This window comes from Homo sapiens, chromosome 4 (assembly GCF_000001405.40).
Source record: "Homo sapiens chromosome 4, GRCh38.p14 Primary Assembly".
NCBI classification, from domain to species: Eukaryota; Metazoa; Chordata; class Mammalia; order Primates; family Hominidae; genus Homo; species Homo sapiens.
In genome coordinates, this window is record NC_000004.12 from 137,450,189 (window position 1) to 137,738,546 (window position 288,358).

At 36.4% G+C, this 288,358-nt stretch overlaps 1 protein-coding gene and 5 long non-coding RNA genes across 10 annotated transcripts, besides 9 other annotated features; 3 read left to right on the forward strand and 3 right to left on the reverse strand.

Moving 5' to 3' along the window:
• The first annotated feature begins 33,339 nt into the window (after positions 1-33,339).
• Positions 33,340-36,814, forward strand: LOC105377442 (uncharacterized). 2 transcript variants are annotated; one of them, XR_939223.3, is made up of 3 exons: positions 33,340-33,474; positions 33,579-33,723; positions 34,045-36,814. It is a non-coding gene; the product is annotated as an uncharacterized LOC105377442 (long non-coding RNA). The 2 variants fall into 2 exon arrangements; XR_939224.3 differs by having other exon boundaries at positions 33,592-33,723; positions 34,045-36,449.
• Positions 46,358-46,911: an enhancer, noted in NCBI's record as "OCT4-NANOG-H3K27ac-H3K4me1 hESC enhancer chr4:138417700-138418253 (GRCh37/hg19 assembly coordinates)". NCBI's record gives its function as "activates a minimal SCP1, AML or CMV promoter by ChIP-STARR-seq in naive and primed H9 embryonic stem cells {active_cell/tissue: H9 hESC(naive and primed)}" and the evidence as "EXISTENCE:reporter gene assay evidence [ECO:0000049][PMID:30033119]".
• Positions 68,730-82,306, reverse strand: PCDH18 (protocadherin 18). Of its 4 annotated transcripts, none has more exons than NM_001300828.2 (4): positions 79,414-82,306; positions 78,544-78,629; positions 78,290-78,453; positions 68,730-71,508 (listed from the first exon to the last, which is right to left on the reverse strand). In NM_001300828.2, exons 1-4 carry the CDS (start codon positions 81,898-81,900, stop codon positions 70,841-70,843), a joined length of 3,405 nt encoding a protein of 1,134 aa, NP_001287757.1. In that variant the 5' UTR covers positions 81,901-82,306; the 3' UTR covers positions 68,730-70,840. The 4 variants fall into 4 exon arrangements, with proteins under 4 accessions (NP_001287757.1, NP_061908.1, XP_016863800.1 ...); NM_019035.5 differs by having other exon boundaries at positions 78,544-78,632; XM_017008311.2 differs by having other exon boundaries at positions 69,510-71,513.
• Positions 82,215-82,334: an enhancer, noted in NCBI's record as "active region_21908". NCBI's record gives its function as "activates an Ori minimal core promoter by ATAC-STARR-seq in GM12878 lymphoblastoid cells {active_cell/tissue: GM12878}" and the evidence as "EXISTENCE:reporter gene assay evidence [ECO:0000049][PMID:35858748]".
• Positions 87,341-88,186: an enhancer, noted in NCBI's record as "OCT4-NANOG-H3K27ac hESC enhancer chr4:138458683-138459528 (GRCh37/hg19 assembly coordinates)". NCBI's record gives its function as "activates a minimal SCP1, AML or CMV promoter by ChIP-STARR-seq in primed H9 embryonic stem cells {active_cell/tissue: H9 hESC(primed)}" and the evidence as "EXISTENCE:reporter gene assay evidence [ECO:0000049][PMID:30033119]".
• Positions 92,796-93,713: an enhancer, noted in NCBI's record as "OCT4-NANOG hESC enhancer chr4:138464138-138465055 (GRCh37/hg19 assembly coordinates)". NCBI's record gives its function as "activates a minimal SCP1, AML or CMV promoter by ChIP-STARR-seq in naive and primed H9 embryonic stem cells {active_cell/tissue: H9 hESC(naive and primed)}" and the evidence as "EXISTENCE:reporter gene assay evidence [ECO:0000049][PMID:30033119]".
• Positions 95,543-153,242, forward strand: LINC02172 (long intergenic non-protein coding RNA 2172). Its single transcript, NR_146553.1, has 2 exons — positions 95,543-95,622; positions 151,059-153,242. It is a non-coding gene; the product is annotated as a long intergenic non-protein coding RNA 2172 (long non-coding RNA).
• Positions 122,211-122,420: an enhancer, noted in NCBI's record as "active region_21909". NCBI's record gives its function as "activates an Ori minimal core promoter by ATAC-STARR-seq in GM12878 lymphoblastoid cells {active_cell/tissue: GM12878}" and the evidence as "EXISTENCE:reporter gene assay evidence [ECO:0000049][PMID:35858748]".
• Positions 122,713-123,212: an enhancer, noted in NCBI's record as "H3K4me1 hESC enhancer chr4:138494055-138494554 (GRCh37/hg19 assembly coordinates)". NCBI's record gives its function as "activates a minimal SCP1, AML or CMV promoter by ChIP-STARR-seq in primed H9 embryonic stem cells {active_cell/tissue: H9 hESC(primed)}" and the evidence as "EXISTENCE:reporter gene assay evidence [ECO:0000049][PMID:30033119]".
• Positions 181,679-182,179: an enhancer, noted in NCBI's record as "H3K27ac hESC enhancer chr4:138553021-138553521 (GRCh37/hg19 assembly coordinates)". NCBI's record gives its function as "activates a minimal SCP1, AML or CMV promoter by ChIP-STARR-seq in naive H9 embryonic stem cells {active_cell/tissue: H9 hESC(naive)}" and the evidence as "EXISTENCE:reporter gene assay evidence [ECO:0000049][PMID:30033119]".
• On the reverse strand, positions 195,077-250,677 carry LOC101927414 (uncharacterized). The gene is made up of 4 exons (NR_187911.1): positions 250,632-250,677; positions 242,053-242,145; positions 198,177-198,271; positions 195,077-195,305 (listed from the first exon to the last, which is right to left on the reverse strand). It is a non-coding gene; the product is annotated as an uncharacterized LOC101927414 (long non-coding RNA).
• LOC107986314 (uncharacterized) lies at positions 215,283-230,144 on the forward strand. Its single transcript, XR_001741842.2, has 3 exons — positions 215,283-215,398; positions 217,762-217,960; positions 229,690-230,144. It is a non-coding gene; the product is annotated as an uncharacterized LOC107986314 (long non-coding RNA).
• Positions 250,678-257,016: 6,339 nt separating the features above from the next.
• Positions 257,017-284,769, reverse strand: LOC105377444 (uncharacterized). The gene is made up of 2 exons (XR_939236.1): positions 284,732-284,769; positions 257,017-257,168 (listed from the first exon to the last, which is right to left on the reverse strand). It is a non-coding gene; the product is annotated as an uncharacterized LOC105377444 (long non-coding RNA).
• Positions 260,433-261,064: an enhancer, noted in NCBI's record as "H3K27ac hESC enhancer chr4:138631775-138632406 (GRCh37/hg19 assembly coordinates)". NCBI's record gives its function as "activates a minimal SCP1, AML or CMV promoter by ChIP-STARR-seq in naive H9 embryonic stem cells {active_cell/tissue: H9 hESC(naive)}" and the evidence as "EXISTENCE:reporter gene assay evidence [ECO:0000049][PMID:30033119]".
• Positions 261,065-261,694: an enhancer, noted in NCBI's record as "OCT4-H3K27ac hESC enhancer chr4:138632407-138633036 (GRCh37/hg19 assembly coordinates)". NCBI's record gives its function as "activates a minimal SCP1, AML or CMV promoter by ChIP-STARR-seq in naive H9 embryonic stem cells {active_cell/tissue: H9 hESC(naive)}" and the evidence as "EXISTENCE:reporter gene assay evidence [ECO:0000049][PMID:30033119]".
• Positions 284,770-288,358: the final 3,589 nt, after the last annotated feature.

Genomic DNA, 288,358 nt, shown 5'->3' on the forward strand with positions numbered 1-288,358 from the left:
ATGTGAGTTCTAAACCAAACAAACAGGTTCCTAAGGATCCTAAAGAGACTTACGTCACAGTCTGACAAATTATTGTTATATTGAAAAACATTAAGAACACATTCTCTCCAAAATAAAGTTTCCATTTAGGCACAATCAGCAGGGCTTAATTAGAAAACATGAATAATTGAACATGCTGCTGATGTCTTTGAGCAACAAACCTAAGAGTCACGTAGAAGCAAATTTTTATTAGACAAAAGGGCATGTTGTACTGAATCATTCTCCAATGTTTTCCTGTATCTGATGGCAACATTTTCAGTGATAATTCAAATGAATACCCTCCGAGCAAATACTATAAATATGTCTTCAGTTAAAATAGGAAAAAAAATCAAATAAATAAAACAAACAAAAACTCTTGCAATCTCTACACAAAGCCATGTTTCTAGAAATATAATAGAGAAAGAGGGAGAGGGAAAAGGTATAGATTAGAAATGCCTTAGTATATTGCAGTCTTCATAGAATTAATCAGTCTGGCAATGGTATTAAAAGCCAAGCTTACAAATACTCTCTACTGAAGCACAGTTTGAATTTATGTACCGGTTTCTCACTGTATGTAAGTCCCTCCCTAGTCGTGTGCTAAGAGAGCATATGCTAAATGCTGACCTAAAATCCTCAGTGGCTATTCCAGGTTCAGTGTGTTTACTTGAGGTTATTAAAAATATATCTGTTAGTAAGCAGTGTTTAAATTACCTAAAACAGTTTGGGCACACATAAACAAAATCCAAATAGCCAAAAACAAAATAAAATTAAACACAAAAGCAAAAGTGTTGAAATAAAAAGCCAACTCTGTAAAATACTTAAAGAGGTTTATTCTGAGCCAAATATGAGTACTCATGGCCTGGGGTACAGTCTCAAGAGGTCCTGAGAACATGTGCCCAAGGTGGCCAGGCTAAAACTTGGTTTTGTATATTTTTAGGGAGACAGAAGTTGTAGGCAAAGGTATAAAACATATAAGGTATTCATTGGTTTGGCTTGGAAAGGTGAAGCATCTTGAAGCAGAGAGGTGGTAGAGGGAGTGCTTACAGGTCTTAGGTGGATTTCAGAGATTTTCTGATTGTCTTGAAAGAGTTAAGCTTTGCCTAAAGTTGAAGTCACCAGAAAGAAATGCTTGAGTTAACGGGAGTTGTCGAAGCCAAGTTTCTTGTTATGTAGATGAAGCCTCTAAGTAGTAGCCTTCAGAGACAGTAGATGGTAAATGTCTCTTTTCAGACCTTAAAACCTGTCAGATTTTTAAGGTCTGAATCCAGAAAAGACTTAAAAAGGGAAGGAGATTCTCCACAGAATGCAAATTGCCCCAACAAGAGACATCTTGTCAGGCCCCTTTTAAAATATGTCAATTAAATACATTTTGGGGTAAAATGCCTTGACTTCCTTCAGGGTCATGTGATACTATACCAGTGTCAGGTTGGAATTTGGTACTTCATTGCTATAGAGTCTGTTTTGTCAGTTTTATGTTCTCTATTTTAATGTTAATCCTGGTCAGTTGTGCAGAAACCCCAAAGGGCGGGGGCTTAATGAGGCTTGTCTGACTCCCATTTCCTGCTATGGCCTGAACTAGTTTTTCAGTTTTTGGGGGATCCCCTTTGGCAAGAGAAAGGAGTCCCTTCAGTCAGTTGGGGGATTATCATTTTATTTTTGGTTTATCTAGTTACTGATTTTCCTGGAGCCATGCCCAACACTATTTCTATGTCTTTCGTTTTTGTTATCTTTGGTATTATGGTCCATGTATCATTTTCTTGGATTCCCTGTTTGTTCAGGATAACTAACCAAAGGGGTCTCACCTCTTTCTGTTTTATTATTTTATCTACTGTAAAGAGGAATTGCAACATTGTCTGTAAAAGCTGCAGCTCCTGCTCCTGCTCTTGCTGACTTTGCAAAGTCTTCCTTGCCCTCTATATAACCTTCCATTATATTGCTCTCTGCTTTTCTCAATTTGCTTCTCTGTCCATATATTGCGCTATGCCTCAGGACTTCCAGACCTGAAGGAGACATCAGAGTACACCTTAAAAACCCTGAACTAAGTGAGATTGTGACCGCCCAATGGGTTCACCTTGCCCACTGCCTAGACAAAGCTGATTTATCAAGACAGGGGAATTGCAATAGAGAAAGAGTAAATCACTCAGAGCCGGTTGTGCAGGAGACCAGAGTTTTATTATTACTCAAATCAGTCTCCCTGAGCATTCGGGGATCAGAGTTTTTAGGGACAACTTGGTGGGTAGGGGGATGCCAGTGAGCCAAAAGTGCTGATTGGTTAGGTAGGAGATGAAATCATGGGAAGTTGAAGCTGTCCTCTTGTGTTGAGTCAGTTCCTAAGTGGGGGCTGCAAGATCAGATGATCTAGTTTATCCATCTAGATGGTTCCAGCTGATCCATCAAGTGCAGAGTCTGCAAAATATCTCAAGCACTGATCTTAGGAGCAGTTTAGAGAGGGCCAGATTCTTGTAGCCTCCATATGCATGACTCCTAAACCGTAATTTCTAAACTTGTGGCTATTTTGTTAGTCCTACAAAGGCAGTCTGCCCTCCAGGTAAGAAGGAGGTTTGTTCTGGGAAAGGGCTGTTATCAGCTTTGTTTTAAACTATAAACTAAGTTCCTCCCAAAGTTAGTTCAGCCTACGCCCAGGAAGGAACAAGGACAGCTTAAAGATTAGAACCAAGATGGAGTCAGTAAGGTTAGATCTCTTTCACTGTCTCAGTCATAATTTTGCAAAGGCAGTTTCAAGATCACTGAGCAGTTTTTTCTTACTGGCAATGGCAGCCATGACCTGTGCCCATTGCAGTGATACCAATACATGCTGACTAATTCCTCCATGTTTGCTTTCTTGGGTCTTCCAGTCCTTCCACTTGCTTCTCTCAGCTCTCTCAAAACAGACAACTCAATGTTTCCATTTGAAATAACTTTCCAGGAGCTTCTGTTTAGAAGACAGTTCCTCAGTTAAGCCTCAGAGGTCTACTCTGTTTCTCTACAACATAGTCTCCAAATTCCAGGATTCCAGCAGACGCATTTCCACAGAGTTACTGCCCAGAAAGACCTTGAGACATATTTTAATTGTCATCCAGGATATTCAAACCACACACAATAAATTCCTCACCCAACTCCCATTTACTTGTCGCTGTCCTTAAACATTTTATGAATAAAATTTTTATTTTATTTATTTATTTATTTATTTTTGAAACAGAGTTTCTCTCTTGTTGCCCAGGCTGGAGTGCAATGGCACAACCTTGGCCCACTGCAACCTCCGCCTCCGGGGTTCAAGCGATTCTCCTGCCTCAGCCTCCCAAGTAGCTGGGATTGCAGGCATGCACCACCACGCCCCATTAATTTTATATTTTTAGTAGAGACGGGGTTTCCCCATGTTGGTCAGCCTGGTCTCGAAATCCTGACCTCAGGTGATCCGCCCACCTCAGCCCCCCAAAGTTCTGGGATTACAGGCATGAGCCACGGTGCTCAGCCTGTATAAAATTTTTAAAGGGATGACCCAAAATACCTCAATTTGAAGAGGCAGTATAGTGCAATAGTTCAAAATTCATATTCTGTGACCAGACTGCCCGAGATTCTAGTCTTAAGGCCACTGCCTCCCTACCGAAAGGACCTTCAGTGTTTCATTTTATCTCTCTGTGCCTCCATGTTTTCACCTGTAAATGGGGTAATATTTATCTTGAGCTTTTTGGAAATAAATGTGCTAATTATGTAGAGTGCTTAGAAAAATGTTGCCATTAAAACTGCCTTTGCAAATATTGTAACTGAGGCAATTATTACAGTGAAAGAGATCTGACCTAACTGACTCCATCTTGCTTCTAACCTCCAAGCTGCCCTTGTTCATTCCTGAGCGTAGGCTGAAGTAATTTTGGGAGGAACTTAGTTTATGGTTTAGCTTTTAAAACAAAGACGTTAACACCCCTTTCCCAAAACAAACCCCATTCCTGCCTAGGGTCTAGATTGCCTTTGCAGGAGTAACAAATGAGTCACGAGATCAGAAATTATGGTTGAGGAGTCATGCAGCTGGAGGGTGCAAGATTCTATACCTCCCCAAATTGCTCCTGGGGATACCATCACTATTTTAAAACATAAGATGAGATCCTGAGATATTTTGCAGACCCTGCACTTGATGGATTAACTGGCTCATCTGACCTTGTGGACCCCACCAAAAAACTGACTTAGTGCGAGGACAACTTCGACTCCCTGTGATTTCATCTCTGACCTGACCAATCAAAACTCCCAATTCACTGGCCTTCCCCCTACCAACAAAATTATCCTTAAAAACTCCGATCCCCAAATGCTCAGAGAGACTGATTTGAGTAGTAATAAAACTCCGGTCTCCCACACAGCCTGTTCTGCATAAATTACTCTTTCTCAATTGCAATTCCCCCATCTTAATAAATCAGTAATAAGCAACATATCAATTGTTAGCTATCAATGTTATTATTATTACTATTATTACTAGTATTGTAACTAAACATAGGCTCAACTGCTTGCTGCTTGCAAAGCCAATAACAGGGATGAGTTAGTGAAAGGAAATTGACTTTATTCCAGAGCTAGCAGTGAGGAAATGGTCAAGGCTAGTACCTTAAGGAAACCATTTCAAACTTTAGGCTGGGACAAGGGGCTTACAAAGGGAACTTGGAATGGGAGGCATGTGGAAATAGTCCTGAATACAAGGTCTGTGTCTTCTGTTCTGGTGGCTTTCTTGAGTTGTGCTCCACCTGGAGTGCAGGCTGGCATTATCTCAACCATGGCCAGGTTGTTAACTAACCACTTTGAGGTAATCTCTGGAATTTTGCAGTTGGGTCTCCCTGCCTGGTCTGTCTCATGATTAGCCCCTGGAACTTCTAAGTAAGCACATAGTTAAGTGTGCATGGTGTAAGTTTAACAAGCATACAGTTACATAAATGTGCATGGTGTAAGGGGGTTGTATGATGGAAAAAGGAGGAAATAAAGGGTTTTCAGGTACTTTTCAAGGCTACATTCTCAGATTAAGAAGGGAAAAAAGCTCTAAAATGCATTTCTAGGCTGGTATACACAGTTACAGTATTAGTGAGAGAAAGCCAGATGTTTGTCTTTTATTTTCTACTAATTCAATGAACAATTTTACAAAATTATAAACTTTTTGCAGCTTATTTTACTTTTAAGGAAAGAATTGCCAGTTAATATACAAGACCTTTCCTAACACTAAAAATATGAATTTCAAACTGAAGCAAAGCTGTTCTTAAAATATTTAAAATGAAGTGTATTTAAGACTACTTTATTTTTACATTACATATTATTATAAGACAACCTCTTAGATACTATAGAATAATACATTAAAATTTTTATTACCTATATATTTTATAATGTGATTTCATTTTAAAACAAAATTATGTTAATAGGTTTTTCCCACATTATTTTTTTCTGACATTATAATTGATATATGCATTTTTTTACCTTGAATCACTATTTACAATTATTCCTAGAAAGAAAAAAATGTCAAAATGTGTCGTTTCTTTCTCTATAATGATATTCTGTGTGAATAGATGCATCTGAGATTTTTTCTCATTTCAATTCATTTCACATGTAATATTACATAGCCTGGAGTATAAACAAAAACTAAAAATAAAAACACATATTTCTTAGCTTGTAACAGCTATGATACACTTCCTGTAAAGAAGAAATAACCTAACCAAAATAGCAGTTTCAGAAAACACCTCTTCAAAGAGAAATTGTTTAGAAAAGGTATGATCTTAAAAGAAGAGCTGAGATGTTAAATAGTTAAGTTTTTACCTAAAAAATCAAACACCTATAAAACATCAATATTTCTAATAATCATTAATCTTTGGCTTACAAGTACCTGGGGCGGGAAGCTTGTTACTTAACAAGGCATCACATTCCTTTGCATTTCTGAAACACTCAAATTGAGTCACAAGTCGCCTCCATGTCATTTCCCTTCAGAAGTCCCGCCTCTACCCTCTATTTTGTAAGAAATAAATGCACTATCTTAAGATATTTCTTATGACATGATTCTTAGCTTTTAACTATCCTAATTGTTCTTCCCTAGTCATTCGTCTTTGACAGTTTTCCTCTGAAAATCTCAGGCAATTTCACAGTCATTTCTTGTTTCCTTTCTAACATGAAATACACAAATGTAAACTTAATGAAGCACACAGTTGAAAATCAGAGGACTGCATTTTTTTTTCCTTTTGTACAACAACTTTTATTCTGCTTCTTCAACAAACATCTTAGAACATAGTAGCAACAAAAACATACATTTAGTCCAAAAATTAGAATGACCTATTTCAGGTCAATTAAATTTAAATGGCTGCCATCAATCCCTTTGCTTTGCATTTTATCATCAAGCATTATGTTACTGATTTTAATGTCCAGTTAGCTACTTATCTATTTTTATTTGTTGCCAAAATTAATTTCTTGGGTTTCTATTATGCGGTAAATCTATTCTATAAAGAGCTGAGAAAGTGTTATGCCTTAATTGTAAAATTAGGAGATAAAAAATCAACTTGTTTAAACATATTGCCAAACTCACCAATAAGTATGAAACATGAAATAAAGTTCTGTCATCCAATTTGTGAGAAATCAAACACATATATTCTCAAAGATAATTAGAAACCAACTTCTCTCCACAGTTTACCTCTGAATGAATAGGCACATACCTGGTGTTTTTATTAATTCCACCCCCAACCCCCACATATAGATGAAAATTCTACCATGCTGCCCCAGCTGTAAAGGAGTCACCTGCAATCCTGAGTGAGACATTCTTTGTGATGACTTCTTCCAAATATTGTAGTTATACAATTGTAGTTATACAATCTACAGGAATAGATATTTGGAAGAAGTCATCACAAAGAATGTCTCACTCAGGATTGCAGGTGACTCCTTTACAGCTGGGTCAGCATGGTAGAATTTTCATCTATATGTCGGGGTTGGGGGTGGAAATTGAAGAATGATGATAAATAAGAATAAAAGAAAAATGGAAACATACTTTTCTGGAATTTAAAATAACTCATGATCTAGCCAAGTTTGTTTTTACAAATATTAAATGAAATTCCAAAAATCTATAAATACAAAATTGCTGTTAGCAATACAGCCGGTAGGAAGGTGAGGAAACAGGGCATGCTCTGTTTGAATAAAGTTAATATAAGTGAATAATAAATTATGGGAAGAGAAATAGGCACTCTAGTAACTTTGCTTCTTGAAGAACATGTTTTATGCATTTATGAAAATTCTCCCATAAATTAAGTAATGCATTAAAGAATGCAAGAAAAGGTAAACATTTTATTCAAACCAGTTGTGTTTCATTTCCCAGTTTTATTATATACCATGGAAAAGTGATTTTAAATTCCTAACTAAACCCTGACTTGCATCAGAAAATAATCTTCAATTCCACTTTTAAATTTACTTTTAAAAAGGAAAATGTGTATTTTACTGAAATCTTATATTAATAAGATAACTTTGCTTTTTATATAACACTTTGGCCAGAAATCCTGAGTTTTACTCTATGTACTTGCTTACGTTTATCTGATGCATCTTAACAATAAATCTGTGACAATTTAGGCAATGCTGGTAAAGAATATCTTTAGTTAAACCAAACCAAAGCTGTGCTAAAGGTTGTAACATCATGTGCTGGCAGTTCCAAGTGAATTAGGCAAACTCTAATTTTACTAATTCAAAGATTATTAGGTATGTACTTGAGGTAACTGTCACATGCAACTTGAAGATAATCCCAAGATTTAGTCTGGGACTTTTGTTACTGGAAAGGTGTCCCCATCCAGACCCTAAAAGAAGGTTCTTGGATCTTTCCCAAGAAAGAATTCAAGGCAGGTCCATAGAATAAAGTGAAGGCAAGTTTGTTAGAAAAGTAAAGCAATAAAAGAATCGCTACCCCATGGACAGAGCAGCCCCATGGGCTGCTGATTGCCCATTTTTATGGTTATTTCTTGATTACACGCTAAACAAGGGGTGGATTATTCATGCCTCCCTTTTTAGATCATATAGGGTAACTTCCTAACATTGCCATGGCATTTGTAAACTGTCAGGTGCTGGTGGGAGTGTAGCAGTGAGGATGACCAGAGGTCACTCTCATCACCATCTTTGTTTTGCTGGGTTTTGGCCGGCTTCTTCCCATGCAACATGTTTTATCAGCAAGGTCTTTATTACCTGTATCTTGTGCTGACCTCCTATCTCATCCTGTAACTTAGAATGTCTTAACCTCCTGGCAATGCAGCCCAGCAGGTCTTAGCCTCATTTTACCCAGCCCCTATTCAAGATGGAGTTGCTCTGGTTCAAACAGATCTGACACTTTCATGAGACCTGGGAGAGAAACTGATTCTAGTTAATGTCTGAACACTTAGAAAGGGATACATAATTTAACTGCACAGCTTAGAATTAGAGTCTGAAGCTCTTATTCTTACTCTAGGAAGGCACAAATGACTCAACAAATAAATCAATATTTTAAAACTTACACTGAATTTGGGTATTAAATTGATAATTTTTACTAGTTATTGGCCATATAGTATCAATCTGGCTGAGTCTGATGACACTAAATTTGGTAATTTCAAAGGGAGTGCAATGTGGCTTTTGCTATTGTTATTTATTTATTTTTTGAGACAGGGTTTCATTCTTGTTGCCCAGGCTGGAGTGCAATGGCACGATCTCGGCTCACCGCAACTTCTGCCTCCCGAGTTCAAGCAATTCTCCTGCCTCAGCCTCCCAAGTAGCTGGGATTACAGGCATGTGCCACCACGCCCAGCTAATTTTGTGTTTTTAGTAGAGACGAGGTTTCCCCATGTTGTTCAGGCTGGTATCAAACTCCTGACCTCAAGTGATCTGCCTGCCTCGGCCTCCCAAAGTGCTGGGATTACAGGCGTGAGCCACCGCGCCAGGCCTGCTATTGTTATTTAATGATGATTTGCTTTTTGAAAGGATCATTGAAGGTTGTCCTCATGTTCTATAAATACTACCCAGGGATATGTCTCACCAATTATTGATACTCTCTGAGCATCTTGCGAATGTGCAGTTTGAAATTTTTATACTTATCTCTGCATTAAGTCAGTAGAATTTTGTACAGGCTATTCTCTAACTCCTTGAGATATGGCCATTAATGTGTAACAAATATGTAGTGGTAAGACTACCACTAATTACCCACTCTAGGGAATTTATCCAAAGAAAATAATTCAACAGAGGAAAATTTCATTTACAAACATTAATTGCAGTATTATTTATAATTGCAAACCATTACAAATATCCTAAATGTCCAACAGATAAATATTTTTATATCTATACAGATGAATGTTTTGTAGGCATAAGCTTGTATTTATGAAGATAATTTGATGATAAATATGAAGATATTTATAAAATCATGTGAACTGATAAAAGCACAATGTGGTCTTAATAATATAAGAAATATACAAACATTTTAAATTTGTTAGAAGGACAAATGGACTTAGTCTGGATAGGTTTTCTAATTGTAAATTGATTTTTTTCTTTAAAAATGCTCTGTACCAATGTTATACAGTTGCATAAAATAAAGTCAGTCTAATCATCTGGTTTACGATACTACAGAAATAGCAGAATACTACCTCTATCAGATAACTGCCCATGTTTTTGGAGCATGTCTAGTTAAAATGATAGGATCATATTTGAGTTTATTCTCTCCTGGGTAAGTATTGCACAGTAAAGACAAAGAGATGAGATCTATGGCAATTTATACAGGTAAAAGAATCTAAGATACATGAATGATAACATTCTATTCAAAACTGAGTCAGAAGTGCTTGGGTAAGATAATATTGACTGCTATTATTGAGCCTGCATCTGTCCTTCACTGTGCCTTATATTTATTATGTCACCTAATTGCCACAATTATGTTATGTGATTGCTATTCTTATGAGCTCTATATTATCGATGAGGAAACCAATTCGTAAAGAAATTGACTTGCCTGAATTGCAGAGCAAGTAAATGTCCTAACCATATTTAAAGCCAGTTCTGTGTAGCCCCAGACCCTTTGACTTTAGCCACTATACAGTAGTAGTTATAGCATGAGCTTTGATTTCAGGTTCAAGTTAATCTTGATGAGCATAGGCATGCTTTTTCATTCCTGCCAACTTCAGATTTCTCTTGGTAAAATGAAATAATTGGAACACCTTTTTCCAAAGAAGTGTTCTGAGGCTTAGCAATATAAAACTTGTCATTTCATCCGTTCATTCAGCCAAAATTCATCAAACAGCAACTTTGTACCAATTCTTCAACTGTAGCTAGGAGATACTATGATGACTCAAAGAAGAGATAAAGACTTAATCAAAATACTTATGCAAATTAATGCATAATTGCCAAGTGTGTGAAGTATTATGAAAGAAAAATAAGTGGGGGAGATGTCTTTAATACTTCAGGGATTGGATAAGTCTTCCCTGCGGAAATGCTACATCATCTGAGATCTGAAAGATAAGTAGAAATTTCTTTTTTTGTTGTTGTTGTTTTTTTTGAGACAGAGTTTCGCTCTTGTTGCCCAGGCTGGAGTGCAATTGTGTGATCTTGGCTCACTGCAACCTTCACCTCCTGGGTTCAAGAAATTCTCCTGCCTCAGCCTCCCGAGTAGCTGAGATTACAGGAGTGTGCCACCACGCCCAGCTAATTTTTGTATTTTTAGTAGAGACGGGGTTTCACCATGTTGATCAGGCTGGTCTCGAACTTCCGACCTCAGGTGATCTGCCTGCCTCAGCCTCCGAAAGCTGGGATTACAGGCATGAGCCACCATGCACGGCCGATAAGTAGAATTTTTTTTTTTTTTTGGAGATGGAGTTTTGCTCTGTCACCCAGACTGGAGGGCAGTGGTGCAATCTCGGCTCACTGCAACCCCTGTCTCCTGGGTTCAAGCGATTCTCCTGCCTCAGCCACCCGAGTAGCTGAGATTAGAGGCGCTCGCCACCATCGCTGGCTAATTTTTGTATTTTTTTTTTAATAGAGACAGGGTTTCACCATGTTGGCCAGGCTGGTCTCGAACTCTTGACCTTGTGATCCGCCCGCCTCAGCCTCCCAAAGTGCTGGGAGTACAGGCGTGAGTCACCACGCCCGGCTGAAAATTCTTAAACAGACAGCATGTGAGCTTCTCTGGCAGAGCACTGCATGCGTAAAGACCCTGAAGCAGGAGGATGTGTGTTTGTCGAATCAAAATTAGGCAAGTAAATGACCTTCTGTTTCTAAAGCAAAAGAGCAGCATAAAATGATGCCAGAGAGAGGAGCATGGGCCACAAAATGAAGAGCCCTTTCGACCATTTAAATGATGTTGATTTTTTTTTTCTTTCCTTAGAGGAATGTAAGTCATTTAAGGTTTTTGACTAAAGCAAGAACCTAATCAGATTTGAGTTTGAAAAGAATGGAGAAACAGTGAGGGATGATAGAAGTGGGGAGATAAATTAGCAAATGCCGTGTGGGGGCGGGGCGGTGGATACAAGTAGACTAGACTAAAGCCAGACTCTGAGGATTTCAAACATTTAATCATTGAAGCCAGCTGAGCAACTTCATAATGAAACCACCTTTGCAAAAGTTATATCTGCGAGAAAATTTTAACAACAAGCTAACCTAACCCACCCCCCATCTTGCCTTTCCCTAAATTATTCCTGGGCTATTGGATCAAGCTAACTTTAAAAGACATTTAGGCTACAGTTTAAATGATAATTGTCTTTCCCAAAACTCAGCAGCTTTTGTAAAGCTAACAGGAGGCCTCCAGGCTACGGGGAGAGGAGTGTGAGTCCTGCTAAGATGCGGACATTATTCCGGAGGTTGTAAGACACGCAACTTTCCCCAATTCCTCTTGCAAAATAACACCAGTATTGTAGACTGGCCTGTTAAGATAGCTTGTCAGGTTTCTTTGCATGTCTGACACACATGGCTCCACCTGGACCCGATGACTCCACCTGAACCGACAACCCCTCTCCTGTGGCCCCACCCAGAAGCAATTCAGCCAGCAAGGGTTTCAACCCCGCTATGATTTCATCTCTGCCCCAAACAATCAGCAGCAAGCACCTGTTAACTGACCACCCCTACCCCTTCCCCCAAGCTGCCTTTGAAAAGCCCCTAACCTAAGAGCTTTGAAGGAGATGATTCGAGTACGAACTCCATCTCCCACATGGCATGGCTGGCCTCCTGTCTATTAAACTCTTTCTCTACTACAATGCCATGGTCTTTCTTTATGCAGTGGGCAGGAAGGAACTCTTGGGCAGTTACAACGAAGAGCAGCTAGAGAGACAAGGGAAAACCAAGGCTGGACAGTGTAAGAGAAACCAAGGGCTTCAATTCTGAAGGTGTAATGAATTATAATGGAAAATAACTTTGTTTTTATTGTCCCCACGGATTTATGTTCTGGTTCTGCTTCTGATCTGATTTTGTCTGTTCCACTTTTACGTTTTCCTTTTCAAGTAACAATTATTACCATTAAACTTTGGAGTAATTTCCAAGGATATACTTTTTATAATTTTAATTTATTTTATGTTATTTTATTTTTTGAGACAGGATCTCACCTGATCACCCAGGCTGGAGTGCAGTGGAGCAATCATAGCTCACTGGAGCCTTGAATTCCTGGGATCAAGTGATCCTTCTGCCTCAGCCTCCCGAGTAGTTGGGACTACAGGGATGTGCCACCACACTTGGTTAATTATTTTATTTTTAGTGAAGGTGAGTTATTGCTATGTTGCCCAGGCTTGTCTTGAACTCCTGGCCTCAAACAATCCTTTTGCCTCAGCCTCCCAAATCACTCGGATTACAGGCATGAGCCACCACATCTGGCTTCCTTTTTTATAATGTACAACCCTTACTAGAAATGATGAAAACAGAAGACATTTAGTATCAACATGGAAAACAAAACCAAATCCATTTCTACTGAGTTTGGATTTTTCCTGTGTTTTGACAGTTAGAAAAAGTCTAAGGTTATTATTTTCAAGGATGACCAGATGTTTACTCCTTATAAATGTGACTTTAAAACTCAGTATGTGAAATAAGAAAATAGACGTGTACCTCTGGAATTTTAGGTGAAGTTTAGTAAACTGAACAAAGTGAATTAGCTCACTTATTTTTTGAATTGCCTCCCAGATAATTGTATAGCTTATGAATAAAATATGTAGTCCTATTTTCAGATGCACTCGAACCAGAGCAACTTCATCTTGAGTGAGGGTTAGGAAAAAAATGAGTCAGGGACTTGCTGGGCTGGATTCTCAAAGATAGGTATTCCTAATGAGAGAGGAGAGAGGAAGGAACCAGTTAGGCAGATAGTTAGGACAAGGCCCCTGATAGAAGTCTTTCCAACAAAAGAGCAGCCTGGAAGCAATCAAGCTGCAAGCGCAGATAAGGAAGCAAGGTCCAATGCCTTTGTCTCTTGTGCAACCAGTGAAATCTGCCTATACATGGTGGGCTTCAGTGAGCACTTTCCTCTCCTTTTTGGGCATACTCAGATAAGGGAACTTGTACAGAGGGGCTTGCCTAAGACAGACCTGCAGCCATATAGATAAGAAAAATTACACAGAACCAAACACACCTGCAGTGGAATATTCCATCTCCTTACACATACACAGTAAGGGAAATAAAACAACATGGAGTAACTCAGGCTAAGGACCCAAATGTGCACTAGAAGGATGGAATGGAGCTAACAAGAATTCATCCATTATGCAAATAAGACATCCAGCCCTAACTGGTTTTTTGTGCCTCATGTAAATGAAACCCTCTGCCCCTGTAACTTGTTTATAAAAGCCTTTGCATTCAACTGTGAAATGGCAACTCTTTTGGGCCCCTTCTCCACTGTGGAGAGCTTTCCTCTTTAGCTTATTGAACTTTGCTCCAACCTCACCCTTGGTGGCTATGCTCCTTAATTTTCTTAGTCATGAGACAAAGAACTCCAGTAATACTTCAGACAACGAGACTCCTCCAGTGACTGTAGACTGCTTCACTAGCCTCTAGATGTTTACAATTAAGGGAACAGATTGATAACATTTACTAAACATACTCAGACTTAGGAGTGTCCTGATGTCGCTATATCTTCACAACAGAAGCATTCCTAATTTTGCTTTAAAGATAATAATATTGAGGCTGGGCGCGGTGGCTCACACCTGTAATCCCAGAACTCTGGGAGGCCAAGGTGGTCGGATCACAAGGTCAGGAGATCGAGACCATCATGGCTAACACAGTGAAACCCTGTCTCTACTAAAAAATACAAAAAATTATCCGAGCGTGGTGGCAGGCACCTGTAGTCCCAGCTACTTGGGAGGCTGAGGCAGGAGAATGGTGTGAACCTGGGAGGCAGAGCTTGCATTGAGCTGAGATTGCGCCACTGCACTCCAGCCTGGGCAAACTAGCAAGACTCCATCTCAAAAAACAATAAATAAATAAAAAAGTAAAAATAAATAAAAAGTAAAGATAATAATATTGATTCCTGCAAAATACAGTAATTAAGAAAATCCTTTACCATAAACCCTTGTAGCAGAGCATATTTCCCCATGGTCTTTTTAAATTTTTATCCTGTATATAAATAAGCATTGTACCTAGGGTGGACATGTTCCTGCTCTTACTTTTGGGAACGACCTACTCTGTCTATGGAGTAGCTGTTCTTTCACCACTTCACTGTCTTAATAAATTTGCTTTTGCTTTGCACTGTTGACTTGCCCTGAATTCTTTCTCGCATGAGTTCCAAGAACCCACTCTTGCAGTTTGGATCAGGACTCCTTTCCTGTAACGTCTTTCTGGTGACCACGAAAGGATGGTACTGAAAAAAAAAAAAAAAAACTCAACCCAAGGGAAATAGACTGAAGCACTGATTGGTAGACTTTGGGTAAATATTGAGATACCCAAATAAAAGATGGGATTGGGTTAGAGGCCCAATTTAGGGGAGTTAGAATCTCTCCTAAGACAGAGAAGGTTAAAGGCCTCTCTTAATAAAAGACAAGGATGTTTGACCGAACTTGGGTTCGAAGCCCAACTTAGAAAGGTTAGAGTAATTCCTAAGATTTAGGGGGTTAGAGGCCCCTCTCAGTAAAGTCCCTCTTGTCTAAGAATGGGTTTGGCACTATGGGATGCTAACTGCTATTCTCTTTGGGTTATTCTGCCTTGCAGTTTTTGCTGACGGGTATGGGTGACAGAATTAGGCATGTACAGGATGGTGAGACATGGGGAGCTCTTTCCTTCCTAAAAATGAAAACTGGAGAGCTAATGGAACTGCTGCAAAAGATCCCTTTGCTACTGACAAGTGGCCGCCTGAACTTTTTAGTTTTGCTGCAATGCGTGTGTCTTTCTCTGGCCTCCTTGAGCACTTTGCCCTCCTGACCCTGCCACATGCAAAGCTTTTCTCTCTCTCTTTCTCTTTTCTATCTTTTCTTTTACTGAGGGCGACCATCTTGCCCAGAGACTGCATGTTGAAACTCATGGTCAGAGGTTGCATTAACGATGATCGGGCCCAACCGGGGGCAAGTTTGAGCCTTGCCTGTTTGATATTGGGTGCTAAACAGAGTGGTTAATGTCTATGTTTTGTCACATGTAGTTTGCTCTGGACAGAATGGAAACAGATAATTTTCCTTTGTATTGTGGCTTGGCCCCCAGGGCTCTGGTGCAGTGAGCCAGGTCACTAGGGCTGCTCAGGGAAAGGCAACCCAGAAACTTGTCATGCTGGCAAAAGAATTTCTTACCAGTCAAACTTCTGGCCTCTCTCTCCCTCTGAACAAATGGTAAAAATCACTGTTTATCTCTGTAAAGTTCTGATTAATGGGAAAAAAGATTCATGAGGCTAATTTAAGCTGTGGTGGATCTGGTGAACTTTGTTTGTCTTTCTGTATTGTTCTGTCATAATGAAGGGTACCTTAGGATAGAATGCAGGCCTAGGACTCCTATAAGCCTGCTGTTCAAGATGGCCCAGCAAACTGGTCAGTCCTGTCCTTGGGAGCTTGACCTTGTAACCATGTGGCCATGCTTTCTCTTTTCACAATGGTGGCCCGGGGTCAGGGTTCAATTCCTGGCTTAGGGAATGGTCCTTTATCTTCTGCCTGTCTTTGGATTTATATGTGTTATGTGTGTGATGTTTATATATGAAAGAGCTTTAATTAATTGGTTTAAGAATAATAAGAGCTTAAATCAAATATTTTAAAAGAAAAATAAAAATTGTAATGCCTTTTAGTCCACAGGAGTTTAATAATCTTTGGGAAATAAAAACAGCTTTAAAGATTATTAAAAATGAAGACATTTGGTCTAAATTAGGTAGGTCAGATGTTAAGTTTGTTAAATGCCTTAAGGTCATAAACTGCTTCTTTGACTTAAAAAAAAGTTGTTCAACTTATTTTGGAGGGTTAGATTCTAGATAAGGCCTGGGGACATGTGGTGTTAGCCATGCCCCCTAGCTATGCTGTAAAAAGTCAGACCTTATCTGGTGTCCTAAGCTCCACACCTAGTATATAATTAAAATTGATTACTTAGCAAGGTTTTCACCAAACATAAAAGTCACTAAGCATTAATAGTATAACAGTATTTGAGACTACTGAAGAAACAGTTTTACATGCAAGGTGTGTGAGGAAAGTGAAATGTGTTTGTGATAAAAGATTATAAAATGTCATGAGAATGTAGATTTCTTGCCTAAATTAAAGGGTTAACAGATTGTGGTAAGTTAGATAGAATAAAGCTGAAGGTTTGAAAAAATTGTGCAAGGTTTGTGAAAAATTAATCTCATGAAAGAAATTCTGTGTGTGAACATATTGGCTAATGTTAAAGGGGTATTCAGTTTTTCCTTAAATTGAGCATTGGAATAAAGCACAACAGGTTTTTCTTAGAGCACTGATTTGCTCTTTAACAAAAATTTGTAAAGAGTTATAAAAGGTTTATTGGAATATTACCTTATGGTCATACTGATTAAAACTGAGTAGATTTATCTATGATGTTTTATTAAGAATTGGGTTTAACATCAACAGTACACTAATGCAAAGGTGAAATTTGGCTTATTTGGTATAAAAGTAATACAGGAAACATTGTCAAATATAAAATTGGCTTTCTTTGGGCTGTATTTGTATAAATATGTTATTGGTATTTGTTCCAAAATTATAAAGACTTCTATAATTCTAATATGGCTTAGCGTATGTTATTAATAGTTGTAAGTGTTAGGTAAAATTTTGTATGACACAGAAGTAACCAAATTTCCTTATCAACTGTGGCTTTAATTGTGGCTGTCTTACAAGTTTTTGCCATCCACAGACAATTACCTTGTGTTGGTCCTCTTCAAATGTGGTTTACAATAAGCTACCAGGATTTGATAGATGTTCTTAAATGCAAATTTGTGATAACTTTGGAGATTGTGACATTAGAATACAGAAAAAAACTTTCAGGGGTCTCATGAAGACCTGAAATGTTCATGACTATCAAGTAGAACAGGAATTAATTACATGGACTGAACTAATAGGAGACTGAAGTAATCTTTTTGACTTTTTTCTTAAAACAGTGCTGATCCCTTGTTTTGTTTTTCTGAGTTGAGGAAACTTTTTAGTTATTTACAGCTTGTAACAATTGAGTAAAGTATACTCCTGTGAACAAAGTTTGGAGCATATTTATTTCTCTCTACCTGATTTCTCCAGAATTTGGAAACTATTTGTGAGTATTCTCAATTTATGGCATAGTTATTTGCATAAGAGCAATAAGAATTTTTTTTTCTTTGCACAAGACACAATTGGAGAAATTGCTTATTTTGCCAAAGTTTGAGGGGAATGGTATGCTTTCTTTTAAGGAATCAAACTTGACAAAGCCAATTAAAGCCTCTTGGGAAAACTAGCCTCATACCTTGTCTACCTAGTCCCTGTACAGAATTCCTGTACAGGGTTTCTGACCTGTAGTAAATAAAGAATGTCACTTTTTGACAGGCCCGGGAGCCCCAAGTTATCTTGGGACCTCAAGAGGAGAGGAGTTTACTCAACTCATATGTATTTGAAGGTACAGACCTATGGCAGGGCTTGGCTTTAAAAAAGTCTTATTTGAGATTCCTTCTATGGAACAGTTTCATCAAAGCCAATTCTTTAAAAAGCTTATGTGAAAAATAATTATTCTTGCTTCACTTTATACAAATAATCAGGCCAATTATAATAAAGCAAATTGGTCTTACCATGATTTGTCTTTAGTAAAAATGGGAGGCTGGAGAGAGAAATTATGTTTCAAAAACTATGGTACACTTACTATTAGATTCTCGTCTCATTTGTTGTTTTTGTGTTTGTTTCTGAAATTTAGGCTAATCACTGGTTGGTTCAACGGAATATGCAATTTAATAACCTTGTTTATTCCAGTGAACCAACCAGTGATCTCTGACTGCAGCTCAGAAGAAACAAGAGAAATGGGTAATGTAAAACTCTAGATCAATATTCTAATTCTGAACACATATTGGAATCAGCCAGCAACCCTACATCAGCTTGTTTCCAACAACTGCCCAGTTCTTAGAAAGCCTTCCTGTTTAGTTTGCTTGGAATGATTTTACTTATTTTACTTTCACTGTGATTGTACTCTTTGTATAGAAATGCAAGATAAGCTTACTCAGTGCTTTCTTAAATTGGACACTTATTAATCTTCCAGATATCACCTTTTGTTGGAACTAGAAGTTATGAACAACCCTCACCATACCAACACTTTCTGACTGTGCTCCTCTCTACCCTGAATGGAAGAGACCCAATAGTTAGGCAGGAATATCATTGCCCCTATTCAGCCTTAAGAAGCTACAGAAGACAGATCTTCATTGGTCTGCAATGCTTAGGATTAACAGCCCTCCTGTAAAGGGAGGAGGGAAATACGTCAGAGGCATTTGAACCAGAGCAACTCCATCCTGAGTGAGGGCTAGGAAAATGAGGCTGGGACTTGCTGGGTTGCATTCCCAGTAAGTTAGGTATTCCTAGCCTCTAGATGTTTACGGTTAAGGAAACAGATTGATACTGTTTGCTAAACAGACCCAACTTAGGAGTGTTCTAATATCCCGATATCTTGAGATCAGAATATTCCTAATTTTGCTTTAAAGATAATAATATAGATCCTTGCAAAATAGAGTAATTAAGAAAATTAATACCTTACCACAAGCCCTGTGGCAGAACATATCACCCCATGATTTTTTTATCCTATATATAAACAAGTATCAGACCTAGGGTGGATGCCTTCCTCCTCTTTCTTTCAGGAATGCCCTACTCTGTCTATGGAGTAGCTGTTCTTTCACTACTTTACTTTCTTAATAAACTTGGTTTTGCTTTGCACTGAGGACTCTCCCTGAATTTTTTATCATGTGAGATCCTAGAATCCTCTCTTGGGGTCTGGATCAGGACCCCTTTCTGGTAACACTATGATGAAATGGATAAAGTTAAATCAAACTGATATTTATGTTTTTTCTTTTCTGAGAAATTCAGTCCATAAAAGGTTTTATGTCACTTTCACTTTGTTCTATTGTTTGGTTTCTGAAGGTATTACTTTCTGAAAAGAAATCCCTAATCTCTTATGGATAGAGAATATAACTTATTCTTTTACCCTATGAATTAATATTTAATTAAATTAGAAACTATGAGTTTGAATATTAATTTCCTTGTTTTTAGAATTTCTTCACAAAATCAGAGTGTTCTCCTATTTTAATGCTCCAAAGGAAATTATGCTCCAAATCATAAATGAATTCAACCATTCTTTTGAAAACATCTTAATATCTGCACTCTATTTCTTCCATTTTGAATATATTCTCATAGCTAGTAGTCTTGCTGTGGACAAGGAATAGGTATTAGAATTTGTGAGCAAATAAAGATATGCAGAACCATGGGTTCCTACTTTAAACTATCTTGAGCTTGTAGAATCTATATCATGTCAGGTGATAAAGAATAAACTGTTAACGTAGAAAGGAAACAAGAAAAACTGAGGGAATTAACCTAATCAGTTATACATTTTAGTGCCTTGAGGAACTAAACTGTTTCATTCTTCATGAACCAAATGATATCTGCAAAAATGTTGTTCTTTCTTTGTTCCCTTTTGGTCTTATGATATTTCTCCTCATTGGCTTTTCAAGTCTTGCAAAAATTGGTGCTGTTGTTGTTGTTCCAAAATAGTTGCTGGCACATGCTATGTGGCAGACATTAAACTCAAACTAACACATCCTTACTGATTAGTTTCTAGTTTATGGTTGCTGAGGACTGAGCAGAGCTCTTCCAAAGCTTAATTTATAAAGCACTGAAAACTATAAGCGAGGGCATATTAAAATCTGTTCATATAAAAGTAAACTAACATTTGTGCCATATATCATAGGTGTAGAACCTGTATGATTAGAAATAGAACATCCAAACATCAACTGAATTATCCATTACTAATAAATAGTAAAATTGTGAGTAAAATATTAAAAATCCATATGTGTACAAATAGGAAAGCAACAAAGAACAAAGTATTCTACTTTATTATTTAGAAAAAGATAATGAAAGGAGAGCAATACCTGTATCAATAGTTAAAATAATACTTAAGATAAATGTCTCAATTTTCTCTTTCACATCGTTCTTTTCCCTACATCCTTTAATTATGAATTTCTTAATTAAGAATTTTATTTTAGTAGGTAAGATATATTCTTTGATTTATTAATTTTTTTCAGCAACTATTGCCTGAACATGTTCAATTTGTCAGATCCTCTACTAGGCTCTGGAAGTGCAACAGTGAACAAAAACAAACATCCCTTATATGTACATGGTACTTTCAGTAAGGTTGTAAAGAAAGAACCAAATCAAATTATCTCTGAAATAAAGCCCACATTGTCCTTTTGCAAATACTGTAGGGGAAAGGTACATGTGGGGTTATAATGTTACCAAAGGGGTCAGGAAATGCTGACTCAACCACACTAAGGAGACTGACTACAGGAAAGAATGGACTCTACTGAGAGGGAAGTGGAAAGCATATCCAGCTGATGGAGTAGGGTCTGCAAAGAAGTGTGGTGGGCACAGGAAATCTAGATAATTTTACTCTGGATAGAGCAAAGGAGAAAATGAGGATAAAAATCAAGCTACAGAGGTTGTTAAACACAGACCATGGAGAGCTTCTCAGGCTAGGTTAAGAATATTGTTTTCATGCCAAGAGTCATTGCAGGGCATTGAAATATTATGAGCACCTGATAGAGGGGGTTTTTTTGTTTTTGTTTTTGTTTTTGTTTTCTGAGACAGAGTCTTACTCTGTGGCCCAGGCTGGAGTGCAGTGGTGCAATCTCAGCTCACTGTAACCACTGCCTCCGGGGTTCAAGCGATTCTCCTGCATCAGCCTCCAGAGTGGCTGGGTTTATAGGCGCACACCACCACACATGGCTAATTATTTGTATTTTTAGTAGAGACTGAGTTTCACCCTATCTTGAATGGGGTGAAGCTGGTCTTGAACTCCTGACCTCAAATGATCCACCTCCCAGACTGCTGGGATTACAGGCATGAGCCACTATGCCAGCCAACTGATTGAGTTTTGAAAGGAACACCATGACTGTACAGTGCAGAGTGGATGACAAGGAGGACAATTTAGTTATGAATAAGCCAGTTGGAGGTTAGTTTCACATGTTTTGCAGGTGAAATGTAATATTCACTTTAACCAGAGTAATTGGAAAGCTCTTCAAAAGATGTATTAGAAAGTGGTCATATATTCTATACAAAAGCTTTTGAGAAATATCAGTGATTTTAGGTTTGCACAATATTTTTTGTCTCTGTTAGTCAGTGTGATAAATAAGGCTGGAGATTTTGAGGCTACAAGTGAACACCTTACTTGGATTTTGTACATGTTAAGTTTATTTACCATCAGAGAAGGATAATTCTATTCTCAAGAGTGGGGTCAGAAAGCTACAGCCAAATCCAGACTCACTGCTGAGTAATTTTGTAAATATAGTTTATTGAATCACAGCCACACCCATTCATTAGTGCATCATCTTTTAATGTTTTTGCACAGTGGTGGAGTTGAATAGTTCCAACAGAGATTATATGGCCTGCAAAGCAGATAACATGTATTACCTGCTCCTTTACATAAGAAGTTTATTGACTCGTGCCCTAGAAAATGGAGATAATTTTATTTTTACTTTCTTTGTTACTCCCTGCGTTGATGTTTGTCACCAAAAAGGTAATCACTCCTAAGTAGCCACATTACTTAATGTATGTGTTCAAAAAATAAATTATTAAATCTCTACAGCTTGTAGGCACTGGTAATATTTAGGATGATGCTCCTAGTTTAAGGTGACTCACGTGCATGAACGATTGAATCCAGTCAGTGTGAAAGTGCTATGTGATATAGCCAATCCCCTTCCAAACCATCTTTACCTAAAGAATATTCCCCAAATACAAAACAAATAAACACACAGAATCCATGTTTATAGCTTATAAGATTTTAGAAAATTACTGAAACATAACATAATTTTATTTCTTTGCATTAGTAGCTTTCATGTTTCTACAGTATCTACCCTGTAAAATAAACTCAGGCACAAACTGCCCATTGTCTCAGAGTGACAGGGCCAGAATTCTAACCCATCTTGTAATTAAGAAGCTGGGTCCCCTTGAACCCAATAATTGATTTAATGTACACCAATTTGTGAACAATATTGTTCACTAATGAAAGATCATTCTACTAGGATTTACTACTAGAATAAAGGTTTAACTGTGTATGTAGCCTTGTGAGCTCATTGCCTCATTTAGTTCAACCAATAATAATTAGAAAAATTATTTAAATATCTAATGCATACAATAGAGCAATAGATATTTCATTTCCCAGAAAAAAAGATTTTTTGAAGGCATAAACCATTAAAACTGTTTTGTCCTCCACAGCAAAGACTGCTCTTCTAATGTAAGGAATCTAGATGATTATGGAAGGAAAAGAAGTGCTGTCATTTCAATGAAAACTACTCCAGTAAGTCTCCTAAATAGTCAAAGGGATGAACCAAATTACTACTTACGTAGTTCCTTTCAGTTAAATCTTTATGAGCACCATGCTGCTTCCTTGAGGTATAAACATGTATCAAACACAAGGGAAAAGATATGTGTGAATAATATGGTTTGGAATAATGTCAGCATCACACTCCTCATATAATTAAAATACCTAATTGAATATGATCACATAAAGAAATAACCACTTATTTCTAGAAATAAGTGGAAGGAAATACACCAAAATATTAACTTATTTTCTTTTGTGGAATTAGTGCATTTTTGTTCCTGTTTAATCTCTGTTTTCCAAATGTACTTTAATACAAATGTATTGCCTTTTTAATAGAAATATATTTTATGGAAAAAAGTAAAATATTAATAGATTCTTAAAAAGATTTGTGCACATTAAATTTAATCTCCATTGATTATCCAAGATAAATTGATATTATTGATTTATGAACTATTCTGAAAAAATACTTTCAAGGCTAGTAGGTGCAGGGAATGCACCAAATGATGCAAAGAAATAACTGTTAGGAAAACCCAAATCTTTTGCATTTCAATGCATTAAAAGGCATTCAATGATAATAGTTCTCCTGTATAAAATAGCATAGTTGTCTTAGCCCATTTTTGTGCTGCTGTAAAAGAATACCTGAATCTGGCTAGCTTGAAATGGAAGAAATTTATTGGCTTACAATTCTGGAGGCTAGAAGTCCAAAACTGAGGGGCCAGCATCGGGAAGGGGCTTCTTGTTCATCAATCTGTATTGAGAGGGCAAAGAGAGGGCGAGAGAGAGCAGCAGTGGGCTAAACTCATCCTTTGATAAGGAACGCACTCCAGCGGTAATGAATCCACTCCTGCAATAACAACATTAATCCTCTCATAAGGACAGTGCCGCCATGACTCAAACACTTCTCTTTAGGTCCCACCTCCCAACACTGCCATATTGGGAGTCAATTTTCCAAAACATGTACTTTGGGGGAGACATTCAAACTATAGCAATTGTGCTGAATACTTAATTTAATTTAACTTGAAATAAGTGATGATTAAGTTTTGCTCACCAGCCTGTTGGTGACAGATGGTATTGGGAAGCATATTCATGACCATAGAAACATGTTCATGAAAAAGCAGTAAGCCTACCCTCATTTATGTCTTAACTACTAAGGGATCTTAGAAAGAGCAGAGGTTTAGAGTAAGCTACATGTTTTTAATTTCTCTCTTGTTGTTCTCAAAGTTGGAGTCTTAGCTCCTTCATCTTTAAGAATGGGGTTGACATCTATTCTACTACCCACTAAGCATTAGTTCTTATTTGTAACAGTAATAGGTAACCTTTGCTGAGTGTTTCCTATGCAAGAGGAACTTTGCATCTGTGAAAATTGTCTAATTAAAATGGTCCTATTAGAATCCTTGTGTGCAGAATATAGTATTCAGGATCAGAATGGTTTAATAACTGGGTTAAGGTCTTGCAAATGGTAGGGGAATAGCTGGAATCTTATCCAGACAGTCTGGTATTTGAGTTCAAGCTGATAACAACTATGCATTCAGCCTCCTATTCTCATAGAAACTTGATTTAGCTTTTTCATTTCAACTGATATGCTAATACTAATACTCTGATTACATGAGCACCACCAGACTTTAATTAACTCCAGTTTCTTTCCTATCAAAAAATTTCTTTAGGCTTTCAGATGTAAAGAGATTCATAAATTCAGCAAATCTTCACTTTTAGTTACAAGTATTTCTCCTTCACTTAGATAAAAAGAAATCCCACAAATGATTTTATAGCAGCCCTCTGTTATTTGTCTGCTGATAATTCATTAAACAAAGCCAAAAAAGGAAGAAAAGCTTTTCTGTTTTTATTTTTTTGACTTGTTAATCCTTGCAAAGTTGATCCTGCTAGGAAGCTGCAGGGTACTTTAAACCAGGTCATTTTAACTAAACATAAATACAGCACAAATTGGATGTCCCCTCAGGCCTTTGAACTGACTTGAAGCTAAGACTTTACCCAGGCCTTTGGTTTTATCTATGCATGTCCTTGGAGGAGAGCCAAATTCTCAGCAGAAACACACATTTGCAGGAATAGGACCAGCTGCAGAAGGTTTTGAAGCTATAAGCACTAGCACTTTCTAAAAGCTGAAAAATATAAACGATCTCTGAACTTTAATTACTTGCCTTCTCCAAAGGCACATGTAGAAACCCCCATGTCCATGCCTAAACTGTTCACTGCTGTGGGGTATGGTGGAAAGACAATTAGCTTTGGAGCTTGCCCAGTTTTGCAATACTGGCTTGCTATGCATTTCTGCAAATTGTTGAAGTTTTATCCTCAGTTTTATAATAACTTAATGGGGTTTTTTGTATGTTCCTGGAATATAGCAGAATATCAACAAATAGTTTTATGTTGAAGCTGACCACTTTGCATTACCAGTATTCAGAAGTATGTCATTCAAGATATTCATTTTTTAGTAAGATTTCAAATATTCATCTCATTCTAAAGCTATCTTGCCTTTTAGTGAATTCTCTTTTTCTTTTCCTTTCACAGCCTTCCACTGCAACTGTCTTTCTAATGACTGTATCATTTTGCACCACCACTATACAGAAGGCTCATCCTTTAGAGCAAGAAAAACGCTAATTTGTAGAGCATTCATGAAATACTCCTTCAAACTTATTTAAGCTGAAATGATACAGTCTCAAGTACCAAATTTCTAAAAATGGCTTGAAAGGCTTTGGAATTAAATGGGAGAAAATGTTTTTTCCATGTCTCATTAAAAGAAATGTATTTAAACAGTTCAATTAGGAAAGACAAAATAAATTTATTCTTTTAAGTATGACAATGGAAAGAGGCATCTTACCAAGTAATGTCTTCTGAACTCAGGCATATTGGTTTAATTTTCAAGATTAACTAATCTTACAATTACTTATATTATGATCTGCAATTATATCCTGTAACATGAGCATTTTACCCAAGTTTAATGGCATTGTAGATCCATTTCCTTTCCTAAGAGATAAAGACACTGAAGGAGATTTTCAATGCCCTGTGTCCAGAAGTAGAAAGAGTACTGCGTTCTGCTTCAATGATATGAACACCACTCTCAAGCTTGCCTGTTTATAACACACAAAAAATAAGACAAGTGTCAACTTTAGAAGACTACAAAGAGAATAAATTTGAAGTAAACTACGGGATGCCTATTTTCTTTTTCTGGATTCTTGGAGTTAAGTGAGGTCCTGAGAAATGCCCATCTATATATTCTGAAGGCCTTTCAAATGATGCCAATAATTTACAGTCACTTAATAACTGAAGATACCTGAACCAATGTTGACTAAAAACTCTGGCTTCCAGCTTTACTGAGTGTTCTGGGAGTTAATAGAGGTCTCTAGTATATGCAAAAGACACCCACAATTGAAACTCTGGGACACAGAAAAGAAGACCTTCAAAGTCTCATGAATTATATGCCAACTCAAGGCCCTTGTAGCGGCAGGCTAGCTCCTACTTAGAGGGATAAATCAAAGCATTAATCGGTCTTGTCGGGAAAGCAGGTGTTTTGACTGCCTTTATGGTTCATTTTCATGCAAAAGGGTTGTGGGACACAGAAATCACAACGGATTGCAAATAAATGACACTGACAGGATTGATCCCACCAGGTGAGGGGGCTAAAATCAGCCCGTCTTTTCGTATTATGAAATATACCTAATAGCAGAGCCTCTTTAAGCTCTAGCTCCACAACAGCCTATTTGTGAGCTCAGGATTTTTTTCTTTTTTTCCCCTTGTCTTTTCTTTTTATAATAAACTATTCCAGCAACCGTAGCAGGTTTAGAATGTTAAAGAACCATGGTGCGCAAGATTTGACAAAAGGATTTTTGTTTTTAAAGGACTTTAAGGACAGGATATACAAACTCTGTAATCTGGTTCCAAGATGGAAGGGGAGGAAGAGGATGAGGAGAAGCGAATCCTTCATTTCACCCTCATCTCAAGATTCAGTGATAGCAAAAATATCATCAAAAAGTTCCAGGAACATAAACAACTACCAAGTGTTGGTTTATGTGAGGCTTTACACTTTAAAAGGTAACTAAATTTGGAGAAAAAAACTTTAAAAAAATCTCAAATAAATTTATGGTCAATTTGGCATTTTATAGAATGGCACTTTTGACTTATTATGTCATGATCTGCTAGGTTTCTTCAGTGAACGGTCATTGATGTGGTAGAATAAAACTTGAAAAAATAACTAAAATGACTGTTGCGAATTCTCCAGATTTTGTGATTATTCTTCTGTATAGTAGTACACATTTAGATAAATTCCAAAATTACGTGCCAACTAGTTAATAGCTAATTATTGAGCATTTACTATATTCTAAAAATTATTCTAAGAACTCTATATGTGTAGTACTCATAACTTCCTGTGGCAAATAATATTATTTCCCTATAAGGAAACATAAGCACAGACAGGATAAGTAATTTGCTCTATGTTATATAACAATTAGGCTGAAATTCAAGCACAGACTGACTCCAGAGTTCTTATGCTGAGCCCTAACATTCTTCTGCCTCTTCAGAACATCTTATTAGCTTCTTTGTTCTCAATATTAATGTTAATAGGCCAGGCACGGTGGCTCATGCCTGTAATCGCAGCACTTTGGGAGGCCGAGGTGAGCAGATCTCCTGAGGTCAGGAGTTCGTGATCAGACTGGCAAACACGGTGAAACCCTGTCTGTATTAAAAATACAAAAATTAGCCAGGTGTGGTGGTGGGTGCCTGTAATCCCAGGTACTCGGTAGGCTGAGGCAAGAGAATCAATTAAACCTGGGAGGTGGAGGTTGCTGTGAGCCAAGATCACACCACCGCACTCCAGCCTAGGTGACAGAACGAAACTGTCTAAAAAAAAAAAAAAAAAAAAAAAAGGCAAAGTTTGAACTGTTACAATAAATACATATTTTTGCAATACAGATTTTTTTAAGAAAGCAAGCTAAGTAAGAAGTACATTTCTTAAGCCAAATTAGGTTTAACCTCCCGGTTTCTAACACATAATAAGATCTTGCTGGAGAGTTTGTTTTACCTTTTCTAATATCTATTTTAAGAAAACCTAATAATTTCATTATTTACCTGAATGTCTAGAAGCTATGGCTCAGGAGCAAGAAGTGGCCATGGGTGACAAAGAAGTTTAAAGGTAGTTTGAAGAAAACATTACCTCAACTTGCAACCTGATATAAACCTTCCTTAATCTCTGTTTTAAGGTAAGGGAGGAGACCACCCTTCATATTATCTTATGCTCAATTTCTGCCTCTAAAGAAAGAAGTAAAAACTAAAAGACAGAAATGAAATCCTCAAGCAGACAGCCCAGCACCACACCCTAGGCCTGGTAGTTAAAGATAGACCCCTGACCTAATCAGTTATGTTATCTATAGATTCCGGACATTGTATGGAAAAGCACTGTGAAAATCCCTGTCCTGTTCTGTTCCGATCTGATTACCAGTGCATACAACCCCCAGTCACGTACCCTCTGCTTGCTCAATCGATCACGACCCTCTCACGTGGACCCCCTTAGAGTTGTGAGCCCTTAAAAGGGACAGGAATTGCTCACTTGGGGCTCTCAGTTGTTGGAGACGTGAGATCCCAGCTGAATAAAGCCCTTCCTTCTTTAACTTGGTGTCTGAGGGGTTTTGTCTGCAGCTTGTCCTGCTACATTTCTTGGTTCCCTGACCAGGAAGCGAGGTGATCGATGGATGGTTGAGGCAGCCCCTTAGGTGACTTAGGCCTGCCCTGTGGAGCGTGCCTGTGGGGGACTCCGGCCAGCTTGAGCGACGAGGATCCTGAGAGCACTCCTGGGTAGGCAATTGCCCCAGTGGAACGTCTCGCCAGAGCAGCATATGGCAGGCCCCCATGGAGGATCAATGCAGTGGCCGAACACCAAAAAGGAACTGGCACTTGGAGTCCAGACAACTGAAACTTGGTAAGACTAGTCTTTGGAAATTGCCCACTCCATTTGAGTGGAAGTGTGACCTGATCACCCACAGCATGCCTATACTAGTACTTTGGTTTTTGTTTTTGACTTGACTTGGATTGCTTGATACTTTGGTTTTGGTTTTGACCTGGCTTGGATTTCTGGATACTCTTATTTTGGTTTTGATTCTGGTTTGGTGTAAACTGTAAAAGTGTGTGTGTGCCCTTTTAACCCATTGTTTGGTGGTGTGCATGTGGTGTGAGTGTGGTGTTTTGCCTTGAGGAAACATGGGTCAGGCACAAAGTAAGCCCACCCCACTAGGAACTATGTTTAAAAATTTCAGAAAGGGATTTAAGAGAGACTATGGAGTCACTATGACACCAGGAAAACTTAGAAGTTTGTGTGAGATAGACTGGCCAGGATTAGAGGTGGGTTGGCCATCAGAAGGAAGCCTGGACAGGTCCCTTGTCTCGAAGGTAGGGCACAGGGTAACCTGTAAGCCAGGGCACCCGGATCAGTTCCTATATATAGATTCTTGGTTACAGCTAGTTTTGGGCCCCCCAGAGTGGTTAAGAGGACAGGCAGGAGCAGTATTAGTAGCAAACGGATAGTTAGTTAAGGAAGGTTCTCACTCCACCCGCGGAGGGAAGTCAGCACCAAAAGTCGTGTCTGACTCAACACCAGAAGAATCATGGCAGGAATTGGTACTAGCAGTACCCCCTCCTTATCGAGAGGAAGGGCTCCCCACTCCTGAGGCCACAGCACCTACACCTCCACCAGATAACCACACCCCTAGACCACCCAGAGTAGAAAAAAGAGGAAGTGAAGCTGCGGGAGAAACTCCTGCCTTGGCAGCTCGCTTATGCCCCAAGACTGGAATCCAAATGCCCCTGAGAGAGCAGCAATATACTGGGGTAGATGAGGATGGACACATGGTGGAAAGGCATGCTTTTGTGTATCAACCTTTCACCTCTGCTGACCTCCTCAATTGGAAAAATAATACTCCATCTTACACTGAAAAGCCTCAAGCTTTAATTGACTTGCTCCAAACTATTATACGGACTCATAATCCTACTTGGGCTGATTGCCGTCAGCTGCTCATGTACCTCTTTAATACAGATGAAAGGTGAAGGGTGTTCCAGGCGCAACTAAGTGGCTAGAGGAGCACGTCCCAGCCGATTACCAAAACCCCCAAGAATATATAAGAATTCAGCTGCCAGGAACAGACCCCCAATGGGACCCAAACGAAAGACCAGACATGGAGAGGCTAAGATGGTACCGTGAGGTATTTATAGAAGGTCTAAAGAAAGGGGCTCAAAAGGCTACAAATGTAAATAAGGTCTCTGAGGTCATCCAAGGAAAAGAGGAGAGTCCAGCGCAATTCTAACACTGTGTGAGGTTCACTGTATGTACACTCTTTTTGATCCAGATAGCCCTGAAAATCAGTGCATGATTAACATGGCCTTAGTTAGTCAAAGTGTGGAAAAAATCAGGAGAAAATTGCAAAAACAGCCTGGGTTTGTGGATATGAATACCTCACAGTTACTGGAAATAGCCAATCAAGTGTTTGTGAATGGAGATGCAACAAGCTGCAGAGAAAGCCGTAAGGAAGGTGAACGCCAGCCTAGGCAAAACGCCAACTTACTGGCCATGGCCATTAGGGGAATTCCCCCAAAAGGAGAGGGAAAGGTGGGTTCCGGGAAGAATACCCAGTCTAGTCGCCCACGCTTGCAAAGTAACCAATGGCCTATTGTAAGGAAATAGGACATTAGAAAGATAAGTGTCCCCAGCTGAAGGAAAAGCAAGGTGATTTGGAACAAAAGACCTCAGATAAAGATGAGGGAGCTTTGTTCAATCTGGCTGAAGGGCTACTGGACTGAAGGGGATGGGACTCAAGCGCCCCCAAGGAGCCCATGGTCAGGATTACAATTGGGGGCAAGGACATTAAGTTTTTGGTCGATACCGGTGCTGAACATTCAGTAGTGACCACCACGGTTACCCCCTTATCCAAGAAAACCATTGATATAATCGGGGCAACAGGAGTTTCCACTAAGCAGGCTTTCTATCTACCATGGACCTGCTCGGTGGGGGGACATGAAATAGTTCACCAGTTCTTGTACATGCCTGACTGTGCCTTGTCCTTGCTGGGAAGAGACTTGCTTAGCAAGCTGAGAGCCACCATCTCCTTTACAAAACAGGGCTCTTTACAGCTAAAGTTACCAGGAACAGAAGTTATCATGGCCCTTACGGTCCCCCAGGAAGAAGAATGGAGACTTTTTATAACCAAGCCAGGCCAAGAGATAAAACCAGCTCTTGCTAAGCAATGGCTCTGAGTATGGGCAGAGGATAATCCTCCGGGACTGGCGGTCAACCAAGCCCCGGTACTCATAGAAGTTAAGCCTGGGGCCCAACCAATTAGACAGGAGCAGTATCTGGTTCCCAGAGAAGCTCTCAAAGGAATCCAGGTTTATCTCAGGCACTTGAAACCTATGGAATTATAGTTCCTTGCCAGTCTCCACAGAACACCCCCCTCCTGCCTGTCCCTAAGCCAGGGACCAAGGACTACCAGCCAGTACAGGACTTGCGCTTGGTCAACCAATCTACAGTGACTCTGCACCCAACAGTTCCTAACCCTTACACATTGTTAGGGCTACTGCAAGCTATGACATCTGGTTTACCTGTCTGGACTTAAAAGATGCCTTCTTTAGCATCAGACTAGTTCCTGAGAGCCAGAAGCTGTTTGCCTTTCAGTGGGAAGATGCAGAGTCAGGTGTCACTACTCAGTACACTTGGACCTGGCTTCCCCAAGGGTTCAAGAACTCCCCTACTATCTTTGGGGAGGCCCTGGCTTGAGACCTGCAAAAATTTCCTGCCAAAGACCTAGGCTGTGTCTTCTCCTGTATGTGGACGAGCTTCTGCTGGGACACTGCACGGCAGTCGGCTGTGCAAAAGGGATGGATGCTCTGCTTTGGCACCTGGAGGACTGTGGGTATAAGGTATCCAAGAAGAAAGCTCAGATCTGCAGACAGCAGGCACGCTACCTGGGATTCACAATTCGGAAAGGGGAGCGCAGCCTGGGGTCACAAAGAAAGCAGGTCATCTGCAGCCTACCGGAACCTAGAACCAGAAGGAAAGTAAGGGAATTCCTAGGAGCTGTGGGGTTTTGCAGATTATGGATTCCAAACTTTGCAGTACTAGCCAAACCTTTGTATGGGGTCACAAAGAGGGGAGACTGGGAGCATTTTGAATGGGGGCCTCTACAGCAGCAAGCTTTTTGTAAGTTAAAGGAAAAAATTATGTCGTCCCCAGCCCTAGGACTATCAGATTTGACAAAGCCCTTTACATTCTATGTGTCAGAAAGAGAAAAAATGGCAGTTGGAGTTTTAACCCAGACTGTGGGGCCCTGGCCAAGGCCAGTGGCCTATCTCTCAAAACAACTTGATGGGGTTTCCAAAGGCTGGCCACCATGTCTAAGGGCCCTGGCAGCAACAGCCCTGTTAGCACAAGAAGCAGATAAACTAACCCTTGGGCAAAACCTGAATATAAAGGCCCCCCATGCTGTGGTAACTTTGATGAATACCAAAGGACATCATTGGCTAACAAATGCTAGATTAACCAAGTACCAAAGCTTGCTATGTGAAAATCCCCGCCTAACTATTGAAGTCTGTAACACCCTAAATCCCGCCACCCTGCTACCAGTATCAGAGACCCCCGTCGAGCATAACTGTGTACAGGTGTTGGACTCAGTCTATTCTAGCAGACCTGACCTTCAGGACTAGCCGTGGGCATCAGTAGACTGAGAGTTATACATGGATGGGAGCAGCTTCATCAACCCACAAGGAGAAAGATGTGCAGGATGTGTGGTGGTAACTTTGGATGCTGTCATTGAAGCCAAACCGTTGCCACAGGGCAATTCAGCCCAGAAGGCTGAGCTCGTTGCTTTAACTCGGGCTCTAGAACTCAGTGAAGGTAAGACTGTAAACATCTACACTGACTCTCGATATGCCTTTCTAACCCTCCAAGTGCATGGAGCATTATATAAGGAAAAGGGCCTGTTAAACTCTGGGGGAAAGGACATAAAATATCAACAAGAAATTTTACAATTATTAGAGGCAGTGTGGAACCTCAGAAGGTGACAGTCATGCACTGCAGGGTACACCAGCGAGCCTCCACCTCAGTGGCCTTAGGAAACTCTCAAGCTGATTCAGAAGCTCAAAAAGCAGCATCTACCCTTTACCAGGCATCTGTAGCAGCCCCCTTACTCCCTCAAACACCTGACCTGGTACCTACCTATTCTAAGGAAGAAAAAGACTTCTTCCATGCAGAAGGGGGGCAGGTAATAAAAGGAGGATGGGTCAGACTGCCAGATGGGAGGGTAGGTGTGCCACAGTTGCTGGGAGCCACAATCATACTGGCCATGCACGAAACCACTCATCTAGGTCAAGAGTCACTTGAAAAATTGTTAGGCCGGTACTTCTACATCTCACACTTGCCAGCCCTTGCCAAAGCAGTAGCACAACGGTGCATTACTTGCTGACAGCACAATGTGAGGCAAGGCCCCACTGTTCTGCCCGGCATATAAGCTTATGGAGTGGCTCCTTTTGAGGATCTTCAGGTGGATTTCACAGAAATGCCGAAATGTGGAGGTAACAAGTATTTGCTGGTTCTTGTGTGTACTTATTCTGGGTGGGTGGAGGCTTATCTAACATGAACTGAAAAGACCTATGAGGTAACCGTGTGCTTCTCTGAGATCTTACTCCTAGGTTTGGACTGTCCTTACGAATTGACTCAGATAACAGGCCGGAGTTTGTGGCTGACTTGGTACAGAAGAAGCAAAGGCATTAGGAATCACTTGGAAGCTAAATGTCACCTACTGACCTCAGAGTTCCGGAAAGGTGGAGCGAATGAATCGGACTATCAAAAATAGTTCAGGGAAACTATGACAGGAAACAGGATTAAAGTGGATACAGGCCCTTCCTATGGTATTGTTTAAAATTAGATGCACTCCTTCTAAGAAAACAGGATACTCCCCTTATGAAATACTGTATCATAGGCCTCCTCCTATACTGCGGGAGCTTCCAGGCATTCCCCGAGAGTTAGGTGAAATTGAATTACAGCGACAGCTACAGGCTTTAGGAAAAATTATACAATCTCAACTTGGGTAAATGGGAGGTGTCCCATCAGCTTATTCTACCCAGTTCACCCTTTCTCTCCAGGTGATCATGTGTGGATCAAGGACTGGAATGTAGCCCCTTTGCGGCCACGGTGGAAAGGACCTCAGACCGTCATCCTGAACACCCCCACGGCTGTAAAGGTAGAAGAAATCCCAGCCTGAATCCATCACAGCCGTGTGAAACCTGCAGCCGCTGAAACCTGGGAGGCAAAACTGAGCACAGACAACCCTTGCAAGGTGACTCTGAGGAGGACGACAAGCCCTGCTCCAGTCACACCCGGAAGCTGACTGGTCTACGCACAGCCGAAGCATGAGGAGAATCACTGTGGACCTCATTTTCCTTATAATTTGGACTTGTATAGTAAAAAATTCCACTGATTTTCCCCACATGGAGGACTGCTCTCAGTGTATACATCAGGTTACCGAGGTAGGGCAACAAGTTAAAACAGTCTTTCTGTTCTATAGTTACTATGAATGCCTAGGAACTTTAAAGGAACATGTTTATATAATGACACTCAGTGCAAGGTATGTAGCCCTGGAAACGACAAACCAGATGTGTGTTATGACCCCTCTGAGCCTCCCATGTCCACAGTTTTTGAAATAAGATTAAGGACAGAAGACTGGTGGGGACTCATAAATGAGACAAGTAAAGTATTAGCCAGAACAGAAGAAAAACGGGTGCCTAAACGCATAATCTTGAAATTTGATGCCTGTGCTGCCATTAATAGCAATAAGTTAGGAAGGGGATGTGGCTCTTTTAGTTGGGAAAAAGGCTATATGACTGAAAATAAGTACATTTGTCATGAATTAGGACTGTGTGGAAATGAATGTGGATACTGGTCTTGTGTCACTTAGGCCACTTGGATAAAAAATGAAAAGGATCCAGTCCACCTTCAGAAAGGAAAAAATGGCCCTTCCTGTACTAAGGAACAATGTAACCCCTTAGAGCTAGTAATAACCAATCCCCTTGATCCTTGCTGGAGAAAAGGGGAGCGTGTGACCTTAGGAATCGAAGGGGCCGGACTGGATCCTCAAGTAAATATCTTGATTCGAGGAGAAGTTTATAAACACTCTCCTGAGCCAGTGTTTCAAACTTTCTATGATGAACTAAATGTGCCAGTACCAGAAATTCCAGGAAAAACAAGAAATTTGTTTTTGCAATTAGCTGAGCGTGTAGCCCAGTCTCTCAATGTCACTTCATGTTACGTATGTGGAGGAACTGTAATGGGAGATCAACGTCCATGGGAAGCCCAAGAACTATTATCTATAGGCCCAGTTCCTGATGAATTCCCGGCTCAAAGGAATCACCCTGATAATTTCTGGGTCCTAAAAGCCTCAATTATTGGACAATATTGCATAGCTAGAGAAGGAAAAGAATTCACTCACCCTGTAGGATGACTTAGTTGTCTGGGACAGAAACTGTATAATGGTACCACAAAAACAGTCACTTGGTGGAGTTCAAATCACACAGAGAGGAATCCATTTAGTAAATTCCCAAAGTTGCAAACCGTGTGGACCCACCCGGAGTCCCACCAGTATTGGTCAGCCCCCACTGGATTATAGTGGATATGTGGGCATAGAGCTTACACAAAATTACCTGACTGGTGGGCAGGTAGTTGTGTTATTGGCACTATTAAACCATCTTTCTTCCTACTGCCCATAAAAACAGGCGAACTCCTGGGCTTCCCTGTCTATGCTTCCCGCAAAAAGAAAGCATAGCTATAGGAAATTGGAAAGACGATGAATGGCCCCCTGAGAGAATCATACAATATTATGAGCCTGCTACTTGGGTACAAGATGGCTTGTGGGGATACCGGACTCCCATTTACATGACCAACCAAATCATACGGTTACAAGCTGTCTCAGAAATAATCACTAATAAAACCAGCAGAGCCTTGACTATTCTGGCCCGGCAAGAAACTCAGATGAGAAATGCTATCTATCAAAATAGATTGGCTCTCGACTACTTGCTAGCAGCTGAAGAAGAGATCTGTGGGAAATTTAACCTTATTAATTGCTGTCTACACATAGATGATCAAGGGCAAGTCGTTGAAGACATAGTTAGAGATATGACAAAACTGGCACACGTGCCTGTGCAAGTGTGGCATGGATTTGATCCTGGGGCCGTGTTCGGAAAATGATTCCCAGCACTAGGAGGATTTAAAACTCTTATAATAGGAGTTATAATAGTAATAGGAACCTGCTTACTGCTCCCTTGTTTGCTACCTGTACTTCAAATGATAAAAAGCTTCATCACTACCTTAGTTCACCAAAATGCTTCAGCACAAGGGTACTATATGAATCACTATCCATCTGTCTTGCAAGAAGACATGGGTAGTGAGAATGAAAGTGAGAAATCCCACTATTGAGTGAGATTCTCAAAGCTGGGGAATAAGGGAGGAGACCACCCCTCATATTGTTTTATGCCCAATTTCTGCCTCCAAAGAAAGAAGAAGTAAAAACTAAAAGGCAGAAATGAAAACCACAAGCAGACAGCCCAGCACCACACCCTGGGCCTGGTAGTTAAAGATCGACCCCTGACCTAATTGGTTATGTTATCTATAGATTACGGACATTGTATAGAAAAGCACTGTGAAGATCCCTGTCCTGTTCTGTTCCATTCTAATTACCAGTGCATGCAGCCCCCAGTCACGTACCCCCTGCTTGCTCAATCGATCACGACCCTCTCATGCTGACCCCCTTAGAGTTGTGAGCCCTTTAAAGGGACAGGAATTGCTCACTCGGGGAGCTTGGTTGTTGGAGACATGAGTTATGCTGAAGCTCCCGGCTGAATAAAGCCCTTCCTTCTTTAACTTGGTGTCTGAGGGGTTTTGTCTGCAGCTTGTCCTGCTACAAAGGAACTGGCAAGAATTGTCAGGATAAGACTTATATATGGACGTTTAGAACTATAAACTTCCAAGGGAGTAAAATTGGCCATATCATCTGGCTAGTACATTAGTGCCACACAGACAATCTGTGTGAGGAATTTTCTCTAAGCCAAAAATTTGTTGTTGAATGTAGGTCCCCAAGCAAAAGTAAATGTATTAATTGCTTACATTAATGCAGTTTTGCAGCATCAGATTAGGAATACCCCATACATCCATCACCACAAGAGAGAGGTGGAGTTCCTGAGTTAGAGAAATTTATCTTGGTGTCAGTGTTTTTCTAGATGATGCAACTTTCATTACAATCTAACATTGATTAACCCCCTTTAATTGACATAATAATGTTTAGGGTTGTAAGTACAGCCTATGCAATCATACAGCCATCATGCTTTACTGGCCTAGACATATTTTGTCTACTTTGGAAAGGCTTCTTAACTTAAACATTCACGGATAAATATTAAAGGCCCTCTATTGAAATGGTATACTAATCAAAATTGAATGCTGAATTTGAATATTAAGAGTTTATGAACTTGTGCATTTTTCTGAGAATGTGATCCATAAATTGCATCAGATTTTCAGAGAGTATATGTTTCAAAAATAAAAAAAAGCTAATTGAAGTAATTTTATAAAACTCTGCTCTTAATCCACTCATTATGTGTTAACACATTGTAACATTCATGGGGGCAGTCTAATAGTGGTACAGTGAGAAGAGACCACATCTATTATTAATAGTGATAAAGCAGACAGAGATATAATCTTCTTTTTTGACTGTGATAATATGTACATAATGATTACTATTTTAACTATTTTTAAGTGTACAATTTGTTGGCATTAAGTACATTCACATTGTTCTACAACCATCACCACCATCCATCTCCAAAATTTTTCATTATCCTAAGAGATTATGCTCTGTTAAAAAACACTTTATAGTATTTGCAAGTTTAACACATGAACATTATTTTGGTTAAGACTATGAATTCTTAGCTAATTTTAGTGTCCATGTTCTCCAAATAATTATATCTCCAAGCATCATCTATTCTTACGTATGAATTATTTCTGAGATTGTGTTACAAAATACAAAATTACCCAATATGAACTTCTACCATTTTAAGTTTTTGTTCTTGTGTTGTTTTGTTTTGCTTTTGTTTTGTTTTTGTCTTTTGAGACAGAATCTCGTTCTGTCGCCCAGGCTTGAGTGCAGTGGTGCAATCTCAGCTCACTGCAACCTCCGCCTCCCAGGTTCAAGCAATTCTCCTGCCTCAGCCTCCCCACTAGCTGGGATTACAGGTGCCCGCCACCACACCCAGCACATTTTTGTACTTTTAGTAGAGATGCGATTTCACCATATTAGCCAGGCTCATCTTGAACTCCTGACCTCAGGTGATCCACCCACCTTGGCCTCTCAAAGTGCTGGGATTACAGGCATAAGCCACTGTGCCTGGCCTCACTTTAAAAGTGTTAACCTGAGCTCTGTTTAAAAAAAATCTAATGCTAAAAAATGAATATTCTTTTTCTTTTTTTCCTTTTATTTATTTATTTATTTTTTGTCTTTTTAAGAGACAGGGTCTTGCTCTGTCACGCAGGCTGGAGTGCAGTGGCACGATCATAGCTCACTGCAGTCCCTAATTTCTGGTTGCAAGCAATCCTTCTACCTCAGCCTCCCAAAGTACTGGGATTACAGGCGTGAGCAACCACGCCCAGGTCCTAAAAACTGGTATTTTTCTAATAATGTTCCTAAGTCAGAACTATGACAATGGTTTTAAAGGAAGTGAATCCTTTGATTAAAGACAAAGTGAGAGTATATTAATTTGAAAAGCCTAAGATATTAACATAAATCTTCAGTTAATATTATGAAAAAAGGTTTATCCTCCTAAATTTTTATTTTTTAGTTTTATATTGTTTTAATGTCCAATCTAACTGAATTGCAGAATTAATCCCTATTAAAAATTCATTAATGAAAATAATTATAGAAAATGTAAAATATGGATACAAATGGAAAGATGGAAAAAAAACTACAAAAGCCTATCCATACCATCTAAAAAAGTACTTACTTTTAGGTGACATTGTTACAATTTTAAAATATGACATTCTGTATTTAAAAAAATTGTATCAACATTCCTGGTTACCTCTTATTGTAAACCAAAAATTAAAATTCTTATTCACATATTTATGTTAAATTAGTTTGAAGTGCCCCATGGATATAACTATGTGAATTACTCTTTCTGATTTATTTAACAAATATTTATTGAACACATAAAATGTTTTTTGCTGTAATTATTACAGAAAACATTTCTACTCTCTCTTTTGTTTATTAGCACAAAAATATAGATATACAGTGAAGAAGTCAAGCATTAGTTCACAATTTATAATAATAAATTGAAAGAAACTCTAAGGAATTTAAGACAGCACATTTTTTTTAAAATATGATTTAGAATGATTTTAATGGTTTACATATAGACACTTTCCATAATTAAGGTTGGTTAGACATTAGATTTGAAAATTTGCTCTTCCAGAGCCTCTTCCAGAGTTGCTTTTAAGATCTAATGAAGCTAACATAAGGGAACTACTGTAATGTTTCAGCATTCATTTTTACAGATAGGCTTTCTGCAGTCAGTTTGGCTTTCTAACTGGATTTTTATGTAAAGGTAAATTGATCAGGACCGTAGGAAACAAAGTTCCTAATTCTACAAATAACCTCTGTAAATAATGCATCCAGGTAAATTCAACTACAAGTTGTGTGTGTATGGAAGAGACATACATCGATTTTTTCTTCTATATTTGGATACTCAGAGGGTAATATTCATGTATTAAAAATATTAATATAAATGATGATGAGTTAAAAAATCTGATCTATAACATCCATTCAACTCAGTTTCTGCAGAACAGTTTCTAGTAAAATTAATAGCTAATTTCAAATTAAAATGTCACATTACCTTTCACGAAGGACAGAATGATCAAGAACAGTTTATAAACATATTCACAAATGTTTGACTCTCTTAAGGCAAATAAAAACCTTTTAACAAAAGCAGCATTTCTTTTAGGGGTATTAAAAAGTCTTAGGTATATCACATTCAAAGCAACCTGCACCCTCACTGCCATATGCCGCCTCACTGCCCATTATTGTTGAATTACTGAACCAAGAACAGTTTAGAAGCTGTGTTGTAGGCAAAACAAATATCCCAAGTTCTAGTTTTTAAATTGGGTCCAAAGATAGCCACACATAGCAGTTTAATCAAAAACGCTTAGCAGATTCAGCTACCAGTCTGTGAAATTGAATGTTAGCTGTTGCCAGTCATCACTTTTACTGAGGGCAAGAAAACAGAGGACAAAGTGTCATATGCCCTTGTATACTGAAGGGTAGAATTACCAGATCTTCCACTGTATTAGTTTCCTAGGGCTGCTGTAACAATTGCTACAAACTTGGTGTCTTAAAACAACAGAAATTTATTCTATTACACTTTTTAAGACCAGAAGTGCAGAATCAAGGTGTCAGCAAAGCTGTGCTCTCTCTAAAACCTATGGGGAGAATATTTTCCTTGTCTCTTCTGGGTTCTGGTAGCTCCAGGCATTCTTTAGCTTGTAGCTGCCTAACTCCAGTCTCTGCCTTTGTCTTCACATGACCTTCTCATCTTTTTTTCTCTCCGTCTTCTCTTTGTCTTCTCTTCCATCTCCTACAAAGATACTTCTCATCAGATTTGGAACCCACCCAAATACTCCAGGGTGATCGCATGCCAAGATCCTTAACTTCATTAAATCTGCAAAATGGGGTCACATTCACAGGTTCCAGGGGTTAGGACATGGGCATATATTTTGGGGGAAACAGCAAAAATCAACCCAATTCAACTACTATCACTACTTAGGCTCTTATACTGTGTTATTTATGAATTTAATGGTCATGGTATGTTTTCCTTTTTAATGGCTACCTGCCTGTGTTTTCTAATACAGTGGTGTACACTCAAGTGAATTATTTAAAAACAATAACTATCAGTTAATGTATATTTAATTTCATTATATGTGCCAGCCACTCTTTTTTAACTCATTTACTCCTCACAGAAACTCCACAAATTTGGTATTATTGTGCCAATTTTATAGATGAGAAAACAAAGACACAGAAATGCAATATTTCCAATTTAAACAGATAATAAGTGAAGGAGCTGGGGTTTCAATGAAGACAAGGTGACTTCAGAACCCTACTGATAAATTACCGTCTATATTTTGTAGCCTTTCTTGTGATTTAACCCAGATTATATACGAAAAATATGTTATTCCTCTTTAAGAAAATGTTTCACTCACATTTACAAAATCCTTAGAAAGTTTGAGACTACAATATCTTTATTAAATTTTACATCGAGAATTAGCTGCTACATTTCAACTAAAGATAATACTGAAATATATTAGGAAACAGAGTTAGAGAGTTCATTTCATCTTACAAAGAGAAAGAAAATTTTACAAAAACAAAGCTCTAAATTAATAGAATTTACAGAGTAAATTAGGAATTCTAAAGAAGAAAGCCAATCTCTTGCCTAATTTCCAAGCCAGTAATCTTTCTCCTTGCATTTACTAAATAAATAAATAAATAATTTACTTTTTATTGTTAGAGACAATGTGGCAGATTTTTCTTCCCAAAATGGCTGTACCAATATGTATCTTATTTCATACCCTCAAAAGTACAATGTGACATTAACATGTCCCATCAAGGGATGACATCTCTGTTACCTCCCCTAAGCCTGGGTGGACCTCATAGCTGTCTCAATCAATGTGGCAGAAGTGACACCGTGTAATTTTTGAGGATAAATTCCAAAAGCCAATATGGCTTCTACCTGCAGTGTCTGCGTGTGTTTCTGTTTCTCTCTTTCTTGAGATATTTGTACTTGGAATGCAGGTACCATGTTTTGATGAAGTCCTAGCTACATCTACAGTCTACATGTGGTGGTTTCAGTTGACAGGCCACATCAGCTCTCAAACATGTGAGTGGGCCTTTAGACAATTCCAGCTCCTATCTTTGAGTTTTCTCATTGAAGTTCCAGACAGGCAAGTGATCCCTGCTGTGTCCTAAGTTCCTTTGCTACAGAGTCATAAGAAGTAACAACAATCATTGTTTTTAGTCATTGTTTTTTAATTTAAGTTTTGGGTAATTTCTATTAAATAATTAATTAACATATGCATATATGTCACCATGCATTAGATAATTAACATAAGGGCATATTTCAGCATGACGTTTTTTCATATTAAATATTAGTTTGTCTTTTAATCATATCAGTTTACTTTTTTGACTAGTAAAGTTTTTATTAGGCATAGACTTTCATTCAAAAAATATTCATTTAGCATCTCCTATGAATCAGGTCTTGTGGTAGCCTCCTATAATATAGTGACAAAGGACCCACTTTTTTGGAATGTACATTCTAATTTGGTAGAAGTACAGTTTCTTTCTTTCTTTTTTAAATCTTACAACAGTACAAACATAAATCTAGAGACATGGGACAAGCTCTTTCAAAGTAGAGTGTTGTAGTTATGATTTGTGTCTTAGGTCAAGTTTTCCAGAAGCACAGCCTGAGAGAGTTATCCACATGCAAGTAATATATTGAAGAAATAGTCCCAGGAAAAACCACAAAGGGAGAGTAAGAAGCAGAAATGGAAGCAGCAGAAGCCCAGCAGTGATACAAGTTTCAGGCAAAGTCTCACCCTCAGCTTGATCGTGGTGGGTTGCTCCATGAATACATTGCATCTAAAATGTATCTTTGTGAGAAGCAACGGAGCTGGGGTTTTGCATTACTGTATCAGTCAATCCTCTTCACCAGCGCAACCTCACAGGCACTTCTTCTTCTCTCTAAATTTGAGCAACACAATTCCAACAATGCAAGGAAAGTTTTGGAGAGAGACTGACATACTAAAACCAGGAAAGAGACACGCAGAAATGGCACAAGTAATCTTAAGGGACCTGGTATGAGCCTGAATATGGTCCCCTTAGTTGAGTCTTAATAATTTTTGGGACAAAAAATAAAATAGTCAAAGCATCAGACTTGTAGGAAAAAAAATCAAGAAGCAAAGTGTAAATATTGAATGAGACTTCCAGAAAGCAAAGTATTTTGCCCCACCAGAACAGAAACATACTTTGTGACCATATAGATACATAGAGAAATAGATCTGTTCTTTTATTCTTTATTCAAAATTATTTAATTAGCAATAGTTATGCCTTAGATAAAGCCTTATTGGCTATGATACTGCCACTACACAAAGCTAAAGTTATTTAGTTATGTGATGTATCTTTAATTTCAAGTAGTGGTAAAGAATAATACAGATAGATGAATGGGCAAGGAAAAGAAGAAACTCATGTTTCTGTAAACTAGATGCAACCAACATTGTTTATTCTTTTTCTGGTTTGAACTATGTATATATAGTTCCACTGACTATCATTAGTTCAACCTTTGCTTTTTTTCATTGTTGTTTTTTTTTTTTTGAGACAGAGTCTTGCTGTATTGCCCAGGCTGGAGTGCAGTGGCATGATCTCGGCTCACTGCAACCTGCATCTCCTGGGTTCAAGCGATTCTCCTGCTTCGGTCTCCAGAGTACCTAGGATTACAGGCATGCACCACCAAGCCCAGCTAATTTTTTTGTATTTTTAGTAGGGATGGTTTTTCGCCTTGTTGGCCAGGCTGGTCTCGAACTCCTGATCTCAGGTGATCCACCTGCCTCAGCCTCCCAAAATGCTGGGATTACTGGAGTGGGCCACTGCCCCCCGCCAACTTTTGCTTTTTACCTTCCTACTGTTTTCCACCAAGAAGAAATTAATTGTCTCTACATCATCTATGTGCAAGCAGAACCAATGACTTTTGCTTTTTACCTTTTGAGTCTGCCCACTTGGGCAAAGGAGAAGGGCGTCTCCACATGTGCTTTATGCACTTACTTATTTTAATGGGGATAATATTTTTAAGTGCCAATGTAAGTTCAAATTGAGAGTGACTAATTATAGAATATTAAGAAGGAAGACACAGTTATCTTCATTTATTTCTAATTGTTCCTATAGAAAAATAGGAAGAACTAGGCTCAGTACTAATATTGGAAAATTCATTGTTGATGTTCTAACAAAGGGCTGTTCTTTGCTCTTTGCTAGGTTTAAATGAATGGAACACTCTCCTTACGGGACCTCGTTAAATAACAAATATTCTCATTTGACTATTGATTTGCATCCAATACGTTAAAAAGTTGGTATGAATATAATGCAGCCAATTTATCAAACAAAACACGATCCGTGGAGCTAAGTATGACTAAATGTGTATAGCTGCATTAGTTATCTATTGCTGCATAACAAAATATTGCATTATTTGTGGGTCTGGAATCCAGGCTTGGCTTGCCTGTGTCCTCTGCTTCAGCTTCTCTCACAAAGCTGAAATCAGTGCCGACAAAGCTGGGGGCCTCAGCTGAGGCTCAAGTGAGGAAGGGCCCATTTCCAGGCTTAAATGGCTTTGGTGGGATTCAGTAAGTATGTCTTATCCAACTGAGGATATCAGCTCCTTTCTGGCTGCCACCTGATGGTTCCTTCAATTCCTCATCACTTAAGTTTCTCTATATGGCGGCTTACTTCATCAAAGCCAGAAAAAGCCAATATGAAGTGTCTACTAGCGAGACAGAGGTTGCAATCTTTGGTAATATAATCACAAAAGTAACACCCCCATCATCTTTATCATACTCTATGAGTCAGGAACTGATATGGTTTGGCTGTGTCCCCACCCAAATCTCATCCTGAATTGTAGCTCCTATATTCCTCACATGTCATGGGAGGTACCTGATGGGAGGTAATTGAATTATGGGGGTGGGTTTTTCCCACGCCATTTCCATGATAGTGAATAAATCTCATGAAATCTGACAGTTTCATAAAAGGGCAGTTCCCCTGCACACGCTCTCTTGCCTGCTGTCATGTAAGATGTGCTTTTGCCCCTCCTTTGCCTTCCACCATGACTGTGAGGCCTCCTCAGCCATGTGAAACTGTGATTCCATTAAATCTCTTTATCTTTATAAATTACCCAGTCTCGGGTATGTCTTTATTAGCAGTGTGAGAAGAGACTAATACAGGAATAAATCCCAGATCTCATCCACACTCAAGGAAAAGCATGAATACATAAAAGCATTAACAATAGAAAGCAGGGATAATTGGGAGCCGCCTTGGAGTCTATCACAATAATTTTTGTGGTGGCATAGTGTGAAAATAAATAAATACCTTTGTTCAATGAATAGGCATTTTTTTTTGTTCTAGGAGTTTAAAATCTAGTAATGAAAAGATGACAGTAACCAGTAACTGCTTCAACATCTTAATGTGTGGACACATTCTCATTTCATTTATGAGATATGCATCATAGGTAAAATTTCTGAGTAACTGAGCATTAAAAGCACATTCCCTTTCTTTCCGAAAGTGACTGGTAAGCAAAGAAGGCTGATTGACCAGCAAATAGGAACACTGAACCTGAAACAGTATTATTGGGGAAAATAAAGGGACAGGGACAGCAATTACATGATTTTCTTTCTGCTCATCACATTCTAAGGCTTCCCATAATCAAAGAGTAGGACAAGATTTTAGATTCTGGAAGAGGGAGCCAGACCCTCTGGGCAGTGGGCTTATACAGCTTCATATTAGAGGGAACATAAGCACCTTCACCGCCTTGATCAGGAGCTGGAGTGCACACCTGCAAACATAGTTTGTAGCAACGTGATGTGCTGTACCAGTGACTTCAGCCTGATTCATCACCTCAGCATTTTGCTAATATGGATTCTTAGCACTTACTTCTATAGCTGATTTCCATGAAATAGGTCTTAATTTTCATGTTTTCTGTAAGAGGACAATTCCCACTTAGACAAGTCAATCCTTAACTCTAAGTCAACACCCCAGATTCCTAATGGTAGCCAGTATGTCTCCTATCTTATCAGCAACTCTTATCATTTCAACCCATTTGTTAACATCATTGTAGCAATGCTGTGGCATTCACACTGATATATGTAGGTCTGAGTTCAATTTAAAAATAGGTCATTTATTTAGTTTAGAAGGCTTTGTATGACTCATTTTTTTCTGCATAATTTTTATAGAATAATTTGAGAAATTTTTATGTTTTTTCTATGAAACTGTTACTTCATCACCTATATATTTACACTTTCTCTTTACAATCTATTCCTTTTATTAGATTCCATAAATTTTTTCTAGAAGAAATATTCTGGAAGATGGCCGAATAGGAACAGCTCCGGTCTACAGCTCCCAGCGTGACCGACGCAGAAGACGGGTGATTTCTGCATTTCCATCTGAGGTACCGGGTTCATCTCACTAGGGAGTGCCAGACAGTGGGCGCAGGCCAGTGGGTGCGCGCACGGTGCACGAGCCGAAGCAGGGCGAGGCATTGCCTCACCTGGGAAGCGCAAGGGGTCAGGGAGTTCCCTTTCCGAGTCAAAGAAAGGGGTGACGGACGCACCTGGAAAATCGGGTCACTCCCACCCGAATATTACGCTTTTCAGACCGGCTTAAAAAACGGCGCACCACGAGACTATATCCCACACCTGGCTCGGAGGGTCCTACGCCCACGGAATCTCGCTGATTGCTAGCACAGCAGTCTGAGATCAAACTGCAAGGCAGCAGCGAGGCTGGGGGAGGGGCGCCCGCCATTGCCCAGGCTTGATTAGGTAAACAAAGCAGCCGGGAAGCTCGAACTGGGTGGAGCCCACCACAGCTCAAGGAGGCCTGCCTGCCTCTGTAGGCTCCACCTCTGGGGGCAGGGCACAGACAAACAAAAAGACAGCAGTAACCTCTGCAGATTTAAATGTCCTTGTCTGACAGCTTTGAAGGGAGCAGTGGTTCTCCCAGCACGCAGCTGGAGATCTGAGAACCGGCAGACTGCCTCTTCAAGTGGGTCCCTGACCCCTGACCCCTGAGCAGCCTAACTGGGAGGCACCCCCCAGCAGGGGCACACTGACACCTCACACGGCAGGGTATTCCAACAGACCTGCAGCTGAGGGTCCTGTCTGTTAGAAGGAAAACTAACAAACAGAAAGGACATCCACACCAAAAACCCATCCGTACATCACCATCATCAAAGACCAAAAGTAGATAAAACCACAAAGATGGGGAAAAAACAGAACAGAAAAACTGGAAGCTCTAAAAATCAGAGCGCCTCTCCTCCTCCAAAGGAACGCAGCTCCTCACCAGCAACAGAACAAAGCTGGATGGAGAATGACTTTGACGAGCTGAGAGAAGAAGGCTTCAGACGATCAAATTACTCTGAGCTATGGGAGGACATTCAAACCAAAGGCAAAGAAGTTGAAAACTTTGAAAAAAATTTAGAAGAATGTATAACTAGAATAACCAATACAGAGAAGTGCTTAAAGGAGCTGATGGAGCTGAAAACCAAGGCTCGAGAACTACGTGAAGAATGCAGAAGCCTCAGGAGCCGATGTGATCAACTGAAAGAAAGGGTATCAGCAATGGAAGATGAAATGAATGAAATGAAGCGAGAAGGGAAGTTTAGAGAAAAAAGAATAAAAAGAAATGAGCAAAGCCTCCAAGAAATATGGGACTATGTGAAAAGACCAAATCTACGTCTGATTGGTGTACCTGAAAGTGATGGGGAGAATGGAACCAAGTTGGAAAACACTGCAGGATATTATCCAGGAGAACTTCCCCAATCTAGCAAGGCAGGCCAACGTTCAGATTCAGGAAATACAGAGAACGCCACAAAGATACTCCTCGAGAAGAGCAACTCCAAGACACATAATTGTCAGATTCACCAAAGTTGAAATGAAGGAAAAAATGTTAAGGGCAGCCAGAGAGAAAGGTCGGGTTACCCTCAAAGGGAAGCCCATCAGACTAACAGCGGATCTCTCAGCAGAAACCCTACAAGCCAGAAGAGAGTGGGGGCCAATATTCAGCATTCTTAAAGAAAAGAATTTTCAACCCAGAATTTCATATCCAGCCAAGCTAAGCTTCATAAGTGAAGGAGAAATAAAATACTTTACAGACAAGCAAATGCTGAGAGATTTTGTCACCACCAGACCTCCCCTAAAAGAGCTCCTGAAGGAAGCGCTAAACATGGAAAGGAACAACCAGTACCAGCAGCTGCAAAATCATGCCAAAATGTAAAGACCATCGAGACTAGGAAGAAACTGCATCAACTAACGAGCAAAATCACCAGCTAACATCATAATGACAGGATCAAATTCACACATAACAATATTAACTTTAAATGTAAATGGACTAAATTCTCCAATTAAAAGACACAGACTGGCAAATTGGATAAAGAGTCAAGACCCATCAGTGTGCTGTATTCAGGAAACCCATCTCACGTGCAGAGACACACATAGGCTCAAAATAAAAGTATGGAGGAAGATCTACCAAGCAAATGGAAAACAAAAAAAGGCAGGGATTGCAATCCTAGTCTCTGATAAAACAGACTTTAAACCAACAAAGATCAAAAGAGACAATGAAGGCCATTACGTAATGGTAAAGGGATCAATTCAACAAGAAGAGCTAAGTATCCTAAATATCTATGCACCCAATACAGGAGCACCCAGATTCATAAAGCAAGTCCTGAGTGACCTACAAAGAGACTTAGACTACCATATAATAATAATGGGAGACTTTAACACCCCACTGTCAACATTAGACAGATCAACGAGACAGAAAGTTAACAAGGATACCCAGGAATTGAACTCAGCTCTGCACCAAGCGGACCTAATAGACATCTACAGAACTCTCCACCCCAAATCAACAGAATATACATTTTTTTCAGCACCACACCACACCTATTCCAAAATTGACCACATACTTGGAAGTAAAGCTCTCCTCAGCAAATGTAAAAGAACAGAAATTATAACAAACTATCTCTCAGACCACAGTGCAATCAAACTAGAACTCAGGATTAAGAATCTCACTCAAAGCCGCTCAACTACATGGAAGCTGAACAACCTGCTCCTGAATGACTACTGGGTACATAACGAAATGAAGGCAGAAATAAAGATGTTCTTTGAAACCAACGAGAACAAAGACACAACATACCAGAATCTCTGGGACGCATTCAAAGCAGTGTGTAGAGGGAAATTTATAGCACTAAATGCCCACAAGAGAAAGCAGGAAAGATCCAAAATTGACACCCTAACATCACAATTAAAAGAACTAGAAAAGCAAGAGCAAACACATTCAAAAGCTAGCAGAAGGCAAGAAATAACTAAAATCAGAGCAGAACTGAAGGAAATAGAGACACAAAAAACCCTTCAAAAAATCAATGAATCCAGGAGCTGGTTTTTTGAAAGGATCAACAAAATTGATAGACCGCTAGCAAGACTAACAAAGAAAAAAATAGACACAGAAAAAGAAGAATCAAATAGACACAATAAAAAATGATAAAGGGGATATCACCACCGATCCCACAGAAATACAAACTACCATCAGAGAATACTACAAACACCTCTACACAAATAAATTAGAAAATCTAGAAGAAATTGATAAATTCCTCGACACATATACTCTCCCAAGACTAAACCAGGAAGAAGTTGAATCTCTGAATAGACCAATAACAGGAGCTGAAATTGTGGCAATAATCAATAGCTTACCAACCAAAAAGAGTCCAGGACCAGATGGATTCACAGCCGAATTCTACCAGAGGTACAAGGAGGAACTGGTACCATTCCTTCTGAAACTATTCCAATCAATAGAAAAAGAGGGAATCCTCCCTAACTCATTTTATGAGGCCAGCATCATTCTGATACCAAAGCCGGGAAGAGACACAACAAAAAAAGAGAATTTTAGACCAATATCCTTGATGAACATTGATGCAAAAATCCTCAATAAAATACTGGCAAACCGAATCCAGCAGCACGTCAAAAAGCTTATCCACCATGATCAAGTGGGCTTCATCCCTGGGATGCAAGGCTGGTTCAATATACGCAAATCAATAAATGTAATCCAGCATATAAACAGAGACAAAGACAAAAACCACATGATTATCTCAATAGATGCAGAAAAAGCCTTTGACAAAATTCAACAACCCTTCATGCTAAAAACTCTCAATAAATTAGGTATTGATGGGATGTATTTCAAAATAATAAGAGCTATCTATGACAAACCCACAGCCAATATCATACTGAATGGGCAAAAACTGGAAGCATTCCCTTTGAAAACTGGCACAAGACAGGGATGCCCTCTCTCACCACTCCTATTCAACATAGTGTTGGAAGTTCTGGCCAGGAGAAGGAAATAAAGGGTATTCAATTAGGAAAAGAGGAAGTCAAATTGTCCCTGTTTGCAGACGACATGATTGTATATCTAGAAAACCCCATTGTCTCAGCCCAAAATCTCCTTAAGCTGATAAGCAACTTCAGCAAAGTCTCAGGATATAAAATCAATGTACAAAAATCACAAGCATTCTTATACACCAACAACAGACAAACAGAGAGCCAAATCATGAGTGAACTCCCATTCACAATTGCTTCAAAGAGAATAAAATACCTAGGAATCCAACTTACAAGGGATGTGAAGGACCTCTTCAAGGAGAACTACAAACCACTGCTCAAGGAAATAAAAGAGGATACAAACAAATGGAAGAACATTCCATGCTCATGGGTAGGAAGAATCAATATTGTGAAAATGGCCATACTGCCCAAGGTAATTTACAGATTCAATGCCATCCCCATCAGGCTACCAATGACTTTCTTCACAGAATTGAAAAAACTACTTTAAAGTTCATATGGAACCAAAAAAGAGCCTGCATCGCCAAGTCAATCCTAAGCCAAAAGAACAAAGCTGGAGGCATCACAATACCTGACTTCAAACTATACTACAAGGCTACAGTAACCAAAACAGCATGGTACTGGTACCAAAACAGAGATATAGACCAATGGAACACAACAGAGCCCTCAGAAATAACGCTGCATACCTACAACTGTCTGATCTTTGACAAACCTGAGAAAAACAAGAAATGGGGAAAGGACTCCCTATTTAATAAATGGTGCTGGGAAAACTGGCTAGCCATATGTAGAAAGCTGAAACTGGATCCCTTCCTTACACCTTATACAAAAATCAATTCAAGATGGATTAAAGATTTAAACGTTAGACCTAAAACCATAAAAACCCTAGAAGAAAACCTAGGCATTACCATTCAGGACATAGGCATGGGCAAGGACTTCATGTCCAAAACACCAAAAGCCATGGCAACAAAAGACAAAATTGACAAATGGGATCTAATTAAACTAAAGAGCTTCTGCACAGCAAAAGAAACTACCATCAGAGTGAACAGGCAACCTACAAAATGGGAGAAAATTTTCACAACCTACTCATCTGACAAGGGCTAATATCCAGAATCTACAATGAACTCCAACAAATTTACAAGAAAAAAACAAACAACCCCATCAAAAAGTGGGTGAAGGACATGAACAGCCACTTCTCAAAAGAAGACATTTCTGCAGCCAAAAGACACATGAAAAAATGCTCATCATCACTGGCCATCAGAGAAATGCATATCAAAACCACTATGAGATACCATTTCACGCCAGTTAGAATAGCAATCATTAAAAAGTCAGGAAACAACAGGTGCTGGAGAGGATGTGGAGAAATAGGAACACTTTTACACTGTTGGTGGGACTGTAAACTAGTTCAACCATTGTGGAAGTCAGTGTGGGATTCCTCAGGGATCTAGAACTAGAAATACCATTTGACCCAGCCATCCCATTACTGGGTATATACCCAAATGACTATAAATCATGCTGCTATAAAGACACATGCACACGTATGTTTATTGCGGCATTATTCACAATAGCAAAGACTTGGAACCAACCCAAATGTCCAACAATGATAGACTGGATTAAGAAAATGTGGCACATATACACCATGGAATACTATGCAGCCATAAAAAATGATGAGTTCATGTCCTTTGTAGGGACATGGATGAAATTGGAAATCATCATTCTCAGTAAACTATCGCAAGAACAAAAAACCAAACACCGCATATTCTCACTCATAGGTGGGAATTGAACAGTGAGATCACATGGACACAGGAAGGGGAATATCACACTCTGGGGACTGTGGTGGGGTGGGGGGAGGGGGGAGGGATAGCCTTGGGAGATATACCTAATGCTAGATGACGAGTTAGTGGGTGCAGCGCACCAGCATGGCACATGTATACATATGTAACTAACCTGCACAATGTGCACATGTACCCTAAAACTTAAAGTATAATAAAAAAAAAAAGAAATATTCTGATTTAACTTCAAAAATACGTATCTCTAATTTTTCATGCTATTTTATTTTATAACTCTAGATAATACTCTTTAATGTATTCTATTGAATGGAGTTACCTTATAGGTAAGAGTGTTTTATTATGAAGTTTTATTAGTTTCTCATAAATAGTAGTTAGTGGTTTAAGTTTGTCCAAGAAATATGCTTCTTATTCCAAATTCTGCCTGAAGCCAATAATACTAAGGCAAATTTCCAATATACTTTTTTTGTCTTTTCTAAAGGTTAATGGTCTAGTTTCTGAAATAACTATTTAGGAAATGTTAACTTTACGCTATTTCAAAATACTTTCCAAAAATCTGCCCTGAAATAACCTCTTGCCATTTTTATACATTATCTGAGAAAAAAAAATTTTTAAATGCTAAGATTCCCATGGTAGGTCTTGCAAATGACAAGAAAATACATTAAACATATATTACCAAACCAGCTAAAGGAAAGTTTGGTGCTTTTTTCTTTGTTTGTTTTGTTTTGCTACTTTGGCATACACGTGACTATTTTTTTTAAGTACAGAAAGCTAAAAATAACCATCAGTGTACAGAGTCAACATTTTTGCTTTGGTATTTATGCCGGAAGAAAATAAGATCACTCAGAAAACAGAAACTCTCGGATAGGTAATGTGGAGCCTATGATTTGACTGGTGAATATAGCAATGCAAAAGTGCAAAACTGAGAGAACTGGTGACCCAGGGCTGGGTAGACAACGAATTCGAGATTTGTGTTCTTTGAAAATTCAATTTAAAAAGATGAGTGGGTAGTGATCTTTTCACAATGTTTCAGAGATTCAGAATATTAAGACAAAATTTCACCTTGAGGAAAAGTTTAAATTTTTAAGACACGTTAGCTTTAAAATATGGGAGCAAAGAGACAAAGGTTTTAACAATAACAGCTAACTACCTTTTTCTCTACTGCAGACAATTCATCGTCTTCAGACATTTTCTGTCCCATTCCAACAGTTACATTTATTAGGCTCTACCCATCTTCTCAACACAAAAAATAGGAATATACATATTTTGTCATTTTTTCTCAAAATATTATTGCTTATGTAATGTGTAATGTTCTCAAAAAGAACAAGTAATACAAGACTGACAAGCAATATTTGTTAAGTCAGTGCTTTTCAAATTGTTCTAGTCCATGTCTCATTTGGAAAACAGCAAAAATTAAAAATAATAAAACCTATTCATCTCTTATAAAGTTCTGTGAAATTTCTAATTAGAATAACTATTTGGACTACAAATGAATAAAAGGAAATGAATGGCAGAATGTATCTTTTATAAGTGGGCGTGTAAACATGGCTAATAAGTATGAAAAAATGTCTTAAAAATTTGGTTATGGAGTGTAGGAGGGAGAGAAGGTCATAACTGAAGTAATGCAAGATAAAGAGAGGGTTATTTAAGAGGAAATAGACAAGATAGTGTATTAATAATGGATTTGACATATAGAGAATCTGAAAATACTATAGAAAAAAAAAAAATAAGGCAAAACACCCAGGAGGAAATGTTACAGAAAAGTGGTGGTGAGCTCTGTCTTCATTCTTGCTAAAAGGGAACAGAAATTACAGATGCAGTTGCAGATGAATTTGCATGCAAAAAGTTAATGTCACTTTCATTGATTATATTACTTCTATAAAGTTGAATTACATGTTAAAGAAAACGGAAACTGGAAATTTAAAAATAGTGATATAGACAGAAGTTTTCTTCTTTTTTGGATATCACCAAAAATTAACAAAAAGTTATAAAAAACAAAAATAAAAGTCAATTTTTGACTAATCATGGAGATATTTATAAACCCAAGCCATACAAGAAGAAAGAATTATAATTTTAGCCAAAGTAAAATGGTAAATAGAAAGACATTAAGTTCCTATAGTGGATTGCGTAGTGGACCCCAAAACAATATGTCTATCCAGGACCTCTAAATAGGATCTTATTTGGAAAAAATGGTCTTTGTATTAATTAAGTTGAAGATCCTGGTTTGGGGCTGAGTGTTTAATCCAAATGACAGTTATCCTTTTAAGAGAAGAAAAGGGGAAAAGGCCATGTGTGGACACCCATGTAAAGATGAAAGCTGAGATTGAAGTTATGATGCCACAGGCCAGGAGCCACCAGATGCTTGAAGAGCCAAGGTAGAATTCTCCCTAAGAGCTTTCAAAGGAAGGATGACCCTGACAATACCTTTACGTCAAACTTCTGGCCTGCAAAACTGATTTCTGTTGATTTTAGCTACTAGTTTGTAGTAATTTGTTATAATCCTCTAGAAAACTAATACAAATCTATTTGACTTTAACATTTGAGAAAATTATTCAGATCACATTCTTCAAAGGCCCGCTCTGTGAACAATTCAACAATCAGACAATAATTTAGAAATCTGTGTGGACAGTAAGACCTTAGAGGAACAGCTTTGGAATAAAGCCTCAAGACTCGTAAAATACAGGAATGAAAAAAGAGTCACAAACACAAGTCATATTTGCAGGAAACATTCTCAAACTTTGTGAAGTGAGCACCTTAATAAAAACAGAAAATGCAAAGTATAGTTAAAAAATCTCAGGGGAGTCATGGTGAGAATTCAAGAACAGTGAAATATGACAGGTGTATTAGTCTGCTTTCATACTGCTATAAAGAACTGCTCAACACTGGGTAATTTATAAAGAAAAGAGATTTAATTGACTCACAGATCTGCATAGCTTGGGAGGCCTCAGGAAACTTACAATCATGGTGTAAGGCAAAGGGGAAGCAAGGTACCTTCTTCACAAGGCAGCAGGAAGGAGAAGTGCTGAGCGAAGCAGGGAAGAGTCCCTTATAAAACCATCAGATCTCATGAGAGCTCACTCACTATCATGAGAACAGCATGGGGGGAAACTGCCCCCATGATGGAATGACCTCCACCTGGTCTCTCCTTTGAAACATGTGGATTATGGGGATACAATTCAAAATGAGGTTTGGCTGGGGACACAAAGCCTAACCATATCAACAGGCAAAGCACAGGAAGAAAACCCATAAAAATACAAACATACATCCAAACATGCAGAAAACCATCAGGGAAATGAACTCTCATTGGATTTAGCAACTAAAGAATTAAACACTGCTGAAGACACAGAATCTGACATGGATGATAGGATTTAGAAGTAAAGGTGATAAATGATAAAGTATAGGTGAAAAGAGGTCAAAAAGAGAACGATGAATGATGGGAAAGGCAAATGATACGTTTCACAAAATTGGGGTTCCAAAAGAATATAAATTGATTACTAGAAAAGAAAACAATAAAACTGTCTTAGGATATAATAAAGTTAAACTTTCCAAAATAAAATAATACAATATATATAAAACTTTCTCCAAAAAATGAAACTTTCCAAAAATATATATAATGTATTGATTAAGAAAAGACACCTATCCAGGAAACCCTGACACAGTACAATCAATATATAAATGCTGAACTATATTAGGATTCTTAAGAGACACAGGACCAATAGGAGACAAACATGTATATATACAAATACAGGCAGAGATTTTTTAAATGAAGAATTGGTTTATACGATTATGGAGACAAAGAAGTCTCATGATCTGCTATCTGTAACCTGAAGACTCAAGAAAGCCAGTGGTATAATTTCAGTCCAAGTCTCAAACACCTGAGAACCACAGGAGTTGATTTCCCAGTCCAGGGCAGGAGAAGACCAGTATCCCAACTCAAGCAAGCAAGCAGGAAACAAAAAGGGTAAATTTGTCTTTCCTCTACTTTTTGTTTTACTCAGATCCTAAAAATATTGAGTGATGCCCATAACATTGGGGAGGGCAATCTGCTGTACTGAGTCCATGGAATCAAATGCTTATTTCATCCAGTAACACCTATACAAGCACACCAAGAAATAATGTTTTATTTAGGCACTCCATGACAGAGTCAAGTTGACACATAAAATTAACAATTGCACTGAAATACATTCTGGTAGACTTTACTGTGCCGTGAATGAATTACAAGGAAATAATCTTTAAGGGATGAAGGCAAAAAAGAATCAAATTATCTGTAGAGGAAATAAAGTTATTCCAGGCTCACAGTTTGTCATAGCATCATTTAACACTGAAATAGGAAAAGACGGAGAATTGGAAAATAAAAGTAAAAATATTGAATTATATTTAATGCCATTGTTTATATAGACATTGCCTAAAGAAAGAGAATTGAATTCGTTATATAGTTAGAATTATAAATGTGTAAATGAAACATTTTATAATATAAGAAAAATAAAACTAAATTATATCAAAAATCATAAAAAGAAATCGTAAATAGGGTAACCTAAACAGAGAGTTTGACCAACTAGTATACATCAAAACATATATCATACCATTAAATGTAAATAGACTATACTTGTTTATTCAAAAAATAAAATTATCAGGTTGGACAACAGAACAAAACATGAGAACATTATTACCACAAAGATATTTATATTGGCTAAAATTAATAAATAGGCAAAGGCATACCAGACACTTATCGATGCACCAAAAACATAGCATAACATTAACAGAGCAAAATCCACAAGGAAAAAACAAAGAGAAATAGATAGAAACACAATAGTATTAGCCAATTTTAAGAGCTATTCACTCCTCAATGTATAACAGAAACGAAAGACCAAAAATTAGCATAAAACACTAAATAATATAATTTTAAATATAATATGAACATTATTACATATTTTTTACTAAATGTTCGTGTGTATGTGTGTATGTATATATGTGTGTGTGTATATTTATATACACACACACAAATATGGGGGCATATTTCTAAAAGCTAAGAGAACAAATTATTTTCAAATTCCTAAATAATATTAACAAATTGACCACATACTGGGCCTCAAAAAACAGCTTAATAAATTCCAAAGAGTTAATATAATCCCAATACCATAAAACAGAAATTAATAACAAGAAAGAGTAATAATCTTTCCACATTAAGAGAGAAATTTTACATTCTCTTTTGGAGAAAAGAGGAAGTCAAACCAAAATTAGAAATGATTTAGAAAATTACGCCAATTGAAACATACATTTCTGAAAGTATAACAGCTTAAACAAAGCACAGACAAAACATAATATATAATATCAAAACACTATGCATCCAATTTTAAATGTTTGAAAAAGAACAAATGTAATTAAAGAAGTAGAAATAAACATAAAAACAAAAATTAATTAAGCATAAATTGTTAAATGTTAGAATCAATAAATAAATCCTATTGCTCTTTCATTTTCTTTTGGGACCCCAATTTTGCAAAATGTTATATCATTTGCCTTTCCTATCATTCACTGTGCTTATTTTATTCATGAGTAACATGAATAAAGAGGACAAACAATAATATAACCTTTTCAATGCCAATAAAGTAATAACTATAGACATTGGTAGAATTGGGAAAATTGATAGAATTCTTAAAAAAAAAAGTGTCCAAATCTTTGCATTCCTGAGAATAGGTATAAAATTGCATTTCTGTCTTTATTTTTTTGGAAAATACAAACTACCAAACTGACTCCAGAAAGTGGGTTTGGAATACTACACAGATCATTTACCATTCAGGAGATAAAGTCTAACAGCTATTGCCCAGATGGTTTCGCAAGGGAATTCTTCCAAAACATCAAGTGACAGATAACTGCAATTAAATTTCAATTGTTCAGAGTATAGAAAAAAGGAAAAATTTTCGTAATTCTTTTAGAATATGTATATCATATGATCCCCAAATCCCATTAAAGGTAAATGCACACACATGCACATACGCACACACAAAACAAGCATGGAACCCCTTGTTCAAGCACATTAAGATAAAAACATCTTTAACTAGGTAAAAATTAGCTGTTTATTTAATAAATAGCAAAGCAATTGGAGTTTATTCCTGGAAAAATGTTAGTGTGGTTAAATATTAGGATAGCTATAAAAATAAATCAATATATTTAGCAAGTCAAATGAGATTGTCATATAAATCTCACTAGATGTAAGAAAATTTAATAATATTCAACATCTATTCTTGATTTTAAAATCATAATAAAATAAAATAGTTTTGACATGACTATATTTATATACATGAAAAATAGCATGTATATGCTAATTGAGAAATCATTAGAACATTCTCTTTAACATCAATAATAATGGAACAAAATGTGCTATTAATATTATTAATATAAATTATTCTAGATTAACCAATGAAATTGTGGAATAGATTGAGGAATAAATTTAGAAACAAAAATTAGAAAGGAGAATTTTAAATGACTAACTTTTGAAAATAATATATTTTTCTCCTTAGCAAATCCAGAAGGATCAGTTTTATTTATTTATTTATTTTTTTTTTAAGACAGAGCCTTGCTCTGTCACCCAGGCTGGAGTGCAGTGGCACAATCTCAGCTCACTGCAACCTCTGCCTCCCAGGGTCAAGCAATTCTCCTGCCTCAGCCTCCAGAGTAGCTGGGATTACAAGCGTGTGCCACTACGCCTGGCTAATTATTTTTAATAGAGATGGGGTTCCACCATGTTGGTCAGGCTGATCTCAAACTGCTGACCTCAAATGATCCACCCACCTCAGTCTCCCAAAGTGCTGGGATTACATGCATCAGCCCCAGCACCCGGCCTAGAAGGATCAATTTGAGGACCATTATAAATAATAAGAAAAATCAGTTACAGGACATAGTACTAAATTAATATATAGCAATAAAGGAGATTCTCATATGAACAATAACTAGGTACAAGACTAAAACATCAAAAGATAGGATACAAAACTTAACCAGAAACCTACAATCTTCTGTGACAAAACTGTAGATGCCACTGAGGAACACAAAAGAAGGATTTAACACAAGGAAAATACACTCTTGCAATAGTAAATGCAACACCATAAGAATCTCAGTTCTTCCTCAAATTAATCTATAAATTTAATGTAATCCCAGTTTAAAATACCAACAGTATGTTTTTTGGAAAAGTAGACAAACTGATTCCAAAAGTTATAATAAGAATAAAATAGCCAGAAATGTCCTAAAAATAGATATACAAGAGAAAGGGAGAGAATTATGTTTCTCTAATTGTTTTATTTTTAAACTTCAAATAATTAAACCAGCCTGACACTGAATAGAAAGGCAAATTATTTACCGTTAAGCACTACAGCATTTATCTTTTACTTTAATATTAGTTGCTTTATTTTTTAAAATCTGAAACTGTTACCAGAAAGGGGTCCAGAGCCAGATCCTCAAGAGAGGGTTCTTGGATATTGTGCAGGAAAGAATTCGAGGTGAGTCCACAGAACAAAGTGAAAACAAGTTTATTAAGAAAGTAAAAGAATAAAGAATGGCTACTCCATAGACCCACTTTTACTGCTATTTCTTGATTATGTGCTAAATAAGGGGTGGATTATTCATGCCTCCCCTTTTAAGAACATATAGGGTAACTTCCTGACATTGCCATGGTATTTGTTTTTTTGTCGTCATTGTTGGGTTTTTTTGTTTTTGAGACAGAGTCTTGCTCTGTCACCCAGACTGGAGTGCAGTGGTGCAATCTCGGGCCACTGCAACCTCCACCTCCCAGGTTCAAGTCATACTCCTGCTTCAGCCTCCCAAGTAGCTGAGACTACAGGTGTGCACCACCATGTCGGGCTAATTTTTGTATTTTTAGCAGAGACGGGGTTTCACCATGTTGGTCAGCCTTTTCTTGAACTCCTGACCTCAAGTGATCCACCTGCCTTGGCCTTCCAAAGTGCTGGGATTAGAGGTGTGAGCAACCATGCTGGGCCAGCATTTGTAAACTGTCACGGCACTGGTGAGAATGTAGCAGTGAGGGAGACCAGAAGTCACTCTTGCCGTTATCTTGGTTTTGGTGGCTTTTGGCCAGCTTCTTTATTGCAGCCTGTTTTTTCATCAAGGTTTTTATGACCTGTATCTAGACACTTAGAATGCCTTAACCTCCTGGGAATGCAGCTCAACCTTATTTTGCCAAGCCCCTATTCAAGGAGTTGCTCTGGTTTAAATACCTCTGACAAAACCACCCAATTGCTTAACATGATATAATTCATGTTTTAATAAAATTTTAGTAAAAAAAAATCAAATAGTAAGCATAGTTGAGAAATGCATAGAAAAAAATTTTAAAAATTGAAAGAACAATTTATCAACAGTAGCTTTTTGCTAAATGAGAAACAAATAAATGAGAAAAGTGCGAAGAGTCAAGATGTGATTAAATCATTTTCTTTCTCCCAGAAGAGGGTAATATTCAGGATATGATATTCTGAAGAGTGATTACCTTTTGAAGGCATGTTAGCAGAAAAAACAAAATTGAAAGACTCTCAGAATAAAAAATTTCTTTCAGAAAAATTGCATATTGTTGAATAAAATGAATTAATCTGAGTCACAGTTTAAACCACCTTCAAAACTATGAGCAATTAGTGAGTAGTTTTGAGTATGGATATTTTCATTGAAATTCAGCGGGTTACATATCAAATGGAGACTTTTCATGTTAAGTGAGCAAAAGGCATGCCTTCTCTTTGAACGAAATTATAGAGTTGACAGATTCCTACTGTAGAAGGCTAGGTATTCCCAAATCATTCACATTATATGGTCCTTAATCTGGGACACAAATTTTATATACAGCATGTCTTTGCTTTTGTAAGATTGGATGCATTGTAATAAAGGTTGAGAGATATGGAGGGGAAGATTGTGCTCTTTTTGTTTTGTTTTGCTTTTGCTTCTTTTTCATTTATATAGCTATGAGTCATAGGCTTTCATTAATGACTCATTGAAATGGAGAACAAGGTTTCTGCAAACATTTCTGAGCTCTCCTCATTCCAGATACACTCCCTAACAGTCTCTAGGGAGGCTTGGAGCCTAACAAATGGCATAAAGTCTTCACTGACAGGCTGGGGGTTGCTGCACATTCTAATAGCTTTAGTAGCTGTTTCATTTTTAAAATTTTGGAGCAACAATCTTGTTGCTGTTCAAAAACTTCATATGATAGTTCTGGATAAGTCTCAGATTTCTCTTCCATTGTAACTGACAATTAAATACCCCAGGAATAGTTTTGGAAAACTCTATAAGAATTATCTCTGTTGTTGCCGGACGCAGTGGCTCAAGCCTGTAATCTCAGCACTTTGGTAGGCTGAGGTGGGTGGATCACTTGAGGCCAGGAGTTCGAGACCAGCCTGGCCAACATGGCAAAACTCTTGTCTCTATGCAAAACAAAAACAAAAACAAAAAACAATAAATTAGCTGGGTTTGGTTGTGCATGCCTGTAGTCCCAGCTACTTGGGAGGCTGAGGCAGGAGAATCACTTGAACCTGGGAGGTGGAGGTTGCAGTGAGCCAAGTTTAAGCTGCACTCCAGCCTGGGTGACAGAGCAAGACTCTGTCTCCAAAAAAAAAAACCCACAAAAACAAACAAACATAAATAATTCTCTCTGTTGCATACTTCACATGTATTTCTCCCTCTCTGTCTCAATCTGAACCCAAAATAGGGTTGTTTTGTGTACCTACTTTCCCATAATATTTGCTATCCTGACAATGGATGCAGATTTCTCCCTTCTGTGACAAGCACAATTTGCGTTTCTGTCAAAATAAAACAAAAATCGTAAGGTTTTTCCTAAATATAGGAAGGCTCCTTAACTGAAGTTTGGTCTTCAATGTTCATGATAGTTTCTTCAACACTGTTTCCCTTGTCACAACTCATGGTGCAGAAGTCACACTATTTAACTCTAAGTAGACACCCTCTCTCCTAAGAATCTTAATGTTGTAAGAGAAAGAAGACGGGGTTGCAGAACTGAGTTGCTGCCAATGCAACATCATAGAGAATATACTGTTGGAGACTTTCCCTGAAGTGACTTCTGTCTAAATTAGACACAAATAGATTTGGCTGGGCATGGTGGTTCATGCCTGTAATCCCAACTACTGGGGAAGCTGATGGCAGGAGGATCCTTTCAGGCCAGGAGTTTGATACCAGCCTAGGCAACTTAATGAGACCTCATCTCTAAAAATAAAACATAAATAAATAAAATTTTTAAAAATTCAAATAGATTTTGAATTCAGTGAGAAGTCCTCATATTTTTTCTCTATTTTTGTTAATTCATTATATTTTTTAAGTTGTGAATTATTTTTCAATTTTTTCAATAGAGGTATGATTTGTATAAAATAAAATTTACATAGAAAATGCACAGATGTTAAATGTACACTTTGATGAGCTTTGACAAATGTGATGTACCACCCCCAATCAAAACAGAGAGCACTTTTTTACCTTAAACGTTTCCCTCAATCTGCTTTGCAGGCTCCATACCCCCAACCCCCACCCCCACAATCAGGGAGTCACCTTTCCAATACCTATCAGAATTTGGGAACAAGAGGTCACATTTATTTTGAAAAGATGTTGATTCTGATAATTACTATATATACTAACACATCCTTATCATATTCCACTCCCTGTCCTCACCCTCCATTCCCAGCCAATAAAGTTTACTGTGAAGGATCTGTGTAGGATTCAAATGACATTATTTTTTTCCTTATATGTTTACTTACTCATGATTGAGTACCTTAGACAGGTCAAAACTCTACTAGTCTCTGTAGAAAAAAAAAAAAAAACAGAAAATAAAAATATACTCTTCCTTCTCTCTAGGTATTGAGATTCTAATATGCAACTTAGAGAAGTAAACTGAAAATTACTGTAGAAATTATATAAATAACTTGTAGTGACATTTTGAAGGTGCTAGAACTCCTAAAGATTGCATTATAGGAACAGCGTGGCTCACCAAAATACAGTGGCCAGCATAAGCCTCCCTATGTGGTCATGTGACTGTTTCTAGACAATGAGCTATCAGTAGAAGGAACATGTGACATTTTCAGGCTGGTCCCTAATGACCTCCTAGTTGTATTTCTCCATGATCATTTCCCTTGTGCCTGGTTGGAAATGAGATCCCTCCCAAATGATGGGTCATTGATGGCAGAATCTCTAAGGTACAGGTCCCCAAAAGATCTCATGAAGGAACGTCACTCTCTCAGAAATTGTACTTTCACTTAAGACTGGCTGTTATGTGTGCAGAAAGAAACTTCTGCTATGTATGAAAAATTATTCATATTGAGTTTACTTTTTGTAACTGTTAGCCTTTCCCAACTAATACCAACAGTGACTATAACTTCTACTTTTTATATAATTTTTTTCTTTTCATCCACTTACAAATGGATAGAAAAAAATGTAAATGGTGAAATCTCAGATGGAGAAAAAGCTTGTTGTTTAATTTCCTATAACTACACCTGAGCTGATGAGCCCTTTTGTCGAAAAATGACACAAGAAAACAAAATGTTCCTATTATAAATTCTCCCATGTCCTTATCCTTACTTAGATTTCATTTTTTGTTTCGCTTGATCAATACAACAGTTCTTTGAGGGGAATAGTGTTATTCGTATTATTTCAATTGCAGTACAAATGTGGAAATCAAAGTATACACTTGTTATGTGACATGATCAGTCACACTGCCATAAAGGGTGGAACTGAAACCTTAACTTAGAAATGTTTCTAGCACTTAATCTAGAAAAAATGCCCAGAGAAAAGGGCAAATATTCCAAGTATCTGAATTGCCCTTAGAAAACTGAAAAAGAAGTAGATACATATCCTTCTTTCTGGTTCTAGTTGTTCTTGATTTCCAATTCCTCCTGCTGGCAGGGAACACCGAATGCTGTCAATTAATGTTATTCTAGTTCTCCCTGCTTTAATACTTAAGAACATTTAGGTAATAACTCAGTTTTTAATGGTAGTAATGCCGTCATATTTTTAGTCTTTCTCCCTAGGTAGCATATGGGTTCAAGATGAAGCACACAGTCATTCACATATTCAACAGAGTTGTTAAGCATCTGTAATGGTCAAGGGATGCACTGGTAAGCAAAGCAGGGCCTCGGGTCATGTCTCTGTCCTTCTACTGCTCATTACACCTAATGGGAAGTGTCCACCTGTACTGGTATGATGGTGTGGACCTGGCCTGTCATGACAGTCATGGACTGGTACTGCAGGCTTTGCTCTTCCTCTCTTTTTTGTCTGTTTTGTTCATCAATGTATCACAGCACACCTAGAACAGTGTCTCAGGCATAGTAAGTGCACAATAATTACTTATTGAACAAAGGAATGATTACATACTGCCCTTCTACTAAGATGCCACCCAAGGAGAAAACGAGGACAAAGGCATGGGAGAAAAAGCAGTGAGTGGACTGAGTCAGTGGGGCAGCTGGTCCTCAGTAGCTGTCTCCCATAGAGACACTTTGCTCATTACCATCTCATGTATTTGCCACCCAAAACTCTCAACAAATACCAAAAGTTTGTAGAGGAAGCTCACAAAATCCACAATGACAGCCTCCGGGCATGAGTTTGCAGAAGAAATACAAATCACAAAGCAGGGACTGGCAAAACATTTTTCTGGTTAGAATTCATAAAACATTATTAGTTGCATATTTGGGATTTATTACATTGTATGTAACAAGATTTACTGGCAGTTTTGTAGATAATTTCGAACCTAAAGCACTGTCTAAAACAAAGGCCTACTTCCAAAGGAAAGGTCTATGCTTCTTATGTCTAGAATATTCTGTGGTTAGCTATTCTAAGCTGTAGAATGTACCTTTTAATAAAACAGGAATGTACATGGGGTTTTAGAAAGCCTGACTTCATTTAGATAAAAGCATTTTGAAATATAACAGGGCTTATAGTATCAACCCCTCCCCCATTTCAGCAAGGAATAAAGTCTGAGTTTCTCATAGGCCACACATCCATCCAAAGGCACTGAGGAGCAAGATGTTTCCCAGAGGCAAACACCTTGGCACCACTTCCTTCCATGTCTGCTCTCCTGTGCCATGAGGGTCAGGGAAACAGAAATTATCATTTTCAAAGTCTTGTTCTGTAATTTATTCTAGAGATCATTGGCAGTGGGAATAAAAAATATACTAACATCTGATTTTACCCTTCTCAATTTACTCACCCCTAGGGCTTTATACTCCCAACAATTAGCTAAGTTATCATTCTATTCTGTGGCAAGGGGCCTTTCTTATTCACTATGCTGTTTTCTTCCTGCATTTCACTTTGATTTACAGTAAAATTCCATCCTCACCATTCCAACCCTTAATACATAAAGATAAGTGTTTTACATTAAAAAAATGATTTCCTCCCTCAATAAGCCACGTTTTCTACACTAGTTTCTTTCTAGGCACTTGAAAACATTTAATTTAAAACTTAGACAAAAAAGAAATGACCCTTTGTTCTTGATTGCATGAATTTACCTTCTCATTAAACCAATGAATCATGGGAGCAAGGTTTATTGAGAACAAAATGTATTAGCTTTATATATCAAAATTATGATCCCTATCATATCAATAACAAAGAAAAGACATAAGAAAAAAATATAAAATCTAGGTGGTTATATGACGAACTCTATACATGTGAAAATTTGGAGAGGAGTGCTATAAAATGTGGACAGTAGCATGAATTATCAAGGAAGAATACCATTAAATAAATAAATTGAAGAGATAAAATCAGAGAAAGCAAACAAGAATTAGGAGCATCTTGCAGAAGTCATAAAAGGAAATAGAAATCTATTATTTTAAAGTGCCAGAGTAGGATGTGTTATTGCAATTTTAAAAGTCAGAAAGTGTGTAAATTTTGGTAGCAATTTTTGTGATGCTAGCTCCTCATAAAATGTGTTTAACAGTGCTACAAGTTGTATATGCTAGCATATAATAAAAATATAATAAATTAATAAGGAATATACACTACCACTTCTACATCTATTATATAGTGTCTACCTATTTAATTATTTTTTGGGGTTAGATTATATTAAAGGTCCCCATTTTTTCTGGTAGTAAGAGTGTATATACTTGACTATGACCTCAATTACACAGATAAAGAATGAAACCACAATTTAGGCAATACAATATTTTCAATTTCCGTGTAAATATCATTTAATTATCTCAGAAACAGTGACTAGGTTTATTCTAGGAACTTAACTGAACCAGATGATACTTCAGTGGCCCAAATAGCCTAATTTATCAAATTAAAACTTCATTTTATGTAGCATACAGTATTATTGCTATCATTCACAGAGAAATCCTAATATTATAAATGATTACAATCAGTATGGCATCTTACACTTTCACAACCTAAAACAGCTTATAAATGTAAAGGTGGCTTTACTTTGGGCATTCAACCTGCAATTAAGGAATTTAAATGTGCTGTTCTTTTGAAATGCCTGCACTATTTTTATTCTTCTTTAAACTGACATAAATCTTTAAGACTTTCATATGGTTGGATTTCTTTTCTTTTTTTTTTTTCTGAGATGGAGTCTCACTGTGTTGCTCAGGCTGGCGTGCAGTGGATCGATCTCAGCTCACTGCAACCTCTTCCTCTCGGGTTCAAGCAATTATTTCTGCCTCAGCCTACCGGGTAGCTGGGATTACAGGCGTGCACCACCATGCCCGGCTAATTTTTGTATTTTTAGTAGAGACTTGATTTTGCCATGTTGGCCAGGCTGGTCTTGAACTCCTGACCTCAAATGATCTGCCTGGCTTGGCCTCCCAAAGTGCTGGGATTACAGGCGTGAGCCACCGTGCCCAGCATCATTTGGTTGGATTTTAATTTTTTTTGAGATGGAGTCTTACTCTGTAGCCCAGGTTGGAGTGAAGTGGTGCAATCTCAGCTCACTGCAACCTCCACCCCCCAGGTTCAAGTGACTCTCCTACCTCAGCCTCCCAAGAAGCTGAGATTACAGGTGGGTGCCACCACGCCCAGCTAATTTTTGTATTTTTAGTGGAGATGGGGTTTCACCATGTTGGCCAGGCTGGTCTCGAACTCCCGACCTCAGACCTCAGGTGATCTGCCTGTGTTTTTTTTGTTTTTTTTTGTTTTGTTTTGTTTTGTTTTTTGAGAAAGAATCTTGCTCTGTCGCACAGGCTGGAGTGCAGTGGCTCGATCTCGGCTCACTGCAACCTCCGCCTCCCGGATTCAAGTGATTCTCCTGCTTCAGCCTCCCAGGTAGCTGGGACTACAGGTGTGCACCATCTCACCCAGCTAATTTATTGTATTTTTTTTCATAGAGATGGGGTATTGCCATATTGGCCATGCTGGTCTCTAACTCCTGGCCTCAAGTGATCCACCCACCTAGGCCTCCCAAAGTGCTGGGATTACAGGCCTGAGCCACCACACTCTGCAGATTTATTTTATTTTATTTTATTTTATTTTATTTTATTTTATTTTATTTTATTTTATTTTATTTTATTTTATTTTATTCTTGAGACAGAGTCTTGCTCTGTCACCCAGGCTGAAGTGTAGTGGTGCAATCTCGGCTCCCTGCAACCTCTGCCTCCTGGGTTCAAGTGATTCTTCTGCCTCAGTCCCCCGAGTAGCTGGGACTACAGGCGTGCACCACCATGCATGGCTAATTTTTGTACTTTTAGTAGAGATGGGGTTTCACCATATTTGCCAGGCTGGTCTCAAACTCCTGACTACCCGCCTCAGCCTCCCAAAGTGCTGGGATTACAGGTGTGAGCCACCACAACCAGCCCAGATTTTAATTTTTAAACAGCAACATGTGTTGCTTATTCAGAGTTCAGTATATCCTTAATTTTTGAAGTCACTGAAGAAGTTACATTTATGAAAATCAGCTTAGTTTTTTTGTTTCGTTCTTGTGATGATACATTATCCAGATATACTGAAATGGAACAGAAATGTCAAAACATGTAAGACAGTCTTGGGACAGTTCTATTAGTTTCTGCCATGTTGAAAGCTGCCCTGTCAGACAATGCATTTTTCACCCATACAAGTAATCCAGTAAAATATTGCTTATTTTTAAAATAGATCTACAATCTTTAAATTTTAAAGTGTCAATGTTTCAAATTGATCTTTGAATATTTTCTGATCACCAGTATCAAAAGAATGAAACAAGAAAACTAAGCTGAATTTCATAAATGCGACTTCTTCAGTGACTTCAATAAGACAATAACTTAATAACTCACTCATCTTTACCTTAATAGTTATCTATTGGTAAGTGGCAAGTTTAAATATTTGTGACAGAAAGAACAATAATTTAAATGATTAACAATGTTATAAGCCCCATCTGCTAAGATCAATAAGTAAATCAATGAGCAATTAATAACAATGTTAATAACTTACAAGAATTTGAAGAAAGCTAATTCTCATCTTTCTATAAACAAGCATTTAAGGAGGATTTGTTAAGCAATAGATTCAGTTTTGAGTTACATTTTTTGAAGATAATTTCCTTAATATATGATTATCATTGAAGAACATTTCAAATAATCCAGTAGAACTAAAGGGATTAAAAATAATAAGTGGAGGAAAGAATGTTTAAGTGCTTTTTTGTTGTTTCAATCTGAGGAAGGGTAGGGTATCAAAAAAGAGGTGATACAAACTTGATGAGAGATTAGGTTGCTATGATAGCATCAGACATCCCAGCTTTCACTAAAAGGATGTTACTTGGTGAAAGGAACAGAAGCAAAAAGCTGAAATCTTGCACTTATATTCTCTTAATCTGTGGACATGGGAAGCAATAATAAATGGAGAAGGCTGGAGAAACAAGGGAATTTGAGACATGAAATTCTTGGAATATGGACAATATACAAAAGTTTTGTGTTGAATGAAATATTGCATTTTATTTATTTCACATTATTCAAAATAGCGGTTTTCAGCATAGCTTCCCATATTACTGCTGGTGCTTTAAATTAAGAACAGTGAGGATATAAAAGTCTTTTTCTTAATGGTAATATATACTGAAAGGAAGTGAAGTTGAAAGGCAGAATGCATTTAAATATGGTTAGCGTTTGTGTGTGTAATCTACTGAAAAATATACTGAAATTTCACTTGTAATTGCAATCTCTCCTATAAAGGAAAATGTGCCTGTTGAAAGAGGTAATATATTCTATTTAATGTGGTACTCATTTGAGAATTCAAATATCTGAATTTTAGTCACTTTTCAGTTACTTAACTTTCCCAGTGTTTCAATTCCTGACTAGCAAGCCAGGGACGATAATATTCTTGCCTCCTGGAAACATTGTAAGGATACCTTTTTATCCTGCACAATTTAATACAAAATGTCCTAAGAAAGTATTTTTTTTTGTTGTAATTTGAAAAATATTCAAGCAATTATTGCTTGCTTACTCTTTTTTCTTTATTCCCCAAATGCATTTAACTTATTTAGCTGGAATATGGCTTACTACTTTCATTCCCATTACAAGTCTCAAACTCATTCCTTTTCCATTGTGTTTTTCTTGTTCGCCCAGCCAACTGAATGCTGCCTGTTTATTATTTGAAACTCAACACTGAATCACCCGCTCAGGAAGGGCCTGCTGCATGCCAAGCTTTTGAACAAATATGTAGGAACAGGACTCTGACTTATAGACAGTTCCTTAGCTTTACTTTAATTTTTCTTTTATTTTCACTGACAGAAAAATTTTCTGGAGAGTACAATCAAGATAGTGTATTATTAGAAATAACATTAATAGAAGCTTGGTCAGAAATGATAATAGTCATAATAAGCATCTCTCTCACCAAGGCATTCCACACAGAGAGATCACAGCACAATAAATAAAGGATTTCTCATTTGCCACACAACAAATAAAACAATTGCAGTAACAAAAATATGATTTTATAAATGTTCTTATACTAAAAATAAAAGCAAAAATATGAGATCATGCACTGGAGACAAAAGCTAAAAATGAATAGTTATAACAAAGAAAGACAATATTCCAAAAGATTAAAATGTTCAAGTATTGTGAGAGGAAAGGGGAGATTCAAAATAGAATGGGTTCAGAATAAGTCAATTATATTTACTACCTTAGGAGAGACACTGACACAACTGTTTTTATCCAGTAATATTTTATGCCATTAGAACACATACTGTTATCCATTTAAAGGACAGATTCCATTTCCTTGGAGCATGTTTCATACTACAAGGATGGAATAAAATTTATTGTTTACCATAATTATAAGTAGATAATAATATTGTGAGAGAAATATTCTCCGGAACAGGCCAGTGTGATGGCCTGGAATAGTAGGGGCCTGGGAGTCAGGAAACATTGACTTTAATTCTGTTTTCATCATTGTCTATAAAAAGTTCATTTGAGATAGTCATCTAATAAATAACCTTCAAGATATTTCTCAGTCCTGAAATAAACTTTCACTTTATCTTTCGATTTTCCTATAAGAGTTCAACTATTGGGGCTAGTAGAAAGTAGAGAAAATAACAATAAAATAGCTTAACAATTTTAATGATTCTTAATTTCTAAAAAGTTATTGAAAAAAAGTGGGATCACTTAATGGAATTAAGAATTGTATAATGCTTCAGTGGGGTTGTTCATACAACATAATAATTCTTCCCCAACAAAACTAATCTAAGCAGTGCCTTTACACTTTGTGGTTGAATAGTGTATCAGATTTGAACAGTGGCTAGTTTCTACACGACTAGGAAAAACATGTCTGTCATGGGAGTAAAAAAATAAAATTTGTTTGTTAAATTACACATAAATATAAGGTACAAATGTATTTTTAAAATACAGATTAAAATAATCACACTTGCATTGTGTACATACGAAAATACAGTATTTAATATTCAATATACACAGACACATTTATGATAAATGCAACTATTTGGCAATGCCAGTTCTTTCAGGGTTTTTTGTTGTTGTTGTTGTTCCCTATTTCCATATACATGGAAACAAAAATGCTTCGCTAAAATCTCCTAGCTCTGGCGGACATCTTGAAGCAGTTTGTTAATCTCTGCCACCAGTTCACTGGCATCCATGAGTTCGTGTTTCCCATCATTGAGGTGGTTGAGCACATTGTCAAAATCATCTTCCTCATAATTTTCAGGGATCTCCTCCATGGCTGGCAGCCATTTTGAAGAAGGCTGCACACTGGAGTGAGTTCCAAGTGGCGGCCCACAGTTGGTGGTGGGATTTTGAAAATGCGTACTGGCTGCCCATGCCGCTACCCCCTGTGGGTAACCCACAGTTTTGGCTGGCAAGGGTCCCTTCCTGCGCTCCAGGGAGTTGGACCGATCCACCTCACTGCATTCAGAATAGGTGTCCAGGGAAGGCGGTAAGAGACGCTGGAACACACTGCTCATTTCCGAGAGCAGAGATGATGTGCTGGTATCCCCAGTGTCCTCATCGTTTGGGGAGTCCTTTCCAAAGGTGGAAAAACTCTTCTTCTTTTCACCGGAATCTGCAGGCTGAGCGTCATCCTCAAGACTCTGATGTGGATGCTGCTGCTGGGGTTGCGTTGGGAATTCTTCCCCTGGAATGAACATGTTACTCCTATAATCAGAAGACGGTGAGGGCAGTGGTGGCATCCAGCACTGGTCAGAGTGTCCCAGGACCCTGCACTCCTCCGTGCAGAGTCTCATAGCTGCACTCAAGAAAAACAGTGGGGATTCATTATTATACTTAGCACGATTCAAAATGATGCAAAAATGCAATTTTATAATAAAAATAGAATGAGACAATTTTAAACTATTTCCATGATGCCAACCTATTATTATACACAAAAGCTGGACTACAATTATGGCTTTAATTTGAACACTGGTTTTATAGACCTCCATAAGTGTTATCTTCTGGTGTGCTTTTTTTTCCTTATTGATCAGGTAAGAATATTCTGCTACTTGAATAATGATAAGATGGGTTGATAAAGTATACGTGGGAAGAACTAGGTGTGAGTGATGAAATAAGTGCTGAACATAAATTCTAAAGAACAGACTTGTAAGGTGAAACCTATAACTTTAGAATGCCACCCATTAATTCTTGTGTAATACATACCTTTGTGTAACTTTCTCAATATTACTTTAGTTTTAATGGAAGCAATGAGAATATAATAAGCTATAAGGTAATTATACTTATTAATCTCTCTTAAAGATATTACAAATTATTTATTGACTTGTTACTTAACACAGCAGTGAAAAGTATCCTCAGCTACTGGATGGCCATCTGCAATTACCCTGTTAAGAAGTTTTCTTTTAAAGATTCAAAATATATTTATATTCAAATATGTGAAAAATGTCATCAAAAGATGAAGAATATGAAAAATCCATTCCTTAGGTCTTACAGATGTTCTAATGCTCTTATGGGAATATGAGTGGCCACAGTCATAGGAAAAAAAATAGATGATATGAGAAAAGCAGGAAAATAAAGAGGAAAAAACCCCTCTACATTTGGCAAATACAATAACTAAGCTGCATGACAAGGAAATGAAAAGATGTAAAATACACTCTACAAACCATTGACTTATTTCAGTGAGAAATAAGGCTGTTCAGTATTATGATTTCATTTTAGAGCAAAGAGCAGAATGCAGAAAATGCAAAATAATTCTCTTAGATTTAAAAGAACATTAGGTTGTTACTAGCTATACTTATATATTAAGAGCTAATTTTGTAGATCCATCTACTTTAGGAAGATTCCTCTTCCTCCCAAATTATTGCTAAAAAGGTGACTCTTGAAGGATGCCCATTCCCTTATTAGAGGAAACAAGTTGTCTATTGCAGTTACTGCGGTGTCACTAGCAACTGGTAAAGTGCCTGCATACAGTAGGTATTCACTACATGTTTTCTAAATAAAACATGGAGAAAATAATGTTGACTTTCTGAAAAAAAAGAAGTAATGGTCTTTGATTGAAGGCGTAGAAATTGCTGCTTTTCTCTGCTTGAATCTTTGAGATAATTCTGTTCTTAAACTGCAAGAGTCCCAAATATGGACCTCAAGTTTTAATGAAAAGGAGGATAATTTGAGGAATAAAATGAGATCAAGTATTATGAGTGAGAAAAAAGCTGAATCACTAGAAAACTAGAAATACAATGAAGCAGAAAAAAAGTGGAGAAAGTGTCAACACCAATTCCATGTGAATCAAGGTGGGGAAAGAGAAAGAGCGTAAGCATGAAGAAAAATTGTGCAATTTGTTATGAAAGGTTACATTTAAATAAGCAAGAATGATTTAAGAATAAAAGCTTTTTTAGATTTCCTGACTTCATGCAGTATTACTACTTGGAAATGTTTACCAACTTTTTTTTTTTTAATTTGATGTGGATGAAACAAAAGGGGTTGAAAGTAATTGGAATAACTTAATAGCAATGAGGTTTTCTCAGCAGCAAAATAACAATCATAGTGGTAATGATTTTTTTTTTCCTTCTTAATTCCGCAGGTCTCTGAAAATGGAACTTAGACCTGTCTCTATTGTCTTACTCATATCCTGTCAGAAGGAAGAAGAACAGACCTGCTGACACCTCTTCATTTATTTCATTTAACTCTGTAGTTTTAGGCTTGGGAAGGACTTAGTTGTTTGATTCACTTTAGTTTAATGCTTAATGATTGGAGGGAAAGGAAAGGCTTGTAAGAATACTGAAAATGACCTAGTTTTCTAAAGACCTAAATATAATAAACATATAACCAACAATACAATGCAAAAATACAATCTAGGTAACTAATGCAATCTGAAAGTTCATGCTCAAAAATAAGTTTGGTCATAGAAATTTTTTAAACAGTGAATGTTATTTGCAACTTCATCCCAATAAATAAGTGAAGCTTTAATTATAAAATAATAAATTAACTTAAAAATGAAAAGTAATAAGAAAAATTGATGAGAAAAGACTAATGGAGGGAAGGATGGCAAAAATAAGAGAAATGGAAGAGTAACGGTGCAGAAGAGGGCATTTCTTGCAACCTCATTGATATTGTCAACCTTGTCCCCAGGGACTTGACTGAAAACATTCTCAATCTGTAAGTAATTCAGTGCCACAAATGTTCCATACTATATCCCAGTTAGCAGGGCTTGTTGACAAGTGGTGCAAGTGGCTAATCTTTCTGTTGCTCCTTGAAAGCTCTTATAGGTAGTTAAGTGTCCTCTGGGGAGGGGGACCATGGTGAAAGGAGAGTATCTTCTTCACCACTATAAGACTATGAATTTTGTCACTGCACTGCACCTTATTGGTGGGACAGGCAGCAGATATATAAGAAGAAATACGTATGCCTTGCTTCTGTCAAGTCATCAGGTGATCAATCAGTTATCCGTTATGAGTCTGCTGCATGTGAAGTGCAACAATAGCACCCTGCCCTCAAAAGTTGTAAAAAGATATAGCTCTAAGTAAAGTGTAGCAAGTGACATCGTAAACACAGGTAAAGTGTCAAACTAGATGATGCTAAGGGCATGTCAAGAAAGGAAAAAAGAGTGGAGGTGGAAGCTGAAATAGTTAAAGAAAGAGCCACCTAAAACAAACTTTGAAAGATGAATAGGATTCAGTTACACAAAGTGATGAGAAGCCAGCTTTTCAGGTAGGAAGGACACCATGAGCAAAGCATCAGTGTATTAAGTGAGGAGATGCTTCTAGCTATAACAAAAGATACAAAGATGGCAACATATGAGAGTTAATAAGCTAAGAGGGGATTCCATTGCCCTTTGAATGCCAAGATAAATAGTTTAGTTCAATGTTGCTGGGCAACAAGAGTTAAGTATTGATTTTGAGCCAAAAAATGTGGATTAAAATGTTCTCAAAATGTTGTTCAAGCTGTATGAAAGAAAGATTTGACAAAGGGAGGAGCTACTAGACAGTGAATATCAGTTTGCACACTGACACACTAAACCTGTCATGGAAGAAAGGCCAGAACAGATGGGCTTTCGTGGATACCTGCCATGAGAAAGGACAGAACATAGAATTTAAAAAGAATATTTAAAGTAAGTAATCAGAGACGACAGACTGATGAAAAGTGGATTGGACTCAATCAAGAAAAATGAGCGTCACAAGAAACAAAATCAAACGGCTGTATAAATCATCCTGGTGAAGTGAATGCAATGGAAAATGGGGATTTTTGCAGGCATATGCTTAGTGTTATAGTTCAAAGTTGAATGAGTAAGAAAGTATGTTGGCAAACATGAGCCAACAGACAAAAAAATGCATACCAATTTGACTGCTCAAAATGCAGGATATTTGTGTGGGAATTAATAGCATGAATGACCAGAAATGACCCTGTTGGCAGGCAATGCAACATAACATAATCTATATTTGTTCAAAGTCTAAGGCAGAAAAACAGTTGGAACAAGACACTTTAGTCCTAGAAATATAAATGCTATGGAAACTGTGCTGATCTCTTTTAATGGCATTCAGATGTGGACTTACATTTTTCTCTACTTGGGATATTTTCTGGGAATATAAATTTACAAAACACAAGTTTTACACCCTATTATGCCTCCAGAAGTTGCTGGGGTAAATAATAAATTGGAATATGTGTCATCAAAATTATACTCATAAATAAGGGATAGTTATCTTTGTATAGATACACAGTATGCATATTGCAGTCTACAGTAGCCAAACATGAATATACTTTGCGGACCATTGGTGACTTCCTGGTGCTCGATACCTCCAGGATAGCTTTGACCACACCTCAGATGGAGGCAGGTACCTAGTAAGGCAGAATTGTATCTACTATAATGTATTTTGTTGTAACACAATGTTATGCACAAGCAAAATAACTCTCCAGCCACACCCATGGTTAAGTGTGATTGTGCAAATATGAGATTTTTTTTTAAAAATTGTCTCATGTTAAGTGGAATTATTAATGATGATATAAAGGTGAACTCCTAATTTTGAAAAGAAATGTGATACTGATGAAGCTTAACGTCACTCACTAAACACAATTCAGTTTTCTACAGTTTATCTATGTCTACCTATTGTTTCGCCAGTGTCTTTATTCCTTAACATCTATTATTATTATTGTAATTATTATTATTATTATTTACTCCAAGTGCTAGAAAACTTTCTTGCCACAAACTTACGTGGAGGTGGCAACTTAGAAAATATAAGAAAAAGTAAAAGAACTTTGACCTAAAAAAAACTTTATAATTAGCTATTAGATTTCTACAATTTCAGAATTAAAAGGGACTTTAGGATCATTTAATCCCCAAAATACCAAGGTTATGTAATTAGAGCAGCTATTCAGTTAAGTATGCTGATAAATTTAAATTTCAATGAATAAACATTATACAAATCTAAAAATATATAATACAATATTGATGTCATGCCCACTATGTTACTTTTCTGTTTAATGAAATGAAATTACATTATTTAAAATCAAGGATTAATACTCAAAATTAGGGTTCTGTCAGGATCACAGAATTGTAGTTTAGCCAACTCCTTTATTACACAAGTACGAATAAGAAAACTGATTCTCTTTGAGCAAAGTGTCTGATTCTAAATATATTCCACTAAATTTTCAGAGATTTCTCTTCAAATTGGTCAAGAAAGTCTATGCATTAAAAACAAAAACAAAAAACAGACACCATGACTGTGCAAACAGGCTCTCAGGTACACGGCATGCCTTATTGTCTCTCGAAGTCCCCCCCATACGTTCATCCTGTGAGATATATTATAGCATCTATTACTGTGATAACAGAATTAAATAATCAACATTTAATAGTTATGGGGTATGTCATAAGTCTTTAGAACATAAGAACAATGAGGACACTCTACTTAAAAACAATTACTACCACAACAAAAACCTGTTACTTCACATACTTGATAGATTAGTGTTTAAGAGTGCAGGGATTGGTCCAAATCTCACTCTCCCATGTACAAACTGCCTGATTTGAGATGCATTTTCTAACCTTTATAACTTTCAGTTTCCAAATCTTAAAAAAAAAAAAAAAAAAAAAATAGAAGCCTGTTACTACTGTCACTACTACTAATTCCTGCCAAAGCCTTAGGAGAGGCAGTGCAGGTATCAAACTCTGCATGAGCCTGGAGTAAACCTGGGGGCATAGTTGGTAACTACTATTGCTACTACTATTCCTAATATTAATACCGCTCTGGCTACTGCCATCACTACTTCACTTATGAGTGCTCGAGTTTCTATTCACAGTGGTCCTTTGGTATCCAAAGGGGATTGGTCCAGGCCCCCTGTGGATATCAAAATTGGGTTGCTTATATAAAGTGGTATGGCAGTTATATACAGCCTACGCACATCCTCCCAAATACTTTAAATCTTCTCTAGGTTACTAAAAATACCTAATAAATGTAAATGCTATGTAAATAGTTGTTATACTGTATTGTTTTTTATTTGTATTGTTTTTTATTGTTGTATTGCTATTTTTTATTGTTTAATCCAAATACTTTCAATTAACAGTTGGTTGAATCTATGGATGTGGAACCTGCTGATACGGAATGTCAGCTATATTGATTTTCTTGAATTCCTGTAGCTGTCTGAGGCTCCCTCATGTTTATTTCCTAAACTCTCTTACTTATCTGTATTCAAAAATAGAGGTGCGATGAAACTAAGATGGGTGATATTGTGTTGTTCTATCTTTCATATATCAAATGGCAGTCAATGATCCACATTCAGTGAAACTTGGAAATATAGGTAGCCAAAAGAACACACGTATTCCTAAGGTTGATTTAATATTGCAGTCTTTAGTAGTGGGGCTGCTAGGATAATATAATCAGTATTTAGTCAGTTCAGAGAGTTCCTATTGCAGAATTAGAGGGAAGGAACTCCAAGGAAAACGTGGTTCGAAACTTAATAGCATCTCTTCTATCTAGCTGTGTACTTAAAAATTCCACTCTTGGGTCCCTGTGCCTCTTCTACTATAGCAAAATGAAATGTTGGCAAAAATATTCTGTGCTTACCACCTACAAAGATGCATTCCTTCTCCTATTTTTAATGCTTGAAGTGTACAATTTCCAGTGTATTTTAGTCTCTGATTTTGTGAGTTGGTGCCCATCACAGGAAATGCATCCTCCAAATTACAGTCCGGTTCACCACTCTGCGCCAAAACAGTTTAACTGAATAAAAACCACCACCCAATAATTTTGCAAAGAGTTACACAACCGTGTTCTATGGCTGTATCGGATGAGGTGGAAAGAGGGGGAAAGTGTTTGTTTTTTTGATTTTTCCCCACCCCTTTCTTCTTGTCCTATGAAGCTGTCATGCTTACTCGTTCTCTTCCAACCGCTTAATGAAATTTAAGAAAACAGTGTTAAAATGTTTCAGTTTCTGTTCATTACTAAACAGTGATGAACATACTATAAAACATATTATAAATACTTTAGTGCAAGGGACAAATAAAGAAGAAATATAAGCATGAGAGAAATTTTTCATTTTACTGGTGTCACGGTAGACCTGAAAATAAAGATTTTCTATCACTACCCTCTTACCTGCTGGAATTCTTCCATCTGTGAGAAACAGGTCGCTGAATCCTTCACCCAACAGCCTATCTATTGGAGAATCTCGCCCCAAATCATAATCACTGTCTCCTGCCTCACTGTCACCACGGCCACTGTCTTTCAAGCTAAATTTGTCCATGTCTTGAAGGGCATATCTGGAAAGATAAATCACAAAAAAAAATTACAGTTTTTACTCTTCAGCATTTATGTTGAAACTTAATAGGTAACACAAGAATAATTCATACCTGTAGCTCCTGGAATATTTGTTTCCTCGAAAACTTGGTCTTGGCTGATATTGCCCCTGGTGAAGCATTGAAAGAAGCTGAGAGACCTGCTGGAAACCAAATAGACAGAACTGATTCCCGGAAACAAGCCTCCAAACACTCACAATCTTTAAGCAAGAAAAACAGTTGCTTGCTATTTCAACTAAGTAATTGAATATATTCTCTCTATTTAAAAGATTTGCAAATGCTGGACTGTGGCGGACCACGCAGCCAGCTACCAACTATAACTAAAATATATCTCAGAGAGATTTGGATGACCTAATACAACTGACTTTTACTTTGTGAAAGAAGACTCCCTTTCAAATAACTGATTTATTTTCTTTATAATTCAGACAAAGTGACCACCTGTAAAAATACATGGAAAATACTGTAAAATACAACACTGCAATGCATGTAGTTTAAAAAATGTCAGGAAATCTTCCAAACTTGGACAAACATAGCATGCATTGAAATAGAAGTCTGAAGGCCTCAGTTTTTTTATTTGTTCAGTAAAGACTATAACCTTGAAAATAAAGCAAGTCTCTACTTTTTGGCTTCCCATTATTTTAATCTGGGAAGCAAGGGGACTCTAATTACATAGTCCTTTGTGACCTTCACATTTATTTTTCAATATTACACATATTATATGAAGTTATTTACTTAAGGAAAACTAAAAACAGTATGCTAAAGTGTGCATCTTTGCTACATATTCACAATGTAACTTGTATCCTACTTAATTTGCACAGTATTAGTATTGTTACTTATTAATGAAAACATTTAAGAACTAGTAAACACAATTCCTGAACACTAACACCTAACATTGCAATGAATTGATGCGGTTTATGATCTTACCTCAACAGCAGGAGTGGCGTGGGTGAGTTCTAATGAGAAATTCTCTGGCACGTGGTTTGATGAGATTGTCACCAAACTGTTGAGTGACTGGTGACTGTTGTGACTCTGCCGGCTGCCCATCTGCCCTCTTTCTAAGGTAGGAGATGAAGATGGAGACGATCTGTGATGAGATCTGATGGGCAGAGTGCCATTTATGGTAGGCACCAATGTGATGTCCCCTTTGTGAATCTGCCGGGATGGCCTTTTTGGGTGGTGCTGGTAAGTTGATTCGGCCACCCTGCAGTTATAGGATCTAGTGTCTTTCTTCTCGCGGTTACACCTAGTTGCAAATAGCACCATAATAACCAGCAACACTGCACAAATTGCTCCTAAGGAAATAATTATTATCATGGAGACATCCAAGGATGCCTGGCTTACTGAAGTCATTGCTGTACTTGTCACCGACTCTGCATATTCAAAGATCATGCACTTCAGAAGGACTTTGGTATGTAGCTGAGGATTGCCTTTGTCCTGAATGATAACTGACAGCTCCCATTCTGTGTAGGGAACAGAATCCATGCTAACGTTGGTATGGATGTCACATGATCGTGGATCAATTATGAAGATATTCTCCTCATTACCTGCTACTATGGCGCAGCTGAGTTCAGCATTCACACCAGAGTCTCTGTCAATTGCCCTTATTCTTGTGACATGAAAGCCACTTTCAGCCCCTTTGGGAATGGTGATTTCTGCCGTATTATTACGCAATGCAGGCCCTATAACCACAGGAACGTTGTCATTTTCGTCAATGATGGTGAGCACAACTGTGGTATTGCTTACCAGTTGCTTCGGGCTTCCTCCATCTCTTGCTTCTACCACAAAAGTGATCTGACTCACTTCTTCATGATCAAAGATTCTGAGGGCATAGATGGCTCCATTAGATGGGTCAATGGTTACATATGTAGTTATGGAACTTCCTAGAATAAAACTCTCCAAGATGGTGTATGTCACTTGCCCATTTTCTCCAAGATCAGGATCTGTGGCTGTAACAGTGGTGATATATGCCCCTGGTGAGTTATTTTCTGAAATTACAAATTCATATCGGCTTCTCTGGAAGTGGGGTGGATTGTCATTGATATCATTGATTTGAACTGTAAAATGTTTCACTGTAGAGAGACTGGGTGTCCCCCTGTCCTCAGCGATTACAGTCAAACTATACTCAGATCTCTTTTCTCTATCCAGTGTGGCATTAGTTAAGATTAAATAATTGTTTTCATATGTCTTCTGAAGTTTAAAGTGACCATGTCCATGAAGCTTACAAACTATTTCTCCATTCAGCCCAGAATCCTTGTCCTGAACTCTGACCAAAGCAACAAATGTATCAATAGGATCCCCTTCAAAAATATAAGATATTTCTTCTTTTCCAGGGGACATGAGGTTGATGTTAATTTCAGGTTTATTGTCATTAACATCCACAACCTTAATTATAATTTTGCAATGGGCTGGGATTGAATTTGGACCCAAATCTTGAGCCTGAACATCAATCTCATAGGATTTGGTGATTTCATAATCCACTTGCTTGAAAAGAGTCAAATGTCCTCTTTCAGAATCAATTTTAAAAGTCTCCATAATTTTGGGAGACACATGACTGCTGAAGGAATATACAATTTTCCCATTAGCGCCCTCATCTGGATCCGTGGCATTCAGATCTAAGAGCAAAGTGCCAACCGGGGAGTTTTCTAAGAGTTGTATTATATAAGATTGCTGCTCAAAAGCAGGGCTGTTGTCATTGGAGTCTGAAATGCTTATTTTTAGTATGGATGAGCCAGACCTCTGAGGTACTCCCATGTCTGAGGCAGTGAGCTGAAGCTCGTAGCTTGACTTCAGCTCCCGATCTAACTCTCTGACCACTATGAGTTCTGCATACTTGGCTCCATCAGTCCTGGTCCGAACCTCGATATTAAAAAAATCATTGGCAGAGAGCGAGTATGTGTGGAGGGAATTTTCCCCAACATCTGGATCAAATGCACTGTCCAGGGGAATGCGAGTCCCAACTGCTGCACTCTCAGATATCTCAATAGGTATGAGAGATCTTGAAAACTGGGGAGAATTGTCATTAATATCCAGCACTTCAACTTCAATATGGAAAAGCTGCAGATGCTCTGTGGGTAGAGTGATCACATCAAACTCTATGGAACAGTTCAAGTTTTTCTGGCACAGTTGTTCACGGTCAATTGTAGCCCCTATGCTGATTTCCCCATTATCCTCGTTTACTACAAGTAGAGGAGAATTTCCCCTCTGCATGGCTCGAAATCGAACAGTAGAAGGATTAGGAAGCTTCAATAAAACATCAGCCACATCCTCTGATAGTCTTGCAATTACTGATCCAACCCTCTGTTCCTCATAAATCCTGTATTTCAAATTCTTGCCCAGTACATCGTGGTTGAAAGATACTATCAGAAGTGCAAAAACAAACCTAAAGTGCATTTTAGCATTCATTTGGTGCATTGGTCAGTTTATGAGATTTCCCTCACAGAGCAAGTTAAAACAGCAAAGCAATTGCCTCAACTTCCTTTGGCAACGTAAAGCTACATTTGGTACTTGAAACTTGAAAGCGTCTCTTAATAACACAGCACAGCAATTAACAGCTCGCAAACTTTTGTTTTATACACACCGTGTCACGACTTCCAGATACCTTCGGCATGGAGTCCAGTCCTTGCGTTTGTTTGGTCGTTCGTCCTCTTTCCAGGCAGGAGAGTGTCACCTCCGCGTTTTCTCCCTTGTGTAGTCGGAATCCATCTATTGCAGGGTGCCGGTGGAGTCTGCAGTGTGTCTTTCCTGAGCGATTCTTTCTCCCTTTAGCTGCTCGGCTGCAGACTAAACACCCGTGATTGCTGACTCCAGTCTAAAATCTGTACAACTTCACTTCAACTCAGACAAAGCTCTTGCCCAGCGTGTGTTGAATCGCTTCCAGCCAATCAGCGTGCTTCCAAATCAAAAGCTGATGGAGTCACCCAAGGAGGGAGGGCGAGAGTGGAGGGTGGGAGAGAGAAAGAGACGGAGAAGGAGGAAGGCGGGGGTGGGTGCGCGAGGGAGAGAAGGGGAGATGGGCTGGTGGGGGCTGGGGGAGGAGATGGGAGCCAGTCCTTCCCTGTTCCTTCCTTCTTCCTCCCCACTCCCCCTCCGCCTTTCAATCTACTGCATTCACTTTCTCTGAGCGTGCCATGACAAAGGGGAGACAAATTACAGAAGAAAAACTTTAAATCAACTTCTGGTCGCCTTTATTTATATGGCACGTTAAATTCTTCTTGTTTTCTTAATTGCCCTTTCTTCTGCCACAGACATGTAATCATCTTGCTTTTCATAGTCCTTAAGTGCTAGTTTAACTTAAAATACCTCTAAGTGCGTTTTGTTGGTGGAGGAATTTAATACAATTTGAAAACTTGCTTCTAATTATGCTTCTCAGACCACCTCCTTCCCCACTCCCTCTGTAAATACTTGGGCCTTTCTCCTTCCAGGAGCACAAGCAGATTTTCTTGGGGCTCTGTTTTTAAAGAACGGAGCAAGTAAAGAGGTTTCATTTTCTGTTTTCTTTCATCTTTATTCTTTGAAGATAAAAAAAGGGCTATCTTGCACTCTTCATTTCTCTTAATTAGCAAGACTTAAGGGAACACCTCAGAATTTGGAACTAATTAACAATATAGTTCTACCTTGTATGATTTCTTTCCTTGAGTTTGGGCAAAATTGTTTGTAATATTTCTTTGTCCTGTACTTCAAAAAAATCCTATTTATCTTGGGTAAAAGACACTGCAAGCTTTAGCATGCCAATTTCTACCAAAAGGCACTATCTATACATGGCTAGTCTTTGCAGTGAATACAGGGGGGACATGGACTCAATAGTTTACAAGTCAAATTTTTATAATATATGCATTATTTATGAAAACACTTCAGATATGTATTTTAAAAACCCCAAAGGTTGTTTACACTGACAAATCAAATGCCTGAGCTGAAAATTGCATTTTGTATGCATCAAAATGCTAGGAAATATCATGGGAGGCTTGTGCTCTATCCAGGTCACAGAAACTGATACGGTATTCTTATTTGAAAATATGATTATTTATGATGTTCTTTCTGCTCTGCAATTCCTTTTAAGTTTATCATCGTGGCTCCATTTTTGCTGCTTTTTTTCATACCTTTTTCCTTATTCCTCAGCTGTCTTCATCCGCTTGCATATTTGCTGTTTCACAGAATGTCATTGTCACTTTTTTCCATTTATTTTTTCTCACTGTCTATTTTGCCCCCCAGAAACATATAAAAAAAGTAATTTTCTGATTTTTCCACTTTGCTTACTCTCAGCAGAGCTCAGCTAAAGTCACTAAGAAGGCTCTTTCCAAAAAAGAAAGCAGAGGAGTCTCAGCGTGAATTCTCCTTCTTTTTAGGCATTCAAAAGCATTTTATAAGCCATTGTCTTTTTTTCCCCCTCCTGAAATCAGTGCTGTGTGGCAAATTGTGCAGAATAGAAATGCCTATAATGAATGTATTTAGTACTGGGTCACGCTGATGAACATTCTGCCCCCATGAATAATACTGTTTTACAAGTTTGTAGCCCTTTCAAATTGCTGATCCCCAAACCCTATAGGCAAACTAGGAAAACTACCACAAGCAAGGGGGACTTTAGAAACCCATAGCCATCTGGCCTAGATCTCTAACAATCTGAGCCAATAATTATATCAATTCAGGCTTTAGCGAACCCCTTTGCAAACACCAAAAGAGCAAAGAAAGGAATTAGTGACTATTCAAAGTTGGGGTGAGAATTCAAAGGTAACCTAATTCCATTAGTTCTAGGAAAATTTTCTTTCAGAATTTGATAAGTCTACCCCCCAAAAAACTTCAAGAGCAATCGATTTGATTACCTTGATACGGATTTTTTTTATGCTTAAAAAGTAAAAATAATAAAAAGCTCTTTTATTTCTGACAGTGGGCTTGAACAGAAATAATCATTGTGAAAAAGAGCTTCACTGTAACTTACTGAAATATTAAATAACTTGTAAAATAATATATCCTCCAAAATGATATGTTTCTATGAGTAAGTATTTAAAGAACTTGGCATTCTTTCACCAACAGTGGCTTTTTTCACTTGCAATATCATCCTTACCACATATTATTTCCTTTTCAGCTTCCCAATCTCTTCCTGAGAAGTCACATGTATCTACTCAAAAGTGATGTGCTTTCGATTTATCCTTGTTATGCACTGATCTGTTCTTTATGTTTTTTTCCCCAAAAGTACAGAATTAAAAATAAATCTTTTCTTTGTAATATTGTATCACTAGTTCTAACAATTTAAATTTTCCTCATTTGGTATCCCTGAAAAGATAACATAAAACTATCTCCCAAACTATTTACTATCCATGAAAGGGTTTATATCAGGGGAGAAAAACTGATAAACTTCTATTAGCTGTTATCTAATGATGACCTGGTTGAACTTCATCCTTCTGGAATTTGATGAAGTCATGAAAAAGGGGTAGACCCTCTAAAACAACTTCAGATAACCAGTAAGGGAGAGTTGATTGAATGTTTCTTAAAGTCCACCCTCTTTTGATATGGCAGTCTTTGTTGCCAAAGAAAGGAAGTGGGTCCTCTTGAAGACTGTGCCCTCTTGAGTGATGTTAAGCACAGCAGCAAAGTGCTTCTAAGCTTCTAGAGGCAAATCGCAGATACATCCATCCTGTTGTGCATATTTTATCTATGAAGCTCCTTTTACCACTTCAGTTTAATTGGGCAGAAAACTGCTAAACCTAGATAAAAGATATCAACCGGCATTTACAATACATCCTTTCACCTCTAATAACACTTTCACCATGCCATTTACTTTTATTACTTTTGTTCTAAGGAAAATTAAGCTTTATAATTCTAAATTTTGAATGATTTTGTTCCTATTCAAGAGGAAGGAAAACATAGAACTCAATTGTAAGGCTCAAATTTATCTGCATTACATGAAGCAAAGTGTCTCTTTTGGTACTGGAATACAAGATGAAAGTCACTAAAATTCCTTACACGCAGATATGTATTTTGTTTTTTGATTTTTTGCTATTAATTTATATTTTATTAGAGCATATGAGATTAAAAGGTAGGTTAATAAATATTCACTTTTATCTCACTATATGTCAAAATAATGGCGTGAGACTTACAATCTTCTGATTGATTGGTATAGTTCACAATCTTTCCTCACAGCATTTGTTGTGAAACATAGAAGAAAATCATGGTCCTGCTTGGCACCATATGGCTGTAACAAGCTTAAATAATTACTCTGCATCCTGGGAAATTAGGGACAAAGGCTTTTCCAGACAAAGGTTAGTAAAGTTAAGGAATTCCAAGACTATAGACCTGCTTAAGATAAAGAGCTTGCTTGGCTTTTTGTATGAGCCCAACAACTGTGGGTACCACCAGTTGGCAGTTATGTAATCCTGGACAAATTATTTAACTTCTCTGCAAATGTATAATCCTCCATGAGGTGGGAGTAATAATTTACTCTAAAAAATTCTTTTAAGAATTTCGATGACTGGGGCTTTCCACAAAGGCTGGCCCAGTAAACACACAACAAAGGTTAGTTTCCTTTTCTTAACCTGTGTGTGTCTGTTTTCCTCCTAACATTCATTGAAGAAGAACAAAATGTGGATTATAGCCGCAGAACTTGGTACTTCTCAGACTTTTGGTTTAGATGCATACATAATTTTATGTTGAAAAGATAAAGCTCTCTTCATCTTGACTTATAAAGGTCACCTGTGAAACATAATTGACAAAAATAATAGTATTGAACTGTGATGGTCTTGAAAACTTGCTGCTTTCCTGAATAAAATTCCAATACCTACCAACTATACTCAACTATACCTCCAGGCCCTAAACCATAGAAACATATCTACAAATACAATTAGAAGTCTACCAGGTGTTTATTTTTCTTTTATATTTGATAGTATACACATCTACTATTTGCCTGTTCTCAAGGCTTTTGCACTAAACAGTTGTTTCTTTAAATTTCATGTGAAACTGTAGCAGGAAGACAAAAGGATATGATTTGATGTATCGTGGTAGTGACAAGGAAATATAAAATTTGTCAAATAAGATTTTTATTTAAAAACCAACCTTAGGCCTTTTGTCAATCACATTACATCTCTCTATGTTGTTCTTCCTTTATTCCATTTACTAATAGATTTAAGAATATAATAATGAAAAGTCACCAAACAATATGAACTCTTTATGAGACAAAATTTATCAACATAAGATCAAAGGTTGGGAAATGAAAATAGATCCCAAACTATCTTTAGATGTGTGTAACAGAAATAGACTTTAGTTGAATTCTGATCAAAACTGAATGTGCTAAGCACCCACAGGAGGCCCACGCACCTGGAAGCATAGCTGTGCTAGGGCTGTGAGGCAGCACAAACCAGGGGCCAAGAAGAGTTGGAGTCCGTGAAATACAGTGACAGGTGCTAGGTCAATTTTGTCTTAGTGGGCAATCAGTATTTAGGATGTTCTGCCAAAGGTAATATGCCAAGTTCCAGCAGGTGACTTAGGGTCTGGCAAAAGGCAATCTATTGAGTCCAGATGAAAGGCATGTAGGTGAGCTGCTATTCCAAACAATACGACTTCCTTCAGGACTTCCAAACAAGGCAGGTTATGAAATTCAGGATTAAAACAGGAAGAACAAAACAGGCACCTAGAAGTTCAGTGTTTTGTAAATGGGCACATACGAAAAGCCTCCTCACAATTGGAGACCAGATTGCAAAGTTAAACTAGATGGCAGCAAAATTGACTTTTAAATTGACTTTTAGGATTATTCATCTGAATTCCTTAAATTCTTTCCTTTCAGTACAGTACCTTGAGGCAAAAAACTAAGCCTACAAAGCGTCTTCCTATAGTTGCAGCTGAGAAGATTTGTGGAAATGGGTGGTGGGGAGACTAAACCCTTAGGTGACTTGAGTCTCAATTTTTAGTTTAAGCGTTGCCATTCAATGTATGGGCTTTAAAGCAGCAGCATGGGCATTAGCTGTAAGCTTGTTAGAAATGTAGAGTCTCAGACGGTACCCCAGACCTACTTAAACAAATTCTACATTTATTTATTTATTTTTTAATTATACTTTAAATTCTAGGGTACATGTGTACAACGTGCAGGTTTGTTACATATGTATCCATGTGCCATGTTGGTATGTTGTACCCATTAACTCGTCCTTTACTTTAGGTATATCTCCTAATGCTACCCCTCCCCGCTCTTCCCACCCCATAACAGGCCCCGGTGTGTAATGTTCCCCACCCTGTGTCCAAGTGTTCTCATTGTTCAATTCCCACCTATAAGTGAGAACATGCAGTGTTTGGTTTTCTGTCCTTGCGATAGTTTGCTCAGAATGATGGTTTCCAGCTTCATCCATGTCCCTACAAAGGACATGAACTCATCCTTTTTTATGGCTGCATAGTATTCCATTGTGTATATGTGCCACATTTTCTTAATCCATAAGATTTAAGTACCATCATGTCAGAAGTTGCACCACTTCATTCAGACTACTCTTCTTAGCAATGTCTCAAAATTTAATGTGCATAGGAATCACCAGAGGACCTTATTAAAATGCAGAATTTCTTGACCAACCCAAATGTCCATCAACAAATTCTGCATTTTAATAAGGTCCTCTGGTGATTCCTATGCACATTAAATTTTGAGACATTGCTAAGAAGAGTAATCTACTGAGTGAAGTGGTGAAACTTCTGACATGATGGTACTTAAATCTTATGTGCTGTGAGATTTTTCTCCTCCAGGGAGTTTAGAGATAATTGGCACATGGAGAAGATTACCAGAAAAAGGGCCAGAGCTAAGACCTCATTAATTCAAGAATATAAGTAGAAGTGATATAAGAAAACTTCTCTGTTTAGTTAAATTCACAGAAAGAGAAGGGAAATTAAGCTTCCCTCTGGATCTAAGGTTTTATAGCAGCTATCACCCAGTTTATCCATTAGGCAGTACAGTTTCCATCAGCAAGGAAAACGCTTTTTAGAAAAAGAGATCTAATAATACTTTTGGAAGAGCTATTTCCGAAGGTGAAAATATCTCCAATGTCATAATATTTATTTGTATACTTGTGCATATGTATATGTTTAGGAATCTCTGGTTGAGTGTTTCATATTTGTGAAGTACATATAAATCACAAGTTTGCTTTATGTTTTCTTCATGGCAACATTCCTTCGTTTATCATTCTTTTATCATGCGGCAAAGCAAATCTTGAGAATACAGTTTATTTTATCCTTAAATACTTCCAGCTCAGAATTAAGAATACAAATCAAAGTGTGACAGAAAGTTTATTGCCAATGTCTGACTCTTTGTGTTCATGTTAAAATACACTTCATGTATGATACTTCTGGATGCTCTTAATAAATAGCTAATTTATCCAACCATTTTTTGTTGTTCCAACTAGGAGTATCACACTGTTCATAGACTGGCATCTACTCTCAAGAAAAAAGTTTTTATAATGTAAAGGAGAACTGTTATCATTCAGAAATATGAGCATCCACTTAAATAACAAAAACCAAGTCAATGATATTTTAGGATATATTAGGTAAGATTAAAACTTTTTGAAAGTTTTTGAAACTTTTTTGAAACTTTTTGAAAGGTTTTAATATAGTATGTTAAGCTTGGATAAGTGATAAGTATCGGCATCAAATATGCATAAAAATTATTAGTAAATACCATGCAACTTCATGGTCCAATTTCTTATTTACTTAGAATTTGTAAGAAGTTATTCACTTTAGGTTTATCATCCATCAATTGAAACACTTTTAACAAGGAGCAATCAAGGATATTTGTAGTGTATACAGTTAACAGCAGTGTTATAAAATTGAGGGATGCTTAATTTTACAAGAAAAAGAAAAAAGTTCAAAGTATTCTCTCCAAAAGCAACTTTCATCAAAAAATAACTAAAATTTCATAAAATAAAGGAAATAAATGATAGAGATTAAGAACATCTAGTAGATACTTAGCTATAAAGTTGATCTCTGAAAATGCATGTGCTTACCATTTCTTTACTCACTTACACTTACAAAGAGAATAAACAGTTCACATATAGGTTTTACATAATAAGTATCTGAATGTATGTGAATTAAATAGAAAATATTTCAAAGGGAATGAGACTGAGGAGAGTTGTTAGACCTTCACTGAAAATAATGCCTATTTCCTACGAGACTCATAGCAGCCCACCATTTGTAACAATATAGTGCCTCTTTTATTATCGTCTAGTATTTATTTTTAATTTGGGTAAGTTATTTTAATTGTAATAAACTAATCAATTATAGCTCATATTCTCTATCCAAAAGAATTTAAGCTTCAAAGTAGGCTCCCATTTAGTTAAGAGGGCAAATTTACAGTTTACACGTGGACTGTGTTACTGATATAAAAAATACCATCTATAATAGTTACATCTCACCTAGCATTTGAATGTAAAGGTCTTGGACCATAATAAAAATAAAGATAATAGTTATTGAACCATATTGAGTGCCAAGTGAGCTACACATATATTTCCTTTAATTCTTACTATAATTTTAATAATGAAATATTTATGATTGTTAGAAACATGTGGGATATAATAATAGAACTTGGCTAAAATTGTCAAAAAAAGGAAGTTTATTATTTCAAAACAGGAGATACACAGTGATAGGACATTTTCAACACTGAATATTGAGCAGCTCAATAATGCCATCACAAACCAGGTGTCTCCCATCTTTCTGCTATTTGATATTCAATGTGCTGGCTTGTTCTGTTTTCTTGGGTTCATTCATGATTCCAAGACAGCTGCTACAGTTCTAGAAAATATATCTCCACTTAGCTGAATATAGAGTTACAAAAAAGACAGCATCACCTAATCTTCTTTCATCAAGAAATAAAATGTTTTCTAGTAGTTTCCTACTGATATGCTCTTAAAGCTCATTGGTCAAAATTGTGTCACATGACCTTTATTAACCAATCTCTAACAAGGAGAATAAAGCTGTTATAATTGGCCTACCTAGACTAGAAAGTTTCAGTCTTGGAGGAGAGGAATAGCTCCTTTCCTTCCTGAAGGGCAAAGTCCTAAAATATAGTGTTCATTTAACAAAGTGGATTAGAGAGTGGATATTAAATGGAGAACAAGTTGTGTCAGCCACATTAATCCTAGAATTATTTTATGTTTAAGGAATTTAAGACTCACAAAGTTTTGCCTAAAACATGGCTAATATATAGTAGATATTGAATTTTTATACTTATGTTTGTCTCCAAATTCTACTTCTATACAGTAATAACGACTTGTTTCTTAAATATTAAGTGAAAAACTCTGTCATATTTTTAAATTCTTTTATTTTCCAAAATTGTTAAGCTATGGGGGAAAGACAATCAATATACATTAAGGTGATTTGTCTTGTGAAAAAATATTTCAACCTCTGCAAGAAAAAAATCTGCTTTTTTCTTTGGATGATACCCTTCAAAATAATCAGTGCTACAGGCTTAATTGAAGTGATTTTTAGGCAGAGGTGGGAGAAAACTGAGGAGGTAAGACTGGGTCTTTTTACTGGCTCTAAATACACCCCACATACCTTAGGTATGATATCTTCACATACCATGTACTGCTTCCCTGTGACTAGGCTCATACTAAAGGAAATACAATTGAATCATCTTTAGATTAAAAGGTATGAACAAAAAGTGAGAAGTTGGAAAAACGAGAGTAGACATTCAGATTCTTACTTATGTTGCAATCAGAAACACTCCAAACGTTGAGTTAAAGCCAATCAGGAGACTGACACAAGGGAGGAGCATAATGCAGTGCAGGAGATACTGACCTGAGATCAAAGAAACCTACTTCCCACTCAACAGCTCTTTGATGTTTTGTCATTGTACCATCATGTCTTTGCAGTGACAAGTCACTCTCCACGTATATTTTCTTGAATAATGGATTGGATCCTAAATTTGGGAGGAAGACATAAAAAGTGTACCTGGATACCCAGTTTTACTTTGAGTATTCAATGTATTATTTATTTTGACACACTTTTCTGGAAAGTCCGCTTCTGGCTGTGAGGCTAAATGAAAGACTCTAACATGTTTGGTAAAGAAGGCAATATAATTTAAGGCAAGCAAATGTGCTTTACCTTGCTCAGCCAAAAGTATTGGATTTAACTTTCCAAATAAAAATGAATCTCAAAATGTCCCCCCTTTTTTCTAGAGCAGTTCACTAAATCACAATAAAATATTTAAAATGATCTTACTGGAGAATGATAAACTTATACAGAAATTCCCGATTTAAAAAAAAAGATCAAAAGTAAACATATTTTAGCTTTCTCACAAATAATCAGCAACTGCAACACTTGCTGTGGTTCTTTCTGTTTTGCTGTAACTCGACAACGTTTTAAATTCAAAAGGTTTCTGCTAGGATTGGATTATGATTATTATGCAGGAACATATCCCAGTATAAACAGCTTTCTTGGCATTTACATATTGCTCCCACATGCTTCCATTTCTGACTTCTCAGTAAGTCAGAAGCACATATTTTATTGTTATGAAAAGAACACAGTTTTCTATTTACTATAGAATCTTGGGTCTTTACAAACAGAATAATCCAGCATCACAGCACTTATGCAGCCAAAACCTGAATTGATAATGATATAAACTTGCAAAGCAAATAAATATTTCAATCTAAAATCTGTACTATTAACACAAGGTCGTCAAAGGTTTTCTATAATGAATTCAGAAATTCCAGCCTAACTAATTGCTTTTATAATAATGAGGGTCAACTAGCTGAACAAAAAGTGAGGACGGGACGTAAGCAGCTTTTGTTTAACCTAGACAGAGACAGGGAGCCTCTTTCCTGGGGTGGCGTAAACAGCACAAATCTGCCCTATCTGCAGTTGCCATTTAAATGAACCCTGTTTTCTAATACTGGAACTAGGCCTATTATTTCATACAAGGAATATATACCAAGGTTTCTAAAAATCAGGTATATACACCCTCAAAAGTGAAAGTAACTAATCAATAGTAGACTTTCTTACAATTTTACACCATTTAACTATCCTCATGGAGAGTCCTAAATTGCCATATGGAAAACACCGCCACACACACCTCCAGGGCCAGTGTGTGAGAACCACTTTTAATTTTTCTTGCCTTCATTCTGATCATTCATTTTGTTAAACAAGGCATTCTGGCCTTCCTCATCTTAGATACGTAGCAAATTATTACTACTAAAGGATAGTGGGCAACAACTCAAACTCAATAAAAATGGGTCATTCAGAGCATTTTTCCAAAGTGGTTTTTATTTAAAGATATGTATTTATAACAACTCTAAGCCCTTTTTTTTTTTTCTGTAGGAGCAAAAATGGCCCCTTTTCTGAAGGTCATCAAAAACTATATAGTTTTGCAAATCTGCTGTAGAATAGACAGCCTCGGGGGGAGTTATAAGAGAAAATGGCAGGCATGGCTTATCAGAAGAGTATGTATGATATAGTGAACATCAGTCTTTACATGTTAAGTCATTAACTGTTTAGGGTGCAGATAGTTCTTCATAAAGAATCAGATGTTCCATTCCTCTAGTATGGTAAAACCGGTGCCATAAAGTCATTGCAAAAGACAGCAAACAACTTTGTTATTGTAATGTGCTTTTTTTTCTTTTAACAATAGGTCTAGCAGGTGGCATGTGGCTATGGCTGGGTCTATCTCCATCTCCAGGGTGCCAAGATGTCCCTCAAAGTTTCTGTGGGAGGAATTTGTTGGTGGGATTTGGATTGTAAAGGCACGCGAGCATCTGCTGCCTCCCTGGTCTCATTACCATTCACACAATTAACTCCTGCAGCTCTCAGCTCAACAGCCAGAACCAAGGACTCAATTTTACTGCCTCTTTGACAATGCTCATTATCATTCATCTAAACTTAAGAGTTCCCAAGCTTTCAACTCAGTGGAAAGTTTTCTTGGGGGAAAGAGATCACACAGAGGAAAGCCTTTGGAATGAAGAGAGAAGGAGCAAAAAAAAAAAAAGATTAAGGACCTAAAATCAACACCTTGAAGTAACTGAGTTTCTAAAATGTGGAATTTTATTTCATTTTATAAGTAACACGCCACATCTTTAAAGACTGCCTCCCTCATATTTCAAAGGCCTGTGTTTGGTCTCCTAACATTTTCACTTAAGGAGCTATGATCAGTTAACAACAATAGTTCTTTCTACTGTCCTCATTGATACTAGGTCCAATTTTGCATCTCGTGGAAGCTTTGGCCAAAACTACAGCTGCCTGAGAAAAAGAGTTTTGAGTAATTTTCCATAGAGAGTAAACAGAGTGTTTTGTTATGCAAGGAGAGAAAGATTCACAAAACATGACAAATTCAAGAAAGCCTATATTTTTAAAGCCTCAGCAGTCCGATTATGTTAAATTGCATAAATATCAGCCTGCTACCTGAAAATTAAAAGTGTACTGTCCCTTTCACCATTTTGTTTCATGATAAATATTTACAAACTGCAGTTTTTAACAAGTTTATGTTGGACAAGAGTGAGGTGATAATAAATGATTTTTTTATAGGTTAAATAGCAGAAGCCTATTATTTATTGACATGTAGGCTACAAGGAGGTTAAAAGAAAACCTCCTTCCTTGATGTCAAATAAGTGATACAAAAACTGCACCTTCTCTTAAAGATATAACTTAATTTTTAAAAAGAAGCATTTAAAACAGTCTGCTCAAATGAAATAAAGCCTCTTTGGAACAACAGAAGAATGATTAGGCTGCTAAAAGCTGTGAAAGCAGTGCTATATATATAGTGAAAGCTATGAAGATTAATTTGTACTTTTACAAAAAAATTAGATAGTGAAAAATAGGTAAACTTTTACTTCAATGACTACAATTAAAAAATATGTATTTATGATAGCACTATTGAAAATTTTGTATATATTTAGCTCTATATTTCATAGAAACAGGAAACAATCTTATTGATACTGATTATCTTGCTTTTCCTTTGAATGCCATACATCAAAACCTAAAATTTCATTACTACATATACATTTTTAATATAGCATTAGGAAAAAAGAAATTTTGGTTAAGATTATATGGTTTGTTTTAAATTACCTAATTTTATAAACCATTCTTTGCTTCTTCCCAAAATGCAAATTTTCTCAAATAAAACCCAGGAGAAAATAAAATTAATGTTTGGGATGTGATATAATTCAAGCTCACCAACATGTAGATGGAGAAAAAATATCTTCATTTTTAAATATTTTAATGGTTATAGTTATAATTCTTGTGTGAAGGATAGGTAATGTATATTTGAATCTATAGAAAATGCATTGCCCCCTGGCTTCTTAGACAAAATAAAAGTGGGTATCTGAGTTCCTTATGTATTTGTCTTGATGTAAGTGATAACATGCCATTGAAGAAATTGTGCACACCTAGATTTCTTAACAGAATAGAACACTCAGTCATTTTTCTATTACGCAAAAGTTTAGTATGAACATCTCTGGTTATTTACAATATTCACAAAGACTTGCACGGTAAGAATGTAAAACCCCAATTCTGACTTCTCTGTACCATGCAGAAGTGTGACTGCAGATTTTTCTAAAAGTTGCATCCACACAAATACAATTTATGTTGTTAGTTGTTTCTTGAATTCTGCTACTCACATGGAATGCTGTCTGGTTCACAGCCTTTGTATTTCTCTTTTTTCCTGTCTCAGACCATTTGAACCCTTCCCTTTCCATCCCCAGAGTTCTGAGCTCTGCCCCAGTATATCCAAAACCAATCTTGCCTGAGTCAGGAAGGAGGTATGAATGTTGGTGCTCAGCAATTATTGATGCTTATGTTGACACTGACACTAGGCCTGTTGCGTGGCTCTAATTAGACTTCTTTATACCTGATGCGTCATCCTTGCCTACTGTCCCACTTCAATAATTGACGTTTAGACACTGTTTGGTTTTGCTAGTTTTATTCTCTCACCATTCCAACTCCAAGTTACTCAATCCTCCTCCAAACTGTTATGACTGTTGTCTTTATATCAGCTGGTGAAATTCCATGATGCTGCCTCTATTTTTGGAATCTCCTCTGGAATCCTCGCTGTTTGCACCACCTACTGTGAGATTGCACTACCAGCAATCTCATCTTACGCTGCCAAGTGCTCAATGAATGATGGTCTGTAGTGTGCTGTCAGATCCTCCAGTGTTCTACTCACCACATTGGATTTTCTTTTAATGCTTTTGGGTAAGTCCCCTAGAATTTACTGTGCTCCTGCAACAGGTTTTGTTTATAGGCTCTCTCTCCTCATGGCTTTGCACAATCATGTTGTTAACTAGGCCTTGCTTGTCATACTTGCCTATGTCCATAACATAAATGAGCTTTTAGTAATAGTTCTTCTTCTTAATGCATTATGAAAAATGTGAACTTCACAGAAACTGAAACACATGCCAACTGCTTAAATTCCATCTCAGTTATTGCAGAAGTCTATAGCATGGAATGTTGTTGAAAATAATAGAATGCAAGCATATATATTATTAATACAAATAGATCTCCAACAGCAACAGATTGTGTTTTATCTTTGTGTATCATGTTAGCAATGTTGTCTCAGATATTATTTTTAAAATTGTACCTAAAACAAAGCAAATCTGCATTAATGAACCAAGATATTTGGACCAAGTCAAGCTCAGTACTTGGCTTACTATTATGCTATAACAAATAGAATCGGGCATAACATTATAGCAAAGATATTTGCTATATTTTCTCTAAGGATTCTAATATGCATCAGTTTTAATATATATAGATATGTGTGAATTCATATATACTTTCATTATTTATTTAATATGTCAATTTAACTTTTCAGGAAATGTAATGCCATACAGCCACATGCTAATATAATTAAAATAATAAAGTGTACTTTCTCTCCAGAGTTATAAGTATGACAACATCCAAATGTTTATTAAAATGTTTTCTAAAAAGCATATGCTCCCAGGCACATGAATTAAATCCCTGAGCAAATACAATGCATAATGAAACAGCTGGTATCACCTCTTACAAATTAAAGAATATACAAATTTTAATATTTTCATGATAAGAGTTAGAAGTAACCTGAATTTTCAAACTCTATCACACATACAAATGTAAACACATATTAACTTATTCTTCATGTGTTAGAAAAATTACTTTTCTGATAAAAAGTAAAATTTTACCATTACCTAGTAAGGAAAAAAAATCTGTGTATATTGCTAACAAAATTGATGTGCTGAATTCAGTCTTTAGACGGACTATCTGCTAATCAATGTTAAAGTGTCATATTCACATTTTGCCTTGAGTCCCCTTTTAAAACCATCATGTTATTAAGATATTGTTTGACTGTTTTGCCCTTAGAAAGTCTCTGTAAATCATGGAATAAAGAATAAGGCTGTTAAGCAAATGTAAAATAAGTCAATCATGTATTGTATGACATATGGGCAATTTCCATTAAAGAAGTTTGTGTGTGAATAAAAGTAAAAATTCTATAAAATGAAATATCAGAGTCTAAATGGATCTGGAAGATAACTGTTATGAATGCCACACTAGTCAAATTCCTTGGGTAGGGTGAATATCATTCCTAGTGATTTTCATTCTGCAATTTGAATCAGTAGTTTAAATATTAGCACTTAACGGGTTTTTTTGTTAATCACAATATAGAGTCAATACAGAGTTCTATTTTATTCTTCAAAGTATTATTTTACCTTAACTATTTGTAATTATAAATGCTAGTTTGGTTAATGAGGTTTGTGATGAATGTTTGTTTTATTGAACTGATGGCATTGATTCACAAAACTTTTTGTACTCCGGGTCATGATTGCCTCTCAAATGAACAGTGGCTCTCCCTTAATCAGCAGTGACACTGAACAGCGGATGTATGATCCTTAGAGAAATGCTGCATTTTTTTTGTCATGATCTTCCCTTTGGTTTCATATTGGAATCACCTGAGGAGCTTTAGAAAACGCTGATGCCTGGGTCTCACCCCCAGAGAGTCTGACTTCATTGGTCTGTTTTGCTTCCTGAGGAGCTGGAAAAGTTCCCCAGGTGATTATAATCTACAGTCAAAGCTGAGACTTATTTCACTAGAATCTTTTTCTTTTTCTTTTTCTTTTTTTTTTTGACAGAGTCTTGCTCTGTCACCCAGGCTGGAGTGCAGTGGCGCAATCTCCGCTCACTGCAACCTCTGTCTCCCAGGTTCAAGTGATTCTCCTGCCTCAGCCTCCCGAGTAGCCGGGATTACAGGCGCGAGCTACCATGCTTGGCTAATTTTTTTGTATTGATAGTAGAGATGGAGTTTCACCATGTTGGCCAGGCTGGTCTCAGACTCCTGACCTCGGGTGATCCACCCACCTCAGCCTCCCAAAGTGTTAGGATTACAGGTGTAAGTCACCATGCCAGGCCTTCACTAGAATCTTTCCAAAAACAAGAAATTTGGCTATGAAAATGATGTCTGTCTTATGCATAAAATATTGAAACAAGTAAACTAGTTTCTGGGTTGGTAGAAAAGTTGTATTTACATCTCTTTCTAGATGGGAGTATAGCAGTAGAAGAAGCACATAAAGGAAAGAGGTGGTGGTGAGAAAAATTAAAGGAGAAGAAACATTTGCACCTTCTGGAGGACAGTAAAGGAGAGTGGACATTGTGTGTCAGAGAGAGTTAGGGACAGGGTGCAAAAAGCATCCCTGTCAATCCCTTTCTGCCTTACATTCCTTTATCGTTGTGTTATTCACATAAATGTAAAGATTATACATAAATAATAGCATATTGGGAGGAGAAATACAACAAAATATCAACATTATATTATAGCTATTAACTATCACTGCATTAAAAAAAAAAAGACTAATTGTAAACAAATCCTGCCTTTAGTGATTCTCTAGAAATAATGAGTTGCTTCTTGACCAAGGAGAAGTCTGGACTCACAGATGCCTATATTAATATGATCATTTGTGTTTCCATTCAACTATTTTAACAGTATAAAAATTACATCTTTGATTTCTATTTAAAGGTCAACTTCACTCAAACTGAAAAATGAACTATCAATTCAGAAACAATCGTGAAGAAAAATGGTGATAAATGAGCCACAATACAAATGTTACACTTTAAATAAAAGAGGATTCTCTGAGGCAAATTGGGAAGTTATATGGCCCTATCAAACATGCATTTAAGCTGAGGTTCTCTGAAGGAAATAGATTTGGCTATCTTCCAAGGTAGACGAGATATCTAGGCGAGACCAGGTGAACAGGGATGGCAGAAAGTAGAGTTTTAAAGAGTTAAGATTTCTCTTTTCCCATCACTATGGGGGAGTGCCTGGAAGACTCTTTAGTATTTTAAATGTGTGCCAAGTTACTTGAGTAATGTGAAATTGATACCTCACTCTATAGCTCAAGTACTGAAATTATTAAACTTTAATTTTTCTCTTAAATGGTATATTATAGATAACAATTGACATAAAAAGGCAAGGGGCAAGTGGTAAACACAGAAAAAATAGATGAGCACTATGGAAGCAGAGGCATGGTATCAGAGAATTAGAAGAGTCTAGTTAGGGGAGACTTCTGCTAGATACCATGCTGAGAGGTTGCTCTCATCTATTACAGGCTCTGCTGCTGATTTGAGATTTGACTTCCACGCAAAATTAAATGTGAAAAGGTGTTGCTTTCCTCCTGTTCTAAGTTTTTTCACCGGTATGCATTATGGTTGTTTCGCTAGATTAATCAATCAGTTGTCCAATCAATTAAAATCTTCATAGCACTTTATTTTCTGACAAATAGTCTTTCTTTGTGTAATGAAATGACTACCTACCTTAAACTAGTTGTGATAAAAATCAAGTCATTGAATGGTAATAATACAGAATAAATTATATGGATTATGCTATTTATAGTTATAAAAATTTCAAATGAAACAATGGACATACTCATCAATAGTAAGCTTTGTATAAACTATGTTTAAAAATGTCTCCTGTATAAGATTATGCCCCTGGAATGAGTAGCCATTCATCTAGTGCCTGTCAAGATGGAGAAAATTATATGGAATAAATTGCAAATTATCTAAGAAGTGTTAAATTTCAGAATGTATGTGAGCGTAGTTGTTTATATTAAGAAATATCAGAAGTATATTCACAAAATTTTTAAGTTTATCAATAGAGAAGGGAGACGAAAGGGCATGGTGGTGCATGTCTGTAATCCCAGCACTTTGAAAGGCCCAGGTGGAAGGATCACTTGAGCCTAGGAGTTCAAGATCAGCCTCGGCAACCTAGGGGGACTCCATTTCTGTACAAATTAAACTAATTAGCAGGCATCCTAGCTACTCAGGAGGCTGAGGAAGGAGAATCACTTGACCCTGGGAGGTTGAAGCTGCAGTGAGCCTCCAGCCTCCGTGATGGAGTGAACCTGTCTTTGAAAAAACAAAAATGAAAAAAAAGGAGATGGAAGAAAATGGGGTAGAGGTGAGAAGGATATAAACTGAATTTCTTTGCATACATGCTACTTACAGGTTGAACTTTGGAATAATGTAAATATGCTATTTAATTACAAAACAAAAATAAATGTTAAAATATATATATAAAATAACATGAAATAAAAATAACATGGAACAACATTTTTGGAAAATAGATCCCCTGGGCTGGGCACAGTGGTTTATGCCTATAATCCCAGCACTTTGGGAAGCCCAGGCAAGTGGATCACTTGAAGTAAGGAGTTTGAGGCCAGCCTGGCCAGCATGGTGAAACCTCATCTCTATTAAAAAAAAGCGAATGACAAAAAATTAGCCGGGTGCAGTGGCACACGCCTGTAATCCCAGCTACTTGGGAGGTCGAGGCAGGAGATTCACTTGAACCAGGGAGGCAGAGGTTGCAGTGAGGTGAGATCGCATCACTGCACACCAGCCTAGGAGACAGAGGGAGACTCTGTCCCTCCCCACTGCCAAAAAAAGTAAATAAAATAAAAAAGAAAATAAACACACTGATTTATACTTATATTTCCTATTTCTTGCCACTGAAAAGGTCTAGAATCAAAGACCAACTCAAGAGAAATGAGTTCTTTTAGTGCCCTAACTGTTGTCTCTCAATATCATTTTCCATTGAAAGGATCTAGGGTTCCTTGGGGAAATAGTTGCTTCAAAGTCTGAGACAGGAAATGTGTAAGATGAATCTGTATCATTTTGTCATAACAAAAAGCAAAAATGTCAGCAAAACCTATAAGAAAAATGTTTTAAGGACCCAGGATCAAGCTTGAATAAACTCACACTGGCCAAAGATGAAATCATTTGAGCATTATGAAGGATAATAACTACAATGTATTAAAATACATGAAACGTGTTTGCATGAATTCATAATGATAATAAAAACAAAAATTTTACTAGTCAACTTTTAAAGATGCTAAGAAACCAAATATCTGGTAAATAAAAGAAAGGAATTAAGAATTACCCTGCCTTGTCTAAATAACTTGTACTTCCAGTTAACCAAAGAGTTGATGTGGGAACATTCCTCCTTTTAGAATTATTCTGCTCAACGAAAGAAAAGGAATGTTAAAAATTGAATGTCATCATTTTTCAATCTGTAATGAAATAAAAGATATCGGCTATAATCATCAGTACTGATAATATCACAAAAAGACAACCAGAGACGTTATTTGCCTCTTGATGAAAATACACACTTAAAAAGTACACTTGCCCAAAACACCTAGAACAAATCTAATCAACCTTCTGGATCTAATTACCAAATTACAGGGAATACAGGGAAGAAAATCATGCTAAAGACACTGCTGGGATGCAATCAGCAAAACCCAAAATGTGGGAAAGAAAATTCTGTTAAAAAAAATCAAAACAGATCTTCAACAAAAAATTCCAGAAAGATTCCAGAGAGTACACGGTAAACTCTACATTAAAAGACATTTCAGTTAATCTTAAATTATGGCTCTTCTTTTCATTGACATTTTAAGCAAAGAAATTCTTAATAAAAGATAAACAATTAGGAAATATTTATTTTAAGGAATTTTAAAGATGTGATAATGATATTGTAGCTAATTTGATTAAAGAATCCTCATTAAAAAAAATTGATTCAGTGAAAAAGCATCACTTTAAACCTTAGGATTTTTCAGAGAAGTACCCTACAAGATGATTTTTATAAAAATAAGTTAAGTGAATGGTAATAATTTTACATTTCAAAAATATACAGACACAATGAATACCACAAATAATCACTCACTTGCTTCATTTGCCACTTAAGCCTGTAGATTATTGTTGTTTTAATCAATAAATCAATATGGCAATATCTAGTGCCAGTAATTCAGAAATTGTTCCAAGCAATGTGGCTTTCTGGCAACTGACCTTCCTGAATCTGACATACAACCTGAAGGCACTAGGAATTTAAAAACTCTTATTGATTTATATACTAACAAGTAATGTGCAGGCTGCTGGTGCCCATGTTCATGTTTTGTTCAGGTAGAAATACAACATTTGATACTGTATAATTAATAGGTGGGAAGTAGATCCCAGAGTAAATGGAATACAAGGGAGTGAATGGCAAAGGATAGCTGAAGCACATTCATGATCAATCAAGCTCCATCTTTAAGGTTTCCATTTAATCATCCAAGGTCATGAATTTACAAGAAATTAGTTTATGTCATTTCCAGATATTTGTATTTTATAAATGCCTAGGTGAATATATTTATACATGTTTATATATGTGTGTGTGTGCATATGAGTGTATGGAAATGTGAGTGTGTGTGCTAGAGAGAGAGACAAAGAGAGGAGAGAAATCTTACGGTGATTAACAGCAGACATTTTGGAATTAGATTTTCTTGGGTTTAGTTCCCATTTCTAGCATTGGCACATACTGGTCTTGCACCGTTGGCCAAATTACTGATATTTACTAATTCTCAATGATTTTATTTTTTACATAGGGCTAATAAGATCTTAACATTACAGTTTGTTGCATTAGGTGAGATAATAAGTTTGTAGAATTTAGCACATTTCCTGGCACCTAGTCAGCCGCTCAGCAAGTGATACCAAAAGCATGAATAATCTAAATTCTAGTTTTTAAAAATACACTTTTAGAGAATACAATATGGAGGGTTAAATTTTGAGAAGAATTTTCTCAATATTTTAATTTCCTTTACCTGGATTATCTTTAATGAGCCTGAAAGATTTTATGCCAAACCAGTATTGCTGTAAAAAGTCTAGATTCTGTGAGCACTTTCAGCTCCTAGAAGTAGCATACTTAATGGTCTGATTTATGCTTTAGTTTTGCCATAGCCAGGACTCTCAGTCTAGAACCCATTCAAAACTTTCCATAGGAATATACGTGTTATGTCACAGAGTGTCTGTAACAACATAAATGGACCAGTATTTGGTCTGATACCTCATATAAGACAAAATTGGTTCCTGAAAATACAGAATTTCTATTTACAAATATCACAAAATATTTAAAAATGATGTCAGCTTTACTGTTATCATTTCATTTTCCTTCAACAAATTTGATGTATTATAATACCAAACAATAATAAGCAATCTCTGAAAAGTCTCAATTCTTTCATTCAAAAAATTCATGTATTAGACTAAAGCAGTGCTTCACACACTTTAGTCATTCTTGTAACACCTATATGGGTTTTTGCATATCTGAGCATCACCTATATCATTATTTACTAAATTATTTTTTCTTCAAACTGACTTAGTATTTTCACTTAAAAGTTTTAAAAGGAGAAGATTTAGCCAAGCGTGGTAGCTAACACCTACAATCCCAACACCTTGGAAGGAGGAGGCAGGCGGATCTCTTGAGCTTGGGAATTTGAGACCAGCTTGGCCAATATGGTGAGACATCCAGCTCTGCAAAAAATAATAAAAATAATTAGCCAGGCTTGGTGACACATGCCTGAAATACCAGCTACTTTAGGTGGGAAGATCACTTGAGCCTGGGAGGTTGAGGCTGCAGCGAGCCGTTTTCACGCCACTACACTCCAGTCTGTGCAACAAAGTGAGACCCTGTCTCAAAAAAAAAAAAAAAAAGAAAAGTTACATCACTAATATAAATTGTAGTAGAGGAAAATAAGTGGAAAACCAAATCAGTTTCCATATTAATAAATATATATATACATACTCAAAAATAATACATAATTTTAAAATAAAAAATAAGATAATGATTATATCAATTTCCCTCTGCGTGGAATTTTATAAGACCTTTCATGATCCATACCTTGGTTAACTCCTAGTTCTTCTCTTATTTTGCTTCCCTTCCGTCTCTCTTTTGTAAGAACACTAAATGTCATTCAATCCTGTGTATTATCTAAGATCTCTTGCCACAGGGTCTTTGCACTTACTAGCTCTGCTTGGTACATTTTTCTCCTCTCTATATCTAGTCAATGATTATCCTTTTACACCTTAGTTGGAGAATGCTTTCTCAAGGAAATCTTCTCGGATCTCCCTAAGCAAGTCAAATTATCCTATCATAGGTTCTCCTATTTAGCTTTTGTCAAAATTGTGGGTTTTCATATGTTTTGTGATTAATTGATTTTTTCTTTCTCATTAGATTCGAAGTTTCAAAAAGGCTATAATAATTAATGGTTATTCATATAATTTTATCTCTAGCAACTAGTACATGCCCATCCCACAAGGAATGGTGAATATATTTTGTTAAATAAATGAATAAAATAATAAATGTATTTGTACCATATTTCTGAAAACATGAGGAAGAATATTTCTATAGTTGAAGAAAACAACCACATCCTTTATTCCTCTAACTGCATTTTTTCCCACTTCTAACCACGTTAAATTTGGATTTTATAACCAGCCAAGAGAAAATTAGGTATGATTTTTGTGATATTGACCATTTTTCCTGTGAAAGGTTGTGTCTCCTTTCTCAGGTAAAAGAAAGACTGTCAAAGTGATTTTGTGGTTTGGAATTTTGAGCTTCAGAATTCTCTGAGTTTGCCAAATTTTCTCAGACAGTGTCATTTCAATACTGGAACACCATTATTTTCATATTAGATCTTTAATTTTTACATTAAAGAAATGTATAGTTTGTAAATTCAAAAAGTAAATTTCACAACCATTGAAATAAAAATCAAAGTCCCTCCGTGGAATACCTAAAATCTTATACTTCCATAATGATGAACACTGGACTAACAGATTTTGAAGTTTTCAAAATCACATTACTTTAGATTCATGAAGATTTGATGATGCCTAAGGCATTTTTACATATATTATGTGTTTTGACCCTTCCACAAATACTAAAATTTGAGCAGAGCAAGTATTCATATTCCCAGTTAACAAATGTGATGACTTAGTAAAATGGTCACGATCTTAATAATAGTTTATGGTAGGTGTTCTGACTATAGAAGCTTAGTGTTGGAAAGGACTGGGTTATTAAAGTGGGCTAGAAATTAATGAAAGTCAAGGAAGTTTCCAGTTATTGTCTTGAGGACCTCCATGTAGACAAAATCAAGTACGGTGATGGAAGAAGTTTGGTTAGAAAAGAATCAAAGGTACGGTGTACATAAGATTTCATGAATCATGGGGAGTATTGGAATACTTGTAGGGAGAAACAATGAAAAGAGAAAACATAATAATTTATAATATAATCAAATAAAGTAAATATCAAAGAAGAAATGATCTGTCTCAAGTGGAAGACTAATGATGTAAAAGTGTCAGTGCAATGTAGGAGAATACCAACACTACCTTTTAATGAAAATATTCCTGAGACACAGAGAATTAGGGTACTAGACTCAAGTGATCTGTAAAAAAATCACCAATTTTAAGGGAGAGGCAAGTATTAGTTATGCCAAGGAAGTTTATCATTCTATGAAATGTCTGAGGCTACTTTCCTATGAGAGAGAGGGAGCAGGCTACAATGAAGAGGATGGTAGAGAAAGTAACTTTGAGCTGTCAGAAACGAGATGAGGGGTGTGGAAGAAGGTGTGGAGAAGGAGGAAGTCCTCCCTGAGGACTTGAGAAGGAGCTGGTTCTGAGAGACTTGCGTTGGTGGGGATAGGTGAACAACTGTCGACTTAGGAGTCTGTACCTTTTGCAGAATAGCCTTGAAATCTGGAGAAAAAGAAAAGCCTAATAATATAGAGATAATACATTTAAAATACATAGTTGAAAGGAAGAGTTTTTTTGTTCCTTTGTGGCCATGAAAGTGACAAGGAAAGCCACAAATGGGTCAGAACCTCTCTCTCTTTCTTTGTGTGTGTGTGTATACACACACATTATATATATATATGCTCATATGCATAAATACACATATATGTATATAAATACATATATACATATATACTCATATGTGTAAATACACACATATATGTATATAAATACCTATATACATATATACTCATGTATAAATACACATATATGTATATAAATACATATATACATATAGGCATTTTTACATCTGGCAAAATTCTGAAAGAAAATGTATGAAACCAAATTACAACATGTTCAATCTTATAGTTACATTTTGAATTCAAGCAATGAAAAAAAAGTGGCCATTAAGTTCCATGAAATAAGTTATTGTGTTGTTCCATACAGGATAGCAAAGGATAGGAAAAAGTAATGAAATTTAGCAAAGCCTATACCCCAGTACCATTGCCCAAGGAAAAAAGGAGCAGAGGAAAGAAAAAAAATTGCTAGATGAAGACAGAAAAAATTGAGAAAGCTTGAAAAACAAAAGTTGCTAAGATTAGATGGTCATTATTTTGCTTCTTTTCTCCTCACCTTATATCATCATGGAATTCATGGAGAGTAGATAGTTTGGAATAAATTGAGAGCCTAATTTGATTTGAATCAATACCTGTGACATCCTGTGCATTGCTCTGAATTAGGTATTTTTGAAGACAAAAAATAAACAAGGCTTCATAGAACATTCACTATATCCAAGATAATGAGCTGTGCACAAAAGAGTAACACAAAACACCCGTGTCGATTAGTGCCATGGTTGGAAAAAGAGCCTATGGGAGCAAAAAGGTTTAATTCTTTTTAGGAGTATCACAGACTTTTAAAATGGGATCATATGTAATTAGGACTCTGATGATTGTGTAGAATTTGTATAGGTGGAACTGGAGCAGAAGGGAATCAAGAGAATCCCGGAAATATTAAAATGGAGGGCAGGTCTTAGGGCAGGTGCTTTTTGTGGGCAATAAAACTGGTAATTCAGATCAAAAGGAAATATGGACATTCTGAAGGTCTTCGGAAGGCCTTGTTGAAAGATATTGTATTATATTGGTTACAAACTCTTGCAGAGATCTGATTAAAGCTGTTGCTTCTCATGCACATATGCACATTCAGTAATGTTTTGCACACTGTTTCATCGTTTCACAGAAGGCCTTGAGCTATCAATAAGTCTTACTCATAGGCAATGGGAAATCAATGAAAATATGAAAGTAAGTTTCTAAGAGCACACATTTTCTGATAAACTGCAAGCAATTTCTTTGTTTCATGTGAAACTCATCATCACCATCTACAACTCTGGATACAACATGGACTTAAAATTGCAATGGTCTTCCCAGGTGTGAAAAGATTAAAACATTTCTCTGGAGAGTTTTATGCAACGCCAAGGGTAAATACTTTTAAGAAGTAAATATCATCTATGTGAGCATATATCTCCCATTCTGCATTTGTAGAAAGAGCCCCTCTGATAAGTGTGCTAGTTTAAAGGAACATAATATACGTATTTTGAAAGCTGAGAAAAATGACAGAGTTTTGTTCCTCTCACGTTATTTGCATAAAGGGATTTTTATCACACAGACATTTCTAGAATTAGAAAAGAGCTTTCACAGATTTTACCCTTTGAAAATGACAATATCTAATCTCTTTGCTTTCATGAGCCTAGCCTGCATTGCCAAATAACTCAGGAGGGAAATAGTAAACTATTTTTCACAGATCCTCAATAATAGATGAGATATGAAATGAATTTCATGGAAGTTGAACACCCTGGAGGTTATTAGTTTGCCATAATATATAGCATTATTCTGACATCATATCATTATCATTATTATTTTTTTCTGCAACCAACCTAAAACATTTGAAAAATTTATCAATTTTATCATTTATGAATCTTAATAAAGAATGTGTGTCTTTTTCTTAAAACTGTTAAGCTATGACAGTCATTTATATTTTAAGTTATACATGCATGCACTGAATATTTAGTATGGCAACTTGAAGTATATTAGAGAAATAGTTAACCAACATTTAGTTAATATAAGATACACTTTTTAAGAGCAAGGAACATGTACACAATTAATGCATCAAATTATTGACATAAAAATAAGTAATAATTTACACAGGAATTATCAAAGGTTTAATTTTAAAGTCAAAATGTATAATAAATAGTGATCATTTTCTAAGTGTTATGCTTGGGTGCTAATATATTTTTAATATTAGTATGTATATATATGTGTGTTTTTTTTTTTACATTAGGTTAATGAGAGAACTAAATATGCATATTTAATCTCTAAAAGGTTCAACTTGGAAATTCTCTTCAGTATTTTCAAGCAATCCTCAGTGTCAACTTTTAAAAGTTGGGAATTGAGGATCTTATCTTTTATTAGCAATTTTTTCCTCAAAGACTCTACAAACCAGTATTAAAATGTTAACTAAACACAACAATATATATTTGTTAAAACTAATAAAACCTTGCACTTAAAATGGTAAAAAAAAATGTAAACCAAACATCAATAAAGCTGACTCTTAAAAAAGCGGGAAAAAATGAATCATGTAAAACTTTTAATGTACTTTAAAATAGATAAAAATATAGTTTGCAAATATCAGTACAGTTTGAGCATCTCAAATCTGAAAATCTGAAACCCAAATCCAAAATGCTCCCAAATTTGAAACTTTCTGAGAGCTGACATGATGCTCAAAGGAAATCCTCATTGCAGCATTTCAGATTTCAGATTTTCAGAATAGGAATGCTCAACAGGTATAATGCAAATATTCCAAAATTTCCCCGAAATCCCAAATCTGAAACACTTCTGGTCTCAAGCTTTTTGGATAAGTGATAGTCAATCTGCACAACCATGAGCTAAGGAATTTTTTTGCCCACCCTAAAGCCCATTTTCTAAAGAGTAGTACAATTAGAACAAATTTAAAATTCTGTGTTTATCAATATTTTTTCTTTCTTGAAAAATGTTATAAGCATTAATTTCACTACCAAAAATCAGTCCATTAAAAATTAAACAAAAATTTCCTCTTTGGTTTTTGGTAGGAGATGTCGAAAGAGTTTTCTTGATATATTTACTGTATTTTCTTGTTTTCATCATTTAAAAGATTTATGGTTATTTGTCTATTTAGCTAGCAGATGGGAAGTGATTTTCTCATGTTCTGTATTCATCACAGAATGACTGATCATTCCTATTTTCCCTCTATTTCAGAGAAAAACAAACAAAAAATAATTTTCATTATAGTTGTGCTACTTTCATTACAGTGTTATTGTCAGAAGAACCCTTTACACTAATCCTAGATATGAGTCAAGGCACTGAATATCCAGTAAAATAAAATAGCTTTCTTGTACTGTCTCCAGTAGCCTAGTTTTGATTCTAAGCCCTTCTTCTGCTAACCAGCTGCACACAACTCTTCCTGCATTGTCTGACTCACTCTTCCCTCTCAGAATTCAATTGCCTGCCTTTTCGGCTGACCTCTTATTGATTCTGTGGTGAGACACATTGCCTGTCTTTGAGTTTCAGATAAGACCTTATTCTTCTATCGTAAGTGGCAAAACTAAGACCAAAAAGCCAATGCCCTATAAAGGGTCTAAGGTGTGTTAGGATCCTAGGCACCTAAATCTGGTGTGAGATGTTCACAAGATTTCCATGCCCTTCTTTAAACATGGAAAGAGTAAGAAAGTGCTGACCACTGGCACTTGAATCACTTCATGTCCAATTCTCCCAATCCAACTATTAGGAATCTCATCCAGTATGAGACAGCTCCCCAGTTCAAGAACAAATGAGCCCACAACCCTCCCAAACCCATGTATTTTTTGGCTTCACTCCCGGGAGACAGCTCTGTCACAGCTTTCTTCTTCCCAATCAAAGCATAACCTATCTCACCTATTAGGAATAGTGGGATAATAGTAAGGAAATCCCAGTCTTTTCCTCAAAGCATCCCACTGGGACATTATTACTTAGGCAAATCCATGTCCTCTACTCAAAGGAAGAAGGAGACCCCTTCCTATCATACATAGAATAGTTTACGAAGGAAGAGCCTATTTTAGAGTTTGCTATTGTTCATCTTTACCCGTAGTATCATTCCTTTCAAGGACTCTAGATTTTAAGCTAGTTAAAACCACATTACTTTTGATCCTTTATATCAAACTCAAAATAAATATGACTTAATGATATTCTGTTTGGTTCAATGTGTTGGTAACAGTTCTTTATTCTGATTGCTACTAAATATGTTGTTGAATTCCAGAAGATCCTGGTTAGCCATTCTTGAAATAACATACTCAATAGCATTAACTTGGATTCATCCATATATGGACATCTACTTTGAGTATGTGGTCTTTTATTGAGATACATCTGGAATACATTAGTTGTTCCATTAACTGACTGCCTACTTGTATATAAAGATATTACTTATGAAAATGTATTAAAACCTCTTTTAGTAACCTTTGTAATTATATAATCTGCTTCTTACAAAAACTTTATGAGGCAGGTACGATTACTAATGCCCATTTTAGTGTTCAAGAAACTGAGATGGAGCTCTACTGAGTAAATTTCTCCAAGACATGCAGCTAATAAAAGGTTATGTTTGTATTTGAATCAAGAGTGTTTGGATCCAGAGCCCATGATTTTAACCGTGACTCAAATTAACTTTAGCAGATCTCCTGTCCATCTTAACTGAGACTCTTCCTATTTTTTGTCAGAACTTGACGAGATTGTATGACTCAGTTTTAATGGAGTCAGTCAACTTTCACTACTAATTTCACTAGCCCACAGCATCTGAAATAGATAGATCCCACCAAAAGATATTCTGCCAGAATGTAAGGACATAGAAGAAATTTGAAATACTCAAGGGCTAAAATTTGACAAACAGCCACTGCAGGGTGGAAACAAGATTTTCAAGTATTAAAATGTCAACCTCTTATTCTGACGCATGTATATCAGTAAGATTTAATATAGACCTTCTGACTTTCTAGACCTCATCCCTGGAAGAGAGGGCTCATTGATCTTCCATCTACTTGTCATCAAATGCTTGAAAAATTATTCATAAGAACAGTGAGTTTGCAAAATATCTAGGTTGTAAAAGGTATTTCCTCCTTCCATATTACAACTTCTGAAAAGCAATATCATATCTTCAAGAATGAGTTACATCAAAAAGCGATTATTCACAGAGGCCATCCCTCATGCCATTCTTATAGATTACACCTCTAGAGAAAGTAAAAACTCTTATCCATTGTGGTTTAGGAAATTTCTTTCTGTATGTTCCTCAGTCATTTTATCTTGTCCCCTTCAGCCAGCTTGTAGGTTCTCGTTGTTTTTGTTTTGTACACCACCTTCTCCACCATTAGTAGAATATTTACCTTATTGTCTTAACCCACAGTTTCCCAGTCTCAGCACTAGTGACATATTGAGCTGGATAATTATTTGTTGTGAGGGGACTGTCTTGAGTATTGCAAGATTTTTAGCAGCACCCCTGGCCTCTACATAAGGTGCTAGCAACGCTACTCTCTCCCCACCCCCAAGTTATGACAAGTAAAAATGCCCCCACTCATTGCCAAATGTCCGTTGGTGAGGAGGGCGGCAAAAATTACCCTCTGTTTGAAAACTACTGACATAAAGCATGGAGAAAGTTGTTTCCTAAGAAGATATATAAGATCACTTACATAGCTTTCAGCTTTAAATTTCCCTTCAAGGAGAACTTAATAAAAGATAGTGTTAAAGTACGTGGGCAATAAGAGGCAGTTATATACCTGAAAACTGACCATAGATTTGGGATTCAGACTGCCTGCCTGGGCCTGAACTCCAATTCTAGCAGCTAGTAATTACATGAAAGTTCACCACAGTTTCCTCATCTGTAAAGCTGAAATAATGACCTTGTACTGATTATTTTCGTTTGCTCCTCCAGATTATCTCCACCCTTGTCTTCCCTGACTGGGAGGCTGACCCACAGGACTAATCTTATTTTTCAGAAAAGAAACCTGAGATTCTATGACCTTAATAAGGAGTTTTTCTGAAATTACAAAAGTTGTATATGGGAGACTTGGGCTTCATAGCTAGGAGCACTGTCCTAAAATTAAACAAGCGCTCACAACACCAATGACTAACTTCCTGTTTTAATAATTCTACTAATTAGGAAAGTTTTAATACCCTTTATTTCATTTTGAAGATACTTCCATAACTGTACTTACTCCTGCATATACTTTCTATTAACTCTCAAATATTTGTGTAAAGATTGTTATCATTCTCCTTTAACAGATGAAGAAACTCAAGCCACAAGCCTTTTTTGTATGCTCTCCTATCCCATGAACATTCCCTTCAGCCTCTGCTTGATTTGTTTCCTCCAAACATTGGGCTTTAATTCTAGCTGTCACTTCATCAGAGAGCTCTTTTGTGGTTATCGTGTCATCTAGAGTCAGTTTCCCTTATTCCTTATTTATTCCCTGTATAGCACTTATCTACAATCTCGAATTATTTTATCTACACAGGTTTTTCTGCTTGCCATTCTACTCTCCAGCAGAGGAGACAGAGAATATAGCTGTCTACTTCACGTTTGTCTCCTCTGTGCCTAGCTTGACAACAGAGAGCAATATGTGATTATTTAATGAAGAGTCATACATCTAAGAAATGGTAGTCAGGAACTGAACTCAGATCTTAATGAATGAAAAGCAAAACTTGAAATCACTATGGCTATTTCCTTTTATAATCTGAAGGAATCTCTAATCCTAAGAATATAAGGGCAGACAAGGAATACAAGCGTCTCCACCAGTCTTCCCACATCACTTTCACAGTTGATTTTTCTCTCACTGTTGACCATCCTCTCTTCCAGCACCCTCAACTATTGGTCAATTTTATTGTACCATTTCCAAATTACATAACTAGTCCATTCACTTACTTTCATATTCATTGCTAACTTAGCTCAAGATAATGTCTTTATTTTTTATGCTATAACACAGTCTTCTTATTGATTTTTTTTTGTTTCACTCTTTCTCTCGATATCTTCTCCACAGAACAGCTGGTAGAAATTATAAAGAAAAAAATCGTAACATTGCCTTAAGGAAAAATTCTCAATCATTTTCCTTTGCAATTAGAATAAATATAAAAATCATTAGAATAACCAACAAAATCGTATTCTCTGATATTGCTTTCTGCACTCCCCCTCATTTACCTCTTCTCAGTGTTCCAGCCTTTTTAAAGTTTTGTTTGTTTGCTTGTTTGTTTGTTTGTTTGTTTTCTGAGATGGAGTCTCACGCTGTCGCTCAGGCTGGAGTGCGGTGGCGCGATCTCGGCTCACTGCAAACTCTGTCCCCCAGATTCACGTGATTCTTGTGCCAGTAGCTGGGACTACAGACGTGCGCCACCACGCCCGGCGAATTTTTTGTATTTTTAGTAGAAACGGGTTTTCGCCTTGCTAGCTGGTCTCGAAATCCTGACCTTAAGTGATCTGCCCGCCTCGGCCTCCTAAAGGGATGGGATTACAGGAGTAAGCCATGGCGCCTAGCCCCTTTTTTAAGTTTTTTGAGCAAGACAAGTTCAATCCTTTCTTTGGAATCCTGATCATTGTGTGTTAGGCTGCCTCATCATTCAAGGAAAGTTCTGCTTTCCCCAACTACTGTCCCTAAGAGCAAATAGTCCTTTTTTTTTTCTTTATGGCATTTATTTGCTACTGAAATTATTTATGTTTCATGTGTACCACTCCACACCAGAGGTTTTAGAATTTTTCCTAGATCATAACTGTATTTGCAGTTCCTGGAACAATACCCGGTGCGAAGTAGACCCCCTAAATTTAAAAAAAAATGAGTAAATGAATAAAGATATTTATTCTGGACTTTCACAGAACTTTTAGAATAATGGCTCAGTATCATTACCTTTTATTCTTATCTAAAAATGTTTCTAAGAAAAACTCAAACCTAATATGCTGGAAATAGGCAGGAGCCTTTCCACTGCAAATGACACAAACTCAACTCAAACTACCTTAGACTAAAATGTAATTTTTCAGCTCTAGTGTCTGAAATACCCAAAAAGTGACGTGACATTCAACCCGGACTTGAAGTTAAAACACTGTTGGCTGCTCCTCTTTCTCTCTCTCTCTCACTCTCTCTTCCCCTGCCTCTTTCCTCTTTCTCCCTCTCCTTTTAATTCTGTTAACTTTATTTTTAGATCGTATCTCTATAATTAGTATTAATATGACCGCAAGCTACCCCAGGCTTACAGTTAGTGATCTCAGGGTAAAGAAAGCAGTCCCCTCTCACACGGTGTACATAGAGGTGCTCCCAATTTATTGTTTTGCTCCACCCCAAAATATGAGCCCATCTCAATAATGGAGGAAGTAGGCATATCCTTGTGTGACAATCCCAGCAGAACCACATAGAGAGGAAGAGGAGGACTGGCTCAAAAATTAAAGCTCAGGAAAGAAGAAAGTGCACTTAAAGGCCACCAAGCCATAATGTGCCCTTTTCAGTGGCTTATTGTAGGAAACATGCCAGCCGTTCAAAGCCACCTACAATAAGCGAATCTGAGGTTAAACTAACGTTGGAAAGACAGATCCAGGTGTATTTCACCTTCCTTCTGATCCTGGATGGTGACATAACTGGTTCAGCCTTTAGGATAACTGTTCAACTTGGGTTGAACTTAGCCATGAGGCAAGAAAGTATGGAAATTTTAAATGTTCTAACTAGTTTATGCTCCATTTCACACTCAGTGATATTAAATGAGACATGAGAGATGAACAATGCAGTTGGTTCTTCATTAAACTGTTATAGCCTTTTCTATTTTAAGCTTTTATAGGCTTATATCTATTTGTAGATGTGCAGGTGAATACTTGCACATTTCCTCTGACATATGTGGAGAATAAACAAATACCCGTGATGGTAAAGATACATTTCTTCATTCTAAAGATATCAATTATCAATATGTAGATTCTGGATGGTATAAAACATTAATCCCTAGTTTGCCAACATTGGCTAGAACATTTTCTAAAGAAGCCTACCAGTTTAGGGGGATGTAGACAGTATTCCCCCCTTATTTACGGTTTTGCTTTCTGTGGTTTCAGTTACCCACAGCCAACTGAGGTCTGAAAATATTAAATAAAAAATTCCAGAAGTAAACAATTCATATTCTTTAAATTGAGTAGCATTCTGAGCAGCACGATGAAATCCCATGCTGTCCTGCTCCATCCTGCGTGATACATGAATTATTTCTTTGCCTCAGAATATCCACCCTGTAGGCAGTAACCTGTCCATTAGCCGCTTAGTAGTTGTTCCTGTTATCAGATTGACTTAGTGGTATCGCAGTGCTTGTGTTCAAGTAACCCTTATTTTACTTGTAATAACTTGAAAGTGCAAGAGTCGTGATGCTGGAATATTGTTTTACTATTGTTGTCGTTATTCTCTCACTATGCCTAATTATGAATTAAGCTTTACTATAGGTATGTATGTATAGGAACAAACATTAGTATATATAGAGTTTGGTACTATCCAGCATTTTTGGTATCACTGCAGGAGGTGGTCTTGGAAGGTATCTGCTGAAGATAATAGAATACAATTTTATCTTAACAATACAAATTCTCACATAAACCAAAGGAGTCTAGGGAAAATAAGCCATATTTTAAAAAAATACTTAACTAAAAGATCTATTCCTCTAAGCTGCTTATCTGCATTAGTAACACAGGGGCACCAAACTGGAGATAGTAACTTTCTGAAAGAAAGTATGTTTTGAGGACCCTTGGAAAATAAAAAAAATACATGTTTTGGGAAGAAAAATCCTGCCAAACAGCCAAAACAATATAGTATAATGAGACAATTATATTATTGACCAAGTTTACATAAAATTTGATTCTTTACAACCACCACCACCATAGAAAGAAAAGCTTACATTGGACACTACATTTAATTATGAAATATAGAAAAGATTCAAGTAGAGATTGTTTTAATGATGACTAACATTGTAATTTTAATGAAGAGAGTTTCTCTTGACTTAGAGCTTTCTTACTACTCTTTATTCTAGTGTGTCTTAAGCTATTACATTGGCAAAAAAATTATAAGAAAATAGGATTTGATGTAGTTTGATTGCGTGTCATGGCCCAAATCTCATGTTGAAATATAATCACCAATGTTGGAGGTAGGTCCTGGTGGGAGTTGGTTGGATCATGGGGGCAAATTTCTCATGAATGGCTTAGCACCTTCCCCTGGGTGCTGTCCTTGCGATAGTGAGAGAATTCTCTCAAGATCTGGTTATTTAAAAGCATGTGGAACCCTCTGTCTCGCTCTTGTCCCTGCTTTCACCATGTAACGTACCTGCTCTCCCTTTGCCTTCCTGCCTGATCATAGTTTTCTGAGACCTCCTCAGCAGCAGATGCCACTATGCTTCCTGTACAGCCTGCAGAACCTTAAGCCAATTAAAAACCTCTTTTCTTTATAAATTACCCAGTGTGGGTATTTTTAGCAATGGAATAATAGGCTTATATAGATTTAATATATAACCAATCAATATAAAAATCTCAGTGAATTCACACTACCGAAAACTTACTTATTCTACATACATGGATTACCCTTTCCTTAGAGCTTCCTAAAATTAGATTAATGAAGGTAAGTAGAATCTGCTCTAATGATTCCACTCTACTTAGGAAATATGGGGAAAAAAACCATAAGAGGATTATTTACTCTTTGTTATTTTCAACCATCATTAAATCTCCTTCATATTGATGGGAGTAATAATTTAATAATAAATGCTATGAAATAAGCAGTAAAAACTGATTACTGTGTAATGAACAAAAGTATATTTGTCAAATCCAGTAGTCCCTTTTTAGTTTTAATCTTAAAAATTTTAGTCGTTAATTAATTCTGATAACAATCTTTTTTTTTCTACCATTCTTTTTCTTCTTTTCTTCCATATTACTCCTTCTCTTATTTCCTTGCCTGCTTCTCTTGAAGCTTATTTTCTGTAAGTACAAATACTCCACCAGTTTAGGTTCCATCTTTGGCTTTTAAAATTCATCTATCTAGGCAAGGCACAGTGGCTCACTGCTGTAATCCCAGCACTTTGGTAGGCTGAGGCGGGCAGATCACTTGAGGTCAGGAGTTGAAGACCAACCTGGTCAACATGGTGAAATCCCATCTCTACAACAAAACAAAACAAACAACAACAACAACAACAAAATTAGCCAGATGTGGTGACGCAGGCCTGAAATCCTAGCTACTTGGGAGACTGAGACACGACAGTCGTTTGAACCTGGGAGGTGGAGGTGGCAGTGTGCAGAGATCGCGCCACTGCACTTCAGCCTGGGTGGCAGAGTGAAACTCTGTCTTAAAAAAAAAAAAATCTATCTATCTATCTATCTTTTGCCATTGAAATCCTATTTTGCCACTTAACCACATTTTTTTTCTTCTTTCAGAACTTTATTTTTTCTTATTTTTTTTTTTCACTTCAAGTTCCGGGATACATGTGCAGAACGTGCAGGTTTGTTATACAGGTATATGTGTGCCTTGGTGGTTTGCTGCACTTATTGACCTATCGTCTAAGTTTCTTGCCCTCACCCTCCACCCCCAACAGGCCTGGTATATGTTGTTTCCCTCCCTGTGTCCAAGTGTTCTCATTGTTCAACTCCCACTTATGAGTGAGAACATGCGGTGTTTGGTTTTCTGTTCCTGTGTTAGTTTGCTGAGAATGATGGCTTCCAGCTTCATTCATGACCCTGCAAAGCACATGATCTCATTCCTTTTAATGGCTGCATAGTATTCCATGGTGTATATGTACCACATTTTCTTTATCCAGTGTATCATTTATGGGCATTTTTGTTGGTTTCATGGCTTTGCTATTGTAAATAGTGCTGCAATAAACATATATGTGTATGTGTCTTTATAGTAGAATGATTCATATTTCTTTGGGTATATACCCAGTAACAGGATTGCTGGGTCTAATGGTATTTCTGTTTCTAGATCCTTGAGGAATCACCACACTGTTTTTCACAATGGTTGAACTAATTTACGTTTCCATCAACACTGTAAAAGCATTCCTATTTCTCCACAGCCTCACCAGCATCTATGTTCTTGAATTTTTAATAATTGCCATCTTGAATTTTTAATAATGGCATGAGATGGTATCTCATTGTGATTTTGATTTGCATTGCTCTAATGATCAGTGACGTTGTGGTTATTTTCATATGTTTGTTGGCCATGTAAATGTCTTCTTTTGAGAAGTGTCTATTCACACCCTTTGCCCACTTTTTGAAGGGGTTGTTTGTTTTTGTAAATTTGTTTCAGTTGCTTGTAAATTCTGGATATTAGACCTTTGTCCGATGGGTAGATTGCAAAATTTTTCTCCCATTCTGTAGATTGCCTGTTCACTCTGATGGTCGTTTCTTTTGCTATGCAGAAGCTCTTTAGTTTAATTAGATCCCATATGTCAATTTCGGTTTCTGTTGCAATTGCTTTTTGCATTTTCATCATGAATTCTTTGCCCATGCCTATATCCTGAATGGTGTTGGCTAGGTTTTCTTGCAGCCATCTTGGGTTAATTTTTGTATAAGGTGTAAGGAAGGAGTCCAGTTTCAGTTTTCTGCATATGGCTAGCCAGTTATACCAGCACCATTTATTGAATAGGAGATCCTTTCTCCATTGCTGTTTTTTGTCAGGTTTGTTGAAGATCAGATGGTTTAGATGTGTGGTGTTATTTCTGTGGTCTCTGTTATGTTCCAATGATCTATATGTCTGTGTTGGTACCAGTAGCAAGCTCGTTTGATTTCTGTAGCCTTGTTGTATAGTTTGAAATCAGGTAGCGTGATGCCTCCAGCTTTGTTCTTATTGCTTAGGATTGTCTTGGCTATACGGGGTCTTCTTTGATTCCATATGAAATTTAAAGTAGTTTTTTCGAATTCTGTGAAAAATATCCACGGTAGTTTGATGAGACTAGCACTGAATCTATAAATTACTTTGGGCAGTATGGCCATTTTCACAATATTGATTCTTCCTATCCACGAGGATGGAATATTTTTCTATTTGTTTGTGTCCTCTCTTATTTGCTGAGCAGCAGTCTGTAGCTCCCCTAGAAGAGGTTCTTCACATCCCTTGTTAGCTGTATTCCTAGGTATTTTATTCTCTTTGTAGCAATTGTGAATGGGAGTTCATTTATGATTTGGCTCTCTGCTTGCCTACTGTTGGTGTATAGGAATGCTTGTGATTTCTGCATATTGATTTTGTATTCTGAGACTGGTGAAATTGCTTATCAGCTTTAGGAGATTTTGGGCTGAGATGATGGGGTTTTCTAAATATAGAATCATGTCATTTGCAAGCAGAGACTATTTGACTTTCTCTCTTCCTATTTTAATACCATTTATTTCTTTCTCTTGCCTGATTGTTCTGGCCAGAACTTCCAATACTATGTTGAATAGGAGTGGTGAGAGAGGGCATCCTTGTCGTGTACAGGCTTTCAAAGGGGATACTTCCTACTTTTGCTCATTTAATATGATATTGGCTGTGGGTTTTTCATAAATATATCTTATTATTTTGAGATATGTTCCATTAATTCCTAGTTTATTGAGACTTGTTAACATGAAGGGATGTTGAATTTTATCAAAGGCCCTTTCTGCATCTATTGAGATAATCATTTGGTTTTTGTCTTTGGTTCTGTTTAGGTGATGGATTACATTTATTGATTTGCATATGTTGAACTAACCTTGCATCCCAGGGTTGAAGCTGACTTGATCATGGTCAATAAGTTTTTTAATGTGTTGCTGAATTTGATTTGCCAGTATTTTATTGAATATTTTTGCATTCATGTTCATCAGGGATATTGGCCTGAAGTTTTCTTTTTTTGTTGTGTCTCTGCCAGATTTTGGTATCAGGATGATACTTACTTCATAAAATGAGTTAGCCCTCCTTTTCAATTGTTTGGAATAGTTTCAGAAGGAATGGTACCAGCTCCTCTTTGTACCTCTTGTAGAATTTGGCTGTGAATCCACCTGGTCCTGGGCTTTTTTTGGTGAATAGGCTATTAATTACTGCCTCAATTTCAGAACTTGTTATTGATCTATTCAGGGATTCAACTTCTCTTAGGTTTAGTCTTGGGAGGGTGTATGTGTCCAGGAATTTATCCATTTCTTTTCAATTTTCTAGTTTATTTGGTAGAGGTGTTCATAGTATTCTCTAATGCTAGTTTGTATTTCTTTGGGGTCAGTGGTGATATCCCCTTTATCTTGTTTTGTGTCCATTTGATTCTTCTCTCTTTTCTTCTTTATTAGTCTAGATAGTGCTTTACCTATTTTGTTAATTTTTTCTAAAATCCACCTCCCGGATTAATTGATTTTTGGTAGCTTTTTCGTGTCTCTATCTCCTTCAATCCTGCTCTGATGTTAGTTATTTCTTGTCTTCTGCTAGCTTTTGGATTAGTCTACTCTTGTTTCTCTAGCTCTTTTAATTGTGATGTTAGGGTGTTGATTTCAGATCTTTCTAGCGTTCTGATGTGGGCATTTAGTGCCATAAATTTTCCTCTTAACACTGCTTTAGCTGTGTCCCAGAAATTCTGGTACGTTGTCTCTTTGTTCTCATTGGTTTCAAAGAAACTCTTGATTTCTGCCTTAAATTTCATTATTTACCCAAGAGTCATTCAGGAGCAGGTTGTTCAATTTCAGTGTAATTGTGTGATTTTGAGTGAGTTTCTTAATTCTGACTTCTAATTTGATTGCACTGTGGTCTGTGCAGTGACTGTTATGACTTCACTTCTTTTGCATTTGCTGAGGAGTGTTTTCCTTCCAATTATGTGGTTGGCTTTAGAATAAGTGCCATGTGGCACTGAGAAGAATGCATATTATGTTGATTTGGGGTGGAGAGTTCTGTAGATGTCTATTGGGCCCACTTGATCCAGAGCTGAATTCAAGCCCTGAATATCCTTATTAATTTTATGTCTTGATCTGTCTAATATTGACAGTGGGGTGTTAAAATCTCCCACTATTATAGTGTGGGAGTCTAAGTCTTTTTGTAGGTCTCTAAGAATTTGTTTTATGAATCTGGGTGCTCCTGTATTGAGTGCACATATATTTAAGAGAGTTAGCTCTTCTTGCTGAATCGATCCCTTTACCATTATGTGAAGCCCTTCTTTGTCTTTTTTGATCTTTGTTGGTTTGAAGTTTTGTCAGAGATAGGATTGCAACTCCTGCTTTTTTTTGTTTTCCATTTGCTTGGTAAATTTTCCTCCATCACCTTATTTTGAGCCTCTGTATGTCTTTGCATGTGAGATGGGTGTCCTGAATACAGCACCCCTAAGGGTGCTCTTTCCAATTTGTCAGCACCCCTAAGGGTGCCTCTTTCCAATTTGCCAGTCTGTGTCTTTTAACTGGGGCAGTTAGCCCATTTACATTTAAGATTAGTATTGTTATGTTGAATTTGATCCATCATCATGATGCTTTCTGGTTATTTTGCCCACTAGTTGATGCAGTTTCTTCATAGTGTCATTGGTCTTTATATTTTGAGGTGTTTTCTGCAGTGACTGATACCAGTTTTTCCTTTCCATATTTAGTGCTTCCTTCAGGAGTGATTGCAAGGCAGGCCTGGTGGTGATGAAATTTCCCTCAGCATTTGCTTGTCTGGAAAGGATTTTATTTCTCCTTTGCTTATGAAGCTTAGTTTGGCTGGATATGAAATTCTGGGTTGAAAATTCTTTTCTTGAAGAATGTTGAATATTGGCCCTCAATCTCTTCTTCCTTTTAGGGTTTCTGCTGAAAGGTCTGCTGTTAGTCTGACGGGCTTCCCTTTGTAGGTGACCTGGCCTTTCTTTCTGGCTGCCCTTAACATTTTTTCCTTCATTTCAACCTTGGAGAAGCTGATGACTATGTGTCTTGGGGTGGCTCTTCTCATGGAGTATCTTAGTGGTGTTCTCTGTATTTCCTGAATTTTCATGTTGGCCTATCTTGCTAGGTTGGGGACGTTCTCCTTGATAGTATCCTGAAGTGTGTTTTCCAGCTTGTTCCCATTCTGCGTGTGTTCTTCAGGTACTCCAGTCAATCATAGGTTTGGTCTTTTTATCTAGTCCTGTATTTCTTGGAGGCTTTGCTCATTCCTTTTTTATTCTTTTTTTCTCTAATCTTGTCTGCATGCCTTATTTCAACAAGGTGGTCCTCCAACCCTGATATCCATTCTTCCACTTGGTTGATTTGGCTACTGACATTTGTGTATGCTTCACAAAGTTCTTGTGCTGTGTTTTTCAGCTCCATCAGGTCATTTGTGGTCCTCTCTGAACTGGTTATTCTAGTTAGCAGCTCCTCTAACCTTTTATCAAGGTTCTTAGCTTCTTTGCCTTGGGTTACAATATGCTCCTTTGGCTAAGCAGTGTTTTTTATTACCTATCTTCTGAAGCCTACTTCTGTCAATTTGTCCATCTCATCCTCATCCTTGCTGAAGAGAAATTGCAATCATTTGGAGTAGAAGAGGCACTCTGGCCTTCGGGGTTTTCAGCTTTTTTTCATTGATTCTTTCTCATCTTTATGACTTTTTCTTATTTCGATCTTTCAGGTTGCTGACCCTTGGTTGGGGTTTTTGTGGGGACTTTTTGTTGTTGTTGTTGATGCTGTTGTTATTGCTTTCTGTTTGATTGTTTTTCTTTCAGTGGTCAGGCCCTCCTTCTGTAGGGCTGCTGTGGTTTGCTGGGGGTTCACTTCAGGCCCTATTCATCTGCTTTACTCCTGCACCTGGAGATGTCACTCAAGGAGGCTGGAGAACAGCAAAGTTGGGTGCCTGCTCCTTCTTCTGGGATCTCTGACCTTGACAGGCACTAACCTGGTATCAGTAGGATAGCTCCTGTATAGGGTGTCTGACAACCTCTGTTGGAGGGTCTCACCCAGTTGGGTGGCACAGGGAACGGGACCCATTAACAAAACACTTTGACTGTCCCTTGGTAGAGGGGGTAGGCTTTGCTGGGGGGAAACCCAATTGTCTGGGCTGCCTGGATTCCTCAGAACTACCAGGAGGAAAGGCTAAGTCTGCTGGTCGGCAGATGGTGGCCACCCTTCCTGCTAGGGGCTCAGGCCCAGGGAGATCAGGGTTCTGTCCCTGACCCTCTGGCTGGAGTTGCTGGAGTTCCTGCAGGGAGGCCCCACCCACTGAGAAAGTATGAGTCAGGGTCAGGCCTGAAGAGGCACTCTTGCTGCAGTCTGCCATAGCTGGTGTGTTGGGCTGTGGGGGACACCTCTTGGGACCAAGCCATTCAGGCTTCCTGGTTCCAGAAGGGGAAAAGCATGGCCTGGAGCTATAGAGATGGATGCTGCCTTTCCCCAACCCAGGGAGCTTGGTGTGTGAGGCAGTTATGAGTCCCAGTGCTGACTGCTGCCCCTCCCTCAAGGAGCTCAAAATGCTTAGCTAGGAGGCAGCCGCAGCTGTGGAGCTCGCCGCCCCTTCCCCCTGAGACCTTGACAGGCTTAAGCAGATTCTAGCTGAGAGGCTGTTGAGAATCTGCATGGCTCTGGGATTGGGACCCTAAGCCTCAGTGGCATGGGTTCACCAGTGAGAACTTCCAATCCGTGGGTTGCTCAGTTCTGTAGAAAAAGCACTGTTTCCCTGGCTGGGTAACATGCTCACCCATTGCCTTCCTTCGTTGTGGGGTGGAGGCTCCCCTGTCCCATGTGGCTCTCCGGTGGGCCACCACACCACGCTGCTCTTCTTTCCTCTCCGTGGATCACGCCAGCCATCTAGTTGGTTCTGATGAGAGAATATGTTTACCTTGGTTGCTAGTGCATGATTCACATGCTACTGTGGTTATTTTCAATGGCAGCCTCTGATTGCCACTGCTTCTAGTTGGCTCCACCCTCTAACCATTTTTCATGTGGCATTAAAATTCTCATTTCTAGATCAAACTTCAGATGAACTTTTTGTACAACTTACATCACTTGTCCCATTGATAGTCCATTTTGTAATGATCTAAACTCAATATCCTCCCAAAACCTTTCATCTTCTTAGTTCCTTCTTTCGATTAATGATGCCAGCCTTCCTATTGTGAGGTGTAAAACCCTAGTCATATTTAAGTCCTTGCTCTCTTGAGCTAACCACAATAATTTAATATTTAAATTATGTGATTCTAAATTCCAAAATCTTTTTTATCCTCTCTTTATTATTTATTTTTAATATTGCCCTATTTATACAAATTCTTTATCAGATTATAGGTACATCTCATAGTGCCTTGCAGCACTTTGTATAATGCCTTATATCAATTAGGCATAACACATATAGTTTGTTGAAGTAAGTTGTATACACAGGTGCCAACATTTATAATTACGGTCCTTATTTTTCAAAGAAACATAAGCTATAGTTTAGAGCTTCCCTTCCACAAAAATTACATGACACTAGAAGTAAAATCAATATTAAAGTCATATTTTAGGTACTATAAAACCCAACTCTACATGATATGTTTTCTACCACCAAAAGTTTAGAATTCGTATTAGTAATTGTATAGGTTGGAAATACCCAATTTGCAGCTTTTCTAATCTGTAAAATAACAAAATACTAACAATTCATGAAAAGCAATAAATTCAGTTTGAAAATTGAGCAAAGGAAAGGATACTAACATTGAGTGCTCGATATTGGCAGGTACTATGATAGAGAACGTACATAGGCAGTTTAGCTAAAACCTTACAATAAGCTTGTGGAGAGAGATCATTTTATGGCATTTTACATATGGGAAAAACTTTCATTTTTTATTTCTCCATGATCACAATTCTAGTAAATGGCTCCCCTGAAACTAAAATCTAACTTTTCACTTTTTAAATCACATTTGTGGGAGACACCTAATAATATGTACCAGGCTTCTGTCTTACTGTGCAATGCAGATAAAATTTAAAGAGAAAAAAATGTGTTATACTACATTTGGGAATTTTTGAATAAGAAGCAAAAGTTTATGTTAAGCTAAAACACTTTCAAATCTCTAAAAGCATCAATCATGTATTATCTAGCCTCCAAGCATTTATATAAACTGCTTTCTCTGCCTAGTAAAATAAAAACAATATAACAATAAGTGAATGACAGTAAAATAATTCATACATTCTTTAATTTAACAATCAAAAATTGAGTGCATACTCTGTGCAGTGACCATGATTCCTGGAGTTTACAATTGTTCCTGGATAAATATATTCATCAGTTGGATATTCTACTTATTAGCTGTGTAACACTGGATAATCCGCTATTTCCCTGAGCTTTAATTTTTTATATGTAAATAGGATTTTAAATTTCTTAATATATTAGACTCTTGTAAAAAATAGATGTAGAAATATTGTGATTTGTTTAACACACTTACTAGCAGTCATTTTGGATTTGACTTTCAGCCACAATTTTGGTTATTTTTGGTGTTTTGCTTCACTTTTTAAATTCTTCCTTAGAATTTAGCAATCTGATTATACATCCTTCTTCCCAAGAAACCTTCCCTGCAACCTCAGTACAAAATGAAGCATCATTTCCGTACATATACTCATATAACTATCTGTATATATCACCATATTACAAATCACATTTTTTTTGTAATTACATGTATTTTACATCCCAAATCAGACTATAAGGTTTTTATTTTTTATTTATTTATTTTTTTTGGAGACGGAGTCTTGCTCTTTTCACCCATGCTGGAGTGCAATGGCACTATCTTGGCTCACTGCAACTTCCACCTCCCGGGTTCAAGCAGTTCTCCTGCCTCAGTCTCCCAAGTAGCTGGGATTACAGGTGCCCGCCACCACACTGGGCTAATTTTTGTATTTTTAGTAGAGACAAGGTTTCACCATATTGACCAGGCTGGTCTCAAACTCCTGATCTCAGGTGATCAGCCTGCCTCGGCCTCCCAAACTGCTGGGGTTACAGGCATGAGCCACCACCCCATGCCAACTATAAGATTCTTAAGGGTAAGGTGAGATTTGTACTGCTCACCCATGAGTTCACAGCAGGTGCCACATTTCTAGACCACAATGGATTTCTAATAAGTGGTTCTCAATGAATGTGCTTGGAGTACAAAGAAATAATGGGGAGGTAGGGGTGATAAATTTCCTGGCAGTTGTTTCAGTATTGCAACCCAAATTGGATATACAATGGATGGAAGGCCATTATCAACCCAACAGCCATGTGAGTGTTTTAACTCTCTACTGCCTTTCAGTTTAATAGTGCTCCTCAGTAGGAAAGGCAAAACAGACTGCATGCACTGTCTGTCTGGAATATTGTTGAAAAGTTTCATATATTAGAAGAAATATTGGACTCAAGAACATTCCCAGGCACCAAATAGAAATTTATTACTTAGTTTGATTTTGCTTAGAAAAATGTAATATCTGGGTAAATAAAATCTGAAAATAGAGCATTTATTGTCTCATTATATATAAGAATTGAATAACCTTGATATTTAAACAGAACTTGTGAATGCAGGTAATATTAGTTACAAAATGTCATCAGTCAAATCCTCAGTCTTTCATTATGGTGGCTATGAAGATTGAAAATTTTAAATAAAGCTGGGCTGTACTGAACTTTTCACTTCCTCCAAGTGAGTAAGTTCCTTTTTTTTTTTTGGATTGTCCTCAAAGCAATTTTATTCCAGCAGTGGCTCTTTATGATAAACTGGGATAACTTCATCCTTCATTGATGGATGTGGGCTTCTCTGCTGACATGACAGATATGCTTTTTTGTAAGGTTTTCCTCAAGAAATATAGCAATTAAGCTTAGAATGTAAGAGGATAAACTATAATTTATAACCTTCTCCCTAACACAGCAATCTAGAAAGGGTGTTTCTAATTCGAGGAAACACAAACAAAACAAGGGAAAGTCAAAAGAACAACAGCAACAAAAACAACAATAGAAAGGGGTTGGTAAGGCTTTCAAAACTTGTAAACTTTTTATACACTGTACTTGACATATCTCAGTGGAATGTGCATCAGAGGGGAAAAAAAGCATGTCATTGCTCTGAAACTGTCTTTTCTAATTCAGTGCATCCATGTATTGTTATAAATCTGTTTCCCAATCATGCTTCCTCACTGAAAGATGCAGACACAAGGGAACAAGCTGCACTACTATCTATCAGCTCAGATAAAGGAAAAGTTTCTTTTAGCCTGACACTGACAGCTTAATGAAATGAAGGCCAAGATGCATGCATGCAAATAAGAGAAAGACTGGTAAGGTAGTGACCATACTTGGTATTTAAAATAGGCAAGTAGGGTAACTTGTACCTATGTTTTTTTTTCCCTTAGGCTAGGGCAGTGAGACTAAGACTGCTTTCTGTGGATAGTCTATGGACACTGCTTTCACAACTTTATAGATACAACTTTTCTTTGGCCTAATGAAACAATTGAAGCCATAGCACTTATTTAAAGGATTAAAAAAAAAGCTATAGTATTATTTTTCTATTTTGATAAATGAAGAAGATGATAAGATACCGGATCTCATTATGTAAACTTGTGTTATGCATTGTGATTTCCTGTCGTTGCTTTGAACCTTGCAGCTGGGTTATTTTAAAATCTCTAAGGACCAGTGGGATTTTTATAGAATGAACTGAAAAATGGATCCAATCCTTTACTTGAAACATAGCAAATATTTATTACCCTTTGTTTCCCATTAGTTTTTACTTTCACACGCCTACACCTTTCCTTAGCATCTGTAGGAGAAAAAGAATAGCGGGAAGAACTGGAAAGAACTTCCTGTCACACACTCCAGATTATTAACAGTAAACACAAAGTACTCAAAATCTCATGAGAAAATCTGAATGGTAAGAGAATTACAGCATTAAGTTTGGTGAAAGAGGTGATGATTATAATGCAAGTGGTTTTTTTTTTTCTTTTTCTTCTCAATCTTCGTTTGGTTAAAGGTGAAAATGTTTTGAAAAAGAATATAAAATGTAGTCTTCACTGACATTTCACCCAATCACTAATCCTTAAAAGGATTACTTGTCAATGATTTCATTCCTGATTCGAATGCATTTACACTGAATATGTGAGAACTGCGTTTCTGTATGTGCTTCAAGTTGCCAGTGTCCTCCAAAACACACAAGTCACCTTGTAAAGCTATTTCAGACAAAAGTGACATAAAGATATTGCTGTTTCTAAGATTTTCCCCCATTATATAAATGTCTATAATACCATTAGGATTACAACAGAAGAGAAACCTGATTTTCTCCAATCACTAGCTAGATTTATATCTAATGTCGCTCTATATCTTCAGAGCATTTTAGAGCTTACACCAAGAACACAGTTGAGGCCGGGAGTGGTAGCACACGCTTGTAATCCGAGATACTCAGGTGGCTGCGGCACGAGGATTGCTTGAACCTGGGAGCACCCACTGCACTCTAACCTGGGCAACAGAGTGAGACTCTGTCTAAAAATAATAATACAGCTGAAATCAGAATTAACAGAAAGATTAATGCTACAGTTTTAAAGTAGAGAAAACCATTCCTAAAATTCTGGGTTTTGTTTGTTTGTTTGTTTGTTTGAGACAGAGTCTCACTCTGTCGCCCAGGCTGGAGTGCAGTGGCGCGATCTCGGTTCACTGCAAGCTCCACCTCTCTGGTTATGTCATTCTCCCGCCTCAGCCTCCCGAGTAGCTGGGACTACAGGCGTCCACCACCACGCCTGGCTAATTTTTTGTATTTTTAGTAGAGACGGGGTTTCACCGTGTTAGCCAGGATGGTCTCGATCTCCTGACCTCCTGATCCACCTGCCTTGGCCTCCCAAAATGCTGGGATTACAGGCGTGAGCCACCGCACCCAGCCTAAAATTCTGTTATTAAATCAGTGTAAAGCAGGTGTTTCATCTTCATATGTGAAAGATTTTTGACCTCTATTTTATCCTCCATCTTTTTTTCTTTACTCTTATACCAATAGCCACACACACACACACACACACACACACACACACACACACCTTAAAGGTAGAGGTATTAAATTAATTCACTATTTTATTTAAACTCAGGGGCAACCACTGATTCACAGTCAAACAATATTTATCAAAAGGCAAGAGTTATTGTAAAAACAAAAATCTTAAGAAACTCACTGAAGGATCTACTCTGGTTAGCTATTATAGGCTAATTGCTATAAAATTAAAAACAAAAGCAAATACTTTTTTAGTTGTTTAATGCGGTGGAACTTTATGTCTTCCATCTCAGTCTACTTGCACAATCCTCTGTGTGGTGATTGAGAGACTCAAGGTCATTCTATCTAGTGGCTCTCCCACTATAAGGTCCTCAGAGTTCTCCACCAGACCCTGTGCATCAGGACTAGAGAGAAAGGAGAGCAAGCATGGGAGGTCTCATGGAAGGTATTTTAGAGGCTGGGCCTAAACTGGATGAAATTACTTCTTTCCAAATTATTTAAACAAGCCTCAATCAATTGGCTCCATCAAACTAGTGTGTAATGTAGAATTTTTATTATTATTATTATACTTTAAGTTTTAGGGTACATGTGTACAACATGCAGGTTTGTTACATATGTATACATATGCCATGTTGGTGTGCTATACCCATTAACTCGTCATTTAACATTAGGTATATCTCCTAATGCTATCCCTCCCCCCTCCCCCCACCCCACAACAGGCCCGGTGTGTGATGTTCCCCTTCCTGTGTCCATGTGTTCTCATTGTTCAATTCCCACCTATGAGTGAGAACATGTGGTGTTTGGTTTTTTGTCCTTGAGATAGTTTGCTGAGAATGATGGTTTCTAGCTTCATCCATGTACCTACAAAGGACATGAACTCATCCTTTTTTATGGCTGCATAGTATTCCATGGTGTATATGTGCCACATTTTCTTAATCCAGTCTGTCGTTGTTGGACATTTGGGTTGGTTCCAAGTCTTTGCTATTGTGAATAGTGCCGCTATAAACATACGTGTGCATGTGTCTTTATAGCAGCATGATTTATAATCCTTTGGGTATATACCCAGTAATGGGATGGCTGGGTCAAATGGTATTTCTAGTTCTAGATCCCCGAGGAATCCCACACTGACTTCCACAATGGTTGAACTAGTTTACAGTCCCACTAACAGTGTAAAAGTGTTCCTATTTCTCCACATCCTCTCCAGCACCTGTTTCCTGACTTTTTAATGATCGCCATTCTAACTGGTGTGAGATGGTATCTCATTGTGGTTTTGATTTGCATTTCTCTGATGGCCAGTGATGATGAGCATTTTTTCATGTGTCTTTTGGCTGCATAAATATTTTCTTTTGAGAAGTGTCTGTTCATATCCTTTGCCCACTTGTTGATGGGGTTGTTTGTTTTTTTCTTGTAAATTTGTTTGAGTTCATTGTAGATTCTGGATATTAGCCCTTTGTCAGATGAGTAGGTTGCAAAAATTTTCTCCCATTCTGTAGGTTGCCTGTTCACTCTGATGGTAGTTTCTTTTGCTGTGCAGAAGCTCTTTAGTTTAATTAGATCCCATTTGTCAATTTTGGTTTTTGTTGCCATTGCTTTTGGTGTTTTAGACATGAAGTCCTTGCCCATGCCTGTGTCCTGAATGGTATTGCCTAGGTTTTCTTCTAGGGTTTTTATGGTTTTAGGTATAACATTTAAGTCTTTAATCCATCTTGAATTAATTTTTGTATAAGGTGTAAGGAAGGGATCCAGTTTCAGCTTTCTACATATGGCTAGCCAGATTTCCCAGCACCATTTATTAAATAGGGACTCCTTTCCCCGTTGCTTTTTTTTGTCAGGTTTGTCAAAGATCAGATAGTTGTTTATATGCGGCATTATTTATGAGGGCTCTATTCTGTTCCATTGGTCTATATCTCTGTTTTGGTACCAGTACCATGCTGTTTTGGTTACTGTATCCTTGTAGTATAGTTTGAAGTCAGGTAGCATGATGCCTCCAGCTTTGTTCCTTTGGCTTAGGATTGACTTGGCAATGCAGGCTCTTTTTTGGTTCCATATGAACTTTAAAGTAGTTTTTTTCCAATTCTGTGATTTTTGTTTGTTTGTTTGTTTGTTTTTTTGTTTTTGAGACAGTCTGGCTCTGTCGCCCAGGCTGGAGTGTAGTGGCACGATCTTGGCTCACTGCAACCTCCACCTCCTAGGTTCAAGTGATTTTTCCTGCCTCAGCCTCTCGAGTAACTGGGATTACAGGCCCCTGCCACCACAGTCAGCTAATTTTTGTATTTTTAGTAGAGATGGGGTTTCACCAAGTTGGCCAGGCTGGTCTCAAATTCCTGACCTCAAGTGATGCCCCAATGTTGACCTCTTAATGTGCTAGGATTACAGGCATGAGCCACTGTGCCCAGCCCAGAATAGCTGACGTCTGTAAAAACATGGCACAGTTTAGTAACAATCTTATTGCAAATGATGTTCTTTATTATTTCATCATTTCTGAGCTCTAGGAGAGTTCTCACTGAGAAATCTGATTATATTAATTTTCTTTCAAACATTGTTTCTCATCAACAGGCTATTTCGGAAAGGACAAATTTCCTTTGTCATAATGTAGGTATGTAAGTCATTATGGAAGGCACCATTAGATTTAGAACTGGATATACATTATCTTCTGTAAAGTTGTCTCACTTTCTTTGTTCATTCCACTTTACATAGATGATAAATTTATTATGTATTTGATACAGTCATATGAACTAATTGATCTTACTGTAACATAACTATGAACAGACAAATAATTATATAAATAAATAGACACATAGACAACTACATAAGTAGATGTATATATAAATAACTTTGATTGATAAAGAGACAAATATGCAGTTTTTATTGTAAACAATACAATATGATATGATTTTGTCTCTTCCATCAAATCACATTTAATAGGAAAGAAAGACTCTAAAGTGAAAAATATAATGATAAATATAAGCATAAGATGTATACAGGCCCTTGAACCCACATAAAGGTGGAAAAAGAGAGATGGAAGTTGATGGTCAATAGAAATTTCCTGAAGCTGGGGAATCTTGCAAAATTAAGTAAATAAAGGTGGGAATATTCCAGGTTGCTGGAGTGCCATACAAAGGCAGTACAATATGTCAGAATGTTCTATGTTTGGGGAACTTCAAGAACATTTTGGTATGGTGCAATATCATATTCAAGAGGAGTAGTGGCCAGATAATAATGAGTCTTATATTTAATGCAAAGCAAATGAGAATCAAATCTTTAATGCAATATTACATAACAATTGCCTAAAGATCCTGATTCAGTAGGTAAGGCTTTGGCATATTCATTTTTAGCAAATAACTCAGGTGATTTTTGAGGCTATTTGCCTCAAATTTATTAGATATTATTTATTAGATAAAACTTTTGAAACGTTGCTTCGTAATGAGAGTCTTGAAAGTGTTCACCAGGCCATACCAAGGAAAGATTTCTTTTGAAAATAATAAATTCTCTGACATTTGGTGAAGAAATGAATTGGAACAAGTTGGTAATGGGAAATAATATAAATTAGGAAGTTGTTAAATAATCTAGGTGAGAAATGATAAAAGGCTCACCTATGGCACTGCTGGAAGTAGACAAAATATATGGAAATTGTTAATAAGGAAGAATCGCCTGATCAATACCAAACCACCACTCATATATACTACAACCCTTACTAAATTTAAATTATTTCATCCTCACATATCTATGATGAACATGTGTTATCTCTTTTTACAGATATGGAAAGTTTCAAAGATAATTTAAATAACTTGCCCAGTGTTATATGACAAGGAATTGGTTGAACAGGATTCCAGCCCACACTGATTTCAAAGCCTGTTTCTTTCAATATCATGGTAGACTATCTATATCAGATAATATAAACCCCACTTTAGAGAATTTTGCCTGAGAAAGTAGGGAAAGAGACAGGCCTATTACAAGATTAAAATTTAGGGAGGTAAATTTCTGTAGTTTAAGTTTTAAGAGGGAGTAGATTTGAGACTGCTTGTTTCCTGAGGGCAATATGTTGGTGGAGCTGAAGACAAGGAAGAGTAGGAAAATTCACAGAATATGATGATGAAGAAGCTGGAAGAAATGGGATCTAAAGCACAGTTAGAGAAACAGGCTGTAAAGATGGATGCATCCTCTTGTGGGTCAGAAGAGCAAGGCAAAAGGATTGGTGTAAATAAGCAAAATGTTGAAGTTGAAGGAAGTGACAGAATCATGGAAAAGGAAACAGCCATTCTGATAGCCTTTATTCTCTGTGGCAATCTCATGGCTAAAATGAGAGATCTAAAATGAGAGCATCTAAGCTATATGGGAAGAAGTATGGCTATCATAGAGGGCTGATAGAATGGTATGAAACATGGCAATCAAGATGTGTAGCATTCATGAAGACAAAGAATAACCTTAGATGTAACTGAGCTAGAGAATGGTTAGGATGGATTACACTACATTTTTTGAAGGCAGAGGAGTTACAGCTAATGAAAAATTCCAGGATGGGTTATGGGTGTAGGTGAATAAAATTTTCCCTTGAATGCTGAATCAATAAATATTTGAAGACACAGAGAAAAGCACCAGTTAAAGGAAGACATTGAAAATATAGTGTCAAATACAGAAAACTTTTGAATAGAAACTGATCATATATAGTTTACTTTCAATGTAATAAATCATTCTAAACTTAACTTTATATCAGGAATGACAAGAAGCAGAAGTGCTGTTACTTCTCTCCCATATCAGGTATTGGTTATCAATCTTTGAGCTCATTCCTTTAAAAAAAAGAGAGACAGCCTCACATTCCTTTTTAACTTAATTCTCAAGCATATTATTTGTTACATTACCTTAAATGTATTTACCACACCTGATATATCATAAATAGCTTACATTACGTAGACAATTTTATAATAATAGTGTTTATCATTTTGACTGCATTGGCTTATTTTCTAAACACGATTATTAATATAAAACTCTTACTACTAAAATTATTTTAAGGCTATTTGAACATTATCCTAATTATAAAGGCAATTTAAAGGATACAAAAAGATACCTAATAGTTTAAATATTACATACCCTGTCAGTTTTTTTTAAGTTGACATATCTCAATATATGCTTAATTTTTCTATTGGAGTATTAATAATATGTGAATACAATGAAATCAGTAGGGGAAATGAGAAAAATCTTGAGATTACTCAATATACAAAAAATCCTGAATTTGTAAAAGTGCCTCCATTTTGTAAGTTTTCTGACATTTGGAGTCCCTCTGAACTCTTATTTCCAGCTGTGGAAATGGAGCAATTTGTTCTGTAAACACTTGTGAAGACATATTGTGCTCTCTGATCTCTATTAAGTTTTCATTTGCTAAACTTGAGTCAACTCAGGCAGAAGAAATATATTTTGAGAGCAAGCAAGAAAAAAGCAGTTTTAATTTTTTTCCCATTTTCAACAGATTCTTGGGTTCTCAACTTTGTCTTTTCTGTACAGAAAACTTAATTAATTCTAGAGAAAGATAAATCCTAAGACTACGAGAGAAAGAACAGCTTTCAATTTCTAATAAATCACTAAAATGCTCTTTTATGGCATGTGTTAGTAGACTCTTCCCCATCTTTGTGAGCTTGCTTATTTTCTCCCCTTCTAGAAATTTGTAAGTTAATACATACACTTTGATATGAGAGAAACAGATGATATAATCTTTTAATATTCCATCTATGCATAAGACATATTTGAAAATATCAAATAAATCTAGGTCAAGAAGAAGAGGGATATCTCAATATAAATATTAAAAGCCCCATGTTTTAACAATGACTTAATCATTTTAAAAATTGTCAATACTCAACTTTGGAAAAGATAGAACAGATAAAAACTAAAGAAAAAAACAGAAATTATTATTGTAAGGAAATGGTGGGTGGGAATTATTAAATCTGAATGAACAAACAATAAGAGTTTGTATTAGTTTGTTTTCTTTTACATAAAATAATCCCATATAAATTAGTTCCTTTAGCCTTTTCCTTTGACCTTAAGCTGTTCAAGCCTAAAGGAATTCACAAAATTCCTCTTTGTCATTGAACTCTATGTGAACATAGATGTTTTGTAGTTCACACAGATCATAGACTTTTGATCTAAATATGTAAAAACAGGGGAGAGAAAGTCAGGAATTTCTAATAGAAATGTAAGATAACATTCTCAGAAATAAGAGCTCATTTGGGTATACTTTTAAATGGTGTGATTTTTTTAAAAAGTGCTTTAGCTTATAAAACAGTGGTTTAGAGGATTCCTTGTGTGATATTTCTGCCACTTCCCCCATTAATAATGACTTTCATTACTTCACTCCCATTACCATATTAAATCTTACAAGGTTTTTCTTTTTCTTTTTTTTTCCAAAATGGGGTCATATATGTAATAAAGCTGCTCATCAGACTAACTGATCACCAATTCTACCTGTGCAGAGTGACAGTGGCACTTTGTGATAGAATTAGACTGTCTACTCAGTTTATAGTCATTTGTCATCAGAGCTTATTTCTCTGCCATTTGGTGAAGAGACCAGTTCAAACATGGTCGTTGATCTGCACTTGCCTCTGCACCACTGTGTAGACCAAGTATTCACTGGTCTGTGGTAAAACTGGAAAACTAAGGACAGTATGGAGAATTTTCAATTAAGTTAAATGTGTTCACTTTTAAAATTTCAATATATATAAATTCTTACTTTTGATTCAAAACGTCCCCTCTTATAGATTGAGAGTATGCTAAGATTACAGCTGAGTTTTGCTCTTTTGACAACCCCCATCCTCCCACAAGCATATATGCACACACTCACATAACCAAGCAACACAGCACAATGATGGCTCACTAGCCAGGCTTGCCAAACGTTAAAGTAATTTTAACACGTTTTTTATTAAGAAGGTCAACCAAGCCCACGATTCACCTAAAACGATTAATCTCTGTCTCATTATAGTTCTTATTAAACAACTCTGTTATGAGCTCATTTAGAAGTAGGTGTCATCAAATAGCAGTTTATCAACAGCTCATGAACATTGAAAAATGTGAAAATTCAGTTTGAAATATCCAATAACTTTGATTATATCCAGGATGGTAACTATACAAGAAAACAAGGATCTTGAGAAGGTCCTTCACATGATAATATAATAATGGTTCACTTTTGCCTCATGAGCATACACATAATTAAGGTATAATCAAAATAAAAAATTCTCAACACACTAATGATTGAAGCATCTCATTTATGTTAAATTCAAGTATAGTTTAAGCAAATTTGAGATTTGTGTATTATTCTAACCTTAATTTTTTTTTACTATGTCTTATTTTATATTTAAGTTTATGCATTTCTTAGATGAGTTTTGTTGGTTTGAGACGTGTTCTGAGTCATCTGTTACCTCTTAACTTCGCTCAGGTCTTTTACTCTCTCTCAGTAGTAAATAATACACGTTTTAGTTGAATTCTGTCTGTAGCATCCACTGTAACTTGCAGGAGTAGGGAATCTCATTAAGCATCTTACTGATAAAACAAATATTCATCACAGTTCTTTACATTGTTCTCACGGGAAATCACATATAAGCAGATATTTGTTACAAAGTGGTGCAGTCACTCACACTGCCTTACTTTCTCTGTGTAACTGCTTGATACCATATTGCCAAAGTGTTATTTATTGAAGAGCATCGGCTATTTAAAAAATTTATATGAGATCAACTTGAATTATATAGGCTATCAAATGTAGATAAGAGATTAGTGGTGGTTTGAATACATACATACATAAATATAGGAGATTGGGGGCTCACGATGTGATTGGAAATGAGCTGAGCGGCAGAAAAATATCTTATTTAGCATCTGTGTGAGGTGGCTGAGGATAGGAATGTGGACAATAGAGAATAGTTGGTTTCTTGTAAACTTGTGTTTTCCTATTCTTACTCAAATTGAAGGCTTCTTTGTGTATTTGAGGGAAACTAAAGGAAGTTATAGGGGGCTGACATACTTGAAGTTATTATTAATATATTCTCATTAATTAGAGTATCACTGAACATTTTTGTTCTCATATAATGACCGTGTTGTTAGCTTATTTATCTCTTGTTGTAATGTCTGTTTCATACAGAAGGAGAAACAAGTTTACTTTAAATGATAATCTTTGTTCCATCAAAGCACAATGATTTACTTCGGCACATTTACATCACACTATACTTAAAAGCTTTATCCTTTAGTTAAATGAGACTTTGAAGCCTAAATTTGCTTTCTGAAATGATATGTTTGAATTTCCAATCATGTATTTTCTTCCCATATACTCTTCAGATAAAGGAAAAGCTTCCATTTTCACTATCTTAAAAGAAACATTTTTTCTTGGATAACAGCTGTAATTCATGCATTCATGTCTAAACACCAGCTAATTAATTCAGAATCAGTATTATATGTAATACTGAAATTAGAATCTGAGCTAAAATTAACTTTGGCATGGTTAACTCTTTCTTCATAAAAATTTTTGCAGAAATCCAGGCGCAGAAGAACCTGGGATTTTCAAGTAATTCTCACATACCCACAAAAATACTTTAAAGAGAGATGTGTTGAGGATTGGCAAGCCAGTTAAGTTTATCATATCTTTCATGCCTAGTTCCTCAGTCAAAGGCAAAAATACAGTCCCTTACTGTCAAATTTTGTCTCCAAAACTCCCTTACCCACCATGATCTGTGCTTCCCAGGAAGCTCGGTTTCCTAGAGTACAAACTAAATCAATTTCAGTCTTTGCCCCAGTAGAAACCTGTCCATATTCCTGAGGGATAGTGGGTCCCTGTCAGCTAGTTATTATTCTGTACCCTCATATTTTCAGGCTACAAGACAGCATTTATAGTCACCTCCCTTAATCCAAGTATTTTCCTTGACTTCTTATTTTCCTCTCTCATTCAAAACTAACAAAACAGAAATACAAACAACAAAACTCCTTTGACATAAAATTCTGTGTAGAACCTAATCTGTCATCACTTTAAAAATGTCAAATGTGTTCATGGGTTTAAAAAAATCACTTGCTACTAAAAGCCTATAATGAAAGAAAATATACCAATCCCACCCATCAGTTCATTCCCCATAGCCTAACATATTTTAGTTTTAATTTCTCTTAATTAACCACCCTTTTGCAGTATATACATACTACTTACTCCTTCTTGTTTTGACATTGCATCAAATAAATATAAAACTATTCCAAAATTTAGTGATTTAGTTGTGTAAAATCTTTTTAATAAGTTGTTAACAATTCTTCTCCAGGCTGTGGGTTGGCTGAGCTGACCACTGGTTGGGATGGACTTGACTGATCTTGGCTGGACTCACTCATATATTTATGTTTAGCTGGTAGGTCAGCTTGGGGCATGGTGGTCTGGTGTGGCCTCTGCTAGGTGTCTCAGCTACCCTTCACACATCTCTTACATACTGAAATCTCTCGTAGCAGCCAATTCCTATTCTCATGACACACTCTAATGGCATTTTACAGAAGCAAGAGGATGGGAAAATGTGCAAGCAGTCTTTCAAAGCCCTGCTTGCATCACAGTTACTGTTATCCCATTGTTCAAAGAAAGTCACATAGCCAAGTGCAAACTAGGTTTGGGTATGGATACAGGGAAGCATTGATTTGGCCCACAGATGAAATCAAGCTGGCTTCCAGTATTAGAATATGAAACACATTTTCTCAGTTAGATTCCTAATCAGAGATTTAATTTTCTGAGTTACTGCGTATATGAAAATCTATTCCACTCTCACATAGTTTGAAAGTTGTGCTGACTATGTTGGAATTCAGGTTCCTAGATTGGAAGTTGTATAATATTTAGTCAGGATAATGTAAAGTTACTCTTTCATTGTCCTTTAGGGCCCAGTATTGTTATTGAGAAGCCCAATGCCATTTTTTTCCTAATGCTTGTATTTGTGCCCTGTTTTAATCTCTTCAGATTTTAGAGTATTTGTTTATCAGTTATGTACTTATCAGTCTTTTCTCTTTTTCCCTTTATCTTAGAAAATGTGTAATGCTGTGCCCTCGTGTTAATAATTTCATACTTGTCTGATACCCCATGGATTATTTTATTATGGAAACTCATATTCTTCAATTCTGGAAAATTTTCCCATGTTGTGTCTGATAAATTTTCTCCTTCTATTTACTCTTGTGTCCCTTCCTGGAAGTCCCAAGTACTTAAATTTAGACCTTCTGAATTAATCACTTAAGTCTGTTATCTTATTTTGGACATCTGTAATCTGTCTGGCAATTCCTATGAATTTGTACATCTCTGGACTTCCAAGGCATCTTTTTTCAATCAGGCCTGCTTCTCAACATTACTTTCTTGCACACCCAAATGTTTCTAAATTCTAAGTCTTCCTATTTTAGTGTTTTCAGGAATTAAATTCCAATATTCTTGCTTTACACTAGAGATTTGGGGGCATATATTATGTGCATGATTTATGAAAGAAATTTTCTCTTTTTTATGTCAACTTCTAAATACAGGCATGTGCTGCAGAATGATGGTGGTCAATGACATACCACATATAAGTCAGTGGTACTATAAGATTATAATACCATATTGTTACTGTACCTTTTCTATCTTTCAGTATGTTTAGATACACAAATGCTTATCACTATGTTACAATTGCCTACAGTATTGAGTACAATAATGTGTTGTACAGGTTTGTAGCCTAGGAAGAATAAGTTATACCATATAGCCTAAGTGTGTAGCAGGCTATCATCTGTTTTTCTAAGTATACGCTTTGACGCTTGCACAATGACGAAATGGCCTAACAATACATTTCTTAGAGAGTATTCTCACTGGGAAAGTGATGCATGACTGTATTGTGCCATTATTCCTTCATTCACATTTTTGGGTATAAAGCAGCCTTTCAAAATGTTATCTTCTGTTGTCCTTTTTCCCAGTATTTGACCTGATTGATAGGTTTATATTTTTCAAAAATTCCTTTATGATCATTTTAGTGGTGTCTAGAAAAGTAGTGAAATGAATGTGGCAAGTTTAGCATCTTGAAAAATAAGCCCATTAATATCTAGTTTATAATAATCACATTATTGCTCTCTTACCATAAATCCAACTTCCAGCTGGGCAACGCTATGTTAATCTTCTATTTCTGCTTGTAATCAATAGACCCCCAACTTAATTTACCATTTTTCCTATAAAATCTGTAAAATCTCAAGGCATATTCCGATACTAGGGAAGAAAAATATTTTATGTAGCACCTGGAATGACAACCACAAAAACGGGACAGATACTGACAGACACTTAGACTAACTCCAGAGAAGTAAACTGTTAGTTTGGTGCAAAAGTAATTGCAGTTTTTGCCATGAAAAGAAATCATTGTTGCCATTAAAAGTAATGCCACTAAAAATAATAGCTAAACATGTTTGACACTTATAATTCATCTCTCTTTTAACAAGTCCTAAAACACCTATATATCACTCATCAGACTGGACACTTACTAAAATGGTAGGCAAATCTCAGAGACTGGGATTAGAAAAAGTTAATCGTATTCAAAATAGGAAAAAAACTAATTCTGAGAAAAAAAGTAAGAATAAAAAATACATATAATGGCATTAAGGTCCTGAGGTTGAATTCAGGACTGTACTATTATATTAAAATTTTGATAATAAGTCAAGATTCTAGATAGAGTAAGTTAAGGGAAAAAGATAGAAGACCTAGCAGACATAGTAATGACTCTAGTAATTTTTAAAATAAACATTTGAGAGTGATGTTTCATATGCTTGGAGTAACTGGCATCAAATTAAGTTCAAGGAGCAAAATGGGAGTGTGCCATCTATGCAAAAGACTATAGTTCCTGAGTCTGTGAGGGGGAGTTCATGCTTTTATTTAAGAGATTAGTGGAAATGGGACACTGGAGCTACTTGCAAACACATCCCGGTAAAGATTGAGCCAGGAATACTTTAGTACAATCTTATTGGGAACTCAAAGACATTCATAGCTTCAGCATTTGGTGGAAGAAAAGAACACGATAACTAACAATAGCATCCAAAATTGTTTTTTCTTATGTCCCATGCATCCTCAGTTGCCCATCGGGGTCCTTAAGCTATGAAATTTTAGAGTCACTTTTAAACCTGTTCTTTTGTTCTTTCTTAATTTAAAATCAACTGATAAATCAATTACTCTATTGCTATATTTCTTGCTCCTTTTCTTATTGAAGCTGTCATTATCTCTTATTTAGATCAATATAATTGTCTCTTTAGTACATTCTCTTTTCATGGTGTCTCATTCAATCCACCTATGTGACCCCAGATTTGTATTTTTAAATCATAATCTGACCACTAACATTCTTGTTTTAAAGTCTTTCAATCCACATTACATATAGAAACTCATATTATGATTGAATGTTATTTAAGCTTTTCCTCATAATCTGATCTAAATTTGTGTTAATCACATACTATTTTCTAGGCACACAAGATTTCTCATCATTCTTAAATATGCACTGTATGTTGTATCATAAGTTTCGTCTCCATGTTCACACCATTGTCTTTGAATGGAATATCTCTTCCATTCTGCTAGTGAGAGTCTTATCCATTCACACAACTCCAGCCTTTTCTGATGTCCCAGGTCATAATTAGTTTTTTCCTTCTCCCTGTTTATAAAGCACTTGTCTTGTTCCTCTACATTAGATTTCATTACAGTACAACATGCAATGCAATGTATTGAGGCACCTCTGTATGTTCTTGTGAGTTTCTTAGGAACAAAGGCAGTATCTTCCTCATCTTTACATCCACTTTATTTTCTAGTTGAACGTCTTGCTCGTGATAGATGTTAGTCCATTGAAATCCAATGATCTTCCTCTTCTTCATGCTGTTCTACAATGCTTAACTACTTTCATATTCTTTGTGCAATCCACTTCCTGTAAGAGTTATTTCCTCTACCTGAAAGTTTATGATGTACTTTGGATACCTTAATATGTATGAAATTAGCTAGTTTCCTTATGTGTTTTTATTGTATTCTGTTCTCCTATACATTGGTAGTTTGTTATAAATTTGAAAAAATAAACTGGATTTAGGCATGTACATAAACACTTAGACAGCATATGTAACTGGAAAATTATGTTAGCTTCATGCAAGGAGGGAGGACATCACAATGCTAAGAATAGTCAAATGTGAGTTAGTGCTATTGATAGAAATATATAGCTCTCTTTTATGAAGATAATAAATTGTGAATTAAACTAATTTATTTATGTTCTAGACTCAGTTCATTGTCGGTGTACAGACAGAGCTTTACTTTCAAAGAATAGCTACACACAGAAACAATTCTAGGATCCAATACTTTTTGAACACCCTGTAGTTGGGCATTATAATAGTATTATTAGATAATTTTAGAGTGCCAATTATAGTCTTATAAATACAATCTGTGAAACTGGAAAGTTCTCAAGGAAGTAAGTTTGAAGATGGTGATCTTTAAGAGCATGGATCATAAATTAAAATAATCAAATAAAGCAGTTGTTGTAGAAAGAAACAAAATAAAGGCTAGGGAAGTTTATAGAAACAATAATCTTAAAAATAAAGATATCCAAAATGTTATTATCAAAAGAAATCCATGTGAAATGCTTAATTTCTGAAAACAAATAAAAATCCAAAAAAGAGGAAGTCAAGCTTTCATGGAAAACTTCAAACAAATGACAAAACAGGATTATTTAAAACACAGTTAAACACTCCTTGGAATAGAGAATGAAGAAGAACTAACATTAGCAAGGTAGAAAAGAAATGACATTTTAGTCTGCAAGATGGACCCTTAATTCACAGAAATTATCCTTTATTATTTTCAAAAGTTGTTCTAAAACTTGGTGATACTCTAATTCAAGACATGGGTAGGAAAAGGGGAGATTTATGTGCCTTTTACTGAACCACTTTTACTCATGCTCAGCCTCAACATTATTATTTTCTTTCAACTGCATGACTATACCTTGGGAGGAATAAATAATTTGAAAATATATGAGTTAACAAAGAAAGAAATGCAGAGTTGCAGACTGATAATGGAAATTACAGGGGTTATAAAATATCATATATTGCGTTGCCATTAAGATGAAAGGAATACAGGAAGTTATAAATAACCCACACCATTTTTTAAAAGACTGCTTTTTAAATATTCTTTGTGGAAGCATAACTGATAAAAGTCTAGTCATTTTTCATGTGAAGTCATTTTTCTCAATAAGCAATTTGCTAAAGTGAAAAAACAGGATTAGACAATGGTTGCATTGTTTCATTCAGTACTTCTGAATGAAATGTCATATCCTGCGTACAGTCTCATACATGAGTGAAATGTTGAATGGCTTTGTAATATATAGGTGTTATGCAAAAGAAATGTGAAACAGTCTATAAAAATAATGCTTTTATCATGGAACAATAAAGAAATCACAAAGAAAAGAACCATTTATGGTATTACCAACTTATTGAATTCTTTACAATTTATAAAGTGTTTTCAGGTACATAATTCAATTAAGTTTTCCTAAGAACTCTGTAATCTAGCCATTTAATACTATTTTTCTTACACAGACACCGAATAACATTAAATGACTTGCTTAAAGTCTCATAGGTAAATCTTTTGATTTTTAAGTCAAAGCGGTAGAGAAGTTGTAAGTCTAAGAAAAGGTGAAAAAAGATATGGGAGAGAATGGCATCTGCTATTTTCAAGAATACCTCAGGCCTTACACTTATTAAGTGACTTTACTTGCTGTATTTACTATGAGATAGGAAGAACCAAAATGTCAGGGAACAGAAAAGAATGACTCTATTGAAACAGCCTCAAATTATTCCTCAGTTCTGCACAAACAGTTTGATATTATTCTGAACTATATAACATTCTGCAAAGGAAAAGGGACCAATTTACCCATATTTCATGTTGAGCCAGTAAGAAAGCCCAGACCACTTGGATCTTCTAACTTCCATTGAAAACTGCAGGTCAGGTAGAGCAAGGTTGCATTAGATGATTTGGAAAAGAAAGGGGATAGGTAAGAGGAATTTACTTATTGGATCCAAACTAATTAAATCATGCAACAAATGCCTTACGCATGTCACCTTGGTAAGAGAAAGGGAAAGTCTCAGAGAATATACATAGTCTACTTTAATGACAAAGATTTGTTTCTGGCAGGATCTTAAAATATTAGATCTCAACATCAACAATGATGTGTATAATTTTTACACTATATTCATAGTGGCTTTCAAAGAGGCTAGAAATTAATAAAATTCGGTTTAAAGTAAAAGAGTTGTGAACTAGTGCACTGTAAAATTGTTTGGTTATATTAGCACACAGAAATGTTCTCTGATCCACTAATTATCCCATGTATTTTCTTATTTCTGGAAAATACCTGTCAAAACGCTTTCTCTGATGATAACGATGACTACAGTTGTATGTATTCTAAATATATAAATGAAGTAAACATCTCAAAAAATGTGTATGCTTCACAATTGATTTTCTGTATTCATCTCTTAAACTTAATTTTCTGTAGTTAGTTGCTACTTGCAACTTTTACTCTGAAAATAAAATTCACTAAATATAATATCTTTTGAGTGTGTTTTACATTAAAATAATTTTATTTACATTGTCAGTTTTTTTTAATTTAAAAATACTTTATTGCTAAAAGATGCTAACGATCAAGTGAAACTTCAGTGAGTTTCAATCTTTTAGCTGGTGGAGGGTTTTGCCTGGATGTTGATGGCTGCTGGCAATTTCTTTTTGTTTTTTTTTTAATTTTATTATTATTATACTTTAAGTTTTAGGGTACATGTGCACAACGTGCAGGTTTGTTACATATGTATACATGTGCCATGTTGGTGTGCTGCACCCATTAACTCGTCATTTAGCATTAGGTATATCTCCTAATGCTATCCCTCCCCAATTCCCCCACCCCACAACAGTCCCCGGTGTGTGATGTTTCCCTTCCTGTGTCCGTGTGTTCTCATTGTTCAATTCTCACCTATGAGGGAGAACAGGCGGTGTTTGGTTTTTGTCCTTGTGATAGTTTGCTGAGAATGATGGTTTCCAGTTTCATCCATGTACCTACAAAGGACATGAACTCATAATGTTTTATGGCTGCATAGTATTCCATGGTGTATATGTGCCACATTTTCTTAAACCAGACTATCGTTGTTGGACATTTAGGTTGGTTCCAAGTCTTTGCTATTGTGAATAGTGCCGCTATAAACATACGTGTGCATGTGTCTTTATAGCAGCATGATTTATAATCCTTTGGGTATATACCCAGTAATGGGATGGCTGGGTCAAATGGTATTTCTAGTTCTAGATCCCCGAGGAATCCCACACTGACTTCCACAATGGTTGAACTAGTTTACAGTCCCACCAACAGTGTAAAAGTGTTTCTATTTCTCCACATCCTCTCCAGCACCTGTTGTTTCCTGACTTTTTAATGATCGCCATTCTAACTGGTGTGAGATCGTATCTCATTGTGGTTTTGATTTGCATTTCTCTGATGGCCAGTGATGATGAGCATTTTTTCATGTGTCTTTTGGCTGCATAAATGTCTTGTTTTGAGAAGTGTCTGTTCATGTCCTTCGCCCACTTGTTGATGGGGTTGTTTGTTTTTTTCTTGTAAATTTGTTTGAGTTCATTGTAGAGTCTGGATATTAGCCCTTTGTCAGATGAGTAGGTTGCAAAAATTTTCTCCCATTCTGTAGGTTGCCTGTTCACTCTGATGGTAGTTTCTTTTGCTGTGCAGAAGCTCTTTAGTTTAATTAGATCCCATTTGTCAATTTTGTCTTTTGTTGCCATTGCTTTTGGTGTTTTAGACATGAAGTCCTTGCTCATGCCTATGCCCTGAATGGTATTGCCTAGGTTTTCTTCTAGGGTTTTTGTGGTTTTAGGTCTAACATTTAAGTCTTTAATCCATCTTGAATTAATTTTTGTATAAGGTGTAAGGAAGGGATCCAGCTTCAGCTTTGTACATATGGCTAGCCAGTTTTCCCAGCACCATTTATTAAATAGGGAATCCTTTCCCTGTTGCTTGTTTTTGTCAGGTTTGTCAAAGATCAGATAGTTGTATATATGTGGCTTTAATTCTGAGGGCTCTATTCCGTTCCATTGGTCTATATCTCTGTTTTGGTACCAGTACCATGCTGTTTTGGTTACTGTATCCTTGTAGTATAGTTTGAAGTCAGGTAGTGTGATGCCTCCAGCTTTGTTCTTTTGGCTTAGGACTGACTTGGCGTTGTGGGCTCTTTTTTGGTTCCATATGAATTTTAAAGCAGTTTTTTCCAATTCTGTGAGGAAAGTCATTGGTAGCTTGATGGGGTTGGCATTGAATCTATAAATTACCTTGGGCAGTATGGCCATTTTCACGATATTGATTCTTCCTACCCATGCGCATGGAATGTTCTTCCATTTGTCTGAATAGACCAATAACAGGCTCTGAAATTGAGGCAATAATCAATAGCTTACCAACCAAAAAAAGTCCAGGACCAGATGGATTCACAGCCGAATTCTACCGGAGGTACAAAGAGGAGCTGGTACCATTCCTTCTGAAACTATTCCAATCAATAGAAAAAGAGGGAATCCTCCCTAACTCATTTTATGAGGCCAGCATCATCCTGATACCAAAGCCTGGCAGAGACACAACCAAAAAAGAGAATTTTAGACCAATATCCTTGATGAACATCGATGCAAAAATCCTCAATAAAATACTGGCAAACCAAATCCAGCAGCACATCAGAAGCTTATCCACCATGATCAAGTGGGCTTCAACCCTGGGATGCAAGGCTGGTTCAACATACGCAAATCAATAAATGTAATCCAGCATATAAACAGAACCAAAGACAAAAACCACATGATTATCTCAATAGATGCAGAAATGGCCTTTGACAAAATTCAACAACCCTTCGTGCTAAAAACTCTCAATAAATTAGATATTGATGGGACATATCTCAAAATAATAAGAGCTATCTATGACAAACCCACAGCCAATATCATACTGAATGGGCAAAAACTGGAAGCATTCCCTTTGAAAATGGGCACAAGACAGGGATGCCCTCTCTCACCACTCCTATTCAACATAGTGTTGGAAGTTCTGGCCAGGGCAATCAGGCAGGAGAAGGAAATAAAGGGTATTCAATTAGGAAAAGAGGAAGTCAAATTGTCCCTGTTTGCAGATGACATGATTGTATATCTGGAAAACCCCATTATCTCAGCCCAAAATCTCCTCAAGCTGATAAGCAACTTCAGCAAAGTCTCAGGATACAAAATCAATGTACAAAAATCACAAGCATTCTTATACACCAATAACAGACAAACGGAGAGCCAAATCATGAGTGAACTCCCATTCACAATTGCTTCAAAGAGAATAAAATACCTAGGAATCCAACTTACAAGGGATGTGAAGGACCTCTTCAAGGAGAACTGCAAACCACGTCTCAATGAAATAAGTCAGTTTTTAAAAATGTTTTTGTGGCATTGGTTCTAGTTGTCTCTGTCTGGAAAAAATTGATTTTTCAAATCAATTTGAAAAGTTGGCCGAGCAATATATAGTCACTTAAGCAAGCCTGTATGTATGTGGACAAGTAGACATTAACGATTACTCTCATTTTTGTTATCAATGTGTCTAAAACTATAAATTTTTTAAAGAAGATCACCCACTCGTTAATCTTTTTTCTAAGCCATAATAAATATCAATTTATATTATTTTACACAGTAACTATTTTATTACATTAATATATCTATTTCCTCTATTGAAGTATTCTTGTTTTCTTTCCATGTTTTTAAAACTATAAACATTGTAAATAATATTGTAAAGCTGGTCATTTTTAACAGTAAATTTTAACAATAGAATGCATAGGTAAATCAGTATGGACATGTTTGGATTATTAAACAATTTAGCCAAATTGCCCCTTGGAAAGTTTATTTTAATTGTATATTTCTACCAAAAAAAATGAGAGTGCCTTGTATCTTCTTCGCTATTAGTTCTTAGTCTCTTAAATTTTTGTCATTTGTAGTGATCAATAATGCTTTCGTACAGTGTTTTAATGTTTAACTTTAGACCATACAGTGGAAAATGTATTCATATCTCTTTGCCCATTTATATGTCAAATTTTATGAAGCATCTGTCCATCTCTTGAAATTATTTTCATTTTAACTGACTTATCAAGTGTTTTATATATTAAAAGTGTTCAAGTTTCTTTTTCTTATTTGCTACAAATCACATTTCCAATGTTTCACTTGTTTTTCAATCTTGATTATAGTATTTTTTAGCCATTCATATTTATTTCTGTATGCTCAAAATCATTTTTCTCATTTCAATTTTTAAGATTGAAATACTTTTGGAAATGCATTCAGTGCAATCTAATTGTTGGTTTTCATATTATTTTGCAGGCTAGTGGGGAATACTGCAGAAGCATCAGGAATATCAGCTGTTGACAGCTGCTCTATTAATTTGACTATCCCCAGAGTGCTCCATAGCCTGAAGTTATTTCTATTGATGGAGCCAAGTACTCAATCCATTTGTTTTCACTCTATTAACACATTTATTTTCTACAATAATTCCATGATATAGGTTACTATTATCATTCCTGTCTTACATATGAGGAATCTAGAGCACAAGAGGTTAAGATGTTGTTCTAAGTCTATGCCAACTTAGAAATAAGTTTATGCAAACTTAGGTAGAAATTGGGAGAGCTGAGCTTTAAACCCAATCTGTCTTATTTCAGAGTTCACACACTTAACCCTTCACTATTACTGCCTCTACAGAAGTTTTGGCACTCTTTTTAATGAGCTTCCTGGTAGGTCCCTTGAGTGATTGTGTGGCCAAGATGCATTTCTTTTGGAAGCTCGAACTGTTTATTTTAAGCTTCACTTACATGAACCTCATTTATGACCTTTTCCTGAAGAGAATGATCGCATTTTAAAGCTGCGCTAATTTCCATGTCTAGCTTCTGTTACAGGCTCACTTTAAACTTTTTGTCTTTCTTTGGACTACTAGAAATTATCAGAAGGAAATTTTCTTTTAACTCCTTTGTCTGGGTACTCTTAAATGCTGACTTTAAATAGAATGACATTATTTGATACAAGTGAATTATGTATATAGAAATGTAGCTTTCTCTCTAAAGCTTTAAGTTTATTGTACATTTTATTATGCCATTCCATGAAATATGATTGATTAATTAATAATTATGAACAAGTCCTGGGTATACTTAGCAGTACTTTACTTCTTTCAAATATGGCATTTTTACAGACTTCAAAGACTTCTTTGTATTGCATAGAGATCACGTCACACAGTGTTATGGCTGATATTCATTGATCTTCACAGTGTTATGGCTGATATTGATTGATTCATCGTCTTCATCACTGGTGACTTTAGAATATTCTTATTCAACAGCTCAATTTTTCTAAAGAACATTATTTAGAAAATTTATTTAATTAAACTATATACATGGATGAGATAATATGATGATAAAAGAGCTCTGAATATAAAGTTAGAAGGCTTAGGTAACATTTTATTTTTTTACTTCATAATGTTGTGATTTCAAATATTAGGCTTTCAAATCTTGGTTTCCTCAACTTTAAAATGTAAATAATAGGATATGCCATTTACACATGGCACAAATATTGAAATAATTAGAATAGACATCAAGTAACGGTGGGTAAATGCATTTTGTTATAAAGCACCCTATATAAATATGAGATTCTATATGTTATTTAATATAAAATCATCAATAAAAATTATAGCAATACCAGAAAATGTATATTGACAATGACAAAACACTTAGCCGCTATAAGTATAATTATTTTTATTTTAATAAAAAATAAGAATCCAATATTGTTGTGGTCATAATTCTATATAGCCATTTTTTGGGGTGTAGATTATTAAACATAGAATCAATGTCATTTTATGAGTAAATGTTTTCCATTACACCACAAACATTCTTAAATATGTTTTCGCATTGAAATTTCTTGTTAAAATCTGGTAAGTTAAAGTTGCGTGCATATGTGTATCCATGTGTGCATATATTCATGTTTGTTTTATATGAGTCAACAAAGGTTTAAGTTGTAATTTATATTTGTGTTAAATAATTTGTCCATTTGTTTCTTCTTATTTTATGTTTTTGATATGTTTCCCTAGTTTTGGAGGAAAAATATATTCTGAGTGAATTCAGTGATTTGGAATTAAGATTTATTTACAGAAATCATTTTGTTTCATAAGAAGTGTTACTAAAAGTGATTGCTAATCATTCTCAGAGACAAACAATATGTGTATTTTTAATACTAGGAAAGGGTTGCTCTGAATACACCACCTGGGGAATATCATCTGAGGGTGACTTTGGTTATGGTGCTTTTTAAGGCTGCCTTAATTGCTTTTGCATGCAGCTATATTCATGAATGTGCATTCATCAAAGAATGAAGAGCAATGTGACATTTTCAAGTTTTACTAAGTCAACTAGCATCCGTTGCCATAGTACTCAGAAATAAGGAAGCCAGGAAAAGGCAGAGCTGTTTTTCATTATGCATTGAAAGATGTCAGCAGGATTAAAGTATAAAAGCAAAAAGCAAAAAAAAAAGCTAAGAGAAGGTGAACTACTTACCAAATGGTCACTAATGAATATAAAAAGCAAATACACCAGCCAGTACTTTTGGAGAAGGATGAGACTGAAAAAAGATGTAATTAAAGGGAAGGGTAACTTTATTATTTCTGAAAATATAAAAAAATGCCTGACTCTCTCTTTTCTCAGGTAAGAAAAAATGTTATACATTTTTATATGTATGTTATATACATACATATAATATCTCCTAATTTGGGAAAACACTGTCCTCTGCTAGGGAATAGTTTGAGCTGGTTTTACTCCTTGAATGAAATAAAGATGCATAAAAATAATTTTGTGCCCTTCAAATAACCTTTGAGTAAAATTAATATTCAAGGATATACTTGATAACTAGGGCTAGAACTTTGTAAATAAGTATAACCTTTAAAAATAAACATCAAACCTTATTTAAATATGGTGGCTTCATAACTAGACCCCCAACTCTGTAATTTCTAAATGTCGATGAATTTTGACAATGATACAATGTTTATGGTGTAATATAAACAGGCCACACATTCATTGCCATCATTATTCCAATATCTCTCTTCCAAGATCATCATTTCTGAAATTTCCTCTCTGATCTTAACTTACTAATCTGAGTTATCTTATTCTCTCATAAGCTGGATTTTGTCCTCAACCTTCAAGCCAGAGATTTGATCTTCCACTCTTCTGATTGATCAGAATTTCCATGGTCTTGATTGTCTGTCCTAACTTCCCACTTAATCTCTCAATTTTTTCCCTCATCTTCTGACTATTGCAGGAGAAAGCTATACAAAAAAAAAATTGATTGGTTACATTACAAACACAATCTATCAAATTTCATTTTGACCTGCCTTACTGCTAAATAAACTTTCTATTTTTCCCTTATTGAGCCAAAATTCTATTTGGGATTTCCAAATTTCAGTATTTTCTCTTTCAGACTTCTTCCACATTTCTTTAACTCTAGCCTGAGCTTCCATACATATTGTGAAATTATTCTATCTCCCTACTCTATATGGACTATTAATGTTAAATGAAATGGTGTACATTAGCTTCTCTGTTTCACTCCAAAATGTACCTTGTTTGTCACTCATTTCTTTTCATTTTCCATCTCTCTGAATGCATGCCAGACCCTCCACCAAGGCTCTTAATTTTATCTTCTTTCTCTTCCAGATTGAAACTAAAAATCCTGATGAGTTCAATAGTACCCTAGTTAAGCAGTAATGCAAGCTGAAGAAAATTCTTCCACTGTTAGGCTGGGCACGGTGGCTCACACCTATAATCCCAGCACTTTGGGAGGCCAAGGCGGGTGGATCACCTGAGGTTAGGAGTTCGAGACCAGCTTGGCCAACGTGGTGGAACCCCGTCTCTGCTGAAAATACAAAAATTAGCCAGGCATGATGGCAGGTGCCTGTAATCCCAGCCACTTGGGGGGCTGAGGTGGGAGAATCGCTTGAACCCGGGAGGCGGAGATTGCAGTGAGCAGAGATCGCGCCATTGCACACCAGCCTGGGAGACAGAGCGAAACTCCATCTCAAAACAACAACAACAACAACAACAAAGAAAATTCTTCCACTGTGTAGAAAATGCATCAACATTATTCTAAGACTTTCTTCAGGAAATCCCAGGCATTTAAAGTCAGCCCTTTAATACTATGGTTCTTATTAAAACCAGAGATTAATGTATAACCAAAACTGAAAGCTTCATAGGTTACATTGTGTGAACATAAATGAAATAAAATTACTGTGATAGAAATATGCTTTAGTTTCTCTCTACAATTACAAAAACGGAAGTTGAATGAGGAATTTAAAAGATAACAATACACTTTTATCTTGTAACAGTGTTAATCACAGTGAAATATACTTTTCAGGATAACATTTTCAAATGGAGCAAATATCGTTACAGATTGATGGCATAGCCTTTATTTGCCTTGTCAACATTAAGGTAGGAAGACTTCTGAGATACAAATGTCAGACTGACAGTAGTGACTCAGAAGCAGAAATTCAAAAAATGCACTTGCTGTAAATTCTGCTACACTGCCCAGGGCACTTCTTGGTCTGTATGTGTAACATGTATTCAGCTATTGTAAAGTTTCTTTAACAGTCCTGGAAGTACTATGACAGTAACAAGGAAGATTGATAGCAGATTCCATGCCTCTTTGTTAATCACATTAAGAACTCTGCTTGGTACTCTTTGATGTTGTGTCTGGAAACATACATCCCCACCACACCATATTGAAAACTTTCATCCTATTACCCATCTGCTGCCAGCAAATGATCAGTTTAAAGGCAAAAAATGGGTGATGGGGGTGTGAAAGTCAAAGATTTGCCAAGCATACCGTTTTTCTACTACTCATTCTTCTAATTACCTTTTGGGAAATGAGAGAACCTAACCATATAACATTTTGAAATGTTTCCTTAGGGAATCTGAATAATATTTTATGTAGCTTGAGTTACATGATAATGACAAGCATGTCTTCAAACATTAGAATTAAACCCATGGATGTGGCATAGTGCCTGTTGTTTTTCATCATAAGAGTTTATGATAAAACTGAGTACTGGAGTCTGCAGTTTATAAAAAGATGTTTCCTTCTATTTAGCTGGAGGAGTTTCTTATACTGGTGGATTGGTTCCCAGCGCCTACAGTCAGATAAATAAAAAGTTGCAGCAGGGGGACCAACTAGTAGGGAGTACATTTCATCGGTTGGAGAGAGGAAATTTATTTCTTCAATTACTTTAGAACATCTGCATGTTACAAAGAGGAATGTGCATTAACACAATTAACCATTTCTTTTTTTTAATTGAATTCATGGATTCATTCCTAAGTTTTCTAATCAGTTTTGCTCTGGTGTCATAAGTTAAGGGAGAATCAATACCAAACTAATTTTCCTGCATAAAGAGATTACTTGGATAATAGATTTTTTCCAGTGCTTTTGGAAATATTGAGTCTAATAAAATAACTCTAACAGAGATACAATTATTCATATCAGTAAGTTGTTCATCAGAAATATTTCACAAAGACTAGACCTGAATCTAAATTGGAGGCAAAATCATTCAATTCAATAGAGCAGTTGCACTTTTCTCATATAGTAAAATGACCAGTTGCACCTAGTAAACAGTACAGCACAACCCCTAAGTGCAGGGGATCTGGAGGCAAAACATGAGGGTCAAAGCCTCACTGTACCACTTTCCAGCTGTGTAATCTTGGGAAAGATTCTTCATCTGTAAAATGATGCTTAAAAGCTATACCTGACTTTTAGGATTGTTGTAAACATTAAATTTGTAAATGAGAATGATCTTATAACTGTACATGTTAACCATTGTTTAAACCTATATGAATAAAATTCTAGATGAGTCACTGATATAGTTTGGCTGTGTACCTACCCAAATCTCATCTTGAATTGTAGCTCCCATAATTCCCACGTGCTCTGGGAGGAACCTGGTGGGAGATAATTGAATCATGGGGGAGGTTTACCCCATACTATTCTTGTGGTAGTGAAGAAGTCTCACAATAGCTGATGGTTTTATAATGAGTTTCCCTTTTGCTTGGTTCTCATTCGCTCTTGCTTGCTGCCATGTAAGACTGTGATTGCCTGGACTGTGAGGCCTCCCCAGCAACGTGAAACTGTGAGTCCATTCATTTTCTTTATAAATTACCCAGTCTTGAGTATGTCTTGATCAATAGAGTGAAAATGGACTGATAACAGTCTTGGACTGTGAGCTCCAAGAATTAAATGCTGTGTAGAATGATGGAATATCCTGGGAAGACATCTACAGCTCTGGAGAGGCACTACCTAAAATAAAGAACTTATGTCAGAAAGGAAAATCAAACCTATCTTCATCTTAATGGATTCTCATTAACTACATTACTGGTGAACATTTTTCATACATGGCTGATTTTCTCAGCTGACACTACAATCAGATTTCATTCCTTCTCCAAACAGGGATGTGTTTACTCTCAAGAAATGCAATCTAATTTAAAATTGGGTGGAGAAAAACCATGTCAAAAAACACAGTAGTTGTATGGCTAAAATAGATCAACCACTTTCTTACATACAAACCAAAATGTTTCAGATTAGGTACTTCATTGTTTATTTCTTTTAGAATAGAAAAGAAAAAGTTAAGATTATATCTCTGCCTAAAGATTTAGAAACAGGGTCCGAAGGTAGCACCATCAATGAGTTACTTCCAAATAGTCTGCCAGAGAGTCCTTAAAATCTAAATGTTCTCTTTAAAGAGGCAGTAATTGAGAATCATTATTTTAATATAGAATCTCAACTGTTACAGCTATAAATAATACTCCATCCCATTATGATTATTTAGTGTATTGCTTTCTTAATGATTGTTTTCATAATTAAGAAGAAATGCAATATTCTCTCTATTTAAAAACCTTTTTTTGTAGGTGTATTGAACTATATATCCATCCTCCTAGCAAGCTTGGTGTTCCAAATTGGATTAGAAAAAAAATAATACAGGTAGATTTAGGATGTTTGTCATGCTAATAGGCCTTCTTTAGGAAGAGAAAACTTCAATTAGTTTCTGTCATGGATTGGAGAAGGTAAAGGCTGGAGGAAGGAATAAATGTGGGAATTACATTAAATAAATTTATCTAGGGAAAGTCACCCTGAGAACTACTTAGTAGGAAAAGCAAAGCAAAATGCCTATATAGGAACACTTCCACAATCCAGAGCAGTGAGGATTGTCAGGAGGAAAGGGAAATTCTTTGAAATGGTATCTCTGTAAATACTTTTGAACCACAGGAGAAGCAATGTACCATGAAGTCAAGTCAACAGAGGAGAGTAAGATTAGCTCTCCAAGAGTCTGAGATAGTAGAACAATATAAAATATACTTTTGCAATTTCTGAATATAATTGTTAAGTGTTGCAAAAATGAAGTTAAACAACACTGAAAAACACTGAATAAAAATAAGCAGATATGAAAAGGAAAACAAACAATTTTTTAGAATTGAATACATAGAAATGAAAAACATATACTCTGTAGACAGGCCAAATAACTGAATATGGGAAAAGAATACTGATGAACTAGAATATAGAGCTGAAGAAACTCTCTAGAAGCTGCAAAATGACATAAAGAGATGAGAAACATGAAACAGAGGTTAAGAGATATAAAGGGTAAAGTGGAAGGTCAACTATTTTTTTTTCTTTTTTTTGAGACAGAGTCTCGCTTTGTTGCCCAGGCTGGAGTGCAGTGGTGCAATCAGCTCACTGGAGCCTCGACCTCCAGGGCCCATGTGCAAATGATCCTCCCAACTTAGCCTCCAAACAACTGGGACTGCAGGCTCAGGCCACTATGCCTGGCTAATTTTTTTTTTTTTAAGTTTTTGTAGAGATGGCAGTCTCCCTATATTGCCCAGGTGGATCTTGAACTCCTGGACTCAAGCAATCTACTCAACTTGGCCTCCCAAAGTGCTGGGATTATAGGTGTGAGCCACCACACCTGGTCAACATATTTTTATTGTTTGTTTGTGTTTTGAGACGGAGTCTCGCTCTGTTGCCCAGGCTGGGGTGCAGTGGCACAATCTCGGCTCACTGCAACCTCTGCCTCCCAGGTTCATGCCATTCTCCTGCCTCAGCCTCCCAAGTAGCTGGGACTACAGGTGCCCGCCACCATGCCTGGCTAATTTTTTGTATTTTTACTAGAGACGAGGTTTCACCGTGTTAGCCAGGATGGTCTCGATCTCCTGACCTCGTGATCCGCCCACCTCGGCCTCCCAAAGTGCTGGGATTATAGGCATGAGCCACAGCGCCCAGCCTGGTCAACATATTTTTAATAGGAATTTGAGAATGGACAATAGGGAAAATAAAGACAAAGCAATATTTGGAAAAGTAATAGTTGAAAAATTTCCAGGAATAGTTAAAAACAAGTTCTTAATTTCTAAAATTACAATATATTAACAGAAAAGTAATAAAATGTAAATTTAAAAAATGTAAATCCAAGATGAATTTAAAAATAAGAATTTGTAAAAGAATGTGTATGTGGGTATATATGTGTGTGTGTATATGTGTGTGTCGTCATCTTCTAGACATCTATGGTTTTAGCACATGAAAAGAAACAAAAATAAAGCAAATAGGCTAACATTATTAGAATTCTATTACTATTAATGTACTCTAGTATGACCATGTTAATATTAAAACTTCACTTTGACAAATGACACTATAAACAGGATTAGACCATAGACAGAATGTATTAGAGCACAAATATATAAAGAAATTTTCTAGGTCAACATGAAAAAGGCAACAATCTAACAGAAAATATTAAAAGGATATGATTAGGCAATTCACAGAAGACAAAAATTTGAATGGTTATCATTTTATAAAAGGATTTCCTACCAATCAGAAAAATAAAAATAAATTTTTAAAAGATGGCAAGCATTTGAAAAATCTCATATATTGCATTTCTATAACTAATTGCGTAAATAAATATGTCATATCAATTGAAACTAAAACATATACCTTATGATGTAGGAATTATATTTCAGTTGCTATATTGTTTGCAATAGTTACATGTAGGATAGATAAGTGATGTATTATTATTACAAATGGATTGGTATATAGTGTTAAAAATCTACACTGTATGAAACTTTAGCAATAATGAGGCTATAAAGTTGTCTGAAAAGAAAATATTAAAATTTTTAAAAGCATTTAAAAAAAATTTCCTGTAAGTAAATTTTCAGATGGTTTTAGTATAACACGGTTAGAGAGGATTCATTATAAACCTTGCTTAATTTTTGGGTTATGGAGTATTATTAATTTTAGACATCAATAGGAAAATAAAATTATTAATTATTTGAGTAAACACTCAGAATAGAAATAGATGTAGAACTTTAAATTCATCAAGGAACAAAAGACATTCATCTAAATCAAGTCAGAAAATGTCAAGAAAAAAACGAAAAAATAAGCAAAAAATGAATGAATGAATAAAATGCAAGATTAAGAACACAGTATATGAGACAATTTTTAAGATCTTAAATCATTCACTAAAAAGAAACAATGACGTAAGACACTTCCATTTAAGTTAAGCATAGAAAATAACTATTGATATTGAGCACCTTACCTTGGTAGATTCTGCAGAATTTAGGCTGAGATGACAAAATTTTGATGTAGTAGAAAGACAATTGAGCCCTTTTTCCTGGCTCTGAAACTTATTTATTCCATACATGAAATTGAAGGAATACATTTAACTTATATGAATGTCTGTTTTTAAATGCAAATGTGGGGTAATGAGAGCAGCTTTCCCTTAGAGTTTAGGTTGAATTTCCAATTGCACATCATCACATGTGAGGCCTTTCATGAGGCTTCTCTAGTCTCATCTCCAACATTTTTCTTCTCAGGACACCTTTGCTTCAGCTCAAAAAACTATTTGCAGCCCCCACCACGGATTCTCCACTGTTCAAAATCTGTCCTCTTCAGAAATTGCTATGTCCAACCAAGTCTTTTAAGGGAAACTACACTGCTGAAAAACCTACTGAAGAAGGAGATATCCCTTGGATATCCCTTGGATATCCCTTGGAAAAAGTGACAACCAATTTTACCAGACAGTGGTATCTAAGTCAGCAAATCTGGTAGCGTCTTGCACAGAAAATCATGAGTAAGAGGAAAAATGGTAATATGTTGGGTTATTCACATATGAATTTGGAATTATTTCTTTGGAATTTGAATGGAAAATTGTGAAGATAATCAACCACGGATAGCAGAAATAGAAACAAGAAAATAGACCATAAAGGGCAGAGACCAAGAGTGGAGACTGATCATATTAACAAAACTAAAATAAGGAAAGCATTACTTTCTTTTTATACATTAAATAAGTGACAACAATTGTGCTCTATTATACCTGTTAACAAAAAAGACCATGAGATCTTTGGAGGAAAAAGGAGAACTTTACTTTTTTAAAACAATCTGCAGACTGGGGAGACACAGACTTTGGTGCAAACCAATGATGCACTCTGGGGTTGGGGGTTGGAAAGTTAGAGATTATAAAGGCAAAAGCTGCAGGGGGAGTCAGGGGAGTGTAGAACAGAGTCTTAATTGGATGGCGTTTAAGCCCCAAATCACCACTTTCTCTTAATTGGCTGGTTCCAGGTGGCTGGTGGTTGGTTGGCTTGTGCCATGTGGTTCTTTTATAGTCAGTTAGGGAATTCTCAGCTGCAGTTGTTTCCAGGAACTGTTATTTTAGTTAGTTGTAGAAAAACAGGTTTTGCAACACTTTCTAAGGACACAGTGACTGCTCCCTCACCCTGCCATGGGCTCTGGTGTCTGCTTTTACTTTTGAGCCACAGAGTCTGGGAGCATAATTGTCTAATAACTGGGAGCATGATTTGACTTACCATATTGAAAACAGGTGTTTTTTAAAACTCTAATTTGAAAAAAAATTGATATAGATAACATAAAACATGATTTCCAGGCTAATTTTTGTTACTCTTTTTCTTTTGAATGAATGTTCTTAAAGGTAGTAATTTTACATTTAATTGAAAATTTTCTTAAACTAGAGAAATTAGGAATCCAATTTACCTAAAAGTAAAACAACTAAAAAGTTTCTCCACATTCTCCAGTGTAATTCTCTTGTGTGTTGTTCTTCAAGTTTCAAACATGCATAGTATAAACTGAGATTTACCTCTGCTAACAAATTTTTTTCCTCAATTTTTGCCAAAAAGTTCATTCTTTCATTTCCTGGTAAAACAAATAATGGAAATTTGATTCCTCATACATGTAACTTTTGAGTGAGTTTTTTTGTTGTTGTTATTAAAATAATGGAGTACAAGAAGTATGAATTAGCAATAGAAATAAGATAAAATAATTTTTTAAGAGTAGGACCATATATTTTATGTACTTGCCCCCCCCATCCCCCCCAAAATTAGATATCAACATAATTAAAGTTTTTCTTTGGCACTAACAGCTTCTAAAAAGAAGGAATACTGAAGGGATTTAATCAGCTAATATTTTATTTATTTTATTTTTTTATCAAGTCCAATATTTAGTTTACAGATGACATATTCCAGAGAATATTTGAAGCCTGTCATTTTTTTTATTATACTTTAAGTTTTAGGGTACATGTGCACAATGTGCAGGTTAGTTACGTATGTATACATGTGCCATGCTGGTGTGCTGCACCCATTAACTCGTCATTTAGCATTAGGTATATCTCCTAATGCTATCCCTCCCCCCTCTGCCCCCAACAACAGTCCCCAGAGTGTGATGTTCCCCTTCCTGTGTCCATGTGTTCTCATTGTTCAATTCCCACCTATGAGTGACAATATGCGGTGTTTGGTTTTTTGTTCTTGCGATAGTTTACTGAGAATGATGATTTCCAATTTCATCCATGTCCCTACAAAGGACATGAACTCATCATTTTTTATGGCTGCATAGTATTCCATGGTGTATATGTGCCACATTTTCTTAATCCAGTCTATCATTGTTGGACATTTGGGTTGGTTCCAAGTCTCTGCTATTGTGAATAGTGCCGCAATAAACATACGTGGGCATGTGTCTTTATAGCATCAGCTAATATTTTATAATGCATTTTTATTTCTGAATTAATTATGCTAGCTTTTCTCTAAGTCAAAAGTGGCTGGTGTAGCAGTAACAGCGGTGGTGGGTGGAGATGGGGAATGAGGAGATATTGACCAGATAATTCAGAGCAGATTCCATTCCCATGGATATGAAAATAGAAAGCAAAAAAGGCAGGAAGCAGCAGTGAATGCAATAGTTAAAATGCAGCTTGCTTTGAAGAGGAGGGGGGAAGGGTGGAAGGAAAGAAATAAGCAACCAAAGACAGGTCATGTAAACCATGAGCCAGGAAGTAAATTCTTTAAAATGATGCTTGCCAGAAGCTAAATTCTTGTAAATGTGGGCCTTTTTTTCCCCCTAATGCTATTACTATTGGAATGAGGAATACTTGGGGACCGGATGAGGAAAAGGTCAGAAGTCACTAAATTGTAATTTTATGAAGAATGTAATTGCTCTGCTTTCGTTTTAACGTTAAAATCTATAAGCCCAGGAAAAACAATTCTCCTTCTCATGAACTACCCTTTCCAACATTTCTAGAAGATTTATATTATATGAGAAAAGACTCTCCTCCCAAAGTATTGGTTTATATTTTTAAAATCTGTTTTTAGTTTGGAGTTACTGGGAGGAGGTAGGAGCGGGCTGTGGAGGAGGGAGGAAGTTGTTAGTCTAGAATGGCTGCTGCTTGGGTGGAAGTTGGATGAATCTAAATGACTTAATAATTTCAATTCTCTGGAGTTGGTCTGTTTCTTATCTCAATGTCTAAGGAAAAAATAATTTTTGGCTAGTAGGCATAAAAATTTTTCAATTATTGAGACATCAAATATCTGCTAATCCAGAGTTAAAGCTTAGCTTCAACACATTAAAGATGAGATTTAAAAGTACAGGTTATACTGTAGCACATACATTCATACATAGAATATTGATATTCTTTTTCAGCAATAAAAATGATGCTTAAGGAATATTGCTCCAACAGGCTTTGGTGTTAAGAAGCAATTAATGATATAGCAGTTTTTGTTTGTTTTTTGCCATCGCCATAAACCAGTAAATCATTAGCATACAATTCCAGATAGTTACCGCCATTAACCAAGTGGCTTGAGTAGAATGATATTAAAAATATTTAAAGTAGTAAACACTTTGGGGAAAAAAGTGGAGAGAAGAAATATCTTTTTTTAAAAAAAATTATCTTCAGATGTGTCTCACTGCATGAACTTTAGTTCAGTGAAAATATGTGCCTGCAAAAGTTGCACGAAATCTTGATGTGACTCTTACCATAAAAGCTTACCTTCACTTTTAAATTTCCTTAGTGTGACTGATTTTCCCCATTAGATAAAATATGTTTAAATTTCAGGCACTGACAAATAGCCATGTAAACATCTATCTGCATGTTCATAAGGAAAAGTATCTGCTCAAGGGATTATTAACATCATTTTAAAAGAAAATATTTGTTTCTTCTTTTGGATTTAAAATGATTTTAAAGGTTTTATGTAGAAATACATAATCAAAGGGATAAATGCTAGATTTTAAAGAAGTATTTAAAGACCCTGTCATGTTGGACCCCTACTGGCTCCACTAGGAATGGCACTGTGTCTGAGAGGCCAAGAAAGAGACCCAGAGCCTGCAAAAGAGACATCAAGTTTATTGAAGACTTACGTATGGGATGGTCCAGTGGTAGTGGGCTGGACAGGACAGATGCTACCACTTGTAAAAGCATGTGGTCTATATAGCAATTTTCACTTTGCACACTCCACGTAGCAACCCCCATTTAACCCCAAACAAAGGGCTTCAATCCCCTGTATGGTCTGCATTCCAAGGGATAGGCCAATGGATCAGATATCCTTCATACATAAGGAATGAATCTCCAGTTGGCTACCCCCAGGTTTCTTGCTTAGAACTCCAAACACACATTCTTCTTAGAAGGTAGGGTCATTCTCGGGGTATGGTTAAGTTATTGCTGTCAGGAGCATCTGCCATACACACCCAGAGGACATTTGCCTCTCTTCGTGGATTAGCAATAGATTCTATATTTTCATATTCAGTAGTATCATTTTTAAAGCTAAAGGTCTCTATCCAATACATTAAATTGCTCAACAATTTTAGGAACAATTTTGAGTAATCCAAGGCTTAACAAGCTGTTATGGTTAATAAATTACATCCCACCTAGGCTTTTGATCAGAATATCCAGAGAGCTTCTAGCAAAGAGTTAAGGTAAAACATGGTTAATAATTTCTTTTTCAAAACATAGACACAACTTTACTTAGTGTCTTTGAAATAGTGAGCATTAGCTTATAATTTCACAAAACATTTCATTGAAAGAATTGTATAAGAGCTTCAATACTCTCAACTATGGAGTTATACAGGAATGATTTTTACTCTATATTTAATAACAGCACTTTCTTTTAATAAGACATCCCAGTGGAAACCACCAGTATGTGAATTACAGAAAATAAAAGTTAATTAAACAAGTAGTGACATTGACCTCATTAAGATACCTGGGTATTTATCAGAGAAAGTGATACCTCAGTGAGTTTATCAGAACACAGAACAGAGATAGCATCACCTTAATTGAATTCAAGTAACAGTGAAGGGCAAATTTCATTAGGTATTCTGTATGAGAAAGCTAGATGGTAGAAACAGGATTAGATTCAGGCACTACACCAAATAGTATGAAAGTTGTTTGAATTCAAAACAAGATTATATTATTAGAAGATGTGAGTTATCATAATGTATTACTCATGTGAAAGTAAGTGTTTCCTCAGTATTCTCTGCGGTGTTTATCTCACCTGAACATCTCCATAGTGGATGTAAAAATAGTCTGTCAATGGTTAAATCAGACTGAGAAATAGCAGTCCTGACTTCTCTGGCTTGTTTTCCAAATTACCTTGGTGCACAAGGGAATGAAGGTTGCTTTTAACTCAGTGACTGCACAGCAAACATATTCCTCATGGAAAACACGTGTAGGAGGTCATATTTCCTCATCTCAGCTTGTGTCAGCCCTTTTAGAAAAACAGAAGAAAATGAAAGCGATTATTTCACCTTAGCTAATTTGTGAGTTTCTTTATACATCTTGTGTTTCAAATATTTTTGTGAGGAGTGAATTTACCAACACAGTTTGAAGCGTATGGTGTATGTGTGTGTATGTGTGACTTATGATGTAGCATGGGAATCCCTATCTTTCAATAAATAGCACAGATTCCCATTTTCCTATTTTAAATAAATTGAAAATGAAAATGTATTTTGTTTTGTTTTGTTTTGTTTTTTATGTCTGGTCTTTGGAACTGGACCCATTATTGAGCAGGTTGTGAGAGAAAGGACTAGCTGGATTTCCTAGGCCGACTAAGAATCCCTAAGCCTAGCTGGGAAGGTGACCGCTTCCACCTTTAAACAGGGGGCTTGCAACTTAGCTCATACCCGACCAACCGGATAGCACTAAAATGCTAATTAGGCAAAAACAGGAGGTAAAGAAATGGCCAATCATTTATTGCCTGAGAGCACATCGGGAGGGACAATGATTGGGATATAAACACAGGCATTCGAGCAGGCAACAGATACCCTCTTTGGGTCCCCTCCCTTTGTATGGGAGCTCTGTTTTCACTCTACTTCACTCTGTTAAATCTTGCAACTGCACTCTTCTGGTCCATGTTTGTTACCGCTCGAGGTGAGCTTTTGCTCGCCATCCACCACTGCTGCTTGACGCCATTGCAGACCCGCCGCTGACTTCCATCCCTGCGGATCCTGCAGGGTGTCCACTGTGCTCCTCATCCAGCCAGGCACCCATTGCCACTCCCAATTGGGCTAAAGGCTTGCCATTGTTCCTGCATGGCTAAGTGCCTGGGTTCGTCCTAATCTAGCTGAACACTAGTCACTGGGTTCCACAGTTCTCTTCCATGACCCACAGCTTCTAATAGACTATAACACTCACCACATGGCCCAAAATTCCATTCCTTGGAATCCGTGAGGCCAAGAACTGCAGGTCAGAGAACACGAGGCTTGCCACCATTTTGGAAGTGGCCTACCACCATCGTGGGAGCTCTGGGAGCAAGGACCCCCGGTAACAGTTGGGGAAAAAAATCTTACTGATTGAAAACTTTGCAATTGCAACTATTCTATATTCAACTAAGCAAATTTCAGAGCCATCTACAAAAGATATCCTACTATATCAGCCCTTCTTGCCTCTCTACCCATCTGTTCTTCTCTTTTTAAATTTTATGTCATTTTACTTACTGTGTCACTATTATGTGAGAAATACCAGGTTAAACCTTGTTTAATAAAGAATGTTAAAATAGAGACCTTGGTCTGAAGGAATTTACACTCTAAATAGGAAAATAAGTATACATGCATGAAAAAAGAAACTAATAATTTTTGAGCACCTATTATATTTTACACACATTTTCACATAAACTACATGAACTTGAGCATTGTAAAATTGTTTGGGGCTCTAAGTGCTATTAAGGTATCTATTTTGAACATAAGGACAATAAAGTTTGAAGAGGCCCAAGATCATACTACTAATAAATGCTGGACCTAGGTTTTGAACCAGGGTATTTGATCTTTAAACATAGTTCTTTGTTCTATACCAAAGCTCTCTCCTCGCTGCTCTTTTCCCCACTTAATTCCTTGGCTACATTTTTCATATTCTACCTATTCATTCCTTAATGAGGAAATACTCAGACTGCACAAGAACTGTTTGTAGTGTCCCCACTAACATCTGGGGAATAAAAGGGGCTGATTTTCACATAGCACAAAACAAATAAATAGAGTCCCTGTGGGTGAAAATGAAGTTGAAAGGACATGGCCTTCAAATAAATTGTATATAACTTTAATCTGCACTAGAACACCAACATTTCTTATCTTTTAAGACTTAGCTCAAGTGGCCTTTCTTTGAGTTATAATGAAGGATAGGTGAAATTCAAGATAACCAAGGATTCAAAGTCTTATTATTACCAATTTATTGTTGCATTATTACTTAGATAGTATATTATGTAATAATGCATGGCTGAAATGAATATTCAGTAAGACAAGAAGGTTAGAATGTTCTGTGGGGAAACAAGAGCTCCAAATGTAAATACTATGATGAGGAAACAAGAGCTCCAAATGTAAATACTATGCAGAGAAGTAATAAGAGCTCCAAATGTAAATACTATGATGTAGTGGTATCATCCAACCTTCCAGATGACTAAAGGATCTGATTTTATCAAGATAAAATATCATTTGTGTTGTCTATCAGTCCTATTTGATATTAAACTCATTTTAGTGAAATTGCTTGGACTCGAAGTCACAAGATATGTGTGGCTCTCTTTTTATGTCGTGTATGTGATTTAGGACAAGATACTTTAATCCCAGCTGATCTCAGGTTCTGTGGCTGAAATACATGTCTTAAAAGTTAACACAAGTATTAGGCCGGGCAAGGTGGCTCACGCCTGTAATCCTATCACTTTGGGAGGCTGAGGCAGGCCAATCACTTGAGGCCAGAAGATCAAGACCAGCCTGGCCAACATGGCAAAACCCTGTCTCTACTAAAAACGCAAAAATTAGACCAGTGTGATGGCACACCCCTGTAATCCCAGCTCCTTGGGTGGCTGAGGCACAAGAATCTCTTGAACCTGGAGGCAGAGGTGGCAATGAGTTGACATCATGCCACGCCACTACACTTCAGCCTGGGTGATGGAGTGAGACGCTGTCAAGAACAAAACAAAAACAAAAACAAATACAAGTATTAAATGACAAGGTCAATAAAAATACCCAGCTTAATGCCTTGTACATAGAGCTTAGTATACATCACATGACACTAGGGTGAGCTGCTCCAATAACAAGACCTTGGAGCTTAGTCTTTCTGCCATCTTTGAAATATATTACTGATCATTTGCCCAGGTTAGATTGTGGCTACTTAGTTTAGTGAGCGAAACAAAAACTATCACGAAAAGAAGAACCATACATAAACTGTTGACATCTGCTTTAAAAAAACACCGTGAAGCTTTAGGGTGCTAAAAAAATAACCGTAGCACTTAGAATAATTTGACAAGGCCAGGTGCGGTGGCTCACACCTGTAATCCCAGCACTTTGGGAGGCTGAGGTGGGTGGATCACCTGAGGTCAGGAGTTCAAGACCAGCCTGACCAACATGGAGAAACCCTGTCTCTACTAAAAATACAAAATTAGCCAGGTGTGGTGGTGCATACCTGTAATCCCAGCTACTGGGGAGGCTGAGGCAAGAGAATCACTTGAACCCAGAAGGTGGAGGTTGTGGTGAGCAGAGATCACTCCAAGGCACTCCAGCCTGGGCCACAAGAGCAAAACTCTGTCTCAAAAAAAAGAATAATTTGACAGGCAGATAAAAACAGTGGCTATTTTAAGCAAAATTGAGATGATAACTACAAGCATAAAGAGCAAACATATAAAGAAAGGATCCACCTAAGAATGGGATCTGCAATCTGAAGTCAGCATCCACATTGTTATTAGCAATAATTGCCACCAGTTCATACATTTATTTCAGGTCTTCTGCTTAACAACATGCTAGGGACGGAAAGTTTGTGCTTCCCACCATTCATATCTTGAAGCCCTACCCACAACGTGATAATATTTGGAGATGGAGCCTTTGGGAAGTAATTAGGTTTAGATGAGGTTAGGAGGGTGGGGTCCCCATGATGATATTAGTATTCTTATAAGAAGAGGAAGAGACTAAAGCTCTCTTTCTCTCTTTGTACCACGTGATTATAAAATAAAAAGACTGCCATCTGCAAGCCAAGAAGAGGACCCTCACCAAGAGGCAAATTTGCCAGCACTTTTATCATGGACTTCCTAGGCTCCAGAACTACGAGAAATAATTGGCTCTTATTTAAGCTATCCAGTCTATGGTATTTTGTTATAGCAGCCTGAGGCACCATGGTAGAGTTCATTTAAAACCACGCCTTACCTCAACATCTCATCAACTGAAGCTGGCCAAAGTGTCTGAGTTCAACAAGTTAGTGCTCATTTCTGTGACATAGATTGCAATCACTTTTTAAAAATAAAGACACGAACTTGTAGATATTAGACAAACCTTAGGTTTGGATCAGGAAAACCTGTCCTTATATGTTATCAGGTAGAGAATGTGTATTTTGAGACTTATTTGGGAAGAAACATAGTAATCAAGGTGCCAGATGTCACTGTTACTAGTTCTCTTTTTTTATTGCTGTGCTTAAAGCTATAAAAAGCAAGTTATGTAAATTTGAATTGAAATATTATGAACTTTTGCCTTTTAAAGGGAGAAACATGGCTAAAAGTGATTTCTACATCTCTAACTTTTAGGAATCATTCGATATTTTATTAGATTAATACTGATAATAAGTACACTATTGTGAGCATTTTATATATGCCAGAACATATCTCAGAGGCATTTATATCACCATCACCACAATGAATTGAGATAGATGTTAAAACTCTCATATAACAGATGAAGAAACAGAGGCTCAGAGTAACTAAGTATGTTTACTAAGCAATTGTGGTAGCTAAACGTTTGAGCTGGGACACTACTGACTCCAGGCCCCATGCTCTCCAATTTAAAAAAAAACTTCTGATGATTGTACTTTATTATGTTGATTTCAAATAAGCTTCTTTCCATATTTTGAGTAATTTCTCACTGGAGAACTTTCACAGCAAGCTCTTGTGATACATGTTGATCATAAAAGAAAAGAATTAAGGATAAAAAATAGGTAGTTAGAACTTTGTCTACTTCTAAACAGAGGAATATTATCTTCTCACCATTTATTAAATGAACATAATATACTAAATGTTTTTGGTTATAGGAGTAACAGATGTGTTTTATTTCTAGGTTTTTCATTTAACTTGCCTTTTTTTTTTTTTTTTTTTTTTTTTTTGAGACGGAGTTTCACTCTCATTGTCCAGGCTGGAGGGCAATGGCATGATCTCGGCTTACTGCAACCTCTGCCTTCCGGGTCAAGCGATTCTCCTGTTTCAGCCTCCCAAGTAGCTGGGATTACAGGCATGTGCCACCATGCTCGGCTAATTTTGTATTTTTAGTAGAGACGGGGTTTCTCCATGTTGGTCAGGCTGGTCTTGAACTCCCGACCTCAGGTGATCTGCCCACCTCGGCCTCCCAAAGTGCTGGGATTACAGGCGTGAGCCACTGCGCCCGGCTAACTTGCCTTTTTAAAGTGGTAATAGCCAAATTTAGGTTGCTACTTTTATTTATCTATTATCAGTTACTTTTTCCTTTACAGGATATTAATTTTTTTTATGTTTTTTCTCCTTTATTAGTAGTTTTCCTTTTATCTTAGCATCAGTTCAGTTTGGGAAGCACTGTCTTGTAGATCCTGGCATCCAACATATATCAATTCTTCAATATTTGGAAATGGTTGAGAAAAAAGAGTAGTAAATGTACAATATATTTTGATAAATCACATATATTTAGGCAGAAAGAAAACAAAACCACTTATTTCTCTCCAGGTGATCTATTTCTGACAGTAACTTGACTTGGTAACTATAATTTAGACTTCACAAAAAGACATATCGTGCATTTTCAATAACTCCAATTGCCTCATGCTGCCACTCTACAGGAAGAAATATTTTTCCTTTCTTCTTTTCTCTTCTCTCCTTTTCTCTTTTCTAACTTGGAAGTTAGAAAGTAAAAGGTGTTATGGAAATAATATAACAAGGAAGGGGAAAAATGTGTTTGGGGAAGAGTAAACATTTTAAATGGAGAGTCAGGGAAGGTCTCAGCAAGAAGACGGCATGTAAGAAAAACCTTGCAGGAAGTGAGTAAATCTTGGGAAAGAGCATTCTAGACAGACAGAAAAGCTGGTATAAAAGTATTGAGGCAGGAGTGTTATTAGTGCATTTGCAGAGTAGGAAGGAAGCCAGTATGGCTGAAACAAGGTTAAAATGTAATGGGTGGCCAGATTGCTCACAGGTTTTTATACACATAAGGACATGAAATTACATAAAAAGTATGACAAGGGTTACCCTGGCTGCTTTATTGAGAGTATAGTATAAGAGCAAGAATAGAATCAGTAAGACCAATAAGCAAATATTAAAATAATTCAACAAAGAAACAGTGGTGACTTGGCCCAAAATAATAGCAATGGAAGTGGTTGAAGCATTGGATTCTGAATGCATTAAAATCAACAGAGATTGTTGATATTTTGGACATATGTTATGAAAGAAAGAGAAAAATTAATGATTTCAATAATTTTTGACTGAGTGCAGTGGCTCATGCCTGTAATCTCAGCACTTTGGGGGACCAAAGTAGGCAGATCACTTGAGTTCAGGAGTTCAAGACCAGCCTGGCCAGCATGGTGAAACCCCATCTCTACTAAAAATACAAAAATTAGCTGGGCGTGGTGGCAGGCACCTATAATCCCAGCTACTGGGGAGGCTAAGGCAGGAAAACTGCTTTTACCTGGAAAGCAGAGGTTGCAGTGAGCCGAGACTGTGCTACTGCACTCCAGCCTGGGTGACAGAGTGAGACTCCGTCTCAAAAAAAAGAAAAAAAAAAAAAAGAATTCTAGCCTAAGAGACAAACATGATAGAATTGTTATTAATTGAGGTGGAGAAGCCTATGGGAAAAGCAGGTTTATTTGGTACAAATCAAGAATTTAGTTCTGGATATGCTAATTTAAGAGGTCCATTAGACAAATACAAGAATATGTTGGGGCGGCAGCTAGAAATATATGGATATAGTTCAGGCAATGTGGATGTGGGTGTTGTCATCATATAGACGGTATGTAAAGTCATAAGATTAGGCAAGATCCTCAAAGGAGTAAGTGTAGCTAGAGATAAAAAGAAATCCAGGCCGGGAGCGGTGGCTCGTTCGTGCCTGTAATCCCAGCACTTTGGGAGGCCGAGGTGGTTGGATCACCTGAGGTCGGGAGTCCGAGACCAGCCTGACCAACATGGAGCAACCCCGTCTCTACTAAAAATACAAAATTAGCCGGGCTTGGTGGCACATGCCTGTAATCCCAGCTACTAGGGTGGCTGAGGCAGGAGAATCTCTTGAACCTGGGAGGCGAAGGTTGCGGTGAGCCAAGATCGTGCCATTGCCCTCCAGCCTGGGCAACAAGAGCAAAACTCCACCTCAAAAAAAAAAAAAAAAGAAAGAAATCCAAAGTTCAAGCACTGGTGCCCTCCAACTTTAAGGTAGTTTAGGAAAAATCAGCAATATAAACTTAACAGTAATTGCCAATGAACAAGTGTAAAATTAGTAGAGTGTCATATAATAGATGCCAAGAGAAAAACAGAATTAAAGCAGGCAAGGCTATAGACTTTATAATAAGTTGGATAATTATATCTAAAATAAATACATCATAACTTATCTCACCCTATTATTTAAGGACATTTAACTATGCTTGTGTAATAATAATTAATATTTTCACATAACATTACCTTATCATTACACATTAGGATTAAATATGAAATATTGGGCAGCTGTACTACTTTCTGTTTCACTGAAGAAATCAACAAAATGATCAACCTATTCTTATGTTAAAAAGTGCTCTACTTCTGCCACTTTTGACTTATAAAACATGATCAATATGGCAGTATATTGTATTATTAATATATAGAAAATAAATGGAGGAAAAAATCAGTTATTTTGCCATAATTAATATAAACGTTTTTGAAAGTGCCCAAATGCATTTGCATTATGGACTCAGGCCACTGTATCTTTAAAATCTAAAAATCTGGGCATGGTGGCTCATAATTGTAATCCCAGCACTTTGGTAGGCTGAGGCTGGCGAGTCACTTGAGGTCAGGAGTTTGAGGCCAGCCTGGACAACACTGCAAAAACCCGTCTCTACTAAAAATACAAAAATTAGCCAGGGATGGTGGCTTATGCTTGTAATCCGAGCTACTCAGGAGGCTGAGGCAGGAGAATCGCTTGAGCCTTGGGGGCCGAGGTTGCAGTGAGCCGAGATCACGCCATTGCACTCCAGCCTGGGAGACGCAGCGAGACTCTGTCTCAAAATAAATAAATAAAATAAAATAAAATCTAAAAACCCTCACATACAAACCTGTAAATTAGGAGTGTTCATGAGCTTTATCAAGAAAGCACAGACTATGCCCTGATAGGATATGGCAGACTCCTGAAAAGGTAGGCTCCCAAATCCTCAAAACATAATGTAGTGTTAATAGAACAATTTGGTAGTTCATGTGATGATTAAGAAGAGAAAAACACATGTGCATTTTAATTTTCTTACTGAAAGTGACTCCACAAAGTACTGACTATAATGCAAACTAAATATGCATAGAAAGAGAAGCATGTCTGATTTTTAAACTATTATTATGATGATAAAAGAATGTAAGCCTTGACCATTAGGAATCATGGAAGTAATTTTAATATTAGTAACAAAAGTTAAGGAACTGAACTATAAGTGTTCCATTTTAAGCCCTATATTTGGAGAACCAGAGCCTGCCTCACAGGAAGCAGCCTGGTTGCCTGCCTGTGAAAAGTTTCACACGCCCTCCTTTTGCCCCCTTAGCCTTCTCACTTCTTAGCCCCACCTTGCTCACTTGCCCCATTAACACTGAGCATAAATCAGTGTCATCTGCTGTCTCTTGCGTTTCTTTCTTCCCTTCCTCTTTCACTCTCTTTCTCTCCCTGTCTGTCTTTGTAAGTTGGTCTCCATTGCACCATATGGCAGCTGAGAGAAGGGGAGAGCAATTATCTGCCTCTGAACAAAAGGCGCTGTGGTGACACAGCGGCCCATGAATGCATGAGACACGGTCATGTATAGAAGGGCCTCCAGCCCTGTCAGCGAGACTAAAGGGAAGGGTGATGGAGCTGCCTCCAGATAGGCAGACAAACCAGTAAACCCTTCCTCAGTGTCCCTTTCCCTCCTCTCCTTCCCTCTGTTTTCAGTGTTTTTCATTTGCTTGTTTCTGTGTCCAAATCAGATTAGTTTATTAATGACAAAGTCAGAATGTGTGGCAGAACAAGAAATTAAAGCAAGCTACCTTATTCATACACTTCTAAATAGCTCCAAACAACATGTCAATAATTGCACAAGTATTTCAACATATAAGGGGAAAACTGATAAATTTCAAGGAGACGGTATCCTTTTAAAATATTTATTTATTTATTTTTATTGATATTTCATAGCTGTTCATATTTTGGGGTACCTGTCATATTTTGATACATGTATACAATGTGTAATGATTAAATCAGAGTAATTGAACTATTCGTCACCTTAAACATTTATCTTTTCTTTGTGCTGGGAACACTACATTTTTTCTCTTCTAGCTACTTTGAAATACATAGTAAATTATTGTTACCTATAATTTTCCTACTATACTATCAAACAGTAGAACTTGTTCCTTCTACCTGACTATATTTTTGTGTCCAAAGACCATATTCTTTTTTCCCTTTCTTCTAAAGAAAAATTGTACATACTTACACAAATTAACTCATGAAAGAAAAATATCTGGATAATACAAGAGGATACAGGCAGGACTGTGAGGATTCTCTGTGATAATAACAAGTTAACTGCAGTTTCTAAGACTATGTCTTTGAACATTTATTATCCATTATTATGCTATTCAAGAAAAGGAGCACCTCCTCACTGTTTACCTTCTTCCCTATTTCTTGTTTTTCCTGTAGTTGTTACCCCTCTTCTATGCCTGGATATGCATGATTTTTTCAGTGGAGAATTTCTGCAAAGCAGACACAACATTTTTATTAGTGAAGTTAACACTATGCTAGAAGAATAGTAAATTCAAGCTATAAATCCACCAGCTTTCAGGAGACTCATTTATTCTGTTCCATATGAAATAAAAATCTACTACAGGGGAAGAGTTGAATATGACCATATACATTTATGAAGGAACATTTTACACTTTACTGCTGTAGGCTACTACTGGCCTTAGGAGCTGATGTTCATTTTATTTGATTCAAAATAAAAGTACAATAAAAAATAAAGCAGACATCCCCCACCACTCAATCGCCCACCCACCCACCCACCCAACAAGGTATCTTGGATCACAAAATGCCAGTCCCCTGTGGTTATTTAAAGAAACCTGGGCAGGTTTCCAAGTTCTGGTGTCTGTGACCTATTACACGGAGGCAACAATAATAGTTCCTCATGAAATAAATCAATGGACATACGTAGAGTACTTCTACCATGCCATGTACTATTTTTTACTTCAATCTTTAAGAAGAAAGTGAAGGTTATGTAACTCAGTTTCACACATTGTCTACATTTATAACAGGGCTTCTCTTCAGGAACATTTTTACTATGAAGATACCCTCCCTCTCTTTTATCTATGATGTTATTTAACACTTATTTAACGCTTTTCAATAATAAATGCAACTTTTAAAAATTCATATACAATACTTTTCTTTGTACAATGCAGTCTGAGACTGATGGTTATTTGTCAGTTGATGAAAAAGCAAAATATCATTGGCTTTTCAGTTATATTCTTCATAAATTCTCTTTCATAATTACTATACATGTTTGGTTTTACATGAAACATTCATTAAAATAAACATTCATTAAATAAACAAAACCAAGAGCTAAGAGTGCCTGTGTTTAGCAAATATCAGGACTCTGCACGTTTCTACAGCAGTAAGAGTTATGTGGTACATCATCTGTCAGAAAGACTTGTGTAGAGAGAACCCTCTGTGGTACAAACAGAAAGCAGGAAACAAAGCAACTATTCAACCTTTTCTATTCACTGCACCCACATCTGTTTACATGGCCTCTGCTCAATCCTGAAAGGTTTTGTCCTCCTACCTCCATTTTATTTTACACAGCTCTGAGCGGCTGGCAGCTTGGAAGACTTTTCTTTCTTTTTTTTTTCCTTAAGAGCTAGGGATTCAAATCTGTTTTGTAAAACAGAAATTTGAAAAACAGGCTTACAGATAGCAGTTGGTCCCTTTTCTAGTCTATCCAGTTGGAGTTCTAATGAGGGATATAAACTCCAACATTCTCATTAATTTTTAAAATAAATTTAACAGACATAAGAAGTTTCTTCAGGAGGGTAGTAGATGGTACTATTTTCCCAGTTCTGCTCATTACTAAATGTCAGTTTGCCCTCTTTTGACAAAAAAAAATTATGTTTTTTAATCTACTCTGCGAGTGAAATTTCTACTCTGTGAGAGAAATGCATGTGCTATCTAGAAGTAAAATATTTCAGAAATATCACTGTAAATATTCTCCATAAAAGATTATATTTCTATGACACTTTATATTTTACAAAGCTATTTTACACAGTTTAGGTAATCAGATCCTCAAAATGAAAAAAAAAAACTAAAAAAGGTAGAGCAGATGACTTTATTCCTAATTTTACAAAAGGAAAACTAAAGCTTTCCTTTAATAGCATGGGATTCCCTCTACACCACGATGAGTGTGTGGTTTTATGACACGAAAACCATATTGCCCTCTATGTGTTGTATACATATGATAATGCTTTATTCTCAATTTTATTCTAAGAATTAGTTATGAGCATGATCATTTCTAATCCTCCTTGCATTTTTAAAGTTCTGTAATTCATGATCAGATACATGATGAATGAGGTATAAAAGAAAAAAGTTCAAAATAATTATGCTCATATGTTTAAAAATTGAAGTCTAAAAAATTTACATCTTTGGTACTTATAAGTATAAGAATACTTATAGAGTATTAAAAATATAAGTATTATCATACTTTATAAGTAAGATAATAAAGGTTAGACATCAAATGTATTTTTCCCTACTTTTCTAAGATATACTGGATTGCCTTGATGTAGTAACTCAGAGACAGAAGAGATCATGAGAAGACATTTTAATAATATAGTTAGAAATCACAAGTATTGGATTCAATGCTGATACTACTGGGTCAGTAGAATCATATCTAACTGGTTAACATTGTCTGGATGTATTAACTCAACTTTGACAAGAAGAAATAATAACAATCCAATGCCACACAATTTTAGTAAGAATTAAATCAACTAGTATCTGTGAAGAGCAAATGGTAAACTGTACAAAACCACCTAATATTAGTGACTGCCATTAGCTTTTGTTCTTTCTATATTATTAAACAATTAATTTCAAATGTACAAATGAAACTGAAATACTTGAAAACTAAATAATAAAATCAGTAATAATAACAAGAGTAGATTGCAGAAGAAATTCTAAAATATGCCACCTGTTGGTTTATGTGAAAGTGAAAGGGTGAATGAGAAAAAAAAAAAAGTCCTTCACTATCCAATAATAGTAGTGCACAAGCTAGAGTCTGTATATAGATGCTCGACTACCGTCTTCCTCATCCCATATTTTGGTAAATAAATCTTTTCTAAATGAAAGAATATTGGCTCATAATTTTTTTAAAAAGGCATAGAGAGGCCAGAACTGGGTAATTTTAGAAATATTAGACATGGTATTTTGGCAAGAAGATTTTAAGGCATCTTTTTTTTTTGAGACGGAGTCTCACTCTGTCGCCCAGGCTGGAGCGCAGTGGCGCGATCTCGGCTCACTGCAAGCTCCGCCTCCTGGGTTCACGCCATTCTCCTGCCTCAGCCTCCCGAGTAACTGGAACTACAGGCGCCCGCCACCACGCCCAGCTAATTTTTTGTTGTTGTTTTTCGTAGAGACGGGGTTTCACAGTATTAGCCAGGATGGTCTCGATCTCCTGACCTCGTGATCCGCCCACTTCGGCCTCCCAAAGTTCTGGGATTACAGGCATGAGCCACCGCACCTGGCCCATTTTAAGGCATCTTTCAATGAGAAACAGCAATGTGATATATTTCTTTATTTCCAATGTTTTAAATTATTTATTAGAACTGACATATAAATAACTAGCAATAAATTAGTATTCAAAATAGCACATTCTGTCCATAAAATCTTGTAAAGTTGAAAATAGAAGACAAATCTTCAGCAGTCAAAAAACTGCTTATACGGCAAACAAAAGATATTTTTAATTCTGCTCATAGCTTGTGTATGTGAAAAAAAGATACGAAACTAAACTATCAACTAAAAATCACATTGTTTTCCATTCAGAAAAAAATTATTTGAGGAAACATCAAATATAACTTTAAAAAAGTTAAAGGCATAGGAATAAGTGACTTTGATGGGGAATTGCATTAGTTGCCAAACTGGAATTCAAAACCGTCTCTAAATTTTTAGAAGTTGAAAGATAAAACAACAACAAAAATAATTGGTATTTCCTGAGCTTAAGGACTAGCTTCAGTAGGACATACGGTTTCATTTTGAGGCCTCTCATTTCTTATGAAAATGTTACTATTTCTGTAGGCATCTTCATTTAAGGGAGTAGGTTTAATAACTAATTAAACCAGAGTTAGTTCAGCTGATTTTGATTTCATCTTATTTTTTGGTATTTACATTTTTCCATAGTAAATTATAGTGTACTTTGAACTTAAAAAGTTCTAAGTAGGGAAAAATAAAGCATTTTAAAACTATATTGTGTGATATACATCTCAAATAGTATGTGTTAAAAAATTAGACATCTGCTTTGATGCATTTTATTGCTGATATAGTCAAGAAGTTGTGGCATCATAGAGTTCAAGTCAGTGTTTGTTCTATTATAAAACCAAACTACTAATTAAAGTAGAACTTCACAATTTGTTAAGGCAAATGGTGGTTGGGAGGTTTTATTTTCATTTAAAAGTCTATACCCAACCTTAACATGATCTCTTAAATTCAGAGCCATCTCATCTCATTTATTAAACACCTATATATCACAAGGCATTATGCTATATTGAATACACAAATAAGTATATGGCATCATATTTTTCTACAATGATCTATTTGGCATGAAGGTTATACACTATTATATACAATAATAATTTTTACAATAGAATATTTAGTGCTATGTCATAGAAGTACATACAAAATACAAGAGGAAATTATTAACTATGTTGTCTCACTACATAGCTTCAAATGGTTAAATTATATTTTAAAAGCAGATCAGAAGAGTTGCTATGGTCCTACTCTAAAGTAGATCTTTCCAAGAGTAATGTGACGTATTGCTTTTTTGTTATCATCATGCACGCATGCGTGCATGCGAGAGTGTGTGTGTGTGTGTGTGTGTGTGTGTGTGTGTGTGTGTATGTTGGCTCAGAAACTACCAGGCGAATGTCTTTTTGTCTTGAATTAAATAAATTGACCCTGTTGTAAAGTCAAAGTGAGCACCCCACACTCCCCCTTTCCACTTCCCAACCAAACTTACTAGGAATTATATTCTCCAAAATAAGAAAACTCTTTCCTATTATATCCCCTGGGGTTAATTCAATGAAAAATTTAGGGATTTGCTAAACCTTCCTTTCCTAAAGACATCTGAGTTCCAAACTTGTTTCAGCTGGACTTTGAGGTTAAAAAAATATATAGTATTCCTTTCCCTTTAGAACAATGATTTTCCCAGAATAGAAAAGTAGAGCAGAAACAGTGCTGTATAAAACCTTGGTGAAATGTACTTGAAGTTGAGAAAGGCAAAGATAAAGGAAATGACAAAAATATTTATAGTGATTCCCATTATCTCCAGAGTCTTATTTTCTCTGTATTTCTGAGACGTAGTAAATAAGGTCAAATCCTTTGAATAGGCTATTTGTTCAAATGAGGCCACACTAGAGCAAGCATTCTTGAGTAGTAACTGGGATAAAGGTGTTGTGTTTAATTTGTCTCTTAAACTATGTTTGTCTTTGACTGAATGAAAGTGGTTTTGAATCTTTGTCTGTATTGAAGAGAAAAAATCAAAATCTATCTAAATGCTTTTAGTGAATTAAATGCTAATACAGCCTTGACAAGATGGACTGTAGACTTTCATTAGTTGAAGGAAGCCACTCATCTTCTATTTTATAACCTAATAACAAGAAGACACAAATGAAAAAGAAGACGAATTTTTGCATATTCACATATGTGAGTGGTTTTGCTTGAATTTTTAAATAAAGTTTTCAAAAAGCAGTTCTGCACTGTTGACAGTTCTGTAACTTATTCTTATTTTTCTATTTGCAAATTACTCAGTTGTCATGTAGTTTTAGCAGAAAATGACAAAACATGGAACCTTCCTATGAAAATAACGATCCTCAGCTGACTCATAAACAAGCTTTGTGTTAATGTACCTTCCCTTTTGTGCCTCTGTCTCATTAAGGCATCTTTAGTTGGACACAATCGGTCTCCAATTAAAAAGCTCAAGTCTGATGCCAATGTAGTTGTTTGGGTCTGTTCTCTGCAAACAACATATGCTATAGCTACATGGATTTCTATTTACCTTTGCAGCATTTGTTTCTTTTGATCCTGAGATCTCCAGAAAAAGAAAGGAATGTTTGATCCTGAGATCTTCAGAAAAAGAAAGGAATGTTCTGGGATTTTATGGTAGAATGACATTTGCTTCTTTGGGTTGGCAACCATCACTAATTCCAGGCTTGTTTCCTCTGGGTTATTTCTTACTAATTAGCTGCTTTTGTGCAACTTTTTTTTTCTACATATGGCACTACATTTCTTTGAAGAGTGAAATGCATACTCATACAAATGGTTGTGAATCAACGTTCATTCAACTTGCCTATCAAGAGCATGGAAGTTTAAAAAAAAATAGAGCTATTTGGATAAACCCTGAAGCGTTTATAAATGGTAATCATCTTTTACCTAGGTTTATTGGGGATTATGCTTTTGTGTTGTAAAAGTTATCAAATACAAAAATGGGTTTAGAAGGTTTACTTAATGATAAACTGGCAAGCCACAAACTGCTGCAAGGAATGGAGGCTCAGATGAAAAGAGGTTATTGAAAGGAAATGGGAATGACAGGGCATGTGGATTTCCTTAAGGAGCAGAAAAGTTATAGTCAATAACAATTACATTTAGATGGAATGAGTAAGAGCAATTTAGTCAGGAAAAGGTCCAAAATTATAGACATTTTTTTTTTCCTAAGAAGGAAGTGTGAGGCTAGGCAGTGAAAACTTGCAAAGAAATAATGGTTTTGTTCCAAAGGACAAGAGAACTATTAGAGTGATTTTTACAGAAGATGGCTCTGGTCTAAAAACAAAAGGAAACATCATGATCCCAGTAAGAGAGGATGATGCACTATTACCAGGTGAAAAAGAAAATTGAACAACTTGATAGATATGTGATTAGAACAGTAGTGACAATAATAGTCATCCTCCCTGTGAATCCTTACCTGAACTGTCATGAAAGCTTGATGCTTCCTCGGAACCTCATGATCCCATAGAACGCTAAAGAAGTCTCATAAAAACTTCTGTTATTACGTGTTACTGTATTGTTTTGCCTATTGGTATTATTTTTCATCTTTCTCAGGAGACTAGCACAGAACACAATACATAATAGCTTCTCAAAATTTTTTCTGAAATTAGAAAAATCGGGTTCATCTGTATTGTTTGTTATAGTACACATTCCTATATATGAGTTTTATTTCTATATCTTTTCTCTTACAGAAGTTCATTGGAAAATACAAAATAATCCAGTTACAATTTGCATAAGTAACCTAGAGAACTGGGGAGAAGCAAAGGACATGATCTTGGGGTTTCAGTTTTCCTCCCTAAGAAGGAGCAATAAGGTACTTCTAGCTTTGAATACTGAACTTATTGTTGGGAACCCATGAAGGATAAGGTTAGAAATTTATAAAGGAACTAAGAGATTGGGCCAGAGTGGAGGCACTGTAGCTCACAAACTTAAAATTGATTCCTACTACTAATGGTTCAGAGTTGAGAGAACTTAATGAACAGAGACCAAGTAGATGCAATGTAACCAAGCTATCTACATGACTGAATGTCCTTGACACATGTGAGTGGGACGAGGAATCTGATGGATGTGTTTTGCTACCACGTAATCAAAAGGATTAGTTTATCTAGACCTCTGCCACTCAGTAGGGCTTTCGGGTTAATTTAATTAAATTGATAAATTATATTCAACAGCTTAATTGTGGCCTATTCATATGTATACAACCCATAATCATTATTATGGCTGTTTTCTTAGATAGAAGCATGAGCTAAATTTAAGTAATTACAAGTCAACAAATAAGGAAAAATATACGTGCACTATGTTTGAACTGACATGTTGATTTTGATAATTGGATGTGTAGGTGCACAATGGGAATTTTGGCTTGGCACATGCTCATAAAACAACAAAGAATCGTTTTATATTATTCTTTTTCTGTCATAAGTGCTGATGTTGCTGCCCTGGGATGCCCAGGTTTAAAAATGTTATTGAAAATTTCTTAAACCAAACTAGTTGATAATTTGATCAGTAGTATTTGTCTTTCAAATGCCAAACTCGACAGTAATATATTCCACATGAAATAAATATGGAGAGTTATATGTGAAAACACAAATACATTTAGAGATAATTTGGGTCACTCCAGGATCTTCACCCTCTCCTTTTGGCTCCTTGCCATGTCTTTTCTCATATCCCACGGGTCCAAGGATAGCCGCAATCAGCCTGTGAGTCCTTTCTACCCTTAGCCAACATTAGAAGTCAAGATGAGAAAGTGCACTTTTATTAGATTTGCCAGAAAGTTTTCATTTAGAATACATAAACTCCCTCATTTAGAATCTATGCACCTTAACCCTCAATTTTCTAGGAAAACAGTCATAACCATTTACCATCTGGGCCTAGGGAATGCTTTAATTTTTAAAATACTTTAAGTCTTTTTACAAGTAATCTGCAAAACTTTTAAATAAAAAATTTAATTTAATTTTTATTACAATATTCATCAGAATTCAATTATAGCAAAATTGTGTGTGTCAAGTAAATTTTGGCACGAAACATCGTAAAATATAAAATACTATAGTCATACATTTTTGTAAAATGGGGTGGTCTAGATTCCTCTCAAAATTTGTATATTATGAACTCCTTTTTCCTGTTGATTGACTAACTGGATGAGCAAACCATATTATCTTTTGCCTCAGAAATATATTGCTTAGTCATCAATTTTGAGTTTAAGAAAATTCTTGTAAAGTACCATCAATCTGAAAACCCAGCCTAAGACTTTTGCTTCTGTGATCAATTTTATTACCATGTAATCCACAGTGCTATTCTGTGTTTCTTTGTGTTCATCTTCCAATTTATCTGATTATTGTGAATTGTCTTCCTGTGTACTTGGCTAAAATAGGCAGAAAACAACACTTCAGAATTTTTATTGTGTTTAGTGAAGGCTAAAGCAGACTACACAATATTGACAAATTTATTTTATACCTTTTTAAAAGATAACACAATACTTTGGGCAAAATATTAATAAGCCAAAAGATAACAATTTATTTCACTTTATTAATCATCCTTGAGTTGATTTCATCATTTTTTTAAAATTCTTATCATCTTAGGTTTTTCAGCACAGCTGAACATAATTGCTGAAATAATTGATGAGTAATGAAGAGTATAGATAAAATAATTCTTAGGTTTATGAAATAACAAAATGTTTAAAGGAATATAAAAACATAGGTTATTAATATGTTAAAATATATCTTTTTTAAAAATAAAAGCATTGACAAATCCATATAGTAATTAAAAACATAATAAGCTTTATTCTGCTAACTTTTTTCCCTTTGAACTCAGGAAATCTTTAAGCATAAATAAGAGTCAAAAAATATCAATCTTTATAAAATGCTCAAAAAATAAAGTTTAAAAATGGAAATTGAGTCCAATGATTCCTTATGTACATTCAGAGTTAAAGGAATGAAACTAAGAGGTCACAGAGACATATGTATCAGGAGTTGGAGGCAAGATAGCCAACTAGATGCAGCTAGGAGGAACATCTAATGGTTCAGAGGGTCATGGGACCACCAAGGGAGCAGGACACCAAGAAGACTGGTGCACTCTAAACAGACCTTAAGAAGGAAGGCATTGAGAGTGAACAGAGGAAGGTCACAAATGCTGGGCTGAAGGGTGAGAAAGCTGGGCCCTGCATAGGGTTATACACATGGGGACTTGTTCCTGGCCCCCAGTGACTCCTGGGGAAGGGATGAGTTGAGGAGGCAAGGAGCAACCTGTTCTCACCACAGGCTTCTGAAATCCTAGAATCATTAAACCCCACGGCCCCCACAGATGCTCAAGAGCTGGCAGGGATAGCTGCTTTGAGAGGTGGTAGTGGTAGGACTCCAGCCTGTGTGAAGCCCAGAGGGTTTGGTGTGGAAATGTCTGCAGGAGAGCATGGCCAAGGATGCCCATCCTCCAAGGCTGGCCGGAAGTGTCAGACCTGAACAGAGAAGGGCAATCTTGGATCTTGCTAGTGAAATCGGGCCAGTCCAACCTGAGTGCCTTTTTGTCTGCTAGCCTCTCCTGGGGCCCCAGCCTGGCCATGACTGCTTGTAGTGCAGCCTCAGATGCCCAGTCAGGGTGCCCCTGGTGAGCCTGCATCATAGCTGCTACATTGGCAGATGGTGCCTTACTATCAGAGAGCTCCAGCACAGTGGACCCCACTGACAGGCACCAGCCCACCTAGATCTTCCCTCCACCCACCACTTCCTCCTCCATGTCACTTTGTTGGCATATGCTTGCCCATGACCACTCTCACCCATCGCTTTGCTGGCTTGCATATACATAGGCAGAACTTGTCTCCTCCCCTGCCAGTGTGTGGGTGCCACTGCTACACAGTCATTGCTGACACAAACACATGCATGAACAACAGCAGCATTGCCCCCCTGCTCTGTGCTGCCACTGCCACTGCCATGAACATCCACAGGGATACAAGTAGCCATACTACCTGTCCTGCACCACCACCACCACTGGCACAAACATGAACAAATTGCCAGCACTGTGCCCAGCAGTGCCCATTCCTGCACCAACACTGCTGTGGGGGTGAATGTATACATGGACATCAGTGGCCCTGCCTGCCCCCCAACCATACCATCACTGCCACCACTGCAAGTGCCTGCTTGAAAGCCAGTAGCTCAGGCCTGCTAGTGTCCTGCGCCAGCTGGGGAGCATGCACCCCCATGCTGCTGCTGCTGCTGGCACAAGCCAATGAGCATAGATCCTGCTGCCACTGCCCAATAAAGCAGTTTGACTGGCACCACCCTTTGAAATGCTGTGGCCAGAGGTCCAGGAACACCTTGGCCCCTCCAGTCCAGTAGGTTTCCAAACTTGAGGGGCCAGAGAATAAAGCCGGGGGCCCCATACCAGCCCCCCAGAGTTAAAACACACAGCCCAGGGAGGCTATGCTGAGCCTTGGCCCTCCAAAAATCTACTAGAAGTGAAGCTAGTTGACTGAACCCACGCTACATCATAATCAAACCTCCAAGGACATCAATGAAAATAAAAGAAAGAAAAGAATTTTCAACCAATAATTTCATATCCAGCCCAACTAAGTGAAGGAAAAATAAGATTCTTCTCAGACAAGCAAATTCTAATGGATATTGTTAACACCCAACCTGCCTTACAAGAGATCCTGAAAGGAGTGCTAAACATGGAAAAGAAAGACCATTACTGGCCACTAGAAAAACACACTTAAGCACACAGACCAGTGACATTATAAAGCAATCACACAAACAAGTCTGCATATAACCTGCTAACGACATGATGACAGGAACAAATCCACATATATCAATACTAACTTGAGACTAAACAGGCAAAATGCCTTAATTAAAAGGCACAGAGTGGCAAATTGGATAAAGAAGCAACACCCAACAGCATACTTTCTTCAAAAGACCCATCTTACATGCAATGACACCCATAAGTAAAGGGATGAAGAATAATGTACCAAGCAAATGGAAAACAGAAAAAAGCAGAGGCTGCTGTGATGGTTAATATTAAGTGTCAACTTGATTGTATTGAAGGATGCAAAGTATTGTTTCTGGGTGCGTCTGTGAGGATGTTGCCAGAAGAGATTAACATTTAAGTCAGTGGACTGGGAGAGGAAGATCCATCCTCAGTGTGGGTGGGCACCATCTAATCAGTTGCCAGCACAACTAGAAAAAGCAGGTGGAAGAAGGTGGGAATAAGCTAGTTTGCTGGGTCTTCCAGTTTTCATCTTTCTCCCATGCTGGATACTTCCTGCCCTTGAACATCAGGCTCCAGGTTCTTCAGCCTTTGGACCCTTGGACTTACAGCAGTGGTTTGCCATGGGCTTTCGTGCCTTCAGCCACAGACTGAAGGCTGCACTGACACCTTCCCTACTTTTGAAGCTTTGGGACTCAGACTGAGCCACTACTGGCTTCCTTGCTCCTCAGCTTGCAGACAGCCTATTGTGGGACTTCACCTTGTGATTGTGTGAGTCCATTCTCCTTAATAAACTGCCTTTCACATATACATATATCCTACTAGTTATGTCACTCTGGAGAACCCTGACTAATACACTGCTATTCTAATTTCAGACAAAACAGACATTAAACCAACAAAGATAAAAAAGACAAAGAAGGATATTACATAATGGTAAAGGACTCGATTTAACAAGAACTAACTAACTAACTAACTATATATATATATATATATATATATATATATATATATATATATATATCTCCAAAACAAGAGCACCCAGATTCATAAAGCAAGGCCTTAGAAACATAGGAAGAGACTTACATAACCACACAATAATAGTGGGAGACTTCATTTAACACCCCACTGAAAGTACTAGATCATTGAGGCAGAAAATTAACAAAGATATTAAGGACCTGAACTCAGAACTGGATCAAATGGACCTGATAGGTCTCTACAGAACTTTTCACCCCAAAACGACAGAATATACATTCTTCTCATTACCACATGGCACATATGCTAAAATTGACCAAATAATTGGACATAAAATAATCGTCAGCAAATGCAAAAGAACCGATGTTATAAGAACCACTCTTTTGGAACATCACACAATAAAATTAGAAATTAAGCCTAAGAAAATTGATCAAAACCATAAGATTTCATGAAAATTAAATTAACCTGCATATGAATGACTTTCTCCCCCCTCTGAGACAGAATCTCCCTCTGTCACCCAGGTTGGAATGCAGTGGCACGATCTCGGCTCACTGCAACCTCCACCTCCAGATTCAAGCAATTCTCCTGCCTCAGCCTCCCAAGTAGCTGTGATGACAGGTATGTACCACTGTGCCCAGCTAATTTTTATAGTTTTAGCAGAGACAGGGTTTCACTATGTTGTCCAGGCTGGTCTCGAACTACTGGACTCAAGTGATCCACCTGCCTCAGCCTCCCAAAGTGCTGGGATTACAGGAGTGGGCCACCTCTCCCCACCTCCTGCATGACTTTTGGGTAAATAATAAAATTAAAGTCGAAATAAAGAAGTTCTTTGCAACTAATGAGGACAGAGATACAACATGCTAGAATCTCTGGGACACAGCTAAGGCAATGCTAAGAGTGAAATTTACGGCATGAAATGCCCACTTCAAAAAGTTAGAAAGATCTCAATTTAACAATCTGAGTGATCTGAGTGATATCAAAAATTCCTTGCCCAAAGTCTTTCCTTACCCCACATTTATTGTGATATTATCTGGTATTTCACCATTATCAAGCAGTTTAATTCTTTAGTTATAAAAATATCTAGAATTCAGATATTTAAAGAGAGATAATTCAATCATGTATTAGTTCGATTTTGTTTTGTTTGGTTCAGATTGTATGTTCCAAAAAAGAAGCTGAAATTTATACTTTAAGTAAATGGATGTTTTCGTTGGCTGGCAAGCAGAAACATGCCATTTTGAAGGATGGAGCAATGCCATCTGGAGTGTGATTCTGTGTCCAGAGAGAGGACAGATGAGAGTACTTTGTCCCAGAGAGAATAGGTGTTGGGAAAATGAGTGTTGCTCAAGAAGGAAGGCAGAGTCACTCACAGCAAACATTACATTTTTTGTTGCCTCAGAGATTTGGTTTCTCAATGTCTGATACGCCTGACTTACAAAGAATTCTCTGAATTTTGTGTGTATATATCACAGAGAGGATTCTGAACCCACATCCGCTATATCTTCTTCAGTTGTAACATAAACCTCCATCTCTTTAACAAAATCCAGGGGAACAGAATATTAATGCTTACTTTGTTTCCTTTCAATATTCAAAAACAAGAAAAGGAGGAAGGCAAACGGGAGGAAAAAGAGAAGGAAGAGAAAGAGAAGGAGAGGGAGAGGAAAAAGAAAAAAAGGAGGAAGAGGAGGAGGGAAGGAAGAAGACTGAAAAAATATATTTGAAACAAATTTCAGATAACTTCAATGAGAAAATACAGATGTCATTTTGCACTGTCAGTCAGATATAAATACTGAAATTGTTGCCAGAATCCTGTGGAAATCATAGAGGGCTTGCTTGACAGATTGGGGATGAAGCCAACAGTAGGACTCTGTTTTCAGGTTTAGTTCACATGATATATTCATCTTGAACAGCAGGGGGTAAATTTTCTAAATAGGTCACTGGGGATCCACACAAATCCCATTAACGGGTAATAGGATTTGTATGCACAAATTCTCTTGCCCTGAAAACTTAGATTTTGGTGTTTAATTTTCCATATGACCTGCATACTCATTAGTGTACATTAGAAGAAGTTTCTCTGGCAAATTTCACATAGTTTTCATTTCCTTTTGTTTATTCCTGTCTAAAAAGACATTTTCCAAAGGTTAATCTTTGAAAATGTCTTTAGTAGCTGAAAACATCTAACAGGGGATTATATAGAAGAGAAAATTGTTGAAATACAGTTATTCATGTTTTTAGCAGCTTATTGGGAAAAACTCTAAGAGAAAGAAAGAAACATAGATTTTAAAATATCTTTAAACTATCAGAACAAGCAATATTATCCTAATATATTTTTAAATACTCTAATATTTATTTTTTAATACAATCAAGTTAGCACAATTTATTTGCCTACAGTGGGTATCCAAGATAATGTTACCAATTTGGATTTTCATGGGAAAATAAAAGTATGTCTTTGGGTCCAAAGGCCAATTGAAGATCATGAGCTTTTCAAGAGATGATGGCCAAGAAAAGGAGCATCAGGTTCTCAGCCAGGCTCTATTTTAGATGAAAAATATAAGATCCTCAATCAAAATTTTGAAGAATAAACTTGGCAGGCTTCTGTGAGTGTTGTTTTGAATTTTCAGGTTCAGTTGAATCCAAAATCAAAGTAAAATGTAATGGGTTTATCCCTTGAGCATGGACCTGTAGAAGGAGTTGGGGGGATTATGTGTGCCTTAGGCTTCTTCACCTTAGTTTCACACAGTTCCATCTGACATCATCATAAATTCTTTAAAATTTATGGTAAATTGTGCTTTTTAGTACTAGTACTACTAAATAAAATACAATGTAACTTTTTTAAACAAACATAAGGGGATAATAATAAGGGTAGAGACACTACAGGATACACATCTGGTTGGAATTTACTGATTCCATTTCAGCTGCCATTTACTGATTCCTATAACTTGTCAAATGATCTCAAATACATCTTTCTCATTTAGTACTCATAGTAAACTGAGAAAATAGATATTATCTACGTTTTGGCAAAAAAAGATGTTTGGAAAAGTTACTTAGCCTTCCCAAGCTTACAAGGTTAGTTGGTGCCTGGCTAGAGTAACCTGCTTCTGCCTAGTTCCAAAGATACCTCTAGATTCATCCAAGAGTGCAATTTAGGCTGGATGCAGTGGCTCACACCTGTAATCCCAGCACTTTGGGAGGCCAGGGAGGGCAGATCACAAGGTCAGGAGTTCGAGAACAGACTGACCAATATGGTGAAACCCCATCTCTACTAAAAATACAAAAATTAGCCGGGCATGGTGGCACATGCCTGTAATCCTGGCTACTCAGGAGGCTGAGGCAGGAAAATCGCTTAAACCCGGGAGGTGGAGGTTGCAGTGAGCTGAGATCGCATCACTGCACTCCAGCCTGGGCAACAGAGCAAGACTGTGTCTCACACACACACACACACACACAAAAAAGGGTGCAATTTAGTCACTCTTAACCCATCCGAATATGTATCATGCCAAGTGGTATAATTGCTAATGTGACAGCGAGTTGTAAGTCTCTTTTGTTTTGTTTTGTTTTAGTGGCTACATATTTGAATAATCGTAAACTGGATTTAAATTACAGATTAGTTCAGTTGTAAGAGATTGTACATGGAGACAATATAAAGTTTTTTTTATTGTTTACCTTAAAATGGACTATGTATTTTCTCCACTATTTTTTCAAGTGAATATTTTTTAAACCAAAGCTGAAGAAAGGGAATCTGTAGACTGATTAGGGAAGTGTCTATGTTAATGTAGAGAGAATAGAGAGACAGATAAATAAAGCAACCAAGAGGAAGGTAGCCTGAAGGGTTTGTTGCTGCCCTCACTCCCATGGCTCCAAAAGAGATGACTGATTCTGGAGGCTCAGTGTACCAGTTAATTATTGCTATGATAATCCTGCATAACATACACCCCACAAGTTATCAATAGAACACAAAATAAAAATTTTTTAACTCATGCATCTGTGGGATATCTTGGGGATGGTTAACCTAGGCTGACACAGCTCTTCTCCATGTCAGTCATCCCCCTTGGACAAGCTGGATATCCAAGGCAAGTTCCTCTCAAGGCTATGGCAGAGGATTAGGAAAGCAACTTGAAAGTTGCAAAGCCTTCTGAGGCATAGACCCAGAGTTGGCACACCATCATTTCTGCCATATTCCATTTGCCAAAGTAAGCCACATGGCCAAACCCAAAGTCAGTGGAAACAAAATATACTATATTCAGATTCTAGAAGAAGGAACTACAGAATCATATAGTAAAGAGAAGGCATACCACAACAGGTGAAGCACTGGAGTCAGTAATGCAATATGCTACAGCCAGCATAATCTCCAACTGGAGAAAAAAGACTAAAAAAATTGTCTGAAGCTAGGCCAGAAAGTTGAATAATTTATTAGCTGAGTGAGTATAGCCTGTGGGGTCTTATAAAACTCAATTGCCAGTGGGTTGAGGAATCTTTAGGCAATTGCATTCATACAGAGTTTGTAAGACTTAAAGAGATTACAGGCATGCACCACCACGCCTGGCTAATTTTGTATTTTTAGTAGAGATGGGGTTTCTCTATGTGGGCCAGGCTGGTATCGAACTCCTGATCTCAGGTGATCTGCCCACCTTGGCATCCCAAAGTGCTGGGATTATAGGCGTGAACCACTGTGCCCGGCCTGATCATGCCAATTTACTGGTGAACCCACGTAGTTCAGGTCACTTTGCTTATTTTAGAAATGTTCAAAACCTAAGTTCTGCATTTCCTCTTCATTTTTCATTTTTCTCTTTTCTGAAACCTCCTCACTCCTCCATACCTCTTTTCATGCCTCTCACTGATTCCAACATCTATCTAATATAATTTGTGCTCACCTTCCATGTTATTGCCTGGGACCCAAATCTAGCTATCTTCTCCCTCTACTTGAGAGACAGATAATAAGAGCTGGAGGGAAGTCAGATGGTGACATTGAACGTAATCCATGCTTTCATTTGTGTAAGGCTTTGGGATCTTTGGATATATTTGGTAATGAGGCTTCCCAAAGAATTTACTATTTGCAGAAACAGAAAATAATTGGCTCAAAGTTCCTCCTGGCCTAGGAAGAAATAAACGAACAAACAACCTCTGGTACTAGGTATGTGTGTGGTGTTGAGGGTGGTGTGGTGGCTATTCTTCAAACCACAAACTATAGAATGAAAGTGGGTGTTCTTGTTTGACTGCTTTTCTGCATCCTATATGGCAAACCTATGCAAATGTCGCATAACCACCTATACACCATGGTCCTAGTCAGTGTCTCCCTCTCAGAAATAAGCCAGAAGGAGGCTGACTAGGTGTCTCTGTATTATGCAATATTCATGTCTCCTCTTATTTTTTTTAGATACAAGTGGCCATGAGATTTCTATGTTGTGCTATTTTGTTTGGCTTTAAAGGGTGTGGACATGAGCTCTTTGAAAACACTGGTGCTGTTGTGAGAATCGGAGTGCTTTCTAAGATACATACATCAATCTGCGTCTTAAGCTACCACAGATCTAGTGTGCCAGAACTGGTTCTCAGTATCAATTACTTTCATATGTGATGTTAGAACTCTGAAAAATGTGTGATTTTTACATTGTCATAGAAAAAAATAGTGGCCCATGTTTCATAATCTTGCAGGTGTTTTCTGTGCTTCTAAGACTTCTATTTCATTCTTGATGGATATAATTTGAGTTCCCCTGGGAAGTTTCTGGGAGGAATTACTTCCTTATCTCCCCATACGTTATTTTTATAGAGGACCCTTAGGTATGTATCTATTTGTGCCTAGGGTAAATAAGTATCTCTGAATAATAGGTCATTACATAGTTTGCTTCAGGAATAATAATGTTTTAAAGTTTCAGTTATTACAAGATTTTAGGAAAATCCATGGAAACAAATTCAGTAAATGTTATAAGAATAAATTTGCTAAAATTAAAATATTTTTATTAATATAGTATTCTACATTTTCTTCGCAAGTGTTTTGTGTGACCTTTCTTTAAAAAATGCACTTTACCATAGAACAATTTAATAGAAATTGTCATAAAATAACAATTCATACCTTCAATAAAGGTATTAATATTACCTTTATTGAAGGTAACCACTATTAATAATAATCTAATTAATAATTAATTTAATTAATAATGAATAAAACTATTAATAATAATTTTGTGGATGCATAAAAAACTAAATTACTTTTCTATGCCTTCTAATAAAAATAATGGCAATCATTTGACCACACTTGATATGTGACAGGCATATTAAGTCATCTTGCATTATTTCCTTGACTTCTTGAAACATGTTGGATGTAGATATTTATTATTATTTATACAGTGCAGATGTGTAACTCCTATTTGGAAAGTTTGAGCGGCTTTCTAAAGTCATATAGGTAATGAAAGAAAGAGTCAGGTTTCAAAACCAGAGTCATCTAACGTCATAGACCATTTTCTTAATCATTATACTGGACATGAAACTTCAGCGTAATATGAGTGCAGATTTTACTCTTTTAAAGTGTTTTTTTTTCTATTCTAAAATAAGAAATAGAAAAGTGGGTTGGTACTAAGGGTAGCCTTCACAAAGTACAGGATAAATAGAACAACATCGTAAATAATAATGGGTGGAGAAAAAGTTTTCTTATTTCCAACTCTTTGACCACTTTCCTATGTGTTCCAGACTTATAAATGGTGAAGAAGGCAGCATCAACAGTTGGACAAAAGGAACTATGTTGCCAGGATAATGTCATCTCATCAATGTCATGGAAATCTATTGCTCATAAAGCATTAGTACTCAGAAAGAATAGCCACACCAAGAGCAAGCTGTCTGATTGGCCAGGGAATTATAATAGCTTTTAATGGGATTAAGAACTCTACCTAAAACAAAAACAAAACAAAAAAAACACATTATACCAGAGCCAAGGCTGAGCTGTCAGCTTGTGGAGATGGAGCCAACAGTGGAACTATTCATTTGACAATGCACATGACAAGATTCAGCTCAGACCATAGGGGGCACATTTTCAAATGAGGCCTCATTGATCCTATTCTGTAGTAATGGGATTTGTGAGCATCAAGTCTTGTGCATGAAAAATCTACATTTAGGTGACCAATTTTCCATGTGACAGAGCAATTTATTAAATCAGAAACTGAGCAAAATGGTATAACTGTTCTGGCAACTTTTAGTTCCGTTTTCTCTCATATCTCTGCTTTGTCAAAAAATGATACAGTCATTGAATGATAAACTAAGTGGAATGGTGAACTTACAGTGTATAAATAATGTAATGATACAAAGGGAAATTTAAAACTTATAAGACGTTTATGTTTGGTGAAATTCATCTGATTAAAAATAATAATGTAAGTGAAAGAAGTTAGCACAGTTCCTGAAACCTAAGACAGACTTCTTAAATGTTTCTTGAATTTGATAGAACAAGCTCATTTTAAAGAGACTTGGTTTTAATTATTAATCTGCTGCTATCACACTGCTATCACAATGCTCTCTGGGTAAAATTGTATAATTTTGTTTTTCCTAGTGATGCTGAAACCATGTTATAAAATATGCATGTTGTCGTTATTTATTTTGTCTTAGAATTAGTGGCTAAAGACATCTTAATTTTATAACCATGGACTTCTTTATTTCCTTTCCTCCTTTTCTGAATTTGAAGCAAGAGTTTTATTCAGAAGCATGTGTTCTATGATGCCATTTTGCTCACATTAAGTTGAATTTTTGCCAGGTGTTATGTTAGATGCAATCACCGCTGGGGATTCTGTGGGTGTTACTGAAAATTACTTGGACAGAAAAACAATATGTTGGCTTAATACAGGCTGAGAAAGTGGTGATGCAGGGGCACGAGGGAGTACTTCGCAACATGTAGCAGTGGCTGGAATTCTTTCTGCACCATTTCCAACCAAAACATCTCTACTCAGAGCTTTGTCACTTTACTGACAATACTCAGGTCAAAACTTTGTAGATTAATATCTTAGTGTAGATTTGTTCTCCTAACATAGCACCTACATAACTGAGTAATTTTTAACACTGTTTAAAAAGTGGAGGTTCTCCATTAAAAAAAGAAAATAAATTTTAAAAATTAAAAAAATTATCGAGAAATACAAAATATTGATAAAAAATTAAAAAGAAATAGACGAGTTTTAGCCAATCATGAAAATAGAAGTTTTCTTTCCTATAAATAGAATAGTTTTAGCCAATCATGAAAATAGAAGTTTTCTTTCCTATTCGCTAAGCTATTTTCTTTTATTCCCCTACCACTTGTTCTATGTCTCCCACTTTTCTCTACATGGCACATAAAGGGACCATCTGTTCTTCAGCTGCCCCATCCACATCAATGACTTTCAAATTCTTTCCTTTAGTCATTCTCTCTTACCCTCAGTTCTGGTTCCTTAATCCAATCAGTCAAATAGTATTTCCCACTTAGGTTATTTATTTACGTTTTTTTTTTCTATTTTTGTATAATTTTTAAATTTCAAAGACAAACATATATTCCTCTTATAAGAAGAAGTAAACAACCATCCCAATTAGCCTGAAACTGTCTGGTTTTACTAATGAGTCTCAAGCCCCAAGGAACCCAACAATCCCAGGCAAATCAGGGCAGCGGCTCATCCTAGGAAGATAATGATAGTTCTAACTATTCTGGCAGCCAAGGCAAAGATGAAAAATTGCTGTTTATCATAACTCATTATTATGAGAAATAAAATATACCGGTTCTCCTGTGGAACTTGGGGTGTGAGGGGTGTGTGTGTGTGTGTGCACGCGCATGTGTGTGCGTGTTTGCCAACTTCTAAATTTGAAAAAAAAAGTTAGTCGGGGTAAGCATTATTCAAGAGGCACTAAGTAATAAGTAATATGCAGAATTCTTTCTATTTCTCAAAACAACAACAACAACAGAAATAGGACCTAAAGGGCTAGTTCTTACATTGATCTGTGGAAACAGAAAGACCTAAACCTGGTAAGACAGAGGATAGGTGAAAGTAATTAAGTAAAAGTAATTTTGTGGTCATCTAAAGAGCTGATAAAACTTTCTAGACAGTTGTATGTCTAAAATAATTGAATAAATAGGTAATATGTCTCTTTAAGATATCATCCTATAACAATGATTCCTTTCTGCTAGGTATTTAATAGGACCTGGATAGCAGAGGAGAGATTGATCATTTGATCAAGGGTCTTATTAAAAGCCTTACTGCTTGGTACAGGTAGAGTATCCCTAATCTGAAAATCAGAAATCCAACATATCCCAAAATCTGAAACTTTTTGAGTGCCAAAATGACTTCACAAGTGGAAAATTCTACACCTAACCTCATGTGACAGATCACAGTCCAAATTCAGGCACAAAACACACATTTAATTCAGCATCCCCAAGAAAAAAAAAGATCCTCTCAGCCCCCTTCAGCTGTCATATATCTTTTCCATGCATGCCCAGTTTTCCCCATAGAAGCACACCCACAAAGGGTAATAAAATGACATTTGTGTAGGCCAGATGCCCCAATGGCAGGTTCCCCATGACACCTCACATGGGGCCAAGACCTACATGCATTACTCACTGTTTTTTGTTTGTTTTTGTTTTCGGATTACTTTCATCTCTATATTGTAAAGATATTGCTGAAAACATTAAAAAGTTTTGCAGATACCCCTGTTGATAACAGTGATATAAAAAAGGAAGTATTCATGTTTATTTATAGTACAGAAAGTCAAGCTGCTGGAAAAACACTGGACAGCAGTGTAAGTGTGAAACATCTTATAGAACAGTATGGTGTTGGAATGTCCACCATATATGACCCAAAGAAACCAAAGGATAAACTATTGATGTTCTATGTTAAAAGTGATGAACAGAAGTTAATGAAAAATAGAAAAGCACTGCAGAAAAATAAAAATGAACATCTCAATCATGTATTAAAAGAGTGGATCCATCAGCAAAACGGTGAACATATGACATGATGGTATGCTGATCATGAAAAGAGCAAGGATCTATCACAATCAACTGAAAATTGAAGGGAAGTATGAACATTCAACAGGCTGGTTGCAGATATTTAAGAAAAGACGCAGCATTATATTTTTAAAGATTTGTGACAATAAAACATCTGTTGATCACAAAGCCACTGATAAATTCTGACAAGTTTGCCAAGGTTGCGCTGATGAAAATCTGATGCCAGAACAAGGCTATTTGGCTGATAAAATATTGCTGTCTTGGGATTATTGTTCCAGAAAGACACGGACTATAGTTGATAAAAGAGCCCGTAAAGTAATTAAAAATGGCAGCAGCCAAATAACTGTGCTAGAATATGTTAATGGCTCACCCATGTATTAGTATTACTGTAAATTTGCTGTAATAGGAAAAAGTTTTAATTCTCATTGTTTTCAAGGAGTAAATATTTTACCAGTCCATTGTTATGCTAGCAAAAAGGCATGACTCACCAGGGACATCTTTCTAAATGGTTTCATGAACATTTTTACCAGTGGCTCATGCTTATGCAGAAAAGCTGGACTGGATGATAACTGAAAGAGTTTGTTATTCCTTAGCAGCTGTTCTGCTCATCCTACAACTGAAATTCTCATAAAAAATAATGGTTATGCCACGTACTTTCTCCCAAATGTGACTTCATAATTCATCCATGTGACTAGGGTGTCCTTAGATCAATGAAGAGCAAATATAAAAACACTTTCTTGAACAGCAGGCTAGCATCAGTGAACAGGGTGAGCGTGTGGAAGGTTTTCAAAAGGAGTTTAGCAAGAAAGATGCCATCTATGCTGTTGCCAATACTTGGAACAGAGTGAATAAAGACAGTTGTGCATGCCTGGCACAATCTCTGGCTTGTGACTATGTTCAGTGATAACGATAAACAAGGTCATGACTTTGAAGGATTTTGTATGGTAAGTGAGAAAAAAAAATGATGTCTGACCTCCTTATATGTATAAAAAATACACCTGTAGAGCATGCTTGTGCAATCTGCAGCCCACAGGCCCAGGATGGCTTTGAATGCAGCCCAACACAAATTTATAAACTTTCTTAAAACATTATGAGTTTTTCTGCAATTTTTTTTAGCTCATCAGCTATCATTATTGTTAGTGTATATTATGCGTGGCCCAAGACAATTGGTCTTCCAATGTGGTCCAGGGAAGCCAAAAGATTGGACACCCCTGCTTTAGAGTCTATTAGTAAGCTGAAAGAAGTGTGTATTCAAGTTTCTAACACGGATCATGAGGCATGAGGTTCCAGTTATTCATTCATTGACTGATGGTGAAATGGCTTTGAATCAAGGTGATTGTGATAATAGTGATGATAATGGTGACGTTGTTAACACTGCAGAAAAAGTGTCTACAGGCAAAATGGTGAAAACATGTTGTGGGTTTATTGAAGGACTAGAGCAGCATGCATTTATAGCAGAGCAACAAATCATGTTTGTAAAATCGAAGAGAGACTCTTGAGACTCAAACCATTGTTAATGAGGCAGATAACTCTGGAGGAAACATTTTAAAATGTTATCCAAAAGAACTTCTGTTCATCCTTTGAGGACCCACGTCCTGGTCTCTCAACTGCTTCTGATGTTTCTTCTCACCTGAAAACATACAGTGTACACTAACCTTTTAATCAAAACACAGGATCATAGGTGGAGGTTGAAATCCTGCTGTTGTTTGTTGCTGCTGTTGTTTAACAGCTGATATAGGCATCTGGTGATATGACTGTGCTGCTTACTTACTCTGAACACATTATTTTTTCACTGTATTAATGGTATATCATATATTTTACTGTTAAGTACTTACTTATGTGTGTGTAAGTGTACAAAAATGACTGCTTATGAGTAACATATAAATTCAGAGTCAGGAATGATGGTGATGCTAAAGAATCACAGATTGTCCCCATGGGGGGCTGAGATAGTGATACCTTTGTCTTATGATGATTCAATATACACATGCTCAAAATCAGTACAATTTTATTAAAATTATTTGTTTTAACAAATATCTTTGTTTCATGCTCAAAACATTGTCTCATGCTCAAAATTATTTAAAATATTGTATAAAATTATATCCTCACTATTTACATAATATATATATGAGACATAAGTGAGTTTTGTATTTAAACTTGGGCCTCATCCCCAAGATATCCCATTATATATATGCAAATATTCCAAAATCCAAAAATTCCAAAATTGAAAATAATTATTGTCCCAACATATCCGATAAGGAATAGTCAACCTATATTCCGAAGTCTTCATCAGGACAGAGCAGTCAAGTGATAACTTTATGTATCCTAAAGCAGTGAGTCTAAAATCCAAGGCCATTTAATTTTTGTAACCACTTGAATTTTTTCCTTATTTTTATAATAAGTAAATACTTCCCAGTTTTACCCAAGGAGATGTCCACATTTTTGCTATGACAATGTACAATCCATATTCTGGTTCTCAGTTTCTTTTTTTTTTAATAATGGAAAATAGCAAGGTGCATTTTACAGCAACTTCTAGTTCTGGAATAATGTAATCTGAAATTCTGGAATTAAATTATACCAATCTAAATTATCACTCCGCTTTGGAGAAAAGTAATATTTCTTATAATCTCCCATTCAGAAATTTATTATCCTAATGATTTAATAAAGCCAATGGGGGGAAGAAAACCCTAGAAAGGGTGTGTCCTTCAGTGTGAGACAGAAAACCCCAGTAAAGTAAAATCTCTCTTTTAACAGTTACAGTAGGCAGAATTCTAAAAGGATCCACAATGACCCATGCCCTTTTATAATCTCTTCTCCTTAAGTGTGAGTAGAATCTAAGAATATGAATCATGGGCAGAATCAAGGGATATAATTCCCATGATTGTTACTTTATACAGTAAAGGTTAAATAATGTAATTAAGAACCTTAATCTGGGTTGGGTCTGATGTATAATCAGGTGAGTCATTTAAAAGCAAGTTTAGGCTTTCTCTGAGTTCAGAGAAGTCTTAAAAACGCAAGCTCCAAAAATTAAAGTGAAAAAAAAAAGACACAAGCTCCCATGAGTTCTACATCGGCAAGAAAATTAATTCTACCAACAATCAAATAAGCTTAGAAGTGGATTCTTCCCCAGTCAAGTCTTCACATTAGCCCTCAATGATGGCTGACACCTTTATTGCAGTCTGTGAGATCCTGAGTGGAGGACCCAGTTCAGCTGTGCCCAGACTCCTGACTCATGAAAACTGTGAGATACCACATGAGGTGTTTTAAGCTATTAAGTTTGTGGTAATTTGTTATATAGTAATAAAAAGCTCTTTTAAGAGTTTTCGATCCAATTAAAATAACATACATTATAGACCAAAATATTTACTCTTACAACATAGATGAGATACTTTGCTCCTACATTATTGACCAAAATATTTACTCTTAAAACATAGATGACATAGATAATGCTTTAGTGAATTTTCTTCAAGGATATTTCTAAGAGTAATTGCTTTAGTTGGTAAATTTCTTATACCAAGCACAAACATGCCAACCGTGCTGCCACCTGATGGCATCTGATCTAGCTGTAGAGATCACTGGGCATATGGGCTTTGGCAGATTTGAAGTTTTATTACAGCCAGATGAACTCCACTTCTCCTCTGCAACACCCAGTTTTGAGGTTACTGGTCAGCTTTGTCACTGGCACCTGTTTCCTACAGTATTCTAAGTTGGGGTGGAAGCAACACATTTCTGACTCTCAGGACTAAAGTGAGGCATCCAAACTGAAACCTTGTGACATCCCACTCACACCCCAACTTTCACTTCCTTAAGACTTTTAGTGATTTTTCTAAGCCCCCAAATTTTTGCATTAAACCTTTTTCTGTTCAAATTACCTAGCATGGTTTCCATTTTCCTGACTGATGCATAACTGGTCATGACTGAAATATAACAATAATTGAATTAATGTCATTTTAATTAATTAGATAATTAATTAGATGACAGCTGTTACTTTATTAGATTTGATAGTAATAAGTGAAATCATACAATTCCAAGTTTTTAACACTTGAAGGTTTGAATCCACATTGACACTCTTCCTGATTTCATGATACACTTATAGAATCTCCAACTCTATTATAGCTTATTTATGCCTTTGGCATCTGCAGGAATGCTTTGGAAAGGAAAACGTAGTTAAGCAAATTCTGGGATGTGTTTAAAAAGTTAAAGTAGCTCAATTTAGAATTCTTGTTGCAACTTACTTCTCACATCCCTTCACTTTGGACAGAATTACCATTGTAGGTGAGTTGTTCATGACTAAAATAAACATAGTAGTCTTAGGTATTCCTTTGTCAAACAAGGCAGTTTAGTGCTGAGCACATATTAGCTTATTTTATTTTTCGGTTATTCTTTATCTTGGTGTAGTTTACAGATTTATGAGTAATAATGCATCACTTAATGTGGTATATAGAGAATTTACAAGTAAATATAAGAACTTTTTGAAGTTGTATAAAGAGATAGAGAAGCATACCTTGAGACTCTTAAAATCACAATATGTGTGTGCTTAGCCTCTCTCCTGCTCTTTCAGACTTCCAAGGTTGTCACACGGTTTTCATGTAACCAATGCTGTAAAAACAATGATTCAAAACTTTACCCTCAAGTCATTTACATGAATAAATATTCAATATACATTTCCAATTGGACTTAATTTCTCTACTCTCACGGACTGAGAGGTATGGGTATGTATATTAACAGTCTCACAACTTCCTAGGACTTTCCTAGCCTGTGTGAGACAAGCTATCTCACTGCAACAGGCACACGAAATGAAGGCTTTTCAAAGACCATCTCATGGTACTGAATATGAAATCTGGTGTCTCACAGTGCAAAGCATAACCACTTAGCTGTTTCTTTTAAGCTCCATTTCTCCCAACAAAAGGCTATTCTTTAGCTCTGTAGTTCAGTTCACAACAGTATAATGAGAATCTTTGATGTCTAAGCAGGCTTAAATACAGCACAGAAACACAAAGTTCATATCGCTGTATGTGTTTATGCGTTTGGTCAAACAATAAATTCTAGGCCTTGAATAGGGATCAGCCAATTTAATAGAGACATCTTATCCATCATGTCTAAAGTACAATTTATGAGAAAACCTGAAAGTTTTTACATCAAAACTTCTGTGAACAAAATGTTAAGAGTTTGCAGTGGGCCGGGCGCGGTGGCTCACGCCTGTAATCCCAGCACTTTGGGAGGCCGAGGTGAGTGGATCATGAGGTCAGGAGATCGAGACCATCCTGGCTAACAAGGTGAAACCCCGTCTCTACTAAAAATACAAAAAAGTAGCCGGGCGCGGTGGCGGGCGCCTGTAGTCCCAGCTACTCGGGAGGCTGAGGCAGGAGAAGGGCGTGAACCTGGGAAGCGGAGCTTGCAGTGAGCCGAGAATGCGCCACTGCAGTCCGCAGTCCGGCCTGGGCGACAGAGCGAGACTCCGTCTCAAAAAAAAAAAAAAAAAAAAAAAAGAGTTTGCAGTGACAGATTCAGGGGAGTTTTATGTTTATGATGCTTTTCATTACTTTCTATTACATATCACTTACTGAAAAGGGTATTTAAAAGAACATACAAGGGAAATTTATCCATGTATTGGAATTATTATTAAGAGTTAACCACATTTTAGTATCTCTTAACTAATACTTGTTCTTGAAAAATTAATGTAATGTAATTTCTGTTCTGCAAAAAACAATGTCAAGAGAACAACAACAACAACAACAACAACAAAAAACAACCCAAAGACTGGGAGGAAATATTTGCAAAAGACATATTTGTTAAAGAACTGTTATCCAAAATTTGCAAAAATTCTAAAAATTCAACAATTAAAAAAATAAATAGCCAGAATAAGAAATGGACCGAAGATCTTTACAGACACCTCATCAAAGAAGATGGGAAATAGGCATTTAAATAATTATCCACATTATATGTCATCAGGGAAATGTAAATTAAAATAACTATTAGAATGGCTGAAATCCAAAACACTGACAACACCAAATGCTAGCAAGGATGTGGAGCAATAGGAACTCCCATTCATTACTGGCGGAAATGCAAAATGATAACGGCAACTTTGAAAGGCAGTTTGGTGGCTTTTTATAAAACTAAACATAATCTCACTATATGATCCAGCAATTGTACTCCTTGGTATTTACCTAAAGGAATTGAAAACATGTCCACACAAAAATCTGCACATGGATGTTTGAAGCAGTTTTATTTATAATTGCCAAAAGTTGGGAACAACCACAATGTCCTGCAGTTTATTCATTCAATGAATGAATAAACAACCACAATTAATTCAATGAATGAATAAACAACCATAATGTCCTACAATCTGCACACAGATGTTTGAAGCAGTTTTATTTATAATTGCCAAAAGTTGGAAAAAACCACAATGTCCTACAGTTTATTCATTCAATGAATGAATAAACAAACATGATTCATTCAATGAATGAATAAACAACCACAATGTCCTACAGTTTATTCATTCACTGTATACTATATAATTCCAACTAAATGACATTCTGGAAATGGCAAAATGATGGGAACACTAAAATGATCAGTGGTTGATGAGGTGGAGTGGGGGATGGGTTGAATAGATACAATACAGACGATTTTCAGAGCAATGAAAATATTATGTATGATACTATATTGATGGGTACATATCACTATACATTTGGCCAAACCCATAGAATGTACACCAAGAGTGTCCCCTAAAGTAAACTGTGGACTCTGGGTGATTATGATGTGTCAGTGTGAGTTCACCAATGGTAACAAACATACTACCCTTGTGGGGAACGTTGATAATGGGGGAGGCTAACCATTTGTGAGGGCAAGAGCAATTTGGGAAATCTCTGTATCTTCTTAATTTTGCTGTGAACCTAAAGCTTAAAAGATATATAAAACTTCTAAATGAAGATATAAAAAAATAAATTAATGCAATAGAGGAAAGTATTGTATATAATGGTTCACATTTCACTTTGTCATATAAAGAAGTTTCAGACTTAACAAATAAAAACATGGATCTCTTTACTGAAAAAAAGAAATTAAAAAACAATGTTAAGGCTGTAGTTAGAGGCTGCTAGCTAGACATTAAGTAGAGATTATGTGTTGGATTCTAGCAAAGCTTGCACTTTTCCAAACCATCACCTGTACCACAAATTAGCTCTGATTGGATATTTAAAAAAATATAAACCCTAAGCATCTTATGACAGCAATCAAGAAGAAGCCTGTGGAGGTCGGGCATGGTGGCTCACGCTTGTAATTTCATCACTTTGGGAGGCCAAAGAAAGCAAATAGCTTATGCTCAGGAGTTCAAGACCAGCCTGGGCAACATGGTAAGACCCTGTCTCTACTAAAAATACAATAAAAAAAAAAAAAAAAAAAAGGCAGGCATGGTGGTGCATGCCTGTGGTTGTGGTTTCAGCTATTCAGGAGGCTGAGATGGCAGGAGTGATTGAGTCAGGAGGGTAGAGGTTGTAGTGAGCTGTGATCGCACCATTGCACTCCAGCTTGGATGATAGAGTAAGATCCTCCCCCACCACCCCTACACCCCACAAAAAAAGCCCACTGAGCTGGGCAATTCTGCTACCTCCACTAGAGAAACAACTACGTGGTTATAATTCACTGAAGGTAAGTAATAGAATGCTTGGTTTTAAAACTAAACAGAAGTTTACAAGTAATCCAGCTCAATTTATTCATTTGTATTTATATTTTTATAGGCATAATACAAGCATATGATAAGAAACATCCAAATGAATTCAAACACACATATACATATATAATTTACATTATATGTGTGTTTGTATGTGTATTCACATGTACATATCAATGTGACAACAGTAAAACAAAATTAACAATTTTTATTTCCTACTAAAATAAGGACAAAGTATATACTATGGGGGGGGCTATATTTTAAAAGTCTAAATTCAAATTTTACAAGTCTACATAGATTCTACCAATCTGTTGGATGATACAAACATTATCACTTATATCAGTGTTTTGTAACACATGATTTGCAGAACATTAGTGAGTTGTGAGATCAATATAGTAGGTCATTAAGAGCCGTTTTTAATAAAACCAAATAGAATAGAATACAAAAATAACAGAGTGCATTACTCATGCTTAGGGTAAGTTTTGTTTTATAAAGCTATTTCTTAACTTTCATTTAACTTGTATGTTTAACTTTATTTAATTTAAGCATATATCTGTGTATCCAATTGTAATGTAAAATGTAACTTTTACTATAGTCATAGTAAAATGAAACTAAAAAAGTTTCAAAGCCACTTACCACTGATTTCCCTAAGAAATGTATCCTATGGTGAGGTGGAACAAAAATAAGAAAACAAAGTGTGATTATAGGTTGAAAGAAATACAATGATAGTAAAATACAATATATATTCATAGAAAATGTCTTTGGAAATGGAATGATAGAAGAACTATTTTGCTAATTAAATGCATCATGGCAAGCCATATCAAAGAGCTTTATATTATTGAGAAAGTTTGTGTTATAGAGACAAGATCTCCGTCTCCCCATCAGTTTTTTTCATAGTAATTATGCCTTTTTGAGGCTATTTGTTCACAACTCACCTCCATTATCCACAAACTGAGCCAAAAGAAAATTATAAAAGCATGAAGTATATGAAAAAAATACCACCACCACCCTCCCATTGGTTCCTGATGATAATGTCAATAATGAGAGAAGAGTTCTTGGCACTTCTTCATGCTGGTGTTGAAAGAGTGAAGAAGATTATTTTATTTTATATTATTCTCAGCTGCAGGCATTGGATTACAAGCCTTTTAATAGTAGCTTTTCAAATAGATGAAATGGACCTATCTTGAAATAAAAAATGAATGCTGGCTCTATTCCTTGATGCAAATGACAGCCATTGCTCAGCCTACTGATGTTCCTCTTCTCTTTTATACACTGAGGAGATGGGATTAAAAGAGGACACATGTATCTAATGCAGGTCCTCCACTAATGCTGTGGCTGGTACACAATAATGATCAACTGTCTCCAAAAGAGGAGTAGTATATGAAGGGTTAAAAATCAAAATTTGGGGCTAAGACTTCTGATAATCAATAACAGTCATAGTAAAACCAACATGCAAAATAATATTTGTGGTACAAATGCAATAGATGATGGAGTAAATTTTTAACATACAAAAGGCAATGGCATTCCCACAAGTTCTGATTAAGCTGTTTTCAGCTAAGTAGTATTAAGTGTAAGTAGCAAGCCTAAGGGTTGCATTGCAGGCAGTCTACTGATCTCAATAATAAATCCTGGATTTATTTGAGAGCTGAGGTTGCAAACTGCAAATCCCAATCACCAGTGCTCAGAAGCAAAATCCAAATCCAAATTCCAAACTCTGAGCTAGTGTATATTCTCTTTTGAATTAGAAAAACATTACAGGTCAAGCTCCCCCCAAATTTAGCCTCCCAGTTCCAGGCACAGAAGAAACTATATAATTTGGGGATTATAAAAACCATAACATGAATATTGCTTTGGATTTTGATCACACATAAAAAATGAGTTAATTTCAGAGACATATGCTCTTAGTGAATAAGACATAGAAAATGAAACCTCTTTCTGAAAATAACTTCTAGATTTATCTGTGATCACTTTTCTGAGTTCCATTTATATATTGAAATTAAGCTTCTTAATTTTCTTCCCTGTAGAAAAAAAAAATGGTGTGCCAAGTTTTATGATGCCATTAACAGAGTCTTTGATTGCTGAAGTTGCAACAGCATAAATTGTCATGTCTGTGACAATAAAAACTGACCCTTGGAGATTATATATTTCTAAATGTGGTATTATCTACACACACAGAGTGAAAATAGAATTGAGACAAGACATGTGACTGGATAAATCAGTCTAAAGAACATGCCTGCTATTTTAATCAAGGGCAGTCTCAAATTTTCTAGATCATGTCTAAATTTTCAAATTTCTCATTTTATTTATAAATAAAGCTTCTGTGCATTAGCCCAAAGTTTTACTTCTTGAATATTATATCATTCCTTAAATCTTGAGAGAAAATAAAGTCAGATAATTACTTATTATTTAATAATTAACACTCATTCAATAATTTCTACCAATCATAAACTGCTCACTAGCCTTTACCTAAACTTTCCTGCTTAATTATCAAAACAACACCTGAATATCCATACGATGGAGTAATTATGTCACACAAAACAACAAGAGTAAATTTTAAACGCTTTCTAAGTGAAGGAAGCTGGACACCAATGTGTATGCAACATATGATTGCCTTCATATGAATTCTTTTTTTTTTTTTTTTTTTGAGACAGAAGGAGTCTCATTCTGTGGCCAGGCTGGAGTGCAGTGGTGCGATCTCGGCTCACTGCAACCTCCACCTCCCGGTTCAAGTGATTTTTCTGCCTCAGCCTCCCAAGTAGCTGGGATTACAGGCACACACCACTACACCCAGCTAATTTTTGTATTTTTAGTAGAGACGCGGTTCCACCATGTTGGCCAGGATGGTCTAGATCTCCCCATCTCGTGATCCGCCCGCCTCAGCTTCCCATAGTTCTGGGATTCCAAGCGTGAGCCACTGGGTCCGGCCCATATGAATTCTTAAAAAATGAAACTACAGTAACAAGAAGATCAGTGGTTGCCAGGGACTGGGCTTCAGGGAGGAAATGACTACAAAGTGGCAACCGGGAACTTTTTAGGGAAATGCAAATATTCTGTATCATGCTAGTGTTGGCAGTTATGCTACTGTACACATTTATCAAAAGTCATCACAAAAAGACCTACATTATATTGTATAAAAAGTATATACCAATAAAGTTGATTTTGAGAATTAAAAAAAATCACTTGAATGTTATACATCTATCTTTTCCTTTTTTTAAAGAACAGACTGAGGTTGAACTTGAATAACTTGCACAAGGTCACAGTCAGTATACTAAACCCACACTTGATCGGCCCCAAGACCATGAACTCTACACAGTCAGGTAAGCTTTCTCCATTACCTCTTCTGCGTCTATGACTTGTGTCTTGTATAGAAGAGACAGTCGACATACACTTATAAGGCATATATAAATAGGTGCCTGGAAACCCAAGTTCTGTCTCCTCTATGGCACAATCTTGTGTCATAGTAGATTGTCTCTTCTCATGGTATTCTATTTCTTTAGGAAAATCTGAATTGAAAAAGCAAAAGTTCCCCCAAGTGGTGAAGATGGTATATCAGTATAACAAATTTCTCATAAACTATTAAATGATATGCTATAATATTTACCTTTCAAATCAGAAGTAATCTATTCTGGAGGATTGAAGTATGACTTTCTTGCTGGTGGTGAATATCTTCCATAAAATTCCTTTGCTTTCTTATGCATTTCTGAATAAGGATTTCAGAAATTTATATTAATATTTTCTTTTTAGGATGATATGCCTTGGCCTTTCTCTCTATAGATCTCTATAATGAGTTTCATTCAAGATTTGCACACATTGAACATGGTATAACTATTCAATGTTTGTTCAAGAGGCCTAGCTTTGACCTGTCTGATTTTCATTCTGTTTATAAATGACCTTGCATCCTACTGCATAATCTCTGAGCATACCCAATGCTTTTGGTTTTCTTTCTCAGATTTCAGATGCCGCAATCTCTCCTTGCATCTAAAACACCCAAGTTTACCAGACAGAGTTTCTTATAAACAATTTAAATGTGGTTGTCAAAAATCCATGCCAGCTGCTTCAGCTTCCTTTACAATATTCAGGGTAATTAACATCTGCAAACTGCAAGGAAATAAAATTTCTCTCTTTCTCTTGTTCTGTGTCTCTGTCTCTCTTTTCAAAGACTTCCAGACTTACTACTTGTGTTTATTTCAGGTTGATGAAAGGTATAATTTAAAGAATAGCCTTTCTTCTCCTTTCCTGCAAAATCAGCAGCTTTGAATAGGGATAAAGATTGCTTCTGTATGAAGATCATTCAAGATGCCATTTTAAAACAGAAAATAGAATCAGACATAAAAATGCAGAAGTGTGTTTGGATTAGAAGCATTTCTTTTCAAGAATTGTAAGTCTTGTGCTATTCACTAGCTGGAAAATATCTCCAAATTGTCTATTGTATTTGCATTTAATGTAAGGAAGAAAAATATTCAAAGCAATACCAAGAGCAATGGAGCAATAATCATGTGTACATGAGTGAAGAAAACTCACTCCATCCCAATTATTTAAAAACATGCAGCTAGTCATTTCACGCCTTGCAGGAAGTGTATGATGTGGACACAGAATCCAAGAAGAAAGAGAATGTATTATTCCAAGTGCTAGCTTGGTCAAACTACTAATAAATTCATCTTAAAAAAGAATTAGGGATGCCTTTCCTTGTAGCACTTGACTTACAGGCTTCAGATGCATCAATTCATATGCACCATTGTACCTGTCACTGACAGTGGTTAGAAGTTAAGATGCTTCCACTCCAGTAAAAACACTGCTGTGCTTTTTTTTTTTTTGAGATGGACTCTTGCTCTGTTGCCAGGCTGGAGTGCAGTGGCATGATCTTGGCTCACTGCAACCTCCACTTCCCAGGTTCCAGTGATTCCCCTGCCTCAGCCTCCCTAGTAACTGGGATTACAGGCGCACACAACCACACCCAGCTAATTTTTGTATTTTTAGTAGAGACGGGATTTCACCATGTTGTCCAGGACGGTCTCGATCTCCTGACCTCGTGAGGAGGCACTTGGCCTCCCAAAGTGCTGGCATTTCAGGCGTGAGCCACCGTGTCCGGCCACTGCAATGCTTTTTATAATAGAAAATGCTGATAAGGAAACTGAAATTGGTTAAGGAACGAGGATAATAATTTTTTAGGAGTCTAAAAATTGTAGTGTACATGTATACTCTTGGTGACAGTATAGATACATTTTGACAGCAAGCAATTCAGAGTAAACCACAAAGGAAAATGAACATAAGAGCTTCCTGAAATAACTTAGGATAGCCATATTTGGCAAGAAAAATACAGAACCCAGTTAAATTTCAACTCTGTGTAGATGAGATAATTTTTAAAATACAAGTACTTCTATGACTATTTGGAAATGCACTTACAGTCCTAAACTCTTGTTTGTCTGAAATTTAACTGGATGTTCCACATATTATCTGTCAGCCCTAATTTTAGTATAAAAATTAGTGTAAAAGCAACGCTATGAGTAACTCTGCAAGTACTAAACTGACTTCAAAACTAATATACCAAGTATTAGGATCCAAGTAATCAGTGTTTGGGGACAAGAAGATGAAGCTTTTATTTGTCCAATGAACAGCAAGAAAAATAAAAATAATGAGTTAAGTTTGTAATAAAAGCAGAAAAATTCAATTAAATAAATGAACTTTAGAAGAAATAACATCTTCTTATTGTTTTAAAATATCCTTAGTTGATGAAATAAAAAAAGATGACATTACAACATTGGTCCTTCTTTTTCAGGTCTGTAAAATCAAGAAGTGTTAGTATTACTCGATTCTACTGATGTTTTTTCATCATCTGAAGTCGTATTGTTTTGTGTCTGGTTAGCGTTAAAATAAGAAAATTGTGTTGAACATAGACACACACAACCACACTTCGTATTTCATAGCAGTTTAAGATTCACAGAAAAATTAAGTGGCAGGTACAGAGATTTCCCATATGCCTTCTGCCCTACACATGTACTGATACTCCTCGACTTAGGATAGGGCTACATCCAGATAAAACTGTACTAAATTAAAAACAGTAAGTCCAACGTGCATTTTCAACTTCTGATATTTTTAATTTAGCCTGGGTTTATCTGGACTTAACCCCACAGCAAATGGAGGACAGTACTAAATGCATGTTGCTTTCACACCATCTTAAAGTTGAAAAATTGTAAATCGAGCAATTGTTTAAGTTGGAAAATGTCCACATAGCCTCTCCCGTTATCAACATCCCTACCACTGTTTTACTGGGTAACCTGTGTCCACATGATTACAGTTCTTTTTCTGCTTTGGCCCAATCACCACCACACTGAAGTAAAACTACTCTGCTATTATTTGTAATAAAATCTATGCCCCTCCCAACATAGGCTTGTGCTCTCAATTTACTACTGATTATAATGGCCATCTAGATTGGAACCACTTAGGCCCTTGATAGCTACCACCTTATTCCAATTTACTGTCTCCTATGCAGCTGTAACAGCCTCTTAACTGATTCCTCTCCTTTAACTGTTGTTCCACTTCTCTTTACGTGAAGTAGCTCTCTGATATTTTAAAAATACAATCAGATAGCATCACTTCCTTATTCAAAACCTTCTAGTGGACTCTCATCACCCTTAGAATAAAATCCCAATTAATGACCAAGCCCTAATGATTTAGACTTTAATACTTCTTGAGCTTGATTTCTATCACTCCCTCCCAACACTGTCTCTTGTTTCTCCAATGTGCCCATAGTTCATCCCCTCTGGAGGGCATTATCTTGCTGTTTCTTTTCTTTTCTTTTACTTTTTTTTAGAGACAGGGTCTCATTCTGTCACCCAGGCTGGAGTGCAGTGGTGCAATCCCTGCTCACTGAAACCTCTGCCTCCCAAGTTCAAGCAATTCTCCTGCCTCAGCCTCCCAAGTAGCTGGAAGACATGTACAACCATTCCTGGAAAATTTTTGTATTTTTAGTAGAGATGGAGAGTCACCATGTTGGCCAGGCTGGGCTGTTTATTCTCTATTGAACTTTTTTCTGCAGATTATTTTTTCATTGCTCATTTGCTCTGCTCATTCAAGTCCAGGCTCTGCTATTACTGCTTCAGAGATTCTTTTGCTAATCACACTGTATATGTAATAAATCATCACCTAGCCCCATATACACTTTACACACTTTACTTTTATCTCCTTATCTTTCTTTATTTTTCTTACTAGTAGTTCTAAATACCCCAAACTAGTTATTTGTTGTATAACTCTACACATTAGAAAACGAGGGCAGTTGGCCGGGTGCGGTGGCTCACGCCTGTAATCCCAGCACTTTGGGAGGCTGAGGTGGGCAGATCAACTGAAGTCGGGAGTTGGGGACCAGAATGACCAAAATGGAGAAACCCTGTCTCTACTAAAATACAAAATTAGCCAGGCATGGGTGGCGTGTGCCTGTAATCCCAGCTACTCGGGAGGCTGAGTCAGGAGAATCACTTGAACCCGGGAGACGGAGGTTGCAGTGAGCTGAGATCGCCCCATTGCACTCCAGCCTAGTCAACAAGAGCAAAACTCTATCTCAAAAAAAACAGAAAAGAAAATGAGGGCAGTTAAAAAATAAGCTTGTGTCTCCAAGTCACTTCTTTAGCCCCATTACCTAGCATCTAGTAGGGTCTCAATAAATAGTTGTGAAATGAGTAAATAAATTGAACATTCTTTGGCATAGAAGCCCAGCCTAAGTCTCTTAAGAGCCTGTATCAAAAGACGAAGTGAGTAAAATGATCTTGGTTGTATTTTAAATTACCCCTTCCTTATGATCACACACTGTGCCTTCTTATTTATTCCTTTTCAAAAGAATTTTAGTGTCTCTTGAGAACACTGACCTGGAGGTTAAGAAGCATCCATTGCATAAAGGTATTTGTTTCAGGGGTTAAAGGAATATTCATGCAAATTGAGCTTTACTTCTTGTGCTGCTAGCCTGTCATATTTTACCAAACCATAAAAGGAGATTATAAAAGACATACAGCAAAGTCCTTATTCTAAAATTCTTGCTCTAACTGTACAAAGAAAAATGAAAACTTTCTCACGAGCCAGAATAATTGTTCTTCCAACTAATTTAACAGGAATTTAATAAAGATACTTAAGTATTGTTTTCCCAACTGGGGCCAAAATACATTCCAAAAATATAAATCACCTAAGATCATTTTGTTTGAGGGTTTCTTGCACTGAATGATCCAAACAGATCACAGCATCATTGAATAGCATGGAAGGGAGGGTTTATATACATGTTAGACATAAGCATGCAGGAAAACTTAAGGATGAGGGAGATTTTCCAAGGGGTTGGTCATATATAACATGAAAAACATCAATAGAATATGCCTAGCATAGACTAGCTGTTCAACAAATATTTGTTGAATAAATAAGAGATAGAATAAAAAATACTTTAACTCACTTTTCCTCTTTGAAACATTTGAAAAGCTGTAGTTTATTGAAAATACTGAGTCTGGAAGCTCACAAATTTTTTTTTTTTTTTTTTTCTCACAAAATCCAAGAGTCTATTTTAATTCTCCACCATTTCAACCTAATAGATGCCTCCTTGAAATAATCTCTTCATTTGTTATTCTGACACTGCACAAACCTGAGTCCCTTTTCAGTTTTTGTGTTTTCTTCCTACTCTATCCCTTTTGATTTCTTCTCTCCCTCCTACTATCCCATATGTCTAAGATTCTCTATGGCCATGTATTTACCCATGACCCTTTAAGTTCACTTTCCCAGAGTGTTCATACATTTTGATAGCTTTAAATATTTCCTCTATGCTGATGACTCAAATAGCATTTCCAGTCCTCACTATTCAATGATGCTTCAGTTCCAAGACTCAAAAATCCTGCTGCCAAATTTCTGATTCCAAAGAAAAATGTTTTTCAAGAATTTGCAGTGAGTCCACTTTGCCCCCAAGTGATATTTACGCAAGGACGCTTAGAATTTACAGCGTGTTTCTTTACTTGTTTTTCCCAGTATGAACCCTGACTTACCAACGCCTTCTCCACAGCCATGTCCATGGTTTCATGAAGCTATTTTTCCTTCTCAGAAAACCTCCTACTCTTCACTAAATACACAAATCCAGCAGACTTTTAAAATGCCAGGTCCAATGGATGATTTGCTGTTTAAGCCAGGGAAAAAGAAAACCAAAAAAGCAAAACATGGGGCATGGAAGGAGGAGAATTTGTTTTCTATTTCAGTGGGTGACCCCAAGAAAAACTTCTCCCTAGGCCTTAGTTTTAACAGCACAAGGTATTGTGGGAGTTAATTACATGGTCATGTTCAGTTTTATTAGCTCTTTTTTATCTGAATATAAATATTCACTTAGAATAATTTGCCTTTTCCCCCCATTACACTCTATGTACAATCTTACTATTTTCCAACCTTAGCAATTCACCTGTTCTCCATAGGTTTTACTAGTGGAGATGGAAATACTCACAATAAAAGTCTACATGATTATGACACTCTTACTTATAAGAACTCACCTACAAATGCTCAAGTTAAATTAAAAAAAATCTTTATATGTTACCAAAAATAAAAATAAAAATCTATCCATCACATGAAAAAACTAAAATACATTTTTTAGATAATTATTGGCTTAGTAAACTTAAAGCATCTAGAAATGAAATATTATTTTCTTCTAGCAAAAGAATTAAAATAACAAATGCTGTTTTGACATTTTTGTCATCTAAACCAAAACAAAGATTTGAAGCTAAGCTTTGTTGGCCCACATCTCTAGCCACTGATGTGATCAGTAGGTGATCACTTTCCTCAGATTTGATTGATCATTATACAATGTTAAATATTCTAGTTGTTTCTAAGAAAAAATATCTCCTAGGGATGAAAAACTACCTAATTTTATAAAACTTGATTTAGATAGAAAAAGCCCTCTTCTCAGTAAGGAAGCAGTGGCTGTTAGTCTTCTTATGGTAGGGTTTTCTCTTGATAGAAAAAGCACACTTAACGTCAGGCCAGGCCACTGCTCATTGTGGTTAGGTTACATTATACCACATATGTCGACCCCCTTGTACTATAAGGACTACATCACTGTAGAGGAAACCTGGAATTAAAACTGTGTGTCTGCATGTGAGAGAGAGGAATAAAGAGAATATGTGTGCATTGTGTAAATGTGTGTAAACATGCTATTCTATTCAAATGCAAATGGAACTAAAAATAAATTCATGGGTGGCAGAGTGAGTGGAGTATGAGTTCTTAACTGTCAACAAACTCAAAGGCTTTGAGAGTTCTGAACATGTTAGTGAGAGCAGTGGAAGGAAGAAACTGGTCAAGCAGGCAGTTAGGGTGGGTCCTTGGTAAAACTCCTTCAAACCAAGAATAGCCTGAAAGTCAAACTGCGAGCCCCAGATAAGGAGCCTGTGTCCTTGAATGGAAACGCTTACTCTGTGAACACAGATGAACAAATTCCACTTCTGTTTTAGACACATTTCTGTCTCCTTGATCTGCCTTAGTCTCCTGCTTTTCACCTATTTTACATACACCTACCTTTCTGTGATTGGCTGCTGAGAGAATCTTCATTTACATAGGGTGAATCATCACTCCAGCCCCTGATTGGTCCTGGGCCAAGGTCCCAGCCAAGCCTTCATTACAGCCCCTGACTGGTCCTAGGCCGAAGTCTTGGGCCAAGCCTTTACCTCTGCTTCCAACTGGTTCTTTTCACTATCATACCTCTTTCTGAGAGGTGCTTTCTCCAAGATGGCCTTCAGACCAGTCAGCACATTCCTCCCTCTTCCCAGTCCATAAAAACCCCTGGACTCAGCTTCATAGCTTGCAACCCTCTTTCGGGTCCCCTCTCTTTGCTGAGAGCTTTTCTGTTCCCTAATGAATCTAACTCTGCCTTGCTCACTGTCCATTGTCTGCATGCCTTAGTCTTCTTTGTCATGGGACGAGAACCCAGAGCTCACTGGTGGTAAGAGTGAAAGAGCTGCAACGCTCCCTCCCACTCGCAGAACAACAGGAGTGAAAAAGCTGTAACACTGACACTGAGAAATGCAGCACATTTAATTTTAAGAGATAATATCCATATCGATTTTCCCAAAAAATTCAGGAAATATCTAGACATAGAAAAGCATTACCTATCTGGGACTAAAGAAGTCAATATTTTCAATGTCAATAAATAGAAAACAAAAAAATAAGATGCCATAAAGAGTTTCAGCTATTGCTTCCAAAACTGAGATGTCTTATGTAATGAATTTACTTAATAATCTCAAATCACTGGTCATAAACACAAAACTGTTTTTTTTTTCAGTAACTGTCCACATCTATGCAATATTGAAGCTCATATTATTGGTGGATAAAAACTATATTTGTTAATAATTCTTTGGCCCAATCTCCTTATGTTCATTCACTTTCAATTATTCAGTCTCATCTTAGTTTTTACTTATCTCTATTCATTTAAAAAATTTATTTCATATTCTAAAATATATTCTTTTTTCCTTCAGTTAAATATGAGCTGAAGTTCTAATGGCTGCAAGATAGGATGGGTTTGATGTGACTCTCACACTTCTTCCTGTCTTCTTTTCTTGATACCAGCTTCTCAGTTATTGATGAGGGGAGAAGGAGAAGGAAAACACAGATCCTTTCTTATCTGACAGCTGCAACACACCACTCTCTCTCCCCACCCACTGCCCATCCCCACTGTTCTAGTATTTTGTTTACAGGTTCAATGTAGAGATATGGCAGCTCACTCTGAGCAGTGGCCTTGGGCATTGGTAGTTTCTTGAGAGTTTACCTGTTATTCCAGCAGAATTCCAGGATGTATATGGTCTCAAGTAACAAATCCTCTCTGCAGCAGTCTCAACAAAACTGAATCCTGATTGCATCCATCCTAGGGTTAATTCTAGGGTGGGCACCCGCAGGATCCTATCCCACACTGCCTGGGAAGTGAGAGTGTGGCCTCTGCCCAGGGCCCCTCTGCTGGGCCTCTCCCAGCATGCTCTCCCACAGTTTGCTTCTCTACTGTTTCATTAGCACAAGGCATGCTTACAACCAGAGTTCCAAAAATGTAACACAGTAAGTTTTACTTTCCTGGGTCTTCCCTCCAATTACTTAGCTTGGGAAAAATAAAGCAGCTGCTAGATTTCAAGAGACTAGGGTTACATCTTTGTACTGGGTAGCACTGAAGAAATTAGGTAACGTTTTGTTTTCATTCATAAAGACAGAGTTTTCAAGCTGACAAAAAATCTTTCTCTTCTTTTTTATCTACTTTGTCCTGTAAAGTTTCCATGACTTATTATATAAGACAATTTATAACTCCTGGTATCTTAGCATTTTTACAGCCGAGAAAGGCAGAACTGTGCACTTCGCGCAAGACAATAGGACTTGAAGCTCAGCAGGCATGTGATTTTGTAATAATGTCTAAGGAACAAATAGTTTTCAACTCTTCATGTTTATAGTGATGATTCCAGGCAGTTGTATTAGTTGATTTTTTTTAGTCTGTTTTTGAAAAGTTTAGTCTTGAGGTTTGATTCCTGAGAGAGAAAAAAGTACTTTATGCATCTTGAAGCAGGATGGCATTAAATTTCCTACTTCCTTCTCATTGTTTAGTTTAGCTGGTCAACACTCAGGGCTAACTGTGAATTGCCTTGGGAGTTTTAGGGAGGTTAACTATTGGGTTTCATCTCTAACTTCATGTAAAGCATCTGCAAATAATCAAGATACAGAAAGAAGCTCAGAATGGAGGCAGCCTTCGGGATTTGATTTAGCTAAACCTTCCTGTGAGCCACATTTCTTTGTTTACATACATTCCTGCTCTGAAAGCCAACTTCCTGTCATAAAGCTGCATACCAAATTTGAGTATTTAGAAAACAGTGTGGCTCAAACCATTATAACTCTGGAAACAGACTTCAAATAATTATTATTTTTAAAGGTTATGCTATAAAATGCAGCACCTCATTCTAACCTTCACAATTTAAATTATTTTCATATAACCGCACACATTTTTAGCACACACAGAGAGACAGAGAAAGTGAGTAAGTGTGAGAGAGAGAGAGAGAGAGAGAGAGAGAGAATCAGTGCTATTCTCTGCACAAAAAAATCTCTCTCAGGATAGACCTTGTTTGGAGACACCAATGAGACAGTACAAAGACTGAAAAGGAATGGAATGTATTTTTCAAAAGTGATAAATCCTTGAGAGAAGACACAATGTATGACCAATCCCATATGGTATAAATTTCAGCACTACAAGTTTCTCAGATAATTCAGATGTCATGGTTCCTTTGGCTCCTTCAATGTATTTTCGTTTTATCAGTTATTTTCCACTTTCTAGATCTTCTATATCTCTCTTCTTTTTCAAAATATTACTCAATACTTCCTTACCTGCTTTATCCTGATATTTCATTCTCTCTCCCAACAAATCTCTTCTTTTTCCTCCATGATACCTGTTTTTAGCATATGCTCTAGGTCCGTAGTTACACTCCTCCTATTCTAGCCTGCTACCGTCCAAGATAGAATTCATAAGGCTCAGTTTCAAGCCTATGACTAGATCTTATTAGATTTAATTAAATCAAACCTCAACTACCACCCAGAAGTTGTAGTTTGCAAGGTCATTGATGAACTGCCTGTTATTAAGTCAAAGAACAACGGGCAGTTTTCACCGTGTATTTATTATACTTTCTGTAGAATTTGGATCTGTTTGCAGCACTCTCCTTGAAAACTTATCCTTCCTCAGTCTCTATGACATTGTTGTTTCTGGGTTAATCATCATTGTGGGCTCCACTTCTTCCATCAGACTTTAAATCTTGGGGTTTTCTAGGATATCATTTTTAGATGTTGTTTTCTTTCTAAGCTGCACATATTTTCTATTTCTCTTCCATAGGTAGATGATGATTCCCAAATCTACATATATAGCCTGTGGTTTTCTCTCACTTTTTGTATCCTTTTAGTGACGAATTCCTACCAATCTTACCTACAAATCTCACTTGGATCTATGATTTATCTCTATCTTTTATCAGAGAAACAGTAAAGGGCCCTGGACTCAAACTCCCTCTGTGCAAGTCCTGGCTGTGTTTCTTGCTACCGGCGTAATGGTAGGTAAGTTATTTAACCTCTCTGTCTCTCATCGTCCACATCAGTAAAATGAAGATGGGAAGAGTAACTTACTCACAGGATGTGCTGATGTTATGACCATTACTATAGTTCATTTCACCATCTTTTTTTTATTTCTATTTTTTTAGGCCTTACTTTGTCATCTAGGCTGGACTGTAGTGGTGCTATCACGGCTCACTGCAGCCTCAAACTCCTGGGCTCAAGTGATCCTCCTGCCTCAGCCTCCCGAGTAGCTGGGACTATAGGCACATCCCACCACATCCAGAAAATTATTTTATTTTATTTTATTTTATTTTATTTTTGTAGAGACAGTGTCTTGCTATGTTGCTCAGGCTGTTTTACAGCTCTTGACATCAAGCAATCCTCCCACCTTGGCCTCCCAAAGTGTCAGGATTATAGGCATGAGCCACCATGCCTGGCTTCACCATCATTTTAAAATCTCAGTTGTCATAATCTCCTAACAGGTTTCTGTGCCATCTTGGCTGTTGTATAATTAAGCTGCAAAACAGTCGGACTGATCTTCCTAAAGTGTCATATAATCTTTTTGATGCATAAAATTCTAGGAATGCTCTCATTAATTTCACAATATAACCCTGATGGGCCACATTCTACCTGATATGATTTTTGCCAAACTCTTGAATCTAATCTATTCACACAGAAGAGAATGGAGTACATCACATTCTCCTTCAAATTTCAACCAGCAATTATGATCCTATATATCCAACTTCTTCGTAATAGAATTATTTTCCCTTTAACAAAAATTTCTACGTAACTATTTCTTAAGCTGCACTGTAAACAAATAGGCAAGATCAAAATGAGATCTAATAATTTTTGTAGGGGCAGCCAAGTCATATACCGAGGCAGAAAACTTAAAATGCAAATATCATCACACAATAGCTATGCATGGCCACCTATCATTTATATTCTTTATTTGTCGGACCTCCTTTACATTTTGTTCCTAGTGTTTCATTTTACACTGTCATGCTTCACTGTACTTCAACAATAACCATGGACGTGAAATAAATTGATTGTGCTCAGCAGAGATAGAGTAGATAGCGGAGGTAATTAAGTATAGAGGTAAATCTTCCTACAAAACCAAAATTGACATTTTTTTCCTATCATCTTGAAACTTTTGTTACTCCACTTTGAAAATGATATTTGCTTAAGGAAAAAAAAAGACAGCCTAGTATGTATTACAGTAATGTGAGTTCTAAAATTAGGCACTCAGGATAATCATGAATTAGCGTCCTGAGAGCCATTGTGGTTGTCGAAAAAAATAATAAAGTTAATTAAAACAGTCTTTTAGAATATACATATGTACCATACTACACTGAGTATTCCAAAGGATGTGGAAATATTTTTTCTGTCCATTTTGGGCACTTTATATAGTGTATTTTTTAATCTAAAGTAATAAGTTCAAAGTTGAAAGTTCAAAATAGTGTTGAGTATTCCCAAAGACTTTATATATAATAAACAGAAACACAGAAAGACACAATCACTATATCAATTTCTATATCGCTTTTAAAAAGAATATTTATTTATTTATTTATTTATTTTGAGACAGAGTCTTGTTATGTTGCCCAGGCTGGAGTGCAGTGCCACCATCTCAGCTCACTGCAACCTCTGCCCCCAGGTTCAAGTGATTCTCATGCCTCAGCCTCTCAAGTAGCTGGGATTACAAGCATGGGCCACCACGCCCGGCTAAATTTTACATTTGTAGTAAAGGCAGAGTTTTGCCATGTTGCCCAGGCTAGTCTTGAACTCCTGGCCTCAAGTGATTTCCTGCCTCCACATCCCAAAGTGCTGGGATTGCAGGCATGAGCCACTGCACCTGGCCAACTTTCTTCCTGTTAGTTGACTTGACATGAAATGCTTGGGGCAATTTTACCAAATAAAATAAGCAATCTATAACCTATAATTTTCAAACTCCTTGTCCCATGTTTCAGATGAATTACAGTAATGTTTAGTTATTATCAGTATTTTTAGGTATTGATGCAAAAATATTGTGTAACCTTACCTTCTCAACAGAATTAATTATGTGAGTTTATTTTAAAATGTTACTTAAAGTGCATTCTCAAGAAACCATCATTTCTGAGAGATGGTTAGCATTGCACATTTATTTTCCTAGTAATGGAATGGATTGATTATTGACAAATTTTTGTATTATGTGTTTTGTATTTTTTAGAAATAACTAATTTAAAGCTTCTCTAAGAAATAACATTTTAATACATAATATTTAATATATTTGTTGCATGTCAATATTTGCAGATGCATGACAGATAATATTTTCACACTATTTATCAAAAACAAAACTAACTAAAAAACCTTTTACCTTGTTTACAAGTGCTATTTAAGCAGCAGTGCATGTCTCCTCACATTTGAAAATATTGATTGGGTCTTGAAGACAGAATAACAAGCGCCAGAACTCAAGCATTTTGCCAGGAGTGGTGCTGCCTCATCAGTACTTCAGATCCAGGCAGGGAAACTGTCAGCAGAACTGCTCCAAAGTCTGCTTTGTGAAATGCACATAAGCGGTCTCCCAGGTAAGTAAGACTCAGACAATAAAGCTTTACAGATTGCAAGCAGCACCTTAACTGCATTTGAATATGAACTGGAAGTTGGTGCAGTTCTCTGTGGTAAAATGAAATTTAGATTATTAAGTAAGCATGTGCTGTATTCTGTACCCTTAGAAACTTCAGCATAGATGCCAGCATCATATTAATATTTGATCATCTTTAATATTTAAAAAGCTTTAATTTTGAAACAATCAAGATGCACATGCAACATATTATCTTCTTAAGTGTTTATTATATTCTTATACATGTGCTTGGCCAGATGTGAAGAAATATATTGCGTATAAGGAGAATAACTATATATCAAAACATTCTATGTCACTCTAACACACACCATCCAGTTCCTTTCTTTTGCTGTGTTTTCTACTATGTTACATTATGACACTATTTATAGAGCTTTTAAAAACTTGTTAATGAAGATCTTTCTTATCATTTAGACTATAAGTTCTTTGAAGTCAGGGTCCATGTCTGCTTTGGTTTATTACTAAATCTAATTAAGAACCACTTCACTCTCTGCAATTGGAGTAACAAAAAAACTACCAGTTTAATGAATTAATATGCTTTCAATATTGCTTTCAAAGTAGAAGGAGACAGTTTGATTAAATCATATAGCAACCATGAAATACACCAAATACATGTTTGCTTTTAATATCTAGAAATGTTAAACTGAGAATTTCTTTATAAAAATTCTTATATTCTTATTAGGAAAAGTAATTAAAAAAAAGCTATTTGTACCACAGAAAATAGTGTATATAATACTAAAAATATAAAAAAATACATTTAGAATTTCAGATATTAGCAATATTTTTCCAGAATCTATCCTGATACTCTTTGATTAAAAAAAGTAAGATAGAAAAATAATATGGTTATGCCTTGTGTATAAAATAATAAAACTGCTGACACATCATTATTCTAGGTTTACATACCTTTACTTGCCTGGTCCCTATTGTGTAACAAATAGTATGAGTTTGTAAAATGACTGGCTAGGGAAAGGGACAAAATTTGTATCCATGAAGTATGCAAAAATTAACAGACCCCCACAGGCATGAAACTCTGGCTTTCACTGTGTTAGTTCAAGGCCTATCCCAGTGGAGCAAAGCAGCAAGGATTTGGGGTCTGTTTCTTTTCTCACACATCTTTTACAGCTCATCATTGCAGTCTGCTTTTTCATGTGATTGCAATGTGGAAATTCTTCAACTTTCTTGTTGAATAATATTTAAACTCTAAATCACATCCAATTTCTTAGTATAAGCATATGTTCATGACCATTTCCTAATATAGAATAGATATGCCTTCTGTTTTGATTACATTCTGCTTCACTTGGTTATTTTCCTTTGGACCACCCTGGAACCTCATTTTAATGTAGACAGCTCTCCAATATTTACATAGGAATATAACTAAAAATTATTTCTGTCTTCTTTAATAAATCTGTTGCTACTGTTACTACTGGCTCTTCCACTCTAACTTTCCATTTTTCTTATTTGATTGCAACCAAAATTCTTGATTTTAGGGCTGGTCTCTTTTTCTCATTCATACATCACTTAATTTTGTGTTTCCTTACAGATGGAATTTCCCCAACTGAGTTTCATGTTTCCTTTGTTGACATTCAGTATCTCAAATAACACCTGTATATACTGGTTGATTAAGAATTGTCCTATAACTATATGTTGAATAAATAATCTTAAAAGTTCAATTCACTTACTTTCTGAAAAATTATATTTATATACATGCATATAAATAGAAAGATACATACATATATTATATATATGTTATTCAAAATCACCATAGTAGAGGTTTTATTAAATGTATGTGTGTGCTACAGTTTGTTTATATATACTATATTAATCCCTCATTTTTCCAGTTAGTCTTATTGAATCTAGAAGATCTAAATAAAATGTACTGAATTGAGAGTGTCAAATAGTATTCGAAGACAGTGTATGTCATAAGCTTAGAACTACCACAGTGTTTTGGAAAATGGTCAATAAATAACATTAAGCTTCAACTTCAGTGCAGGAGAATGCAAGGTTGAAAGTCACTCACCCTCTATTTTGACGTAAACCATTAATGAATCTTAATCAGACAGAGAACTTCATCATACACTTTGGTGTAATAAGATTTTACTTGTCATAATACTTTGTTAACAAAGAAAAGGCTAGAGACATCACACAATATACCTATTACGATATACCCATTTTTCCTTAATTTTAATTCAGGAGGTACATGTGCAGATGTAACAGACCTGCACATGTACCCGCTGAATCTTACATTAAGAAAAAAAAAGAAGGCTAGAAAAATAGGATGTGAGGATGGAGGGAGGATGAACAGAGAAATATTTCTGAGAGGAATTTTGTATTTTAGTTTTTTTATAGAATTATCATTCCACATGGAAATTTTATTTTTATCTTTATTGAGATTCTTAAAAATTCACTATGTTTAGAGAGAAAAATAATCGACTAGAAAGAAGAAGAAGAAAAGGAAAGGAATTCTGAGATTTTAGTAAAACTGTATCGTCTTCTTTACATTCTTTTTTTTTTTTTTTTTTTTGAGACAGAGTCTCGCTCTGTCACCCAGGCTGGAGTGCAGTGGAGTGATCTTGGCTCACTGAAAGCTCTGCCTCCTGAGTTCACTCCTTTCTCCTGCCTCAGCCTCCTGAGTAGCTGTGACTACAGGCACCACCACGCCTAGCTAATTTTTTGTATTTTTAGTAGAGACAGGGTTTCACCATGTTAGCCAGGATGGTCTCGATCTCCTGACCTCGTGATCTGCCCGCCTCAGCCTCCCAAAGTACTGGGATTACAGGCGTGAGCCACTGCGCCTGGCCTACATTCTCTTTTTATATTAAGAAAAATGATCCTCAGAAAACACACTATATTATTTCAGAAATTCAAATAATAACTTTGCATATAAATATTTCATTTATGTTGTTTACGTAATGTAAGAGGACATGGTACTTACCATTTTCAAATTAAGGACTATGTTAAAAATTGGGATATTTCTTAGATCTCATATCAGAAAGTTCAATGTAGTTTAACCTTACAAGGGAAATTCAAGACTTAAATTTCTGTTTACAAGTTTATAAAAATTAGTTTCAGATAGTCATCTTTTTCATGGTATCATGACAATCCATTTATTCTAATTTAATTTATTGTACTTTGCTGGAATGTCGCACATCTTCTTTTTGTTAGCGTCCATTGTTCTTATTTGCCAAACTAAAAATGGCTAAAGATAGAATTTTTGCTCAGTTGCTACTCTTCCTAACAACATTGTATATTTGTTGTTTTAATTTGCTTGACTCTTAAAATATACATATATGTAATATATATGTATTTTATGTATAAACAGAATCTTGCCAAGTTATTATTTTTTAACGTTCCTTTAATCTCTAGAAATTGGAGAAAATTCTTTGCACTTTATGTAATTGAGAAAATTCAACAGTAAATTTGGGAGAATTACTACTCTCTATCTTATCTAGGGCTGAAATTGCTTCTCTCTCACTCTCTCTGAGGTCACTTCGCATCCCAGAGCAAAAGCCTATTCTGGCCTTGTTGTGTCAGTCTCATAGTGATCACACTCTCTCAACTTTCTTCCCTTTCTTGCTCAAGACTTTTAGGAAGTTTTGAAAATTTAATCAATTTCATCCTGCATGCAATATATTTCTCAATCAATATTAACAAATACTAAGTTTGCTCTCGGAATGCAAACCCGTAAGATCTATCTGACTGTTCAAAATAGGCACTGGCTGGAGAAGGCATTATCTAATGGGAATTACCTTTAACCCCAAGAGACAGATTTTGGGTTGTGCCCTCAGTGATATAAGGTGATATAAGGCAAGATTTCTCAAGGTGGGTACGCAGCATTCCCTTCCAATAGAATGTTAATAGGTGCCATGTAGAAAAGGAAATATTCTCAGTGTGTGTGTGTGTGTGTGTGTGTGTGTGTGTAAAGAGATGGTTTGAAAAAGGAAAGTGAGTACCTTTACTACAAGGATCTTGGAGTCTTTAATACATTAATGTGCAGCATCAGTCTGCAAAACGTATTGAACTGTATGGAAAGTCCAAGTTTTATATATTTAACATAAGCCCCACTCCTATGAGTCAGTGTAAAGACAACTGTCTTCATGCTGAAGGGTGCCGTATGGACCTGTCCACATTATCTAAGAGCATAGTCTCTATCCTCTGTCTTCCTCCTATAAAGTCTATAAAGCCTCCTCTGAGATGTTTACCATTAGGTGGTGAGCAGTAATCCTGAATAAGATGAGTTATTCCAAGAATGGTTTTTCCCATCTGAAAGGGCATAGTATAGGCAGGTTGAAGGAACTCCAACAAGAAAGTGACTCCTTTTACTTTCTTTCTCTACACAGACAGGTGTGATTACCTCTGATATTTGGTTCTGGACTCTATTTGGCCCAATCTAGCTTACTCAAGTTTTTCATTAGGATTTCAGAAAACACTCTAGCTAATAACAATTTACTAGTTTGTCTCCTTCCTGCGTATATCTATCTTAGAGGTTTGTGAGTAAAACGTGTTTAGAATGAGGGCAGAATTAAAATATTGTGGGTACCACTGGCTAAATGTGTCTTAACATTATTTTAGATCACAACTTAAATACATTCTTTATTCAACATTTAACAGAATATAACAATTCTAAATTAGCCTAATTACATTTTTTTGTTTTAAATTTGAACCTGTGTAATTTAGTAAGGTTGAAATACTGGCTCTACTACTTAGTAGCTAGATGGTCTTCATTTACATTTCTAATCTCTTTGAGCCTCAATTTCCTAGAATATAAGTGGGGATAATTAATATCTACCTCATAGTATTATTTCAAGTAATGATTAAAATGATACATGTAAAGTTTGTGAAAGAAAAATAGAATCTCAGGACCCCAAACTAACTAAGCCAAAGAGAAGGTTAAGCTTGGGAACTGAGTCATGCAAAAACTGACTTTCTTTTGTACTGAAACAGATAGCTTTAATTTCACATGCTTACTTTATCTCATGTAAAATGTAGATTTATTGGGCAAAACAAATGAATCCCCCCACTCTCTTCTTCTCGCATGTAAAATGTAGATTTGCTGAGCACTAATCAGAGCCTCACAGGAATGTAATTACTTACATCATTGCCTACCCACCCTCCTTTTTTTTTCCTTCCCCTCCTACTTACTCTTTCTTCTTTAAATATTGAAGTTCCCAACACCCTCATTGGAAAAAGCACAGGTCACAGATCCTACTGTGACTTGTGTTTCTTTTTGTCAGATGCATCCTCAGCCTTGGTAAAAATAAACCTTTAATCAATTGAGATGTGCCTCAGTCCCTTTTTGCTTTACAAGTTTTTAAGAGAACAGACAGCATAAGTGATAGGTAAATTATAATAGCTACAAATCTGCCCACTTATAATTGCCTCACCATGCAGCAGCCAGCTCAAATTAGATCGTGTTCTGTTTAATACCATCCACTAGTTCCTAACCACCCTTAGAATAGATTTCAAAGTTCCACATATGCAGTTGCCATATCTTACTTTACTGCCTCACTTTTGTGCTACTTTTCCTGTTTCTTTATTTCTCTGGTCACAGTGACTCTTAATATATTTCTTTCACACACCAAGCTTGCTTCTGCCTCAAGGTATTTGTACTTGCTCTTATTATTTCCCAAAATTCTCATCTGTAAGATTTTCATTTGGTTGAAATCTCCTGTCACTTCCATCTCTGTAGAAATCATCTCTCCTGAACATCTAAATACCCCCATTGCTTTATCTCTTCATGATATTTCCCATTAGTACATGTTTCTTTGTTTACTTGTTTGTTGCCTGTCTTCACCATAAGAATGTCATTTCTGTGGGTATAGAGGCCCACCATTCTGTTGTTTTCTGCACTGTATTCACAGTGCTTAGAATAGGGTTTGTGACATGGTAAATGCTCAGTCAATTTTTGTTCAATAAAATAAATGGTGTAGACTGTGGTCATTTAAGTGATTCTTTTGTGGGTTTGGCCAACAGTAGAAGTTGTGAATATTCTGGTATCTGGCGCCAGAGAGAAGTGCCTAGGAAATAGCTGAGAGAGTGAGTCTTTAGTCAGCAATCTTAGCCCTTCATTCTTCTAATCAGTCTTACCTTTGACAATCCATGTTCTGATTCAGAAAGGGAAGATGACAAAGTTAGGACATGATACATATATGACTCACCAGTATATATTCATGGCTAGCAGCATCAGGAGATCATAAAACCACGGTCACACTCTTTTTTTTTTTAAATTATTATTATACTTTAAGTTTTAGGGTACATGTGCACAATGTGCAGGTTAGTTACATATGTATACATGTGCCATGCTGGTGTGCTGCACCCATTAACTCGTCATTTAGCATTAGGTATATCTCCCAAAGCTATCCCTCCCCCCTTCCCCCCACCCCACAACAGTCCCCAGAGTGTGGTGTTCCCCTTCCTGTGTCCATGTGTTCTCATTGTTCAATTCCCACCTATGAGTGAGAATATGTGGTGTTTGGTTTTTTGTTCTTGCGATAGTTTACTGAGAATGATGATTTCCAATTTCATCCATGTCCCTACAAAGGACATGAACTCATCATTTTTTATGGCTGCATAGTATTCCATGGTGTATATGTGCCACATTTTCTTAATGCAGTCTATCATTGCTGGACATTTGGCTTGGTTGCAAGTCTCTGCTATTGTGAATAGTGCCGCAATAAACATACGTGTGCATGTGTCTTTATAGCAGCATGATTTGTAGTCATTTGGGTATATACCCAGTAATGGGATGGCTGGGTCAAATGGTATTTCTAGTTCTAGATCCCTGAGGAATCGTCACACTGACTTCCACAATGGTTGAACTAGTTTACAGTCCCACCAACAGTGTAAAAGTGTTCCTAGTTCTCCACATCCTCTCAGCACCTGTTGTTTCCTGACTTTTGAATGATCGCCATTCTAACTGGTGTGAGATGGTATCTCATTGTGGTTTTGATTTGCATTTCTCTGATAGCCAGTGATGGTGAGCATTTTTTCATGTGTTTTTTGGCTGCATAAATGTCTTCTTTTGAGAAGTGTCTGTTCATGTCCTTCGCCCACCTTTTGATGGGGTTGTTTGTTTTTTTCTTGTAAATTTGTTTGAGTTCATTGTAGATTCTGGATATTAGCCCTTTATCAGATGAGTAGGTTGCGAAAATTTTCTCCCATTTTGTATGTTGCCTGTTCACTCTGATGGTAGTTTCTTTTGCTGTGCAGAAGCTCTTTAGCTTAATTAGATCCCATTTGTCAATTTTGGCTTTTGTTGCCGTTGCTTTTGGTGTTTTAGACGTGAAGTCCTTGCCCATGCCTATGTCCTGAATGGTAATGCCTAGGTTTTCTTCTAGGGTTTTTATGGTTTTAGGTCTAACATTTAAGTCTTTAATCCATCTTGAATTCATTTTTGTATAAGGTGTAAGGAAGGGATCCAGTTTCAGCTTTCTGCATATGGCTAGCCAGTTTTCCCAGCACCATTTATTAAATAGAGAATCCTTTCCTCATTGCTTGTTTTTCTCAGGTTTGTCAAAGATCAGATAGTTGTAGACAAGCAGCATTATTTCTGAGGGCTCTGTTCTGTTCCATTGATCTATATCTCTGTTTTGGTAGCAGTACCATGCTGTTTTGGTTACTGTAGCCTTGTAGTATAGTTTGAAGTCAGGTAGCGTGATGCACTCTTAAGGACTGTATTTGCACAAACCTGGAAACATTCATCAGAGGGAGACTCTTGGGACTTAATCAAAGATACACATGGGATAAAGGTTTCAAGAATTTCTGCCTGTAGGACAGACTTAGATATCAAAAATACTCCAGGGCATCTACCCCCTAGCTTTGGTTTCTAATATTATTCTCCAATTAAAGGTTCTAGGGTTGCTTAAAGAAATGGCAGAGTCTAGGGCTGAGGCAGAGAATATACAAGATGGGCTGGAGCATCTCGTAGCATGCAAAAGTAAGAAAATGTTCAAATAACAAAAATATCTCACAATGATGGAGATATGTCAAAGGTACACAGGAGCCAACTGAAAAGAATTCTCAAGGGTCAGAGAACAATTTGAGCAACAAAATAAAGTATTATTGGATTATAATACAAATGAATTCATACTAATATAAAGAGATAATTGAATAAATAAATGAATGGGGCAGAAGAGACAAATCTCCCTTGCAGAATAATTCCAAATAATTTATGTAGCTATTTTACTCTCAAAGAGGTGGAACATAAGTCTCATTCCTTAACAGTGGGATATTTAGGGTGACTTCCTTTGAAAGAGTATGGTATGGAAAGGGAAAGAAAAGAATGTCTTTACACTGGAGAAACCTGACACTTGACCAGGTGATCAAGATAAACATCAGCAGTGGTAAATCACATTATAGTGTATACCACTGACATGATGTGATAAAAATGACACTCTGCCTCTGTGGACTCCCTTCCTTCCCAAAACCCATAACTCCAGTCTGATGATGAGAAAAACATGAGGCAAATACCAACTGATAGACATTCTACAAAATACCTGATTGGTACTCATCAAAACTGTTAAGGTTATTAGAAATAAGAACAGTCTAAGAAACTGTCTCAGTTAAGAAGAGCCTGGTAAGATAAGGTGACTAAAAGTACAGTTGAAACCTGGGTGAGATCTTGAAACAGAAACAGGACACTAGACAAAAACCAAATAAATCTAAATAAAGTATGAACTTCAGTCAATTATTTATCAATGTTGGTTTATTAGTTGTTATAAATATACCATACTAATGTAAATTATTAACAAGAGGAGAGATCGTGTGTTGATAATACAGAATTTTTGCTTCTTAGTGCAGCTAAATCCTGGTTCTTGTGTCACAACCAGGAAAAATTAGGCACACACACACACTGAAGGGTAAGCAGAAGAGAATTTATTGGGTGAAAAGGAAAAGAGAAAGAAAGCACTCAGCAAAGCGAGAGGGAGTCCTGCCAACGGGTTCTCAACACCTGACACTTTGAATACCAGGCCACCACACACGCGCCGAAGAGGCCAGGTTCCTCTCCCTTGCACAAGGTGTGATCCTCCCATGGCTCCACTCCATCATCCCAGTGCACAGGCAGGTCCCCAATCCATGATGGACATGTGCATACAAGACTCTGGGTGGTTCCCTCATCTGCACAAATGGATCTGATGTGAACACTTGTGGGGCGGGTCAGCGATTCTCCGTGTACCCCCCTTATCTGCCTCCTGCATCTATCATTGGGTATATATTGTCTTTGCAAACTGTCTTTGCATCTATCATTGAATGTCTGTGTTGTCTTTGCAACTGTTCTGTTAAGATAAAACTATACTAAAATTAACAAGTTAGTTAAAAAGAAAACTTCAGGACAACCATCCACACTAGACTACATAGATAGACAAATGATGAGTTTGCTGAGAGTGAAGATTTAAATACACTTCAGACATATTTATTGCAAATGTTAAATAAATATATCTGAAGTGTATTTAAGTGTATTTAAATGTATTTATGTTTTAGGTGTAGAAAAATGCTTAATATATAAATAAATAAATTGATTAAAAAGGTAATATTTTATTGTTGCCTGGCTTACTAATTTTAAAAATTACTTTTTACTATTTTTATACTTTTGAGAGGAGAACATATAAAAAAGAAGTTGGGCTTATTAATTCCATATCAAACAGAGGAGCAAATCCCTATGTAATATTTCATTTTAGTTAAATTTAAAACAAAATAATAATAGCATAGTTTTTGTGATTATTTCCATCATAAATCAAAAGCTTTTTAGAGACATTATCTCATTCCTTTCAACATCATTTTTTAGATTAAGGCTGAAAAAATGTCAGGCACATCTTTTTTATGTAAAGGATAGTACTTTAATAGTTCAGGCTATGACTAACATTGTTCAATTTAGTCATTTCTAAGCCTGAATTGACCAACTTCCTTTGGGATGTATAACTATTTTTAGCCCAGGGCAGATATTTATATAAAATTCCCCAAGGAAACCATCTAGTCTTGTCTCTGTTCCCAGAATCCTGATTAAAACACAACAAAACAAAACAAAAAAACAAAAAAAAACTCATGAAAATAATATTAAAGAGCAGGAACTTACCTAATGTAAAGTTTACCATATTTAAAGGGGCTTTTTTCAAAATAGGTAAAACTTCAAAAAATGATAATCATATATTGGTAAGATATTGTGAAATTGATATTCTTCTACATTACTGGTGATAATGTTGATTAATTTTTTTTGAAAGAAAACTAGAAAGTATGTATCATTCCTCCTCAAATAATCTTATATATTAAAATGTATCATAAGAATAAAAAATGTTTTAAAATGAAAAAACCTCAGTGCCTGCAAATGAGATTTAATATAGCATATCTTTTGATATTTTAAAAGAAAACTAAAAAAAATCAAACTATAACATGTTCAAGAGTAAAGGACTGGATAAGAAAATAATATTATGACATTGAAAAGATTTATGTGGTCATTAAACTACTTGCAAAGAATATGAAACAACACAATAATGCCTTCATTAAAAATCACTATAAAAGTGTATAGTAAGAAAATTAAGCTTAATATTGATTATTCTAAATAATTACATGTCTAATTTTGACAACTATATTTTTCTGAAGCTCAATTGATCTGTATATTGTATAAAGCAGACTTATATATGTCATATAATAACATTCAATTTGGTGAGCATATGGAAAGCCATGTTACCCTAAATTGACCATTCTTGAAAGTATCATGAAGGCTCTTCTAGGGTTGTAATGATTAACCAAAAACAAGACATTACATTTCTTTTCAGGCACAAGCCAAATGACTCATGCACCACAGAGTAAAATTTGAGGAACTCAAGCAATTATTCATGTGTCAAATTGGACACACACTCACATACACATACAAAAGTCTTGAAAAAGAAAACCTAGCTTTGCTTTCAGACATTCTATTAGCTACAGACTTATAAGACCAGATTAAACTTTTTAATTTTCCCTGAACGTTTATAAACTCATCTCCTACCTGTCTGGTTCCTAAAGCTAATGCTCTGTCATTAAGCCAACAAAACAAGATTAGTGTATGATATGGTTTGGCTGTGTCCCCACCCAAATCTCAACTTGAATTGCATCTCCCAGAATTCCCCTTGTGTTGTAGGAGGGACCCAGGGGATGGTAATTGAATCATGGGGGCTGGTCTTTCCTGTGCTATTCTCACGATAGTGAATAAGTCTCACGAGATCTGATGGGTTTATCATGGGTTTCTGCTTTTGCTTCTTCCTCATTTTTCTCTTGCCGCCACTGTGTAAGAAGTGCCTTTCACCTCCTGCCATGATTCTGAGGCTTCCCCAGCCAGGTGGAACTGTCTAATTAAATCTCTCTTTCTTCCCAATCTGAGGTATGTCTTTATCAGCAGCCTGAAAACAGACTAATACAGTATCATAGCCAGGATTTTGGTCCAGATGACCTTTATCTCCCAGTATTATACTTGTGAATGTGTTACCTTACCTGACAAGGGGATTTTGCATATGGAATTAAGGCTGCTTATCAGCTGATTTTAAATTAGGGACATTATCCTGAGCTGTCAGTAGGACCCCAGTGTAATCACATGTGCCTTTATAAATGGCAGTGGTTTACATACATTTTAAAAATTTATTCCTTACAATAATTATTTAAAGGAGAAAATATTGTATGCTAGATGTCTTCCATTTGTTCCTCCAGACCCACTTTCCATCCTTCTCCTTTCTGAGGAGGAGGTGGTTAGAAAAAAAAGAAGAAGACAACAAAAGAGTAGATGAGAGAGATGTGGCAAAAGAAGAGGCAGAAGAGAAGAGGCAAGAGAAGGATTCTCCCACCCATTGCTGTCTTTAGAGATGCAGGCTATGAGCCAAAAAGCACAGATAGCTCCGGAAGCTGAGGACAAGCCACACTGCCCACACTCCCGCAACTGCCCAGAACTGAATTTTGCCAATTACCTGCATAAATCAGAAAATGGATGCTCACTAGAGTCTCCAGAAGGGAGCCTGGCTTGCTGACACCTAGATTTTTGTCTTGTGAGACTGATCAGAGGAATTATCCCAGCACACTTGACTTCTGAAATTGTGATATATCTATGCCTGCAGAAACCCATGACATGCAGAAACTATGAGTTAATAAATGAATGTTGTTTTAAGCCATCAAGTGTGTGGTAATTTGTCACAGCAGCCCTAGAAAACGAATAGACTCTCTAACTAACATTGGTGTTTCAAATTTACCATAGGCACTGTGTATATAATCTCCCTCATACACATGTTTCCATTGATATTCAACAAAGAAGAAAAAGAAAAGGGAGGGGGAGAAAGTGAAGGGTCGTGGAAAGCAGTAGCTCAAGAAAAGGAAGAAGGAGAACTAACAAGAGGAAGAATAAGAGGAGAAAGGAAGAAAAAAATACCATTTTACAAAAAAGAGAATGCAAAGCAACTCACAGACATTTAGTTGTAAGCTATTGCTTAATTACCAAATCAAGATTTTTTTACTTCAGCTACTGAATCCAGGTGAAAGAAACTATCTCTGTTCTATTTATAACATGAAAGAGTTCTAAAGCACATATGTTTAACAAATTGCATTTGCACTTTATCATCTCAACACTCTTTCACTAGAATGAACAGATAAGCCCACTTCCTCCAAAATAACTGGTGTGGGATTGTACCTATGGTGCACCCATCTTATACTCTTTGTGTTTAAAGGACTAGATCATAGGTTGTCTATGAAGGGAAATGCTAATATCATGTTTGCTAAGGTTTACACCAGCCAAAGTGCATTGAATTCTAATCTTAGAGTCAATTAGAAGCACAATTATCACATCTCCCCTTCTTTCTTCCCACAGAAATATCTTCATTACCAACACAGTGCTTGGCCAGCAGGGCAGTGGTTAAGACTAAACACCCAACCCTCAAAATCCCAGGTTATATTTAAGCACATTTTCATGTATTAAAATGAAACAGTCTATCCTGGGATTGGCTCAGAAGCAAGTTAATTCTTGTTAATGGATTTTTTGTTGTTGTTGTTCTAGAGGAAAATCCCCTTAAAAGCTCCCCTGGTGTGGCTTTCTATTGGAGCTGGCCTGAAGACAGAAATTTCCTAGAATGAGAAGGTTTTTTGCACTAGGGAAATGTTTAAACATAGCCATTGATTCTGCTGGCCAAATACATAACAGAGATCAACATTGCAAGAAGTACTGGAGCTTAATAATATCGAACACTTTCCCATACTGAGGGTTATTCATACTAAATATTAGTCTGGAAGTCTATTCTGATGCTGTCCCTATCCACTCTTAACTCTCCACATTTCCTCCTCATACATGTAATTTTTTCCAGGTGTACAACAAAAGCCCCTTTCCTTCAACAAACAGCCTGCAGATAATTGTGTTTTTCCTCATGTACAGAGGAAAAAGGGCATACATACAACACAGCACAAAATAGATCCAAATACATAGCCTCATAGAAAAACTAGAAAAATAATACCTGTGGAAGTTTACTCAAGCACCAACCTTTCTCTCTTTTTGCTTTCTAAGAAGGATCATCCACTGTCAATGGTAACTCTGAGACTCTTAGGATGAAGCTTGGCTAGCTAAGTTTCTACCACCATCCCTACCCAACCAATTGTGAGTGAAGAATTTATTAACCTGAATAACGATGGTCCACTATACTAGTGTACACTCAAAACTGTTTATGATGACTCCAGTGAAACTAAAATTTTAACATAGGCAGGTAGATACAACATGCATTTGCTCTCCAGCCTGGGAGAGGTGGGGTGGAATGTTTTATATGGATGCTATATGTCTATTTCATGTTATTTTTTAAGGTTCACTCATAAATCATTTTCAGAGACACATGCACATATATAGACATACACACTGAATTCTTCATTCACAAGATTCATATGAAATTTTATTCTATAATAAAGCTACTTCTCTTATACTACTACTGGCATTTTACCTCTATGTTTCTCATCCATCAATGCTATGAAAATTATATAATGAGATATACCCTACTGTTGCCTAAAGCATATGTGCAAATTAATCATTTTCATTTTTGTACATAGAGAGAATATAGAGAATTCAAGATCAACTGGAAAAAGGTACTTTCAAGTGGAGGTTCTATTTGACCCCAATAATAACATTAATTTTTTCATGTGTTGCCAACAATGTGATCCCTTAGCCTCTTAAATTATATGAATCATGTCGCATTATTAACATTATTTCAAAATCAATGTAATTTAATGCCATGTAATTTGTATATTTGTGAGTTAAGAGGTGCAGGGCATCCATTTCTCCTTTACTAGATTAAAAAAGTGGGAGAGGATTACACCAATAACTGTTTGATTTGTTCAATCATAGGGTAAAAGTAAATCAGAATGAAGTGATGAAGATCAGCAGTACACAGATTGGATAATTCAGTAATTCTAATGCAGATATCTTTTATCAAAGGTAGTCTTTTCTTTTATTTTTTCAGAATGTAAGCATAAATATTGTCTGCTTTGCAATGAGATGCAATGATAGCATAGAGTTGCCAAGAGGCTCGAGCTGTTCTGTCCTCATCGACATGAATGGGTCTTGCCTGAATGTTTAGAGGAAGAGATAAGATGCAAGCAACTGTTTTCCCCCTGGTACCCTTGACTTACAACTACAGCTATTCCAAAAGTTTTTGTTTTTCCTTTAGGCTATGAGAAGTTTAAGTCTCTGTTTGAAATATATTACAAATAGGAAACAGAACACTTTATAACAAAAAATGTGGAGGAGAGTAGTAGAGGTGAAAAAATAAAAAAAGGTTTCCTACAGTTCTTGGTTGCCCTATTAATATGCTTATTGATCACATTGAGGGTCTTCTAAGAATGGACAGCTTTGAAAATAGCTATAACAACTGTACAAGTCACTCCATCTATCAATATTTGACTTCTGCATAATAAACCATTCATTGGCATTTGACAGATATTTATGATTTTCAAGTGAAGCACTGTTGTTTATTTTGATTTTGATTTATAATTTGAAATAATCTTCCCAGAAGAATATTAAATATTGTGCTTGACACATTAGTTGAAGTTGTGTCATCATCTATTACTAAAATATACCGACATAAAATATTAGATGGTTTTCTGTCAGCCTAAAATATTTCTGACAGTGAATCTTAAATAGATCATTAATGTTCATACTTCTGTTGCATGCTGAAAGATTCAGCTGATGATTGAAGGGCCTTTTCAACTTTCAGAGTTGTACTGAGTTTTACAGATCATAGAATAACATAGCTGGAGCAATCTTAGTTATTCTTTAGTTTTAGAACAGCTAAAAGTTTAAAGAGGTTAAGTGATTGTTAACAACCTACAGGTGAAATTTGTATTAAGTAAAATAGCCCTTTAGTTATAAAAACTAAATAAAAATTCAACATATCAGAAAATATGCAGAAAACGTTTCTAGTCTTGTGCATGGTATTATGTCTGATCCTTTCAAATGGGTTAGTACTTTAGATATTGAAGAAATTAGAGAAGCATGTTTTATCACAACGCCAGAATGTGGTATCATTAGGTGGTTCAAACACTTTTAAACTCTATTCCTAGGACAGGTTAGTACCATTTGGATAACTAATGTTTGATTCTGTCAATAGTGAAAAGTCAGTGAAATGTTCTAATAAAGTTTTTTTTTTAAATTTTATTTATTTTTTTGAGACAGAGTTTTGCTCTGTCGCCCAGGCTGGAGTGTGGTAGTGCAATTTGGGCTCACTGCAGCCTCCACATCCCGGGCTCAAGTGATTCTCCTGCCTCATCCTCCCAGAGTAGCTGGGATTACAGGCATGAGCCACCACACCCAGCTAATTTTTGTATTTTTAGGAGGGACAGGGTTTTCGCCAGGCTGGTCTCGAACTCCTAACCTCAAGCGATCCGCCCGCCCTAGCCTCCCACAGTGCTGTGATTACAGGCATGAGCCACCATGCCTGGCCCTAATAAAGTTTAGATAGTTGGATTTTGATAAATATTCATTCATCCAGTTTAACAAAATGTCATACAAACAGTATGCATATTAATATGTTTTGTTATGATGATGAAACTGTGCAAATGGAAAAAGCCCATACCACACAAATGGGAATTCATTTGCCTTCCAGCAATTTATTTTCACTTCCCGGCCTCCAAATTAATAGTAACTATAATAAAATGTGTTTGGAAAGGAGGTTTGATCATTATATTTCTCCTTTTCCAGACTATGCAAACTAATAAATCATAATTAACACTAGGGATATTTTAAGCAGGATCCATTTTACCATTATTTTTATAATATATAATTGCAGCTACAAATGTATGCTCCTGAATAGCTACTTAAATTTTTTTTTCAGAGAAACACATTTGTTTAAAATTGTAAAAATTTATAAGAGAGGGAGATTAGGGAACTTCTAACCTTTATAAACATACTCTTCATTCTTACTCACATGGTTCATTTCTTAAATATGGTAAACATTCTACTTTCAAAACAGCACATAATTTCTCCTTACCTATCCATAATGTCATTTAGTTGATCAGAAGATGCATTTTATTATCATTTTGTCACTAACTTAAAGAGTTGATGCATATTCCTACACTGTACAAATTGCTATATTCCCACTTAAGAAAATAAGATATATACAATTGTGATACATGTTAGGTAATAAGTTTCAGTGTTAATGAATGCCACCTTATTGGTGCTAGCTACATTTCACTCATTACGACAGATAATATAAATGGACCTTAAGCATAATGGTTCGTACAGAAAGTTAAGAATTCAAATTAACTGAGCCCTCTGTAGTATTAAACACCTACTTTGAACTTCAAACCAAGAAGATCAAAAGGTGTAATTTTCAACTTCAGATTGCAATTAAAAAGGTCAATTCAGCATGTATATTTGTTATCTCTAGTTCAATATGATGAATTTAAGAGACAGCCTATGATTTTCATAAAGGTCACTGGAGTTGGAAATGCCAAATCTCATTAGTCTTAATCAGCTGATATAAAAGTTACCTATCTGCCTTTATGCTTAATGCAAGATTACTCAATTTCTTCATTAAATGAATCTTTTAAAACTCCATGCTTCCTGAAATGTGTTTTGTTCTAGGAAGATAACTTTTTAAAAACTATTGCATTGTATGTTTAATTTAAAGTTAAAAATATTTCTGTTCTGCCAGCTTAAACACTGTCTTATTTGAGCTACTTTCTCCATACATTTGATTATAACTAGAAGGTTAAAAGTTTGTATGAATAAATGTATGCAAAGAACATAGCACGTCTCAAGTTTTTACAAGGAATTCATTTTTTTTTTAAATTCATGAACTTAAACAGAAAGTTGAACATTTGTGCATATGGTCACACTGCAGAGGGTAATTGGGACCAGCTGTTACACTTTGTAGTTTCTGAAAGCCTGTGTATTGCCTTCTAGCTACACTGACTTTGTGCAGGCCTTAATAAAAGAAATTAAAGAATGTGCAAGCCTGAATGACTTCCACGTCCCTCTTCAGAAGAGCGTTAATTCAGACAAGACATAGGAGGCATAGCTTTTCCATTGCCATTCATCTATGACCCACATGCAGAAGAAATGATTTTTCATGGGCATTATTTAGTGACTTGCAAACTTTAATCACTCTGCTTGTTTCATTTAAATCTATCTTCTTATAGTAAAGTATCTTAACCATGTCAGAGTCAACAGTTTGTAAACACACACAAACACGAACACACACAAACACACACACAACAACATTTAGCATCTCACTTTTCATATCCTTGCTTAAAATATTTCCAGGTGTAAGATATGATAAAATAGCACATATTGCATTAGACAGAAATTTATATTTAAGGGAAGCATGATAGAATTGTGATATTCAAAATTCTTCTTTCAAAATGTCAGTGTACATCAGTATTTAGTTATAATGAAAAAATAAATAATTGTTCAGGCAAGGATTTTTGGAAGATGGTGGCAGCAACTTTAAAAAATCTTACTGAATACCCACTGTGGTAGATAAAACAAAGACCCCCCACAGATGTTTATAACCGAATCCTTAAAACCTGTGAATATGTTAAATTATGTGGCAAAGGGAATTTTGCAGATATGATTAAATTAAAGATATTGAGATGGGGGATTATCCTGGATTATCCAGTGGGCTCAATATAATCACGAGGAAAGAGAGAGACAGAAGTGTCAGAGTCAAAGTAAACTACGAAGACACTATGCTACTGCCTTTGAAGGATGAAGAAAAAGTCCAGGAGGTCAGGAACTCTGGCAGCCTGGCAACTGGAAAAGGCAATACCCATAAGCAATACAGCTTTGCAGACACCTTGGTTTTATCCCAGTGAGACTGATGCTGGACTTCTGATCTCCAGATCTCTAAGACAATAAAGTGTTGTTTCAAGTGGCTGAATTTGTTGTAAATTGTTACGGCAGCCATAGGAAACTAATATAACGGTAGAAAACTCAACCGTAAAATCAAAATCACTGGGCAACATTTACAACAAAATTAGGCCACAAGATACGCCTAGGAGCACCAAAATCTTGACTGGAATAAACAAATCCTACAAAGTACTTGCAACTATGTGGGAAGCAAAAAACAGAATCAACAGAGTAGCGTCCAAGGCACCAGAAAAGACGAAGACATAAAACTTGGAAGTGTGCAGGGATGAAACTAGGATGGAAGGGGGCAGCGCTTTACAGCAGGTGAGTGCAGGGGGCTGACAGTAAGAATGACCGAAGGGGCGGGAGAAGCTCCACCTCTATGAACCCTAAAGAGTGACCTATCAGGATTCCTTTCTAAGAAACGGACAATGCTGTGAGCAAAATCAAAATGGAACAAGACACGAATATCAGAAAAAAAGGTGAAATGTTCCATCAAAATGTTGGAGCCCTCAGAGCCAGGAAATCACAGAAAACAAGCTGTCATGTAATTTTATGTCACCATGAGAGAGCAAGAGAGAGAGAGAGAACAGAACCCCTGTGAAGTTAGAATGTTTCCTAATTCTAAACTTCCAAGAAAATCTTACACAAAAATAAACAAGAGAAAAGTTTGAGGTCAAACCCTATACAAAATTACAGAAAGAAAGAAGAGAATAAGATCCCTACTGACAATTACAGCGTACTCTTAAGATGTACTCAATAAAGCAGATCAAAATATCAAAAGTTATTAAGAAAATAATGATAAAAACTAACCAGCATAAGAATAGTTGGGGTCCCTAAGAAGACAACTAAAATGGGAGAACAGGCTAACCACAAAAAGTAATTAATCCACGTAAACATTACAGAACAATAAACTTTCCCTGAAATGAAAGATTTTAATCTACATGTTGAGGAAGCACACTAGACCCCAACATCAAGACATAGTCTCATAAAATTATTGGTCTTTCTAAAAAAGAAAAAATATTTGGGGCCTTAAAAATATAAATGTACAATTTATCATTAGGCATTCTTTTTTTTTCTTTTTCTTTTTTTTTTTTTTTTGAGACAGTCGTGCTCTGTGGCCCAGGCTGGAGTGTAGTGGTGCTATCTCGGCTCACTGCAACCTCCGTCTCCCCAGCTCAAGTGATTCTCCTGCCTCAGTCTCCCCAGTAGCTGGGATTACAGGCACGTGCCACCATGCCATGCTAATTTTTGTATTTTTAGTAGAGACAGAGTTTCACCATGTTGGCCAGGCTGATCTCAAACTCCTGACCTCAGGAGATCCGCCCCCCTTGGCCTCCCAAAGTGCTGGGATTACAGGCTTGAGCCACCGTGCCCAGACCTATCATTAGACGTTTTAACAACAGTGGTTTATGCTGAATAAAATGAGAAATTTATTAAAGAAAACCAAGGAAAGAAAGTGAGCAAATAATTTTATATTCAGAAAAAGCGACTTTTGAGTATTAAGAACACAGAAAAACTGTTGTTATTAATAACATGAAAGAATTAGAGAATGTTGTTCCTTGAGGACTTCCTAAGTGATTGACGAGAACATATACTTTATATAACCAAAACAACTAGAGAGACATCAATACATAAATGAGCGCAAAGATCTGAAATGAAAACTAAATGCGGTTTAAGAAGTAGTGAGCATAGTAGGCCCTGGTCATGTACTCTTTTAAATATAGGATAATTGTTTTTAAATGACGGAAGAACAGGGAAAATAAATGCAAAAGTTATTCATGTTTTTATAATTATATTAATAATAGCATTAATGTGATTATTTTGCAACTGGCATGTGTAATATAGGCTTAAAACAAGCAAGCAGTTATGTGTATCCTTGAGAACCAGGATTCTTGCTATGAAAGGAAGGATGCTTAGATGTCATTGAGAAGAGGTAAAATAAAGGCTCTGTAGTCCTGATTTTGAATTGGAATCAATATGATCTCATAAGGTTTGTTATCTTTGCATACAAGTGCAGTTGTTTCCTTGCTCAGTCCACTGAAAGGGCCTAGAAACCATGATCAAATCATTAACAGTAAATATCTCTTGTATCTGGTTCAAAGATCTTATGTAACATTCCCACTAAAATAAAACAGTGTTTCCTGAAAAAGAAATGGCTAATTCCAGTTCTGGAGCAGGACATGTTCAATATGAGCCACATCTTATACCAGATAACAAAAAAATTGTCAAAGATTTAACAGGGTTATGCCAAAGGAACTCAGGTGCCAACTTCAAGAGGTTTCCATTGGCTGCGGATGGAGTAATTTGAGCTTAAATGTTGATAACAACTGCAAAGGACTTAAACCCATCAAACATGTGTAAAGCCATGTGTTCATAATTTTATTTTAAAACAAACCAGTCCCCTTTAGATTCATTTAAAAAAATAAACATTCACACTGCCTTCCCATATCAACCACTGGATTACCACATAATTGATGCTGGAATGTGTCTCTGTATAACAACATCTCAGATAATAATAAAAAAGAGAAGTGATAGCATTAGAATACTTTCATATTGCAACTGCCAATGAATTAATAGATACAAGTAGTAGCATTAATGGCTACTAAAATCACAAAAAGATAGACAACCAGATAGCATTTTTTAATAGATCTTTCCAGATACTATCTATAATCATCTATAACCATGTCAAAGGGATGAAAATCTCTAAATCCAGCAGCCATTTAGCAGAATGTAAAGAGAAAAATGACCACATCGAACTGAACCATGAGTATGCAATCAACAAAGCTCACTTTCTTCAGTGGATAAATTACCAGGAAAATAAAGGGTTTGAGGTATTACTTATAAACTAAGACATGTTGCTATAGTCTTATAAATGTATAAACTAATAAGATTTGCTAAATATAACCACTGTAAAGTTAATTCTTACTACATACCTGATGCCGTACTAAAGTTTTAGACTTTACTTTGATCCTCACAATTTTTTGAATTAAGTGCATTTTTACCAGTTTACAGTGAAGAAAGCTTAGATACATAAAGTGTATGCATTTAGTCAAGGTCAGAATGCCCACAGATCATGATTCTAAGATTTTAATCTTCACCAATTGAAATAAAAGCCTATAGTTTTAATACTATAGTATATTTAGTGTTATACATTATATATTATACAATTATAATAATTCTTTTCTGTAAGAAATTGGAAATATGATGCATGCATATAGAAATTTAAACCACATATTACAATATAATATTATAATTAAAATTTTCTTACACTCAAAATAAAGCACCTTGTATTTCAGGAATACGTCACAGTCAAGGACTTGAATCATGTTGTAAAAGCAACATAATACTTTGTCAGTGAGATCATTTGATTCATAGATAAAATGAGTGATATAAAACTTCCAGAATGCCTGGAAATTCATTAGAAGGTTATGTGCAGATGGAAGTTAGGGAGTCCCAGGCAGCGCATAGCATGTGCAAAGGCACAGAGGCATAGTGTGTCCTGGAAACGTATGTGTTTGGTATGATAAGAACAAAGGATGGTTCAGCAGGAGAGCTGCAGTATGTACAAATGCAGTCATACTGTAGAGGGTCTTGTAGTTCAGAAAGGATGTTAATATTTATAATTTGGAATGGCATAATCACAGTTGTATTGTAGTTAATTTACTTTGGATACATTGTATAAGAACAGAGTTCACAATCAGCTGTGTAGATACGAAGAGGATCTGTAGAGAGGCCCTGGAAATCCTGGAAACTTGAAAAATTGAACACAAAATGTTGAATATGTATGTTTGTGCATCTTTCCTGGGAGACAGCCGATAACTTTTAGCTGATTATCAAAGCATTCCATAGAATCATAATGTTAGAAGATGTTATGTATACCACTTAGGAAATTTATTAGTGTCCCAGGGTTTCTGTAAGACAAAGTACCACAAACTGAGTGGCTTAAAAGAACAGAAATTTATTCTCTGTCATTAGTGAAGGCTAGAATCAAGGTTTCAGGAGAAATATGTTCCTTCCAAATCTTCCAGGGAAAATCCTGCCTTGACTCTTCCATCTCCCGGTAGCTCCAAGCACTCCTTGACTTGTGACCGCATAAGTCCAAATTCTGCGTGTCTTCGTATGACCTTCTTCTCTCTGTTGGCTGTGTGTGTACCCTCTCTTTTTATAAGGACGTCAGTCCTTGAACTTAGTGTACATAATCATCTACAATAATAATACAGTGACTTCATTTTGAGATCCCTAACTAATTTCATCTGCACACCCGATTTCCAAATAAGGTCACATTCTGAGGTTCCAGGTGGGCATGATTTTTTAGGGGACACTATTCAACACCCTGCAAGAAACTATTATTTTAGTCCAGGAGAGATACGACAAAGAAGGAGTGCACAAATGAAAGAGAGAGTATTCAGAACATCATTTTTTGGTGTATGATTGGATTTAATAATTAGAGTTAGGAAATAATTAAAGATGGATCCAAGGTCTCTACTTTGGGAGAGGGAGAGATTGTTATCTCATTAGCTGAGATAGGAAATAAAGATGTAGGTTTGAGAGTACATCTGTGTAGTGGGTTTGATTTGGACATATTAACATGAATAGGCCTTTCTGCTCTCTTAGGGAGAGATGTCTCAGAAGCCATAAGAAATAAACTTTAATCTCAGCCTGTGTTGAAAGAGAAGTTTTGATGGAAGAACAAAATTAAAGAGATAGAAAGGGGATTATATTCAGAAAGAGGAATACTCACATGTGAGAATCTTTGAAAATGAAATAGCTCTGAATGTTCAGTTGTTTCACTGAAGATTTCAAGGAGGAAATCCACACAGCAGAAGAATCAAAATTCAATGGGAAGAGAAAAACATGACAGAAAATTGTGACAACATTTCCAGAAGCATAAGTGGAAAGAAAGAGAAAGGTAGTTAGAGGAGACTACAGGATCAAGTCAGGGGTTTGACTTTTGAGGTAAAGAAATATGTTTATGTTCCAAAGGAAAGAAATCACTGAAAAGGAAAGGATTAAAGAGAAATAGGAAGACAAAAATTTGGTGGGCAAGACATAGGAGGATAAATAGGGAAGGAATTTTTAGCACATGACGTTTTAGCCACAGTTACACCTCCCTGATGGGCAGAGTTGGTTGTATGCAAAGTCCAGGGGCAGAAGCAGGGAAGAGAAGGTCATCCTCAATATCATAATTTATCTGGGGAGAAGTAGGGCATATCACTTGCTGATGTTGAGGTTGCTAATGGCTTGAGGAGTGTGATGACAGTTTAGAACAGCCCCTGGATTGCAAAGAACATGAACAGAAACTAGAGGGTTGTTGCTGAACTTTGGATTATACTTATGGTAACCTCATCACTGAGAACTTCCCAGATTGCTGCTTTTCTTACTATACTTCTGGAGTGTGCTGAAAGCCTCTTTGAGGTTATTTACCTCTGAGTTTGTAGATGACATTGCCTTTAGTGCTTGTCTATAAATACCAAAGAAAAGTCAGTTTTGTTGTTCATTATTTTCTAAAAGGCTTTTGGAAATTTATTCAAGATACCATCTTCCACAAAACCTAAAGATTATATTTATGTCCTTGCTGACATCAAGCAATTTATGAAGCTAAATAGAAAGATCAGTCTTAGAAACAGGGTCATAATATTTCCCTGAAGCTGTCACCCAAGTAAAGCCAAACATGTTAGAGAACTCATTATAAGGAAACTTACCATACACCAGGCCTTGAAAATGAACTCTGAAAACTTGCCAACTACTTTTGAGATTAAAACAATTTCTGAGCAGCATTTGGTCCTAACTTTAATCTGTAATAAGAGAAGAAAGTGGAATTTAATTCATTTTACTACTTTTCAAAGTAAACTACCAGATCAAATAACTGGTTGATGATTTAGGGAAAAGGCACTGGAGCCAGATGCCTGTGTTTGAACTTGCCCTTTACTAACTTTATGACCTCATATAAATTGCTTTATCTTTCTGTGCTTCAGTTTCATGGTCTGTAAAATGAAGATGAGAATAGAAAGTATCTTATGCCTTGTTATAAAATTAAATGAATTAATATTTGTAAGCACATAGCACCTAAAATAGTATTATATGAGTATTTGCGAAATGTGTTTATTTTAATACACAAAGGTGACTGGCTGATGTTGGGGCTGCTAATGCCTTGAGGAGTGCTCCCCAAAGAGCACTTACACTTGAGTGCTCTTAAGTGCTCTTACACTTAACATAAAGGTGTATTAAAGGTTTAGCACACCTTTAATACAACAGTGTATTAAAATAAAAGAGCTTATTATAAAAAACGGTTTAATTTGGCATATTCTACTGAACACCAATTCCATATAATCCCTACTCTGGAAGCTTTAAAGATAACTCAGATTTCACAGGAGATAAAAATAAGTTTACACACATGTACATGTGTACACACACACATGCACACAGAGGCACGCACTCTGTAATTTTATTAGTGTTAGACAGTTGATGATAAAAAGTATTTTTTAAGACCACTAGGGTATGATTTAACCCTGTCACAAAATAGGACAGATAAGGTTAGCAAATTATTTTTTCATAAATATATAGGTGAGCCTCTTGACATTTATAAGGAATGCATTCTTATGTTTTTTCTTCCTCCCAAAGGCAATTATCAAATAAATAATTATAATGTAAATATTGGAAAATAGGTTAAGTGTGTACTATTCAAATTCTTCCAATTCCTTCTTAGATAGGTTACATACACTACATCTATAACCAATAAATCAACTTTTAATTTTATTTAATCAATAAAACAACATATGCTTCTATGGTAGAATATCCTCGTTACATATTATAAAATTTCATGAACTGTTAAGTCATTTGTAAAACTGTGAATATTAAAATGAAATATGCCCAAACCAACTTTTTGTGTATAAATTATAGTTTGTATATATATATATACCCTTTTTTATATATAAACATAGAGAATTATACATGTCTTTACATATGTATACTAAAAGTCCATGTGCAATCTGAAATATTCTCCAACATTTTCGTTGATTTCATGAAATTTTATATTTCTTTTCAAATTGGCATATTTCACTTAGCTATCTATTTGCATTATTTTCCACTGCATTTTCAGCAGTGTAAAACAGTTTGCAATTATCAATGTATAGCTCTACAAATATATTAAGACCATTTGGGGGCTAATTTTATAAATAGGTAACTAATTAGTGAATAAGTTTGTCTTATGAGTACCTATGCTTCTTTTTGTAGCCTCATAATTTTGGAAATTCAGATATTCAACTCTTGCTAGTTTAATCTGTCTTGGAGTTTCTGTGAGTGAGTCACTGGACCAAAAGCTGACCTAAAGAGATGCAATATTGTGTAGGAAAGCATATTCATTAAAGATATATGAATAGCACAATATTTAACATTAGTGCCTAATTCTAAAGGAACCCAGGTTTTACAACTTTATATGCTGAAGCATCGATACAATTTAATAGTATATATTATCTCATAGTGCTTTGTAATTGATTTATGATTCTTTCATACTTAAGAGATATTCTAAAATAAATTCTCTGAAGTCCCTAAGAAGAGATATTAGTGAGATGTTCCTACCATAGACTGCCAACTCATTCCGTTATCTACCTAGACTTCTTCTACCTTCTGACTTTTAAAGTATAACTCAAATTCCACATCATCCACTGCTATTCACACTAATCTATTCCTCTTCTGAATTTCCACAGCAATACCCTATTTCCAGCAGGATTTTTTTTCAAGTATTCACACACTGCTCTGTGCTCTTATTTGGAAATGTCATGTACTTAAAATTTGTTTCACCAGTTCAAGTGCAAGCACATTGGCATGCTTTGTGTTTCTCTTGGCTGGGCCACAGTGCTTTTTTCATGTAGCATGAAACAACAAACACTTGGAGAATAAAAATTAATACAACTTAATCTCATCAAATTCAGCATCTATGTCTAATACTTTTTTCTGTCTTCCATATGATCTAAAGTAGCTGAGAAGCCGCAGTATTGTTTTCAAAAATACGTACATGGTGGCTATCATCCAATTGATAGTTCTATAAAATATCTGTTAAGAAATTTGACTGGTTTTACAAAATGTAGCACAGCATAGGAAAAACAAATTATTAATTTCAAAGTCATGGTAAAATTCTCTTTACTGATCATAGGTGATATGTATTTATAAAGAAAGATATGCATTCGTAGGGAAAGATAGCTGTCATGTGGAAGAATAAACATGAAGTTTACAGTCTGATTGGAGTTTTATTACTGTCCCTGTCTCTCAATAACTGCGTGACTTAACAAGTTTTTTAAACATTTTTGAGCCTCATTTTTTATGTATGTTAATAACATTTGTTCTACAGAGTTTTGTTTTAAATAATAGATGCAACAACAATGACAAAGTACTTTTAAGCTATATAAAGTTAGGATTTTCAGAATTATTTTGATATCAAAATGTTACTGTGACACAATTCAAATTTCAGATTAAGAAAATTAATAACTGTCTCACCTGAATTATATGGAACAATACACAAGTATTCTATATACACACAAGATAGAAAGCTAAGAATAAGAAGTAAACAAAAACCATCTTGTATTTATAGAATACTTTCTTTAAAACAACCTATAACTCAGCCAGAATTTACTGGTTACAAGGCATATAGTTATCTATAAATACAAAGAAGCCCTCAAGGAAGGAAATACTGAATCATATTTTTATGCTGCTACTCATGCATTTTTATTAAGAATTTCAAAACCAACACTTGAAATGAAACTGAGACATTGTAAAACATCGGTTTTACAACTCTCCATTTCTGCCTACTCCAAGTCCAAGAAACGTTTGATAAATTTTGAAGATACTATATCCTGAGTTATTTCTAATTGCTCATTTACTCATTTATGCATTCATCCAATCAGTATTGATGTAATCAGTATTTTTTTCTCAGACATGCTGATAGATTGTAGGTGTATGGTTGTAAACTGCACACACATGTTCTCTGCCTTCATGGAGTTTATAGCTTAGTGGGGAATTAAAAATATATGTAGGTTAGCAATTTAACATACATATGAGTTCGTTCTATGCTAAGTAAAAAGGGGGATAAAATAGTGCCGATTTTGAGATCAGCATTATAGAATCTACTTTAGAAGAGTAGTGTAAAAGTCTTCAACTAACTGACTTCTAAGTTGAGTCATGAAGGATAAGAAGTCAATTTTACGAAGAGCAGAGAAAAGAGTCTCTGCAAAGGCTGTGGGGAAGAGCATGTTTTGATGCACTTGAACAGCATCAAGAACTTGAAGAAGCTGTCGCCGCTGGAGCTGAGAAAGCAGCAGAGGTGGGCACATGAGTGGATGGTGAATAGGAAGTCAGGACTGAAACCAAACAAGTCCTTGGGAACCACGACAAGAATTTTCATTTTATTTGCATTACAAAAGCTATTGAAGACTCTTAAACAGACGGCAAATTAATAGATTTATGCCTTTTAAAACAGGATTTTTTTTTAAGCTGAAAGAGAGTAAAAGGAGAAGCAGGGAAGTAATAAAAAACACACCTCAGTGCGCCACTGCACTCCAGCCTGGGGGACACAGAGCAAGACTCCGTCTCAAAAAAAAAAAAAAAAAAAATGCATACCTCAGGAGCCTGCGTTGTCTAGGTGACAGGTGATACTGGCATGGACTAATGGGGTAACAGAAAGTAACAGCATCTGTCTTTAATGTATTTTCCTTTAAAAAGTGGAACTGTCAGTGAAAGAAATTGAACTGGGGGTTCACTTAAAATCCTTGGTTTATTTTAGGGAAAGGGGAAAAAAGAGATTTTTATTAACTTCACTGCTACCAGCACAAATATATTCATAGAAAATATATCTCTGGTCTGCCTTGTTCTAAAAAACCTTATCTTAGAAACATTCTATTATTTCAAGGAAGTTATGCTCTAAAGATTGTCAAACATTATTTTTACACATGTATTTAACATTTTCTACGTTCCACACACAACGATTGATATTTTTTGTATATATTTATCTAATTTCCATAACAATACTATCTCCTTTTTTGAGGTAAAGAATGAGAAAAAAATAAGAAACATGTCTAAGGTCCAAGGTGATACCACTCACTAAATTGAGAACTTAAGGCCGGGTGCGGTGGCTCATGCCTGTAATCCCAGCACTTTGGGAGGCCGAGGCGGGCGGATCACGAGGTCAGGTGATGGAGACCAACCTGGCTAACACACGGTGAAATCCCGTCTCTACTAAAAATACAAAAAATTAGCCGGGCGTGGTGGCAGGCACCTGTAGTCCCAACTATTCGGAGGCTGAGGCAGGAGAATGGCGTGAACCTGGGAGGCGGAGCTTGCAGTGAGCCGAGATGTCGCCACTGTAACCTGGGTGACAGAGCGAGACTCCGTCTCAAATAAATAGATTAATTAATTAATTAATTAATTCAGAACTTAAACCTGCTCTTGCCTCTGCTTGACTCCAGACCTCATGGTCTCTGTCCCAATTCACCAGTTGTTTTCTTCCTTCCTTCCTTTCTCCCCTTTTTTCTTCTTTCCTTCCTTCCATCATTTTTTCCTGTCCCAATTTACCAATTCTTTCTTTGTTTCTTTCAAAAAAAAGTATTGATTTATTCGTATTTTACTTTTTTACATTAGTTATTTATATTATTCTATTTTTAAACATTTTTTTCTATGTTCCACAAAGAATTTCTTAATTTTATTCTATTACTCTGAACTCCAAGACATAGAAGGGAAGTATTAACTCTTAATTTACCTTAGTTCATTTTCCATTACTATAACAGAATACCTGAGACTGGACAATTTCTTTATTTTCTTACTTTTACTTTTATTTTTATTCTTTGAGCTGGAGGCTCGCTCTGTTGCCCAAGCTGGAGTGCAGTGGCATGATCTTGGCTCACTGAAGCCTCCACCTCCCAGGTTCAAGCGATTCTCCTGCCTCAGCCTCCTGAGTAGCTGGGATTACAGGCATGCACCACCATCCCTGGCTAATTTTTTTTGTATTTTTAGTAGAGACAGGGTTTCACCATGTTAGCCAGGCTGGTCTCAAACTCCTGACCTCAGGTGATCCGCCCACCTCAGCCTCCCAAAGTGCTGGAATTACAGGCGTGAGCCACCATGCCCGGCCAAGACTGGGCAATTTATAAAGAAAGGTACTTATTTGGCTCTTGGTGCTGGAGTCTGGGCAGTGCCGGATCACGTGGCTGCATCTGGTTGGCTTCTGGTGAGGGCCTTGTGCTGTGTTATAACATGGTGGAAGATGTCACAGGTCAAGAGGGTCAAGCCTGCTACTCAGAGCTGTCTCCTCTTAGAAAGCCACTATTGCCTCTCACTCCTATGACTGCTTTTAATCCTAATCATCTCCAAAAGGTGCCACCTTTCAAATACTATAGTCAGATTTCTCACCTTCTTTCTATCTTTACAATAGGGATTAGGTTTCAACATGAATTTTGGAGGAGACATTCAAATCATAACATAATTTATCCTGAAATAATTCTAAATTGGTACGTTCATCCCAAAACTCCAAGTCTGTGCAGAAGCAGACCTGCTGTGCCCCAGCATGATGATAGAAACTTGGATGAATTTACTAGTTGTGAGTAGGACATATTGTCAAATATCTCTCTGTCTCCTTGTCAATATGCTCCTTGTCAAATATTCCTCTGTCTCCCCTACAACTATTTCATGACCTCCATTAAAATCTCTTATTACTCTGATCCTTTTAAGATAAGCATGTCATCAGAACTGGTTAGTATGAAAATAAATGGGTAGATACAGAGTTAAGCAGTGTGAAAACCATACAAACCCATGCTAATACAATGAGAAATCATCGAAGAGAGTGGTTATAGTACCAGCTAATTTTATGGAAAGAAACATCTTTGAGCAGCCTAAATCATGGCTTCTCAACTTTGCCACTACTAACATTTTGGGTCGATGATTCTTTGTTGTGGAAGGTGGTCCAGTGCATTGTAAAATGTTTAGAAGAATCCCTAAGCACTATCTACTTGATGTCAGTAGCAACACACCTATTCTCCATCCTGTTATGACAACCAATAATATTTTAGGACATTGCCTAATTTCCTGTGGGGAGGGGAGCAAAATTAACCCTGGTTGAAAACCACCGGTCTAGAGCATAGAATTCTAGTCAGAGAACACATTCCAGCTGCAAAAAAATACATAGTATTCCTAGGATGTTCTCAAAATGCTAGTACTAGCTGGTAATACAGAAGTGCCCAAGAGTTTCACAAAGCATAAGGGAAGGTGAGTGGATAATGATCAAATGAAGGTTCTATGTTATGTTATTGGGGGAAAAAATAAAGAAGAAGAGTAAGAAGAAGGAGAAGGAGGAGGAGGAGGTAGAGGAGGAGAAGGAGAAGGAGGAGAAAGAGGAGGAAAAACAAAACTCTGGAGTTTGAGCTGCTTCAAATATGGCAGAGCTGGCCAGGAGTGGTGGCTTACGCCTGTGATCCAGGCACTTTGGGAGGCTGAGGTGGCAGATCACCTGAGTTCAGGAGTTTGAGACCAGCCTGGGCAACAAGGCAAAACCACATCTCTACAAAAAATAAAATTAAAAAATTAGCCCGTCGTGGTAGTGTGTGCCTGTGAACCTAGCTACTTGGGAGGCTGAGGTCAGAGGATCACTTGAGCCTGGAAGAGGAGGTTGCAGTGAGCCAAGATAGCAACATTGCACTCTAGCCTGAGTGACAGAGACCCTGTTTCAAAAAAAAAAAAAAGATGGCAGAGTCTAGGTGGTTGCTTTCCAGGTAGATAGGCAGGAGCAGTGATGGGAATGAGAGAGAGATTCCAGACAGAAAATAAATACTCTGGAGAAAGGCATGGATTATGAAGATGCTTTTTTTTTTTAAATGAACATTGTTTGCAGAGTAGGAAAGAAGTTTCCTGACTCAATATAAAAAGACTTCTGTGCCTAGGAGTTTATGCCATATTCTAGAGGTAACAGAAAATCATCAAAACATTGCAAGAGGAGATTTACTTATAAAAACGGATAGATGTGTAGGTGGGTAAGAAAGTTTAACAATTTTATATCTGTGTCAGCAAAGCCATAGTCTGTAGGGGAAATCTAGCTCCCTGCCTCATTTTATGAATAAAGTTTTATTGGAATACAGCACACTTATTTATGCTACAATGGCAGAGTTAAGTAGTTGTAACAGAGACTGTATATAGTTTGCAGAATATAAAATATTGTATATCTGTCCCTTTATTTAAAAAGCTGTCCAATTTTTTAAGTGTAGAAAGTTACCTGTTAAATTTAAATTAAATATTTAATTTAAAAAGTTGCCCATTGCGTTTTGATGTTCCTACCCACCTTCTGCCTGCCCCAATTCATATGTTGAAGCTCCAGTATGACAGTATTTGGCCATACAGCATATAAGGAGAAAATTTAGGTAACAGAGGGTCAAAACAATGGATCCCTAATTCAATAGGACTGGTGTCCTTGAAGAAGAGGAAGAGACACAAGGGAGCTAGTGCTCTCTCTCCTTCCTCCTTGCTCTCTTTCTCTTGCTTTTTCTCTTTGTGTACATACAGAGGAAAGATCATATGAGGACACAGCCAGAAAACAGCTATCTACAACCCAAACAAAAGGCCTTCTCAAAAACTGATTCTGCAGGCAACTTGATCTTGAACTTTCAGCCTCTGGAACTGACAAATTATACTTCTGTTGTTTAAGTCACTCAGTGTGTGGTATTTTGTCACACAGCCAGAGTAGACTAATATGACAATCCTTGGCCTAGATCATTTATTTATTCAAGAACATTATGCACAGTAATTTTACAGAGCATTAGAATTACTAATATGTGAAAACCACGGTTTCTACCCTATCAAAGCTCATAGCCTAGTAGAGGGAGACAGATGTGTATTTGGCTGACAGTCTACATGGGCAGTTTTCAAACAATTTTAATGTGCAGAGTCACTTGATTCTTTTTTTTTTTTTTACTACCTAAGATAATAAAAGGAAAAAACTGTTCTCATCTGCTTGGAGATTTTGATAGTGACAGGAGACAGACAAATTCCTAGGCAGACAGAGATGGGTCCCTAGTGAAACCCCACCTTCAAGCTAATGACAGTCTAAAGGCTGAAAGCCGAGCTACCAGTTCCAGTTAAAGTCCACGACCAGAGTGAGAACTTCCATCCTTGTCTTACCCACTCTTTCTCAATTGCTTCTTTCTGAATGATGTCGTTTAACCAATTAAATGGTGCTTTTTCCAAGACCACCCATGGACCAATCAGCATGCATTCCCCCATTATAAGCCCATAAAAACCCCACACTCACCCTCACAGATGGCGACCTGCTTTCAGGTCCCCTCTCGCTGATGAATAAAATTCTACTCTGCCTTACTCATTCTCCGGTGTCCATGTTCCTCATTCCTCTTGGTCATGGGACAGGAACTCAGAATTTGCTGAACTGTGGGAGCAAAAGAGCTGTAATGCTCCTACTCACCAAGCTGTGGGTGGCAGAAATAAAAGAGCTGTGACACTTCCTCCCACTTGCCAAACAACGGGAGTGAAGAAGCAACTGGGTGCAACTCCCTCCTGCTTGCTGAACAATGGGAGAGAAGTTGCTGCTGCTTATTGAACTACAGGAATGAAAAAGCCACAACACTTTTACCATTTGACCCTCTCTTGCTTTAAAAAACAGATAAACAGAATTTTTGTGCAAAATGGCTTGAAGATGCAAGAAAAGTGCTTACAACAACCAGAAACAGATCTCCCAGGCTAGGGATGGGCTGGAACAATATGTCTTGTTCTAGGACCCAAGCAACCTGGGGCCTCTTCCCTGGCAGCAACTCAAGTAGAGCCTTCTGTGTCTGGGCATGCATTGTCAACAGGGGTGATATCACTCCAGGGGACAAAAATTGGTTCATGAGTGGTGAGAAAAATCTTAGGTATTACAATAGTCCATAATCTCTTGAAGGGCCACAATAACATATTAACAGGTAGACAACATAGCTGTATAGAGGGACAAAAGGTTGAGAAATGCTGGTCTAGAGAAATTGACCAATTCTGGGAAACCCAGAGGGAATCCTACTCTGTATAATCCTAGCACAGAAGCAGCAGAGTGGTCACACCAATAGACCATGTGGACACTGAAAAAGGATTTTACCAAGAAACTAAAATGACAGATGACTAACAAGTCTTACCGTACCTTAGCACCACATTACAGTCCTCCAGAAACTTGGCAACAATCTTGTGACAGAAAAGTCTTCAAGAATAATGAAGGTTGAATTCCCCACCAGAGGGGTTCAGATGTATATTCCCACAGAGGGAGGGGTCAAGTTGAAAATGTGGGAAATAGATTGACATCAGTTTCTTGCACTGAGTTTGTAGAAAGAGATTCAGACCTGCTGCTATGGAAACAATAATATGGAATACAGGGTAAATAGACATACTTAAAGAATGAAGAAGAAGGTGCTAAGAAAATAGAGACATAATAGTTCATTCTGCCTAAGATGGGAAATAGAGGAGAGTAACCTATTATAAGAAAAAGATCAATAGATGAGATTCCAGTAAAAGAATGATGAGACCTTGACTGAAAACAATGGCAGGGGAGGTGAAGAGGACATTGGAGATGGAAGAGATATTTAGAAGGATAACTGATGGGATTAGGCTACTAATTGAATCCCAGTTGAAAGGGTCAGAGTGAATGAGATATTGAAGATAATTCCTGTAAAGAATGTACAAAGAAGAAGAGATCACAGGAGAAAAAAATTGCCCATCTCCTTAGGAAAAGCGCAGATTTTTAAATGTTTTGTTAGAGTAAATTCTAGCAAGGATTGTTTAATCTTAGAGCAAAGCCTGTAAATTCATGGCCATTAAGCTAAGTGTGGCCTTAAGAGGGCTTTGTTTGCAGTTTTGTATTGGCAACACTTTTAAAAATAACAGGATTCTTTAAAAAATAGAAAAAATAATTTTGTGTTTGTGAATGTTTAAAAATCATACAATGTAATGTCTCATAATAATCCAGATTTCTGAATCCCCAGGCTTACATTTCCATCTAACTACAAGAAAAACTCAGCTGAAGATGACTACTGGAAGCTTCCTTTACATGGGCATACGGTTTTCAGTTAACCATAATCCTCCCCACTCCCTGGAGTATTTCCCCTCTGCTTTCTTCATTGCCTGACTAGCTCTACAGGACTCCAACAAACCCATCACCATAGAAATTAAACTTCAGAAGACATCATGAGAACAAAATACGTCTCCAAACCAGAGAATAAAGGATGTTGCAATATGCAAATGGAAATTTGACTGAAGTCCTTCTTTTGCATGTCACTGCATACAAGCAATGTTTCAAGAAAAGAACAAGATTAGCTGGGAAAGATTCACAAAAAAATAAAAATAAATAAGCATGAAAGAAAATATGCATTCATAATAGAAGCAATAAATACTATTGTAGAGAGAAAACATTAAGTAGACTTTCTAATTCTGATTAAGTAGGTTTTCTAGTTCTGGAGTTAGAACATAAATTTTCAAATAATTATTAGTAATTATTATCAGTTATGCCTATCTCTCCCCAAGACAATTTGCAATTACCAAATTATCATATAATTTACTTCATCAGAAGTGTTGCCATTTCCGCCCATCCATTTTTGCAACATTTATATTTATTTAAAAACTGTTCTCCTCTTGAGCTGATTTTCTCCAGTACTGGAAAGAAAAAGTACTAAAAAGCAAGTTCATTTTATCATGGAAAGTTCACTCTGGTGACATTATTCTCCAATTTCTAAAAATCCTAAACCATTTTGCACCCAGCTTGAACCAACAGCTGTAGCTTTTCTGCTCTCAGTCCCTAATTTGTTTGCATTTGGCTTATATTTCTAGCTCTTTGGAGTGCTGATAATTATACTTGTCTGGGAGGCTTAGAAGCTGTAAAAAATCTGGACCTTCTCACTTTTCAGCACAAGCAGACAAGGCTCAGGCTCCAATTTGGAACTGCATGACTTAAATGGAGCATGTGAGCCCAGAGACATCAACAGCAACCTGGCAGCTTGAAGACTGTTCTCCAAAGCCACTCACCATATGTTGGCTACAAATTGAAGACCAAACAGGCCACAGTGGTACATAGGATTCAAATGGACCTCTGTTAACATATGTGTTTGGCATGCGGCAGGTGAAATGTTAATAGAACCTGATAATCTCAGTCACATTGTTACTGGGATATTCTTCCCAATCTAGAGACATCGTGACAGTCTGACTAATTTAAATATCATAAAATATAGTGATTATATAGTATTTTGAGAGGAAAGTAAGAGTAATAAAATCTGAAAATGAGTCAGTTTTGTTTTGTTTTGTTTTTGAGACGGAGTCTCGCGCTCTGTCGACCCAGGCTGGAGCGCAGTGGCTCTATCTCGGCTCACTGCAAGCTCCACCTCCCGTGTTCACGCCATTCTCCTGCCTCAGCCTCCAGAGTAGCAGGCACTACAGGCGCCCGCCACCGGCTAATTTTTTTATGTTTTTAGTAGAGACGGGGTTTCACCATGTTAGCAAGGATGATCTCGATCTCCTGACCTCGTGATCCACCTGCCTTAGCCTCCCAAAGTGCTGGGATTACAGGTGTGAGCCACCGCTCCTGGCCAAAATGAAGTCAGTTTTTAAGACATGTGGACAAGAAACAATGTTAGATATGTTTAAATAATGGTGCATATATTTATTTGCAAAATTATTAAAGGCATATAAAAATATTCAGATATATCAGGAAAATATTATTATTTATCACTTACTGATAGCTAATAATACATTTCATGTTAGGGCTGAGCACTTAGAGAAATTTAAAATCTATTTCTTTCTAGATTTGTGATTTAAATTAAAAACCTGAAATGTGTTTTAAGTTCATGTTCAAACATTAAGAACTTTAAATTGGTGCTACAATCTGAATGTTTGTGTCCCCTCAAAATTCATATATCAAAATCTAATCATCAGTATACTGATCATCAGTGTATTAGCAGGTAGGGCCATTCAGAGATGATTTTTTTCACTTTTACATTTTATAATGGATTAGTGGCCTTATAAAAGACACCAGAGAACTAGCTTGCTTCTTCTACCATGTGAGGAAACATCTAGAAGGTGCCATCTATGAAGCAGGAAGCAGGCCTTTACTGACATCAAATCTGCTAGTACTTTGATGTTGGACTTTCCAGCCTCCAGAACTATGACGAGTAAATCTCTGTTGCTTATAAGCTATTTTCAGTTTACGGTATTTTGTTATACCAGCCTGAATGGACTAAGGCAGCTGGCAATCCATTTGTTGGGATTTGGAAGTGTGTTAAAAAGCACTTAAATTTGGTTTCTTCTGTTTCACACTGACTTAGTCTGCACTGAGTGAAACATAGCTCTAGGCAGTAAGTCCATTATCAATATTAAGGTTATTTCTTTTCAGTTTTTGGAGAAGAAGCAGTCATATTGTTGGCAAACTCACTTATGTTAAACAGTTGTCCTTATTTAAAAATAAATTAAAACCATTAAAAAAATCAGCGAAGAATTTGAGACTTTAAAAAAAAGAAAAACAGAAATTTCTTTTGACTTGCTTAGATTTAAGATTGACTGCCTAAACAAGAAGAGAACATTTCATTATTTCTCCATATTTTCCAACCTCTCTGTTAATAAAACTATGACCTTATACTTCTGAGATGGTAACTACTTCAGAACTATTAATTGCTTTTTTAAGTTTTTTTCTTTCCAAAGACTGCAAAAATAACCTACCTAAGAGCTGTTAATTATCATTAAACAGTGAACACAGACATTTTTAGAGGGTTTCTCAAAGTTGTGTCATGATTCCCAAGAACAAGAGGAGTTAGAGTTACATCAAGCATGAAACATGTGTTTTGAAAAGTGACTTGATTCACAGGGCTAGAACTTTGCATGGGAGCTGAAAAGACACTTTGTTTAGTTTTAGCAATAAATGAGATAAAGTTCCTGGTTTTGATATGTGGCTGCCTTGGAAAATAACATTTGGAGAATGTATATGAATCTGTAAAAACAAACACATACTATAGAGATCTTTTCAGCATGACTGGAACTGACAAAAATCCAGATGTTCTCTTTTTATGTTGTTGGATCACCACCAAAGAGCAAAAAATAGCACTGATCTCTGCTGACCGGTATCATTTGAAGAGGAAGTACTAGCCCTACGACAGCAGGAATTACTCAACATTCTTCAACAGAGGCCTGGAGATCCTCAAAATTTAACACATTCATGTGCACATATGAGTCCCGGTTACACTTGCAGTAATAAAAGTATTTGCTTAACTGCATAAATTATCAAGGTTGGCCACCATCTACCATCTATACGAACTCAAAGTAGCTAAATTATCAATTTTATTGAAGCTTCAGTTTTTATAACAAATCCTGAATAGGTAAGGCCTTTTATTCTTCTAAAAAAAAAAAAAACAAAAAACAGACTGTAAGATAAGTATATTTAAAAAGCCAAATACTTGCCCATCAGTAGCATGACAAACTGCCAATATGTAAGTTTGAACACAAATTTTAACCTTGCCATTCTCCACCCTCTTTTGCTGTGCCTCCTCCAAAGGCCATAGCTGGACAAACCTACCCTTCTATGGAGGCATAATTTCCTCTCTCTTTTCATTTTCCATTTTTTTAAAAGTAGAATTAAATAAAGTCTTAATTTAAAAAATAAAATATAGTAATAGTTGTAATAATTGAGAAACACTGTAAAACCAAAAGGATGTTTCATACCCAATAATTAGGTGTGTGTATCTGTGTGTGTGTGTGTGTGTGCATGCGTGTATTGGACATACACAATTTTCTGAAGTCTACTGAGGCAAATGCAGAGCAAGTGTGGGGTGTGTAGTCGGGGTGGAGGAGACTCAGGGGACCAGAAAAATATAAAGGGTGGGAAAAAAGAAACAATATGAAAGCTATGGGAAATCAACTACCTTTGCCTTCACAGAGAAATAAATAAGTCTATGGGAAGAGAAAGAGCAAAAAAAAAAAAAAAATGAAAACTATTCCCAAAGTAAAAATAAAACAACTGAGAATTAAAAGAATCAATAAAGGTTAAATCAGTGAGAAGGCAAATCTTTGAGAATTAAGAACACAAGCAATCAAAACAATAATTTCAAAGTCAGATGAAAAGTAAATCTTCATTATGCCTTATTTTGCCTTAAAATATAAAAATATGAAAAACAAAATTTTATAACAAAAAATTTAGATGTGTTAACTTTATCCATTTATTCCAAAAGATATATTAAGAGCATTCTGAAAAAAGATATGGGCTGATTTTATAATATTTCTTTAATTTTAAACTCATAGTTATCTACTCTATTATATATATTACATATATATAAAATTTAAAGTCATGTATAAAGAAATAAAACTGTTTAGAAAATAGAATACTGCTACAATTCCAATTAAGCTAACTTGTTACCTGGCCATTTATTGTAATAAGGAATATAGTTGTCTCAATAAACTAACTATTATTTAGTTTCCTTAATATCATTCCACTTCTGCACTGTGTAGAACATGGTTTTGGCTAAAGTCATATGATTTTAAAAAACCAACTTTTTAATAGTAAATTAAGATGACAACTCTAGGAAAGTGTGTGAAAAATTTTAAATATATCTTAAAGGTAATTTTATTTCTAGATACACCATAAATATAGTTTGAATACAAAAGAATAAATCAAACAATGCAACTCATCACAATCCATAAAGAGAATTTTTAATACATGGCAGTCCCTTTAGAGTTAATGAGTTGTCTGACTCTTAGGATGATGGCTTCCATCTGGATCAGCTCTTGGCAAGTTGATAGCCAGGCATTTAACTGGATCTTTAAAACTTGATTCTGTCAGCTAATGACAACAACAAAAAAAGATAGTATGCAATTATTTCAATCAATCAATCAACAAGGATTTTTGTGCACACATCATTTTGTCATTATTGTGCTAGATATAATGGAAGTTTGCAAAAATAAAGGATATGTATGACATATATCAGTCTTAAAAAGTATGTAAATTAGGCTTGAAGAGGTAAAAACAATACACATGAAATAATTAGCCAAGTTAACAGCATATTCTTAAAGAGTGATTTATAGAGATGGGTGAAGATGCTGTAGAATATTGGAGAAGATAAGATGAATAAATGTCAGAAAGATCAGAGGCACTTTCAGTGGTGCAAAATCTGGAAGGATACATAAGATTAAATGAGTAAAGGGGGAAGAAACTGTTTTCTCCTTAAATGAATGGATGGAACTGCATAAAATAAACATAGGAAACAAAGGGCAGTAAGTACAAATTTGGGCGGAGAATGTGAGATGAATCACCAGACCAATACAAATGGATGTGTCAGGGAGCAAAGCAAGGTACAAACTGACAACACGCAGAATGGATATAAAGAGACTTGAAAACAAAGCAGAATTTGAGTCTGGTGTCAAAAGTAACTGGGAGTCTGTGGTAATTTTTAATTGATATATAAGATTTTACATATTTATGGGGTATATGCTATAATTTGTTACTTCCATAGAATGTGTAATAATCAAATCAGGGTATTTGGGGTACCCATCACCTTTGGTATTTATTATTTCTATGTTGGAAACATTTCAAGTTCTCTCTTCTAGCTACTTTAAAATATACAATACATTGTTGCAAACTCTAATTTTCTTACACTGCCATCAAACATTAGAATTTATGCCTTCTAAATTACTGTACGTTTGTACCTATTGACCGCATCTCTTCATCCCCTCTCCCATCTACACACCCTTCCCAGCCCATGATAACTATTATTCTACACTCTACCTCTATGAGATCAATTTTTTTAGCTCCCACATATGAGTGAAAACATGCAAAATTCATCTTTCAGTGTCTGACTTATTTCACTTCACATGAACTCCGGTTCCATCCATGTTGCTGCAAAGGACATAATTATAATATTTTTATGGACAAATAGTATTCCACTGGGTATATATGAGAATGCAGGTATCACTTTGATATACCGATTTCTTTTCCTTTGGATAAATAGCCAGTAGTGAGATTGCTGGATTGTACAGTAGTTCTATTTTTAGTGTTTTGAAAAATCTCCATATTGTTTTTTTTCAAATTAGCTATACTAATTTAGATTCCCACCAACAGTGTATAAGAGTTCTCTTTTCTATTCATACTACCAGCATATTTTGTTTGTTGTCTTTTCAATAATAGCTGTTCTAATGAGATTAAGATGGTACCCTATTGTGGTTCTGATTTGCATTTCTCTGATGACTAGTGATGTTGAGCATTTTTCATATGCTTATTAACCATTTGTATGTCTTCTCTTAAAAATATCTATTCATATCCTTTGCCCACTTTTTAATGAGATTATTTGTGGTTTTTTTCTTTTACTTTTGAGTTGTTCCTTTTATATTCTGCATATGAATCCCCTGTTTGATGAATAGTTTTCAAATATTTTCTCCTATTCAACAGGTAATTTGCCTCTTCACTCTTAATTATTTCCTGTTGCAATTATTGCTGTGCAGGAGATTTTTTAGTTTAATATAGTCTTATTTCTCCATTTTTATTTTTGTTGTCTGTGTTTTTGATGTCTTAGCAATTAAGTCTTTGCCTAGACTGATGTCCAGAAGCATTTCCCCTTTGTTTTCTTGTAGTAATTTTATAGCTTTGGGTCTTATGTTCCAGTCTTTATTCCATCTTGATTTGACTTTTGTATGTGGTGATATGGGTCCAGTTTCATTCTTCTGCATATGGGTATTCAATTTTCCCAGTGCCATTTATTCAAGAGGGCATTTTTCCCCAATGTGTGTTTTTGGTACATTTGTAGAAATCAGTTGGCTGTAAATATGTGGATTTATTTCTGGATTCTCTATTCTGTTATTCTGTTCCATTGTTCTCTGTGTTTGTTTTTATAGCAATACCATGCTGGGTTATTTGTTTGTATTTTAGTTTTTTTTAACTATGGCCTCATAATAGATTTTAAAATAAATTCAAGTAGTGTGATGCCTTTAGCTTTGTTCTTATTGCTCAGGACTTCTTTGGCTACGAAAGCTCTTTAGTAGTTCCATGAAAATTTAAGATTATTTTTCTGTTTCTATGAAAAATGACATTGATATTTTGATAAGAATCGTATTGAATCTGGCTGTTGTTTTGGGTAGTATGGTCATTTTAATGCTATTAAATCATGTGATCCATGATCACGGTTATGTCCTTCCATTTGTTTGTGTCCCCTTCATTTCTTTCATCAGAGTTTTGTAGTTTTCCTTGTAGAGGAAAACTTTCACCTCTTTGGTTAAACTTATTTCCAGTTTTTTTTTTTTGGAGCTATTGCAAATGGAATTGCCTTCTTGATTTCTTTCCCAGCTATTTTGTTATTGGTGTATAGAAATGCTATCAATTTTTACATGCTGATATTTTATCCTGTATCTTTACTGCATTTATTAATCTTATATAAGTGTTTTTTGGCAGAGTCTTTAGGTTTTTCTACATGTATTATCTCATCATCAGCAAAGAAGTACAATTTGATTTCTTATTTTCCAAATTATATGCCTTTTATTTCTTTCCTTTGTTTGATTGCTGTGGCTAGGACTTCCAGTACCATGTTAAATAGGAGTGGTGATAGTAAGCATCTTTGTCCTGTTCCAGTTCTTAGGGGAGGCTTTCATCTTTTTCCTATTCAGTATATGGCTTTGTCACATATTATGGGCTTTATTATGATGAGATACATTCTTTCTGTAAGTAGGTTGTTGAGAGTTTTTATCATGATGAGATGTTGAACTTTATCAATTGCTTTTTCTGTGTCTATTGAGATGATAATTTGATTTTTGTCGTTCATTCTGTTCACATGATGTATCATGTTTATTGATTTGCATATGTTGAATCATTCTTGCATTTGTGGGATAAACTATATTTGATCATATATTTTTTAATGTGCTGTTGAATTTGGTTCACTAGTATTTCATTGAAAATATTTGCATTTATATTTATTAGAGATATTGTCCTGTAGTTTTATTTTTTGTTGTGCCCTTGTTTGGTTTTGGTATCAGGGTACTGCTTGCCTAGTAATATGAGTTAGGAAGAATTCCCTCCTCTTCAATTTTTTAAGAATAGCTTATGAAGAATTGGTAGTAGTTCTTCTTTGGAAATACGGGGGAATTTTTTGAATTTGCTTTCACAGGGAGGACTTTTTTCCTAAGATCTGTGTATGTGTTGGTTGGGTAGGGCTCTTTGGCTTTGATTTTGTGTGTGTGCAGTAGTGTAGTTTCTGTATGATTTCTTTGGCTATAAACAGTGCCAGTAGTGTTTGTGCTTTCCTCGATTTCTTAGGGTGCAGTTGTGAGTGAAAGTGTTATGAAGTTTTGCTGAGGACTGGGATGCCAGATGGGCCAGGCTTTGGACCTTAATAGGGACAGCTGTGGCAGACGCTGGCACGGGTATTAGTGGGTAAAATGGGGCTGATTCTTGGGCATCCAGGTGGCTTCTTCATGTACTGGGAATGGCAGCAATGGGCCAGGTAGGTGAGCAGGTTCTTGAGCCCCTGGGCAGTGGGTGTGACATGGGTGATAGCAATAGCAGTGGTGGGACAATCTGCTGGGACCCAAGCTTTTGTGCTTGTGTTGGTGTTGGCTACAGTGGGCTTGGTAGGCCAGTCCCAGACCCACAGATGGCATGGATGGGTGCCACTTCTCGTGGCAGCAACATGTTTAGTGGGCCTGACCTCAGATCTCACAAGAAGTGCTCAGGTGCCAACAGTGGTTTATTGGGTTGGGCAATCCTCAGGCCCCTGAACTGAGTGCTCAGGTAATGGGGTGAGAGTGTCACCGAGCCAGTCAGACCTACCCTCTGGCCTCCCAGTTATGTATACCATCACTGGCTGTGGTAGGCAGGGGCAGGGCGATCCCCAGACCACCTGCAAAATGCTCATATGAGGGCTGCTGTGATTGCATTGTGACTCTGCTACAGTGGAGGATGGGGTTGCTTTCAATGGGAGCAGCCATATACAGGCAGCCAGGGGCATGAGCTTCACTTCCACCTCAGTTCCATAGCAGCCCACTATGGCAGCAGTTGCAGGTAGGTGCATTTGTCCTCAGGGCATTTGCATATGCATGGCTGCCCCTCTGCTGAGCAGTGCAGGGTCAATGCTCATGGTTCCTGCAGTGGCCCTCATGGCAGCAGCTGTGAGGAAGGAATGTTACTAAAGCTCCAGAGATATTGAGATGCAGAAGCTATTGATCTGCATGACAGGACACAGTCTTGTGGAGGCTGGGCTCTCAAAATGGCACCATGCTGCAGCTGCTCGAGAGTAAGGTGTTTGTAGAAACCAGCATGACCTCTGTCTCTGGATCAATTCCATTGCACGGTCTCCAGGCAGCTCTCTATGTTAGTCTTAGAGCCTGCAAGTGCTGAGAAGCTCTCTTATAACTAGGACTGTAGGAGTTTGTGGGCAGGAATGCGGACCACTGTGGGTGTCTCACTTATCGTGTCCCAAAATTAAGGAACTTCTTCAGATTCCCAGCTGATCCTGGTCTGGAGTCAGTAGTAAGTTTAATTCAGGAGGTAATATGACAAAAATTTTAACCTGACAGAAGATTCAGATGAAATGAAGAGGAGAAGAAAGGCAATTAAGAAGGTCATAGTAATTTTAATAAAAAATATATACATTATTATTATTTAGAATTTTATAAATAAACGTTTTTTGGTATCAATCTTGTTGTGGTATAAGAAGTCCATTGATTATTGACTTGATGTCAGAGACCATTATGTGCTTATTTGCAGCATTAGGATGACAGTGGTTCCACCAGAGCTCAAGGGATGGTGATAAAAGCATTAGTCCAAAGAAACACTAGTATGGTAGAAAATGAGAAAGGTGGGGCCACAGCCATATTTAGATCACCGTTAATTTCACTGCTGCTCTTAAGTGAGGCTTGTGTGAAGTTTTCTTCTGTGTGCTTTTGTTTTTGTTTTTTGGTAAACTATTTTCCAACACCAAAAGTGAGAAAACAGTTGCTGTTTTCTCCATCTGCTCACTAAATTCTTCCTAGCTTTTCCCCATTCTATGACAACACAGCAGATCTCTTTATGAAGATATCACATGCAATTATTTCTATCAATTTCATTGATTTTTTATGTGGGCCCATATTAATGAGATATATCACTAGTTTGAAAACCTGCTTGGTAGAATATTCAGATTCATTGTTTTGATTATTTCTGCCCCTTTGCTCCTTTGAATGTTCCTGCCCAGTTATGACAGTAAGAAGTGGTCACTAAAATGAAATTCTATAGAGATTCCTTGTATTGTTATTAAGGGGCTATATTAAAATAAATGTTTTTGAGTGTGGCTGATTGTTCTTTTATAGCATGCACATTTATGACCACCTTGGGAACCAGTAGCACTGCAACATATGTTTACAGGGTCTTAAAAGCTTTCAGAAGGCCAGAATGACAGTGATTCAATGAAAGTCCATTATCAACATTTCAGAGCTTGTCATGTTGCCTTAATGAGAAAAGAATGATTAATTTTACTTCCCTTTTTCCTCAATAGATGAAATGAGGAATCAGACATCCAAATGATTAGCTCATGTATACTTACATGTAGTGGTGACATACAAACTTATTTATATAAAAGAATGGCAATTACTTCATTGGTATGTGTTATGAATGTATATTGATATAGGCTTATTACTTCAACTCAAAAGTAAATGAATATTCTACTAAAAATTAGTATCTGAATACATCAAGGGAGAATATATTAACAATATGTATTAAAATGATACAAGGGACAGAATATAAATATGGGAGTGAAGGTATCTTGTTGCCAATAGTCACTATCATTAAATATGCATATTTTGGAAAATTATTTAACTTCCTAGAACAATGTAATTCTCAACTGTCAACAGGTGTGATTAGAATAGGTCAACATGTTAAAATTATGTTACAACAATTAAATAATTATGCTGAATATAAATATTTATTAAGGAACAAATACAACTACTTGTTGTATTTGACAACTATTATGTTAGTTGTCAATCTGTTTTTTTAATAAAAAAATAAAAAGATTTCTTTACTGCAGAAATTCCCAGTGAGTTTGATATATTTAGATACTTCAATAAGTATTTGTTTATTGTGAATACCAAATAGGGTGGTTTTTTTTTTAATTATTTATTTATTATTATTTTTTTTTTTTTTTTGAGACAGAATCTTGTTCTGTCGCCCAGGCTGGAGTGCAGTGGCGTGATCTCAGCTCATTGCAACCTCCACCTCCTGGGTTCAAGAGATTCTCCTGCCTCAGCCTCCTGAGTAGCTGGAATTGCAGGCTAATTTTTGTATTTTTAGTAGAGAAAGGGTTTCAGCATGTTGGCCAGGCTGGTCTAGACCTCCTGACCTCAGGTGTTCTCCCCACCTCAGCCTCCCAAAGTGCTGGGATTACAGGTGTGAGCCACTATGACTGGCCAGGGTGGTTTTTACATGGGGTATAACATCAATATAACTTCACAGGCTTATTTGATTATTCTACAATGTGTAACTTGTTATGGTGCACACTCTAGAAAATATCTAGACCATACTCTTACATTTTACATTTAAATAATACTGTAAAATCTTTAGTACTATCTTTTCTCTGCCCGATAAAGAAGGCTTTCAAGTGATATGCCTTTCTCAAGGGGATCTGTCTAGTCTCTGAGTATTTCAAAGTATTTTTTTCCAGCAAGTTATGAGTGAAGATCTGGTGGACTAATCAAAGCTTAATGTATTTAAACAGCAACAAAAATAAAATAAAATGAAACAAAAAAATCAGAATTTTAAAGTAAGAGTATTATATTGTTTATCATAATAATACCACATTAAGAGCCTCTAATAATGATTTTGAGAATATTCTTTATATTACTTTAATTTGACTTTAGTTTCTCCTTTTATTGACAAGTTAATTTTTGTACTTCTTATTTTTTTGTATTTCTTGTTAACTTGATTTCAATGTTCTGTGATTAAAACTGGCCTTAGGGTTCAATATTAGTGTTTTACAGTGGATAGCCAGTCAGACATGAACAGGGCAGGAGAAGGTCCCCAGAGCCCACAAGGAAAGTCAGGTGACCATCAGATAATGGTCAGGAAGTTGTCACACTGCCTTTCTAAAATAGTAATTGGTTGTAGCCAACATCAGAGAAAGGCAGTCTCCCATTAAATAGAAAAAAACCAGAAACTGGTGATCTCAGGGGGTGGGTGAGTGGGCTCACACATGTGCACTAAGAGGTCAAATGGTGTACTTTAACTGGCATATGACCTTTCAGGGTCATTCCACAGGGAAAGGGAAGAACGCCTCAGGTGAGCATGCATACATCTCCAGTAAACACACTGCACATGCTCCCCTCCCAAGCATTAGCAGGCCATTGTAAATGCAAACAACCCATCCCAAGGGAAGAATCGGGGAGAAGGGATGCAAGATTCCAAAAGTAGGCCAACATGTAAAACCCGAAGTCCAAGGTCAAACAGGGCACTTGACCTCCAAGATGCCCTCGTGGCCTTCTTCCAAGCGTACTTTACTTTCTTTCCATTCCTGCTCTAAAACCTTTCAATAAATTTCCACTCCTGCTCTAAAACTTGCCTTGATCTCTTTTTCTGCCTTATGCCCCTCAGTCAAAATCTTTCTTCTAAGGAGGCAAGAACTGAGGTTGCTGCAGACCCATATGGATATGCCTCCAGTAACTTGAATAACTTCCACTGCTAACAAGTGAGCATCTAATTCTACAACTTTAGGTGACACACTCACAGATACCTTCCCTGTCCCAACAGATTAGGTAAGGCCCTCTGCTTATATGATCCTATATCACCCTCATTGGTCATCACGTACAAATACATACACACATGAAGTGTATGTATGTGTGTTTGTGATCACTTGGTTAATTTTGGTTATGTGATTAATTTATCCTGCTTACCCTGTTCTCAGATTATAAACCGAATGAGGGCAAACTTTAGTCTGCTTGACTCAATTCTACTTTTGTGAGGTCTAGCACCACGCCTTACCCATAGTAATTGCTAAACAAACAAAAGTTGAATGCTGAATTTCAAAGACACTTAGGTAATAGACTTCAATACATACAAATTCGCACTTAGAAAGAATTGCTCAAATTTAGCATACAGATAGAAGCTATCTGTCTCTTATTTTAATGAATAAATTTAGTTTAAAAATGTTGACCTTTATGCAAATAAAGTTGTTCCTTCAAAAATAATGTTTTAAAAAGTAATTAACCATTCTTACCTTAGATGAGAAATAAGTATATGAGAAGAGTATGGAATTAGAGAGACTAGGGACAGGAGGCAGGAAGCAGGAAAATGATAAATAATGGATATTTATCTTTAAATAAATTCTACCACCAATTTTTTGTGTCTGAATCTGGCTCTGGATTCATAATTCTCTAACAATTATCTATTTTTAAAAACCTGAAATATATTTTCTTGTTATTTTAAAAGTGGGCAACGTCATCATTAATTTTAATGACAGTATGTTTTCTAAGAGCAGCTAAGTCACTTTCTTGATGATGGCAAATCAATAGGAAATGGGAAGTCAACTAAGGTCTCAGAACACCTTCATGCAATTAGTGAGGATTCTGCCCAGATTCATTATAAAACAAATGGCCAAAATATACACAGAAAAAATGTATCCTCATCTGTATAGAACATAGTTTGTTTTAAAAGTGTAACCATTTTCATTAAATGAAACAAAAAATATAAGATAATTATGTAGAAAACCTTACCTCAAAGCAGTATAAATGTTGAGCTGTTAAATGTATATTGTGAATCTGAAATTATAGTTCCCACAGTGACCATAACCCAGCTGTCAGGTAAATATGTAGGAGTTTGTGATATTTTATACAATGCAATGCTGTGTGCCATAGAACAAAATAATGTTGCTTACCAGTGGCTTTCAGAGTTATTTTAGTTTGCAAGTTTAAAGTTTATACCACCATTGTCTGAAATAATTTGTTTTTAATAATAAATTCAGTTATATTTTGTTGTATGAAAATAATTTTTTGCCATTAAACTGCCCAATGAGAAGGATAAGACAAACAAGTAGAATAGGTCATAAGTTCCTACTAACTTTTTATTGAAATTAATATTTTATTACTCTCTAGCTTACTGCCAAAACAAAACCCAAGTTTAATTTCATACCGTGCACCTATAATGTGCAAGCAATTGTGTTACTTACTATAGGAAATGAAAAGATGAATACATGACAAATGTGGCTGTCTTAGGAACTAATGCTCTGGGAATTATAATCAAGTAGCCAAATAAAATGGTTACACGTCTAAAACAAGGGAGCCTTAGGTAAGGGTGTTAAGAGAGCTGTAAAGGAAGCCATGATCACATCTACTTAGGGGCTCAGAAAAAGCTAGATTTAGAGGGTAGGTTGATCTGAGTATATAGGGATTAGTGAAATTTCATCTAAGTGCTTAATAGATACATTACTTCACTCTAGCACTGCAGCAACATGTGCGTAGATCTGGAAAACAGTGTTTAATAATGGAGCGGGTCTTGTCAGGAGTGTTTGTGTATCACTCTGGCTTCTATGGAATAAGATTTTAACAGGTTTCTAGGAAAAAATGTGAAACAATTTTGTGTAGGGGTGAATATGCAATATGGATAGAATTGACAGTACACTATAATTTTTTGTTTGTGTGTAGATAATACACATATACACATATATGATATATGTGAGTATTATGTTTATGTACATGTATGTTTATATGAGATACAACATATATCTATATAGTTTGTGTTATATATTTTGAACATAATATATTTTTGTATAGGAATATATGATTGAAATTACTTTTGTAGGTCAAAACATATTTAAAGCTTAATTTAACTTCAATATTTCTTTAAAAATCTGCTTTATAAAACAAATTATTGTAAAAAAAACTCTTTCCCACAGAAACATTATTAAAATTAGAGGCTGATGCCAATATTTTATACAAAGATATTTGTATAAAATATCTATATAAAAAGCTAGATATTTAAAGAAAAAAAAGGATGTTTTTATAAAATTGAAGGTAATGAATGATGTCCTAGGTTCCAGAACATTGGTATGAGTGTGTTCCTTTATAAAGAATCTCAACTTACAAGAAGAAGAGTGACTATAAAAGTCTACTGAAGGAACATGCTCTCAAGAGAGTAAAACTGAAGCACTGTATACTGGATGGCTTACACAACAGATGTTTATTCTCACAATTCTGGAGCCCGGGTAGTCCAAGATTAAGGTGCTGGCCTACTAGGGTCTTCCTGTTGAAGGCTCGCTTCCTGGCTTTCAGAGGCCTACCTTTTGGCTCACGTGACAGAGCAGGATTTCTCTCTTTCTCTTCAAATAAAGCCATGACTTTCTCCATGAGTGCCCTACCCTCATAACTTCAGCTAACCCTAAACTTCACAAAGGCTTCATCACCAAATACCATCATATTGGAGGTTAGGCTTTGTGTTAGGCCATTCTTGAGTTGCTATAAAGAAATATCTGAGACTGGGTAATTTATAAACCAAAGAGGTTTAATTGGATCACAATTCCGCAGATTTTACAGGAAGCATGGTGCTAGCATCCGCTCAGCTTCTGGGGAGGCCTCAGGAAGCTTACAATCATGCCAGAAGTTGAAGGAGAAGCAGGCACCTTACATGGAAGGAGTAGGAGCAAGAGAAAGAGTCCAGCGGGTAGTGGGAAGTGCCCCACACTTTTAAATGACTAGATCTTATGAGAACTCACTGTCACAAAGATGGCACCCAGCAATGAAGGATCTGCCTCTGTCATCCAGACACCTACCACCAGGCCTCACCTCCAGCACTGGAGATTATAATTCAACATGAGATTTGGGTAGGGACAAATATCCAAACTGTATTAGGCTTCACATATAAATTTTGGGGAGTCTACAACTCAGTCCACAGCAGAGGTAAAGGTAGATTTTTTCTTCAAGTATCAGGACCTTTCCTAAAATATCTGGAGTGTTAAAAACTTAAAAAGGTTCACCTTATAAGAAAACTTGGGTAACCAAAGACAAAATTAAAGTATTTTTTTCTAGAGTCTAGAACAATAGCTATGATGACTACTCTTAACTATCTATTGGCCTTAATGTATCAAAATGTGACTAGGAAGTTCATTTTTAGCTGCTCTGCCCTGATATGCAAAATCTGTATATTTAACATTTTAAAAATTGTATCTCCAGTTGATTGCTGCAGGCAATTTAGATTAGCTTGTATCAAACTAAACCTCCAGCTGAGATTAGCTATGAAAGCTAGCTTTTTTTTTTTTTTTTTTTAAGTGAGGGCATTGGAAAACAACAAAGGCATCCAGGAAGGAAAGAACTTGAGGGATCAGTATCCCTGGGAAAAAAGAAATCAAAGAGAAATGAGTCTAACTTTCTGCATGCAAATATCTCTCTAGGCATTGGCCAAACGCTGTGTATGTGGAGGACAAGAGCATAAAAGCAAGAAGAAATCACTTACTAAGAGGCTAAAGAAGCTAAATAGAGTTGTCGTTGATCTTTTTTTTTTTTTTTTAATAATTGCATACTCCTAGACAGACAACACCTGAAATTCAGGGCTCAACAACAAAAAAGGGATTTTGTAAACATCACCAGTTCTCAGTGAGATACTTGACATTTCTATGGCTAAGGCATAATTCACTTAGAGACTTTGAAAATGTTTTCTGTGTTCTATTTCCTACATATATGTATATCTAGAACATTAGAGCACCAGCAGTTCTATTCATATTACACTAAGAGTAATTTTTAAACTGTTTTCTAACAATTTAACCATGAGAACTCTGTTCACAAATGTCTCACTTCTCCATTAACACATTCAAGAAAAACTCATACTTAACATAATTTATCACAACCACGTATATGTTGCTGTTAGAGTTTTCAAAATAGTATGATTTGAGTACCAAAAATATGTCAAAATACTTTAAATAATTGATCAAACCTTTATTTGACAAATATTCATGGCTGCCATATTTTTCAAAAGACTTCTAGACAGATTTTGTCTATATGAATTCAGCAATTACAACTTTTGCAAATGTAAGTGTTTGAATCTTTAAACTAATGGCAAAATAATAACTTTTAGTTACTTTTCAAACATGTATTCTGAAAAGAGCAATTTATCAATGGTGACACAGTGGTTGTTTAGTTCTTTTAATAAAAAGTAGATTTTTAAAGAATATTAGCAACTATTTCCTTGGATCCTAATATTATGACTAGATTCATGCTAACATAAACTCTTCTTTAGACAATATAAAATGTCTAATTGTAGCACTAGAATCTAGTAGATATGATATGGTTTGGATTTGTGTCCTCACCCAAATCTCATGTCGAATTATAATCCCCAGTGTTGAAGGAGGGGCCTGGTGGGAGGTGATTGGATCATGGGAGTGGATTTCCCACTTGCTGTTCTCATTATAGTGAGTGAGTGCTCTTGAGATCTGGTTGTTTAACAGTGTATAGCACCTCACCCCTCTCTCTTTTCCTCCTTCTTAGGCCATGTAAAATGTGCCTGCTTCCCCTAGACATGCATACCTTCTGTCATGATTGTAAGTTTCCTAAAGCCTCCCCAGTCATGCTTCCTATGCAGCCTGTGGAACCGTGAGCCAACTAAACCTCTCTCCTTTATAAATTACCCAGTCTGAAGTAGTTCTTTATAGCAATAAAAGAATGAACTAATACAAGATATCAGGCAATTTTTGTTCTATTATTTACCTGTATAAATGCTTATTAAATATCTATAACACAAAAAAATGCTTGGCATTATGAAGATACAAAATAATACTTGATGACCCTCTTCTTCCAGCATGATTTACTGGTGTAAAATTTGTTCTCAAAATGACTCCAGAGATTTTTTAAAAGCTATAATAAAACAGGACAAGAAGCTACTGTATAAGTTGTTTATATTAAATCCTCACAAAACGCTTGTGAGATAGGTATTTTGCATGCCAATTTGAAAAAAAAAATGTGTATCCTGAGACTTTATAGTAACAAAAACATTCACAAAGCGATTTGGTTGGAACACACTTAACCATAACAACCATACTACCTGACAAAGTAAATACAATAATAGCAAAAATAAGATAATGATTTTATAAGGGTGGATATTTCTATTTGGTGCCTATTGGATTTCTGCTAATACATTCAAGATTATTTGAATCTTCACTTCCATAATCAACCACACTCAGACAACCCAGGTTACACAAATCTTAGCAAAGATCTGATCATCTTGAAAAAGCAGAAGAACAGCTGGCCTGTCTTCATGACTGTCACCATGTACGTGGATGCATTCAACAATGTACTTATTAATTTAAACGAGAGAAACCTTCACTTAAATTAGAGTAACCCAGGAATATTATATGTGAGATATTATTGTAATTCATAGCAAAACACACGCATCATTGTGAAATTGAGTGAGTCTTAATGCCAGATTTGAGCTCTAAGTTCAAGTGTTTAATCAGTGATTATTTTCTTATTCTTATAATAAAATTAAAACTATGTAGAACAAAAGTTTCACTGCTTCATTTTAGCAAGTCACAATGCAGAATCATAGGCATAACCCAGCGTTGCATGAGAACATCCCTCCTTTTCAAAATCAAATGGTCTGTGACTCTTTTTGGAGGGTGAGAGACACAGTCACCAAGAGTAAGCTGCCTAACACACATTTATTGTACCATTTATTGACATTTTAAAATGAATTAGTTCAGGTGTAATGACTCCCACTTAAAAATAATCTCTATGCTATAGAGAAATTTTCAGTAACAAGTTATATCTGCCTTTTGTATTCTTGTTAGAATCTTCAAATATGTATTCAAACTGTTTAGTGGTGATTTTTTTTAAGTTGCTTTCTCTGTCTAGAAAAATCCTCTCCTAAGGGTTTCAAAAACATAAAGATAGTAGAAATAAGAAACAGAAAATTACCGAAAATGAATAAATTGGAACCAGAGTAAATTTTGGCAAGCATTTGACCACAAAGGTCTTGACAGATAGAAAGTTCACTATATTTGACATTTAAACAAGCAGTCAATATTTAAAGAGAAGATATTTTCCTTGTTTTTGAGAAATTGATTTCAAGAGAAAATAAATTGTTAAGAACTCCAGCTACCTGAAGTTCAAATCTATGTGCATTTCAAAGCCTTCTCAAGGAACACAGGTATCAGTTACCCTCATATAGATTAAAAAGTGTAACTACAGTAGAAATGAAAAATAATTATCTTTACTTTCAGGTCCAATGTAAATGTGAAAAAGTTTTGTTCTTATGGATAACTCTCAGAAGGTAACTAATGCCAACATTGTGAATTATTGTAGAATATATCTAGGTATGAGCAAAACAAAATGAACAAAATAAAAAACGTTGATTCTTTTCTCACTAATAAAATAATCATTGACATGTGTGCAGTCTTTGATATGGCTTATTGATAAGAAGCTATTATGTATATAATATTCTCCTTAAGAAAATTTTCTTGTCTAGATTTTATAGCAAAAGGAAAAACATTTTCTACTTTGTGATCCTAACACTCAAGATGCATGTTATTTTCAAGGTAGCCCTAAAAGAATCAGTAAAGATCAATTCAGAGAATTTTTTTTCCTCGACTACCTGAGTAACTTTTTGAGCTTCTAGGATTTCCAAATGATTTAAATAATGAAGACTTAATCTCTAAGTTCTTTATGCACTTTAAAAATCACATTTTTTATAGTACAGTTGCTACACCTGTGCATAATCAGGTTTTTCAGTTTCCTTTTTAGAAGTTCTCCCTACCTTTCCTTAAATATGCAAGTTCACCAGGTGTTTGGAATGTCGTAGCAGAGTTATGAAATCTTAATGGTGCTTTTCCCCTCTGTCCTTTTGAACTAACTTCATCTGTGCTATAACAGACTTGTGGGTAGTCTGTTATAGCATTTGTCAGGTTCACAGTAAACTAAAATGTCATTCATTTACTTCAAACATCTCTATATTTGAGCAAAAAGAAATGAAAAGACATAATTGTCCCTCAGCCACATGGTTTTAATTTTCATCTTAAAAAAAAAAAGGAACTGTAGTCTGTTTGCTGTATTTTTTTCCCCCCATCATTGGGTCTCTCTGATTTTCCTTTTTATGTTCAGTAGGGACTTTTTTTTAAAGCATTTTAACAAGCAACAGATTTAAAACGTATTTAATTTTTTTAATTATACTTCAAGTTCTAGGGTACATGTGCACAATGTGCAGAAAAAGAAACATATTTAAAAATATATCAAGTTCATAAACCAAAATTGGAGTGAACTTTTTAAAAGTTGTCCTAAAAAGGAAAGTAACATTATCTATAAGGAATAGCCTTTTTTTGTTCAGATACCAATTTCCCTGTATCCCTTAGTCGACCAGCTAGAAATTTCCATTAAAGAAGATGAATGTTACAGATAAGAAAGAACATGATCTACAGATTTGTGCCAGTAATGGGAAAGAGAGATGAGATAAAAGGTGATTTAATGATACCTGAGCGTTAATCTGTGTAAATTATAAAAATATCTATGGTGAAGATACAATTAATAGAGAACTGAAGGAGAACATGATACCAGTAGTTACATTCTTTGTCACTGTTTAGTAGGAGTTTTGAATATTTACTCATTCCTTCCTTTATAAATCTCTGTTTAAAATATGCATCATCACATAAAAATATTTGTAAAGAAGTAAGGGGATCTGGGGAAGGTAGGCAATGGTAGTTTACAGAAGGAAACCATGAAGAATAGATAAGTGTAGTGATACAGGAAGGTTTTGAAAAATCTTTCAGAGGGATTATGAGAAGCAAGGAGTCAAAATATTTATTCCAAAAAGATTTTCTGAGCATCTGACAAGGTATGGTGTATATCGAGTATATGAAGGGATCCAAGTAAAAGTCTCAATCCTAACTATCAAGGAGCTTCTAACCCATTTGAGGTATAAGATAACAATAGCTTCAGAAAGCCCTAATGATATGGGTAAATCTCCCCAATAAAATATTGAATGAGAGAAGCCAGATACAAAAAAATGACTTAGATAGCAGTGGTTTAATTAACATAAAAGCTTAAAATAGGCAAAACCAATCTTTCTTTTAGAAAGTTGGAAGAGTGGATGCCCTTGGTGGAGGTTGTTATAGAAGATGGCACAAGAGGGGCCCTGGGGTATTAGCTGTATTCTGTTTCTTGATCTGGGTATTGGGTTCAGAGTTATGTGCATTTTGAGAGAATTAATCAAGGTATACATTTATTATGTGCTCGGAGATTTTTGTTCTGTATATTACATTTTTAAAAATGTATTGAGAAGAACCAAAATTAGTTTGGGATTAAGCATCTCATTTAAAGGAAATTTTTAAAAGAACATTTTGAGCAAATTGTTAAAGTGCTAAATGGTGAGGAAAGGCTGAAAGTTATTTTTGGTTGAAAAAGTAGGGAATTATTTCCTTAGAGGCAGGATATATGCAAGAAACTTGAGTAATAAAAACTATAATAATTATAATAATGACAGTAACAAAAATGACTATTATCATTTTTACTATTAGTTGGACACATCTAAGCAGTTTACCTCAATGAATTTAACCCTTACAATTATACTCTGCTCTAGGTATTATATTTATCTACATTTTAAAAATGCAAAAATTGAGATCCAGAGTGAAGTAACTTACCTTGGTAAAATAGGGTGGAATAAATAACCATATATATTTAACAGAATAAACATAGATCCTGTGAAACTATACAAGGTAGGATAAAAACCTGGAATAGTCAGGAGGCTATGTTCATACTTAAGTAAGCATATCTTGAGATATGCTCTGATATATCTCAGCTATATCACGAGACACTGAATAACTGTGTGGAAAACGGCTTCAAATTGTGCCTCCGGAGGCTGGAGGCTGGCTTTCCCATCATCCATTGGGTGAGATTTGTCCTGGTGAGCTAGAAAGTCTTCAGCTAGTAAAGACAAAGGAAAATGCTTAATGTGGGAAGCTTTGAGGGTGTGAGGGGCTGTGCACAGCATCCTGTTAACTCAAGTGGACTAACTATTAGGGTGGACTTTCAAGAGTGTCTGCTACGGTACCTCCCAACAATCCAGAGAGATCTCAGCACACGTATTCTGTCCAATAGCATCATCCTTTCCTGGCTTGAAAAGCCCAGGAGATTGAAAGTAACTTCAGCCTGACCTGTTTCACCCAAATACTACTTAGGTCCTGCTCCTCCTTCCAAAATGCATCCCCCCAAATCACTCAAGTTTCAACCATTTCTTATCCTTATGAAAAACAATGAAATACAAAACAAAACAAAGCTTTGTAAACTCTCCTTTATGAGATGTTATTTGAAACTCTGTTCTCAGTATTTCTTTCCCCTGCCAGGCAACAATATGAATAAATTCAGCTTGTTTATTTGACACAGATTTTCCAGGTGATATTTGTGGCAGAGTGAATGAGCCCAGGCCTCCCTTTCTCTCTCTCTGAAATATATTCCATTCTTTAAATGTGCTTTTTTCTTTTTCATTTGACCAACTGTAATTGTTGCAATTACTGTCTAACTGTTATTGCCACTAACAATTCTCCTATAATCTCCTTATTCTTGTGTACTTACCAGTTGGATTCCTAATATTTTATTATTCCTGTGTACAAATTCTTCATTTTAAATAATGTTACCTTTTTATAATGCATTTGGCCCAAGTATACTTAGTTTATTGTTTGCTTTTTAATTTTTTCTTTACTATTTGATATAGAAAATTATTACTTTAATTTTGTTTTAGCTATCAATATGTCCTTTTGTTGTTTTGTTATGTCTAAATTTTTTTCTAAAATTTAGAAAGTTCTCTTTTCTTTTCTTGGCATATATGTAGTTTATTGTAGATTTTCACAATTTTGTCAGTTTTTCATCAAACTTTTTACTATCTTTGATTTATAAAAATTGTATGGAATACTTAAATGCATTCTATCTTAAAAAATAGGTAGGTATAGTCAGTTAAATGTTCAATTCTCCAGTACAACTATCCTTAATGTTTCTCAAATATTACTATTATCATAGGCAATCACAAAATTTTGATGTTTATTGTTTTCTAACATGTTATGAAATAATAGACATACAGAGTTCTGCTTTTGGTTTATTTACCATAAATAAGCTTATATCTTACATATTGTTCTGTCATTAGTTTTCTTACTTACAAAAATACTTTGAAACTTATTCTGTGTCAATATACAGAAATCTACCTTGTTTTTTGACTTTCTGCAATTGTACAGATGCACTATAATTTATTTAACCCCATACTGATGATGGAAACCTAGTTTCTTATAATTATTTTTACATTTATCAATAATTAAATTTTTATGTATATTTCCGTAGAACATAAATTTTGTAGGGTAGATGTTTAGAAATGGAATTGCTAGGTCAACATATTTGAACATGTGTAATTAAGTTTACTACATACTGCTAAATTGTTCACTAAAAGGGTGGCTGGTATTATAAAATGTTATAACAATTTATAATATTAGCAATGCAGAAGCATGTTTACTTCTTATGATTAATTTGTTAATATCTGGGTGAGAAAAAATTGGCATCTCAATGTTGCTTTATTTAAATTTCCCTGAATAATTATGTTAGGTTATACTTTAGCAAATGTAGTGGCTTGTGTCATTTTTTACTCTGAGAGTAAGCTGTTTATCTTTTTAAAAAATGTTAATTGATTTGTAGAAGACTTTTCAACATTGAATATCATAGCACATATAATAGAGAATTATTTATGTAGCCACATGAATTATCTTTTCTGAAATTTTTGCATTTTGTATTTACGTAGAAAGCCTTCATGCAAAACTCTCTTTCTAAATTATATTTCTCTGATCAAATATGTTTGGATATGTCCTTTAATATATATATATATTTATGTATATTAAACCATACAGATAATTCTAAATGAACTGAAGGTAATTGTGAATCCATCTGGAATATTCTAAACAGTTTGAATAACTAATAGGACATTAATTGAATAACTTACAGTTTTCCTACTGGTTTGCAATTATACTTTTTTTTTTGAGACAGAGTTTTGATGGAGAGCAATGGCACGGTCTGGGCTCACTGCAACCTCTGCCTCCCGGGTTCAAGTGATTCTCTTGCCTCAGCCTCCCGAGTAGCTGGGATTACAGGCATGTGCCACCATGCCTGGCTAATTTTTTGTATTTTTATTAGAGATGGGGTTTCTCCATGTTTTTCAGGCTGGTCTCGAACTCCCGACCTCAGGTGATCCACCTGCCTCGGCCTTCCAAAATGCTGAGATTACAGGCGTGAGCCACTGCACCTGGCCTGCAGTTCTACTATTAACATTAAGTAAAATATCAGACATAGAGAAGTTGGTTTATAGGATTTTATTCTAGGTTCCTTTGTTTATTACAATTATTTGCACTTTAAATTCCTATATATAATTTCACAAAAATCTCTATTTAATTTTTAAATTTAATTATGAGTACAAAATAGTTGTATATACTTATTGGGGATATGCATGATGCTGGCATACATTGTGTAATGATCAAATCAGGGTAACTGGAGTATCCATCACCTCCAGCTTTTATCATTTCTTTGTTTTAGGACTATTCCAATTCTACTCTTTTAGTTATTTTAAAATATACAATAAATTATTGTTAATTACAGTTACCCTATTGTGCTACTGAATACTTGATATTCATTCTATCTAACTCTATTTTGCACCCATTAGTACAAGAGTACCCATTGTACTCCTTATCCCTCACCCTTCCCTATTACACTTCCCAGACTCTGGTAACCATCATTCTACTCTCTGTCTCCAAGAACTCATTTTTTTTTATATAACTCCCACATATAAGGGAGAATACAAAATATTTGTCTTTCTGTCTCTGGGTTATTTTACTTAAAATAATATCCTTCAGTTTCATCCATGGTGTTGCAAAAGACAAGGTTTCATTTTTTATGGCTGAATAATATTCCATTGTATGTATGTACCACATTTTCTTTATCTATTGATGAACACTTAGGTTGCTTTCATATCTTGGCTATTGTGAATAGTGCTGCAATAAACATAAGAGTGCAGATATCTCTTTGACATTCTGTTTCCTTTCTTTTGGATATATACCCAGTGATGGGATTAATGGATAATATGTTAGTTCTATTTTAAGTTTTTTGGGGAATATCTATACTGTTCTCCATGGTGGTTGTACTAATTTACATTTCTACCAACAATGTAGGAGTCTGTCTCCATATCCTTGCTAGCATTCATTATTATCTTTTTGACAAAAGCCATTTTAGTTGGAATGAGATATCTCTTTGTCGTTTTGATTTGTTCCTATGATGATTAGTGATGTTGAGAATTTTTTTAAATACCTGTTGGCTATTTGTATATCTTCTTTTGATAAATGTCTATTTAGATCTTTTATTCGTTTTTAAATTGAATTATTTGGTTTTTTTCCTATTTAGTTGTTTGTGTGCTTTATATATTCTAGTTATTAATCCCTTGTCAGATAAGTAATTTGCAAATATTTTCTCCCATTCTGGAGGTTGTCGCCTCACTTTATTAATTGCTTCCTTTGCTGTACAGAAGCATTTCCACATAATGTGATCCCATTTGTCCATTTTTGCTTTGGCTGCCTGTGCTTTTGGGGTCTTACTCAGGAAATATTTGCCCAGATCAAAGTCCTGGATTGTTTCCCCAAAATTTTCTACTGGTAATTTTATAGTTTTCAGTCTTAAATTTTTAATCAATTTTGATTTGATTTTCATACACAGGGAGAGATAGGAATCTAGTTTCATTCTTCTGCATATGGGTATCCAGTTTTCCCAGCATCATTTACTGAAGACATTGTTCTTTTCCCAGTGTATGTTCTTGGCAGCTTTGTTGAAAATGAGCTGATTATAAATCAATCTTGTCCAACCTGTGGCCTGAGAGCTACATGTGGCCCAGGACAGCTTTGAATGCAGCCCAACACAAATTCATAAACTTTCTTAAAACATTATGAGATTTTTTTTTTTTTTTTAGCTAATCAGCTATCATTAATGTTAGTGTATTTTATGTGTGCAGCCCAAGGCAATTCTTCTTCTTCCAATGTGGCCTGGGGAAGCTGAAAGATTAGACACCTCTGCAATGCATGAATTTATTTCTGGGTTCTCTATTCTGTTCCATTGGCCTATGTGTCTGTGTTTAGGCCAGGAGCATACTGTTTTGGTTACTATAGCTTTTGTACTATAATTTATAATAAGGTTATGTCATGCTTCCAGTTTTGTTCCTTTTGCACAGTATGTCTTTGGCTACTCTTGGTCTTTGTAGTTCCATATAAATTTTAGGATTGTTTTTTATATTTCTATGAAGAATGTCACCAGTATTTTGACAGGGATTGAAATCAATGTGTAGATTGCATTGGGTAATATTGACATCTTAACAATGTTGATTCTCCCAACCCAGAATATGGAATACCTGGAATTCCAATGGAATACCTTTCCATTTTTTTGTGTGCCCTCTTCAATTTTTTTCATCACTGTTTTATAGTTTTTATGGTAGAGATCTTTCAGATTCACTTTGGTTAAATTTACTCTTAGGTATTAATTTTATTTGTAGCCATTGTAAATGAGATTACTTTCTTGGTTCCCTTTTTAGATTGTTTGCTATTGGCATATAAAAATGCTACTGATTTTTGTATGTTGATTTTGTAACCTGAAATCCTACTGAATTCACTTATCAGTTCTAATGGTTTTTTTGTGGAATCTTAAGGTTTTTATAAATATGAGAACATATTGCCTGCAAACAAGGATAATTTGATTTCTTCCCTTCCAACCTGGATGCCCTTTATTCTACTCTCTTGTCAAATTGCTCTGGCTAGGACTTCCAGCACTAAGTTGAATAAAAGCAGTGAAAGTGGGCTTCTTTGTCTTGTTCCAGATCTTAGAGGAAATGTTTTCCTATTTTTCCCATTCAGCTGTGGGTTGGTCATATTTGGCTTTTATTGTGTTGAGGTATGTTTCTTCTACACTCAGTCCTTTGAGAATTTTTGTCATGAAGAGATATTGAATTCTATCAAATACTTTTTGGCACCAATTGAAATGATCATACAGTTTTTGTCTTTCATTTTGTTGATATGATGTATCCCATTTATTGATGGGTGTGTGTTGAACCATCCTTGTGTTCCTGAAATGAATCCCACTTGATCACAAATGATCTTTTTAGTGTTGTTAAATTTGGTTTGCTAGTATTTTGTTGAGGATTTTTGCATCTGTTTTCATCAGAGATACTGTCCTGTATTTTTCTTTTAAGCTGTGTCTTCTACTGGTTTTGGTATCAAGGTAATACTGACCTCAGAATTAGTTTGGATATATTCTCTCCTGTATTTTTGGAATAGTTTGAGTAAGATTAGTATTAGTTCTTTCTTAAATGTTTCATCAAATTCAGCAGTAAAGTAATCAGTTCCTGGGTGTTTCTTTGATGGGAGGCATTTAATTACTGCTTCTATCTCATTACAATCTTGGTAGGTTGTATGTGTCGAGTTTTTCTATTTCTTCTAAGTTTTCCAACTTATTTGCAAAATGTTGATTATAATAGTCTCTAATAATCTTTTGAATTTCTGAGGTGTTAATTATAATGGCTTTTTTTCATCTCGGATTTTATTGATCTGAGTGGCCTATCTATTTTGATCTGGCTAAAGCTTTGTTCATTTTGTTTATTTTTTTCAAAAACTCAACATTTTATTTCATTTACATTTTGAGTTTTTAAGCCTCATTCACAATTACTTCTGCTCTGATCTTTATTATTACTTTTTATTCTCTATTTTTGGTTGGTTTGCTTTTCTAGTTCATTGAGATATATTATTAGGTTGTTTATTTGAACTTTTTCAACTTTATTGATATAGGCAGTTAGTGCTATAAAATTCCCTCTTAACAGTGCTTTTGCTGTATCCCATAGGTTTGACATGTTGTGTTTACATTTTCACTCCTTTCAGGAAGTCTTTAGTTTTCTTCCTCTTCTTCTGTCTCTCTCTTTTTTTTTTTTTTTTTAAATGGGATAGGGAACAGGGTTTCACTCCCATCATCCAGGCTGGATTGTAATGGCACGATCTCAGCTCAAAGCAACCTCTGCCTCCCAGGCTCAAATGATTCTCATGCCTCAGCCTCCTCAGCCTCCTGAAATCCGTATTGTTTAATTTCCATGTGTTTGTATAATTTCCAAAGCTTTTCTTGTTATTGATTTTTAGTTTTGCTCCATTGTGGTTAGAAAAGATACTCAGTATAATTTTAATTATCTGAATTATTTAAGACACATTTTTGGACCTAACATGGTCTATAATTAAGAATATTCCATGTGCTGAGAAGAAGAATGTGTATTCTGCAGCCATTGGATAAAATGCTCTGTAAATATTTATGAGGTTCATTTCGTCCATACTGCAGATAGAGTCAGATTTTTTGTTGATTTTCTGTCTGGATGATCTGCCCAATGCTGAAAGTGAGGTGTTGAAGTTCCTAGCCATGATTATATTGGGGTCTATTTCTCTCTTTAGGTGTAATAATATTTCCTTTATATATTTGAGTGCTAACGTGTTGAGTGCATATATATTTACAATTATTATACCCTCTCACTGAATTGATTGCTTTATCATTCCATAATGACCCTGTCTCTTTTTACAATTTTTATCTTGGAATCTATTTTATTTGATATAAGTATAGCTATGCCTGCTCTTTTTTGGTTTCTATTTTCATAAAACATCTTTTTCCATCCTTCTACTTTTAGTCTTCTTTTGTTTTAACCTATAAAGATGAAATAAATTTCTTGTAAACAGCATATAGGCAAGTCTTGTTTTTTTATTCATTTGGCCACTTTACATCTTCTGGTTTGAGAATTTAGTCCATTTACATTCAATGCCATTATTGATAGATAAAATTTATTACTGTCATTTTATTTGTTTTCTGGTTGTTTCATTGTTTCTCGTTGTCTTCCGTCCTTTTTCTTGCTTCCTTTATTTCTTCTTTCCTTCCTTCTTGCCTCCTTTCTTTCCTTCCTTCCTGTCTTCCTTTTTATAGAAGTGATTTTCTGTGAGAGTATGTTTTAATTTCTTCCTTTCTGTGTATTGTGTATCTGTTACAGGTTTTTGTTTTGTGGTTGCCATGAGGCTTGCAAAAAATATATTATAACAAATTACTTCAAACAGATGATAACTTAACTCTGATTATAAAGAAAGGAAAACAAGCAAAGAAGCAAAGAGAACACTAAAAAAAGTCTACTCTTTAATTCCATTCACCCTTCTTTTTGACGTTTGATCGTTTCTATATGTATCTTTTCATACTCTCTATATCTTAAAAAGTTGTAATTATTATTTTTGATAGGTTTGCCTTTTATTTATTTACTTTTTTTACTAAAGATATAAGTGGTTTGTTTACACACCACAATTACAGTGTTAGGATAGTCTGTCTTTTTTGTATACTTACTACTACCAGGGAGATTTCTATATTCAGATGATTTCTTTTTGTTAATTAGCATCATTTTCTTTCTGATTGAAGAACTCCCTTTAGCATTTTTTATAAGACAGGTCTGGTGTTGAAATCCCTCAGCTTTTATTTGTCTGGGAAAGCCTATTTCTCCTTCATGTTTTAAGGATCATTTTGCTGGACATAATGTTCTAGGTTGGATTTTATTTCCCCTGCACTCTTAATATGTCATCCCACTCTCTCTTCACCTGTAAAGTTTCCACTGATAAGACTACTACCAGACATATGGGAGCTCTTCTATATGGCATTTCCTTATTTTCTTTTAAAGCTTTTAGTGTCCATTCTTTATCCTTGACCTTTGACGGTTTTATTATTTTATGGCTTGAGGTGGTTTTATCTCGGTTGAACCTGCTTGATGTTCTATAAACTTACAGGACACAAATATTCATCTCTCTCTCTAGGCTTGGAAAGTTCTCTGTTATTATTTCTTTGAATAAATTTTCTACTTTGATCTCTCTCTCACTCTCTCCAATTTCTATAAAGCCAATCACTCTTAGATTTTCCCCTTTGAGGCTTTTTTTCTAGATCTTGTAGTTGTGTGTCTTTATTTTTTTTTCTTTTCTGTCTGTGTATTTTCATATAGCCTGTCTTCAAGTTTGCTATTTCTTTATGCTTAGTCAATTCTGCTTTTAGGAGACTGATGTATTTTTCAGTTTGTCAATTGAATTTTTAGTTCCAGAATTTCTGCTTGATTTTTAAAAATTATTATTCCAGTCTTTTTGTTGTGTTTCTCTGATAGAATTCTAAATTCTCTGTGTTATTTTCAAGTTCACTGACCTTCCTATAGACAGCTATTTTGAATTCTCTGTCTGAAAGGTCACATATCTCTAACACTCTAAGATTGGTCACTGGTGCTTTTATTTGGAGATGTCATGTTTCCTTTCAAATTCTTTTTTGTTTTGTTTTTTGAAACGGAATCTCACTCTGTCGCCCAGGCTGGAGTGCAGTGGCGTGATCTCGGCTCACTGCAAGCTCCGCCTCCTGGGTTCACGCCATTCTCCTGCCTCAGCCTCGCGAGTAGCTGGGACTACAGGTGCCCGCCACCACGCCCGGCTAATTTTTTTTGTATTTTTAGTAGAGATGGGGTTTCACCGTGTTAGCCAGGATGGTCTCCATCTCCTGACCTCGTGATCCGCCCGTCTCGGCCTCCCAAAGTGCTGGGATTACAGGCGTGAGCCACCGCGCCCGGCCTCCTTTCATATTCTTAATGCTTGTGGACATTTGTCAAGGTCTAGGCATTGAAGAGATAGGTATTTATTTTGATCTTGAGAGTCTGGGCTTGTTTGTACTGGTCCTTGAAAAGGCTTTCCATGTGTTTAGAAGGGGTTGAGTGCTGTGATCTAAGCCCGTGGTCATTGCATCCATATCAGCACTAGGGGGCTCCCTAAGCTCAGGAATGCTGCACCCTTAAGGGACTCCTAGAGGGAGCGGCAGGCTTGAGTAAGATAAGAAAGAAAATTCGTGAAGCCTTCCGTATTTTTTGGAAACCATCATCCTCAGCAAACTAACACAGGAACAGAAAACCAAACATCGCATGTTCTCACTCATAAGTGGGAGTTGAACAATGAGAACACATGGACACAGGGAGGTGAACATTATGAGAGCTGCTGGCAGTCCTCACAGCCCTCGCTCGCTCTCGGCGCCTCCTCTGCCTGGGCTCCCACTTTGGCGGCACTTGAGGAGCCCTTCAGCCCGCCGATGCACAGTGGGAGCCCCTTTCTGGGCTGGCCAAGGCCGGAGCCCACTCCCTTAGCTTGCAGGAAGGTGTGAAGGGAGAGGCGCCAGCGGGAGCCAGGGCTGCGCGCGGCGCTTGCCGGCCAGCTGGAGTTCTGGGTGGGCGTGAGCTTGGCGGCCCCGCACTCGAAGCAGCTGGTCCGCCCTGCAGGCCCTGGGCAATAAGGGGCTTAGCATCCGGGCCAGCGGCTGCGGAGGGTGTACTGGGTCTCCCAGCAGTGCCAGCCCGCCGGCGCTGCGCTCGATTTCTCACCGGGCCTTAGCTGCCTTCCCGTGGGGCAGGGCTCCGGACCTGCAGCCCGCCATGCCTAAGCCTCCCACCCCCTCCATGGGCTCCTATGCGGCGGGAGCCTCCCCAACCAGTGCCACCCCCTGCTCCACGGCACCGAGTCCCATTGACCACCCGAGGGCTGAGAAGTGCCGGTGCACGGCACAGGACTGGCAGGCAGCTCCACCTGCGGCCCCAGTGCGGGATCCACTAGGTGAAGCCAGCTGGGCTCCTGAGTCTGGTGGGGACGTGGAGAACCTTTATGTCTAGCTCAGGGATTGTAAATACACCAATCGGCACTCTATATCTAGCTCAAGGTTTGTAAACCCACCAATCAGCACCCTGTGTCTAGCTCAGGGTTTGTGAGTGCACCAATCGACACTCTGTATCTAGCTACTCTGGTGGGGCCTTGGAGAACCTTTGTGTCCATACTCTGTATCTAACTAATCTGGTGGGGATGTGGAGAACCTTTGTGTCTAGCTCAGGGATTGTAAACGCACCAATCAGCGCCCTGTCAAAACAGACCACGCGGCTCTACCAATCAGCAGGACATGGGTGGGGCCAGATAAGAGAATAAAAGCAGGCTGCCGGAGCCAGCAGTGGCAACCCGCTTGGGTCCCCTTCCACCCTGTGGAAGCTTTGTTCTTTCGCTCTTTGCAATAAATCTTGCTACTGCTCACTCTTTGACTCCACACTGCTTTCATGAGCTGTAACACTCACTGCGAAGATCTGCAGCTTCACTCCTGAAGCTAGAGAGCCCACAAGCCCACCGGGAGGAATGAACAACTCCAGATGCACTACCTTAAGAGCTCTAACACTCACCGCCAAGGTCTGCAACTTCACTCCTGAGCCAACGAGACCACGAACCCACCAGAAGGAAGAAACTCCAAACACATCTGAACATCAGAAGGAACAAACTCCAGGTGCGTCACCTTAAGAGCTGTAACACTCACCACGAGGATCCACGGCTTCATTCTTGAAGTCGGTGAGACCAAGAACCCACCAATTCCAGACGTAATTACACAGCGGGGCCTGTCGGGGAGTCGGGGAAAAGGGAAGGGAGAGCATTATAACAAAAACCTAACACATGCCGGGTTTAAAACCTAGATGACGGGTGGATAGGTGTAGCAAACCACCACCGCACATGTATACCTATGTAACAAACTTGCACGTTCAGCACATATATCCCAGAACTTAAAGTAATTTTTTTTAAAAGAAAGAATTCCCTGGGTTACTAAGGGAATTACTAAGCAAAGGCTCTCACTCCCTTCCCTCTCTTCCCGCTAATCAGAAGGAATTTCCCTTCCTGTTAGGCTGCCTGGAGTTGGGGGAGGGCAATTCTGTGGCCACCACAGCTGGGAGTGTGCTGGGTAATCGAGGGCAGCACAGTACTGGGTCTTGTCCAAGGCCCATGATGACTACTACCTGGCTACTGCCGATGTTTATTCCACGACCAGGGGCTCTTTTGTCAGTAGATGGTGAATCCAGCCAGAAATGGATCCTTCCCTTCAGGATAGCAGATTCCCTTCTGTCCCAGTGTGGGTCTAAAAATGTCATTCAGGAGCTCAGACCTGGAATTAGGGCCTTCAGAAATCTGCCTAGTGCTTTATTTTACTGTAGCTGAGCTGGAAACCAAGTTGCACGACAATGTTTTTGTACTCTTCCCTGTCCATTCTCCAAGTGAAGAGTCTCCTCCTGAGCTGTACTGGATGGAGTAGGGGGAGGGATGAGATAGACACTCCTTGGTTGCCACGGCTGGTGTTACAATGGGTCATGCACAACCCAAGTCCATTGCCCCTGAGACCAGTGCAGCTGGGACCAGGGCTTGCCCAATAACTGTAATCCTATGGCCTGACTGCCTCTCAGATTTATTCTGGGCCCCAGGCCACTTTAGTCAGTCAGTGATGAAACTGGCAGGGACTTGGTTTTCTCCCACTGGGGCAGGGCATTCCCCTCTAGCCCAGGGCTGGTCTACATGCTCCCTCTGTGGCACCAGCAGAATTCTGCCGTGTTGTGCTTCACTGTGACACAGAAGTACCGAGTTCCAATGCAAAATTCCTCACTCATGTGGCTCTCTCCCCCAAGCACACAGATTGTCTCTCTTCAGGACACTGCCAGGGTAGATGGGAGAGGACTGGTGTAGGCAATGCAAGACTTGTCTTTCCTACCCTTTTCAATGCCTTTTTCCTTGGTATTATGTTAAATCAAGATTATGTGATCACTCACCTGATTTTTGCTTCTTATGAAAGTGCTTTTTTGTGTGGATAGGTATTTAATTTGGTGTTCCCACAGGGAGATACTTGCAGGAGTATTTAGCCATCTTTCTATACATTTCTCTCTCTTACAATAATATTTGAACCTTGGAAAACATGTTTCACTCATTGCTTATCTTTTGAACAAATATGTAAGATATTTATTTTCATTTTTTTCTTTCAAATATAATTAGCATTACACAAATTCCCATTGTGGACTTGTTCAGAAGTACATTGAATATATTTATTTATTTGGGTAAATTGGCATCTTTAGAATTTTTGGTCTTTTTATCCAGGGTTTTGACATGTCTCTGTCTCTTAGATCTTTTAGTGACTTCGATAAAGTGGTACTATTTTTATCTTCTAGATTTTTACATAATCGTGCTAGTTTTATTCTTAAGTATTTTATATATTTTTGTTGCCCGAGTTAGATATATTTTATAATTGTTTACATATTACAATTATTTCACAGTAACATATAGAAATGTTATTGTATTTTATAATTTCTGTATATAGTACAATTATTTCACAGTAACATACAGAAATGCTATTTGTCTTTAGTGTTTTTTTCCAAATACCTTAGTCAAACATGTTTTAAAATAGCTAACCAAGAGTGTCAGCACCACTGAAAAACATAATTTTTCATTTTCCAATTAATTTTGATGCCTACTTAATCATAGGTATTAATAGTATTAATCCTGCATCATAAATTATTTATTTCTTATTGTATCTTTACAATGTACTATGGGATTATGGCTCCTTCATTTTATTTTTACGTATTTAATTTCTTTTAGAGAAATAATAAATCACTTTTCCAAATTCGTAAAATAAAATAAAAAATTATATTTCAGATTGGAATTACATTATTTTTTAAGGACTTACATGGCAAATGTTCAAACTTTCTGTTCTATAATATGCTAAACATTTAATTTCTTTCTTTTTATTATATTTAATATTTGATAGTTTTTTCTTCCTATACAACCCATACTTTTCTGTTTGTGTTTATTCTAATTATTTTATGGCTATATTTGCTACTGTTAATGAGGGGTTTACCATTATATATTTTGAACTAATCTTTACAGTGAATAAAATTATTAATTTTCATGTTCATTATTTTTCTTATACTCACCTATTACACTAAGCTTTCTTTGCAAATCTAACCATTTTACATTTAAATGCCATGTGTAATTATATATATAATAATAGTTTCTCTATTATTTGATTGTTTTTTTTCCAGTTTTTTGCTTTCATACAATAGCTGTATTTTTTAGAACAACATAGATAATAGAGGTAATGTTGGGCATCATCTATTTTTTCATAAATTAGTCTGAAAAGTCTCCAATGTGGTGATTATTAATGTGCTAGGGTTACAAAATTCTTTAAAAACTTTACAAGACCTAGGATCCCTATTATTTATTATGACATTAAAAAAACTTGACTGTATTCAGAAAATTCAAATGTGTGTTGAAAACTTTCAAAGAGCATTTACCCTAATTTAGTAGACATAGTCTTTTTTCGTATCTGAGATTTATGTAATACTATTTTTATTTGAACTTAGAAATATGTAATATAATGAAGCAGATTCATTGTATTATTATCAGAATATACACATATTCTGTATAGACATTCTAGAAGAAATAACATTGATGATATTAAAATCTAATGAAAAATGTACTATGGGAATTCTTGAATTAGAAAGTGCATATGCATCTGTTAATATAGCTTTTAAGTCACTGCTTCATTTGCCAATATTAATATAGGATTCAAGTTTGATCAAATAACTTTGAAGTAACACTATTCAAAATGAATGAAAATAATTAGAATATTCCTTATTAGAATATTAATAATATATAAAAATCTCTATTACCTCTATTGGTGCTAATTTAGTATGTAAATAAGCATAATTATATTGACAGTTCTAACAAGGGAAAAGTCCATTCAATAGGCACCTTTATGCAGAAATGCATTATAGAGGTCCTATACTAAGGGAAGATACAACATACAGATTTTTTTAATGGGAAATTTTCTGTTGAACTTCCTGAATTCTGCTGTGGATATGATATTGCATACAGTCCTGAAGCTCTGCCATGATTTATCTACACGCACAGTCTGTAGTCTTTTTGAAGTTATCATCCCAGTTTTCTTTTCAGATATTAAGCATATATTATATTGGTACCAGCATCTTGAGAAGAAATACCTATGTCTTTTGGGTACTTATAATCTGGCGCAAATACAGCTGTGAAAGCAGAATACATAACAATTAACCGATGCTGTGTTTTCATATTTATATGATTGATCCCTGACTTGGGAGCATGTTTATTATGCCTG

Bases quoted from the DNA above. Each gene is read 5' to 3' on its own strand.
- PCDH18 (NM_019035.5), bottom strand. From the start codon at position 81,900: ATGCACCAAATGAATGCTAAAATGCACTTTAGGTTTGTTTTTGCACTT. The intron at 78,633-79,413 runs GTAAGATCATAA...TTTGGTTTCCAG, and splicing joins ACGCCACTCCTGCTGTTGAG to CAGGTCTCTCAGCTTCTTTC. The intron at 71,509-78,289 runs GTAAGAGGGTAG...TCTTGAGTGCAG, and splicing joins AGATGGAAGAATTCCAGCAG to CTATGAGACTCTGCACGGAG.